Source organism: Pan paniscus, chromosome 2 (genome assembly GCF_029289425.2).
Source record: "Pan paniscus chromosome 2, NHGRI_mPanPan1-v2.0_pri, whole genome shotgun sequence".
NCBI lineage: Eukaryota > Metazoa > Chordata > Mammalia > Primates > Hominidae > Pan > Pan paniscus.
In genome coordinates, this window is record NC_085926.1 from 63,724,164 (window position 1) to 63,945,083 (window position 220,920).

Consider the following 220,920-nt stretch of genomic DNA (forward strand, 5'->3'; position numbering starts at 1 on the left):
GATATGTGACACTTGTTTTAGCCAATGATATGAGCAGATGTGGGTCTTGAAATGTACATGTGGGGTTGAGAAATCCTCTTGCTCTCCTCCTTTTGCCCAGAGAAGAATGTCCCTCTGCTAGCCAGTGTCCCAAGGAGAATGGGAAGGACAAGAGACAGACCTGAACTCAACCTGCAGACTGGAGCCAAACCAGGCTAGATCAGCTAAACAACATGCTGCTCTCAAGGACTTTATTACTCCGGCACAGCAAGCAGCATAAGCTTCATGTTCACATTGGTCCCCTTGCTCTCACATGCCATGGGGACCATGTAGAGGAGCCCAGCTGAATGCTGTGCATGCAGTGGGTTTGTATCAAGGTCTAAGAAACTCCGACCTTAGGGAATCTGGATCTCTTATAACAGCAGTCCCCAACCTTTTTGGCACCAGGGACTGGTTTCATGGAGGACAATTTCCACAGACCAGGGTTGAGTGGGAATGGTTTCGGGATAATTCAAGATCATTACATTTACTGTGCACTTTATTTCTATTATTATTACATTGTAATATATAATACAATTATTATACAACTCACCATAATGTAGAATCAGCGGGAGTCCTAAACTTGTTTTCCTGCAACTAGATGTCCCCATCTGGGGGTGATGGGAGACAGTGACAGATCATCAGGCATTAGGTTCTCATAAGGAGAACGCAACCTAGATCCCTTGAATGAGCAGTTCACAATAGGGTTCACGCTCCTATGAGAATCTAATGCCGCCACTGATCTGACAGGAGGTGGAGCTCAGGAGATAATGAGAGTGATGGGGAACAGCTGTAAATACAGATGAAGCTTCGCTTGCTTGCTTGCCACCCACCTTCTGTTGTGTGGCCCAGTTCCTAACAGGCCATGGGCTGATACTGGTTTGTGGCCTGGGGGTTGGGGACCCCTTTCTTATAATGAACAATCAGCCTGCCTAAGCTTTGATCCAGAGGGAAAAATTAGGTATATTTTATCTAGCTGGGTATGATATAGCCATCTAGGTAAACAAAGCTTCCTAACATGGCTCACAGACACTGCAGGCTCTGCCTTCCCCATCTCCTTTGCAGTATAATCTCCCACCGTGCTTTCTCTTTGGCTCCTGTCACATTGATCCTTCAGTCCTCTCTTTTTACCATGCTCCTTCTTGCTACAGGGACTTCGCACATGCTGCTCCCTCTGCCTGGAATGTTCTTCTCTTCTTTATCTATTCAATTCCTATGCATTCTGCAGATTGCTTTTCATGTAGCTCTTCCTCAGGGAAGCCTGACTAGTTAAAATGTCCCCTTTAGGGACTCCCACAGACCTGTGAGTCTGCCTTTCTTGGCTGTTACTGCATTTACAATTTTATGTTAGATTGGTGCAAATGTAATTGCCATTGAAAGTAATGGCAAAAACTGCAATTACATTTGCACTAACCTAATACTTTTGGGTATATTCACTTGATCAGTATGTCTCCCTATGAACAAGTCAATTCCATGAGGGCAAGGAATTCCCTGTGTCTCAGTAGATTCTCAATAATTACTTGTGAAATAAATGGATCTTGATGTCCCTAAGGATTTTTAGAGTGTTTGACATATAATAGGATTCCAAAGAGTGGTCACCAAATTAATAACATACAGTAGAAGGTAAGAAGAAACAGAATGATATTTCATTTTAAAGCCCTTGTGGTATCAAGTGATAATACTGTTTGCCAACATACTTACTTCCCAAAGATGTATGGATCTATGAGACAGCACAAATGGACGGACTGCAGGATTTGCATTAATAATAACAGGATCTCCAACCAGAGAAGCATGAGGTGAGACAGACACAGTGACTTTGGCAATCTGTGTATGTTCAGAGGCATTTTCCAGAAGAGGGCTGGCATTCTCAACGACAAAATTTGGAAAAGCTAGAACATCTTAGAGGAAACACAAAAGTTGGCTTTTTAATGAGGATTTCTACAAGGCTTCCTAACCTATTTTGTATTTTAAAACCACAAAGGAAAAGTGCAATAAATACTTCTTTTTTTCTTTTTTTATTACTTTTTTTTATTAATTAGAAGTTATTTTTTAAATTAAATGTCTTAAAGATCAGTTGAGTTGGCTTGGTAGTGTCATCAGGAGCTGAGAAAGATTTCAGAACTTACCCTACAAGTTACCATACTGCAGTTTCACAGAGGCTGGCAGAAGACACAAGACTTCTGGGTCAGAGACAAAGGACTTTATTACTCATAGCTCAGCAACCAGCATAAGCTTCATGTTCACATCCTTTCTCTTTGTTCCTCAGGCCCCACGGGGGCAAAAACAAATGCCCTAAATAGATGCTCTGCATGCTTTGGGTCTGCATTTGTATCACAGTTGAGAAACCTTTAACTTACAAACCCACATCTTATAAAACGAGCAGTAAGCCTGCCTGACCTTTGACCTGGAGGGAGAAAATACCTTTATTACACTGGATGCTAAACAAATCATCCTCTGCTTCAGAGGGAAATAGTATCTCTATTACTACTTAAACATGCTTAAAAAAAATTGTCCAGAACAAAGGCAACCAGTGCCTCTGCTCACAAGATGCACAGAAGTGCAAGAGACCCACGGAGAACTGTCTCCCAGCAAGGGCTGGTCTTTTTTCATTTGTTTTGGTTTTGTTTTTTTATACTTTAAAAAATATGTGTAGCAGCTGCGCAGTGCCCCGCCCCCATTTCCTCCATACTCACCTCTACAAGTGGAATACTACTTCTACAACTCTGCCTGGAGAGCAGCTTCTCCTGCACAAAGGATAAGCCAGAGTGCCAGAGAGTGAAGTCCCCTGGAAGCTGTCCTCAAGCAATGGCCAAGAGGGATATGGTGATCAAATACCTCAGCTTCCTCACCTTTAGTGTGGATAAGTAACACTGAGGTGTGCTTCCACACTGGATTCCTGAGTACCCCAATGAAATCGAGCTCTGGTTGCCCTGGTGCTAACACGCTTGTTAACACACCCTTTATCCATCGCCTACCATTCATTGTCTGGCTTCCTTACCCCACTCTGGGTGTTTCCTGGGATCAGCTCTCAAGTTAATTACAGTACTTGCACTGGAACCCTTCCCTTAGTGTTGGCTTTCAAGAGAATCTGAACTAAGGCAATGTGATATAATAATGTTTTGCAATGTGCAACAAAACATAAAGAATATGGCACTGGCCATTTCAGTAAGAGAACAGTATTAAGGAAATCAGATATGATCAGTTAATTCAGATAAATACTGAAGTTTAGAAAGGTCTTCTGCCTTGCCATATCTGATCCCTGCTCGTGTCTCTGGCCTCATCTTTCCATACGTCCCTTTTCATATGCTCTGTTTCAATTATCCCGAACTTCTTTCCACTTCTCTAGTCCACCTCTAAACAATTATATATATTTTTTCTACAGAATTTTTAACTTCCTAACATTCTACCCATTCTTCAGTTGGCCCTTAGACATCACTTTCTTCAGAAAGTCTTTCCTGGCCTGCCTGACTCTGCTTCAATATTCCTTCTCAGTGTTTGCATGTTACCCCATCATGACATTTGACACATTGTATTATAATTGCCTTTAGTTTGGGTGACTCCTCGGGGAACCATAAACTCTAACTGCAAAAAATGTGTTTATTTGATAACTGAATAAGAATACCTCCTTTCTTTTTTCTTTTTTTTAGACGGAGTCTCGCTCTGTGGCCCAGGTTGGAGTACAGTGGCATGATCTTGGCTCACTGCAAGCTCCACCTCCTGGGTTCACGTCATTCTCCTGCCTCAGCCTCCCGAGTAGCTGGGACTACAGGCGCCCACCACCACGCCCGGCTAATTTTTTGTATTTTTAGTAGAGACGGGGTTTCACCGTGTTAGCCAGGATGGTCTCAATCTCCTAACCTCGTGATCCACCTGCCTCGGCCTCCCAAAGTGTTGGGATTACAGGCGTGAGCCACTGCACCCAGGCCCTCATACATATTTTTTGAATGAATAATAAATAATATTAATGATCATTTGTAGGACAGTCTTTCACTCATATTTTTTTCATTTAATCCTCACAACAACCCTGGGGTGAGGGGTACGATTATTCTCTCTTCCATTTTCCACATGAGAATGCTGAGACACAGAAACACCAAGTGGTTTTATGTTATACAGCTAATCAGTGGAAGAGTTGGGATTTGAACCCAAAATTTGACTTGCTGGAACCAAATCTCATGATCTCAAATGACTGAGATGCTTTCATGATTCAGAATGAACTTCTCTTGGGTAAAAATTAGAAAAAGCAAAAGTTGGCTGGGCGAGTGGCTCATACCTGTAATCCCAGCACTTTGCAAGGTCCAGACCAGTGGATCACCTGAGGTCTGGGAGTTCGAGAACAGCCTGGCCAGCGTGGTGAAACCCTGTCTCTACTGAGAATACAAAAATTAGTCGGGCGTGGTGGTGGGCGCCTATAATCCCAGCTATTCGAGTGGTTGAGACAGGAGAATCACTTGAACCCGGGAGGCAGAGGTTGCAGTGAGCCCAGCTCGCCCCATTGCATTCCAGCCTGGGCAACATGAGTGAAACTTCATCTCAAAAAAAAAAAAAAAAAAAAAGAAAGAAAGAAAGAGAAATAAATAAATAAATGGAAAGAAAAGAAAAGAAAAAAAGAAAAAGTGAAAGTTTTCAGAATGTCAAAATTTGAGAAAGTTCTCACGCAACTGAACAATAGCTCTGGGGAGGAAGGAGGAGAACGACATAATGAATGAACTTTCCGATCAAGCAGATTTTGGCTCAGATCCTAATTCTGAGTCTCACTGGACAAATGACCACTTGGACAAGCAACTCATCTTCTCTGAGGCTAGAAGACAACTGTCACTCAGTAAGAAGCCTCTGGCTGGACTAGTTAGGAAGCTCCTCGTTGTTATTTAAGAGATAAGTGATACAGATTATTGGCCACTATGATTTGTCATCCATTCTCATAGAAAATGTAGAGTTTCTTTTTACATAAATTCATTATGTTTTATTAGACAGGATGTATGAAAGCTGGGTAAAAATAGTTCCCTAAATGATGTTATTTCATACAACTTCTGTCTAACCCTGTGGTGTCAGGAAATTACTCAATGCTCGAAGTCACAATGCATTTGGAAACAAAAAGTCATTATATGTCCTACTGTGCTGGCTTACTTTGTATTTTTCTCTGTTTTCTTCTTTCTCTCTCTTTTATTTGTTCTCTGCTCCCCTTAATTTCAGCTGAGCTTTTTCTTTACAGTGAAGGTTTTAGCAAAGGTAACTAAGGCTAGACTCTCAGAACATCTTTGGAAAAAGCAAATAATTTTTTTAAAGTGCCCTGAATTCAGGTCCTATTGCCTCTTCATTCCCAAATTAAAACTTCTCTTCCAATTTAGTTGGTCAAGCTTTTATTGAATGGTAAGGTTGGTCCCTAGGTATTAGGTATAACTTAAGAAATTCACAAGGATGAATAGGGCCTCATACCTACCCCTTCACTCCCTGCCCAGGTACACTCAGCCCAGGAGAAAATGTAATGTATCCAGGAAACAGCAGTGAAGCAGACACTGTCAGTGCCCCACCCACATCCCTTTCACTCTTACCATTTCAGTGCACACAATCCCAATTCCATCGGTACCTGTGGTGTCCTCTGGCACCGAAGTGCTGGAAAATTAATGTGCTTTTTTTTTTCTTTTGGTCTCCATCAAAGGAGACTTTCCTCTCCAAAACCTCATGAATCTATTTCATGAAGGTGGCTGCAAGCCTCTCTCCAATCATGTATATTTTCACCATCCTCTTTCCTGAATCAAAAAATTATCTTCTACTTCCAAAGGTGGGCTTTAGGATACATAAAACCTTTCTGTTTAAGCAATAGTCTGAAAATTTCTGAACCATAAAATTTGTTAACTAGATATTTTTTATTTTTGCTCATTGACTTTCCTGAAACAGGCAAGGAAACAGATTCACCCCTCCAGCCTCCAGAAGGTAGCATAGCCTTGCCAACACTTTGAGTTCTGCCCAGTGAGACCCATGTCAGAACTTTTAACTACAGAACTGTAGGATAAATTTATGCTGTTTTAAGGCATCATCAAGTTTGGGATAATCTGTTGCAGCATGAAAAGAAAATTAATACAGAGGTTATTTTGATTATGTAAGAAAATATCAGTAAGCACATCTTACGTGAGTGAGCTGCCCATAGTGAATGGCCAATGTGCTAAACCTGAAATCAGGTAGCATCACTCCTTTTCTCAAAGTCCTCTAAGAGCTTCTCGTCTCACACAGAGCAAAAGGCCAAACTCCCACAACTGCCTCCAGATCCCACATGTTAGGCCCTTCGTTATCTGTCTGGCCTCATATTCTACCACTCTTGCTCTCCCTCCCTCTGTTCCAGCCACACAGGCCTTTCTGTTCTTTGCACACATCAAGCAGTCTGTGCCACAGAGACTTTGCTCTGATCATTCTCCTCGTCCAAGGTGCATCTTCCCTGGATCTCTCCATGACTCATTTACTCGTTTCCTGTAGGTCTCTGCTATTAGGTTGGAGTAAACCTAATTGCGGTTTTTGCCATTAAAAGTAATGGCAGGCCGGGTGCAGTGGCTCATGCCTGTAATAGCAGCACTTTCGGAGGCTGAGTCAGGTGGACCACTTGAGGTCAGTAGTTCAAGACGAGCCTGGCTAACATAGTGAAATTGCATCTCTACTAAAAATACAAAAAATTAGCCGGGCATGGTGGTGCCTGTAATCCCAGTTACTGGGAAGGCTGAGGCAGGAGAATCATTTGAAGCCAGGATATGGAGGTTGCAGTGAGCCGAGATCACACCACTGCAATCCAACCTGGGCGACAGAGCAAGACACCATCTCAAAAAAAAAAAAAGTAATGGCAAAAACCGCAATTACCTTTGTGCCAACCTAATATAATGTCACTATAGCAGAGAGGTCTTCTCAGGCCAAATAAAAAAATTTCCCACCCCTGCAGACACTTCCTATCTCTTAAAATTTCACATATTATTTGTTCATTTTTTTGCCTCCTCCCTATCCCCCTCCCACTTAAAATACAAGTGTCATGAAATTGGGAACTTTCATCTGTTCCTCGCTGTATGCTCAGTACTAAGAACAGTGTCTGTCCATAGTAGGCACTTAATAGATATTTGTGGAATGATCAGGTGAATAAATGAATACATAAAATGATCCTTTTTTGCTAACTGAAGTATATCAAGCCTATTGACCTATGGGTCAAGACCTTATTATTTCCTGACATGGAATGCACTTGAAAACTTGCTACTACATGTCATTTTGTTGGTTCGGATTCTCTATTCAATTCCACAGGTTGGGCCATGTCAATGATGGCTTATATCTGTATTCGATGGTGTCTTGTTGCCATTGCATTAAAGAGTGAATTGATTTTAGGTTTTTCTTCAATATATTTGCATGAGCTGAGAAACTTGGGAATAATTTGGTTTTCCACTAAAGGTATATTCTGAAAAACAATCTCAATCCCTTAACATATGATAATCTCTAGAAAAGGGGATCATAATTTTCCGAGAATATCAACCCATCCACCAAACTGCTTTTGTTTTGTTTGAGACAGAGTCTCACTCTCTCACCCAGGCTGGAGTGCAGTGGTGCGATCTCAGCTCACTGCAACCTCCACCTACAGGGTTCAAGAAATTCTTGTGCCTCAGCCTTCCGAGTAGCTGGAATTACAAATGTGCGCACCACCACGCCTGAGTAATTTTGTATTTTCAGTAGCGATGAGATTTTGCCATGTTGCCCAGGCTGGTCTCAAACTTCTGACCTCAAGTGATCCGCCTGCCTTGGCCTCCCAAAGTGCTGAGATTGCAGGTGTGAGACACCATATTCGGCCCAAACTGTTATTTAAGTAAGCAGGGCTGGCATTTTATTATGCATTTCCTGTTAAAATAGTTAAATAAAAAAACTCTTCACTTTCTGAAATTAAGTCAATAACTAAAAATAATAAAAATAGAGCCAGGCACGGCCAGGCGAGGTGCCTCACACCTGTAATCCCAGCACTTTGGGAGGCCGAGGCGGGCGGATCACGAGGTCAGGAGATCAAGACCATCCTGGCTAACACAGTGAAACCCCATCTATACTAAAAATACAAAAAACTAGCCGATCATGGGGGCGGAGGCCTGTAATCCCAGCTACTCCGGAGGCTGAGGCAGGAGAACGGTGTGAACTCGGGAGGCGGAGCTTGCAGTGAGCCAAGATCGTATCACTGCACTCCAGCCTGGGTGACAGAGCAAGGCTCTGTCTCAAAAAAAAAAAAAACAAAAAACAAAAAACAAAAAAAAATAGAGCCAGGCACACTGGCTCACACCTGTAGTCCCGACTACTTGGGAGGCTGGGGTGGGAAGATCACCTGAGCCTCAGTTCAACTTGGGAGGTATAGCAAGACCCCTTCTCTAGAATAAAATAAAAAGAATAAAAATAATCATAGGCTCATAGCTGTATTACAAAGACAAATTGTGAAAAAATAGAGAATGCTATGTGAAAATGCTGGCATAGAATGATGGAAACTGAGAGGCTGCCTCTTCATACTCAAGGACAAGAGGAGATTAAAAAAAATTGATCTCCAGAAAGACAGAACCAATAGAAAAAATATATTAAAAATAAAATTAATTTAAAATTAAAAAGAAAAAAACTAGTTGAACTCTGTTCATGGAGATTGTAAAATAATGCCTGACAGCTGGTGTAGAGCACTGGGAGTAGTAGCGACTGCGGTAAACTGAGAACTTGTTCCCACCCAACTGGGGTGCCACTCCTCTGCCTATCTGGGAATGTGGGCTGAGTTGCCAGGGACTCTTATTTTTTTATGAGGATCCTGAAATGGAAATTTTTATGTGAAATCTTCTGGTATTCAAAATATCCTGTAGGCCAGGGTTGTCCAATCTTTTGGCTTCCCTGAGCCACAATGGAAGAAGAAAAATTGTCTTGGACCACACATAAAATGCACTAAAAAAAATGATGGCTGATGAGCTAAAAACATTTTTTTAATCATAAAAAAATCTCATAATGTTTTAAGAAAGTTTATGAATTTGTGTTGGACCACATCCAAAGCCATCCTGGGTCACCTGTGGTCCACCGGCCACACGTTGGACAAACTTGCTATAGGCCAAACATGTCTGAGCATCTCCACTGTGTGTCTCCAGATTCAAGATAAAAATCTTTACCCAAACACATAAAAAAGTCAAAATATAACAAACTAAGTTGAAATAAAATATTTCTTACATTTCATTAGATCTTTCAGTCCTTAAGATACCTATCATTTATCCTTATTTTACTTGATTTTTTTTGTTGTTGTGAATAATACAGTTTGGCTCTTTTCCAATTCTAGAAGTGGTTGATTCTAAAGCAAATGGTTGAATTCATCAATTGAGTTATTTTATGAATCAATTCATGCCATAATGAGAGAAAAAAAATTTAAACCGTTGTTATCATGCATTCAAAATTTTTGTGATTCATTTCTAAACTTTTGGGTTTAATTTTTTAGCATAAATGTAATTCATAGTCTTTTCCTAAGTCAAACAGTAAAGTCTATAAAGTAAAAAATTTTAAATCTCCTACATATTTCTCCCCACCTCTGCTGCTCTACCACTTTCACTCGTAATCTCCAGAAACAATCAGTTAAATCTTTGTTATACATTATTTCAGGATTTTCTATTCCTGTTGGCATGTGAATGTAGATAGGTGTTTTTAAAAAGATCTTCTTGTGTTCATAGCTTTAGCACATCCTGCCTCCACAGAACTCCACAGTACACCACAGATTACCTCCTTACCTGCGCGTCGGAACTCCCACACCAACCTTCTTCTTTTAATGGCTCCAATACCCATAGTATGCATGAAGCACCATTCATTTAATCCTCCATTGGTAGACATATAGGTTGCCTCTAGCTTTTGTTATTACAAATACAACTACATATATCCTTATATCATTGTGTACTTGTGTAGGATAGCTGTCCAGAGGTGGAATGCTGGCTCTGAGGCTGAAGATTTCAGATGCTGGCAGGTATTTCCAAATTGCTCTCCAAAGAGCTTACTCCCATTGATATCAACAGCATCTGAGAGGACATTTTGATTCATATGTTGTTTTTCCAGTGGGGTACAGCCCAGAGCACTGGACAATTTTAAAGGCCAACACTGAGAAGTTAGAGAGTAAATGCCAACTGATAGACTACCAAATAATTATTTCAAAGCTATGTGAGTCTTAAGTTAGAAATACTAACCTGGGGCAGCAATCAACACAAAAAACAAATGAAAAAAAGGCATGATTTAACTTGGAAGCCTGTTGGCTCTTCGAAGACACTTTACTCCAGCTGCACCTTTGCTGACTTCTGGGGAGTTCACCCCTTGGTAAGGAGTCTTCCCAGGAGAAACACTGTGTCTCCAGGCACCCTCTATACACTTCCCGAGACACAGTTCTTGCTGAGTGATCGGTAAAGTGATACCTCCTTCTCTCAAAAGGGCAAAAGCTTCAGCAAGAGGATTTGCTTGAGCCAGGTGGAAAAGCCCCCAGTTGCTATTTCCCCACATGCAAAGGTCTCCCAAATCCTGGTAAAACTGGGGTGGCCAGAATTAGTGAGGACTCTTCAGGAAACTCATGTATCAAAGGATTCTGCTTAACAATGATTCCGGGTCACTAAAGTGACATTGTCCTGTTCTACTCTATGTATTTACTTCACCCAGACTCAGAATAAAAATCTAGAATCTCAGCTTACCAAGTTTGCAGAGGGCTTACAAGTTGCTAGGCAAGGTTAGTATGCAACCAGATAGCAAGAAGATGCAAAAACAGTCTAATAACGGGCCAGGAGCCAACTGAATGCTTGTGAGTATGTTTAACTTAAAGCTTAGGGGAAAATCACCTTTAGGAGCACTGATGGGAGATACCTGGCTGAACAGAGAGTTAACATGAAAGCATCTCTGGAGGCAGCAAATTGGTGACCCACAGGCTAAATATGGCCTGCAGATCACATTTTTAAATGTGCGAGTCTTCTTAAAGATTTGAAGTTCAATAGAATTGGATTGGTCCAGTACTCTACAGTTTACCACAATTCCCACCCCTCCCTTTTACACCCCACCCACTGCTTCTCACATTTCCCTGCTTGGTTCCTGCGGTTATTCATGTTTGCAATCTCTGACTTAGAGGTTTCAATCAATTGCTATCTCAATAGGAGTCAACTGTTGTCATGGTTACCTGAATAGGATTATGCAATCTCAGACATGTTCAAAGGAAGAATACTGTTAAGAACAAGGGAGATTGTGTTTTGACCAGATTTTGTCCTGCTACAGCTGGCTTTTTGGCTTTTCAGAGGGACATTTACAAATGTCCGGGGAATGATCACACAGGGATAGCTCCAAGCCATGTCCTGTGAAGGGTGGTTGATAAAGAGAGTTGACTGATGGGGGACTCCTGAATGGGTGCCCTTCTCCTTAGTTCCACTGTTCCCCCTTTAGTTAAACCCTTGGACTACAGCAACAACTTAACACCCCAACTGAGTATCTCCTCTCTACTCACCCCCTATAGTAGGCTGTTCTTGCATTACTATAAAGAAATACCCAAGACTGGGTAATTTACTAAAAAAAAGGTTTAATTGACCCATGGTTCTGCAGGCTGTACAGGAAGCATGGCACCAGCATCTGTTTTTTGGGAGGCCTCTGGAAGCTCACAATCCTGGCTGAAGGCGAAGTGGGAGCTTGCACATCACTACGTGAAAGCAGGGGCAAGAGAGAGAGCAGGGAGTGCCACGCACTTTTAAACAACCAGATCTTGCAAGAACTCACTTGCTATCATGAGGACAGTAACAGGGGATGCCACAAAACCATGGGTGAGAAACTGCCCCATGATCCAATCACTGCCCACCAGGCCCCACCTTCAACACTGGCAATTACATTTCAATATGAGATTTGGGCAGGGACACATATCCAAACTGTATTATCCCCTATATCCCAGTTCATTTCAGGGACACATATCCAAACTGTATCTCCCCCATATCCCAATTCATTTCAGTATTTAACTTCTTAAATATTGCCTGGATCTGCACACTTCTGGTACTCCTCACCCCCATCTGTTGCCGGCCTGGACCAAGTGCCTACCTAATGACTTTTCAACACTCACTTTTTCCTCTCCAATGTATTCTCCAAGCTGCACACAGCAACATTTTAAAAACGTATGCATAACTATGCCTTCCCCATGTCACCTATGTTCCCACCACATTGCTCTTCTTCCTGCCCTCAGACATGCCTGGTTTGCACCTGCATGTGAACCTTTGCTCATGTCATTTTCTGTCTTTGAAATACCTCTCCCAGATCTCAGCATAGTTTGTCTCTTTTTCAACATTAAATGTCTCACTTCAAACACCACCTCCTTAAGAGATCCTTCTTGATGATTTTGGAGGAGTGCCCACTCCCAGTCACTTTCTACCACGTTTTTCTACTTTTTATTTGTTTGTTTTTTCTTTTCTTTTCTTTTTTTTTTTTTTTTGACAGAGTCTTGCTCTGTCGCCAGGCTGGAGTGCAGTGGCCTGATCTCAGCTCACTGCATCCTCTGCCTCCTGGGTTCAAGCGAGGAGGTGTGAACCTCCCTCGTCCTCCTGAGTAGCTGGGATACAGGCGTGCGCCACCATGCCCAGCTAATTTTTCTATTTTTAGTAGAGACGGGGTTTCACCGTGTTGGCCAGGATGGTCTCGATCTCTTGACCTCGTGATCTGCCTGCCTCGGCCTCTCAAAGTGCCGGGATTACAGGCAGGATCCACCGTGCCCGGCCTGTTTTTCTTTTTATTTATTTATTTTTTATTCTTTTTTCTTTGTTGATTTTTTTTTTTTTCCTATTTGTCTCATAGCATACTTTGTCAGTACCTGAAACAATTTTCTATTGGTTAACATATTGGTGTCTGTGTCCTCCACTAGAATTGTAATTCCTGGGCAAGGATTTTAGTCATTTTCTTCACAACTGAATTCCATTTCCCTGAATAAATATATGAACAAGTTCCCTAAAAACCCTCAGTAAGCCTGTAATCCCAGCACTTTGGGAGGCTGAGGCAGGTGGATCACCTGAGCTCAGGAGTTCCAGACCAGCCTGAGCAACACGGTGAAACCTCGTCTCTACTAAAAATACAAAAAATTAGCTGGGTGTGGTGGCACGTGCCTGTAACCCCAGCTACTCAGGAGGCACAAGAATCGCTTGAACCCAGAAAGTAGAGGTTGCAGTGAGCGTGGTGCCACTGCACTCCAGCCTGGGTGACTGAGTAAGATGCTGTTTAAAAAAAAACAACAACAACAAACAAACCAAAAAAACCTCAACAACTCCCCATTGCTCTGTAGATCAAGACCAAAATCTTTAATTTGATCTATAGGACTCAAGAGATTTGGTCCTCCCTCCAGCTTATCACACACATCTACCTCTTTGCTCCAGCCACCCTAGCTTTCTTCCACATTTTCTTTTCTTTCCTTTTTTTTCTTTTTTTCTTTTTTTTCTTTTTTCTTTTTTTTGTGAGACAGAATCTTGCTCTGTCGCCCAGGCTGGAGTGCAGTGGCGCGATCTCGGCTCACTGCAAGCTCTGCCTCCCGTGTTCACGCCATTCTCCTGCCTCAACCTCCTGAGTAGCTGGGACTACAGGCACCCGTCACCACGCCCGGCTATTTTTTTTGTATTTTTAGTAGAGATGGGGGTTTCACCACGTTAGGCAGGATGTTCTCAATCTCCTGACCTCGTGATCTGCCCTCCTCGGCCTCCCAAAGTGCTGGGATTACAGGCGTGAGCCATCGCACCTGACCGCTTTCTTCCACATTTTCAAAGACATTGGGCTTCTTCCACCTCCGGGCTTTGGCACATGCTGTTTCATCTGCCTGGGTCACACAAATTTTCACACGACTGGCTCTTTTCCCTGTTCAGCATTCAGGACCAATGACCTCATTGGACAGGCTTTCCTAACGCTCCATCTAAAGTCACTCCTCATCCTCAGTCACTCTATCCCATCATCCTCTTTTACTTTTTTCATAACATTTACTACCAGCTGAAATTAAATTGTTCATTTCCTTGTTACCTGCATCTCCCACAGCATATTAAGTTATATGAGTTCAGAGATTTTGTGTATGTTGTTCACTGCAGTATCCCTGGTGTCTAGGGTGGTGCCTGGGAACCACTAGGCATTCAAATATTTGTTAAATAACTGAATGACTCAAAGAAGCTTGGGAGGTAGCAGTTATTACTCCTGCTTTACGAACGAGAAAATGAAGGTCCAAAGAGGTTTTCGTTACCCGCCCAAGGACCCATAAGCTTGGAAGGGGTAGATCTAGAATGTAAATCCAGACACAGCTCAAAATTGATGTCTCTCTATACTCTAACTCTTTCCCCCCCCATCCCACTCCTTCTAGTTCTGTCATCTGCTTCAGGACTCCTTTGGGAACCTACAAGTTTTGTCACAGATGCCACAGCAGCAAGTGTTTCAGCCTATTACATACACACATACATGCAGACATGCACACACAGAGACATGTACATAGACACCCATGCACAAATAAAAAACAGCTCTCTTTCCTAGCATAAAATTCATCTCATTCATCTAGATAATTGATGAAATACAACAGAATTAAGACAGGAGTGCCAATAATTGCATGAAAGATATTGCCCTGTTGCTAAAGAAAATATTCATGTATTCATTAATTCAAGCACCTATTATTTATTGTGCTCTGAGGATGCCAACAGATGAGGAAAAACAGACCAGGGAGGAGCATATGTCCATTTGGCCAAGGCATATTAGATATGCTCTACTTCAGCGTTTCTCAAATAAGGGACAGAGGAACATCTGCACCCACTCTCCTAAAATATGGATTCCTGGGTCTCATTCCCTGCTGAAGCGGAATTTCTATTTCACTTGAATTTTGCCATAAAACTATGGCTTGGGCACTATGAGTTGTCCCACTTTAGGGATGAGAAAACAAGCATGGGTGGGTTAAAATGAATTGGCCAAGGTCACATCGCTAAGCTAGAAATGAGAACTCATGCATAATTCCCAAACCCACTCTCTTAGCCCCTTAACATTATACACTTCATTCTAGACCATTTTAAAGCTCTTTTCCCCAGTACTGAAACATACAAGACCCTCACTACTCCAAGTGCAGTCTGGCATCATCAGCGTCACCTGCGGGTTTGTTAGGAGTGCAAATTCTTGGATCCCACCCCAGATGTACTGTATCGAAATCTGCATCTTAAAAAGACCTCCAGGAAGTTTGTGTGCACTTGAAAGCTTGAGAAGTATGCTCCAGATTATTGATTAATGCAAACACAGAAAGCAGAGTAATTCTTGTAACTCCCAGAACCTTTCTAGAGGAGTTTTTCTTGTTAAGCATCTAGTTATTTGACTGAACAACTCAAACCGCGAGAGGGTAACAGGAATAAATCCTAGTGTCTGCTGCCACCTTGTGGTGAGAAGTTCCATCACAGGCAGAATTCGCTCTTCACCACGAAATAAATGGGGCAATGTTGGAAGGGAGGGGTGGATCAGGTCCTCAATTTAGCAATGTACTTTGAGAGACCACTGCAAAATTCCAAGATGTAATGAAAACCACCCTTGGGGTACATTTTGAGATGTCCAAACAACAACTGGCCTTGTCATATGTGTCCCACAGGACACAGAGAACATTCACCAGCTGTAACTGAGAGATCTAACAGAAGCTCAACTTGTGTTAATCAACGTATCGTTGGTATTCCTATAGGTCCCTACCACTTCAGAGTTCAAATACGCACTTCTGAATGTGGTGGTCAATTAGTGCGTGGGTGTTTTTTGTTGTTGTTGTTGTTTGATTTTTTTTTCTATCCAAATGCCAGCATTGAGGCAATCAGATCATCATTTCTGTATTTGCCTTGTTCAAGAATCTGTGAAGTGTTCCACAAAGGTCCATGGAATTTCACACAGCTCTGTCAAATACATCACTGGTGACCTCTGTGAAGTTGTAAACAGGGCCAGTCCCACAAATAATGTCTCTAACACCTGGAAGGGAATAAGGGAAAGACTCTAAAAATTTCCTACATATTTTATTCCGAATAGCCCACACCTTGACAGTACATTCAGTCACTGGATGATTTTGTATTGAAGTCTGTAAGTTCAAGAACTAAAACAATCCAAAACGGCTACTACAGGTGAAGTTGAGAGCAATGGCCCAACCTCAGCTGTATCTACCAGAACCCTTTAAGATTGCCTACAGAAAAGTTGGACAGTGCCGAAGATTCCAGCAACTCAAGAAGAAAAATGGCTCATTCAAAAGGAAGGGGATAGAAAGGTAACAGAGATTCATTTCCTTTTCTGTCAAATGAGAGTCTTTGGGTTTGGCATAGTGGCATGTCCTTTTAAGCATTGCATTTAGGAATGAGGACTCTGGATGGATTGGCGGGGAGGGTACTGCGTTGGATCAAGAAATCTAGTGTGACAATGTAAGCTTCATTTTATGATCAGAAACATCTTAATTGTAACAGGGAAAACCTTTCCTTTCCACTCGAAATTAAGTTTCAATGTGGCATAGGAGACTAAAATAAGTTCTGATCCTATGTTGATATTTCAGCATCAGAATTTTGGACATCTCACATCCCGTGAAAATACTATTATTTTGAAAAGTCATTAGTGCATTCTTCGAAATAGGTCCACGATCAGTGCTTTCTTTCTCCTATCCCAGCAATTTGGGCTGCTGAAATATGTACTAATCACATTTCACTATGGACACATTGTTTAATGTAATGTTAAAACTGCCTTAGACCTGCTATTTTTTGCCAATGACAAAACCATATAGACAGGTATGAAACATCCAAAATATAATATATTTTAATTTGGAAAGTCAGTGTGGTGATTTATTTTCCAATTTCTTTGGGCTTCTCTCTTACCAGGTCCATGGGCTATAGTTCAGACATGTAGAAGTGAGGTGTTTTAATGAGTCCTGGAAGCATCAAAGACCAAGCTTGTGAACTTCCATGGACAAAATAAAATACTGCAGAGATTTCCACTTTCAATGAAAAGTAGGCACTCCGGGGGAGGCAATACAACCAAATAAATTCAGTACCAACACAAAAATATTTAAAAACTTAAGAAGGGGAGGGTTCTGCTCATATCAGAAATTGCAGCAGTGTGTTCCTAGGCTCTGGAGCTAAATCACCTTTGTTAATTATGTTCTAGATAGATTGGGGATGAGAGTGGGGAGGATGGGAATGGGAAACACCTTCTAGAGATTCTGAGACCACTTAGAACTGGGCTTTTAACATGGGTGGTCTTCAAAATTCCTGAATCTCCTGAAACTGTATTTGCATTGTTCTGTGTCAGAGTATGTGTATGTGTGTACATGTTTATAGTAGTAGAATCACTTAAAAATTAAATTATTATTAAAGGAGTCTCAGAGGGGTCTACGGGAGATTAATCCTACCCATAAGTTATCTCTGGGTGAATTAGGAAATGGTGCTCCCTCCTCAGGACATTTTACTGCCATCTGCCAGAAAATCATTATAATAACTATACACAAGTCTAAGGATGAAATTGAATAGCACCCCCTAGAAGTCGTATATGTACATTTTGCAGAACCCTGCCCTTGGTCCCAGAAGGGAGGCTGCTAGCTTCTCCCTTATTTTGCCCTCTAGTGTGGGCTCCCTGCTTGCCTTTTAAGTTAATGGCTTTTCCCCATAAGTTAATGGCTTTTCCCCACTGTTCTGATCCACATGGTAATAAAAAGCATCATTTATTGAATGCTTTTTAAGGTTCCAAACACATGAATTATTTCCTTTTATTTTCATAATTCTGAAAAGATTATGCCCATTTTCAAATGAGAAGACCAAAGCTTATAGAGGTTACATGACATGCCCAAGGTCACAGAGTTAGGAATTGTCCTGAGTTAAACCAATACCATTCAACTCCAGTGTCTAGGCTGTCACTGAACCACTTCCCATATATAATTACAGAAAAAGGCTGAATGACTTGGGTTCTGTTTAGAACAGTGTTTTCCTGGAGAGTAGTACATATGCTACTGATGGTACATGAGATATTTTAGGTAATATATGAAGAACATTGTTAATGGTTATAAATTTGTTTTAATCCATATTAGAAATATATGTTATATATTTAATACAATGTGATAGCATAATATAAAACCTGGGATTTCACCCAGAGAAATGAAAACTTATGTTCATACGAAACCTATACATAAATGTTTATAGCAGCTTTATTCATAATAGCCCCAAACTGGAAACAACCCAAATATCCTTCAATCAGTGAATAGTTAAACAAAGTGTGGTACATTCACATCATGGACTATTACTCAGCAATAAAAAGATATGAACAATTAATACACAAAATCTGGATGAATGCCCAAAGAATTATGCTGAGTGAAAAAAAGCATATCTCAAAAAATTACATGATGTATATTTCCATTTACATAACATTCTTGAAAGGACGAGAATTACGCAAACAGAAGACAGATTCGTAGATGCCGGTTTAAGAAAGGGGGGACCAGTGGATAGTAGATGTGGCTATAAAACATGAGGGATCCTGGTGTTACTGGAAATGTTCTGTATTCTGACTGTTTCAGTGTCAATATGCTGGTTGTGAAAATATAGTTTTGCAAGATGTCACCATTTGGGGAAACTAGGTAAAGAGCACACAGAATCTCCCTGTATTTCATTCTCTTTTTTTTCTGTTTTTTTGAGACAGAGTCTCGCTCTGTCGCCCAGGCTGGAGTGCAGTGGCGCGCTCTCGGCTCACTGCAAGCTCTGCCTCCCGGGTTCACAACATTCTCCTGCCTCAGCCTCCCAAGTAGCTGGGACTACAGGCGCCCGCCACCACGCCCGACTAATGTTTTGTGTTTTTAGTAGAGACAGGGTTTCACCGTGTTAGCCAGGATGGTCTCGATCTCCTGACCTCATGATCCGCCTGCTTCGGCCTCCCAAAGTGCTGGGATTACAGGCGTAAGCCACCGCACCTGGCCCCCTCCCTGTATTTCTTACAATTGCATGTGAAACTATAATGATCTCAACATTAAAATTTTAATTTATAAAACACCGAAATTTCATGGATATTATTACTTTGGGTGAAGCTAACAAAAAATAGTTAATTGAGGAAGAATATTAGGTAATAATTGTATCACCGTACAGGTGATACTCTAGCACAGTGGTGAACAACACAGACCTCAGGATCAGATAATCTGGACATAAATTATTTAATCTCTCCAAGCTTTAATTTCTTCATGTGTGAAGTAGAGATGAGAATATAAAGATTAAATTATGTTATACACATGAAAGCACTTGGAAGAGTGTTTAGCACACAGAAAGCTATCAGGAAATGTTGTCTATTGTTTAGTCTATTGTGTATAATAAAATATGCCAAAATTATGAAGATGGTACACGTAGTCACTATATATGAGTTTACAGTATGTTATCTAAATGAGTGTTTTATGTAAATGCAGTACTTATGGGGCCTTGGAGGTTACTCCTTATTGACTACCCTAGCAGACTCTCTCATCTTTTATTACTTTCACTTTGAAACTGCCAAATCTAGCAAAAACTATGTCAAACTATCATTGAAATAAGATTGCCAATTTGCCAATATAAGTTAATGGATTCCAACAGTCAGACCTGGATTAAAGTCTGCATTCAGCCCTTGGTCAATTAATTTAAACCATGTCTCAGTTTACTCATAAGTAAAATGAAGATAATAATATAACCTACCTCTAACAGTACTGTGTTTAAATTAAATAGCAGCCAGATTACTATAATTTGGTAACAAAACACCAAGTAGTTGCTTTGGCTTTATTTTTCTGTGATTTGATTCTTGGTCTTCAATTTCATTTTTTTTTTCTGAATTGTATAATTGGTTCACATTTGAAGTTTGTGTTTTAATGATTTAAATTTTTCACTTTTAACTTTTCAGTTTCCCTAATATGAACCATTTTTATTTTGTTTAGATGGCATAGAGCTGTGTCTACCAACTTACTGAAACAAAATGAATTGGTCCCTAAAGAGGAATCATCCAGTGATAGTGACATGGGATTTCATGAAAGCCAGCAAAATCAGAAAAGTAATTTGAAGACGAAAGTGAAGACTGCTTTTGGGAGGATGCTGTCCTACAAGTATAGAAGCAAGCCAGCATGTGCCAGCCAACAGGGCTCCACTGACCATAAGGAAGTCCTCCTGTCAAACACGCAGAGCCTTCTCCCTAGGATTGTCAAGGAGTTTTCATCTCCCAAGTTATTTACAGCAAAAATGAGAAAGCTCTCAGAGAATGGTAATCATATTTGGGCAATTTGTCTTTGGGTTGAGGCCAAGAGGAAGAGTGAAATTAGGATGGATTATCTTGCCGCACCAGTATGGCATCCCTGAGGAGCTTGTCTGAAATGCAGAATCTCAGGCCCTACCTGGGACCTTCTGAGTGAGAAGCCACACTTTAGCAAGATCCTCAGTTGGCTTGTATGTTCATACCGTTGTGTGTGTGTGTGTGTTTAGATGGAATCTCGCTCTATCACCCAGGCTGTAGTGCAGAGGCATGATCTCGGCTCACTTCAACCTCTTCCTTCCGGGTTCAAGCAATTTTCCTCCCTCAGCCTCCTGAGTAGCTGGAACTACAGGAGCATGCCACCACACCCAGCTAAATTTTGTATTTTTACTAGAGATGGGGTTTTACCATATTGGCCAGGCTGGTCTTGAACTCCTGACTTCAGGTGATCCGTTCGCCTTGGCCTCCCAAAGTGCTGGGATTACAGGTGTGAGCCTTGCTCATACCTTTTGAGAAGCATTGAATTGGATTGCCTTGGAGGTTCCTTCCAGTTCAATTAAACAGTGTTCTAATCAGTTTAAAGTCACTTTTTATTTAAATATATATGTGTGTATATATTCATATATACACATATATATTTATTGGAAAATCAAAATCAAGGGGGATTTTTGGTTTTGTTTCTGGAAAAAGTAGTGATGCAGACTTTCACATGGCTACTTCTAACAGTGGAGGGGGTAGTGAGAATTAAATGAATAAAATGTATAACTGGTAAGTCATAAAGAATGCTCACTTTTATTGCATTTACTTTCTATGTACTGTGTGAAAGAATTAATATTTGAACTGTTAACTTTAAGTCGTTTTTGCAACTAGTAATAATGCCATTTGGCATCCTATGAGTCATGACTAACAATACTACCAATGTTTGCATTCCCATCTGTAGCTTTTAAAAAAATAAATGGAGTCTAGGCCGGGAGCAGTGGCTCATGTATGTAATCCCAGCTCTTTGGAAGGCCAAAGCGGTTGGATCACTTGAGCCCAGGAGTTTGAGACAAGCCTGGGCAATATGGTGAAACCATCTCTACAAAAAATACAAAAAAGATTAGTCAGGCATGGTGGCATGTGCCCGTAGTCCCTACTAGGGAAGCTGAGGTGGGCGAATCACTTGAATCTGGGAGTCGGAGATTGCAGTGAGCCGAGATTATGCCACTGCACTCCAGCCTGGGCGACAGAAAGAGACCCTGTCTCAAAAAAAAAAAAAAAAAAAAAAAAAAAAAGAAAAAGAAAAAGTCTATTTTTATAGCACTTTTATATTTACAGAAAAATTGAACAGAAAATGTAGAGTTCCCATATATGCCCTCCCTTCCCTGATCCCCACAGCTCCTGTTATTAACATCTTGCTTTAGAGTGGTACATTTACAATCGATGAACCAATATTGATATATTACTATTATTAACTGAAGTTATAGTTTACATTAGGGTTCCCCCTTTATATTGTGCAGTTCTGTGGGATTTGACAAATACCTACTTTTATGTCATACCCTGTCATAACATACATCCACCATTATGGTATCATACAGAATAATTTCACTGTTCTATATATCCTCTGTAGCTTTTTAATGTCCTTCACAGCACAGAATCAGGAAACACACAGCCCTTCTAGTATATATAAATATACATACAATCTCACATTTTACACACCATGATCAGGCAACAAAACTGATGTGTGCTTTTTCCAGGAAAAAAAAAAAAACAAAAAAAAAACCTGATGGTTTCCAGCCGACTACTTTCAAACAAACTCTGTGTTCTGGAAAAAGCAGTCATTAATACAAGCATCCAAGCATCTAGCAATTACCTGGTATGGATTGAGCTGTATATTTCTGTTGAAAATAGCAAAGAGGACATGCTTCTATATTGCTGGGGCTGGAATTGAAGAATCCAGCAGAAAACAGAGGATCAAATTTCTACTCCTAATCTGTGCACTGGTTTATTTTTATCTTAGTTGGAATAACAAATATCAACTAAGATTTCTCCAGAAAACATGCTCATCCTTTAGGATGTAGCTCAAACATTAATACCCTTTGTTGTGGCCCCAAATCAGTTGCTCTTCCCTGCTGACCTTCAAAACATGTTTTTATCTATTTAACAAATATCTGCTAAGTACTTATTATATGACAGCCACAATATTTGGGATAGAGTAGCACATAGAACAGACATAGTCCCTCCCTCATGGAGAGGCTTTCAAACATGCAGAAAATTACATTTGTTCCAAAGGAGCACAGGATGCTATTGAAAGAAATCATAGGTGCTCTAACTTTAGGGGAGGGGTCTCAGGAAAGGCTTCCCCAAGGAAGGGACAACTAAATTGAGATCTGAAGGATGTCTAAGACATAAAGATGGCTTACACAAGGTGGAGGGGGGAGAACAGTTTCCCAGGAATAAGGGAGAGCATGTTCAAGTCACAATATCAAGAGATCACCAGGCACAATTAGGAAATGAAAGAAATCCAGTGGAGGTTGGAACACAGAGAGCTAAGGAGAGGCTGGTTGAATTAGGTAGTAAGGGTGTCTGTCATAGGACACATTGAGAATTTTTAACTTTCTTCTAAGGGTGATAAGAAACCATTAGATACTTTCAAGCTGGGGATTTATATAATCTGATTTGCATTCTTAAAAGATAGCTTTGGTTATCTTTTAGTGTAGACTGGATTGGATGAGGGTAAGCGCAAATGCAGGAAGAACAATAAGCACCCATACATTCTTTCAGGCAAGGAATGACATTAGCTTGGATTAGTCATGGCAGTGGGAATGGGGAGATAAAGGGAGAAATAAGCATAGGTAGAAGTTACAAGAGTTGGGGAAGAGTTGGACAGTGAAGGGTTGGGGAGAGGGAAAAATTTCTGGATTGAGCACTTGCTTTGAAGGTGGAGGCATCATTCACTAAGATAAGGAGCAATGGACCTGGATTGAAAAATAAGTCATGAGTTCTGGCTAGACTTGCTGACATAAGGTCCCTGCCAAATAGCCAAGTGGAAGTGTCAAGTAGGCTAATGTATTCACTGAGGTCTGAGGCTCCCAGAGAAGTCCTTATCAATGGACTTTAAGCAACAAAATGATTTTAGCTGTGCACACTGCATGAAGAACAGTGTAACACACAGCAAATTGCAAACACCCTTTCCCCAATGCTGTCATCCTTTTGAATACATCAAGGAAAATGTCTCATTTAGTGACCCCCTTTTTTAAGAAAAAGAGAGTACCTGTAGTCCCAGCTGCTCGGGAGGCTGAGGCAGGAGAATGGCCTGAACCCGGGAGGTGGAGCTTGCAGTGAGCCTAGATCATGCCACTGCACTCCAGCCTGTGCGACAGAGCGAGACTGCATCTCAGAAAAAAAAAAAGAAAAAGAGAGTAACCTCAGGTTTAGTGCCTTCTGCAAAAAATAACATAGTTTTGTTTTTAGCATAGTAATTTTAATGCCTGTTTACCATACTAGTCTTAAATTTATGGTAGTGTTTTAAAGTTTCCTTGATAAATACATTTATGGAGTTAAGCACTGAATTGATATGTTTTAAAATGTTAAGGAATCCAAAGTTCACCTGGCTCCTGGATATAGGAAAGACAAATCAATGGTATGTAAATGACTGAGCCTTGAGCCACATTTCTCGAAAATAGATAGAAAATTTGCTTTAATCCACAATGAATACCCAAGGGAGGGCCTTGCATGTTAGAGGGTTACTTTTCTAATTCCACAATGGTTCAGGGGAAAAACTTAAATCTCGAAGAGAGAGAGAGGTGGCTACCTTGTCAAAGACTGGGTTGGTGTCCACTGAGGTCATGACCATAACAAAAGGCAAATGCGTGCAGGAGAAAGTGTAAGATTGGGAAGAGCAAATCAATTTTTTATTCTTAACTCTAAAGAAAAAAAAGCCACTGAAGCAGCAAGTGATGCTGTCTTCTAAGAATACTGTATTTTTAATAGGAAGAATGTGTTCCTCATTGTGATCCTTACAGATTCCTTTTTCCCCCTTTCTTGAAGCGACTATACAACTTGATGTTGTAGAGGCAGAGACAGAGGAGATAACCCAGGGAAACACACTCCTTCGGGCCAGGAGAACCACCAAGCGGTTATCTGTGACATCTCTTCCTTCAGGACTGCAAAAGGTAAAACGCTAAATGAATTTGCCTCTGAAGACTTACACATAACTCAATGTCTAGAGATTTTGCAAAAACCAAGTTCTGTCCTACCATGAGTCCTCCACAATAAGGCCTTTAAATCTGCTGCTTCTGTCTCCTCTCCAAGAATTTAGGGTACTCTCTGGGTCAGATTCTTCTACTTCTAAGCTCAAACTGTTCAGCTTCTACTACATCTGGGCAACAGTGGATGGAGTTTGGATTTTTATAACTGACTTTCTCACTCTTCAAATGTTAGTATATTAGCATTCTGGCCTATCTGTGCATACTATGTGGAGTGGAACTCATTAGACCAGCACTGTCCAGTGGAACTTTCTGTGAAGATGTAAGTATACATTGTCCAATATAGTAGCCGTTAGCCACATTTGGCTTTGAGACTTTGAAATCTGGTCAGTGCAACTGAGGAACTGAATTTTTAATCTTAAATTTTCATTGAAACTAAAATGTAAATAGCCATATGTACAACACAGACAGTGCAGCGTAGATTATCTAGGACTCTCCAAACCAATGCTTTTACTTATCCATAGGTATGCATGGGTTTTGTTTGTGTGTGTGTTTGTTTTGAGACAGAGTCTCACTCTGTCGCCCAGGCTGGAGTGCAGTGGCACAATTTCAGCTCACTGCAACCTCCGTCTCCTGGGTTTAAGTGATTCTCTTACCTCAGCCTCCCATCTAGCTGGGACTACAGGCGTGCACAACCATGCCTGGTTAATTTTTGTATTTTTAGTAGAGACAGCGTTTCACCATGTTGGTCAGGCTGGTCTCAAACTCCTGGCCTCAAGTAATCCACCTGCCTTGGTCTCCCAAAGTGCTGGAATTACAGATGTAAGCCACCGTTACTGGCCATGTATGTATGTTTGATCCTAAATTGCCCAGACTATTTTTCAAAAATAGAACCATGAACTATTATTATTATTATTTTAGATACAAGACTTACCTTAAAGCTATGTTCCAAACTCTAAGTGCTTTAAAAATATCAACTCAGATAATCCTTACAATAGCCCTATAACGTAGGTAGCAATATTATTCTTATTTTAGGGATGGTACTGAGAGTTTAAGTAATTTGCCCACGTAAGTGACAGAGCCAAGTTTCAAACCCAGGAACACCTGGCTCTAGAGTCCTTAGTAGTAATTGCCATGCTACAGACTAACTGTACTGTCCAATATGCTAGTCAACAGCTACATGTCACCACCTATGTTAATTAAAATAAAATAAAATTAGAAGTGCAGTTCCCCAGTTGCACTAGCTACGTTTCAAATGGCCAACAATCACACCTATACAGCACAGATACAGAACATTTCCATCTTCACAGAAAGTTCCACTGAACAGTGCTGCTCTTGAACACCACTGTCAGAGTGCACTGATACTAGTTTTGAAGTTTTGCCTTTTGTGTGCTAGGTTCGTATTCATTTTGCCCCTATTATGTTTTAGGCAGTCTGTAGGTTTGGGGGGTATAGGGTGATCCAATGGACATGGTCTTGCTTCTGTGGAACTTACAGTCAAATAGAGGAGATAGACATTAAACCATAGCACCATACTACAGCAGTGGGGTAAGGATAATCTTTTGAACAAATGTTGCTAGAACAAGTGGGCATTCATATAGAAAAAAAATGAAAATTGATCCCTATCTCACACCATATACAAAGATTAATTTCTGTTCAGTTATAGATTTAAGTGGAAAAGGCAAAAATCTTAAAACTCCTGGAGGACAATAAGAATATCTTCATGACTTCAGGATAGAGAAACACTTCTTAGGACACACATAACAATAATCATAAAGATAAAGATGGAGCAATTTGGCTATGATTAAGAATTTCTGTCCATCAAATGGTGTTAGATCAGAGGTTGTCAACTAGCTATAAAAATGTTTTGTTTAGCCCTCAGAATGTTCTCAAAAATATATTTGAATTGGCTGGGTGTGGTGGCTCATGTCTGTAATCCTGGCACTTTGGGAGGCTGGTAAGGGAGGATCTCTTGAGCTCAGGAGGTTGATACCAGCCTGGGCAACATGGCAAAACCCCATCTCTACAAAAAAAAATGTAAAAATTAGCTGGGCATGGTGGTACACACTTTTAGTCCCAACTCCTCAGAAGGCTGAGGTGGGAGGATCACCGGAGCCCACAGAGGTCAAGGCTTTAGTGAGCCATGATCATGCCACTGCTCTCCAGCCTGGACAACAGAGTGAGACCTCATCTTAAAATATATATATGTATTTGAATTAATTGTCTACATTTAGAAATTAGGATATTTCTAATACAATTCTGGGTTTTCTACTTTCTCTTGAAAAATAAAAAGACTTGAAAATACTAGGCCAATTCCTCATGGCAACAAACAGGAGCTGCGCCAGGGTACTGCAGAAGGTGTGGTCTCTTCAGTCCATACCAGCCCCAACTAGTCCTGCTTTACAAAACTTGCCTAGGCACTAGATTTTACCATAGTTGTATTCAATAAACACAGACATAATGTAGTAACTGCCAAGTATGCTAGTATGCTAGTTGCTTAACAGGAAAAAGTACTGGGTTTTATGAAAGAGAAAAAAGAGGGGTCTTACTTTAGATAGATCAGGGAAGATTCTGCAAGTGACATTTGAGCTGGGCAAGCTGGCAGGGTAGCAGTGGTTCAGCAGACTCCATTTGTAAAGGCAAAGGGTAGGACCCAGATGTGGTCCCATATCCTACTTTGTGTAGGTCTTACAATAGTCCTAATGCTAATTATTAAGCACAAGGGGAAGGAAGAGTAAACTCAGTAAGACTAAAAAGGGCACATTAGCTTGGAGCCATGACCTGGGAATGATTTCCAATTGCAACACTGTTAGGACAGGTACTTGTAACCAGTAAGCCAGGGACAATGGGAAAAGTATCAGGCATGGGGTGAAAAGAACCCAGAGCTTTCTTTTTATGTTTGAAGACGTGACTGCCGTGAAAATAAGGAAACCTGCAGAAACGAGACCAAATTAACAACTAGATCCACTGATAATGAGCTTTCTGGGGCACTGGTCCACAACGGCCCCACACTCTTACTGTGCTCAGCAGCTGCAGAGGCAATTTCTTCTTCTTCCCCTTACGAATGACCTGCTTTTTTCCTGATGCTGTATATTCTTTCAGAGCCAGACAATCTCATTTCTCTGTACCCTATAGATCTCTTCAAAGAGAGCTCTGGGCACAAAGAAGATACTTGGGGTGTGGAGAATAATATGAATACAGTCTGCAATCCAATATTGTTATGTGGCAAATGTTCAGTTTATAAGATAATGTCCTAAGGGTGAGAACTCTTGTTTAAGCACCATCACATAAATAATGTTGGTAGTTCCTAATCTGATGTGTTTTGCATTTTTACCATAGGGGCCATATTCGCCAAAAAAGAGACCACACTTTCCAGCACTTAAAAAAAAGAAGCGTGGCATGGAAAACATCCTTCGAAAATCAGATTTGACAGTAGGAAAGCTTCAAATGCAGGTAGTGGACAAAGGCTTTTAACTTTTGAGTCTCAGAAGCATCAGAGAGCCAGGCTTAAGTAAACGCACAGCCCTGCTAGACAGCATGGGTGTGGGATGAAATTAATGATTAGCATTAAGAAATAATGTTAGCAGGGGGGCATTCTGAAAGTGGCTAAAGGATTGCTAAGGACACCTAGGATGATGCTGTGTACCTGATAAATATTAAATGAATTCAATTAAAATGAAGGCATATACATAGGTTTCTTTTCAGAAGAACTGAGATTGTCTTTATCACTGGGTGGTAAATGTATGCTTTCAAGCTCCATTTGCTATGACTTGAATTAGAATAATATTTTAAGACTTGCAAAATGTCCGCCAGTTCCGAACTCTTCTCTCAGGAAAAGCAACTATCCCTTTGATTTTGACAAGGCTTTCCAACACATGGCTTCATTTCTTTGTATTTATCTGTCATAGGTGGATGACCTCATAGAAACAGTGACTGATAAATCCATGAAGCTACTGGCCCAAAGACATGCTGAGCTTCAACAGTGTGTTTCTGGGGGATGAAATTCTTCAGTCTTCTAAACAGTTCCAGAGGATATCCAAGAGAACCATGAGGAAGTATAAATTAAAAAATGTGTGTTTCCCATGTACCTGCTGCTGCTTCTGACTTTGTTCCTGATTCTTTAAAAGTTATCTTCCCTAGGCTGGGTGTGGTGGCTCACGCCTGTAATCTCAGCACTTTGGGAGGCCGAGCGAGTGGATCACTTGATGTCTGGAGTTCAAAACAAGCCTGGCCAACATGGTGAAACCCTGTCTCTACTAAAAATACAAAAATTATCCAGGAGTGGTGGCGGGCGCCTCTAATCCCAGCTACTCGGGAGGCTGAGGCAGGAGAATTGCTTGAACCTGGGAGGCAGAGGCTGCAGTGAGCCGAGATCGCACCACTGCACTCCAGCCTGGGCGACAGCACAAGACTCCATCTCGAAAATAAAAAAATAAATAAAAGTTGTCTTCCAAGAGATTCTTATCTTTTGGTACTTAATCCTGAATAAATCTCTCTAGTGAATTAATCAATGGGGGTGGGGATACGGAGGCAGCATTTTAAAAAAATTCTACCCAATAGTCCTTTAAAAAATAAATATCTTTTTTGAAAAACCGGTATTTGTCTGGGGCACAGTGGCTCACATCTATACTCCCAGCACTTTGGGAGGCTAAGGTGGGTGGATCACGTGAACCCAGGAGTTTGAGACCAGCTTGGGCAATATAGTGAGAATCTGTCACTACGAAAAATTTTTAAAAATTAGCTGAGTATGGCGATGTGTTGCCTGTAGTCCCAGCTACTCGGGAGGCTGACATAGAAGAAATGCTTAAGCCTGGGAGGTCAAGGCTACAGTGAGCTGTGATCAAGCCACTGCACTCCAGCCTGGATGACAGGGCAAGACCCTGTCTCAGAAAAGAAAAAAAAAGAAAAATGGATTTTTAATTCTGAGTCAATATAGGCAAATTTTTGTTTCATAATTCTTACTAATAATGGAAAATAAAAACGATTGTCACAGCATAGCAATTCTGCAAAGAAATTTCTCCCATGACTTGCCAGATGAAATTAGAGGAAGCATTTATAGGTATTATGACACTTTTAATATGACTACAACTGAGCTAATTTTAAACTTTCATTTTTAAAGATAAAAATTATTATTAAAATTACAAAAATGTAACATCATTAAGGTATGATTCATGCAAAGTGTCATGTTTCTGAACTAAAATAAATGGATAAGGATGGAGCTGAACAAGTATTACACATATAATGAAATACTTAAGAAAATTACAAGTGATTCCGCCTTAGCTTAATTTTTAAAAAGATTATAAATTCTTTATGCAAGACAATATATATATATTTTTTTTTTAGACAGAGTTTCACTCTTGTTGCCCAGGCTGGAGTGCAATGGTGCAATCTTGGCTCACCACAACCTTCGCCTCCTGGGTTCAAGTGATTCTCCTGCCTCAGCCTCCTGAGTAGCTGGGATTATAGGCATGTGCCACCACACCTGGCTAATTTTGCATTTTTTTTAGTAGAGATGGGGTTTCTCCATGTTGGTCAGGCTGGTCTCGAACTCCTGACCTCAGGTGATCTGCCCGCCTCGGCCTTCCAAAGTGCTGGGATTAAAGGTGTGAGCCACCATGCCTGGCCTACGCAAAACAATCTTAACAAACTATTTACTTCAAACACTCTTCACTTTATCAATACATCTTTTTCTATTGAAAATGATTCCTAAAGAACAAAACAGTAGAGAAAACAGATCAACAAAACATTTGAGAACCATATTCCTCTCATATTAAGGAGAGATATATAAAGTAATGTGCACTATTTTACTTTGCATCTTATAATTATGTCCCATACCAGCGAATTTTAACAGCCTGGAACCTCTCTCCACAATAAGCATAAACCACTAACATTTTGCATGTAATTTCACAGGTTTATGGTCCTCCTAAAGCCTCTTCATAGACTCCGTTTTCAGAAGTGTAACTATTTCCAGAAATTGGCTCATTTTCCCATGTACATCCTAGAAATGCCAACTTCTAACAATTTTCAACTTATTTTGTAAGCCAATCAATGTTACCAGTTAAAAACTACCTAGAATATTAATGAGCACAAACATATGCAGCTTAAAAGCATTTTATTAAGCATTTTTGGATGTTGCTTCCTACCACTTAAGAATAAAAAATGCATTTTAATAAAAACAAATCTATACTGAAGTCATTTTCCTTTGTGTGAGGAAATATGAATGAAATACATTCATACTTAAAAACAGAGTATTTTACTGCCAAAACTTTAAATATCTCAAGAGCATACCACATTTTAAACACATTATGGTCATGTAGCTATTTCAATATTCCTGGGAGTGGTGGGCAATTAGCCTGTCTATGGCTTAGGATCTGTTTCCATGCTTGCTTCCTGAGCTTCTTCTACCTCTGAGAGTTTTTCATCATCTGTAATTGAGAAGGAAACATAAAACCTTAGACAAGTTTCCCTATATTTTATATTCGATGAACACATGAAAACATGTTTATCCTTTATTAGCCAATACAATTAAAGCTAAGATGGCTACTAGTTGAATCAAACTTTAAAATTTATGTGATAGACTTCACTTAAAAAAAAAAAATCCAGGCAGGGTCTGGTGGCTCATGCCTATAATCCCAGCACTTTGGGAGGCCAAGGCAGGTGGATCACCTGAGGTCAGGAATTCAAGACCAGCCTGGCCTACATGGTAAAACCCCGTCTCTACTAAAAATACTAAAATTAGCTGGGTGTGGTGGCATGCACCTGTAATTCCAGCTACTAGGGAGGCTGAGGCAGGAGAATCACTTGAGCGTGCAAGGTGAGGATTGCAGTGAGCCAAGATTGTGCCACTGCACTCCAGCCTGGGTGACAGAGCAAGACTGTCTTAAAAAAAAAAAAAAGAAAAGAAAAAATGGGTCTTAGGCTATTCTTTAAAACAATCAGAAGATCAGGTAACACAAAAATTTCCACTTGTCTACAGTGAATATAAAGAGCAAGTCTCCAGTTCCCCAAAGCACCCACTACTCAGTGGGTATGCAAATGTTCTTATGTACTGATTCCTTATTATTGCCTGCCTGGGTCCTGAGTTGTTATATTATAGTAGTCAACTACAGTGAACCAAGAAAGATTCCAAATCTATCATCCTTGAATTTTTCTTAATTTAAACCACTATGTGTATGTTTAAATCCTATATTACTACAAATTAAGACTTTTCTACATATATTCAAGAAAGTTGAACATGAGTACCTTCTAACGTCATCCAGCTATACTGTTCAGAAATTGAAGGTATACTGTCTCTCCAAGATGTATATTTCAAAAGGTACATCCCTGGGTCATTTAAAAAATCTTCATAAGCATTTACTTTGAGACTATTTCTACTTACTTTCCAATGTTTGCTGAAGTTCATGGATGGTACTAAGAAGAACATGAAACTGTTTCCGTCTCAATTCCAGCTGTGTTAACAAGAAAAAAATTTATACAAATGACCTGTATATATAGATATATAGACAGACAGATAGACAGATCATGAAGGCTAAATATATATGCAAATACCTTATCTTCAACACTTTCTTTAATGTGTGAAAGATGCTCTAATTCTTTTCCCAGAGCCTCTAGTTCCCTGGAAATAATAAAACAGTGTTACATTTTGCTGAATGGGGGAAAAGAGTTTACAATTAATACCTAACTTTTAAGTTACTAGATAGGATTTTTAAAATAAAAAAAGGGCTTATAAGGAGTTATAACACTCCATTATGGTGAAACTTTTAAAGCTGAGGATGATTTCTTCTTAACTTCTAAATATGGACTTACTTTCATTAAAATTACATTTTTGGATCCATTTTTAAAGTACAGAAAAATACAGATAATAGAATAACAAGACCCAAGAAATGATACATATTGTGAAGTTTAACTTCGAGGGTTTTTTATTTTGGTAAAAGAAATAAAACATTGCCAATTAACTCGAAATACCCTTTGAATCTTACCCCTAGTCCTCTATCCTGGGCCTTTTTATCTCCTCTACCTCCCACTCAGGCAACTACTATATCATTCTTATTCTTTTTTATGCATATACTTGTATCCCTGAATAATACACAGTATTGGTATATAATATTTGAAAGGGGGTTCTAACTTTTATAAATGGTTATTATTCTGTATGTGTTTCAGGAATTTAAATATAATTTAAAATTTATTATGTGTCTTTTCACTGATTATGTTTTGAGAGCTGTGTTTTAAAAGGGCATAACTAGTTTATTCTTTTTAACTGAAATTCAATATTTTAATATATGAAGACCATATTCTATTTATCCATTGTGATATTGATGCATATTATATGCATTTATGACATATAGCTGGTAAGGTTAGAGGAAAATAAAATCTAACAGAGAAGTATGGGAAAATATAATATTGAATATCTGACCCCTCCTTTTGAAACATATTTATTTCTGCAAAAATGAAATGCCTAGGGTAGTTTTTGAGCATTTATGTATAAAGGTTAGTTCCTTTCAAAGTAAAGCTCTACACTTACTTTAATGTCTCATGCCTGTCTGGATGGTGCTGAATCACTTTTGCCAAAGCATCATATTCTGTAAGACATAAAAATATTTATCAAACTAAGGATTTTTTGAATGTGAATTATCAAAACAAAATGTGTAATATCACAAACCTCTCCTAATCACTTTCCTAGTACATCAAGAAATGAAATCACTGAAAGATGAGTATTGCCAGTTTTAGTTAACTGAGTTATAATTATAATGATACATAACATCAAAAGTGTTCCAAACAGGGGTTTTAGCTCCCACTTTTTTTCCATTTATATGTCCTGGACAGAACGTAAGAGGTCAGCATAAGCATAAGCAAATTTAAGTTATTACTGATTATCAAATAGACTGATTCTGAGAAGGATCTTACTCACTAGTTGTCCAAAAAGTAAAATAAAATAAAATAAAATCAGTGAATATACCCTACCATTAATCTGAGTTGTTAGTCAACAGCAAATTACACTTCTCACTCATTCCAAAAGTTAAGATTTCAGAAACTTGCAAATAACTTAAAATTCAGGTTCTATTTTCTGCTCCACTGAGACCTCCAAGATAAGTCATGTAACTCCTGTTAAGCTTTCTTATGAAGTGATGAGTGGCAGGATTTACTTAAAAGCCTCATTAACCAACGAAAACACTGCAAAATATTTTTAGATGACTTTAGAACTGATACTAAGTTGGTATATGTTACTGTAAATAGGGCACCAAAACTTCACCATACACATTTTAAACTGAAAAAAAAACTTGTAAAAAGAGGAAATTAAGCTTCATCTTAATCAGTTCATTAAAAAGTGAAAATTCATTGTTTTAGAACTGAGCATATTAATTCAAAGTATGATTCTTCTGAATACAAATTTTTTGAATTACAAAATAATACATGCCCTATGTAAAACAAAACAAAACAACACAAAAACAGAGAAAAGAACCTAAGCCATAAAAACCCACAACTTCAAAATAACCATTAACATTTTCTATTTTCTTCTAGTTTTTCATATCAATGTAACAGTTGTGATTACACATTATATTTTTTATTTTTACTTTTCTTCAATTTACATTATAAGAAGAGCAGTGCCTCTAACATTAAAAATTATCTTGAAATAGTATTTAGGAACTACATAAGGATATACTGTAACTTAAAAACAAGAGATTATAACAAAACTCAACTTTAACCTTCTTATTAGATATTCTAGGCAGTCTAGAAATGTTTGCTTGCTTTGTACTTAATGAAAACTCAGAGTTTAAATTCTTTTCCATTTCATTTTTTGGAAAGTAGCTCTATTAAACAAACAAACAAAAAACCCAAACCATAAATCTAGTATATTTATGTAAATTGCCTCTGCTGATTAACCATAACATTATTTAGGCAAAAGGGTCCAAGATGGTAAAAATTTAATACTTAAGAAATACTGGGATAAGAAAAAAAAAGAGAAAAACAGAAAAGAAATACTTGGATAATCAATGTAATCCAGCAAAAACATTCTTTTCAACACAGACTTCCTTCTCTATTTTAAAGAATAATATAGTTTTAAGGAATTAAAATTTGGATCTTTTTTTTTAATCCAGGTTGATTCAGGCTGCAGATTTTACCTCACAACATTAAAAACTGCATGAAAACTGTAGTCAGTAATAATGTATTTGCACATTAAATCCCTCAAAACCCTTACCTTGGCGATTTTTTCGTATTCGTTTTGCTTGAAGAATTTGCTTTTTGCACTCAGCAATTTTTTCATGTGCTCCAGCTATGCTACATTCTATATGAGAAGGTTTTTTAAAAGATAGTTGTAACAAAATCAATAATCCATTTTTAATTTTAAAACGCATTTATAAATTAACCTCTATTGGTAACAAAATAGACACTAGTATTTGAAAAAAATAGCTGTAACCCAAAGTACTATATCATCTTAGATTACACATTTTTTATAGCTAACATTTACTGTATTCTTTCCATTAATACAGTAATTGTTATTATTCTTTTACCACCAAAGAAAATTGTTAGCAGGTATTGTTTCCTTTAGACCATAAAAAATAAAATTACAGATAGAAACATTAAGATTCTTTACCTATTTCCTTGTAAATTTTTTCATAATTTTCCATTTCTCTGAGATTCATATCATATACTAGTAAAGTTTTGCCCATTGAAAATTCACATTGAGACAGCGTGCTCAGCATACGTTGGTACTGGCTATATCTAATGAAAAAGAAAGAAAACCAAAATAAAGATATCTGTGGATTGACAAAAGTGAACTGTTATAATGCAGACAAATATTTGCTAATTAAATTATAGCAAGTTCTGAGAGAATCATTTGCTTATTTAAAATTTAGAATATCTGTCCCTTAAGTTTTCTTTTTATCAAATGTAGTATTCTTGAATTTAACTACTTTAGTTACAAATGCAAAGATGGGATTGTTGTTGTTATCAATGCACATTTTATTCAAACAGTTATTTGAATTTTGTTTAAAAGACTTTAGAAATACTTTAAGATGTTTTTTTAACTTCACAATTCTGTTCCCACAGTTTTTTCACTCTATAAAATTATTTATATGGAAAACAAATTCAAATGAGAAAAAGTTTACTATGTTAAAAAATAAATAAATATAGTTAGGCGTGGTAGCTCATGCCTGTAATTCTGGAATTTTGGGAAGCCAAGGTGGGCAGATCACTTAATGCTAGAAGTTTGACACCAGCCTGGCCAACATGGCGAAACCCCATCTCTACTAAAATACAAAAATTAGTCAGTCATGGTGTTGCATGCCTATAATCCCAGCTACTCAGGAGGTTGAGGCACGAGTACTGCTTGAACCTGGGGGGCGGAGGTTGCAGTGAGCTGAGATTGTGCCATTGCACTCCAGCCTGAACAATAGAATGAGACTCTGTCTCCCAAAAAAAAAGATTAGATATACGTGTGTGTGTGTGTATCAGGTTGGTACAAAAGTAATCGTGGTTTCTGCCATTTCTGCCATTAAAGTTAATGGCAGAAATCACGATTAATTTTGCACCAACTTAATATATACATACATAGCAGCAGCCTTTTATTAGCAAAGGAGAAAATTCCATTTAGATATTTTATCTTATTAAACACTTATGTCCTAAAAGTAACCAAACTAATGAGTCTGAATTTAATCTTCATTTCTCCTTACCAATCTGCCTTCTCCATGTTTTAATAAACATATGAGAGGCCTTTGAAGAGAAGAAAAGGCCAAGAAAATCTACTCTTGGTTAATTAAGAGTTGACTCCACTGTACATTTAAGGTGAGTGAAAATTTGATCTACTCACAGGACCTTAATATAGGGCCTAAAATCACATTAGGACACTGGTATGGAAACAACAGTGAAAATGAAATACCCCTCTTCCTGGGACCCAGAGTTGCACCATTTAATGAAACTCTTCACTAGCAGATTAATTCTCCGATCATCTCCAGCACCATCTCCATCAATGAGGAGACGCTTCCGTATAACTTCGTCTGCAGGAAAGAAGGGCAATGTTACCATCTGACTCTTGGTAACTTTCAAGTACAAATAACCAGTATCACTGTTCATTTGTTTATTCAAAAGAAAATTATTGAAATGTAAATGTATTTAATGCCACTGAACTGTACACTTAAAAATGGCTAGCTAAAATGGTAAATTTTATGTTATGCATAGTTTATGTTATTGTATATAATCAAAAATATTTATATACTAAAGAAAAAAGAAAGTTATTGCATGACTATTGTGTGTCAGGTACTATTCTAGGGGCTGGAGTAATAGCAGTGAAAAGACATCCTTACAGAGTTGGCAGTCTACTGGGTTGTTGAGTGGAAATAATTTTCAGGTACAATCAAGGAAATAAGCCAATAATTCATAGAGAACCTTTTGTGAAATAACCCGCCCAGACAGACAGAACTCCAAATGTTCATGTCTCTGGCTGTTGAGAAGCACTGATAAAAGGAATAGACAGGAAATATTTAAAAGATGTAGTGGCAAACTAGGAAAAAAAAATGAGATGGGTGAGGGAAAAAGGAATGGATTTGTTAGATAAACATATAATTTAAGGCTGGGTGGGGTGGCTAAGGGAGTATCGCTTGAGCCCAGGAGTTTGAGACCAGCCTGACCAACACAGTGAGACTCTGACTCTACAAAAAATAAAAATTAGCTGGGTGTGGTGGCATGTGCCTATTAGTCCCAGTAACTTGGGAGGCTGAGGTAGGAGGATCACTTGAGCCTCGGAGATTAAGGCTGCATTGAGCCATGATCTCACCACTGGACTCCAGCGCCTATTGGCAACAAAGCGAGATGCTGTCTCCAAAGAACAAAATAAAAAATAAAAAAATACAGATGACAATGATGGCCAACAAGTGGGGTCCAAATCTGTCTGCCTGGCAGTCCTGAGCTAGTGTTCTTTCCTGGACAAAATGATGCTGGATCGTAACAAGAGCAAGGCAAATTAAAACCACAGTAAAACGTCATTTTTCAACTATCAGATTGGCAAAAGATCTGATAAAACTGTTGGCAAGGGTGTTAGAAAACTGCACTTTTATACACTAATAAAATGCAAACTGGTAATTCTTTGTAGGGCCACTGAACAATAACAAATAAAATTAAAAACACACTACCATTCTGACCCCATAATTCCAATTCTAGAAGTTTGTCCTATAGAAGTGCACTCATGCACAAAGACAGACATAAAGGGATGTTCTTAGTGGTACTGTTTATAGTAGAAAGATTGCAAACCTATTCATCAGTAAGAAACTGGTTAAATGATGAAACATTCACATAATGTAATAGTATGAGCCAAAAGAATAGTGCAGATATACTGATACCAAAAAACTCTCCTTAGATACATTAAGTAAAATGAAAACAAAACAGGTGTAGAAAAGCGTATACAATATGTTGCCATATGTGCGGAAAAAGGAGGCTTTGCGTGTGGGCATGTGTATCACACATGCATGTGTGTATTGAGAGACTATCCTTGGACAGATCCACAAGAAACTTGTAATAGCGGTTATTTCTGGTAAGAGGGACTACAGATAGAGGTGGGAAAAGATAATTTTCCTGCATGTCTTTGTAGAATTTGGGGGGTTTTCTGTTTTGTTTTTTATAGGACGCAGTAATTATTTTTTAAAATAAATTTTAAAGTGTGAATAATTCCTGGAGAGCCTCCATGCTGAATCAACAGCAAAATCTTTAAACAATAGTTCCTGTGTGTAGGCAGAAGTATTTTTGAGCGCAGGTGCAGCGGAGATAAACTTTGGAAGGCAGATGGCTCCAGTTTTAAAATATATTCTGTGATAATATCAGATAAACATTTTTAGAATTGGGTTTGGTTCTCAGAGTCATGGCTTTGACAGACTGCTCAAGCTACATATTCATCAAGTGTTTTAATTTTATATTTTAAAAATACAAACTAATGCTTTCAGTTTTTTAACCACCACCAATATTATCTGAAGAGACTGAGACAAATAACATAGTCCTTGAAGAGACTAAAATGCAGGAAATAAATACTAATAGAATTTTCTTACTACAAATGTTTTAAGTTTATTAAAAAGAAGCATCTAGTGGGTGAATCTGGTGGCACTGATGGTATTCAACAGTTCCTTTGCTAGTCTTATCTGTGTTCTTCTCAAGTCTCCAAGAAATACCATTTTTTTTGCTACATGCCTGGATCTCCAACTGTATTGAGGACTGGGGATTTCAAATGTAAATACATTTAAGTAATAGGAAAACAACATCTAAGGCAACCTGGGGAGTGAGTGCCCTGATTGAGAGGAAAAAATATTAATAGATCTAAGAGAGATTAAAGTTTGATGCTGTGGTTTGAATGTCCCCTCCAAAACTCATGTTGAAATTTAACAGCCATTGAAATGACCTGAATAGACACTTCTCAAAAGAAGACATACAAATGGCCAACAGGTATATGAAAAAATTCTCAACATCACTAATCAGGGAAATGCAAATCAAAACCACAGTGAGATACTGGCTCACCCCACTGAGAGAGGCTATTATCAAAAAGACAAACAATAACAAGTGTTGGTCAGGATGTGGAGAAAGCAGAACCCTTATACACTATTGGTGGAATGTAAATTAGTACAGGTATTATGGAAAACAAAATGAAGAGTCCTCAAAAAACTGAAAATATGAGCTGGAGAATTCACAACCTAAGTGTCCATTGATCAATGAGTGAATAAAGAAAATGTGGTATCTATACACCATGGAATACTACTCAGCCATAAAAAGGAATGAAATAGTGTCTTCTGCAGCAACCTGGATGGAGCTGGAGGCCATTATTCTAAGTGAAGTAACTCAGGAATGGAAAATCAAATACCATATGTTCTCACTTATAAGTGGGAACTAAGCTATGAGGACACAAAAACATACAGAGTGACATAATGGACTCTGGAGATTAAGAAGATGGAGGCTGGGAGAGGGGTGAGGGGAAAAAAAACTACATTGGGTATATTAGGTATAAGTACACACTTGTGTAGTACACTACCTGGGTGACAGGTGCACTAAAATATCAGAATTCACCACTGATCTGGCTGGAATGCAGTGGCACGATCTCGGCTCGCTGCAACCTCCACCTACTGGGTTCAAGCCAGCCTCCTACCTCAGCCTCCCAAGTAGCTGTGACTACACATGCAGGCCATCATGCCTAGCTAATTTTTGTATTTTTTTTAATAGAGACAGAGTTTCACCATGCTGCCCAGGCTGGTCTCAAACTACTGAACTCAAGTGATCCACATGCCTCAACCTCCCAAGTGCTGGAATTACAGGCATGAGCCTCTGTGCCTGCCCCAACCCCTCCAAAAACTGTATGTATATTTGTTTGTTTGGAGACAGAGTCTCACTCTTTCATCCAGGCTAGAGTACAGTGGCATGATCTCGGCTTACTGCAATCTCTATCTCCTGGGTTCAAGCGATTCTCTTGCCTCAGCCTTCCAAGCAGCTGGGATTACAGGCATGTGCCACCATGCCCAGCTAATTTTGTATTTCCAGTAGAGATGGGGTTTAACCATCTTGGCCAGGCTGGTCTCAAACTTCTGACCTCAAATGATCCGCCTACCTCGGCCTCTCGAAGTGCTGGGATTACAGGCATGAGCCACTGTGCCAGCCCTAAATAATTCTTTTAAAATTAAAAATGGAACTACCATATGATCCAGCAATCCCACTACTGGTTATGTGTCCAAAGGAAATAAAATCAGTATGTCAAAGAGGCATCTGCACTCCAACGTTTATAGCAGCCTTATTCACAATAGCCAAGGTATGGAATCAATTTGGGTGTTTACCAACAAATGAATAAATTAAAAAAAATGTGGGCTGGGCGTGGTGGCTCACGCCTGTAATCCCAAAACTTTGGGAGGCCAAGGTGGGCGCATCACGAGGTCAGGAGATCGAGACCATCCTGGCTAACACAGTGAAACTCTGTCTCTACTAAAAATACAAAAATATTAGCCAGGCATGGTGGCTGGTGCCTGTAGTCCCAGCTACTCAGGAGGCTGAGGCAGGAGAATGGCGTGAACCCGGGAGGCGGAGCTTGCAGTGAGCCGAGATCACGCCACTGCACTCCAGCCTGGGCGACAGAGTGAGACTCCGTCTCAGAAAAAAAAAAACAAAACTGTGGATGTGTGTGTATATATATATGTGTGTATGTGTTACACACACAAATATGTGTTACACATACACATACATACATAAACAATGAAATACTATTCAACCATAAAAAGGAGGACATCCTGTCATTTCAACAACATGGATGAACCTGGAGAACATTATGCTAGGTGAAATAAGGCAGGCACAGAGAGATAAATAATGCATGATCACACTTAACATATGGAATCTAAAAAAGGTGGTCTCACAGAAATAGAGAGTATAATGGTGGTTACCAAAGGCTGGGGTGGCTAGGGAGAAGGAGGTTGGGGAAATGTTAGTCAAAAGATACATACTTACAGTTAGGCAAGAGCAATAAATTTCAAGAGACCTAATTGTACAGCAAGGTGACTATAGTTAATGATGATATAGTATATTCTTGAAAAATGTAAAAAGAGTGAATGTGATATGCTCTCACCACAAAAATGATAACTCTGTGAGGTAATGCATTTGTTAATTAGCTAGTTAACCATTCCACAATGTATATATACTTCAACACATCGTGCTGTACATGACAAAAATACACAATGTTATCTGTCATTTTAAAATAAATACATAAAAAAGAAGGAAGTTTAATTGCCATCATGCCAGTATTAAGAGGGGGAACCTTGAAGAGGTGACTGAAGAAGTGATCAGGTCATTAGGACTGTGCCCTGATGAACAGGCTTATGCAGCTATTGTGGAAATAGGTTAGTAATCTCGGAGTGAGCTCCTGATAAAAGGGTGAGTTCAGCTCCATTTCTTTTCTCCATCTCACACTCTCCTTTGCCATGTGATACCTTTTGCCATGTTATGACACAGCAAGAAGACCCTCACCAGATTTGGCCCTTTGATCTTGAATTTCCCACCCTCTAGAACCGTAAGTCAAATAAACTTTTATTGCTTATAAATTACCCGGTCTCTGGTATTCTATTACAGCCTTGGAAAACAGAGTAAGACGGAAAATTGTACTGGCAGTGTGGCTGTTGCTATAATACCTGAAAATATGGAAGCGGCAAGTGTTGCCCAAGTCTAGAATCATAAATAAAGACAATTGAGATCTTTAAATTTGTTGTAATTTTGTCTCTTGACAGATGACCACAAAAGGACCTGGAGACAGCTGACCTGAGACTCCTTGAGGAACACAGGAAAAGGTGATGCTAACCTTCTTTTCTGGGGGTGGGGGGTACTATCTCCTTCATGTAGCCCTGAGGGTTAAGTCCCCCTCAGATCTGAGCTCTGCTCTCTTTAAGTATTTAAGCTCACTGATATCTTTGGCTTTGGGGGTATCAAGATTAGTTTGTGCTGTGAGAGGACATTTGACTTTGGGGTACCTAGGGTTAGTTTGTGCTGTGGCAGGGCACATGACTTCTGGGTTCATAGTGGCTGACAAGTCACTGGCAATGACTACATTGTTTCGGCTCCCACTCTGGTGATATCTCATGCATGATGCCATAAAAGGCTTGGGTCAAGCCCTGAAGAATGTGGCTGGACAGAAATACGGGTTGCATCCCATTGGTGACCAGCATATGACCAGAGGGAAATGTGGGCTACACTCTCTGTGGCTACCATAAAGGGCTGCAGTAGTAAAGGTAACCAACGGCAGTCACAGTAAGTGGTTATTACCATGAGGTGGAGGGGGACATGAACTCTGGCTTTTGGAATTCATAGGTATGTGTGTTCTTTTTTTCTTACATGTTTAGATGAGGGAGGCCTCAGGCATCTGACTGGGTCAGACAAAAAAGAAACTGAAATGTCATTAGCTAAGTTGGTCAAGGCAATCTCAAAGCCAAAGCCATTTTGGCTTTGGAAGACCCAATATCCAACATAAAATGGTTTCTTTAATTTCTAAAGATCTGAGTACCCTCCCTTCTGGCCAGTCTGCCTTTTTTGTGTATAAGGTTTCTGGTTCTGGAAGCTACAAATATTTACAAATGGCAAAATCTTACAAAAGATAATTCAGAATTATGATGCCATTACATGGAATGTTCCACATGAAAAAGACTATTCATCTAAGAAGTGCACTCGAACCCCGAGCCTCCCAAATTATGCAGAGAGAACAAAATTCTTATTGGCATTCAGAAGCCTCAAAGAGACAGTCCTCTAAAATCACCTTTTAAAAAGATTCACTGTAAAGAGCTAATGAAAAGCTGGAAATGAAAGATATTCCCTTACCAAGGATGGTAAAACTGATGTAACTCCTACTGCCTCTCTCTCTCTTTCTTTGCCTGAATATTTACAATCTACTACTAAATATTCAGTCTGCTTTGTCTGAATTGCCTTTCTTCCCTGAAAAAAGCAGTTAAACAGTTTCCTTATAAGAGAATCATCTGAAAAATCAGGAGATAATCCCCAAGCGACTTGCACTCCCTGGACAAAAATGGACTTCAGGGCCACAGTTCAAGATTTTCCTAAACCTAGAGAAAAATTTCACAAGTTTTCTGAAGAATTCAGGGTCTTACTAGTAACTTATTATTTAAAAATTTTTATTTTTTTTAGACGGAGTTTCACTCTTGTTGCCCAGGCTGGAGTGCAAGGGCGCAATCTTGGCTCACCACAACCTTCGTCTCCTGGGTTCAAGCTATTCTCCTGCCTCAGCCTCCCAAGTAGCTGGGATTACAGGCACCCACCACCACGCCAGACTAATTTTTTTGTAGTTTTAGTAGAGACGTGGTTTCACCATGTTGGCCAGGCTGGTTCTCAAACTCCTGACCTCAGGTGATCCACCCACCTCGGCCTCCTAAAGTGCGGGGATTATAGGCATGAGCCACCGTGCTTGGCCTTACTGGTAATTTATAACCCCAGTATACTTGATCTGTACCAACTAGTATATGTGTTGGTGTACTCCAGGGAGCCCCACATGGATGAAAGAGGCAGAATGATAGTCTCCTGAGAATTCTATCAAGTACCCAACAAGTCCCGTCCAATCTACTTATGGGTCAGGCAAAACCCAAAAGACTGCAAATTACAGTTTGAAAAGCCATTCCCCAAGTATTTCAGCTCCATGACAACCAGCAACCTAGAATGACATTTGGGCCTGTCCTAGGGTGCTTCCCCAAATAAGCAATCCCTAAAACAGCAGTTTCCAAAAATTCACTAGTAGGAGGGCTAGAACGCCTCCTAGTCTGTTGGGAATGGATCGAAGAATTGCGTAGGCGAATAGGAAGTACCACCACTTGTGCAAATAACCAGGACATTGGAAAAAGGACTGCTAAAAAAAATTTCTAGGAAAGCCCCTAAAATCAGGCTTCCCACCCACCCTGTGATAAAAAAAGTTCCTATAAATCTGGTATGTATTGGTATAAATGCTATCAGTCATAATTTTGGTTGAAAAATAACCAAATTTCCTTGTCAATTTCATCATTATTTTAATGAACTCTCATCAGGTTTTAACCATGGCCATTTTAAGTCATGTTGTCCACAGTTAATTGTTTTGGTTCTAATGCCTTTTATGAAAGCTTTCTGCAAGCAATTATAATCCTAAAGTGCTGTGTCTCCAAAAAGCTATATCAGAAGAATGAAAAGAAGGCCGGGTGCAGTGGCTCACGCCTGTAATCCCAGCACTTTGGGAGGCAGAGGCGAGCGGATCACTTGAGGTTAGGAGTCGAGACCAGGCTGGCCAACAAGGCGAAACGCTGTTTCTACCAAAAATACAAAAATTAGCCGGGTGTGGGGTTGCGTGCCTGTAATCCCAGCTACTCAGGAGGCTGAGGAAGGAGAATTGCTTGAACCCAGGAGGCAGAGGTTGCAGTGAGCCAAGATCGTGCAACTGCACTCCCGTCTGGGCAACAGAGTGAGACTCTGTCTCAAAAAACAAACAAAAAAAAACAAACTCTGACATAACTTTTAGCTTATACCATTGGACAAAATTTCCAAAAGTTTCATGAAGAAACTGTAAACCAAAAATAAAATTCTAAGCCCTCCAGCCAATTGAATGGACACCCATTCAATAGGCCAAGGGCTTTCCAAAGTAAACCTGAAAAACTAGTTTAGGCCATGATGGGAATGGGGGTGGGGTCAGAATGCCTCATTACACCCTCCTTCTAGAATTCAGGCACAACTGACCAGCATGAACATTAAAACAGAGATCTTAAGACTGACCAAACAGACTCTTTGTACCAATAAGATACATCACATGACAGCAGACATTGAAATAAATTGAAGTATTTTACTCTGAAATATATTTCTTTGATGTATTTAAAAATGGCCCTGCAAAGTTGTCTCATAAATCTACATTCTGTGGAGAATCCCCTTCCCTTTCCAGGTCTTTTCCTGATCCAGGAGAGATTAAGAGTCTGGCACCTTTTTAAGTCTGATAAGAAATATTTACCATCTATTCTCTGTGAAGCCTGCTAGCTGGAGGTTTCATCTGTGTCAGAACCTTGGCCTCCACAACCCCTTATTTCAACCCAGAAATTCCTTTCTATTGATTCCAGGTCTTCAGACAATAACTCAACCAATTACCAATCAGAAAATCGACTCCACCTATGAGCTGGAAGTCCTTCCCACCCCCCACCTTCAAGCTGTCCTGCTTTTCTGTACTGAACCAATATACATCTTACGTGTATTCACTGATGTCTGCCTGTAATTTCTGTCGCCCTAAAATGTATAAAATCAGCTGTAATTCAACCACCTTCGGCACATCTCAGGACCTCCTGATGCTGTGGCATGTCTTTAACCTTGGCAAAATAAACTCCTAAATTGATTAAGACTTGTCTCAGATACTTTTTGGTCGACAAATTTGATGGGTTTGTAAAACTGCTAACCAAGATCAAACAGAGCACGAATTAATTACATGAGACTGATTGAACTGATAAATAAAAACTATGGGTTTTCATGGCTTCCTTATTTGAAACATTGCTGTTTTTTTTAATATTTTGTTTTACAGATTTAAGGAAACTTCTTTTTTTAAAAGCTATCTATAGCTTACAGCAATTTGGTAAAGCATACTTTTATGAATAAAAACAGAAACATTTGCTTTTTCTTTCTACCTGATATCTCCAGAATTTGGAAACTATTTGTTAGTACTGTTATTTTTAAGGCAATTTGGTTGTCTGCATAAGTTCAACAAAGAATCTGTTCTCTTTAACAGGATACAATTGGAAACAGTGGTTATATTATCAAGGCTCTGACAGGAATACCATATTTGAAAATGTTCTTAGAATGCCTAGCTTCACCTGGGCATGGTGGCTCACGCCTGTAATCCCAGCACTTTGGAGGCCAAGGCGGGTGGATCATCTGAGGTCAGGAGTTCAAGACCAGCCTGGCCAACATGGTGAAACCCTGTCTCTACTAAAAATACAATCAATTGGCCGAGTGTGGTGGCATGAGCCTCTAATCCCAACTACTCAGGAGGCTGAGGCAGGACAATTGCTTGAACCCAGGAGGCGGAGGTTGCAGTGGGCCAAGACTGCGTCACTGCCCTCTAGCCTGGGTGACAGAGTAAGACACCATCTCAAAAAAACAAGAATGTCTAGCTTCAAGGATTCTCAGCTTTATAGTGAATGAGTAAAGGTTGTCACTTCCTGGCAGGCCCATGAACCTCAAGGTACTAGATACAGCAGGCAAAGTCTGATGTGTGCCTTCATTTGGCTTCCTAACATTGAGAGGTTTCTAAAATTCTAATCTGAGATTCCTTGTCAAAGTTTGCAGCAAAGCAAATTTAAAAGACGGCTATGTAGTTATTCTTGCTGCACTTTTATAAATAATCAGGCAAATTGGTCTGTGATTATCTTTTGTAGAAATGAGGGTGAACGTAGAGAAAAAAATTACGTTAAAAAAAAGTTATAGTGGCCTTGTTATTAGATTGTAGCCTGGCTCATTGTTTTTGCTTTTCTTTTTTCTTTTTCTCCTTTTTTCACTAGTAGACTAGACTGGATTCTGAATTCTTCTAGTTTTCTCTAATATCTGGCTAAGACTCTCAAATAACAAAAACGGCTGTTTCTCAAGCCCTATAAGTGAAAGCTGGACAACTCGATGTAAATTTCAAGGGACATATCTCATCTGATACATGTGCCACATAGAGAATTCACCAGAATGCCTGATGTCACACCAGAGACAATCAAACTGCAAATCAGGATGAGAAGTTGCCGATTTCATGCTGGGGACAACTTTTCCCAAGACCATTGGAATAAGACTCCCCATCATAAGAAGACTCTTACTCCTCTTAACTATTCCTTATTTATGCCAACTTCTTTCCCTTGACTAGATAATGCTATACAGTTTCACAATCAGTAATTCCTAGAAGTAATTTGGGACTGCCGGCTTTTATTTATTTATTTACTTAGAGATGGAGTTTCACTCCCATTGCCCAGGCTAGAGTGCGGTGGTGTGATCTCGGCTCACTGCAACCTCTGCCTCCCGGGTTCAAGCAATAACCCTGTCTCAGCCTCACAAGTAGCGGGGATTACAGGCACGTACCACCACACCCAGCTAATTTTTCTATTTTTAAGAGAGTCAGGGTTTCACCATTTTGGCCAGGCTGGTCTCAAACTCCTGACCTCAAATGATCCACCCACCTTGGCCTCCCAAAGTGCTGGGATTACAAGTGTGAGTCACCATGCCTGGCCTCTGCTTTAATTTAAGATAGTCATGGGATACTAGATTACCAACTAAACAAGGAGCAATCTGTGCAATTTATCTTTCTTTCTTTTTTTTTTTTTTTTTTTGAGACGAGTCTCGCTCTGTCGCCCAGCCTGGAGTACAGTGGCACAATCTCGGCTCACTGCAACCTCTGCCTCCTGGGTTCAAGCAATTCTCCTGCCTCAGCCTCTCTAGTAGCTGGGATTACAGGTGCCTACCACCATGCCCAGCTAAATTTTGTATTTTAATAGAGATGGAGTTTCACCATGTTGGTTAGGCTGGTCTTAAAAACTCGTGACCTCAGCAATTCACCTCCCTCAGACTCCCAAAGTGTTGGGATTACAGGCGTGAGCCACTGCACCTGACCTCTGCTTTAATTTAAGATAGTCATGGGAGGCTAGATATCGATTAATTAAACAGGGATCAATCTGTGCAACTGATATTTCTTGTTGCACATAAATACATTGGGTATTGTAGAGCAGATTACTTTGTTAAAACATGTAGACTCCTCATCTAGTTATTTGATTTTAGTTGGTTTGGCTCATGGGAATCCTGGCTAAGGAGAAAGCTCCAAACTCTTCATGTTTTCCACCTGCTAATCACAACAGTAGTCTCCCTGGTGTACTGTATCTTCTCAAAAAGTTTTAAATGTTTCCAGAGAGCCATCTGTCAAGCATCAAATGGTATGTCTTTAGCTGGAACAACAAAAACTCAAACAAACTTATAATAATGGGGAGGACACAATAAGCTATAAACACATGCTGAGACTGGAAACTCAGAATGATGGCAACTGATAGTACTGATGACCTAAGTTTTGGTTATACTCTCACCTACATAACAACCTGACCAAAAGGGAAAACTGTCAAATAAAAATTACAGGAGGCCATTGTTTTGGACTAAGTTCTTGTATTATGTCCCAATGGACCAGACTAAAAATCAAAATGGAGTCACCCATGCTAAAGTTCCGTGTCACCAAACCTAGACTAAGTCGTTACCCAACCTTGTAAGAGATCAGAAGAGAATAACAGCTAATTTCCCAAAGAGGCCAGTTTAAATCTTCAGTGGGTATAATAATGAAGTTCCTTCTACTTTAGTCCTTGCTTCTCTACAAAAAAGGTAGGCTGAAATAACCTCATGTTAACTAATTAGTTATTTTTCTATTGTTGGCCTCTCTGTCCCCACCTTACAAGAAGAGTAGCTTTGAAATGACTAATATGCTGTCTGTTCTGTGCTTCTACTTTCTTTAGCCCTTCTCTGTATATAAAGCCAGCCTCTGCTCCTCGGCTTATTGGAACACTTATTCTATTTTATGGAATGATGTGTGGCCCAATTCTAGAATCGAGAATAAAGCCAATTGAGATCTTTAAACTAAAAAATAACCTTCAAGTCTGTCCCTCCCACCACAGACCCAGGCCCAGAACTATAGGCGGGTAGAATGGTTTTGGAGGACTGACCTAGGGTGCCCTCCACAGGTTTGCTGCCCAGAGCTACCTTGGGTCTCTGCTCCCTGCATTCCGGCACAGTGCTCCTCGGCCACCCCAGTTGTGGTTCAAGAAGGCCCAAGTGCAGCTTGACTTACTACTTGGGAAGATACAGCCATAAAACTTGGTAGCATCTACATGACGCTAATTCTGCAGGCATGCAGAATGCAAGTTGTTCTCTGACCTTCCAAGAGATCCGCCTAGATTTCAAAGGATGCTGTGGACAGCCTAGAAGCCCAGACAGAGACCCGTCAAAGGGGCACAAGGAGTCCCTACTAGTGCAGTGCTGAGCAGTATAGATACCCTGGAAGGATATACAAAAAACTAATAAAAGGGGTTACACCAAGAGAGAAGGCAGTATAAGTGGGGTGGATGGGGAACAGACTGGAAGATTGGAGATTATCTTTTTATAGTATTTGATTTTTGAACCATATGAGTACTCAAAACCTGTTAGCTGTTGTTAAAAAAGAAAGCTGAAGTCCTTTCCTTCTTCTCACCCCAGGCAGGGAGAAAGCTGTGCTCTAGCAGAGGCTGGGTGGGGAATGAAAGGCTGAATCTGGGGCATGAGTGTGTAGAACACTAGGGAGGCTGGATGAGTGAAGACAAATAGCAGGACCCAAAGATATACAAGCAGTTGGGAGTCAGATTTTGGGAGTCACACCAGTAAATACTATACTTGTACATCTTGCTGGTAGGAAACTGGGAGTTGCTAAAGATTCATGGGCCAGAATTTTTAGGAGGATGTACAAACTGGATTGTAACTGGGAAAAGCCCAGAGGCAGGGAGGCTAGTTAGGAAGCTACCAAAGAATACACAGTTAGGAGCTAACATGGCCTGAACTAAAAAGGAGAGATTAGAATCACAGGTCCTGGCTGGGCACGGTGGCTCATGCCTATAATCCCAGCATTTTGAGAGCCCAAGGTGGGCAGATCACTTGAGGTCAGGAGTTTGAGACCAGGCTGGCCAAAATGTTGAAGCCCTGTCTCTCCTAAAAATACAAAAATTAGCTGGGCGTGGTGGCATGCAACTGTAATCTCAGCTACTCGGGAGGCTGAGACAGGAGAATTGCTTGAATCCAGGAGGTGGAGTTTGCAGTGAGCCTAGATCTCGCCACTGCACTCTAGCCCGGGTGGCAGAATGAGACTCCGTCTCAAAACAGAAAAAAAAAAAAAAAAAAAAAAAAAGAATCACAGGTCCTAGAAGGCAGGTTAGGACTGAGCAGATGACTTGGTTAGGAAAAAACAGGGGCCAATGCCAACATTGGGGTGGCACAAGTAGGAGTGTGGCACCACTAGTTCTGGCAGCACAGGGAATTCCCTGTCCAGGCATTCACAGGCCCTCCTCCCACTCAGCCCTCTCCCTCTTTAGTCTAAGCACACCTCACAGCCAACTGCCTAGACCAGAAAAACAAAACAAAACAAAAACTGGAGCCAATGTTTTGGTTAGTCCACCCAATGTTTACTGTGTGTGCATGTGTGTATATTCACGTAAGACCAACATCTGATTTCATCTGTAAAATGGGAATAAAACTATCTACTTTATAGAAATATTGGGAAACTTAAGGGAAATAAAAGTATACAAAGGAGCACAATGTCTGTCTATAGTACGAAAACAAAAAATATGTTATCCTTATGTTTATGTTAAATTTAATTCACGGCCGGGCACTATGGCTCACGCTTGTAATCCCAGCACTTTGGGAGGCCAAGGCGGGAGGATCACGAGGTCAGGAGATCGAGACCATCCTGGCTAACGCGGTGAAACCCTGTCTGTACTGAAAATACAAAAAATTAGCCGGGCATAGTGGCGGGCGCCTGTAGTCCCAGCTATTCGGGAAGCTGAGGCAGGAGAATGGCGTGAACCCGGGAGGTGGAGCTTGCAGTGAGCCAAGATCGCGCCACTGCACTCCAGCCTGGGTGACAGAGCGAGACTCCGTCTCAAAAAAAAAAAAAAAAAAATTTAATCCACAACTTGTATCATCCTATAAAAGTCAGAGTAAATGTTGAAGATTTATCTATAGATATATCTATGTAGATACATATTAGGCATTTATGCATATCAAGTTTTGCCCAGTTAGGATTCCTTACAAATTTGCTTCTGTCTCAAATTTACTGGGAAGGTCATGGCGTTTCTAGCTTAAATTGTGCATAGAGAGTTGCTGCCTAGAAAACTCTGTGGACAAGAATTATTGAAATAACATGTATAAAGTACAGAGCACAGCTCCAACAGAAACAGAATAAAACAAAAAGGTAAGCTCTCAGTTTGAGAATAGCCTCTGTTCTTTTTAAATTTAAAGATGGACTGCTGCTGATAGTTCCTAACACAAATGCCATGAGCATTATTATTTTTAATGACATCTTATCAATTAGCTCCATAATGAACACACTTAAAACATGTTTTGTTTACTATACACGTTGACTTCACAAATTATCATGCTTGAAACCCTCTGTAAGCAGTTTGAATGCTTATATTAGTAATTCTGCTGGGCTTTGGTCTATCCTGTAAAAACAGTAAAGATGGCTTAGCAGATTTTTTGTTATTTTTTTTATGTTATCAACATCACTCCTTGTCATAATTACTTTCTTTACTATGAGGATCAACATCATCTGGAAAGAGTTTCTAAACCAAAATACTTGACACCTGCTGTGAGGATGGTGGTTTTCCACCTGGCTTTAGGCTTGTAGGACGATGGCTGGATAATACCATCCATCTAGCTCCTGGAAAGACTGTGGAGTGTGAATCTGAGTCAAGAAAAGGAGGCAGCAATTAACTTCACGTATTAATTAGTGAGTAATATGACCACACATTGTCTAGAGTATACTGTCTATGAGGCAGGGGCATGAGATACATATTTGCTCATCAAAATGCCTCATATCCAATATGCCTAAATGTTAACCACTGAAAACATAAAAAAACAGGATTGGTTTAACAGTAGACTATTATCACAATTCTAGAACTTATGACTTCCTACTGGATTTCGTTATACCATAATTGCACATACAAAATATCTGTCTTTCAAAATCAGTTTAAAATCAGTAATGACACATTTATGCTGAAATGTAAATATTTACTTGCAAAATGGGATACATATATGCCAACATATAGCCAGAAGAAATATAAAATTATTCAAGACACCAAATAAGCCTCAAAAAGTCCTTAGATCTTAAAACTCTATTTTTCATAAACATAGAGGCAGGAAGAAATGACTCCTTTACAGTTACTAGAGCAACTCCCGATTTCTAGGCCTCTGGTCAGATGACACAGCCATTTTAGCTGTGCTCTCATTTTAGCATAAAAGGGAGTTTCTCATAAACCCAGACTAACGTTTTCAAAATTCATAATTGTTCTTTCCCTATATTTGCCATTAAAACCTTGATTACAAAACAACTTCAGAGACAGGTCAAGGCTTGACAACCAGAGGCAATAGCATCATTGTTATGTAACTCCCTGCTAAGGCTAAATTGCAGGTCAAATGTGGTTCCCTTTGAGGGAAGGCTGCAATCTCACCTGCCTTTGTGAACTAGTAATCCTGTGATCTACCAGTGAGGATTAGCATTTCCTTTCTAAATGCAGTTTGGCAAAAAATTTGGTAGGTGCCAAACTGAAAGCCACAGGAAGGGATAACAATTTCAGACAGGATTATAGTGGGGAAAACAGCTAGCTACTAAGGCATTACAGCAAGATATACCAAAATTAAAGACACATATACCTTTTCACTTATCTTTTAGAAATTATTCCCACAAGTACGCGAATATATCTATGCAAATATCTCCATTGTAACACTGTTTGGAAGAGTAAAAAACTGAAAACAAACTAAATGCCAATAGAGGATCTGTCTAAAAAATTAATAGACTATACACACTGATATAAAAGAATAAGGTAGATTTATATTCAAAAGAGCTCCATGATAAGCTAAAAATTGAAACAACTGAACTCATGGAGGTAGAAAGCAGAGATGGTTACGAGAGGCTGGGAAGAGCTGTGGGGTGTGTGGCGGCAGGGGAGGGGCGGGGATGCTTAACCAGTACAAAAACATAGAGTGAATAGGATCTAGTATTTGATAGCACAATAGGATGATTACAGTCAACAATAATTTATTGCACATTTTATACCAACTAAAAGAGCATAACTAGAATGTTTATAACATGTGATAAATGCTTGAAGACAATGGATATCCTATCTACCCTGCTGTGATTATTTTGCATTGTATGCATGTATCAAAATATCTCATGTACCCCATAAATATACACACCTACTATATCACTTAAAAAAATTTTTATGGGTACACAGAAGTTGAATACAGACCAGTGTGTAAATGACTGTATAAAATTTTCAAGCATATATACCCACTGGTATACTAGCCAGCAGATACATAACACTTAAATATGCTAAGGACTGCTTTAGATGCTTTTCACATATAAACACACTTAACCTACACAACAGCATTATAGATTTTTTTTTTTTTTAGACAGAGTCTTGCACTGTTGCCCAGGCTGGAGTGCGTGGCGCTATCTTGGCTCACTGCAAGCTCCGCCTCCCAGGCTCATGCCACTCTACTGCCTCAGCCTCCCAAGTAGCTGGGACTACAGGCGCCCGCTACCACGCCCAGCTAATTCTTTTGTATTTTTAGTAGAGACGGGGTTTCACCGTGTTAGCCAGGATGGTCTCGAACGCCTGACCTCGTGATCTACCCGCCTCGGCCTCCCAAAGTGCTGGGATTACAGGCATGAGCCACCATGCCCAGCCTCATTATAGATATTCTTATCCCTATTTTACCAATGAAAAAGCATCTTGCCAAAAATTAAATGTCACAGGAAGTAAGGAATAGAAATGGAACTCAAACTCAGGAGTCAGGCTCCAGAGAAGATACTTTTACCTTTTAGAGGCATTAAAAATCATTCTGGGGGGGAATTATTACGGAAGGTAAAGAGGGGAAGGTTTTCATTTTTCATATTGTGCATTTCTTCTTGAATTTACTGACATGTAGTACTTTTTTTATGAAGTAGTAACAGTGGTTAACTGGGTGGTAAACTTATTTATCATTCTCAGGTACTTCATTTTCTCTGTATTAAAAATTCTACTCTGTTACTGAATAAAGCTATGATATGTTAACAACAACAAAGAAAACTGGCTTGATTTGACCTACTTTAAATGAACAAGAAGAGAGACTAAGGCCATGTAAAAACAATGTTCATGCAGATTCCTGTAAGATTTATCGTTAGACCACCACAGCTCATGTTATTAAGATGAATCACACATATTAGCCCATTGTGTTACATTCCTTATGGTAAAATAACACCTGGTCCCTCCTTTCAAAAAGCTCAAAACCATTAAAACAATTTTTAAGGTCAACAATATTAAGAAGACACATAAAAGGTGGGTGGAAGGAACAATAAGATGGTTTGATTCCTCCATGTAGATATTAACCTCTCCTAAGATACTTCTGACTGGTCTACATAAATTGCTGATGCCAAGGTAAATTACGTGCACCAAAATTAAATTTAAAATTTTAAAAGGAAAAGAAATGCAAAACATCATGTTGAGGTCCTTTGTCTTTTTTTTCTCTATTTAAATGTTTAGAGTAGTATAGTGCTAATAAAGTCAAGGTGAAATGTCCATCTTGCTTTGAAAAACCAATTATCTTGGCTAAAGAAACATCATTTCATAGTTGAACTGCAGCAGTTATCCCTGTGTTGGGGCCACAGAAGATGGAAGAAAGTGGGCAAATGCAATGGCACTAATGAAAAAAAAACCCAAAAACAAATGAACCCTGTGCCCACAAATGTCTAATTAACATTGGATCAGCAATTGAAATAGGAATAACAGCAGCAGCAAACACTTGCACAGCATTTATACCATCCTAGTTGGTGACCACACAACCTATTTGTTTCTTTTCACTCTGAAAAGTGTCCTGGTTTACACAATAAATTAAATGGTCACTCAACTTCAAAGTGCTTTACATATATTATCATGTTTCATCCTTGAAACAACTCTACAAAGTGTGTACTATTATCTTCCTTTCACAGATGAGTTACTACTCACCTCTGCATTCACAGAAAAATATATACAATTACATTATTAGAAAGTCATAATGCAGCTCCATTATTCTGTCATATTATTCGTAGGCATATTAAAAACCATTATTTCACATTGCAACAAGTACATATTCATGCATTACATTTTTCTAAGTTAAAAAAAAAAGCTACCGTCAAAACCAGCAAGCTTTATTAAACAGAATGTAGAGCCACATTCCACCCCAACCCCTTTCTCTATCTCTCATCTGTTGCTCTGGCATATCAATATATCACCTAATGTTCTCTGTAGTGCAAAAAGTGCTTCTGAAATGATTTCTATCAGGGTACTAACAATATTTAGCATCCTTTAAATTAACACATACAAAATACAGTTAACATAGTTTAAATTAACAGTGACAACATCCACACTGTTTTTCAGTTAGCCAAACTGCTAGAGTTGGCAACAAGGGAAGGAGAGAAAATGGCTTTGTCACAAACTAGCTGTGTGACTGCAAGTCACTAACTTCCAAAGACCTCTACTTTTTCACTTATAACATGACAGTAGTGGTGAAAATATCCAGTCTAGTAGCTATAGTTACTCTAAAGCAGGGCAGTTCCTCAAACTGAGTGCAGGAAATAAAGGGCTGCTTCTTCAAGAGCTCCCAGTCCAACTGGATACGCAGACCCAGAGGAATGGATTACATGAAGGGACAGTGATACAGGCACCTCAAATTTGTAAAAGACATTGGCTCTCATGTAAGCTCCATGGACAGGTACTGGTACTCCTCCAAGAGCTTTCCAGGAGGATGAATGAGATATCAAGAGCATCCACTTCTATCTTCCACACTAACATCGCTCTAATCCAAGCCCATATTTCTCTCATCTGGAATACTTTGCATTGGACTCCCTGTTTCCATTCTTGCCTTCCTAGAATCCATTTTTTATGCAACTCAGAATGATCTAAAAGATGAATTGGATCACTAACTCTCCTGCTTACAATCCTCCAATCATTTCTAAATGCCCACAAAGGACAATTCAGTCTCCTTTCCAAAGCCTGCAAGGCTCCTCCTGAGCTCCCTTTTACCTCCTTTTGCATCGTACTCCTCTTGGCCCACCTGGATGCAGTCCTGTCCCTAGATCCAGCCCAATGGCTTTCCTTATTTCCTCTAAAGGGTGCAGAGCTTGTTTTCACCTCGGGCCTTTGCACTAGTTGTTGTCTCTATCTGGAATACTTTCCTGGGCTCTTCATGTGGTTGAACCTGTCAGGTATCACTGCCCTCCCCCATTACTCTCTGTCCTCATTCCATCAAGTTCATTCTCAGAACTTAATTACATTCCTTTTCAGAAATTATCTTATTTACTTATTTGATTGCACACTATGGCTTCTTTCCCCAAAGCAGAGGCCAGGGCCCTCCTCTGTCTAGTTCACTGCAAAGTAGCCAGGACCCTGCATTGTGCCTAGAAGGTATGCAATAAATACTTGTTGACGGATCACACATACCACTCATTTCAGCTTGATTTTTTCAAAAGCTCAGCTGACAAAAACCATGTTTATAGAGGATTGTCTGAAGAAGTTGTAGTTTGTCTTTCCTCTGTGGTCTAGATATTCAATCAAAAAACCCTGATTTGAATCAAGCCAGATCAGCAGAGCTACCCACTACCCACCTAACCACATTGTCCATTGATTTTATTTATTTATTTTTAGACAGGGTCTAGCACTGTTGACAGGCTGGAGTGCAGTGGTGCAATCATGGCTCGTTGCAACCTCCAACTCCTGGGCTCAAGTGATCCTCCTGCCTCAGCCTCCTGAGTAGCTGGGACTACCTACAGGTGTGTTCCACTCCACCTGGCTAATTTTAGAAAATTTTTAGTAGAGACGAGTAGCCGAGACTACAGGTGCACACCACCACACACGCCTGGCTAATTTGAAAAATTCTGTAGTATAGATCATGTCTCGCTGTGTTGCTTAGGATGGTCGCAAACTCCTGGGCTCACGTGATCCTCCTGCCTTAGCCTCCCAAAGTGCTAAGATTGATTACAGGTGTGAGCTACCACACCCAGCCTCTACTGGCTTTAGAATGTCTTTCTAAATTGTGATTTAGCCTTCTTTTACCTAGCAAGGGATGTGCTACAAAACAGCTCTATGATCTTCAGTGCTGAAAAGAGGTTAAGGATATGACACTGGCTTTCATTTATAAAGACCTCAATGATAAACTTTTCCTCTAGTTCAAATCAGAAAAAAAAAGTGCTTTTCCTGGGCATCTAAGATTGCCTTCTCTCATGAACACTAGATCACAGAGTAGACGAGGTCCTGCCTCTCAGAATGGCCTACTGGAGAAACAGGTCACTTACAGCTTGGTTAATTAATGTACTAGACTTTATCCTCCTGCATTTTGAGGATCACCCCACTTCTGATTTCCCTTTATTTTTCCTAATCTCAATGTTTTGTCTTGTTTTCTAATCCGTTTAATTTTTATATTTTCTCATTACAGTGAACTGCCTTAAATGTTTTCTAGCATAAGGCATATAAATAACGTATTAAGGGTGACAGCAGCAATATGCATAAAATAATATGGCTAGTAGGCAGAAGGTCAACTACTTCTAGGAAAGAAAAGAGGGGATTTTTGAGGTGGGTCTTGAGGAATGAGTGGAGTGTCACCTGATAGAAAAGGCAGGAAAAGGCAACCTGTGCAGATTAAGAGAGAAGGCAAAGTCCACATCAAAGGAAAGTGGAAGACAGATTAGTAAAACAACTCTGACATTAATATTTACTGAATATTAATTATTATGTGTTGGACTCAATGCAAAGCCCTTTACAACTTTTTGTGTTTAATCCTCAAAACAATCCGCTGATGTGGATTTTATTATTATCTCCGTTCAGAGACTGAAGCTGAGACAGTCTGTAAGTGGCAGGGTAGAGATTCCTGTGGCTTTTAAGGATGTGGGGGGGCACTTGACTGCAGTCATTACTTTAGAACTCATCTTCTGTCCCTATCTCCCATCTGACAAAGCCTGTTGCTCCTTTGGACATCTCAATCTCAATAAATAGAAAAGTAACACTAACAGGCACACAGTGAAGTCAAAAACCTGGGATCATCCTAAATCCCTTCTCCCACCATCCATTCAATACCTGAAGTCCTGACATTCTACCTCACAAATTTCCCTATTTCCCTCCCACCTGTCCTCTTTGCATTCCCTCTTGGTCACAGTCCTCATTGTCTCTCACCAGGGCCACTGCAGAAGTAGCAGACACAGGACGCATAATAGTGAAGAGCAGGAACTCTGCAGGTGGTCTCCCTGCCTTTGACCCTCTATAACTACTATCTGTGCGACCTTAGGCAAGCTAACCTGTGTCTGTTTCATCTGTAAAATGGGGATAACAATTAGAATAATACCTAACAGCACTACGTAAACGTTAGTAAGTGGCGAGGAAACTTAGCTCCTCATTTTCTCTTCCTCTAATCATTCTGCACATAACAGAGACAGTGTGTATGTGTGTGTTTTTAATGAGACACGGTCTCACTCTGTCACCCAGACTGGAGTGCACTGGTGCGATCTTGGCTCACTGCAGCCTCAACCTCCCAGGCTCAAGTGATCCTTTCTCCTCAGACTCCCAAGTCCTGGGACTACAGGTGTGTGCCACTGTGCCAGACCAATTTTTTTGTATTTGTAGACATGGGGTCTCACTATGTTTTCCAGGCTGGTCTTGAACTTCTGAGCTCAAGAGGTCTGCCTGCCTTGGCCTCCCAAAGTGTTGGGATTACAGGCGTGAGCCACTGTGCCCGGCCATGTGTGTGTGTTTTAATGCCAATCTGATTAACACCACACCAGTGTTAAAACTTCTAATGGATTCCTATTGCCCTTAGAGATCTCTGGCTCATAACTTTCTAAATTCTAGCAATACCTGTCAGCTTTGAGTTCTTCCAACATCTTGGGGTCTTTATACAAGTGGCTACCAACCCAGAACACCAGTCCAATATCTATTTATTCTTCAAAAATGGGATTAACTTCTTTGAGGAGGCTTTCTCATTTCCATTGATTGGATAAATAATCTTTGTTACATGTTCCTACAGTTCCCAACCTTGTACTTCCTTGTGGTAATATTTGTCACTCTTAAAACTCATTAGTCAATGTTTCTTTCCCTTCAGACCAAAATTTTGGAGAGGGAAAAGTTCTTGCTTGTTAATTCTGGGTTGTAATCCCAAAGCCTAGTCCAGGAGGGATAAATATCCACTAAATAAATGAAACTGGAATGAAGCAAAGCTGAAATTCCACATGAAGTTCCTGGGTCTTTAGTAGCCTCCCACCTCCACTACTCTTTATCAGTCTGGAAATTTGGGCCTATCACTGTTCTTCCCACGGCCAGGCCCTTTAATGTGGGGACCCTGGTGGTCTTCAACTCTTAAGAAGTGGCCTCTCCACAGGCATTTACAGTTACCGGTCACCATCTCCTGAAAAACACCCAAGAGCCCTAGATATCCCCTTCCCAGATACCAAAGGACCTCCTTCCCCCCTAACCAGATACCTTGTAGGTTCTCCCTCCAGTTGCCAATCATGCCCCTTCCCCCAAAGTGTCACCTTATTTCTGCTCTCAGTCCATAGACCATCTCCCTTAGACTGTCCACAAACCCAGCCTTTGCCCCTCTAAATTCATCCCAGCTGACAATCACCCTTCCTAACACACACACATACATCTTTTATCGTCCTGATCTACCCTAGACGGTCTCATCACTATACTGGCTCCTCCTTACCCCCGTAAATCTCCCAGGTACACTTCCTGATCACCCTCCGGATACCTCATCCCTATCTATTCCTTTTATAAATAATTCCCTGCTCCTTCTTCTCACCCACAATCCACTCGCAGTTCAAGGCCTCATTGCCATCGACTCCATTGTCTGTGAGTCCTTCCCAATATGCCCCAGGACCCCTCCAGGTGTCACGCTCTGTATCCTGACACCCCTTGTAGACGAGTCCCGAAACTCCCGCCCCGTCCCTGGAGCTCCCACTCCCTCCCAGACCTCCACAAACCTTCCAGGCCCCCAGCCCTAAGCCCGGCAACACTGCCCACCCTTCGCGACTCCTGGGTCCTCACCGCGCCCCTAGACAAACCCGGACTCCCTCCGGTCCCACCCGCCCTTGCACCGCTTCTAGCCGTCTCGGCCACCCACGTGTGTTCCCAGCCCACCGACCACGCTCCCGGCACACCCTATAGCCCCGCGCTGCCTCCGGGAGAGCGGGCGGGGAAAGCCGAGGGTCTCCGAGGGGCGCTCGGGCTCTGGCGAGAGGAGGAAGGACTCAGGGAAGCAGCCGGGGAGGCCCGGGGCTCCGGGGAGAGGTCGGGAAGGCCGAAGCGCACTGGCGAAGCGGCCGGGGAGGCCGAGGGGTTCCCGGAAGCGGGCTGGGAGGCCAGGGGTCTCAGGGGAGGCCCAGCGGGCCGTGCAGCGGGCGCGTGTGGCGGCGAGCGGGGCCTCACCGTCAGTCACGGCTCCCATGGCGTGCGCGGCGGCGGCGGCGCAAGCTGAGGCGGCGGTTGGCGGCGGCGGAGGTCAAACTCCCACAATGCAGCCGGGTAAACAGCTATGGAGGAGGAGGCGGCGGCGCCCGCGGCCGCCTGCTCCGACGCCTGAGCCGCGCCGCGCCGCCGCCGCCGCCGCCGCCGCCGCGGGACCCGCGCTTCCCGCGCTCCCGGTACTCCCCGGGGGCGGCCGCGGCCGGCGCGAGTTGGGGCGAGGCTTGGCGGCCGGCGGCGGCCCCGGCTGCAGCCCGGGCTCCCGCCGCCCCCCTTGCAGCCCCCGCCCGGCCCACGCCCAGAGGCCGCCCCGGAGGCCGCAGCCAGCCGCCAGGTGAGCTCGCCCGGACGCCGCCAGGGCTGCGGGGGTGCGGCGGGAGCTGCGGGCCGCCCGCAGTCGGGGCCCCGGCTTCTTCCCCGGGAAGGTGACTGCGGCCCCGCCGCCCCATCCAGGGTGACGCTGCTAGGGGTGGGCTCGTTTCCCTGGGGGGTGGGGAGGGTGACGGGGACGCCCGGATCCGGCTGAGCCCAGGAGAGGCGGGACTAGGGGTACCGAGGGGGGCGCGTCGCTGGGGGTCCCCGCGAAGTTGGCGCCCACGCGCGCTGGGGCGGGTCTCGAACGCCGGCACTTGGCGGGGCGCGGCCGGCAATCAAAAAAGGCCCCGGGTTCCAGGTCGCGCGGTTCCGGCCCCTGCGGCCGCCCCCTTCCTTCCTGGGCTCGGCGGGTGCGGGGAAAAGGGTGAAAGAGAAACTTGGCGACCTCCCGGAGGAGTTCGCGAAGCGACCAGGAGCGTGTGCCCATCGTCCTCACCCGGCACCCAATTCCACCACAGAGTCGGGATCTCGTCGGTGATCGTGATGGGGTGCTTTTATTTATTTTTCTCTTTGATTTTCAAAAAATGTCTATGTGACTGTCCCTATCTTAAGGGGAAGTTGAAAGTGGGGGCGGGGGTGCTCAATGAGAAACGTTGCCTTGTGTGTAGTTGTTTGGAGCACACTGCAAATTATATTGGCATCTCTTTCCAAAAGTCACTTTGATTCAACTTCGATAGCTTTCTCATAAATGGCACGTTTAGGTAGTGAGAGGTGGATGAGGAAACAGGCACCAGTGCAGCTGATTTGACCTCCAGTGGGATAGATACGATTAGCACCAGGATCGTGTCTCAGTTTGAACCCAGGTTTGTTATTTTATTCAGCCATATCGTTGTTTTCCAATTTTCCTGTCCCCCAAGTAGATCTTGCATCTTCATATCCGGGATGAAGAAGTTGTGTAGGATAAACTTGGTTGTTTCACTTTCCTTACTAAATTTAGGTACATTCTCCCTGTTTTCCCCCAGTTCTTTCAAAGAGGAGAAGTTGCAGATGCAAATGTATTAAAGTGAAGTGTGTTTAACGTCTAGCAAGAAATATGTACAATTTTAGTCATATTATGTGAGACCAGTGACTTCAATAATACCATTACAGTGCTCTCAAGAATTAGTGCTCAAGAACTTGACTTTTGTCACAAAGACAAAAATTACTTTACATGAAGATTCTGAGATGTGACTTGCTCTCCCCTAAGGTATGAAGTTTCCCTGACTTTGAAAAAATACTGACCTAAACGCTGGCTGTAGGTGGGCATCATCAGACCCTGTTCATTTCCTTGGTTTTAGGAGACAGGGCACTCTAAGAGAAGAATTGTTTTAAATCTTAAGTACTACAGATTGTAAACTGAAATTGTCAATTGATTGGGGTTCACAATACCAAGTTGCATTTTGGTGGGGATAGTTATTGTTTAGAAAGTAATTGTCATGTGGTGAAAAGTTTTTTTTAAGTGTTTCTTAATCTTATCATAATACTGATTTTGAAACAGTATCAGTGATTTAAAATAATCTGTAATATTTTCATGGGAAAGTATCACTGCCCCCTGTAACTTAAATTTTCGTGAGATACTCTCTCAGTTATTCATAAATGGAGTGCCGTTCAAACATTTCTGAAAGTTAATTTGATAACTTATAATTTTGTTGGATGATGCTAGAAATTTTCTGGAGTAATAAGACCAAGAGGAATTTGAAAGACTTTAAAGTTTGAGCTGTACCTGAAAATAAACATTCCTGAAAGTTATTTTATTTTTTTTTGAGACAGGACCTTCCTCTGTTGCCTAGGCTGGAGTGCAGTGGCACGATCATCAGGGCTCACTGCAGCCTGGAACTCCTGGGCTCAAGTGATCCTCCCATCTCAGCCTACCAACTAGTTGGGACTACCGGCATGTTCCATGATGCCTGGCTAAGTTTTTTATTTTTATTTTTGTAGAGACATGATCTCACTATGTTGCCCAGGCTGGTCTCAAACTGCTGGGCTCAAGCGATCCTCCCGCCTCAGCCTCCCAAAGTGCTGGGATTATGGGTTTGAGCCACTGTGTCCAGCCTGAAAGTTCTTGACTCAAGTGGTGGGAAACACATAATTTGAGCCTTTATGAACTCTAAAATCTATTTTGTCAGCTACATGATTTTACTTGCAATTGCATTGACACAGATCTATTCATTGAACATTTAAGAATTGTCTTTTCATCATATCGTATATCTCATATATATGAGAGAACATCTTTTAGTAAACTTTACAAGTGGTCTTCTTTTTACATATTAACCTGTTGATGAATGTTAAAGTAGCAAAGACTCAAGCCCTTACCATACTAATGTTTCTTCTTTTCAAGAGAGATCTTTATGGGCAGAAACACAGAAATGGAAGTAGCAGATTTTAAGAAAACTGATTCAGACTTTGAACTTGTATGACCTTATATTTATTGATTTATTTGAGTCATAAGATTTCTGGGTTTTTTTTTTGAGAATATGAAAGACTAGTTAAGAAAATTTGTGTGTTTATTTGATATTTGCTTTCTGAAAATATAAAAAATTATGAGAGAGCTAGCTATATATGGTCTTTATTCTGGGTCTGTGAAATAATGTAAGGAATTTTGTACTATGCTTTTAGAGCAAGAGTTATCCTGGGGGTCTGTGACCCTCCAAGGGTTGGTTTCAAGGGATTCCTGAACTCCCTGTAGTTGTGACCAAAACTTTTTGTGTATGTGTATTTTTCTGGAAGAGGGTCTGTAGTTGTTTTAGAAAAGAGATCCAGGACTTAAAAGAATTAGAGACACATCTTTTTATTGAATAAAATGGGAGTTAGAATTCTTTTCTTTTCTTTCTCTTTTTTCCTTTTTCTTTTGAAACAGGGTCTCACTTTGTTGCCCAGTCTGGAATGCAATTGCATGAAACTGGCTCACTGCATCCTTGACCTCCTGGGCTCAAGTGATCCTCCTGCCACAGCCTCCCAAAGTGCTGGGATTACAGTCATGAGCCATCACAGAATGACCATTCTAAAGAGAAAAAAACATTTTTGAAAAGTAGATCTATGTGCTCGTTACTTGCCTTTTAAAGTTATCTTCAGGCTGGGCACAGTGGCTTATGCCTGTAATCCCAGCATTTTGAGAGGCCAAGGCGGGTGGATGATTTGAGGTAGGCCGAGGCGGGTGGATCATTTGAGGTCAGAAATTCAAGAGCAGCCTGGCCAGCATGGTGAAACCCCATCTCTACCAAAAATACAAAAAAAATTATCCAGGCGTAGTGATGTGGCCTGTAATCCCAGCTACTCAGGAGGCTGAGGCAGGAGAATCACTTGAACCCAGGAGGCTGAGGTTGCAGTGAGCCGAGATCACTACACTCTAAGCCTGGGCAACAGAGTAAGACACTGAAATAAATAAATAAATAACAAACAAATAAATAAATAAAGTTGTCTTCAGACTTAGAGATGTAAAAGCACTTCCATTTTATTCCCACAACACAGCATTGCCTATCAGTTGATAAGCCAAGCTGGTCTGACGTGCTAGTCCTGCATGCACTGTGGCTGTGTTTTTAAAAAATTATATCTAAAAATTCAGACCAGATCGTTTGATGGTAGATAAGCAAAGATTTGATCTTGACACCAGCCGTTGGAGTAAATGGGTCTTTCAGCTCCACTCTCTTCTCTCCAGAAAATTTGAAATCTGACTCAAAGGGAATCATTGTAAGAAAATGTGTTTGTGCCTTGGCAGGACAGTAGAACATGATGGGAAAAACACAGTTTGAGTCAAAATAGACTTAAAATTCAAATTTGGTTTCCTTTATTCACTGTAGCTACTTACCCTGCTTGACTCTTCAGTTACTCATCTGGATATGGCTAACTAGTAGAGTTGTTGGGAGGCTGGCTAGAAGTTTCCCGTATAAAAGTCTTAGCTCCTCTTTGGCCCTCAAGAAGGACTTACAAGCCAGGTTTGGGGAACCATTAATAAACATCTGAGGAAACATGTATATTCATGGTATAGGATAATAAGTACATTATTTCCAAATTGGTGTGATGAAGATATTAACACTTAAAACATTGTTTTTTAAGAAAAAGATTTTCAAAAATGAGTTAGGATTGAGTGGTCCCCAAATATAGATATTTAGAGGAAAGTGGAAAATGATGGTTTATTTGGCAGAGGGGAGGACATGGATGCTGCTGGGCAGGAAGAAACGATAGCCACCCACCAGCATTATATTTCTCTCTGTGGGCAAGATTCCATTTAACATTTTCTCTTCACTTATAATCTGAATTTAAAAATTAAAATACTGCACATGTACTTTATAGTCCATCACCCCTAAAAGTGCTTCACCACTCCTTTCGTTTTGAGATCTTCACAGGTAACCCAGGGACTTCATGGGTGGAAGTTACACTTATAACTTTAGTTGTCTAATTCTGCTGTCTTTAAAATGCCTTCACAGTTGGATACCTGTGTTGATTTTTGTCAATAGGAAAGGGTCTGGCAGGACTGAATCATATTTTACTTTAAATGCTGAAGTAAGAGAGGGCATTATGAGTCAAAAGAAAGTGTGAGATATGTAAATAAAATACTGTATAATGCTTTTGGCCGTAAAAATAAACTTGCTTCTACTATTTCTATAGTCTTAACCTTTCCTGTCATTTATTCGTGGTGATCATTTATGCTTTCTGCCCTTGGGTTGGGAAATGGTTATGAACACAGCCTTTAGGCTTTGAATATGGCCTTGATTCTCATTTCCTGAGCTCTCTGGTTGTGTTCAACTTGGTCCAGTCTCCTTCTTTGAGTCTAGAGGAGATGACCATTAAATGGGATAATAAATGCAAAAAAAGTTTTGCTTACTCCTAGGCTCCTAGTAAGTACTCAGAAAGTGGTAGCCATTTTGAAGACAGTTACATTCTCATCTTTAGAAGGAGATATCATACATCTTTTTCTTTTCTTTTCTTTTCTTTTTGTTTTTTTTGAGACAGAGGCTCATTGTTGCCAAGGCTGGAGTGCAGTGGCATGATCTTGGCTCACTGCAACTCCTGCCTCCCAGGGTTCAAGCTATTCTCGTGCCTCAGCCTCCCTAGTAGCTGGGATTACAGGCATGTGCCACTACGCCCAGCTCATTTTTGTGTTTTTAGTAGAGATGGGGTTTCGCCATGCTGGCCAGGCTGATCCCGAGCTCCTGACCTCAGGTGATCCACCTGCCTCGGCCTCCCAAAGTGCTGGGATTACAGCTGTGAGCTACTGCACCCTGCTAGAGATACTATACATCCTTTTAAAGAGAATACCTTTATTCATCCTTATTCCCACTTAGACCTTCTGGAACCATCTTACTTTCAACTCAGAAAAGCCTTTTACATTTTCTTGTTATGATAGGCAGGTATCCCAACATCTTGATGACCTATTGGACTTTTCCATTGTTCTTAGCCAATGGGGTTGCATTCTCTATTGGCCTGGCAGGTTATATCAAAATCTTGGATATGTCAGGGGCCAAACCAACAAGCCTGCACAGGTTTGGAGCTGTGATCCATCAAACAACTGTGTGATTTTATAGCCTGGAACAGAGGTCAGCAAATTTTCTGTAAAGGACCATATAGTAAATATTGTTTACTTTGCCAGCCATCCAGGTCTCTACACCTACTCAGCTCTGCCATGATAGCAGGAAAACAGTCATAGATATAAATGAATGGGTATGACTGTGTTCCAAGAAATGTTGATGAACACTGACATTTGAATTTCATGCAATTTTTATGTGTCACGTCATATTTTATTTTTTCAACCATTTAAAAATGTGAAAGTCATTCTTAGCTCCTGTTACATACAAATCTTAGCTAGATTTGGTCCATGGGCCATAATTTGCAGAATCCTTGCCTAGAATATTAGATGCATAGATTTGTGGCATTGCCAAGCGACCACCCCCAACATGTGCACACACACGTACGTGTGTGTGTGCTCACACACTGCTGTTTTATTTAGCATACTCTGCTTTTGGTATGGCAGTTTGATCTAATGCCTCATCTCTTTGGATAGGATGAAACTTCAGTCAATAAGTTTTTATTAGTCATATTGTGTGGCCGCCTTAGCACATGCATGATTCTGTCACCAATTAATTTTATTTATTGTTAAGTGTTCTCACCTTGCCCATTTTTTTATAGAGCTTGATGATTGGACCCTCTCAGATGTGATGGTTTTTGAAGGGAATCAGTGCTTTTGGAGCTGTCTTTTGCTTAATGTTCCTATTAATCCTTCTTTGCCGTGGAAGGGAAGTAATTAATACTGGCCTCTCAAGCTGCTAACTAGACATTCTTTCCTAAAGGAAATCTGTATCCTGGCCTTCCCCATTCCCTTTCTGCATGATATGTTTGGCTTTATAAAGCACACAAAGATTCCTCTTGTGTTCTAACCCCTGGAGATTAACTCTAGGATTGGTGTGTACAGAGCATGTAGATATATATGTCTGTGTGTAATTTCATCCGGCCATCACTGAAGCTCTGAGGGCTGCTTCTTTTAGTTTCACCTTTTCACTCCCTCTACCTTTCTCTCCTGGCCATTGTGTAAGGATGCAGATTTGGTGACCTGATAACTGCTCTAACTGATTGGTTTATTTTTTGCTTCCTTTCCTGCTTTTCAACATTCTCTACTGATTTGCTTATTTTGCAGCAAGTACACTCTTTTTGGAGTTTACCTTTTCAAAACAACATTGTGCTGAAAATAAAACCACTAGAAATTATTTGGATATTGTAGGATTTTTCGCCCTCCAAATGTACAGTAAATACAGTATAAGAGGCATGACTCAGTATTTTAGATATAGAATGCAATTTAAAAAATTGTTTGCCATTTTATATATAGATATTAGAGGTGTAAAATGTGTTCTTACTTTTAGCATTTAAGGGTTTCCTTCTTGTTAAAAAAAGTAAATTTGCTACATATCTTTTGGATAACAGTTTGGGCAATATGAACCCAAAGTCATTACAAAAAAAGAAAAGGTAAATTCACATCTAGGAATTTAAAGAAACAGTTGGTGAAGTATGCACAGATGTATGTACCAGACTGCTCACCTCTCCTTTTTTTATAACAAAACATAGAAAGTGATCTAAATACCTATTGATAGGGGATTAAGTGAATTAGGGCCTATCCATGTAGTGGAATATGCTGCAATCTTTAAAAAGAATGATGCAGTCAATATTTATTCATAGAAAAAAGGGTATATAATGAGACTATGTATAAGATGGAACTTTTAGAATAGGGTTTTAGTCATCTTTGAAGTATATGGAAGAAAATGCCAGGAGCAAGAATTGTTACAGGGGAGAGTCTGTTTTAATTATTAAATTATAATCTAAAACTATAATTTTGATTATTAAACATTATTATAATCTGGTTTGTTTTTTAATTTTTTTAAAAAAAAACAGATTATAATTTAATGCTTTAATTATCAATTAAATTGTTCCTTTTTTTTTCCTTAGCCAGTTACCTTCAAATTCAACTCACCTTTATTTGCACCTGCATCTTTGTGGTTTAACTATGATAATTTTAGCAAATTTTCACTTCAGTTATTTTGGCTTTGGAATATGTTCTATCTCCTATGCCCCACATTCTGGTGGAGATACAGTTCATTGTTTATATGAAATTAGCAACATTGATCTAGCCTTGACGAATGAGAAACGTAACCACATCTGGCTGTGACATAGTGACTCTTTGTGGACTTTGGGCCTTAGAGTTTGTTATAGGAAACTTTAGGACGTGAATACACTATAAAATATAGAAATATTACGATAATTCATGAAGCATGTCTGTCAGTTATCTATTGTTAACAATCCATTCCAAAAGTTTGTGGCTTAAAACACATACCATTTTATTTGCTCATAATTAGGGCAGAGCAGTTCTCCATTGGTAGTGCCTGGCCTGAGGTCACTAATGTGGCTGCAGTCCTCTTAAGTCTTGAGTCAGAACTAGTTAGTCAAGCTGGGCTATCTCTCTGAGCTCCACATAATCTCATCTTCTAGCAGCCTAGATCAAATTTCCTCAGGTGGAGGCACTTTGTTCCAGGAGGGTGAGAACTGCAAGGTTTCTGGAGGCTTAAGCTTAAGAGTCACACAGTACCACTCTGCCATATTCTGCTAGTCAAAGCAAGTCACAAGGCCAACTCAAATTTTAGGGGTTGGACAAAGATACCCCCTCTTGATGGCAAATGCTGCCAAGTCATATTGCACAGGATAGCCTACAGGGAATTGTTGCAGCCATCAACATATGTGCCAACCTGCTTTTGTTATAGTAACTAAACTCTGTTCGTTTGCCATGATTGATAAAACTCTGTTCTGAGGAACAGTGCTAAATGGTTTCCTGTGTTACCTCTTGGGATAACAGCTCTACATGTAGGTAGTATTATCCCATTTTAAAGGTATGAAAAGTGAGCCTTAGAAAGGTTAAGTAACCTGCCCTAGAGCTTTTATCTAGTTAGGGACAGATCTTAAAAGTTAAGGAAAATTTATCTCTATACCAGTGTTTCTTAATCCCATCACTAAAGAACTTGCATGGGGGAGGGAGAGAGGAAGGGTGGGAAGTGGGAGGAAGCGTATTTTTTAAAATCTCAAAATCCATTATCTTAAAATTTTACATGAATTTTGTATTCTACTCTATAATATATCCCTTTTCAATGTGAAATTAATGGTTTAATTACTTGCCAATCAAATTAAATTTTATCCCCCCAATTTTTAAGAAAATGCAATTCTTCTAGACACAGTATAACAGCTAATCAGCCAGAGATCTTTGGTTGTAAGCAGTAAGAACTAAATCTGACTACTTTAAACATGAAGAGATTACTGGAGTGATGTGGTGACAACAATGCCAAAGAATCAGGCTTCAGAGTGAACCAGATCTAGAGCAGCTTCAGGGATCCAGGTAGCAGGACTCAGTAGACAGTCTTCTCAGGATACAGGAGGGCCAACCTCTCCAGCAGTTTTTAATCCCACTTTCTACTGAGAGTATATCTTTCATGCCCATACTGGGTCCCAGCAGGTGCCTTGGTTATTGCCTCACTCAGCCAGTACCCTTTAGGGGAGTTGTCATTCCCCAGAAGTGGGAATTGATGGAGGGCAGGTAAAACCAACAGATATTTACTATCTGAACATTTGTGGGCCACTATGAGTGGACTTGGTTTAGACATTGTATCACATATAAGCGACACCATAATGATCCCTGGTTCACCCGTCTCCTTCCCAACCCTACATCTAAGGGTTTTGTTTTGTTTTGTGTTTGAAACAAGCTGTCCTTCTGTCACCTAGGCTGGAGGGCAGTGGCACAATCGTGGCTTACTGCAGCGTTGACCTCCTGGCCTCAAGCAGTCCTCCCACTGCAGCTTCTCAAGAAGCCGGGGATACAGGTGTGTGCCACCAAACCTGGCTAATACATTTTTTTTTTCTTTTTTGTAGAGACTGTGTTATCTAGACTGGTCTCCCATTTCTGGGCTCAAGCCATCCTCCCACCTTGGCCTCCCAAAGTGCTAGGATTATAGGCATCGGCCACCACACCTGGCCCCAAGGATTCTTAAACTCCCATCTTTAAAAGCATTCTTGTGGCTCTACACTGTCTATTTCCATTTAACCTTACTGGTACTTACCACTCTAAATGCAATACTACATGTGTTTTTTACATGATAATCTTTCCTAAAATATGCATTTTCCTCATTTTTAAAGAAAAGCGTATAGACTCTAACCATTTGTTGGTAACAGAGTCACTATAAACATTTTTATCCAGTGCATAGTGATCCCCTTAGAACCCAGTGAGATAAAGTTTATGGTCTCTGCACTAAATTTTCTCAAATTTCTCTGCATTTATTTTTCGGTCTTCTTGTGTCTAAGTGCTTTCACTGTAACTTTGCTAATACTTTAAAATACGCATGTTAGACTTTATAAAAGCTTATAGGCTGAAGGGGCAACTTACATTTATTTGGCCTTTGTAAGTATGAGTTAAACCACACTTCAAATGATAAAATGCTGTGCATATACAGTGTGATTTTATACAGAGCATTTTCACATATGTTCTCCTGTTTCATTGTATATTCCAATCCTTTGAAGTCAGGGAAGAGGAGATATTTTCTCTATTTTTCAGCTGAGGATAAGGTTTAGAAAGGGTGATTTCCCCTCCAACCTACGACTACTGCAGAATTCAGGTGTTCTGATTGCCCATGCCTTATTGAGGGTGGTTCTAGAACAGTGGTTTACTAACTGCAGAAGCTCCTTTTCTGGATTCTGAAGTTTCCAGGCTGAACTGGAGATGGGTAAACTAATGTTTGGCCTCATTTGAGTAATGTTCCCTAATTGTAGTGACGTTGGTGTGTGTCTTAGTCTGTTCAGGCTACTCTAACAAGATACCATAAACTGGGTAGTTTGTAAACAACATACCTTTGTTTGTTACAGTTCTGAAGGCCGAGAAGTCCATGATCAGGGTGCCAGCAGATTGTGTGTCTGATGAGGGCTTGTTTCCTGTTTCATAGAAGGTGTCACATGGTGGAAGGGGCAAACAAGCTCCTGGACCTCTTTCGTAATGGCACTAATCCTATTCATGAAGGTTCTGCCCTCATGACCTAATCACCCTGCAAAAGGTCCCACATCCTATTACCATCACTTGGAGGGTTAGGATTTTATTTTATTTATTTTATTTTTATTTTTTGTAGAGATAGGGTTTTGCCATGTTGTCCAGGCTGGTCTTGAACTCCTGAGTGGCAAGTGATTCTCCCACCTCAGCCTCCTGAGTAGCTGGGACTGCAGGTGCATGCCATTACACTTAGCTAATTTTTTGTATTTTTTGAATAGACAGGGTCTTGCTATGTTGCCCATGCTGGTCTTGAACTCCTGAGCTCAAGTAATCCTCCTGCCTCAGCCTCCCAAAGTGCTGGGATTACAGGTGTGAGCCACTGTGCCCAGCCTAGGATTTCAACATGTGAATTTGGGAGGACATAAATATTCCGACCATGACAATGTGTAATGGTGGTGTCTAGTAGTCACCTTGGTAATTAGTAGCTGCTGCTGTTTATTCTTGCCTTGGAGGCCCAGCATCTTTTTATTTCCCCACAGATAGCCAGGTGAGGAACTGATTTACCCCATCTCTTCTTGCCACAATTAGCTGGGTTTGAAGTACCTCTTGGAGCCCTTCGATCTGGCCTTTTTTATTTCTTTTCCCTGTAATTACCACTTTGTGATGTAGTCACTCGTCCTCTCAGCCCCTGGACTCCTCTTTTATATGGTCCTGGCTGTTTTCTGCTGACAGGTCTATCACTACAAGAGGTTTTGAGAGGAGCACTTGACACTTTTGTTTAATTAAGGTCTCCAGACAGTTTTCTATTAATAGCAGGGTTGTATGTTAGGCTCTTTTCCCCCATTACTTTTAAAGTTTCATTGTAGTCTGGATCATAAACTTGTCTGTGATGGTCATATGGTGGTTCTTGTTTGGCCAGACCTTTTTGTAAATACACACATCCCAAGACTTCTGTAGCTTTTGGAACCTTGTTCTGACATTTAACACTAGTTTTAAAGTTGTCTTTTTCTAATTTGTTTCAGGCACTGATTTCTACAGCTTCTAACCATGTTTTGATAAGCACTAGTCAAAAAACTATTTTTTCCTCTTGCATTTTTAGTTTGTTTGTTTTTTGTCTTATGGTTTTTGTAGATACTGTGAGCCTTTGGAATCCTTCAGCTTAATTCTGAAAAGAATGCGAGTAAAGTTCTACATTGAAAAATAAATATTTTTCATTTCCTTATACTTTTTTCACTGGCATTTTTAAGTTTTAGCATACTGAACAGAAAGGCATTTTTAGTGTTCTGGCTCATAGCTCCTCTTAGCTGCTCTAAGAGGAGATATTTAAGGCTCAATTCTCTGTGTCCTCCACTCCGTACCCTGTTTATTATTATTGTGGTAGTTGTAACTATAAATCATTTGCAGATCGAAGTTAGAAAAGAGACCATTTGTCATTACATTAAGGCAGTTTAAAGGAATCGCTTGTTCAAATTTACTAGCTTCCTGAAGCTAGTAAAGATGTTTATGGTTTCCAAGATTCCCTGTTAATATATTTCAACACTACAAGACAGTGAATAACACATGTTCAGCTATTATAGATTATGAGGAAAGCTAGCTCCTAGAAAAGATTTTTCAGTACTATAAATGGCACTAAACTGAAAAATCAGTTGTCATAATAAACAGCGGTCCTGATCTGAGAGTAGGCAGGTTTCTTGGTGTGTCTGTGCTTTTAGCTAATGGCCAGCAATGAGTAGCTCTCTTTTCCATAAATCTGGTATCAAGTATTAATCAGCTGTAGACTGGAAAGTTTTTATTGGCTAGCATTTGTAGTGGAGGAAACACCAGTCTGTTTTATCTGTCTCTTAGCCATATAACTGCATATGATATCATCTGCATGGCGTTCTTACAGAGAGAAATAGTTGTATTCTTTTTCATTTGTAGTCGGAGTACTTCAGAATATTAAAATAGTGAACTTTGACCTTGAAGCATCTAAATTGTCTCAGTTAAGATTGTGATGTATACCAGAAAAAATTTACACCTTAAATTCAATTTAGCATTCTTGTTTTGCACATTTTGAATGGTTTTTTTAATTTAAGAACAAAGTCCATAGAATGATTGTACTATTGAAAAATCTTAAATCTCAAAAGCTAAGAAAGGTAATTTAGATTTTAAGTTTCAAGAATTACATAAATTTGGGTCTTAAGGAAAAACTGAAATTCCTGAATGCTTACAGAGGTTTTTGTTTAATTTTTTTTTCGTGATTACAGAAATCATAAGTGTTTGTAGAAAACTCAGAAAATTCCACAGATAGAAGGAAATAAAAGTTACTCATACTTCTACCCAGAGATATCACTATTAACATTTTATGTATATCCCCCCAGCTGCTTATAGAGTTCTCCAATAAAATATACTTTGAAATGCATGCTTAGAAGTAAGGGTAGAAGAGTGGTAGAAATGGGTACATAGTGTGAACCAAATTTTGTTAATCCTACTGCTTGTCAGACTGCCCGCCAGGTGTTGCCTTCAGGCTGATGAGAGCTGCCTGGCCCTTTGGCCAGCTTTGGCTGATTTGCAGCAGAGCATCTTTTCTTAGACAACTGTCTATATCTGTCAGTGTCTTTATCTTACCAACTGTTTCTTGTCAGCTCCAAATGCCTGCTGGTTGCAGAGAGAGACATTTGGGGTCCTTGTTGGAGTGGCTTATTGATATGAGCCATAAGTTCTTATCAACCCCGTGAAAAAATTCTTTAAATCAGCTCTTATTCAAAAGAATGCCCGAATATTCACAAATATAGTATCCTTCAGATTACTTGCACCAAGTAACAGCAAGGTATTTAGAGACTCCCAGGTGATTTCAATTAACATCTAACCTCAAATCCGGTCTCCTTGGTAAGAGAAAAATCCAGAGAAGGAGCTCAAAGCAGATTATGGTATAAGCATATGCCAGTCCTCTCCTGTGGAAAAAGAAAAGTGCTAATCTGGTCAGAACTGTTAAAGAGACAGGCAAGGCTGAGCACAGCAGAATTCTCTCATCCTGTTCATCTTTTGCATTAGTGCAGAAAAAAGATTTATCTCAGAATGAAAGAAAGAAGGAAGGATGGCAGGCAGGTGGCTAGTAATAGGAGATGGTTGGTTCTCTTCCTCTCTGCCTGGGCTAGTGGTAAGCAGGTCCTCAGGTCTGAAAAACTAGTAAAGTGAAGTGACACACAGGGCAGCTTCCCCAGGCAGTGATACAACTTGTTGGTATTCAGTGTGAAAATACAAAGCTGACTTTGATTCCTTGCCATCAGCCAGAGGAAACCCTGGAGAAGTAGGAGGCAGTGGCATCTCTTTGTAAACATTTTATTCTTGACAAGTAACAGACTCCTACCTAGAGAATTGTAAGCGTTGGCCCCTCCATTCTGCCAGCTGTCTTTCAAGAGCACTCTCAGTATTCTCCTGCACTGACCAGTTTAAAAGGTGTCGTTTCTGCTCCCATGCAGTGCTTGGTGTGAAGGAATTAATTTGCAAGATTAATAACCATTGTGATAACTGCTCACATGCAAAGGAGAGAGATTGCTGATTTTACAAGTGTGTGGTTTGCTTTCTTAGATCTGGCAGGAAACAGAGTCCAACTCAGATGGTTTAAGAGACTTTAAATGAAAGAATTATTTTCAGAAGGACGGGCAGAGTTCAGGATGACATGGGTTTCTGTCACCTAGAAACTAATAGGAATGGCAAGCTGTTATCACTGCTAGATCTGAGGGAGCAAAGAGAAGAAATAGTGTTACTGGAGTCTAGTGAGAGCTGGTGCCATAGTGGATGGGCTGTTAAGACAGGAGCTATAGTACTAGAGGGATTCAGCCACTGCCAGAAAAGGGAGCCCAGAGCAGGGAGGGAACAAGGAGGGAATATTCTCCTCTCTGACTTTTTTCTTTGCTCTTTGATCTTTTTCCAGTGCCTTCTATTGGCCAGACTCACCTGGAAGCTGGCCAGCAGGTGAATCTATGATGCTGCCCATAGAGGTCAGCCTCTTGGGACTCAGCAGGGCCCAGAATGGTGGAAAGTTGGTCTGGGGGTGGAAAGTGGATCAGACAAAATTATACCATACCCTATAGCATATTCTTAATTTCACTTTCATCATTTTATCTCATCATCCTCATCTCCTGAAATCCCAAAATAAACCTTAAAGCATGTGAACTATTGATTATGACTCAGTTCTATCTTTTAATATAAATAGCCCAAAGAGTTACTCTACTCTTATCAGAGAAATTAAATATTCAAAGAGAGAATCTGAACAGTTCTCAGAAGAATTGGAAAATCACTGAAAGACCTTCTGTTGGGGCATTTTGTTCTTGGTTAAAATTAAACTAACATTTAAAAAATATGCATATGAACTGTTCAAGTGATTTATCTTAAAATATAAAACTTGTACTTTTAATGACACATTGCTGAAATGTGTTTTTTATTATTAAGGTTAAGGTGCAAAAGGAAAGTGCAACTTAAGTCCTTATGGATTATCTCTTAAGTTTTTTTTTTTTTTTTTTTTAGATAGAGTCTTGCTCTGTCACCCAGGCTAAATGAAGTACAGTGGTGCGATCTCGGCTCACTGCAACCTCTGCCTCCTGGGTTCAAGCGATTCTCCTGCCTCAGCCTCCCGAGTAGCTGGGATTACAGGCGTGTGCCACCATACCCAGCTAATTTTTGTATTTTTAGTAGAGACGGGGTTTCACTACGTTGGCCAAGCTAGTCTCGAACTCCGGACCTCAGGTGATCTTTATAAGGCAGAGTGAATTAGCAAAAAGATTCTTATTCCACTGATCTAGAAATACAAGAACAGATGTGGCCGGTCGCGGTGGCTCATGTCTGTAATCCTAGCACTTTGGGAGGCCGAGGCGGGTGGATCACGAGGTCAGGAGATCAAGACCATCCTGGATAACATGGTGAAACCCCATCTCTACTAAAAAAAATACAAAAAATTAGCCGGGTGTGGTGGCACGTGCCTGTAATCCCTGCTACTCGGGAGGCTGAGGCAAGAGAATTGCTTGAACCCGGGAAGCAAAGGTTGCAGTGAGCCGAGATCGCGCCACTGCACGCTAGCCTGGGCGACAGAGCAAGACTCCGTATCAAAAAAGAAAAAAAGAACAGATTTTTAGCTTATCAAAAGAGAGTCTGTTTTAGTCCATAACTTTATTGAGTTTTGAGGTTTGAGAAATGGGAAGATGAATATTTACTCTGTAAATATGAATGGTGAAAAGAGGTCCACACCTACCTATAATAATTGGTGCTTTAATAAAAGCATCAGCTGTGGGATTAAAAAAGAGGGAAAAGTGATGTAGTCTGTCTTTATCAGAGATTCTTTTAGACAGGTCACAAATATTTATCAAAAGTCTACAGTTGCCGTGTCCTAGAAGTACAGATGAAAAAAGTGCCAAATAGCCCTGACTCAAGGAGTTGGTGTCACAGTGAGCCTTTCATTGCTGTTTCCTTAAGGGCAGCCAGTCTTTTGGTGCCTTTCCATTGCCTAGAGGAAGGATGATATCCAAAACTTTGAACAGATCTTTCAGTGGTCCTCTGATCTGGCCCTGCCTGCATCTTCTGTCTCACCAAGTGCTCTGGCTTTTTAATTCCTTGAACTTGCCGTTCTTCCTCAATGTCTTTTCTACTGAGATTTCATTTGTCTGGGGTGCTTGCTGCCATCCTCATCTCCCTCATAACTTTTTGCCTCCTTTAAATGCCACCTCTTCACAGAAGCCTTCCCTGACCTTCTAGACAAAATTCAGTGACTTTGTTACTTGCTTTAAAACCCTGTGTATTCAGACACGCCGCCCTTCTCATTCAAAGCACTCTTTCAATTTATTTGTGTAAAGGTTTTATGGCTTTCTTTCCTACTAGAAGTAAACACCATGAGAACAGCGTTCATTGCTGTCTGTTTCACAGCTGTCTCCTCAGTGCTGAGCATGGCGCTCAATAGATACTTGCAAAAAAGGGAAAAAGAACTGCTTTCAACCCAACCCCTACTACTCACCAGTTGTGTGACCTTTAGTGGTTCGCTTCTTGGAGTCGCAATTTGTTATCTGTAGAATGGGAATAATGATGATAATGGCTATCATTTATTGAGCAGTTAGTATGTGCCAGACTGTGCTTTACTTGCATTATCTTTTCAGTTAAACCCCATCAGAGAAGTGAAAAGATTTGCTTGAGGTCACATAGTTTGAAAATAGAAAACAGGATTTAAACTCTGGTCTGTTTAATTCAAAAAAATGGATTACTCTTAGCCATGCCTTTTTGTGATTGAGTAGTACCAATGCTGAGAATGCTGAGGTTGAGGAGGGAGTAGGTTCGGAATCTCCTAAACCATTTTAGGGAATCGGTATGGGATTAACTCTGCCTATTTGAAGAGATAAGTGACCTCTAAACTGATTTCTGAAGAAGTTAGTTGGGTCTAGAAGCAGCCAGAAGTGCAAATACTCTAAGAGAACTTTTCAGTGTGCTGGAAACTGGCCTTGTTCATTGTGGTTGGAGCATTTTTTTTTTTTTTTTTTTGAGACGGAGTCTCGCTCTGTCGCCTGGGCTGGTGTGCAGTGGTGCAATCTCAGCTCACTGCGACCTCTGCCTCCTGGGTTCAAATGATTCTCCTGCCTCAGCCTCCTGAGAAGCTGGGATTATAGGTGCCCACCACTATGCCCAGCTAATTTTTTATATTTTTAGTAGAGACAGGGTTTCACCATGTTGGTCGGGCTGGTCTTGAACTCCTGACTTCGTGATTTGCCCGCCTTGGCCTCCCAGAGTGTTGGGATTACAGGCGTGAGCCACCGCACCCAGCCGCTTGATTGGAGCATTCTACAGGGCTAAGAACTACAAGGTTGGGCCAGAGAGTAAAGTAAAGGGACTTACCGGCTGCTGGGCCAGGCTAGGCCAGGGAGTTACTTTCTGCTAAACACTGTGGGGAGTCCTTGATGGATTTTATTTGTTGAAAATACTTTGGAAGCAGGAAGTCCCAATTTGGAGTCCATCTTGGGGGCAGAAGTATCCAAAGCCCTTCTCTCAGTTTGCATCTCTAGCAAAGAACACATTTTAACTAATAATTTCATTCTACTGCTGCACCCAGTGTGACAGTGTTTGAAAAGGAACCAGCATTGTGAGGTGAGGAATGGATTTTTATGTTTAGTTGCAGCAGTATAATTTTGCTGCTGCTGTTACTGTTTTCCTTTGGGGACAGATTCCCTAACCCAGATGGATGGCAACCTTACACAAGTTACTTCACCTCTCTAGCCTGTTTCTCATCTGGAAATTAGAGATAGTTAAAATATCTATCTTGTCAGCTTGTCGTGCAACATTTACACAGTGCATGGTATAAAATGAACTTTTAGGCAACATTAACGGTTATTGTTTTTAATATGACCTATCCAGTCTGGCCTTTGACTCTTTTTTTTTTTTTTTTTTTGGGTCGGAGTCTTCTCTGTCACCCAGGCTGGAGTGCAGTGGCACAATCTTGGCTCACTGCAACCTCCACCTCACAGGTTCAAGCAATTCTCGTGCCTCAGTCTCGCAAGTAGTTGGGAATGTAGACATGTGCCACCATGCCCAGCTAATTTTTTTTTATTTTTAGTAGAGACGGATTTCACCATGTTGGCCGGGCTGATCTTGAACGGCTGTCTTAAGGGTAATTCACCTGCCTTGGCCTCCCAAAGTGCTGGGATTACAGGTGTGAGCCACCAAACTTGACCTCTGGCCTCTTAAATGAATATGTGTTGTTTATTTATCAGACAGGTTGATTGGGACATAGGTGCTGACATTTTTAAAGATCATGATTTTAGGATCTTAGAAAGTAAAACTGGCAATTAAAAAAGGCAACGAACACCTTAATGAGGCGGTTTTGGTGTTTCCTAGATGTGTTTAGGATGAACACATAGATGAAATGCATAATATGAACATGAGCCAGTACTTAAAGAGCTCGTGGTGTGTGCCAGGACTGTGTTTTCCATGCATTCTTCCTGAGAAGTAGGTTTGATTATACAGTATCTATTTTACAGATAAAGGTTGAGGTCTTTTCTTTCTAAGGTGTTATTAGACAGCTATAGACATGGACACCAAAACTTGTTGAGCCTTCAGCATTGTAAAGGCTTGGCTTACCTTCCATCAACTTCAGCAGTTCTGCTGGAAGGGAAAAATGGAAACAGGGCCCTTAATTTTTTCTCATTATTGGATTAATTGGAAGCACTAGGCATGATGTGCTGCCTGGTGCATAGTAGAGGCTCAGTAAATGTTTATTGAATATAAATCTGAATCAGACCAAGTGAAAAAAAGATAGAGAAAAGCAGTATTAGATCCTGGCCCCAGACTTTAAAAAAGTCTGAGGTCACCAGAGATTTTATTAGCATAGTCCATTTGTTAATATTGCAGGTTAATGGTTGGTTGAAGGCTGAGGTGAAGAATTGTCCAGTGTGTGTTGCATGGGATTAACTCCAGTCTGGGCAATTTAGTTATCTCTAGAAATCTGTTCACTTCCCACTAGGTACCCCTGCTGCTCAAGAAGCTCCAGGCTCAGTGTTTGTGTTCAGCTGATTCATTTATTCCCAATTAAAAAAAAAAAACTAGTTGTAACATTAAAATATGCAAATAAGATAGGTGTGACTATCCTAAATAATCCTATGTAACTATTCTATTTAAACATAAATAGGAAGGTATAACTGCCATAAGTCATCACGAGTGTATTTCAAAGCCAGATCTGATTGATATTTCTGTTTACCCTTAGCTCAGGTAATTAAGAGTTGACACCAAGGAAGTATCATTTAGTATTAAGGGGAGAAAAGAGGATACCTTATTGCATAGAATAGCAAACAAGTAGCATTTAATTCTAGATTTCTTCTTGTTTCCCCCAACAACAGAAAAAAAAAATATTTTTTTCTCCTGGGGGAGCTTGATTAGGATATTTATTTACCCTGTCAAACCTGAAAGTCAGATGGTAGCCTGATTACCAAGCTTGATTGATTACCAAGCATCCTTTTTGTGATTTATTATTTTATGCCACAAAAGGAAGATACTTGAAGAGATAATTTTATTCATTTACTATAGAAGTAGTTCATGTAGAAATTTTAAAGTGTCAAACATTAAGACCCAGTGTCCAGATCTTGGTTTCTAATACCATTCTCCATTAAAAGGAGATTCTGTGCCTGAGACAGGGAATAAACAATATGAGCCTGTAGTATCTTCTAGTTCCAGAAAGTAAGAAAATAACACGCACACACACACACACACACACACACTCACACACACACACACACACACTCATTCACTCTCTCCCCACACACAATGATGGGGTGTGTCAGAGGGACCAAAGAAACAACTGAAAGAGCTCCCAAAGGTCAAACCTAGAACAATTTGAGCAGCTAAAAAACATAGTATTAGATTGTAACCCAATATATAAAATGAATGTATATAAAATATACAGTATATATATATTTAAAGGCTCATATAAACATATAAACAAATAATATGTGATATAAAATCATAAATATCCATGAGGCCATACTGGTATAAATAAATGATTGGATAAATAAGCAAATGGGAGAGAATAGATAAATCTTTAATATAAAAGAACTCCAAATGATTTATGCAGATAATCTTCTCTCAAGGAGATGGAACATCACTGCCAATCTTTTTTTTTTTTCTTTCTTATTTTTTTGGGGGGGATCAGGGTCTCCATCTGTCACCCAGGCTGGAGTGCAGTGGCACAATCTTAGCTCACTGCAACCTCTGTCTCTTGGGCTCAAGGTGTCTTCCCACCTCAGCCTCCGAGTAGCTGGAACTACAGGTGTGTGCCACCATGCCCAGCTAGTTTTTTTTTTTTTTTGTATTTTTTATAGAGATGGGATTTTGCCATGTTGCCCAGGCTGGTCTTGAACTCCTGGGCTCAAGCGATTCACCTGCCTCAGCCTCCCAAAATGCTGGGATTACAGTTGTGAGCCACCACGCCCAGCCCACTGCCCATCTTTTAAGTCTGAGCTGTGCCTAGTGACTTCCTTCCAAAGAGTGCAATATGAAAAGGGAGGAAAGAGACAGCTTCCTGACATTGGCCTGGGCAGTGACTTTTTGGATATCACCCCAAAAGCACAGGTAACCAAAAAATAGAAAAATGGGGTTGCATCAAACTAAAACAGCTTCTGTATAACAAAGGAAATAGTCAACAGAGTGAAAAGACAATCAACAGTATGGGAGAAAATATTTGCAAACCATATATCTGATAAAGGGTTGATATCTAAAATATATAAGGAACTCAACTTAATAACAAAACAGATAACCCAATTAAAAAAGGAGAAAGAAACTGAATTGACAAAGAAGACGTACAGATGGCCAACAGGTATATGAAAAGATGCTCAATATCACTAATCATCAGGGACATGCAAGTTAAAACCACAGTGAGATATCACCTCACTCCTGTTAGAATGGCTATTCAAAAAGACAGAAGATAACAAGTATTGGTTAGTATGTGGAGAAAAGGGAATCTTTGTACATTGGTAGTGGGGATGTAAATTATAGTACAGCCATTATGAAAAACAGTATGGAGGTTTCTCAAAAAATTAAAAATAGAAAGGAACTATATGACCCATCAGTCCTACTTCTGCATATATATCCAAAGGAAATCAGTATGTCACAGAGGTATCTGCACTCCCATGTTCATTGCAGCATTATTCACAATAGCCAAGATATGGAGTCAATCTTGGTATCCATCAGTGGATGAATGGATACAGAAAATGTGATATTTAGGCCAGGCACAGTGGCTCATGCCTGTAATCCCAGCACTTTGGGAGGCCAAGGTAGGTGAATCATTTGAGACCAGGAGTTCAACCTAGCCGGGCCAACATGGTGAAACCCCATTTCTACTAAAAATACAAAAAATTAGTAGGGCATGGTAGCATGCACCTGTAGTCCCAGCTACTTGAGAGGCTGAGCCAGGAGAATCGCTTCAACCTGGGAGGTGAAGTTTGCAGTGAGCTGGGATCGCGCCACTATACTCCAGAGTGAGACTGGGTCTCAAACAAAAAAAAAAGAAAATGTGATATCCAGCGTATATATGCAAATAATGTAAGACTGTTCAGCTTTAAAAAAGAAGGAAATCCTCTCGTTTTCGACAACATGGGTGAACCTGGAGGATATTAAGTGAAATAAGCCAGACACAGAAAGACAAATACTGCAGGAATCTCACTTACATGTGGAATCTAAAAACATTGAACCACAAAAGCAGAGAGTAGAATAATGGTTGCCAGAGGCTGGGAGTTGGGGGAGTGGTGAGGGAAATGGGGAGATGTTGATCAAAGAGTACAAGTTTCAGTTAGGATGAATGAGTTCTAGGAATCTGTTATGCAGTAATGGTGACTATAGTTAATAATACTGTATACTTGAAAATTGCTGAGAGTAGATCTTAAATGTTCTCACCCCCCCAAAAGATGAGGTGACAGATATGCTCATTAGCTTGATTTAATTATTTTATAATATATACATAAAAGATCATATTTACACTGTACAATTTTGTCACTCATGCCTTAAAGCTGGAGGAAAATAAATAATCACATGTTGGTATTGGTTCATTAGCTGTGACAAAGATACTATACTTACATAAGAGGTTAACAATAGGGAAAACCAAGTGTCAGGTTTACAGGAACTCTCTGTATAATCTTTGCAACTTTTCTGTAAATTTAAAGTCATCCCAAAATTGAAAGTTTATTTTTAAAAAAGACTATGGCAAGGACAATAGTCTATAGTTCAAGTTTAATTTTCATCCCGTAGGGAGCCTGAGGTAAATAAAATAGTCCTTAGTGTTCTGGTCTTATTATGGTGTAAAGTGGGGCAGTTCTTCCGTGCTGTTGTCTTATAAAGCCATGACAGTTTGTTTGCAGAATCAGAGAATGCAGTATTTCTAAATGTCCTCCTGTGGAGTTTCCTACTGGCATGACTTTTTTCCCCTTTGCTTCTGCCCAGTAGCAGTCCCTTGAGTGGCATTTGCTGTCCTAGTTAATCAGAGGGTAGGAGAAATGAAAAACTCTCCTCTTCCCCCTCCCATGAAGTTTCAATGGGCACTGGAAATGTAGGTCAAATTGCATCACCATAGAAAGGAGCGAACAGGAAGGTATTTATGAAGTGCTGCCAATGTCTCTTTAGATTCAGAGTCATGACGAACTGGTATTGAGCCCGTTAGGTGTGAGATACAGGGAATCAGGGGGCATGTTTGTGATGTAGTGCCAGAATGTTATATTTCAACCAGTGATAAAAGATCTCTGTCTGAAACCTAGTGAAAATGACTTACACTGGCTTTGTTTAATTTGCATCTCCCAGCTTCCGAAATTCTTTTTGTCTCTTATTTATTATTGGCACATTGCAAAAATTTGTATTAATTTAGCCAGAGAGATGTTTGAAGTGTAGAAACTATTGCCATGTATACATTTTAAAAAGTCTATTGTTTCGTAGTCACATAAGTCTAATAATATATTTTGGAAATTACGTATAAACATATGCACAGTGACATCTTGATTAGCACATAGAAACCTCAAAATATTTTTTCATTTTAAAATTATGTTTAAAGTATCTGTTAGATGGATCTCTGTTTCATTATTTATTTTATTTTATTATTTTTTCTAGACAGGGTCTCACTCTGCCACCCAGGCTGGAGTATGGTAGCACTATCTCAGCTCACTGCAGCCTCAACCTCCCAGGCTCAAGTGATCCTCCCACCTCAGTCTCCCAAGTAGCAGGGACTACAGGCATGTGTCACCACACCCAGCTAATTTTTGTATTTTTTTGTAGAGACAGAGTTTCACCATGTTGCCCAGGCAGGTCTCAAACGATCCACCTGCCTCAGCTTCCCAAAGTGCTGGGATTACAGATGTGTATCGCTGTCCTCAGCCTCTGTCTTCTTTTTTTTTTTTTTAATGGAAAAATCTTACAGATTTTAGGATATAAGGAAACTTTAAATACGTGTTTTTATTTTTTATGTATTGTGTGCTACCTACTCCTTTGTAAGATACCCAGATATTGACTGCCAGAATATTCTGTTACTGACAGTGTTATGAACAGTAAGCATCCTGATAGCAAAACCAACTCTAAAACCTCTATTTTCACTCCCTTCTTCTCCCATCAAGATAATCAGTAGTTGCTTTATGTACAAAATGGAAAGTCAGATGATAAGAGATTTTTACAGAGGCTTGGATATTATTTAATAATATGAATTGAATAGATTATTCTGTGGAATATGTTTATAATTCAACATGGTTTTGGCTGTTTTTTAACTTTTTATTTTGAGATAATTATAAATTTATAGGAATTTGCAAAGATGGTCCAGAGAGGTCCCGGTTATTCTTCACCCAGTTTCTCCCATTTATTATGTCTTAACTATAGTGCAGTATTAAAACCAGGACATTGACATTGGCTTAAAGTACATATATGGTTCTGTGTCATCTTATCATGTGTATTTTCGTGTAATCACTACCACAATCAAGATATAGAACTATTCTATCACTAAAAAGATCTTGGTCGGGCGCAGTGGCTCATGCCTATAATCCCAGCACTTTAGAAGGCTGAGGCAGGTGGATCTTGAGGTCAAGAGATCGAGACCATCCTGGCCAACATGGTGAAACCCTGTCTCTACTAAAAATACAAAAATAGCTGGGGATGGTGTCAAGTGCCTGTAATCCCAGTTACTCGGGAGGCTGAGGCAGGAGAATCGCTTGAACCTGGGAGGCAGAGGTTGCAGTGAGTCGAGATCGTGCCAGTGCACTCCAGCCTGGCGACAGAGCGAGACTCCGTATCAAAAATAAAAATAAAAAAAAACAGATCTCCCCTGTGCTACCCCTTTATAGCCACATTCATTCCTATTATCCTCACAGTCCCTAACTCCTGGCAGCTGCTAATCGGTTCTCCAACTCTAAATTTGTCATTTTGGGAATGTTACATAAATATGATCTTTTAAAATTGGCTTTTTTCACTTAGCATTTTAAAAAGAATTTTATTTTTAAAAGAATATGATAAAATTTTTAAACGAATATTTATTTTTTTAAAGTTGTTACCCAGAGTTTGATTCACTAATTTTTAAGACCATATATTTCTAGCTTGGGTGTTCCATACTCTGTGTTGCTATATTTGAACAGCAGCTAAAGTCGAATATGCCGACGTAATAGCTGATTATAGCATTAACCTTATTGCCTGCTGTTAAGGATGATACCCTGATGTTAAAGGGAAAATTACCCTGGGAAAAGTCCATCCTATCAACAAAGTAGATATTACAACTGATGAAGAGCAGGAATAAGAAGTCCCAATGTTTATACCAAATAAAGTAACTGACCATATTTGTACTCCATTTCATCTTGAAATCTTCAGAGGAGAGAGACTTTTTGGAACATGATATTTAAATGAACAGCAGTTGAAATATTTACATTAATTAACTAATGTAAAGCTTATGTCACAGAATTGTGGAATGTCACCATACGAAATCAAGTGTCTGCATCATGTTAAGCTTCTTTGAATGTCTTAAGTAGGAAATGGAGTTCTATGGATAGGCAAGGGCTGGAAATAACCTCAGAAAAATCAAATCTTCAGATGCTGGTATACTATTTTCTGACAAAATACGGAGAATATTCTAGGATCTATAGGAGGGCATGTTAGTGTTTGGCTGCAAATAATGATACCATGGCTCTAGGGAATGCCACATGGTCAAACCTATAGCACTGAGCAAATAGAAGGTGAATCCCAGGATACCATTCTGCAGCACATGGCAGTGAATAAGCACTGGCTCCTCAGCTTCTCCAGAATTCATGTTCCTGAGGTTGTGTCAGCACAGATTTTTATGAATAGGGTAATCTTGCAACTAGCAAATGATTTTTGTTTGGCCCTAGCTCCTAACATTTTAGATAGTCTTCCTCCCAGTTGGGAAAATATTCCTGGTAATTAAAATCATCCTCTACTTACCAGCTTAACATTTTTCCCTTGATCACATTTGTTTTCTTTAAGCAGCATATGATTGTACTTAAAGTAGCTATTGGGATAGAGGAGAAGGGAAACAATCATTTATTGACCATCAGCTATATGCCAGCCACTTTGCTAAGTGTTTATGTTCATTCATGCATGTAACTGCAGTATTGAAAAATTTCATTAATGATACTCATTAAGTTATGGATCTGAAATAAACAGCATCCTAAGCAACTCTTTGTAGCAAGCCAATTTTCTTGGTCAGATTTACTCAAGGGGTTTGTTGACCAAAACACAGTAGAGAAAGAGTGAGACATAGTGCATATATGCCTGTGAGAAATGGTTTAAAGAATATAATTATATCTATTAATTTGTATATTCATGAGACAGTGTGTAAAATGATACAGAATTTAGACATGTAAGACCCAGCCCCTCTCCTCTTAGCTGTTTATCCAAATGAGGGAAACAAGTTTTGAGTTAAAGGAAAATATCGACTAACTACAGGACTTAAACTGCTTAACCCATCAATGTAACATGTATAACAAGGCATTACATAATTATTTTTGAAATCTTTCAGATTGTAAATGCTTTAATATTCGGAAGAGGAAATGATTACTGATCTCTGACCCTTGATTTTGTTATCTGTATGATTTTGCTACCTCGTAGAAGTAAATAAAATAATGTATATAAAAGACTTAATATAATGCCTACTACTTAGTATACCTTCAATAAATTGTAGCGGTTGCTGTTGGTAATGAAAATTATGACGATAGTAAGAATACTTTATAAGAGTAGGCTAACTGCTATAATGACCCAAAATCCCAGTGCCTTAACACAATATAATGTTTATTTCTTGTTTAAGCTCAGAGTGTGTTGGCAAGGAGGCTCAGAGTGTGTTGATTCCCCCAGTCATTCAGGAGTGAAATTGTGTGGCTCTGCCCTCCTGTAAGTACTTGGAGCCCTTTCCATTTGACCAACAGAGGGTAGGAGAGACTGAAGCTCAAGCCAGAGAGGTTTGTATGGGCCTAGCCCAGAAGTGGGGCACCCAACATTTCTTTTTTTATTTTATTTTATTTTATTTTATTTTATTTTATTTTATTTTATTTTATTTTATTTATTTATTTATTTTGAGACGGAGTCTTGCTCTGTCACCCAGGCTGGAGTGCAGTGGCACCATCTCGGCTCACTGCAACCTCCACCTCCCGGGTTCAAGTGATTCTTGTGCCTCAGCCTCCTGAGAAGCTGGGACTACAGGCACGCAGCACCACGCCTGGCTAATTTTTGTATTTTGAGTAGAGATGGGGTTTCACCTTGTTGGCCAGGCTGGTCTGGAACTCCTGATCTCAGTGATCTGCCCACTTCAGCCTCCCAAAGTGCTGGGATTACAGGCGTGAGCGACGAGCGACTGTGCCTGGCCCCAGCACTTTTTTTTCTTTTAAGAGATGGGGTCTTGCTCTTTTGCACTAGCTGAAGTACAGTGGCACAGTCATAGCTCACTGCAGCCTTGAACTCCTGGGCTCAAGTGATCCTCCTGCCTCAGCCTCCCAAGTAGCTGGGACTACAGGTGTGAGACACCACACCTGGCTAATTATTTATTTTAATTTTCATAGAGATGGAGTCTCGCTGTGTTGCCTAGGCTGATCTCGAACTCCTGGCCTCAAGGGATCCTCCCTCCTCAGCCTCCCAAGGTGCTGGGATTACAGGCGTGAGCCATCACACCTGGCTTACACAACATTTTTGTTCACATTTTGGATTCAGTCACATGTCTCTACCTTACTGCAATGAATATTGGGAAATTTAGGCAAACTATGTGCTCAGGCAGAGAATGTAAATATAGGTGACTATTGGCAATCTCTATCACAAATAGTATTTACAAAGGCTTAGTAGAAGTGGAAGCATTTTCCCTGGATCTTTTAGAGAAGAGTGAAATTTGTTGTGTGCTGCTCAGCCTGTATTTAGGAGGTAATATTTAAAGAGGTGGGTAGAATAATTAAAAACTGTACGAGCATTATTAATGAAAACTACATTTATCCCACTAGCCACTGCCCTTACTGTCAGTCATTTGCTAAGTGACCTTTGGGAAGCCATTTATCTGTTACAGACCTGCATTTCCTCACTTACAAGTATTCTTTGTAGGGCTGTGGTGAAGATTAAACAAGACAGTGCATGTACAGAGTTTAGCAGAGGGTCTGATCCAAGTTAAGCACTCAGCGAAAATTGTTCTTATTGGTAGTGTTGATAAGTATGGCCTCAGAGTAAAACGCGTGCTAGCTGTTCATTTATTTAACATCTATCCTAAGGGACCATGCTAGACTAGCAAAGAATGACTTGACTGAGGACACATATATGAATTTTAGAATTTTGTAACCCCAGGCCAGTCATAGGACATTAACGTTCCCCTGGTAGACTATTGGGGAACAAACTCTCTCTGTTCCCCAGGCTTTCCTCCTCCCAGTCAACTTTAAAGACACCTCTACCACACACACACACACACACCCGCCAACTCCTGTCAACAGGAGTACTGGACTTTAATTTGCCTCTTATCACTCCTTCACACACACACACACACACACACCCACACACCCACACACACACACCCCAACTCCTGTCAACAGGAGTACTGGACTTTAATTTGCCTCTTATCCCTCCTTCTCCCTTCCTTAGCATTGATGTCTATAGGTGAATTTGCCTGGTGAGAGTGAAGGTAAATGCCAGAGCAGCTCTTTATTCCACTGGCCTAATTGCAAGTTCTTAGCAAGGCAATAGCATCCCACTCCAGGCACATATTAACCTGAGTGGCTGGGTAGCCGTCAGGACCTGTGGTTCCATTTTATCCAATTCAATTCATCAGGCATTTATTAACACTTAACAACATTGGGCCCTAGGGATACAAGAATGAAATGTTGCAGACCCAGCCTCCAGGAAGCCCACCTAGGGCAGTAGGCATGATGACCTGATGAGGTTTCATCTGAGCTGGGTTTTGAAGTCTAGATGTGAGTTACTTGGAAAGTAAGAAAGGAGTTCAAGGAGGCATGAACAACAGGTGTGGAGAAACAGGTGGGAATTGTGGTGTATTGCAGTGGAGGGAATGGTTTTAAGCTCAACTCTAACATGCACTACCTCAGCTTTTATTGGCCTCATCTCACAAGCCTCAATTTTCTGATAAAGGAGCACAGAAAGAGTTCCTGTGTTATAGATGGGAGGACTAAGTGAAATGATGCATGTAAAAGGCTTACTTTTTATTACTGGGCGCATGGTAAGTGTTCAGTAAATGTCAGCTACTACTACTATTATTATTGTCATGTGCTTTTATAAATTGACTTTCAAATCTACTGACTTGATCAGGGTTTTGCACAATGACAAATTGGAGAATTACTGGGAATTTTATATTTTACTTTTCTTGTAGCTAATGGTGAAATGGTGCCCTGTAGTCACAAATAATGGATAGAAAAATGCCTTGCTGACCTTTCTTTGCTAAAAGAAGAGGGAACCTAGTTAACCTCAGTGAAGCCTGGGAGAGATAGGCTCAAGATGGGAGAACTGTGTGTCCTGAAATGGCAAAAGAGTGAAGGATGGCTATATTGAACATATTTGGAGAGAGCAGAGGGACTGAACATTGTGTAGGTATATACTAATAGAAGCTGTTAGAAAATGGAGGCTCCTTTAAAAATAAGACTCCACATGAGGCGTTCTACGAAGTGTTGAGAAAGCCCTAGGACTGACTGCAGTGGCTGAAATGTACTCAAGAAACCCAGGCCAGAGTTACTGGAGCCCTTCCTCACAATTGGCCTTGGCTCCCTCTCCACTTGTGTGTTTTCACATTGACTTGATCTTCAGTGGAGTAACTCTGAGCAGTGGCTGTAGCTCAGTAGGTAGAAAAACTCTCTAACCCTTGAAGAGGGGAATACAGTAGCACCATTGAAAAAAGAGGTTGTGTATAGAGTTTCATTCTTAAATTTGCTTTGCCAAGGAGAAAGCCTGTGAGAGTGAAAGCAAGGTGGAACTGGGGTCCAAAGAGAGGGAGTAAACTAGATGCCATATTAATTTGTATTTCTGGAGAATATGTCTGCAGTTTATATATAACTTGGTTTAAACATTTTTGTAACCTGCTTAAAAAATTTGGGTTTGGGTGGTCGATTTTCATTTGGAAGAAAAGATTAGGAAGACAGTACAGTTTTGGGGACACAAGCATGGCTACCTACAGGAGACAGGTCTGAAAGGAAAATAAGTGATGCAGCCAGCTGAGTACTTTGGAAATTACATGCCAAATGACAAAGGGCAGCTCCCAACACAGCTTCATTCAGTTATCCCCCTCCAGGAAAGTTGGCCCCTGTGGCCAGATTTTTAGATTTTTCCCAGAGAAACCAGGAGTTTGGAATTTTATATGAATCTTCCAGCCTTTTAAATATTAACAACAAAGTCATATTGTTTTCCCCAAGATCACCATGGAAAACAAAAAAGTGGGCTATTTTAGGCCTGTGGACTTTTCCATTTGCAGTGAGTATCAAGATGGAGAGAAAAATGCACAGCCTAGGAGTTAGGTGGCTCAGCTGAATAACACTGCCAATTCTAGTGCCAGACACAGTACTTGGCATGGAGCACATTCTCAATGTGTTTTGTTTTGTTTTTGAGGTAGAGTCTCATTCTTTTGCCCCAGGCTGGAGTACAGTTGCATGATCATGGTTCACTGCAGCCTCAGCTTCCCAGGCTCAAGTGATCCTCCTGCCTAAGCCTCCTGAGGAACTGGGACTACAGGCATGCACCACCATGCCTGGCTAGTTTTTAAAAATTTTCTGTAGAGACGGCGTCTCACCCTTCCTCAAGCAGTCTTGAACTCCTGGACTTAAGCAGTCCTCCTGCTTTGGCCTCCCAAAGTGCTAGGATTACAAGCATGAGCCACTGTGCCCCAGCCTCAACATATTTTTATTGAATAAATAAACCAGCTGAGATAAATCTCTCTTGGTTTTCAGTCTTTACATATCTAGAATGGAGAGATTGGAGTCAGCCTTCAAGGTTTCAGGTTGTTTTTGTTGTTGTTGTTTTCTCTCCCTCCTCCTCCTCCCCCAACAAGCTCTGAATTTATAAGATCACAACTCTTTGTGCTTTCCTTGTAGGACTAATTTCTCTGGCTCCTTTTCTTCCCTCTTATGCCCTCTCCAAGAACCTAGGGTGGCAGTCTCACGTTAAAGCTTGGCGATTTTGCCTAGAAGTTAAGAATTTAAGTTTATACTGTTAAAAACAAGACTGACTTGGTTTAGCCTTTTTTCTTTCATTTATTGTGATTAGTAGGTTTGTGCTTAATTTTGACACACTGGATGACATAACAAGAGGTGATTCAGATTATGCCTTAAATTGCCACAAAGTTCTGAATCTTAACAGAACACAGAAATGTTACTCCTAGAAAATAAGCCATTTTCCCTGTAAAAGCCAATATAACACTGCCCATGTAGCATTGTAGGCTTTTCTCTGTTTAAAATGAATGATGGGGTGTTTCTGAACCCTTCGGCCTTCTGCAGTATATTCTTTTATAACACATTCTGGTGATAGCTCTACTTTTAAAATACGTTTTTTTACTATCTTGGACAAGATCATTTTTTGTTGCAGTTATCACAAATCAGTTCAAAAAAATAAGCTCATTAAAAGGTGGGGGCGGGGGCACTTACCCTAGATGCCAGGGGATTCTTAGAACCCTAGGGAACCTAGGGAAGGAAGTGCTTTGGGCCACTCAGGGGCTATGGCAGTAACAGGAAAGCCCAAGAACACTCCCAGGCAGAGATTCTCTCTCTCTTTCTTTCTTTCTTCCTTCCTTTCTTCCTTTCTCCCTTTCTCTCTCTCTCTCTTTCTCTCTTTTCTGTCTCTCTCTTGTTTCTCTGTCTCTCTCTCTCTTTCTCTGTCTCTCTCTCTCTTGTTTTTTCTCCTGGGGGAAACGGGAGATAAGTGGCCTCTGGGGTCAGATTCACTCTGAGCAGCACATTCATTCTTTCATTCTCTCTTTGCTGACTCTTTCCTATAGACTGAGAGAGCACTTAGAGGTAGCTTGCAGCCTCCACCAAACTAGACCCTCTTCATCTCAATTTCTCCTTCTAAGAAGAACACATTGACTGTCTCAGTTTGTGTCGTGTGTCCAGCTTTGACAAAGATGGGAGTAAGTAGTTTGTAGCCCCATAGTACAAGTATGACTTGGCATGGAGTTGAGAATTACTTAGTGCTTAGAAAAAAGGGTCAACATAGGCTAGGGAGCTCCTGTAGGATAAAGATATCTTCTATAATCTCCCTCCCCCTTAAAAAAAAAGTAAATAAATTTATGCTTCAAGTTAGGTCTTCTTTCTTTCTCTCCCACTGCTAACTGGCCATCATTTAAATAAATCTTTTTTAAAATTATATTTATTGAATGCTTATTACAAAGTAGTTGTTGAATGAATAAAAGGTATCAAGTTTAATGATTGTAAGAAAATTTTCCAAGTCTATTTAAAATGATTTCTTTTTAACTATTTCTCTTTGCAAAACAAAATTAAGTTGCCATTGAGGCAGTTTGGTGTACTGGAAAGGGAACTAAATATCACCAAAGGCCCGGATTCTAGTTACAGTTTCACACCACTTGTTGGCTAGGTAATCTTGAGCAAATTATGACCTTCCTCAATCTGTTTCTTCAGTAATAAAATGGAGATCATAGTAACAGCTCTTTTGAACACAGGGTTATTGGAAGATCAAATGAGAGAAAACATACAAGCATGTAATAGGTTTTTTCCCATACTAAAGAAAGGCTCTTGACCCCTATTCTAAGTAGAGAAGTTTCTGTTTTTAAATGTTTATTTTTAGTAACTGCAGCTATCATTTTTCTCTAAGAATTGGATTTCCTATAAAGCATTTTTACAGTATGCGACTAGTAAGTGATGAATTCTTTTAAAACCAAAACTATCCTGAAGGAGATTTCATAGTATTCTGAATCTGATGACTTCCTTGGATACTTTGGAGAAATAGCAGCAGTGTCCAGATGGAAAATTGAAAAATGGCTTGACGTAGTGAAATAAGATCAAGTGCAGAGTCTAATCTGATGCTGGTGTTGTTCTGCCTTCACCTTCTGTCTACTCTGAAGGAATCACCATCAGGGTGGTGAATGCTTATCATGAACATAACATCTTTATTGACTGTCTCTATCATGACAATTTGTAATTAGCTTTGAATGATTTTTGCATAGCTATAAAGTATTTAGGATTCAAAGAAATGCATTTTGGCTCAGGACAGACATGTTGAACAAGAAAACAGCTTTTATTGGAAGTAAGGCAGAAAAGGAGCACTAAAATGGAAATCAGAGAAATTTTTTAAAAGAAAGGAGACTGGGAAGGAATTAGAAATCTGAAGAGAAACATCTGGTTTATAAAGATTGTGAGAATGATTTTAAGCATTACTGAATAGCATTTTGAGTGAATAAAATTGACACTTTTAAAAAGGGAGAGGGAAGCAGTATGACCTGGGAATAACTTAAAACCTAATAAAGATAATTATGAGTAAATGTTCAAAACATGGCATATAATTTCAGCCACTGATTTTCAGAGATGCTTTATTTGTATCTTAGGATCTCAGGCCATAGGAATATTTGGTTACCATCTTAGAGTACATGAAAATAAATAAAAGTTGAGCAAAGCACTATTACCTCCTCCACATCTTGCTTTATAGCCAGTGAGAATTATAGGGAGAGAAGTATATGAGTAGTGAATTTTTCATGTGAGCTCAGCCTGTCTTGTGCTTTATACCTTGACAACATCTGCCCGATAGCTGTGTCATTGCCCATATTTGCCGCTTTTTCTCTTCTGCTGCATGTGAGATTTGAAGACCAGCTTATTTTCTAACTTTGGTTTGTTAATCTGTAATTTATTGACTCCTTAACTCATTGCTCCTCCACAAATTAATTAAAAAGTTACCACATTTTACCTGAAATATATGCACACAACTATGAAGATAATGGAGCACATAGTTTCCTTGTGCTTTTTATTAAGATGGTTTAATTGAATTGTTACCTGTTGAAGTATTAAAAATTGCTTTTATAAACTGCTGAAATGATAAAGAACGACAGCGTGAGCTCTCCAAATAATAATCTCATTCAATCTGTGTTTTTAAAATCTGTGATTTGACAAGTTTCATAGGAGCAGGCTTTCTGAATCGCCATTTTAAAAATTAAGTGGAAACTCATTAGTGCAAATTATATACAATGATTTTAAGCCCCAGGAGGCTAACTCTGTGTACATATTGAATAGTCATTTGTTCTTGGTTTATTGTAACTATAGCCAATTAAGTTCATTGTAAAAAAAAAATCACATTTGTAGTAAAATTGGTAAAATGTCTTGAAATTTAACAGTTTGACATCTCAAAGCACATATAATTTTGGAATATCTGGCAACCAATGAGATTGTATGTTTCTGATTAGCTTTGTCCATCCACTGTTTCATCCATTTGCCTTTTTTCTGTTTTTGCAGATCTGAACAGAATTAAGACGAACGAGCTTTCACAATTGCAGCAGATGAAGATCCATTGGTAAATTGATCAGGATTTTTGGCCTACCCTCCAAAGAAAAGGTAACTGGCTGTTCTGATATCGCAAACACAGTTGAATAAATATAATGCTTCCAGTTATAATAGAGTTTGAGTTCTACCAAAGGATGATAGTTTATTTTAAGGCATCTGTGTAAGATCTCAAGTGTTAAATGTAATCCTGAATATGATCTTAGAAAAATAAAATGACAGTGAGTTTAGGAGTATGATATTATTAGGTGTTTGTTTCTCAACACAAAAACTGCTAAATAGCATCCCCTCCAAATTTGTTAAAATTGCAGGAAGACTTTAGTTATAGAATCCTCCTTCTTTCCCAGTCTATACCCACTTTTTTCTGGAAGTTATCCAAAAGTGTGCTCTTGTTTCTTTCCAGCACCATTCCCCCAGCTCCTGTTTTCTTGTCTTTCCATGTAATGTAGACCCAGCTGCTTAGGGCAGGGAAGATCCTCAGCAAGATTGTAAAACAGGCAAGCGTTCTTCAGGAACACTTTCTGGGCCCATTGCCTTTGCCCAGGCTGACAGACAGCTCTGTGGTAATGAGTAGTCTCTGATCATTACAAAAATAGCAGCCATCATTAATGGAGTGTCTTTTTTTTTTTTTCTTTTTTTTGAGACAGAGTCTCATTCTGTTACCCAGGCTGGAGTGTAGTGGCGTGATCGTGGCTCACTGCAACCTCCACCTCCTAGGTTCAAGTGATTCTTGTGCCTCAGTCTCCTGAGTAGTTGGGACTACAGGTGTGCACCACTACACCTGGCTAATTTTTGTATTTTAGTAGAGACGGAGTTTTGCTATGTTGGCCAGACTGGTCTCGAACTCCTGACCTCAAGTGATCCACCCGCCTTGACCTCCCAAAGTGGTGGGATTTCAGGCATGAGCCACCAACGCCTGGCACATTAATGTTGTTTCTCACTGCATGTCCACCATTGTACATTTACTGTTTTGGGAGGATAGTGGTGAAGTTTCACATAATATGAAGCAGGAAATTCCTGGAGGAATTTTGATTTAAAAAAACAAAAAGGGCTGAGTACAGTGGCTCACACCTGTAATCCCAGTACTTGGGGAGGCTGAGGTGGAAGGATTGCTTGAGCTCTGGAGTTTGAGACCAGTCTGGCCAACATAGCTACACCCCCAACTCTAGAAATTTTTTTTTTCTTTTTTTTGAGACCTATTCTTGCTCTGTCGCCCAGGCTGGAGTGCAGTGGGGCCATCTCGGCTCACTGCAAGCTCCGCCTCCTGGGTTCACGCCATTCTGCCGCCTCAGCCTCCCGACTAGCTGGGACTACAGGCGCCTGCCGCCACGCCCGGCTAATTTTGTTTTTGTATTTTTAGTAGACACGGGGTTTCGCCGTGTTAGCCAAGATGGTCTCGATCTCCTGACCTCGCGATCTGCCCTCCTCGGCCTCCCAAAGTGCTGGGATTACACGCGTGAGCCACTGCGCCCGGCCTAAAAAAATTTTTAAAAATTAGCCAAGCACAGTGGTGCATGTGTATAGTCCCAGCTACTCAGGAGGCTGCAGCAGGAGGATGGTTTGAGCTCAAGAGCTTGAGGCGGCAGTTAGCCATGATGATGCTGCTGCACACCAGCCCCAGCGGCAGCAAGACCCTATGTTAAAAAACAAGCAACAACAACAACAACAAAATTATTCTCCTACTTCTGAAAGGAATGAGATAACCTTTAAGTTAAGGTGCAGTTTAAGATGAGTCATTAAAGACTGAAACAACAGAATCGAAACAAGGAAGACGAAAGGAGTTTCAGCCTCTGGAATCAATTATCTTACATACTTAGGCAACAAATGTGATGCCACAATCAGGTTTTAGGCAACTGTAGCAAAAATGGTAGCATTTCAGACAACACGTAAAAGATAATATTTTTACCATTACCAATCTGAAACAACTTCACAAAAAGTGTTTTAGTACTGTTGAGATGTTTGAAAGAACAAGAGTTTGGGGAGCTATGAAGTCTCCACCTTAAAAACAGTCTCTTAAAATGTTCTGGACTAAAGCTGAAGGGCCATAATGCAGAGATATCTTTCAGTGATCGTTGAAGTCATCACGTTGAATGTTGTTCATTGTATCATGTCTGCAAGGTGCCAGAGAAGAGAGAAACAGGCTTTCCTGTGTGGTGTCCAATCACTGACAATGGAAGGGTATGGGGAGAAGTTAAGAGGAAACATGTTTGGCAGAATGCCAGAGGAGGTCTTTAGTGCCTGTTTATGGAGTTTCTACTGTGTGCATGGGGATTGTCCCTGGGAGGAAAAGGAGAAGAATAGGAGGTGATTTACATGGACTGCAGTAATGACTTAATGCTTTTTTGAATATTATACCAATGAAAAGATTAATATGATGCCAGGAAGTAAGTGACCAAGAAGCAGAGAAAGAAGAGGAGGCACAAGTTCAAAAGTCTGTAGAGGCCAGAGAGACCAGAGAGGGCAATAAAGTGAGCCAGGTGGAACTGTGAGAAACCATCCGGTCCATGATCCATGTAATGTGGCAATCCCTTCTCAGCAGCAGATTGTAGGCCCGATATCTGTTCATTCAACAAACATTTATTGGGTGCCAACCTATGTGCTATGTTCTCTTATGGTCACTGGGGATAAATTAGTAAATCGAAAGGACAAATATCCCTGCCATTGAATTGGCACTTACCTTTTTTTCTTAATTAACAAGTAAAAATTGGATATGTTTATCATGTACAATGTATTCTTTTAAAATATGTATTCATTGTGGAATGGCTTAAATTAACTAATTTAATAGCTAATTAACGTAGGCATTACTTCTCATACTTATGTTTTGGTTGTGAGAACCTTTATCTAGTCTCTTTGCAATTTGCAAGAATACAATACATTGTTATTAACTATAGTAAGCATGTTTTGCAGCTGAGTTCTTGAACTCATTCTTCCTAACTGAAATTTTGTACCTTTTGACTAACTTTCCCTAAACCCCTCACCTCTGTCCTCTGGTAACCACCATTCTATTCTCTACTTCTATGAATTCAACTTTTTAAGATTCCACATATAAGTGAGATTGTGTGCTGTTTGTCTTTCTGGGCCTGGCTGATTTCACTTAACATAATATCCTCCAGGTTCATCTATGTTGCTGCAAATGACAGGAGTTCTCTTTAAAAAAAAACAAAAATAGAGATAGGGGTCTCGCTATGTGTCCTAGGCTAGTCTGGAACTCCTGAACCCTGGCCTCAAGTGTTTCTCCCACCTTGGCCTTCCCTCCAGAGTGCTTGGATTACAGTTGTGAGCTACCATATCTGGCTGGATTGCCTTCTTTTTAAAGATTGAATAGTATTCCATTGTGTGTGTGTATAACACAGTGGAATATTATTTAGCCATAAAAAAGAAGGAAGTATTGATAACATGTTCCAACATGGATAAACCTTGAAAACGTTTTATTAAATGAAGGAAACCAAACACAAAGACCACATATTATGTGGTTTCATTTAATATTCAGAATAGGCAAATCCATAGAGACAGAAAGCAGATGTGGTTTTCGGGGGTTGGGGAGGGAATGTGGGCAGTGATTGCTTGATGAATACAGGGTTTCCTTTTGGAGTGATGAAAATGTTCTGGAACTAGATAGTAATGTTGGTTGTACTACACTGTGAATGTACTAAATGTCATCAAATTGCACACTTAAAATGGTTAAAGGCCAGTTGCAGTGGCTCATACCTGTAAATCCACACTTAGGGAGGGTGAAGCAGAAAGACTACATGAGTCCAGGAGTTTGAGACCAGCCTGGGCAACATTTGAAACCCCGTCTCTATAAAAAAAGTACAAAAATTAGCTAGCCGTGGTGGCATGCGCTTGTAGTCTCAGCTACTTGGGAGCTGAGGTGAGAGGATCACTGGAGTCTTGGAGGTTGAGGGTGCAGTTAGCCGTGATTGCACCAGCTGGATTGCACTTGAGCCTCGGCAACAGAGCGAGACCCTGTCTCAAAGTAAATAAATAATAAAATGGTGAAAATGGTGAATTTCAGTTATGTGAGTTGTATTTAAAAAATAATGGCATTTAGAAAGACTTTCAGAAATGTGTACTTTATGTCTTGGACATGAGAAGGTGGTTTAGCTAGAGTGGAGTCTTTGTAAGGGGGAGCGGTGGATGCTAAGGGTGGGAAAAGGTTTGGCTAGATATTGAAAGATATTGACTGGCTAAGGAGTTTAGCAGCTATAAATATAGCACCATATACTCCATGAGGAAGAAGGAAACTCAGGAGAGGTTGGTGCTCTGGGAATCCCAGCTAAAGATGAAGTTTCAAGCAAAGGAAGTGACTTGTAGTTTTATCAGTCCGTGCTGTTGCTACTCACCTAACAGAGTTTTGTGACAATCTCACAGAAGTTTCAATATTAGTTTAGAGTTTCTTCTTCTTCAAAAAACTTTATAAAAGGATAATCATCTTTTAAAATAATCATCCTGAATATAAAACTATGTTGATAAAAAATCTAAACATTATATAAATATATATGCTAATAAAAAGTTCCTTTAAGTTTAAAGAATTAAAGCATCTTTAATTCTTTAATTCCTTGCTTCTCATATGGTAAATCTAGAGTTATCTAGATTGTTTTTTGCATAGACTTATCATCATCATCATCACTTTTTCACAAAAATAGGCACATGTGGGCCGGGCACGGTGGCTCACGCCTGTAATCCCGGCACTTTGGGAGGCCAAGGTGGGAGGATCACGAGGTCAGGAGATTGAGACCATCCTGGCTAACATGGTCAAACCCCGTCTCTATTAAAAATACAAAAAAATTAGCCGAGCTTGCGCCTGTAGTCCCACCTACCCTGGAGGCTGAGGCAGGAGAATGGCGTGAACTCAGGAGGTGGAGCTTGCAGTGAGCCAAGATTGCGCCACTGCACTCCAGCCTGGGCAACAGAGCAAGACTCTGTCTCAAAAAAAAAAAAAAAAAGGCACCATATGATTCATAGTATTTTTTGCATGTTTCTTTAGAAAATGTTTATCTTGGCTGTCATTGCACTTCTTTCTTTTGGACCATTACATTATATGCTATTTTATTTGTAAAAACAAACAAAAAGTTGAAAAGTAACGGCCACATACCTCTATTAGAGGATGAATTGTTATAAAATGTGAAAGTAGCTAACACACTGAGCACTTAATATGTGCCAGGCACTATTCTGAACATATTAATTTATTGACTCTTCATAAGCTGATGAGGTAGATATTATTGTTATCTTCCTTTTGCAGAGGAGCTAACTGAGGTACAGATGAAAAAATTATCCTGCCAACGTCCAGAGTTAGGTGGTGGCAGAGATGGGTTCCAGGACCAGCTTCATCTCCAACTCATGTTCCTATGAGGAATGCTGTGGCTGGTGGTGTCAGATTTTACTTAGGATTTTTTCAAGATAAGTCAATCTGGAATTTTTTGTGAAATTTTCCAAGTTTTAATGTTGGCTTAAAGAATAGCTTTATTGAGATGTAATTCAAATGCCATAAATTTACCCCTTTAAACTGTACATTTAATGGTTTTTAGTGTATTCACAGTATTGATTGTATAACTGTTTCTTCTATCTAGGTCAAAAACATTTTTAGCACCCACATTGGAGACCCCATCGCATTCCTAAGCAGTCACTCTCCATCTTCTCTTCCTTCAGCCTCTGGAAACCACTAATCTGCTCTCTGTCTGTATGGATTTGCCTATTCTGGATAATTCACCTAAATGAAATCAAATAATATGTGACCTATTTGTCTTCTTTCATTTAGCATAATGTTTTCAAGATTTATTCATGTTGGAGCATGTATCAGTGCTTCATTTTATGGCTGAATAATTTTTTTTTTTTTTTTTGAGATGGAGTCTCGCTCTGTTGCCCAGGCTGGAGTGCAGTGGCACGATCTTGGCTCACCACAAGCCCCCCCCGCCCCCCCCCCGCCGCCAGGTTCAAGCGATTCTCCTGCCTCAGCCTCCCAGGTAGCTGGGACTATAGGCGTGCACCACCATGCCCGGCTAATTTTTTTGTGTTTTCAGGACAGATGGGTTTCACTATCTTGGCCAGGCTGGTCTTGAACTCCTGACCTCGTGATTTGCCTGGCTTGGCCTCCCAAAGTGCTGGGATTATAGGTGTGAGCCACTGCACCTGGCAATAATATTCTTTGTAGAGATATATCACAATTTGTTTATTCATTTGTTGATGTACATATGGGTTGTTTCCACCTTTTGGCTTTTAGGAATTACACTGCTAATGAATATTAGTGCACAGGTATCTGAGGTCTCTGCTTTCAGTTCTTTTGAGTGTATACCTAGAAGTGGAATTGCTGGATTATATGCTAATTCTGTGTTTAACCTTTTGAGTAACTACCACTGTTTTCCACAATGGCTGCACTGTTTTACATTCCTGCCAGCAATGTATGAGGATTCCAGTTTTTTCATATCCTTGCTAACACTCTTCATTTTCTGTTCTTTTGTTGTTATTGTTTATTACAGCCATCCTAGTGGGTGAGAGGTGGTATCTCTGATTTAGATTTGCATTTCCCTAATGACTAATGATATTGACCTTCTTTTTTTGTTGTTGTTGTTAATTTACTGGGCTGCGTTCTTTCTTTTCTACATTCTAGTTCAAGTCCCTTATCAGATATATGATTTGCAAAAATGTGTAGGTTCTGTGGGTTTTCATTTTCTTGATGGCATCCTTTGAAGCACAGAAGTTTAATTTTGATGAAGTTCAATTTACCCATTTGGCTCTGTTTTCATTCTTTTTTAATTTAATTTAATTTAATTTTTTTTTTGAGACGGAGTCTTATTCTGTCGCCAGACTGGAGTGCAGTGGCACAATCTGGGCTCACTGCAACCTCTGACTCCCTAGTTCAAGAGATTCTCCTGCCTCAGCTGCCTGAGTAGCTGGGATTACAGGCACGTGCCACCACGCCCAGCTAATTATTGTATTTACAGTAAAGACGGGGTTTCACCATGTTGGCCAGGATGGTCTCGATCTCCTGACCTCGTGATCTGCCTGCCTCGGCCTCCCAAAGTGCTGGGATTACAAGTGTGAGCCACCGCACCCGGCCTTGGCTCTGTTTTTAAAAAGAAATACCTGATAAGTCAGATTCCAACCCACTAAATGCCTGCTTGTGATTGCTGCTTTGCTGCCACTGCCCCAGAAACCATTTGGAAAAATCCTCATGCTTTTTGAAAATACCGGTTTTCCGAAGAGATGGAGCAAGCTCTGGAAGGCAGGAAAGGCAGATTTCTCACCAGGAGCAATTTTGTTTTGGTTCCCCTTTTCTACTCCTGAAGTTCCTTCACTTAGAACACCTTGATGTAGACGTGGGGGCATAGTAGGAAGTGGACAGAGGATCAAGGTCTCCAGGTCTTGAAAATTTTATGTTGATCAAAAGAGAATATTGGTTAAAATAAAAGATTAAATTGGTGAAAATAAATATTTGTCTTGAGCCATAGATGATGTCATTTAAAATCAGAATGGCCATAAGAGTGTAGTTAGTAATTGTGTGTTTCTAGGAAGAAAGGTTTATGAACCAGTACACCTAGAAGTCATCTGGGGTAAGGTCTTACCCTTTATATTTCTTTGAATGTGTACTTGGGAGGAGAGGAGGACAGATAACTGTATTCATTCATAGTCATTCATACACATTAGTGAAAAATAGTTAAATCTGCAGGCCTTTACCTCTACCAAGAAAAGGAGAGCTTTGCTTAGAGCTGGACCTTGGCTGAGGAAAGGAGGAAGAAGCATTTGTGTTGTTCCTTCCCTCTTATACTAACACACCTGCATTGTTGGTCCTAGGTTTCACCCCAAAGGCATTTTGCTGACCAATTTGGAGACATGGTTACAACTCGTCTTATGGTTTGTGGGAAAGTGGGTTCCAGGTTCTAAATAACACCCTTATGTTGGGAATGCAAACTGTTGATCTCTGGGAGACTAAATGTATGTCTCATTGTCACCTTGATTTCAGAGCATATACTCTTAACTCTGAATCCATAAAGTCCTGTGATATAGAGGTGGGGATGAGTTCCCATGTGCTTAGTGAGAGGGTTCAGGAAAGAGTTTGTTAAAGAAATGGAATTTGTGGAAGAACTTTGATTGAATAGCAGGATTTCTGCCAAGGGAGGGAAACTGTTAAAGATGGAGTGGCCTATATGAGCAAAGGCTTGGGAACTGGGAGTTGGATGGGGTTGGGGTGGGGGCATGTTTGAAGTTCTGAATTTGTCATTTGGGCTGGACCATAGACTACCTGCAGGAGGCAACTGAACAGTGTAGAAGTGGTGGAGCTGAGGCAAGGGCAGACTATAGAGGACCTTGAATGCTAGGAGAGAAGTTCTTATTTATTTTATCTGTCAGTGGGGAGCCCCTAAAAATGTTAGAGCAATCACTAACATGGCTAAAGCCATAATCCAGCAAGATTGGTCTGATAGTATAGCGTACATAGAATTAGGGCTTACTATGTGACAAGCATGGTGCTAATAGTAATAGCTGACACAGTGTGCTTTTTTGCACTGTAAATTTCTTAATGTTCTTCATAAAGTAGTTACTCTTGTTTTACTCATTTTATAGATGTAGAAATATGCACAGAGAGGCTAAGTGATTTCCCCAGAGTTACACAGCTCGTAGTGGTAGAAGTGGGATTCAGCCTGGGCAGATAGGCCCTAGAACCCACGCTCTTAATGGCTGAGCCCCCAAAAATGGTGATATTTACAGCATTGTCAGTACAAAGGTACATGGGAAATTATGTTTAACAATGTGTTTAACCTGCATTTTATGGTAGCTGACGCAGTACACTAGAACTCTATACAGTCAACTTCCTTTTATAGCTGAATATTGGTCCAACTTTTCCATTCCTTGTCTTTTTTTTTTTTTTTTTTGTAACAGGGTCTTGTTCTGTCATCCAGGCTGGAGTACAGTGGCACGATCTCAGTTCACTGCAGCCTCAATCTCCCAAACTTAAGCAGTCCTCCCCCTCAGCCTCCCAAGTAGCTGGGACTATAGACACATGCCTGCATGCCTGGCTGTATTTTTTTTTTTTTTTTTTTTTTTCAGTAGAGACTATGCCTCACTGTGTTGCCCAGACTGGTCTCCAACACCTGAGCCTTGGTCCCCCAAAGTGCTGGGATTACAGGCATCAGACCATCACGCCTGGCCTCCATTCCTTTTCTATAACTTGAAACTTTCTATTTGTAAAAAATTCCTTAGCCTAAAGACTTTAAATCAACATTTCAAATCAAGTTCGTCATAAAATTACAAGCCAGTTTTAAATCCCTAGAAACACTGGGCATTACTAATTACCTTTTATATTATAATTTATTATTACCTTTTATATGTGTATTTTCAAATTTTCTTCTCTTTTCAAGCAATTTGCTATTACTGGTGAATGTTTCTTTGGGAGAGTTCATATGTACATGCAAACATATGATTAAGAAAACAATCCAAAAATTCAAGGGTTTGAGATGTTTAGCAAATGATACATTTTACTATAGAATAAGTATGTGTACAGGTTGAGTTTTTAAAAAGCTATTTATGTCTTATCTTTAAGTCCTCACTCTTGCAACTGTCCTTATTATTCCTAATTTTGCACTTGATTGCTATGAATTCCAGCCACTAAGCTGATGAATTCAATTTACTCTTTCCACTATTCTCCCTCTACTAGAATACTGATATTCATGACAAGCTGTAAGGTACTTCACTAGAGGGAGCATAGTTAAGGAAAGGCATGCCCCTTGTGCAGAATACAGCCCTGGCTCTCTCTGGAGAAGAACGAGGAAAGGGGAAAGATGTAGTCAGAGGAGTGAGAGAGGATTTGAACAAAGGCTCAGCCAATTTTAGGAAGATATAAAGAAACCAAAGCCAACACATTCCTAATTTAGTGGATCTGAGTTTCTTGTTACTCAAATGACTTCAGTCCTTTGGGGTTGATAATGGAGAATCTCTGTTACCAACCGTGTAATTTACACAGATAAGTATACTGTAGTTAACTGCTTTTCAAGTTTATTAAAATGTTGTACTGGGACTGGTGGTTTTTTCCAATTGAAGACGGTTGTGTGGGATCTTGTACCTTAGAAATGTTTTGGGTAGTTTTAGCCTTTTTACATTAAACTGGATTTAATGTAGGAAAGGTCAACTTTTTGTTTTGTTTTGTTTTTGTACATTGTGATACCTTTGGCCTTGGAACAAAACATTTTATGAGTGCAAAGAATCCTTTTTGTAAAGAGAGACTTGTTAGCCTTGGCATCTACTGAGAACATCCCTAAATTTGGGTGACGAGATAAGACCACACTTTAAATATGTCCTTGGAAGGGATGAAATGCACAGAATTAGCAGTACTTCACCTCTGACAGCCCAGTTCTTAAGCCATAGACAATCTAGTTGGTGGTGACAGTTTTGATGAATTGTTTCCCCTACTTCCTACTTTTCTCACATACTCAGTGAAATTACTATCTTGTGTTCACCCTGGTGCCTAGTAGAGTGCCTAGTCTGTAGCAGGCAATCAGGAATTGTTGGATAAATTGAATACTCAATATTCAAGCCATATAAAATGAATTATTACTTCAGTTTTCAGACAGTGAAGTTCCTCAGAGTTACAAGGCATCATCAGAAATGCACTGGCAGAAGCACTGATTGATATTATACAGGCATAATACTATATTAAAATAACATATTAAGTGAATATAAATTGTATTGGCCTGGTGTGGTGGCTCATGCCTATAATCCCAACACTTTTGGAGGCCAAGGCAGGAGGACTGCTTGAGCTCAGGAGTTTGAGACCAGCCTGGGCAACATAGTGAGACCTTGTCATCTCCACACACATATACACACACAAAAAATTTATACACAGTTATATTATTTTTATAATTTGGTGGTATGGAAAGGGGATTATCTAGGTAAGAGGTCATCAAGTTCTTTACTGTGGGACTGCAGGTAATACAGCTAAGTATTGGGTTTCTGTTGTACTCTTGTTTATAAACAGTATGCTTTGCATAAGGAATGCTTTTAAAAGTTGCCAAAATTCAGATATCAGATGCACTGTGTCAGCTTGCTGTTTTGACTTTTTTTGGTGACTCATTCCAACTTTAAGGAAACTTCTAACAACTATGGATATCAGAACATTTCTAGGAGTTAGGACTTTTTTATGGGTGAAGAAAGAGTGGGTAAAATGCATTGGCTGCAGCAAAAGAGAACTGGTTGAAGAAATACCAGGAAATGCCCATCAATCTCTTGTCTGCACATCCTCTTCAGTTTGATAGTAAGTTTCCTAAGGGATTGAGCTGAATTGCTCAGTTTAATATAAGACACTTATTTATAGTGCTTATTTATGAGATTCCTCAATAATTGATAGCTTGCTATTAGTTTTGAGTATTGAGGTACTCAATAATTGGTAACTGCTATTTGTAATAATTTCCCTTAATAACGATCATAATGCCAAGAGGATACTTAATATTTTTCATTTTAAGCCCGGTTGTGTTTTATTAAACCAATCAAAAACTTTGAAGAAAAAAAGAGGTATCAAGCAGGAATTGGGAAAGAAGTTGAAGTACTCTAAATTGCTGCATTGATCCCCATTGGCTAGAAGTCATATTAGTGAATCTTGAAGTAGTTTCACATCCAAAAGAGGAAAGTCAAGCAATGTCTTGAGGAAGTAGGACCATACTTCATGTTTGCCATTCTCCTTATTTTTGTTCTCACTCTGTAGTTTCAGGGATCTGAAGAGCTGTACTCAACAAGCAAGCTCCCTTTGTTATCTATATGGCTTGGTGGCCGCAAGCTTTTCTTTTCAATGGTAGCTTCAAATGCCGTTAAAATCCAAATTTTCGTTTTTCTTAAGTGTAGAATTTCACAATTCCAAGTAATAAATTGTGTACTGTAGGAAAACAGAGGTTGGGTGTTTTCATGTAATTATTCAGATTTTGCAGTGATTTGGAATGAATGAAAAATTGAAAATCTGCATAGGGGTCATCTAAGCTATGTTAAAAGTTAGAAGGGAACTCTATTCCTGTCAAGGGAATTATATGTTTTACTCCTGTGCATTTTTCTCATTGATAGTCTTATGGAGGAAGTTAAAGCTGTAGAAATGATTTTTAAAATTAAATCTTTCCAATCATTTCTACTATTTTGGTTATTTTGATAAGGACAGGAAGTAACCATGGTTTCACTTTTTGGACTTGTTTGCATGCAATCCAGGAAAAAATTTTACAGACTTATTTCTAAATCTTTCTAAAATAAAAATGTGTGTGTGTGTAAGTATGTGTGTGTGTGTGCGCTTTTAAATTTTGAACCCCAAACCCTCTCTAGCAGTCCCACCTTATGTTTGGGTTGCAGTAACATTTCTTTATTAATTTTTATGCTTATGTAAACTTTCTGTGTTTCTGCAAGTTGGACCAACAAAGAAGTTGGCTACCTCTGTCACATCAGATGTTTGAGGTACAAAAAAAAAAAAAAGAATTCCACTTCCTCCCCATCTAGTCAGAGAAAGCACTTGTGAGCAAGCATCTCTGACACACATTACAGGAGTTGATACTACTGCAGTGTGAAACATGCGTGAAACATGCTGATAAGAATCACTGTTTTTGTCTCCGGCTTCAAATTTTCACATCAATTTGAGAAAATAGTAATAATATCAACAATTATTGAAAGTGGTGTGGTCTGCTACTGTTTCAAGTATTTTTAATGCTTTAGGTCATTAGCCTTTTATTTTGCCATCTGTAGCCTATCGCTAAGCAAATGTTGTGTATGTTGGGGAGGGGTGCTAAGTTTTGCGGGCCAATGCTTAATTTAGTGAACAAAATTTGACCGAAAACAGTATTTTCTAAACATGTTTTGTAGGAATTCCTTATATTGTCCTAATCCCTAGGGTCTCGTCCTGCCCAAGAAAAGACAACCATAAAGAGGGAAGGACTAACAACTCAAGTTAAAAATGAATCAGATTTTTATTTTTGGGGTGAATCACTTCCAGAAACTTGGGGTGGTGCCTCTAAAATATGTACACGGGTTAAAGCTCCTCTCGGTTTGTTTCACTCTCCTCCATTCCCTCGCACACTGATCTCATGTTCTCTCTTTGCTGGACGAATTCAAGTTCCCCGGGCGCACAGTGTGACTTCCAGTTGCGGGTCGGGGGCACACATGTGGGCGGCGTGGCGTGCACACGGTACTTCGTCCTGACACCTGGGCAGACACCTGGGAGGCACTTCCCCGCTAGCCCAAGGTTCCCTGCACGCCCGGAGTCCGCTCTGCGGCGGCTTCCCATTCATGCTTTTGACAACTCTGCGGCCGCCCGCAAGCCGAGGGCAAAGTGCCCCCTGCACCAGCCTCTCCCGCGCTGCCCTGGGGCCGGCCGGCCGGCTCCTCCATAGGTGGCTGCATTTCCGACTTCGCCCTGGCTCCAGTCCGGGGGCTTGACGTGCAAACTTCGCCGGAGCGAGCTGAGAGGGAGGGACCGGCAAGTGGGAGGAGGCGGCGGGAGGCGCCTCCGCTTAAGGGAGCCGGCCGGGTGCCGCCGCTCGGACGGACGCGCGGACGGAAGGAAGGAGCGGGGCAGCCGGGCCGGGCCCGGGGATGCGAGCGGCCGAAGGGTGGGCAGCTGGAGGTCCTGGGGTGCGGCTCGGGCTTCCCCGTGCGGGCTGCCATGCTGGGGCGCGGGGTTGGAGCCGGGCCGCTCCGGCGCTGGCCTCCGCGCCAGGTCCTCTGAGCAGAAGCAGGCAGGGGACCCAGCGCCGCGGTGGCGGGCCGCCTGCTGCCCGTCCCCTCCCTCGGGCGGCCGCGGGAGTCGAAAGCGAAAGCTAGCCCGCGCCGCGGACTTTGAGCCCGGGGCGGGGGGTGGCCTCGAGGAGGCGGGCTCGGGGGTCTGGGCGGCCATGGGGGCGCTGTCAGCGTGCCCCACCCGGTCCGCGGGCCGCGCACGCCGCCGGAACTCCCTGGCGCCTCCTTAAAAAACGGCCCCCGCGCGACTCTTTCCCCCTTTTTTTTGTTACATTGTAGGAGCGGAAAGAATGTCGGAGCGGGCCGCGGATGACGTCAGAGGGGAGCCGCGCCGCGCGGCGGCGGCGGCGGGCGGAGCAGCGGTCGCGGCCGCCCGGCAGCAGCAGCAGCAGCAGCAGCAGCCTCCGCAGCCCCAGCGGCAGCAGCAGCCGCCGCCACCGCCGCCACGGCGCACACGGCCGGAGGACGGCGGGCCCGGCGCCGCCTCCACCTCGGCCGCCGCAATGGCGACGGTCGGGGAGCGCAGGCCTCTGCCCAGTCCTGAAGTGATGCTGGGACAGTCGTGGAATCTGTGGGTTGAGGCTTCCAAACTTCCTGGGAAGGACGGTGAGTGTCCACGCCCTCCTCCCCCCTTCACCCCCTCGCGACCCCCTCCTCTCTCCTCCCCTCCCCCCTGCCCCCCTCCTGTGACCCGCCCCCTCGAGGGGCAGAGATGCTGTCGTTTGCTGGGTTGCGGAACGCGGAGGTGCCCACACCTACCCCGTGCGTGCGTGAGTGTGCGTCACACTCCTGGCCACTGACCTGCCTCTCCCCTCCTCCTGTGTGTGTATATCTCCTAGGGACAGAATTGGACGAAAGTTTCAAGGAGTTTGGGAAAAACCGCGAAGTCATGGGGCTCTGTCGGGAAGGTGAGTCCAGCCCCCCTGATGGAGTTTGTACAAACCCCTGGGAAGTTTCCTTGACAGTTCACTGGGACCGGGAACATCAGCCCACCATACCGACTCCCCGACTCCCCGTGCCTGCGAAGATGCTGCCTGAGGAGGGAGGGAGGGGGCAGAGCGCTTGGAAAGTTTGGTTTGGGGGCCTCCTGTAATAAGAGCGTCCGGAATCCTTCTGTGACCAGGCAGGAGCAGCATTATTGGTGATGAGCGCTGGGAACCGGCGGGAAGTTTAACCTAGATCTCTGCTTTTCTGACCTCCTTACGGAGAAACAGGAGTAGAGGAAGGAATTCTCAGCTTTGAAACCTTTCCACGAATGCTTAGGGGACATTTTCTGTTGGCAATCGAAACGAATTTTGAACTTAAAGAAGATGCTTTACCTATGCAGTCTTATTTCTGTAGGATTTAAGGTACAAGTTGGGGATGTTACAAAAAGGTCATCATAACCCGGAGTGCATTTTGGTCAGATTTTTTGCGAGCTGCCAATATCACGGGGGAAAGAAAGCCAGAATTTTATTTGGTCAAATAAGCCTTTACTGCCCGTGGCTGGTGAAATCAGGGTGTAATTATTTGTTAGTTTTAAACTGTTTGGTAAAAAGATACACTAGGGAAATAGGGTATGCCTCCAAATGAAAGTCAGGCCAGGTATCTGGAAAGTGTCAGACTTTTTCTTGAGATTTTCTTTTTCTTTGAATAGTAGGCTTTTGTTGTCTAATACCTGCACTAGGCCTGGGCATACCGTGGTCAGAAAGGACTTCTGAAGTTCAGTGAACTTCGGGTTCAGTTTCAAGTTATTCTTTCAGTGAGTTAGGACAAGGCTTTGAGTGAGGTTTGGACCCGGAATACTGAGTTTATAGTCCCCGAATGCAATTTTATTTCTCACTCGTAGCCATTTATTTTGCAGAATTGTTGTCTATGGCCCAAGGATAGGTAGAACTTTGGCAACTGGAACATTTTTAAGTCCAAAGTTTGCCCATTGTTACTGTCTTCACATTTCCTTCTCGCTTTTCACACCTGCTTTTTCTTCACTTAACTCTGTTTCGGTTTTTTTGAATTGGGCGCTTTTTGGCCTTTTGGCACTCGGAGGAAGAGTAATACCAGTGACAGCCCGATGAGAGCTTCCAATTGGAACAGAGTATAGAACAAATTAGTTGATTTTTAAAATGAGAATTGCTATTTGAGGGTAAAGGAAAGCAAGGGAAAGCACAGGACTTGTTGATGATGTTGCAATATGAAAAATCAGTTGCTAGTCCGGTTTTAGTGCTGAATTGGCAGCCTGCCTGGGCTTAAAAAATTAAAATCACTAGGTGGCAACTCTCACAGTAAGCAGTTAGAGTAGAACTTTAGAGGACCTGACCTACTCTTGTTCTTAGTTTTCATTCTCTGGGTGTGGATACATATCCTATAAAAGGTTTCTAAATCTGTGTGAAAACAAGATTGTAATTATCAATAATTCTGCTGTAAAGGATGAGTTAAGTGTATTAATGTTTCAGTGGGTACCTTGAGCTGGACAGGGACCCAACCAAATTAAGGGGACTGTACCTAATTTTTGCTAGATATATTATTTTCTGTTGGGATACTTTTATCAGCATGTTTTCCATGAAGCACTAAGATGTTAAACTACCTACTTGAGGCACAAAAGGGACATGGATCTTGTTAGTGTTTTGTTTTGTTTTGTTTTTTGAGACGGAGTCTCACTCTGTGGCCAGGCTGGAGTGCAGTGGTGCGATCTTGGCTCAGTGCAACCTCGGCCTCCTCAGTGCAACCTCCACCTCCCAGGTTCAAGCGATTCTCCTGCCTCAGCCTCCCGAGTAGCTGGGACTGCAGGCGGCGGGCCACCACACCCAGCTAATTTTTTGTGTTTTAGTAGAGAGGAGGTTTCCCCACGTTGGCCACGATGGTCTCAATCTCCTGACCTCGAGACCCACCTGCCTCGGCCTCCCAAAGTGCTGGGATTACAGGTGTGAGCCACCACCTGGCCCTTGTTAGTGTTTTTTAAGGGTTCCCCTCCTCCCCCTTTTAAAGTTGTTCTAACCATTTAGAGGATGCTGTAGCTACCAGGCCACTTGGAACGTACACCTGTCTGAGTTGAGACCGAAGTTTTAAATTCAGTCAGTTCTTCATTTGTTTGTGACTTTGCGGATTATCTGGGGATATTTTAAAATCCAAGTTTGAGGATGTTCAGCACTCACTCAGTGGACCTTTATGTTCTCCTAACAGACCATTGTAGGCTGCTTCAGAAATGAAAATACATTTAATATTATCAAAACTTATTAGACTATTATTCATTCATTGTCTGGTTAAAATTATCAGCTACCAAGAAAAGATGTTTTGAAGTTGAATCCATACTGATTCCTCTTGTTAAATTGAAGAAATATGTAGATAAATTGATCATGTGAATGAATCACTGGAAGTCAGAAATGACCCTTTATTTATTTATTTTTTTTTTTGAGACGGTGTCTGACTGTTACCCAGGCTGGAGTGCAGTGGCAAGTTCTCGGCTCACTGCAACCTCTGCTTCCTGGGTTCAAGCAATTCTCTGGACTCATCCTCCCTAGTAGCTGGGATTACAGGCACGCACCACCACACCTGGCTAATTTTTTTATTTTTTATAGAGATGGAGTTTCATTCACCATGTTAGTCAGTCTGGTCTGAAGCTCCTGACCTCAGGTGATCCACCCGCCTCAGCCTCCACGAAGTGTTGGGATTACAGGCATGAACCAAACTCCTCATCTTGAAATATCTCTAGGAATATGCGCTTGACTTGAATTCTCCAATGTGCAATTTTGGACCTAGGGGTTAGAAAGCCTGGATGTGAGAGAAAGCTGCTTAACCTTGCATTAGTTATTTCATCTTTCTGAATATACTTTCCCTCTTTGGAAGATAATACTACCTACTTCTCAAGGTTATTGTAGGAGTTGAAATTAAATTAGATAACATGTGAATGACTCAGTACACACTAATTCCTTTTTACTCTTTCAACTGCTGATAACCTGACTTCTTAATTCTATATTTCTAGGTACAGGGTTTTTTAATCTGTGACCTTTGAAAAGGCTTCAGGGGATTGTAGTTCCCCTGAAATTGTATGCAAAATAATATGTCAATTTTCTAGGGTAGGTGTTCACAGCTTCCCTTGGATTCTCAAAAGGATCATTTACACGTCCCCACCCCTAAAATTCAAAACTGCTAAGCTAAGCTCTCTGCCTGTTTTTTCTTTTCACTTTTTCCTCTTGTAACACATTACTTTGATCAACTCCTATCAGGCAAGACTACCCAAGGGTTAATGCTGTGGCAGAAGGTTGGAACTCTTGATTTAGATGGAGGGAAATTATTTGTGGTTTAGGTAGTATATCATCCCTCTTCTGCCATTTAGCACAAGTAGGCAAATGTTAAGACAAAATTTGGTTATTTTTCAGAGGTCAACCTAGTTTTGTTTGCATTCTTGTATTTGTATTGCCTTATTCTTGTTCTGTAATTTGTAATATTAGTTGTTAGCATGATTAATTTTGGTGGGAAGAAATTGGTAATACATTTTGACTTTTTGTTGTTGTTGTTGTTGTTGTTGTTGTTGTTGAGATGGAGTCTTGCTGTGTCGCCCAGGCTGGAGTGCAATGGTACAGGCGCGATCTGTGCTCACTGCAACTTCCGCCTCCTGGGTTCAAGCGATTCTCCTACCTCAGCCTCCCAAGTAGCTGGGATTACAGGCGCCTGCCACCACGCCTGGCTACTTTTTGTATTTTTAGTAGAGATGGGGTTTCACCATGTTGGCCAGCCTGGTCTCGAACTCCTGACCAGAAGTGATCCACCCACCTCGGCCTCCCAAAGTGTTGGGATGACAGGTATGAGCCACTGCACCCGGTTGACGTTTTTGAAATGATTAAATGTCAACCCTGGTTGACGTTTTTGAAATGATTAAACGTTTTTGAAATGATTAAGACAAATTACTGCTTTTTCCCCCAAGGTGATTTGTGAAATTCCGGACTTCCACAGATTTTGGATTTGTGAAAGTTAACAAAATTATGTTTAGATTGAATTAATTGGTACTAATAACTGATTAGGGTTTCTATATTATTTCTATATTAGTGCCTGAACATTTAGAGACCCTTAAAAAATAAAAACTTTAAATGCCTTAGTTGCACAGCAGATTTTAAAACCTATATAGTGTCATTGTAGGAGTCAACAATGGTATTGGGAAAAATGACATCTTCTTTGGGAAGCTGTCCATAACTTCTCTAAGTCTAACCGTTGTATGGTATCAAAGTACTCTGTACCTTTTCTTTCTGCATTCTACGTGTCAGCATTTGAAACTCTGCATTATGTGATGGCTCCTTGTTTAGAGAGTAAGTTCCGTGAGGGCAGGAGTGTTGTTGATGAAGGCATATTCAGCTCCTGCACACCATTGTGCTCAGTAAATATTTGCCCCAAAAGTGGATGAGTAGAGCTACTAGGAAGATTGAATTGAGTCACTCTAGTGTGTGATTCAAATGACCAATTTTTCATTGTGTTGTGACTCCAAAAGAAGACAGTATTCTGTGTGCTTGTGTGTTTAGGGGGTGTTGCTGTATGGCCCCAGGGGAGGCCAGAAGGTTTCAGCACTTTTCGTTGCTCTGTCCTTAATATAGTGCTCCATTTACACTTTCCAGAAAGGGTACAGACAGGACATCACCTCTCTTATCTTTGATATTTAGGCAAAGAAGTAGAATAGCAACCCAGTGTGATGTCCACACTTGATGACGGGTTATTTCCTTCTCATAATTAACCTGAACATGATTGAGCCTGGGGCAAGATGGAAAAGTGTGTGGTTAGCACCTGTAGGCAACTAGAGTTCAAAAAAAAAAAAAACAAACAAAACAAGCTTGCTAGGAGTTGGATAGCCTCAGTAAACACAGACTGAGTCAACAGAGTACCACCTTTTTTCTTTCCTAGGGGAAAAAAATGGTTCATGGTTAATTAATGGAAAACAAATAGGTGTTTGTGAAGTATTTTACTGTTAAAGGTACTACATTGTGGGTATAATATCCTCTCCCTTAAATAGCATTTCTGTTTTTCTCTAGGGTTTCTTTTGTCTGCTTTTCTCCTCAACTGTTTCTTATGAACAATTTGAAACATACAAAGTAGAGAAAATATTTTAATGATCCTCCTTGTATCCATCACACAGTTTCAACAAATAATGAGTCATGGCCCAGTCTTGCTTCACCTCTGCCCTACTCCCCACAGTGAATTATTTTGAAGCATATCATTTCTTTTGGTTTTTATTTTCTGCTCACATGGACTTCAACTTATTTCCTGCAAAATGGAGGCTTTTTGTGTTCTGCACCTTTCTTTTGAGGCAAGTCAGGCTACCATCCCTGATCCTCTCTGTGGGTGTGTAAAGGTTCTGCAGATGGCAGTACTTGCAGTCTGCTTATATCTTATGTGCAGATATAAACCAAGCCTCAGACAGGAATCGGTAAAATCCAAGTTCCCTGCCTCAGCATCACCTCGTGCTTGTTGAACATTAATGCACATGTAAGGAGCAGTCAGGTGATTTGGTTACAGATCGCCCACACTTAAGAAACACCTCCATAGATGAGAATCAGCGTGGCCGTGACAGTGGGCATTGTCCTTGCTGACAGCTCCTGTGCGTGACTCCTTCCTTGTAAGCTCTTCACTAACCCGTAGGTGCAGGAACCCCCAGAGACCCAGAAAGACCCTCCTGTAGCAGGGACTTTTCCCCAGTTGCGGTGTGTGGGCCAAATCTTGCCTGCATGGTTTTTGCATTGCATTGGTTGGAATAAAAACTCAAAAGATTTCATGACACGTGAAAATTATATGAGACTTCAATGTCAGTGTCCATAACTAAATTTTATTGAAACGTAGTGACGGGCATTCATTTACTTGTCTGTGGCTGCTTGCTGCATACAGTGAACAGCAGAGTTGACTACACACAACAGAGACCATATGACCCACCAATCCCAAAACACTTACTATTGGTTCTTTACAGGAAAAGTTTGCTGACCACTGTTCTGATGAGTTCCTTGGTTGATAAAAGGAAACCCAATCTGCAGAATTGCAGAATACAGTCTTATTATTCTTGAACTGTCTATTTTGAAGGGGAGAATCTTCAAAATAATAAAATCCGTTAGTCTTAAACCAAGAGTTCATTCAATATTAAAGAAACATGTTGAGTTAGAAGGAAATAATGGAGAGTAGAAATGGTTTCACATAAGAAGGTTGCTGTCTTTGTCCACTTTTATCATTCACTATCTTTTTTTTTTAATTATTATACTTTAAGTTTTAGGGTACATGTGCACAATGTGCAGGTTTGTTACATATGTATACATGTGCCATGTTGGTGTGCTGCACCCATTAACTCGTCATTTAGCATTAGGTATATCTCCTAATGCTATCCCTCTCCCCCCCCCCCCCCCCCCCAACAGCAGTCCCAGGTGTGTGACTTTTTTATGGCATACACCTGGTTGGGAGCAGTTCACATACAGAGCACGAATAGCGCTGTTATTGCCCCAGCTTCCAAGAGCCATGGACCATGAGAATGGTGCTTGAGTTCTGTTAAGCCCCTCATGGTATGTAAATATGCAAGAGAAAGAGTCCAGAACTTTCATGGAATTTCCATTCAAATTCTCCAGAATCGCTGCCCCTGAGCTGGTTTAGAGAAGCTGAAGCCTTGTTACAGGTCTTAGGAGTTATAGGAAGAATTCACGGGGAAACAAATCTGCATTTTGATTGGAGAAGAAGGCAGACGTTGTTCTTTAGGCCCCATATCTTTATAATTTTGTGCTTACTGGAAAGTAACACCTGGCACAATCCATGCTAAATTTCTGAACCCTCATGTTTCACAATTCATGGAGACCATGCACATGTTTCCATGTGCACAGTAGGATGGGGTTCCCAAGCTGTGTCCAATTTACAGTTTTGATTGGTTCTTGTAAACTCTAATCTCAGGAGGGAAGTATGAGGTATTTATAATTCACAGTCCTGTGATCTAGGTATCACCATTATCTCCATTTTACAGATGAGGAAACTACGACTCAGAAAAGTGAGGTAGCCCGCTAAGATCACAAAGCATGTAAGAGGCCCTGTAACCCAGATCTGTCTAATTACTCCACAGCTCACGTGCTTAACCATTCTGCTGTTCCGAGCCCTTTCCAGAATGTACATGGCTTTTCATGAGCTTGAGCAGGTCACCCTAACCTTTGTTTTTCTTATCCTTGTCTAGAAATACTGACCTTTACCAAAAGCCATTTTTTTTTAAGTAAAAATATCAGAGCCTTTTCTTGCTGTGCCTTACAACAGTCGGTGTGTTGTATTTAGTTGTTCTTTTATAACATTTTTTCTTTGAGGGGGAGGGGAAGTATCTGCAGTTTGCATTAGAAGTAATTGGCTTTTTAAAAAAAGATTAAATGAAAGCTAAGGTTGCAGCAGATAGCAAACACAATCATCTGGGATTTGTGCCATTAAAAAAAATTCCTTTAGAAAGGGAGAAGTGAAATTTCACTATTTAAATAGCATTTCAGTGCAAGATTGCTTTTAATCACATTGATGTTGAAAGTTTTTATGGCAGTATTTCTAATAAATGTGCCCCTCTGATTATTAAAGTATTTTTTGATTGAAGTTCTAAGAAAAAGAAGCCTGTTAGTAGACTTAGCAGTTGGAGTTACTGTACTTTTGAGAAAAAGGCAGAGGGTTACATTTATATTCATCTTGTACAGCAGGGATTATAATAAATGAGCAGAAGAAGGAGAACGATTTTTGCATTTCACCCACTCATAACGTAAAACTAGATTAAGTATTCTTGTTCTTCTTTGTAATAAAGACCCTGCTAGCATGAAATGTTTTTTTCTCTTATATGTAAGCATATGGCAAGGAAAAAGCACTAGTTCATTATCAATTAGATTCACAATCTTAAAACAGAAACTGTTTCCCTCCCAGGTTATACAGATGTTTTCCATAATCCTGAACTCCAGTCATGCAACAGAAAAAAAGGTAATGCTTTTAACCAGTGGTCCCCAGGCTTTATATTTCAAACAAGAAAGTTTCAGAAATAATTTGGGGACTCCAGACATACGGTTATTGGCAATTTATATGTACTTACCCTCAAAAAAGTATGAGAACATTGTTTTGGAATAAAGGACAGTCCTTTAATTGTGAAAAAGCACTGTGGTCTTCGCAGAGAAGTGTATCTATTTTGGTGTTTGAGTACCATAGCTTTAAATCATTATTTCCAAAAGTGTGTTCCAGGGAACCCTGTTTCTGTGTGCTCTTGGTTGGTGTTATGCAGAAAAGAGGTTCCATATGGCAAGTTTGCAGAAGTTAGCTTTACACAGAGACAGTTCTGGGAACCCCAGTTCTAGAATTAAGCCTGGGCTCAAATCTAAGATCTAGTAGGTGAGCAATTTGAAGGAAACTGCATAGCTTTACTGAGCCTCACTTGACTCAGGTATAAAATGAGAATAATGCTAGTAACTAATAGGGGTTGGGAGAATTAAATGAGATAATGCAGGCTATCAGTAATGAAAGCACAGTGTCACAAGCACGCCTTTAATCAAGTCGTCAGCCAGGACTGTCAGAGGAGCAGCAGAAAGTGAAATGCCAGTTTTGCTTTAGCACGCAAGGTGTAGGCAGTGAGAGGAAACTCTGGCATGACAGAGTGTAGCAAATGAACCGCAGTTTTTTTCTTTTTCTTTTTTTCTCTTTTTTATTCTTTTGAAACAGGGTCTTGCTGTATTGCCCAGGCTATAGTGCAGTGGCATGATCCACGGCTCACTGCAGGCTTGACTTCACTTCCTGGTCTCAAGCAATCCTCCCATCTCAGCCTCCTGAGTAGCTGGGGCCACAGGTGCACACTACCATGCCCGGCTAATTTTTGTATTTTGTTTGTAGAGACGGGGTTTCACCATGTTGCCCAGGCTGGTCTCAAACTCTGGAGCTCAAGAAATCCTCCCACCTCAGCCTCCCGGAGTGTTGGAATTATAGGCATGAGCAATCATGCCCAAACCTCAGTTTCATGCCTTCTTGGACTCTAGTAAAAATGGGAAGTGGGAGGTGACATTTCTTAGTTCCTCCTTTAGCCACCTCTTTGACTTGCAGAGAGAGAAGCATGATGTGGGTATTTACTTTTTCCTGCTTATGCAGAGTTGTACTTGCTCATCTTCTGGAAGCCTGTAGTTTGTGCTTCTTTATGCTGCTGCTTGTAATGTTTTTCAAACCCCCTTTTTTCTGGGCAAAAAAGGTAAATTATAGGCAATGTAATAAAGTCATCATGAAGGTGGGGAGTGGATCAGAAAGATAAATGAGGATCCTACTTACATGATTTTTTTAATGTGTGGTGATAGTCATGGGGGTTTTCTGCCTGTAGAGGGAATTTAGAAAATTGCCTTTTCAGTTCTTGGAAATTTCCAATTTAACTTAGCAGTTCTTCACTTAAATTACCTTGTTCTTTTTGGAAACTATATAGAAAGATTGGTTTTAATGGAAAAAATTATTACAGAAGTTAATACATGCTCACTGTAAAGATTTTACTAATAATAGAAGTATGGAACACAGAAGCCATCATTCTGTGTAATCCCACTCTGGGCCAATTTTGTATTTTCAGTTACAGGATTTGGACTTAGGGCAAATCACACTCGATCAAGGACACCTATGTAACTACTTTGGGCAGTTACTGGTAAGCAAAACTGAAACTTGCCAACCTGGTCATTTCACTTTCTGACCAGTTTCAGACCATGTCCTTTAGTAGGCCTCAGTGTATTTTGTTTATTTTGTGATTACTGCCTTGAGAATCCTCTGACTGTTTTGCCTTAACTTCACTCATTTAGCTTTTATCCCATGTTCTCTGGGCCTCATGCTAGGCTAGATAAAGTCTGAGGATACAACTCCACAGAAGGTGAGAAAGCACAGTCCTAACTCCCAAGTCAGGCAGTTGGTCAGCAGATATTTAAGTGCCAGGTTTTCTGATGGGTGTTAGGGATAGAGTGACACAAATCAGATGGAGCCCCAGCCCTCTAGGGAAGTGAGATACAGTAAATACACAAATATTTCCAAGGACTGTTGAATGCTGTGAAGTCAAAGTAGGGTAATGAGTTGGGGTTAGGGGGATTCTAACTAACATGATCAAGGAAGACTTTTCTAAGCATTTAACATTTGAGCTGAGACCAGAATGCTGAGAAAGAAGTAGCCACAGGCTGGGCGTGGTGGCTCACACTTGTAATCCTAGCACTTTGGGAGGCTGAGGCGGGAGGATCACTTGAGTTTAGGAGTTTGAGACCAGCTTGGCAACATAGTGAGACCCCATCTCTACAAAAAAAATTAGCTGGTCATGGTGACCTGTAATCCCAGCTACTCAGGAGGCTGAGGTGGGAGGATCACTTGTGCCCAGCAGGTCGAGGCTGCAGTGAGCTGTGATTGCGCATACTGGACTCCAGCCTGAGCAACAGAGCAAGACCTTGTCACAAAAAGTAAAAAAGAAAGAAGCAGCCATCAGATCATCTGGAAGGGGCACTCTGAGAAGGGAAGGGGGAGGAATGTAGGGAAATAATGCTGACAAGGTTAGACTGTAGAGGCCAAGGAAAGGATTTAAGTGTAATGAAAGTTGGGGGGATAGTTGGTGGTTAGGGGTAGCTTCAGCAAGGGAATGATCTAATTCATGTTAAGATCACTGGCTAATATGTGGAGGGACTGGCTGACCAGGTTAGAGGTAATAGTGGCTTGGACTTTGCTAATGGCAGTGGTAATGCAGAGAGGTTATCCTGTTCAGGATATGTTTGGAGGTGGAGTTTACATGATTTGATGAAAAATTGGATGTGGATGAGGGAGAAATATAAGAATTGGGATTTGGGGCTTGAGCAACTGAATGGTACCACTTCATGAACTGAGGAATGCTGGAGAATGTGGGAGACTCAGGGTCAGCAGCTCTGATTTTGGCCACACTGCTTTTGACGTACTTAGTGGGCATTCATGTGCGGCTGTGGTGTCAGCAGTTGAATACACAATCTGGAGCATGGTGGAGCAGTCTGGGGTGGAGACTGGGTCAGTCTGTATCCTCAACATACAGAGGACATGGAAAGTCGTGGGACCTAGGTTTGTTTCCTAATATAGGAGTGTCAATAAAGAATCCATTAGGGCCAAGGGCTGAGCCTTGGGTCCCTCCACAGTGAGGTGGTGGGTGGGCGAGGAGGACTCTCCAGTGAGGCAGTAAGGAAACCAGATGAGTGTGGCGGTGGTGAATCTGGGAAGAGAGAAGAACATGCTTTAAGTGAGGAGTGATGGTCTCTGTTATATGCTGCTGTGAAGTAAAGTCAGGCCAGAGAATCGATCTCTGGCTTTGACAGTATGAAGGTCATTAATGACCTTAATCTGGAGAGTTGGGGAGGCAGAACCCTCATTGTATGGGGAAGTGATAGCCTGAGCTGAAGAAGTGGAGAGGGCAAGTATGGACAGCTTTTTAAAGGGTTTCACTTTGAAAGGGGATTGGAGAAATGAGGCAGTAGCAGGATGAAGACATGGGGTAAAGGATCTAAGGAAATGATGAGGAGGTTTGTTTTATTTTATTTGGATAGTATTAGGGAATGTTTGTCTGCCACTGGGAATGATCCAAGAGTGAGGGCTAATTGGTCACATGTGAAAAGAATTGATAATCACAAGTATAGTACCTTGAGTTGGAAAAAGGAGATGCAACTCAGAGTCCACATGGACAGGCTGGTTTTGGATGGAATCAGAGACTTTATCACATTCTCATGAGAGGAAAAGCATGTGGATTCAGTTGCAGGTAGGGATGTGGAATTGTGGAATAAGATGGTTAGTTCATTCTGGTCATTTCTGTGAAGGAAGAGGGAAGTTGGGAGATCATCTGTTCACAGTAAGAGGAATAGTTTTGTCTTCCTTTTTAAGTATCCAGGCAAGGATACAGGGATACAGCCAAGTAACAACAGACATTTATGCATCCTTTGTAGTAGGGATCCCCAACTTCTTGGCTGTGGATCAGTACCTGCCTATGGCCTGTTAGGAAACAGGCCACACAGCAGGAGGTAAGTGGGGGTGGGGGACTGAGCATTACTGCCTGAGCTCCACCTCCTGTCAGATCAGTGGCATTAGATTCTCATAGGAGCACAAACTCTGTTGTGAACTGTCCATGCCTGGGATCTAGGTTGCGTGCTCATTATGAGAATCTAATGCCTGATGATCTGAGGTTCCCCTGACACCCCCAACCCTGGTCAGTGGAAAAATTGTCTTCCACGAAACTGGTCTCTGGTGTCATAAAGATTGGGGACTGCTGCTTCAGAGGCTTCCCAGCACCCTTAGAAGAAAATGTTAACTCCCTAGCAAGGCCTGGATAGTGGGAGTGTGTGCCCAGAAAATCAGAAATCTCAGCAACTTGAGGTGGAATCCTGTCAGAGCACTGGGGTGAAGAAGTAGAGATCAGGAAAGGAAGGCTTCCTGGAAGAGGCGAAGGGGGAGAGTTGGAGAGTTAGCCAGTCTGGTGTGGAAGCAGCTTGTGAGGCTGGGGCATCAGTGTGTGGGAGCCTGGAACTTGTTGCAGCCTTGGCAGGTAGGTAGTGGAGGACAGGAGATGGGAGTAGATATGTTTGAAAGATCACTATGGTAGCATTGTAGAAATGAATTGGTGGTAGCTAAAGTTAAGGGCCAGTTGGGCATGTAGCCACCTCCCTAATGTGAAATCCCCAAGTTTCTAGGTAATGATAAATGGAGGAAGTGGAATTTTAAAATGTACTTATACAATCAAATGAATCAAAATGAATTGTTTCTCCCCGGTAAAACCCTTTAATGGTTTCTATTTGCTTGCCTTTGTTCGTTCACACAACACATATTTATTGAGCATCTACTTTGTGCTAGGTATTGTTCTTATTTTCAGAAAAACAACAGCAAAGAACTGCCCTCTAAAGGTTTATTTTAGTGGAGGAGACAGGCAACAACAGCGAGTTAAAGAAAAGTATATGGCAGGTGGTAAGGGGTGTTTTGGAAAAAGATAAAGTATGGGAAATACAATTTTAAATGGGGTGAGAAGGGATTTTCTGAATCGTGACTTGTAGTATGTGAGAGCTTCAGTCGTGCATATTGTGGATAAGCTTTCACACAGAAGGAACAGCAAATCTGAAGTCTCTGGTTGGAGAAGACCTGGTGTTTTGAAGAACAGCAGGGGGCGGAGTGGCTGGAGAGGCCGGCGTGGAGAGAATGCTGTGGAAAAAGGTCAGGTGCTGAAGGGTTATGAGTGAGTTGGGCAGGCAGATCACACAGGGCCTTGTAGCCCACTGAAAATCCAAATCCTTTACTGTTGCCTACAGGCTCCACTTGGGCTTTTTCCCACTCCTCAGTTCTTGCATATGCTCTTCCCACTGACGGGCTACTGCTTCTCCTGCTGCCCCACACCTCTTCCCTGATGGTTTCTTCTAAACCTGCTAGACTTAGGTTAAGTGTCACCGTTTTTTTTAATTTGTCCTAATGTTCTCCCTCCCTTTGCCCCCCAATGCCCAACAGGCTCCAGTGTGTCATGTTCCCCTCCCTGTGTCCATGTGTTCTCATTGTTCAACTCCTACTTATGGGTGAGAACATGCGGTGTTTGGTTTTCTGTTCCTGTGTTAGTTTGCTAAGAATGATGGCTTCCACCTTCATCCATGTCCCTGCAAAGGACGTGAACTCATTCTTTTTATGGCTGCATAGTATTCCGTGGTGTGTATGTGCCGCATTTTCTTTATGCAGTCTATCATTCATGGGCATTTGGGTTGGTTCCAAGTCTTTGCTATTGTAAATAGTGTTACAGTAAACATACGTGTACGTGTGCCTTTATAGTAGAATGATTTATAATACTTTGGGTATATACCTAGTAATGGGACTGCTGGGTCAAATGTATTGCTGGTAGGAGTCACCTTCTTGAATTTTCCACATCACTCTCTATATTGCTTTATAGCCATTACCAAAAGATATCCATTGCTGTCTGGTATCAACATAAACCAAGCCATCACTCTTGCTGAAAGGTGCTGTTATTGTTAGATTTGGGGTATAAATGCCAGGTAGAAGGAATTATCATGAGAAGTGTTTACATAGGTCTTGGCTAATTTGCACAATTGGCCCGGAGGGGGAAAACAGTATAGACCACCCACTAATAATAATTCTTGTTGAAGGAGGGAGATAACATTCACGGCATAACACTCCCCTGTTGGTGATAGAGTGTGGTTCGTCTTTGGTTCCAACGTCCTGGTATTCTTTTTTGGTTGAGTAACAATAAGCCGTGAAGAGAGAAATGGTTTTGGAATAGCTGGTATATACAAATAAATGACAGTGTGCTTGAATCCCTCTGTTACATCACCAGGGTTTTCTTTCCCAAGATAAACTCTGTGCTTTTTTTCAGCCTCTGAATAGGATATTTATTTTCTCCCTTCCCTTTATTTCTGTTTCTAGGCCTTTTTCTTTCCACTCTGATGAACTACTGTACTGGAGACAGACTCGGTGTCTGCTGTAGATTTTAAATGCTACACTTTCTGTTCCTCTTATCTTAGCCCCATGTCTGGTGAGCTTTTCATTGTTAACTGGCAGCTGCGATGGCTATTTCTTCAAAAGATGTTGTTGTTTGGTAGATGTTTTCTTAAAAGCTGGTGGCTGTTGCTGAAAATAATCTGTGTTATGTGAGTTTATAATCTATTCATGAATCATATTCTCATTGTGGTTGTAGTTACGCTAGGGTAACAAATACAACAATTAATTTTTTTATTCATCAATGCTGGGTAGTCTTTGTAGAAATTTCACAAAGATCCTCTTTTTTTCTTCACTAGTAATTCTGAAGTAAAAATAGCTACTGAAGGCTGAGCGCAGTGGCTCACGCCTGTAATCCTAGCATTTTGGGAGGCTGATGTGGGAGAATCACTTGAGCCCAGGAGGTTGAGGCTGCATTGAGCTGTCTTCATGCCACTGCATTCCAGCCTGGGTGACAGAGCAAGACCCTTTCTCAAAAACAAACAAAAAAACAGCTACTTATATATAGGATTTAGATAGATGGCAATCAAGAATTATGAACATATGACAAATCCTTATAGCTATGTGGTTGCATACCTATTTTATTTGAGTGCCAAGGTATTTTTGAAAAGTAATTGATAACTTAAAAAATTAAGCATCTTAGACAATACCTGGTAGAAAGTAGTGGTAGTAATAATAGTAGCTCTCATTCTTTGAGCACTTACTGTGTGTGTCACGCACTGAGTAAAGAGCTTTACATGGACTGCCTCAATCCTTACAACAGTAGTCTGAAACAGGTATTTATATTATCCCCGTTTTAAAGAGGAAACTGAGGCTCAGGAAAGTTACACTGTCCCAAATCTCACTGCTTATGAGTGGCAAAGCTGCGATTCCTGGTCTGGCTCACCCCATAGCCAGATGGTTCCCTGATTTATCAATTCAGCAGTGGCTTATTTCTGCATGTTGAGCTGACATTTGTGGGGACAACAGGAATAGGCTTTTATTTATTGGTAAATGAGTAAAGCATCAGGCGCACTCCAGAGAGCAGTTTAAAATCAGGGAATTTGCTTGGTTAATGTTTTAGATAATAGCAGCAGTAGTGAAGTTCTGGTGGAGAGGGGGAAATGGATTATCTCAGGACCTTGGGCCTAAAACCTTTGGGAGGCTTGAGTGTGCATATTAGTCCACATAAGGGTTCATCTAAACTCTATAGGGTATATAGTTTGTAGAATGCATGGTGGAGAAATGGTTAACTCTGAGAAAGCAAATCCTAATGGTTAGTTGAGACAGGTGAAAACAATTCAGAAATTAAACATAAAAGGGAAATGGCGTATTTATTACCCATTTAGGACAATGTCTACATCTGAGAAGATAAACACAACTATTACAACATTTTAGAATAATGCATGGAAATCATTGTAATCCAAAGATTATCCAGGAAGCTTTCTCTCTCTCTCTCTTTTTTTTTTTTTTTTTGTTTGAGATGGAGTCTCGCTCTGTTGCCAGGCTGGAGTGCAGTGGCGCCATCTTGGCTCACTGCAACCTCCGACTCCCTGTTTCAAGCTATTCTCCTGTCTCAGCCTCCCAGGTAGCTGGGATTACAGGCACGCGCCACCATGCCCAGCTAATTTTTGTATTTTTAGTAGAGACCGGGTTTCACCATGTTGGCCAGGATGGTCTCGATCTCCTGACCTCGTGATGCGCCCGCCTCTGCTTCCCAAAGTGCTGGGATTACAGGCGTGAGCCACTGCGCCCGGCCTGCCTTTCTTTTGAAAATTAGAATTGTTAATTTTTACTCGTACCCATTAAGCAAGGCTCTGGTTGATATTAAGTAACTAAGTAGATTGATCTGACCTCTCATTCTTTTTTCCCCGTCTCTGCTTGCCCGGGTGGTAATGCTACCCAGAAAGGAAATAAGTTCAAACAACAACAAAGGACAGAACTTTTCATCAGATATTTTCTTTAGACTTGGTCATGTTACATTACTGTGGCCTTACCTGTGTGTGTCAGGGTGGGCATAAGGCCGATGGGAGTTTGCTCAAAGACCAGGCCAGCTTGCTCTCTCTGACCGCAGAGCCTGTCCCAGAACCCTGTCCTTGGCTCATCACACAGTGGTTCACACTGTGTATTGCCAGTGAGCTGACCGACAAGTAGTGGAGAGATGACTGAGAGGCTCCCCGATCCATCCACAGGAACTGGGAATTACCTGCCCAGTAGTCTTTGGCAGGAATCTAGGGTTTTGAAATGGTTATGACTAAATAGGACATAATTTTTTTAACATGAAAAATGGGTCTTAATATATATTTTAATGGTTCTGAAATAGTGCCGAGGACTTTGAGAGGTCAGGCTTTAATGCTTGATTTGGTAAAATTTACCAGCCCCTGTTCATAGACAGATTTTCCTTGCATTTTAAAAGATAAGTTTTTATTTTTATTCCCAAATCCCCAGGAAATTTTAAGTGCTGTCAGTTTTGTGAAAAGGTAACTAGAGAGTGAGTAGGGAATATACCTTGCAAGCTATTGGTTTGGCATCATTACTCAAATTCTTATTTGCCTGATGAAGATATCCTGTAGTAGGATCCCTTTGTGTGTAGCCCCTCCACAGCTTTCCCTGGAAGGCCTTGGCCATAATTCTGTCTATATCTGGGCACTGTCAAATGAAGAGAGAAGTCCAGAGTGGAAGAATAGCCACTTGATCTTTTTCAAATCCCAGAGTTTACAATTTTTTTTTTTTTTTTTTTTTTTTGAAGATGGAGTCTCACTCTGTTGCCCAGGCTGGAGTGCAGTGGCTCAATCTTGGCTCACTGCAAGCTCCACCTCCCGGGTTCACCCCATTCTGCCTTAGCCCCCTGAGTAGCTGGGACTACAGGCGCCCACGACCACGCCCGGCTAATTTTTTTGTATTTTTATTAGAGACGGGGTTTCTCCGTGTTAGCCAGGATGGTCTCGATCTCCTGACCTCATGATCCGCCCGCCTTGGCCTCTCAAAGTGCTGGGATTACAGGCATGAGCCACCGCACCCGGCAAGTTTACAAAATTTTTAATGGATTCGAATCTATCTGTACTGCTTAAGAATTTTTGCACCAAGTTTTAGGACACTAGACAGGTGGCTACTTCTGTGAAGATACAATAAGAACTTGTGCATTGATTTTGTTAAATATGGCTGTTGATTGCCGTATGTGGCTTGGGAGAGTAGAATGATGCTGTTTCAAAGAACTGCTAAGAAAATGAAGGTGAGACACAAGGATCTAGAAGAGGTGGACCCTTAACGCTGGAGTTAATGGCATATACAGTAGAAGTTTTGTTTGTTTGTTTGTTTGTTTGAGAGAAGGTCTCACTGGGTTGCCCAGGCTGATCTTGAACTCCTGGGCTCAAGCATTCCTCCTGCCTCGGTGTCCCAAAGTGCTGGGATTATAGGCGTGAGCCACCACATCCAGCCTACAGCAGAAGTTTGCTGATTTATTGTTTCTAGTGCTGATCTTCTTGCTGTTACTAACTTGTAAGCACCCGCCCCCAAAAAAAAGTAGAGGAGAAAGCATGAAGCTTAATTACCCCAAGTTGTATTATAACTCTGATAAAGGTTTTGTAGGCAATAGCTGTGAATACCCATGTGTGGAATCTATGCTTATAGTGTGTCTGGCCTTGACTAGGTTGTCAGGGGCTCAGGGAGAGCCCCTGGAGGCCATAGAGGACACTTCGGGACTTTCTCTTGCTACAGAGAGCAAACTGAAGGCCCCTGGCTAATGAGGCCGCTACAGGTCTGATCCAGTGTTCTCTTTTCCTTATGGCCTTTTTGTCTTCTCTTCAGAGAAAAGGAACATTATTGCCATCTATTTTTTTATTTTTTCAAATACCCTTGACTGTATTTATTCTGTATTAGGTGATCTCCTTTGTCTCCACCCATACCCTCTTTAAATTGCCCCACTGCCCCTGAAACTTTTACTTTAGGAAAAGAGTTTACGTTAAATGCTGCTCTCTTTTAGTGTCTCCCTTGTCATTTAGGTGACATGGGTGGCAGATGTAAGTTTTAACGATAATAAAACTGTGTCAAAGGAAAGAGAAGCCTGAAGTTTGGAAGTAGACACAGGAAGGACGAGGGTGTGGGCTTTGAAATCAGGGATTCTCAAACTGGGGTTATTTGAGCAATGGGAGGTCCTTGCATCACTTCATCTATATGTGCGAAATATTGGCCATATTTACCTGAGTACAGTTTTCTAGGGAGAGAAAATATACCTTCCAACATATTTTCAAAAGCCCTCATGGCTCAATAGTGTTTAGCACCACCAATGAATATCCAAAGTGTTTTTTTATAAGATCATCACAAATTTCCATTATTATTTTACTTGTACTTAAAGCAGGTGTTTGTGCAGGTTCCCATATTCAAGGTAATTAAAAATTTTTTTAATTTGGTTTCTAAATGTTTTGTTTTGCTTAGTGCATTCACTGCTGTGTTTTCTGCAATATCAATTACAGAAACGTACAGTATTTTGGCTGCATTAAAAGTTAAGAGTCAGAAGTAGGCCAGGCTGAGAAGATGAACCTTTTTTTGTCATAGTAATACCACATAGGCATGCATCATTTCAGATAGACAAAAAAATTTCAGTCCTACCTGAGGTTTTGGAACTGAAGTTATTTGTAAATTAAGGGCAAATGGGAGACAAACTTTAGGACTTGAGGTGGCAGCCAGGGTGATCTTTCTAATACTCTCATATAATAGGGTCTTGTTCTTGCTTAAATGACTTCATTGATTGCCATTGCCCTTAGGGTAAAGGTAAAACTACTTAATGTGGCTGGTGGACAGTGTTGTATTTGCCTAAGGCCACCACAGCCTCTGAACTCCTTGGCTTTTTCACAGGTTATGTGCTGTCCCTGTGTAGGTACACTTTCCTTTTTCCCAGACAATTTCCCTCTGCTCCTTTCCCGTGACCCCTTTCCCCAACAAAGAGAAAATTACTTCTCATCTCTTAGATCGGGGCTTAGGCACTAGTTCTTCCAGGCAGCTTCCCCAGGCCTCTGGTCCAGTTTTATGTCTGCTCCTTGCTTTTTGTGTTCAGCCATAGGGAGATTGTTACATGTCATCACAGATAGATCTAATTTTATTCAACTACCACCTAGTTTTTGGTATTATGGGTGTGCTATTCTTGTTTAAACTTGACCTTTATGGATGGACATACAGACTCTTGGCAGTGTTGCTGCTTTTACCGACAGTCCTACAGTTACTTTTACAAGTTTATTTGCAGTAGTGATGCTTTTGTTTGCTTGTTTTGTAAGTAAACTCAGACAACTTAAGAGTGTATCTAAAGAGGTAATGTCAAAGTGCCCTCCAAAAAGGCTCTACTAGTTTCAGGTGTCAGAGGTCTATCTAGATGACAGAGAAGTATGTTTTATGGCTAGGGACATGTTTCCTTTCTCTCTGAGTCTCTCCCTAAGGAACTGGCAGGCTCTACCTTTTTTTCCTGTGTCTCCCTTTCTTCAAGTTTTGGGCTGTTGAAATTATAGTTTTCTGTCCTGTAGAAACTTAGAGCCCTGTGATTTTAAAATGCAGTCTGACCTTCAAAGTAGTCAATGTTGTTGTTAAAGGAAGAATTAATTGTAGGCTTCCTGGTTATAATAATGTTCTTCATCCAGCATCTGAAAGTACCTAGGACATTAGCTTTTTTAATCCACACAAAATCTGAGGTACAGTTTTTGCCACTTTGTTGTTGACTTTCTTCATGTACTCTGCAAGCCCTGGCCTCCACAGTCTCAAAAGCAAAAACTGTTTTTGCCTCCCTCAAGAAAGTCTGTGATGAGTGAACTATATATCTTGTAACAAGATTTTGGGGTTGAACAGGAAACAGAATGTTAAGTGACTATAGTTTCAGCTACTTTTCTTTTGCAGAAAAGGGAAGTAAAATTTCCCTGTGACTGTGATAATGTCCCTTGTATCCCTCTCAATTAAGTGGTATTCTCTACTGGGTATTGAAATAAACCTGTGCAAAGTAGTTTGTTATATAACATTTAATGGGCAATAAAGGGGTGCGCAGTGGTTACTGCTGAATGGGTAGTCAAGTTGATGCTTCCTAACTGTCGTTACCTATTGGAGGGAGTGGCTAGTTGATTTTCTCTTTTCTGTTTTTTTTTTTTTTTTTCCTAAATTAGCTAGTATGGTTATTTATTTTAAGATATGACCCTGGGTTTTCCAAAACAGTGGTGATTGGAAATTGCGTAGTTGGTTGAATCACAAATGTTGTACTTAAAAAGCTACTTATGTTCATCATTGTTTTTAGAATCATCAATTGGCCTAACTCCTTTGCAGCTAATTGCTGACACTGTATTCGTATTGAGAAGCCAAAGACTAATTCCTCCAGGAGCTGGGGAAGTCTGAAACCACCCCCTTGTGTCCTGTCCTTTCATACTTCTTGCCAGCTGGCAGCCTCTTCCACCTCCCACAGCCTACTCATTCCTGCCTACTCGGAGGCTATGATAGAGTCTGGCCTCTTTGGCGCACAGTGTCCTGATGATTTGCCGCTTCTGGGAAGAAGATTCACAGAGGGAAAGAACTGCTGGTTTTCTGGGTTCTTGGGGGCAGGGGATGTTTTTGTTTATGCTTATGGGAACCACTCTGAGCCATGGGTGGAGAAATCATACAGTCATCCTACTTCTTTCCAGAGATCAAAATTGAATAGGGGTGGGGCACTAGGAAAGAGATGTTCTTGGTGAGAGGCAGAAAGAGAATATTTCTAGATGGGAACTGAAGGAATAGAGAGTGAATTGAGGAGTATTATGTTGTGGTGACTCAGTTTTTAAAGTACTTCCTCTCTGAGTTCCTGTAATCACCAAGAATTTTGTGGGAACTTAATGTTTGTTGCACAGCAGCATCAGATTTCTGGGTTAGAGTCCCTACCGCACTTACCACAGACCTTGGGCAAGTTATTTAACACCTTTTTGTTTCAGTTTCCTCAAAGTGGGCAAGGATTTGAATTGTGTCTCCCCCATAGGGCTCTTACGAGAATGCTTTAATTAATGTAGAGTTTCTCAGTCTCAACACTGTTGACATTTGGGCTCAGATAATTCTTTATTGTGAGAGAATGTTCTGTGCATTGTAGGATTACAGTAGTTAATCTTGCTGTGTGTTAGCAGCCTCTCTGGCCTCTACCACTGGATTCTAGTTGTGACAACCAAAAATGTCTGCAAACGTTGCCAGTGTTTCCTGGGGGCAAAATTGTCTGTGCTTGAAAACCACAACTTTAATATATAGAAAGCCCTGAGCACAGTGCCTGGTATGTAGAAATGTTCTTCAGTGTTTACTGCATAGTAGGTAGCTTAGTAAAGGTAATGAATGAATGAATGAATGAATGTTGATGCTGCTGCTCTTCCACTATTGAAAGAGTGCTAGTTCCTTTCTCAACAGTCACATTATGGAGGAGATCACTTACGGCGATTCTTGTGGCCCTGCAGTAACTAAATTATTTGGAGTGGCTACCAAGGGGAGCACTGTCTCCCTATCTTGAGTTTCACTGGTATTGCACAGTGGCACCTATGAAGTTCCAGAGTAGCCCTTGCTCTGTATAGTCTTATTTCCAAGATGCCTACTTTTCTCTTGTTTTAGTATTTCTGAAATCAGAATGGATGATAACATTTAAGGGTACATTAAAAAAAAATTTATTCCCCCAAAGCTATTCACACACACTCGATGGCAGCTTTGACATTAAGGAATGTGGTATTTCTGTGAATATCTGGGCTTTGCAACTGAATTGGAAGCTCCTTATGGGCAAAGGCTATAATACTGTGCCTTTTTTTCCCCAGTAGTGAGCTCAGTGACTGGAACATACTGCTTCAAACTTTTGAACAGTCTGCACTTTCCTGTGTTCTGTGATGATGCCCTTAAACTGCCTTTCGTATGGTTTTGGACCTTTATACAGCTCAGGACAACAAACAGTACAGTCTTTCACATGATGATATTAGTACCAACGGTTTTTTTTTCAGTAGTCACTGTTTTGCCCTTTCAGCAATGAGTTTGAGTGGTTATTTGATCATTTTACTGCATTTTGCTCATTATAAAAGTGAGTATACAGCACAAACTAATGTCCAGATGCTGGGGATAAACAGATATGTCGAACCTTATGTAGCAGGGTTGCATCTTAAGTGTTGTTAGCTTAGGCAAATTGTACTATATGCTGTAAAGAAAGAAAAATAGTGTGGCTAATTTTACCAGTCATTCAATGCATATTGTTTTGAAATATGCTTGGAGTAGGAGGTATGAATCAACTAAGATGTTAAGATGTAAGTCCCATGAGGGCAAGGTTTTGCTCACTACCATATTTTCATGTAGAAAGTACCTTAAACATAGTAAACACACAAATAATTGTGGAACGTTAGTCGCTTTTCCCCTATTCAGTCTCAATTCCTGCAAGTCTCTCAAACTATAAGCATCACATTGTCCTGTGATTCTGGTATTTAATTATATGGATTTTTTTTTCATACAATAAGGCCTCTAAATGCAAGCCAGCTATCTCACCTGGTTGAAACAGCCATCTGTGCTAACATCAGTGACACAGCTTACTGTCTAGGACTTAACTGGTTGGCCTCCATGTGGTGTCTGTGAAATTTTCAAGGATTATATTAGCTGACTTGAAAATAGCCAACTGAATCCTCCCTTAAAATGGAAACCTGCTATAAAATCAAGACAGAGGAAAATCATTAGATATACAGTAAGTTATGACCTCAATAATATGTTAGGTGGTCTTACGCTAGTCAAGAGACTGTCGTGTTTACCTTTGAAGTGCTGGAAATGTATCCCTTCAGACTGAGTCCCAAAGGTGAGGTCTAAGTAGAAATTTTGTGATTTGAGGTGGGGCATACAGGATCCTAATAACCTCCTGTTTGACTTTCTCACATATGGTTTTGTGTAGGAAAGTAGGGGGAACTGCCTGTGATAGGTTCTAGGTAAATATTTGTTGATAGATTTAACCTCAGATTGTAACATAATGAAAGAGGTAATGATCTCTCCTTGAATACAGCTTGGTTTTTCTTTATCCGTGATTGTACTCAGCCCATATTTTGTACCTTTGACTGGTTGGTCCATTTTCTAGTCTGACCCTTTCAGTCCCAGTGGAATATTCAAGCTATAGTAAAGAATGAAAACATTATCATTTTCAAATGACCACAATCTAATTTGTAAGTGTTCTACAACTGAAACTCATTTAAAGAAAGGCAACAAGCTCAATGATAAGAAGTCTAAAAAATAAGAGTGAAAATGTTCCTGCCTAGCCTAGTGTGATTATTTTTGCTGTTCAGTTGCATAGGCAGGCTGCCAGAAGATGGGGGTACGAATTAATTAACCGTTTGCAGAGATATGGCCATGTCATTACTGATAAGCATGGACGTAAATAAGGCAGTGTGTCGACTGTTTTTCAGAAATGAGGGAGGACAGAAATATGTTAACAAAAATAAAATAGACCAAAGGCTTAGTAGGGGAAAAGAATAGTTTCTGTTGGTTTCCATTTATTAGCCCATAAAGTTCTTTTTTCTTCTTGTCTTTAAGTGCTGAATGTGGGGAGGAAATGTGGATTGTCACATTAGTTTTTTCAAAAATACTTGAATGGTTTATGCCTCAAATGAACATATTTGGAACTCAACCCCTACTCAAATCATTTTCAATATAATTTTTTTGTACACCATAGTTTGGGGTAATAGAGGTTTATTAGGCCAGTGGTGAATTTTAAGTAGTAGTATGTGTAAAAGTAACTTATGTGAATAGTTTTACATACACAAGTGTCTTAAAGTAAACAGTATTTGTAATGTAAGAAGCTGGGTCACTTCTGTAAGAGCTGAATTTTTAAGTTACTTGTTTACTCTTCCCTAGAGATGAAACATAGTAGGACCCTTAGTAAATATGTGTTGGAGGAAGGAATGAAGCTTTGTAACCAGTGACGTATCATTGCATGCTGGTTAGGGACTGGGATCAGGAGTCAACTAGTTTTAACCTTTAACACTAGCCCCACCTCTTGTCAGCTGTGTGATCTTGGGCAAATTACTTAATCTTTCGGTGCCGGCCTGTTTCCTCATTTGTAAACTGGGGTTAAGAATGGTACCTATACTACAGGGTTGCAAGGATTACATAACATAAAGCATGTAAAGTACTTAGCACACTGTTTGGCCCATTAAGTTCTCAATAAATGTTTGACATGGTAGCTGTTGTTAGGTTGTATTTTAAACATTTGCCTGACCTTTTACTTCAGAAGCACTCGAAACAAATCTGGGAAGAAATAGGTGTTTTAGGTTGAGACATCAATCTGAATTGTAGCTGGTCAGGGTGTTAGCTGCCAACCACATTTGTTTGCATATGGTTGTGGTAAAGTGAGCTTTGAGTACCTTGTTCAGGTATGTTGACCAGGTTCCCCGGGAAGGACAAATAGTGAAACTGCAAAGTCTGAAGAAGTAAAACTGAGATAAGAGAATGCATGATACTTTCTTGTGGAAGTATTGCCATTAGGTCTTCTAGTTTTTGAAACAGAAATAAGCAGATGAACTAACGATCAAAACAAACTTGCATTTAAGTATTTCCCAGTGGTAATAAACTGCACCTAATCTGTTTAAACAGAAAAAGCCTTTGTAATATTAAGAAGGATTAGGAGTAGAAGTAATTAACCAGCAGTTAACACTCCCCTTTCCCCTCTTCAGTGTTGCCTTACAAATCTCTCCCCTCCCCTTTCCAAACCAGAGAAAGCAGCTGTACACATGGGTTTTATGCATAAAGTGAGACCTAAGGAAAATGCATTCAAAGCTAAAAAGGTACAATGTTGAGAGAAGTTGGCATTAAAACCAAAAGAACAGTTCACACTTACAGGACCTGGTCTGACCAAGTGCTGTCAGCTGTGAGGCACCATGAGTATTTATGGAATGAGTGGAAAAGTGAAGGAGTCTGATTGATTTGAATTGTTTTCACAAGCATCAATGAAAGCATTAAATTGATATGTATGAGTGCAACAGAATCTTTTGGACACAAGAGATTTATCTTTATTTTTATTGTAACTTCTCTTTAAATAAAGCTACCTTTGGGGAAAACTTTAGTTCACTTCAGTGTAAGCAATTAGTAGTTTCAGATATTAATGCATGGTTCTCATCATTCTTGGAGCCATATTTTAAATTCCTGGGTGACTTTGAATTATTGATACTTAGTATGTGTGCCTTGCCTTTTAAAATTTTTTTAATTTTTTTTTTTTTGCATATGGAAGAAATAAAGTTTTAGGACTTGATTTATAAGACATTTGCCTGAAACTAGGGGAGACTCTTCAAGATGATGGCTTCTTTGGTATCTTGGCTGTCTCAGAGGCCCTTAGAACTTAGATGTCCCACATATATGGGCTTCATTCTCAGACCTGGCATTCTTCCAGGATTCTTTCTCAGAGACTGATACCTCTTATCCATCCATCCTGTTCTGTAAGATGGGAAGCATGGCATCCTTCTCTTCACCACCTTTGTATCCAGGCTATTACAAAGTCATGTCAACAGTTCCTTCTAAATGTCTTGGAATCCTTTCTTTGTCATCTCACTGCCATCCCCATGTCTTTCACCCTGTACTGCTGCAGACAGCTCTTGATTGACCTCCTCACTTCCACTTTCAAACCAAGCACCTCCCTTCTCCATACTATAGTCGAAGCAATGTTGAACATAATAATAAACAAACTGATGCTATTATCCTTCATTAAAATGCTTCTATTAAGCACTAACGAATGTCAGAGTAAGGACCTCCAAAAATCTGCTCTGCCGTAAAAGCAATAAAAGCACTGGTAAGAATTGTCAAAATCAACTTGTTTAGAATTCTGCAAATTAACCCCAAAGGCTTGCAAATTCAGATGAGCATATATTCAAGAAAAATGGCTGAATCTGTAAGTACAGAGAATTCTATAGTGTTTTAACTTGCCCTATTTCAACCTCTCCTCCCCAACTCCACAGTAACTTTGAAAACCAGCAGCTTCAAAACTAGGGTAGCCGTGAAAGCCAGCAGTCTAGCAGCCACTGGAGGGGACAGAATGGGTTTGGAACTCCCCCAAAGCCTTATTTTCAGAGAATTGTCACTGATTTATCTGGTAGCTCCCTGAAAAGCCCCATTCTCAGGACTTGTCTTTATTTGGGCTAGCTCAGAGCTCATTCTGTGACCTATTCCTAGGGTGTTAAAAAAAAAAAAATCAGCAGTGATTCTTCAATGTCACAGTTGCTTGAGGTGGTAATGCCAACTGGGGCTAACAAGAGGCTGACCAAAAAAGTAAATAGGAAACACTGGGGAATGAGATGTCAGTTGGGGGCTTTAAAGAGTTCCACCATACTCCTGGGAATCCAGAAAACCACATGGATGTGTAGAGTTGTGCGCATGCCCAGAAAGGACCTGAGAAGGCCCTAATCTCACCTCTTGCTAACTTGGAGGCTGTATACAAGCAGGAAGTGAAGGCTAAAGCAGAGTCATAAACTCCCTGCTGGAGCATTGAGGCCATGCCCCATCACACGCGTGCACACACACACACACACACACACACACACGGCCCCTCAGCCAAGGCTGGGAGCCTTATGGCAGACATAAATGCTACATTAACCATTTAAAAACGTAAAGACAGGTCAGTAGCCAATGCCATTTCATAATTAATTCTGTTCTAAGTTGAATGAGAGCCATGGAATTTACACAATATACCTGAGAGATGTGGTGTTGCAATGAACAAAAGAAGGAATGGTATTCTTAACTGAGTCATGAGATTATAATCATAACCACAATAATAATAATAGTAACAAAATAAACACTGTTCTTTATCGAGCCCTTATGTGTACACTCTGCTTACTGTGTTTAGACAGATATAGACCGCAACTTTTTACATGAATTATCTCATTCCGTCCAACAGTCCATTAAAGTTGATACTATCATTTTCAAATGTAGAAACTGTATGCCTAGATATGCCTAGAGGTTAAGTACATTGCTGGAGATTACAAAACCAAGCTAAGTGGTAGACTCTTAGAGCCCGTATCCTACTCTAGACTACATGCTTGTCCAAATGGTAGGGATGCAGACAAGATTTATAAGGTTTTTGGTAGGCACTTCCAGATTTGGGACACATGGCATTGAAAGCTTGTTTTCTGACTTGACAGGTCAGGATTTGCTGACAGTATTTTGAGGAGTAGCTTAAGGAACCCGTGAGACAAACCTGTCATGTGTACTGCCATGTTGGTCACTGTTGTAGCCCCACCTGCCATTCCTAACGCAGGTTCCTCAGGATTTTGATATTTGCCTACTCTATTCTATCCCAAGCATTTTATCTCAATTTCAGTACAAGCAATGACAATGTAAACACTGTAACTCTTACCTGTTAGGGGTCACTATTGATAATATTGGTCATTTGTAATTAGTGAGTAATTAATATTAGGAATATTTTCATCTTTCTAGCTCCTTGGTCCTCTGGTGCAGGGGTCCCCAGTCTCTGGGCAGTGGACCACACCAGTCTGTCAGTGGCCTGTTAGCAGTCAGGCTATGGGGTGGGTGGGTTGGGAGAGAGAGAGGAATGAGCATTACCACCTGAACTCTGCCTCTTGTCAGATCAGCGGTGGCATTAGATTCTCACAGCAGTATGAACCCTATTGTGAACTGCACGTGCAAGGTATCTAGGTTGTGTGCTCCTAGAATCTAACTAATGTCTGATTATATGCGGTGGAACAGTTTCATCCTGAAACCATTCTCTCCTTGCCCCAGTCCCATGGAAAAATTGTCTTCCACGAAACTGTTCCCTGGTGCCAAAAAGGTTGGGGACTGCTGCTGTGGTTTTTGTTGCTTGCTTTTTACTTGAAACATCTCACTTTTTTTTCTTTAAATCTAGTATTTATTGACTGCTTTGGTTTACGCAGGGCCAGACCTCATACATTTAGTAGCTTGCTGATTGGTCTCTCGTTGGTTCCATCATTTGACATCTTTTGGTCAAAGGGAAATCCAGTTATCTTTAATTATTGGAGTAGACAATATGAATCTGGGAGTTGTGCTTATGGAAGGTGGAAATAGAATTCTACCTTTTTCCTTTCCTACTTGAGACTAAAGCTCACTTAACAGCAATTTAAAACTTTAAAAATATCATTGATGCTACTTTTGATTACCGACTATTGAGAGTCACCTGTTGAAATAAATTTGGAACTGACTGTAGTAAAACCTGTTACGTGGAGACCAGCCTTCCTCTTCTCTCTGGTTTCTTAGAAATATATCCAACAATGGAGCCGAGAGTCCTAGCATCTCAGGAAACCTTTGAGCAGCGGTGAGAGCAGACAGTACAGAGGTACCCGCAGGAGTCTGCTGGCAGATAGGAACAGCTTGATTGACTTTTCATGAAATGAGACAGAAGAGCAGGGATTTCCTGGGAGAGGTGGAGAGTAATTCAGGAAGGGCACTGAGCAGTGGAGGAGCTCATCTAATAAGATGGTAAAGAGCATGTACTTTGGAGTAGCCTACCTTCACATCCCAGCTCCTCTGCTTACTGACTTTGTGACATAAGGCACACAGCCTCTCTGTGTTGCCTCACTTGCTTTCTATAAAGTAGGTTATTGACCCTGAGAAGTCAAATGAGTTAATACTTAGCATTGTACGTGGAACACAGGAGGCACTCCATAATTGTAAACTGTTTTATTTTTGTTATACGTATCAACACTTCGCAGGGTTTTTTTTCTTTTGTGTAGGGTTGTGATTTTTGTTCACCGATATATTTACCCAATACCTTGAATAGTGCCTAGCCAGAGGAGCCATTCATGTATTTATTCAGTGCATAAATGAATGAATGATGTATTTAGAATACCTGCCACAATAACTGACACCCATTAAGTACTTAATACATAGTGTTACAAGAGGTAGTGGCTACAGACCAGTAGAGATTGAAGCAGTGGCTAGTGTATCCCACTGATAGTAAAAATAGAAATGATTGTAATAGTATTACATACATAGCACATGCTCCATGCCAAACACAGTTACAAAGGTTTTATGTGTGGTAATTCTCTTTATCCTCATAACTACCCTTAAGGTTGCTGCTATAATCTCTATTTTACAAGTGAGTATACTGAGCAGAGTAACTTGCCCAAGGGTCATGCTCCTAATGAGTGATAGGATTGGGATTTGAACTCAGTTTTATTCCAGAGGCCATTCTCAAATTTTTTTGTTGAAAACCTGTGTGTCAGGTACTGTGCTATGTACATGTGGCCCCTGACCTCATGGAGTTTAAATCTTAATGAAGGAGATAGCCACAACACAAATAAGAAATAACTGAGTGACAAGAGAGAATTGTGTGAAGCCACAGGGGCCTGCCTTAAATTGGGTATTCAGGGAAAGTCTTTCCAATGAAATGTGAGCTCAAGCCTAGAGCCAGGCAGGCAAAGCATTCCATACAGAGGGAACAGAACTAGCAAAGGGCCCGAAGTGGGGTTGGCATAATTGTCAAGGATTTCAGAATGCCAAAGCGGAGAGTTCGAAGAGAGCAGTGTGTCTTGAGGTTGCCGATGTTAGGCAGGACCCTCCAGTATTTGTTATTATTCTGACTACATTGTAGAACCACTGAGGAGATTAATTGGGCCTGATGACATTTATGATTTAAAAGTATCACTGTGGTTACTGGAGAGCAGGGGGAGTGTAGAGTGGGCCCTGGTAAGCACGGCCAGCTCAGAGACCAAAGGACGACAGTGGAGAAGATGATAAAAATGGCTTGAATTTCCAAAGTACTTACTGTGTAGGAGGCACTATTTGAAGCATTTACATATATTCGTGTAGTCCTCCTAGTAGTCTGTGAGGTAGGTACTTTGACTTTACCCATTTAGAAATGAGAATATTGAGGTATAGGCTAGTAAGTGGCAGGGCTGGGATTTGAACACAACTTGAGTTCTTCTGTTCTGTGCCTAACCCTTCATGTGTTTATATTAGCTGCAGTAAAGAAGGAAGAAACTACAGACTCATCTTTGGATTCCTTCCTCTGCCTCAGCCTCACATCCATGGTCTCCGGAGCTCTTTGCAGGGTACTCTAGACCATGTCTTCAGTCTGGTTTCACTCATTTTCATTGTATAGTCTCTTCCTGTCTCACTCTATTGCATCAGCCTTTGGGAGCTGCCTTCCTTACCTAGGTCAATACACATTCATGGCAGAGTTACCTTCTGGATCTTGTGGTTTCCTTGCTAAAAGTTGTAGGTTGCCCTTGGCTTGCAGTATTGGCCCTCTGCTGCTGGAGCCCCAGCATGCCTCCCCTACCTCTCCCTTGCATGGCCTGCAGGGAGGAGTGTGTGGCCAGCAGTAGGAGCACAAGACCACTTGAGAGTTAAGCTCACATTGTGAAATAGTCAGTTGCTAATTGGTGTATATAGTTGTTCCCCCGTATCTGCGGGGGATACTTTCCAAGATCCCCAGTAGATGCCTGAAACTGAGGGTAGTACTGAATCCTATATATACTGTTTTTTCCTGTACATACATAACTATGATAAAGCTTAACTTGTAAGTCAGACACAGAAGAGATTAACAACAATAATTAATAATAAAATAATAATAATTATAACAATATGCCAGCATTTTTATTCTTGTGCTTTGGGGCCATTAGTAAGTAATAAGTATTACTTGAACACAAGTACTACAATAGCAGGAGTTGATCTGATAACTACTAAGTGACTAATGGACAGGTAGTGTAGACAGTGTAGATATACTGGACAAAGGGATGATACATGTCCTGGGCAGGATGGAATGGGATGCTGCGAGATTTCATCCTGCTGTTCGGAATGGCTTGCAGTTTAAAACTTAGAAGTTATTTCTGGAATTTTCATTTTAATATTTTCAGACCACAGGTAACTCACACCTCAGAAAGCAAAACCATGAATAAGCGGGGATTACTGTAGACCAGACTTCTGTGAATTAGTAAGAGCCGGGGACCTTGAGACAAACATTTCTAATGTGGATCAATTTTGTGAGTTATGTTTTTTTTGTTTTTTGTTTGTTTTTGGTTTTTGTTTTTTGTTTGTTTGTTTGTTTGAGACAGAATCTTGCTCTGTCACCCAGGCTGAAGTGCAGTGGCGCGGTCTCAGCTCACTGCAACCTTTGCCTCCCAGGTTCAAGCAATCCTCCTGCCTCAGCTTCCCAGGTAGCTGCAATTACAAGTGTATACCACCACACCCAACTAATTTTTGTAATTTTAGTAGAGATGGAGTTTCACCATGTTGGCCAGGGTGGTCTCAAACTCCTGACCTTAAGTGATCCACCCACCTTGGCCTCCCGAAGTGCTGGGATTACAGGCATGAGCCACCACACCCAACCTGTGTTTTTGTTTTCTTGAGCTAACTTTATTGAGTGATTACTATCAGTAGTACTAAGCGCTCTCCATGGATCATTCAGTCTTCACAATAGTATTGTGAAACACAGGTCCTGTTAACTGTATTTTAGACACAGGGCAACTGAGATTCAGAGAGGTTAAATAATTTAACCATGCTCACATAGCTAGTAAGAGGAAGAGTAGACGTTTGAATACAAGTAATCTCACTGCAGAACTGCTTTTAGCTACTGTGCTGGATTCACTAGCACAAAAGAATTTGTCAACATGCAGATTTGAGGATCAGACATTGAAATACAGAAGTTTTACTAGAAACTGCCTCTAGGTATACAATGTTTTCAGGGAAGACTATTGCACTTGAACTTCTCTGTCACTGAATGGCATACCCAATTCCAGCAGATGATGACCATGTGTCACTAAATGACATAAAAGCACAATTATAACCTTCTGACTTACGGTGGCATCACAAGGACTTAATCTTTCAATTATTATTCATCAAGTAATATTTAGCACATATTCATTGCTGCTTTCTGTCAGCCAGGTTAGGCACCATTAGGCACTGCCACCAGAGCAGTCAACAAGATAGATATGGAATGTAGTCTAGTGGGAGGAAGTTAAGGCTTGCACAGCTGGATGAATGATTACAAATGGGAGCTAGTGCTTGGCTAGGAGCCCTGCCTAGCCAAGTCTCTGGGGAAGCCACATTGAAGCTAAGACCGAATGAAGTAGAGCAACAAGCCAGGTACAGGTCTGGGGGAACTGAGTTCCAGGCAAAAAGAGCAGCAAGTACCACACAGGGTTCTGTGACGAGAGTGTGGTGTAGTTCAGGAACAAAACCAAGGCCAGAGTAACCAGATGCAGAGAGGCAGGGCCAAGCTGTTCAAGGCTGGTGGGCTAGGTCAGGGATCATTTTTTTATCCTAAGAGCAACTGAAAGCTACAGAAAAGTTCCAAATGCCAGTCATTTACTTCATAAACACACAGTGATAGGGAACTTCTCAGGTATTGTGCTAGGCAAGGCAAAGAGTCTGCTGTCCAGACAGGACTACTGAGGTTTCCATTTGTAAATTTTTATTCATAAATCATAAATCAGTGAGTGAAGGGCTGAAATGGCAGGCATAAAGGGTATGAGTAGGAGCCTAGCAGAGTGGGCATTGGGGCTAGTTCTTGTCGAACGGTGGGAATTGTAGAAAGAGCAGAGAGAAGAGCTTTCTATGCTGTAGGAGCTGTTCTGTCCAAAAGAAGGAATTGTGGGCCAGGCGCGGTGGCTCACGCCTATAATCCCAGCACTTTGGGAGGCTGAGGCAGGAGGATCACGAGGTCAGGAGATTGAGACCATCCTGGCTAACACAGTGAAATCCGTTCTCTACTAAAAATACAAAAAGAAAATTAGCCGGGCATGGTAGTGGGCGCCTGTAGTCCCAGCTACTCCAGAGGCTGAGGCAGGAGAATGGCGTGAACCCGGGAGGCGGAGCTTGCAGTGAGGCGAGATTGTGCCACTGCACTCCAGCCTGGGCGACAGAGCGAGACTCTGTCTCAAAAAAAAAAAAAAAAAAAAAAAGGGAATTTTAGGAGAACAAGACAGGTTCTGAGAATGACAGGAGACTGAGGCTGGAGAGATGGGAGGGACCAGAATGCTAGGTAGGCGCCTTGTTGCAGAGCAGTAGGTCCAGAGTCCAACCCCCACTTTGAAGCCAGCAGGGGTCTTCAAGTAGAGAAGTGGTATTATTGCTTTACAAGTTTGTGGGCTCAGGCAGCTGGGAGGAGGAGGCTGTGTAAGAGGAACAAACTCTGGCCTTGTTAGGAGACCTGTTCAGGTGAGTCGAGGCCCCATACCTTGACCTTGGGCACTGGCAGTGGGAGTGGCACTGGCATAGAGGAGGTGATTCTGGGAGAATACTGGAAATTGCCAGGGGTTATGAGTCTAGCAGACCTGGGTTTAAACCTTGGGTGTGCTATATACTAGTTTGTGAGATTTCAATCCTGTGTGCCTTAGTTTCCTGACAAATAACAATCATGACTTTTATCTCATAGACTGTGGGCAAACATTGAGTGAGCACTTCCTAGGGCCAGGTGCATTTCTAAGACTGGCATGTAGTAGCTCTCTTAGTCTTTCTGTCCTTTGAAGTACCCAGTGAAGTAGGTACTATGGTCATCACGGTTCAATATGTGAAGAAAATGCTGGCCAGGCGCAGTAGCTCACACTTGTAATCTCAGCACTTTGGGAGGCCAAGGTGGGAGGATCACTTGAGCCCAGGAGTTTGAGACCATTCTGGGCAACATAGTGAGACCCCTGTCTCTACAAAAAATAAAACAAAATTAGCTGGGCGTGGTGGTGCACACCTGTGATTACTCCTAGCTACTCAGGAGGCTGAGGTGGAAGGATCGTTTGAGCCTGGGAGATTGAGGCTGCGGTGAGCTGTGATTGTGCCACTGCACTCCAGCCTGGGCGACAGAAACCTTGTGTCTGGAAAAAAAAGTGATAATTTGAAGAGATTGTATAACTTGCCCAAGGTCACGTTTCTTTTGATTGAGGGAACCAGGATTCAGAGTGATACTGACCCACACTCTTAGCCACTCTGCTTAAAATGCCAGTGATAGTAACTAACTGGGGAGGGGGAAGGAACAGCCCTTTGAAGTGGTGACAGCTGAGCTGAGACCTGATGTGTGAGAATACACCAGGCATCTTGTGAAGTGCAAGCATAGAGTCTGGCTGGGGAAAAGATTTCTGGGTTTGAGGAGAGAAAGGAGGTCAGTGTGCCTGGAGTAGAGTGAGCCAAGGAGAGAGAAGTGGGGAACGAGGGAACAGAGGATGAGAGGGAAGTGCAGGTATATCTGGCAGGACCTTGGGAGCCCGGGTAAGGGCTGGAGTTCTATTCCAAGAGGAGTAGAAAGCCACTGGAGAATTTTAAACAGGGGAGTAATGTGATCTGGTGGGAAATTTTAAAGAATCACTCTGGCTGCCTTGTGGAAAGGTTTGTAGACTACTTAGGGGACTTCTTCCAGAGTTCATTGAAAGGGTGCTGGTGGCAGGCCCAATAGTGGTGGCCATGGCAGTGGAGAGAAGTGGATGAAGATTTTAGGATAGAACTTAACTGGGTGTGCTAGTGGCCTGAATGTGATGAGGGACAAGAGAGTTGGAGATGACACCTGGGCTTTTAGTTTGAGCTGTTGGGGGATGAGTAGTATCATTTACCCAAAATAGGGAAGGTTGTTGGGTGAGGAGCAGAGAAGGGTCAAGAGTGAAGTTTTGGACATGCTTGTTCTGTTTGAAATGTATATAAGACATCTAGATGGTAATGTCTAGTAGGCAGCCTGGTACGTGAAACTAGACAGAGCTTGGGAGCAGTCGGGGCTGGAGATAGAAACTTGTGAGTGGCATGTAGAAGTTTGGGATGCGTGGGAAAAGGGAGACCCACAGGGTACTGGGCAGGTTAAATGCTTTGCAGTGCCATTCAGGTTTTCTTGTTACTGAACAAAGTCCTCAAAATGGAGATAGCAACACCAAAGTAAATACATTCACCACAGTTTGGGGTATGGTTTCTAGCAGAGGGACTTCATTCTGCATGTGACTGAAGTTTCCATATACATGTGCTCAAGTGTCCTTGTGCTTAAACCTAATCCTCCCTAGTATGCTAGCCTGGGGTCTCCAAAGTACATGATGGCCTAGATGTGGGTGCTGGCCCACTCACTAATTGGAACATAGGGGTGACCTAAATCCTGAGAAAGATTTAGGGCTTACACAACAATAAAATCCATTCTTTCAAATTCGTTTAGAATCCATTAATTCAAGTACAATTTTTAAACTTTATGCTCAAGTACATAATTAATGGCCTAAGTTGTATATTACAAGTATATTTTGTAAACTTTTTAATTGAATAATGAATTCATTTTTATTAATTTTATATTTTTATTTTCTGTTGTAAATCAAGCTTTTCACAGCATTTGAGCAAGATCCCTGTTTTAATTTGCAGACGGGTTGATTGTGAATTTATGCTTTAAAATATTTAGAAACATACATACTGTCTCTCACACACACATTATTTCATTTCTTTCTGTTGCCACAACATTCCACACTCTGTTCCTGTTGCTAAGGCCCCTGGAATGTCCCAGTGCAGAAAAAGAATATAGAATTCCTTTTTTTTTTTTTTTTCTGAAGAAGACATTTTATTTAAATTATTTTGTATCCTCTAGTTTACTTCCAAATATGGATATCTGAAAGTGAAGAATTTAGAAAGCTAAAATTAAAGTTGCTTTACGTTTTCATAAAATGAACTCAATTTCTTTTTCTTTTTGTGAGACAGAGTCTCACTCTTTCACCCAGGCTGGAGTGCAGTGGCGCGATCTTGGCTCATGGCAACCTCCACCTCCCAGGTTCAAGTGATTCTCCTGCCTCAGCCTCCTGAGTAGCTGTGGTTACAGGCACCTGCCACCACACCCAGCTAATTTTTGTATTTTTAGTAGAGACAGGGTTTACTATGTTGGCCATGCTGGTCTCGAACTCCTGACCTCGGGTAATCCGCCTTCCTCGGCCTCCCAAAGTGCTGGAATTACAGGCATGAGCCACTGTGCCTGGCCCAGGGAGCTCAGTTTCATAGGGTAGAATGAACTGGGTTTAAGTATACCATGTTTCTTTCCACAGAGGGGGTGTGTGTGTGCATGCTTTTTAGAGAGATTCAGTGTGCTCATGAGAAATTAAGGACCGAGTTTTCCGGTCACACAAACCAGAGTCCTGGTTATGCCGCTTTCTTGCTGAGTGATATTAAATAAGTTTGTTTCTCCATAAGTAAAATGGGGATTATTATGTAGGGTTATTATTAGAAATAAATGGGAAAAACCATGTAAGAACCGCTTGGCATAGGACCTGGCACATAGTAGTCTCTCAGTAAATGTCAGCTGGTTATCATTATAGTCATCATCAGTTGCAACTGATCTTAAGTTATTGAGGAAATAGAAATTTTTACAGAAGTATAGATTCTTGGTTCCTTACAGGATAACCCCTATCTTTTTAGTTTTACTAGTCCTAAGTCTCAGAAAAGGATCAAAGGAACCAGGACAAAAAAGAATAATTTTGTACATGATAAACATCATGTGACAAATTGAATCCTTATTATTTGAAAGGATCAGTTTAGGTTTTTATTTCTCTTAATTGCTTTATTTTTAAAGGGGTAGAGGGTTAGTCCACAGAAGAATCTGGTATCTGGCAAAGTGATCTATTTTAAGCAACAGTGCTTTACATTCAGAACTGAGGGAAATCACAGAGACCACCAGCAGCACATTGCAGAGACCTAAAACTAAACTAACACTGTTTATTTAATACTGTTTTAACTGCTATCTAATAATAAAACTAATTGAGTTGATTTCATTAATGAAATTGTTCATTTGATATCTATCTCACACTCTTCAGTTGTAAATTATGAATGTTATACCAGTTCTGTAATTTAGATGTATCAGAGGCATTTAGCACAGAAGCATATGGAACTTATGGTAAATGACTTTAAATTTTATTTTTCAGAATGAAATGTCATGTCAAGAAACTGTAATCTTGGAAAATGACTTATTACATGTATATCATTGCATAGATATAACCTTTCCCCTTCTCCCACATGTACTATATTTAACTCAATGTGGGCAGGCTTTCAGGGAAAATAGCATATTGTTTGGCTCTTATTTTTTATTAAATAAGCATAGTCACAGAAGTCTGTAGTCTACTGGAAGCTTCTTATCTAATCAGTTTATACCGTCAAAGATGGTCAGCCCTGACATTCCAATTTATTGACATTGGAATCTGGAAGGACTCTCTAGATATCATTATTCCTCTGGTCTTCAAGAGGTAAGAAATCCAAGCCACATTATATAAGTCAGAATTGAATTCCAGCTATTGACCTTAGACAAAGTACTTTACCTCTCTGTGAGTCAGTTTTCTCTTCTTTAGAGGGGGGATATAATGATGTCTACCTAGGTATTTGTGAGGATAAAAATGAAATAATAGCATGTAGAAACTACTCAGTGCTGCAAGTACATCCCCAAATCATGCTGGACTCTAGTATATTTCGGATTATAGCTAGCTCTCTGTGCAATTCAGTGTAATAGAAACTGTTTAAGAAAATTCAAGCCATAGCCATGTGTAGATACTAGATCAGTAATTTGATATTTTAGAGATTATCCTCACTTGACATCTCCTTAAGGAATTTTCTTCTCCCTTTAAAACCACCAGGATCTCCCCGGCTGGAGAAAGTGTGAAATTAAATCTTCATAGGAAAGAAAGTAGATGCTAATCAGCTTTTTGGATCTTCCCCCTTGTCCTTTAAACTTGGTATTTGATCTACTAAAACATTTGCTTAAATTGAAGTGTGCTAATTATCCATTCATTGCAGATATTCTAAATAGTGAATATAGTGTAAAATGCTGTTTAAAATCCACTGATTTTGAAATACTTAAAAAGTTAGATTCTGGATCTGAACTTTTAGCTCTGTTCCCCAAATTGTTGTTCATAATTAATTGAATGGTTGAGATGTTTTAGTTAACTATATTTACCAGGTATCAAGTTACTTTCAGTTTTCATGTATATGCAGACAGTTTAGTTTTACTTTTGCATTTAATTAAGTTGCTGTCTTACTGTTAAAACAAACAAACAGCTCATATCCTACCCTATTTTGGTAACCAAACTGATTAATATATGAAATGCTGTTTGTACTAAAGTTCATTCTGCCTTTCTGGTGGCATTAGTATGTAAGCAAAAGGACTAGAGGTTGCTATGAATTGGAAAAAATATATTAAAATAATTTTCTTTATATGACATGCTGGCAAACCAGCAGTTCTATTCCTCTGTCTCTGCTCCCTTTCTTAATTGTTCCATAGAACTCAGGAACCAGAGAGCTGGAATAGAATGCACAGTTAAACAAATAAAAGCATTAGATGGTACAGCTTTGTGAACTAAGCAGTTTACATGGTTGCAGATTCTTTCCCTTAACTCTTGGTAGAGTTCATCTAATGTTGCTTTATTGTGCAAATATATTCATTGTTTGCATTTTAAAAGATTATCTGTTTCACCACATCATAATTATCTTTGGTGCACTTTAACCCTTTTTAAAGTGTGTCTGTAAGCCTGATTTGATTTCTCTGTTTAATAGTGGTGGTGTACCACATCAGTTCATTTGTCCTGGTATACTTTACAATAAGGCAACTCCTTTAGAAAGTAGTTTCCCAAAATGGTTTTATATCAGTCAGAACCAGATGAGTGAGTGATGCTCTGTTTCTGTGTTGCAGACATGCCGATATTTGGTTTCTGTCCAGCCCATGATGATTTCTACTTGGTGGTGTGTAACGACTGTAATCAGGTTGTCAAACCGCAGGCATTTCAATCACATTATGGTAAGTGCTTAACCATTTAAAAAATTGTTAATAGAAGGTAAAAGGTAAAGCAAGATTAAACTAAGGAACAGTGATGGCATGCATGGGACATAATGTCCCTCCCCCACCAGGAAGTAGGCTTTTTAATTCACTCAGTGGGTTAATAACTATCAGATGTTGGGTATTTTTAAATTTTTATTAAAAGTGATAGGAATTTTTTGACTTTTATTGAAATTAGAGAAAGTATAGTTTATAAAATGTCTCTTAAAATGTTGCATCAGTATAATTACAAGTTTGTTTCCTTCTGGAGCCCCTGGTTGTAAATTCAGTGGATTTTAAAATTATCTACACTCACAATATGGATGCATGGGCCTTTTTTTTTTTTTTTTTAAGGAAATGTGATTTTGAAACTTCTCTGTTCAATAGTTCTAAATATTGGATGTTAATTGTTGAAGAGTCCAAATACAGTTAGTTGGCATTGTCATAATGCCTTTAAAGTGTTTAAGATTCTGATTCTAAAACTTGGTTTTCTGCCCAGTTTGGCTCAATAGCAAATCATAAGTATTTGAATACGTACCTTGTTTCAGGCATTGAGTACGTAGTATGATTCTTACCGCCACAGAGTTTACAGTCGAATTGGAGAGGCAGGCAAAACTAACTAGATACACTTTAAAAATAACTATAAGTTTTTTCCTCATTGCTCTTACTACTACAAATGCAAGCTTGCAATAGAGTAACATTGGGGTTCTTCTATAGATAGAGTGTTTAAAGAAAGCATCTTAGGAGGTGACACTGGAGCTGAGTCCTAAGTGATGAGAAGGAGCAATTCAGGCAGCAATCTAGAATAAGAGCGTTTGATGCAGAGGGAACAGCCAGCACACAGAAGGCCCGTGTGGCTGAAGGGTATTTAGTATTTAGAGAAGGGAGGTAGAAACTGGAGGAATCCAGCATTATAAGCAGGAACCTGATATTCATAGGCCAGGCTAAGAAGCAGCTTGGGAGCACTGGAGGATTTATGTAAGAGAGTAACACAGTCCTATTTCAGTGGTTGATTTGCTGAGAATAAATTCTGGGAGAAGGGCAGAAGTAGGGGGAATAGTTCAGAGGCAAGAGATGACACCGGACTGAGAGTAAGATCTGGCAGTAGAGCTAGGAAGACTGCATAGCTTTGAGATACTTCTTTTTTTTTTTTTTTTGGAGACGGCCTCTCTGTCATCCACGTTGGAGTGCAGTGGTGCGATCTCGGCTCACTGCAACCTCCGCCTCCCAGATTCAAGCAATTCCCTTGCTTCAGTCTCCTGAGTAGCTGGGACTACAGGCACCCGCCACAACCATCTAATTTTTGTATTTTTAGTAGAGACAGGGTTTCACCATGTTGGCCAGGCTGGTCTCGAACTCCTGACCTCAAGTGATCCGCCCACCTCTGCCTCCCAAAGTGCTAGGATTACAGGCGTGAGCCACTGCGCTCAGCCAAGAAACATTTTAAAGTTAGAATTTACAGATCTTGCTGTCGAGACTGCTGTTATTGGGTTAAGAGTCACACCATCATGAGCAACATTCCACCATTTTTTCAAGGAATAAATCCTTTATTTAACCATAAAAAGATTCTTTGAGTTCCTGCTTCTAGGAGAAGCCCTAGGGTAGGCACTCGAGTGGGTACAGAGGTGGATAAGATGTCATTTCCCTGCTTCTGAGTTGTGGACAATACAGACAATATTTTGGAAAAATCACTTGTAATGCACTAAAGATGGGAGGTGTTTTACTGGGGATAGACAGAGCTGCCACATATGGCTGCACAGTTTGTGCACTGAACAACCATATTTGGTGGCCCCAGATTGGCAACAAGGTTGACGTGAGCAAGCACAGGAGCAGGAAATTCCAGGCTCTCTGGGATGTGCTGCACGAGTCACCATTGGCCAGAACTGATGTACCCACCTGTGGATGAGTGGAGTGCAAAGGCAGGCTGGGACTAGCTCACAGGGCCTCAGTGCCAGTCGGAGTTCCCTGCTCTGGACGTGTCGGTGAGGACCTGTTGCAGATTTTTTAGAACCAGAGTGATGTGACTTAGTGGTGCCCCAGAGAATTGATGGGTAGAGTGGATTCCTTAGGCAGAAAGAAGACCTATTCTAGGAGCATTTACTCACTGGTTACAGCATACTTATTTTTTTTTTTAATCTTCTCATTTCCCTCTTAGAATATCAGTGTACGGGTAGGAAAAAGTGTCTTTTTTTTTTTTTTTTTTTTTTTTTTGAGACGGAGTCTCGCTCTGTCACCCAAGCTGGAGTGCAGTGGCGCCATCTCGGCTCACTGCAACCTCTGCCTCCTGGGTTCAAGCAATTCTCCTGCCTCAGCCTCCTGAGTAGCTGGGATTACAGGTGCATGCCACTATGCCCGGCTAATTTTTGTATTTTTATTAGAAATGGGGTTTCACCATGTTGGCCAGGCTGGTCTGGAACTCCTGACCTCAAGTGATTTGCCTGCCTCCCCTTCCCAAAGTACAGGGAATATAGGCATGAGCCACCAAGCCCGGCCGGGAAAATATCTTAAAATCACATTTTTCTGTCTTTCTCCTTTCCTGCCTTTCAGTCCCTAGCACGGTATCTCCTAATAAGATACTTGTTGAATGACAAAGCGTTGGTGATAACTTCAAACATGTAAATGGGAAAGTGTGAATTCAAGATTCATTTACTCCAAGGTCTCCTGTGGCTTGGCAGGAGATGTGACTGACAAAGCCACTAGGTAGGGGGGCTGAGGTCCCTCTAGTGACAAGGGAAATATTAAAGATATGAGAGAGGAGAGTTCCTGGCAGAAAGATGAGGGCCAAGTGCTCTGAGAGAGGGATTCTGCTGGGAAATGTGTAAGGAATGCCCTCTTTGAATCAGCAGTGGAGGAGATGGCTGCTGGTGGAATTGACAAGAGGTTTAGAGGTGGATGGGGGTTTGGGAGAGTAACTGCATGAAGTAGAGGGAGGCACCATGTGGTGGCCCTGGAGTGACACCCCACTTACTTAGAGGGAAGGAGAGGTGGGCAGGGTTCCCAGGACCAGCAACCTTTCCCAGTGCTGCCACAGTGTCGTCTATCTTTTGGGGACAGGGGTTGTGACAGGAAAGATTATTTTTGGTACATTTTCTTTTTTGTTGACATTTTTAGAAAGCCAGTTGTTGCATTATTGTTTTCCACAGTTAACAAAACACAGTTTTCAAATTCAGAATCTTTCACAGTGACTGTTGTAGTCTATTTACCTGCCAAAAGAGGGATGGTACTTTCTTTCAGTGATATTGGTGAAAATGTGTCGGCAGTCTTCTGTGAATTCATGTATTGCTGATATCCATCTGTGACTTTTATGAACAAACGAATAGTTCCTACCAACTCCAGCAGGCAGTTCCGTTAAAACCACTGCTACCAGGACAAGAAAACATGCTACCGTGGCAGCAAGTCTTGTAAAATCAGTCAGTGTTGGTGGTAAAATTATTCTGAATTGGTGAGCAGCTTATTATTCGGAGTAGTTAAGAAGCCCTGTACTTTTTTGCTAGCCAAGCTGCAGTTTTAGGAGTTAACAATTAACCAGGATTTCCATTTGAGCAATGATGGTGAATGATTGTGCTGCCATTTTGGCATTTCCAGTTTTTTCAGTCTGGTTGCTCTCACAGCATAGTTTGCTTTCTTGGAAACTACATAGTAATACCATGATTTCTTGATGTTGTTTTAATGTTTTAAAATACTCCAGTGTGCCTCATATTTCTCTTCAGTTACTTAGTATTTTTAAGAATAAGGTGTGAAACCCCGTCTCTACTAAAAATACAAAAAATAACCCAGGCGTGGTGGCGTGCGCTCCCACTTGGGAGGCTGAGGCAGGAGAATGGCGTGAACGCTGGAGGTGGAGCTTGCAGTGAGCCGAGATAGTGCCACTGCACTGGAGCCTGGGTGACGGAGCGAGACTGCATCTCAAAAAAAAAAAAAAAGAGTAAGGTGTTTCTTACTGCTAATTTCAGATTTAAAAATATAATTCGAATCAGTGGATCCCAAACCTGCTGTGCATCTGAATCAAAGAGGAGCTTTCTAAGTGAGCAGCTTCCCAAGGCCCACTCCAGATGCTCTGAGTGGGAATTTCCAGAGATAGAACCCAGGAATCTGCATTCTAAACAGCTCCCTGGGCTGATTCTGACACACTGGCTGGCTGGAATGCATTGCTTTCACAGATGCAGATACAGTCCACTCTGGTGGAGCTGCTGCTTGGTACATACAGTGGGAGACATACAATGACTGACAAGAGATTGGTGCTCAGAGATTCGTTGAGCCAACCAGAATGGCAGGAAGGGAGGCCCCTACTTTTTAAAATATGTGTATTATGTGCTGCAAATGTCACATTAATTGCCAGAAAACTTTTAAGTAGGAAGCAGCGTTGAGATGGTGACGTTCCTAAAGTCAGAAGCTCCATTCTTTTGAGGTGGGAATCTTAAGTTCTTCAGTTAGTTTAGTGATAAGTGTGTTGGTCCTATACTGGCTACTGAATAGCATAAACTGTGTAGTACTACTTACATGCATTTACTCTGGATCTGAATGGTGGGATTAGCACAGGGTTAGCAGATGACTTGTGGGGTGTTTTTGAGGCTGTATACTGAGAGCTTCCCAGGAATTCCTATTTTGTGCTCTGCAGCTTCACTGAGTTTGCTTATGAAGAATACCTTAATGTTTCTCTTTTATGCAGATACAGGGGTGATATTACCTAGGAGAAATAGATGAATGATGTTTATTCAGCTTGGACAAGTACCACATTTAGAATCTCTGTGATTAATTGAAACCCTACTCAGATGTTGGCCGTTTAAGTATTTGCTTCATATTAGTTAGGCTGATCCATTTGTTCACCTTTGGGCTCAGCTTGAGTCTCTAAGCAGGTTGGAGCAGCCACTTTTTCCCAACCTTAATCAAGTGCTGGCTTTATCATCTGCTGACTTAATTCCACTTAGTTATTTTTCTTTAAATCAGACCACTTTTATTTAAATAAATCAATTTACAAGGAAAATCTTAGTAGAACAATAAAGGGGGAAACTAGTGTTGTCTGCTATAAGAAGCAGTAAATGTGAAAATGAATACTGTGAAAAGAAAATTATTTAATTTTATGTTGATGCTTTTGCCAATGCTGGCTCTGAGCCTGAGGCTTGCTCTCTGTTAAAATGGAGACTAGCACATTTTAGGCAAGTGTTGTCCACACAGTAGTGTGATATTATCAGGAAAATGGAAAGAGATTGGAAAGGGAGTAAGTTTTCACTTGTCATTTGATGTTATTAATATTAGAGAGTGATACCTACTCCATATTGTTGGGAAATACCAGCTCAAGTTCTTGAAATTTGTTAAATCAGATGTTTAAAGAGCTATCTACTGAGGCCAGCCTTAGCCCTAGGAAATAACAGACCTTGAAAACAGAATTTTAGAATCTCATGTTGATCTGTAAAAAGACCACGTAAGACAAATACCCTTTGTCATCTATCGATATGTTATATATTGAGCCACTACTGATCACTGTGAATGGTATGTGAGTCTGTTGGTGAGGCTTCAGTGTAAAACATCTGCATTTCTCTCAGACTGTTCACAAACGGAAGTGTCAAAATTTGGCTTTTTCATGACTTTATGAACGTAGTTTTAGTAGAAACACTCCTGTGATCTTACAGCTTTCTCTCCTTGCACATATTACAAATCCTGTAAAATTAACAGCCACACACATTGCTTGGACTTAATGTTCCTTGATATGCATTGAGGTGGTTTGGATTCTTTTAGATGCTATCATAAATTATATTTTCTGAAACGTCATTTTCATCAGGATGAGCAAATTACTCATATATTCATATGAGAAATTACTCATACTTTTTTGAGCTAAGTAATTGGTTTCAAAGAATGTTAGTACTATAAGAGAAAAATGAATTTTTACTCTGAGATCTGATGGACTGGTTCTGGCAAAAATGCTGGTTCTCATTGTTGACAACATTTCTCATAGTTCTGACCAGCAATTGCCATCGTATAATTATCTTGCATCACAAAGCAGAAGTTTTACCATTTAATACAGAACACTTCCCTCCCCTTTTGCTCTCTGATTAACTTAGACCTGGAAAGTAACAGGTTCAGATAGTTTTTAACATGTCATTTTATTTAGCTCATAACTGTTTTTGATAAAGAAAGAAAATGTTTTTTTCTCTAAGTATGCTAAATTTAAGTCCACTGACTAATGATAACTTTTAATAGTACCTGGTGATTTACAGAGAATTTTTGCATGTATTATCTTATTTCCTGTTCTTAACAATCCACTGAACAGATTTTATGCTTAGTTTACAGATCAAACTCGTAAATTAAATTTCATTCACACAGATAAAATATACCAACCAGACCATCTTTTCTACCTACTAACATTGATTTATTTTGCATGATAAGGATGTATAGAGTAAAAAAAATTCAGAGACAATATGAATTGCATGTGTCACAAAACTATCATTAGTGACAGATGTTCTAGCTGAAGTAGAATTTTAAGTTTGCTTCGAGAAGCTGGATCAGTATTGTAAACCTGTTACCTCAGAACATTTAGTAATTCAAAGATATAATGATGGTAGGTAGATAATTGGTTTAGCGTAGTCATTGGATTTCTCTTCTGCCTGTTCTACTTTATTTAATTGTAAATCATAGTCGCTATCTAAAGCCAAACTCCTCCTCTTTTTGTATGAGACTCGTCGCATTTTGTAGCTTCTTTAGAGAATTGGCTGACATGTTTATTTCTGCAGTCAGTATAAAGACTGAAACTTGTTGCAGAGCAAAAAAAAATTACCTCACTCTTGCTTGGAAGACTTGTACCAGGTCTTTCTCCAGCAGTCGGGGGATGAGCCAGGGATGGGAGCTAACCAAAACAGGCACATGAAAACATGAATGATGTCAAGGTGGACATTAGTTTAACTCTGGAAGGAAATTCCAGGTTGGCCTTTTGCCCTAAACTTCTTGTCATTAAGTAACCATTTTTGGATAAAGAAAGAAAATGTTTTTTATTTCACTTGTCATTTATTGTTATTAATATTAGAGAGTGATAGCGTGACATACAGTGTATTCATTTTTTTCTCTGCTACAAGTGAAAGAATGCTAATTAAATTTTTCAGATAACTTAAGTAGCATTAGATAAAGGTTTATTCTCTCTCAGCTAATATAAATTTATCTTTTTTCCTTAGTTGTATTATAAGCAAATATCTTTAAAATAAAGTTATGTCATTTGTAGGAGCAACATTTTAATTTCTAGTTATAAAATGTACTTATTTTTCCTCTTACTGTTATCTGTGCTTTTATGAATGTCTGTGCCTTTGGGGCTGCTTTAGAAAGGAATTAAACTAGCAATGGTATTATTCATCCATTTAACAAAATTTACTGGGTGCCTAATATATGCTAGGCATTGCCCTCCACTGAGGTAGGAAAACAGTGTCTGTGATTTCATGCACCTTATATTCTGACTTAATACAATACATTGTATTAAGGAGGAGAGAGAAAAATGAAATTGTGTGAAATCAGATTGTTTCAGGTAGTGACAAATGCTAGGAATAATGTGAGAGAAAATGACTGGGGCAGACCACTTTAGGTAAGGCTAGTTAAAGAAAGCCTGTCTCTGGAGTTGATGTTTAAACTCAGTGATGAAAGAGAGCCAGCCCATTTGAAGATGTAGAGGACAAGTGCTTCACATAGAGGAAATAGCAAGTGCAGAGGTCCTTAGATGGAAGTGGTCTTGGCAGAAAGGCCAGTGAGGAGGCCTAAGGACAGTGTGCAAGGAGGAAAGGGGTCCAAGTTGAAACTGGAGAAAGTGGGTTCAGGACCAGGTGACACTGGGCCCTGCAAGCCATGAGAAGAATCAGGATTGGACGGCGCAGGCAATGGGAAGTCGCTGGAGGATTTTGGCCAGGAAGTGTTATGATCACGTGGTTGCTGTATGGAACACGGGGCAAATGTGGAACCAGGGAGACCAGTTAGTGAGCTGTTTTATACTAGTTAAGGTGAGAGCTGGATCAGGAGAGAAAGCTTAGATTAGGATTGTAGCAGCAGGGGCAGAGAAGTGTGAACAGAATTAAAATCTGCATCGGAAATATAAAGCCAGCAGGGCTTGCTGATGGACTGGGAAAGGAAGGGAGGAGGAATGACTCATGGGGTTTTTGGCTCAAGCAGCTGGATGAATTTACTTGAGCTTATGGATCAGGAGGTTGTTCTTTCAGTTTGTATATGGGCATTTATTTTTAATGAGGTGCACTGACCTGAATAAAAAGTGTTGATGTATTATATCAAGTCTTTAGGCATTTTCTAAAGATTATAGAAGAAAATAATTATTGCAGTGATGCCAAGTTGGGGGTGGGGGGTCATTTTTTCTTTTCAGTTCTTTAATGTTTCTGTAATCTAGTCATATAAGCCAGGAAACAAAAGATACTGTGTGCACTTTCCTGGGACTTCTCATGTATTCATTGGGTAATTGTGAAAATTTATTGACTAACAAAAACCACTGCCTTTCAATTTGTTTTTAATTATTAAAATAACATACATTGTAAAAGAAATTAAACAACCAGAGAATAAGTATGCAATCAGACTGAACAAAGCTCCTTCATCTTACTTTTCAGGGGTACACAGTTTGACATGTACTCTTGGAGGGTTCCTAGAACCTGGACAAAGTAATATTTACCAGTGTATTTTTTCCCCTCACATAAAAAAAAGTAGATTCAGTGTGAATTTACATTTTTAACTTAATAATCTATCTAAAATATTTTTTCATGTTAATACATATTGTTCTGCTATAGTCTTTTTAAGGACTGCCTGTTATTCCATTTTATTAATGTATTTTCACTTAACCTGACTCCTGTTGATGGACACTTAGATCTTCAGTGTTGCATTACTGTATACAGTGCTCTAAGGACCGTCCTTCTTTAAGAATGTCTGTCAGTATTTTAGCATATTGATTCTCCCCATGGAACCTGGTCACAGTGCCCTCCAGGTTTGTACTACTGTGATTTGATGAACTACTTCAGCAGTTCTGATTTGGGTTGCCACAATAATAAGGCAGTGAAAATGTGAGTTTCTGGCAATATCTATCTTTATATATATATAAATTGTTTATAATGTGTATATGGATCAAAACATTACACTGTACTGTAAATATATAGAACTTTTATTTGTCATTTATACCTTAATAGAGGAAAAAACAGTTGGAAATTTTTTTAAAAAGGCTTAATAAAAATTAAGTAAGAAATTATTATTTAATATATATATGAATTGTTGATATTCACCAGTGTCACTCTTGGCTTGCCTGCTACATGTAGAAATCATTAGCTATTAGAGGATCACCATGCTTCAGATTTAATGGAGATATTTCGGGATATAAATCCATATTTTATTTATATTTTCTAAAAAGTACTTTTCCTGACAGTCATTTCACAAGACTAATTTGTACGATGACTAAGATAAACACACCTGCGATTTCAACCCCACTAAGCTGTGATCTTACATATGACCAGAAGAGGGAGTTTTTATCACTTCTTAATGCTGTGGTACCTACTACCTGACTGGAATAATTCCTCTGATGTATGTACTAGTCCAAGTCCATAAAACAGACCGGTTTGGGAGGGGCCCAATAGCTAAATTTAGCTATTTCCCTCATCCCACATTTTGTGTGTAGAAATCCCACTTTTGAGGTTTAGTTCAAAGTAATTTTATACCTTTTCATCTTGTGCATTTGAATGTTAAAAAAGAAGAACAGATAATTATTTCCATTTAAAATAAAATACAAATAGCCCCTGATCACACAATATAGAGTTCTTGGTTTGTATTCTCTTCAGGTCACAAATAAACTTTGGAATGAAATTTATTTCGTTGCCTCTTATGCTTGATATATTTATTAAAAAGGTTGTTAGAACTTCTGTTTTGTTTTTTTGAGACAGAGTCCCACTCTCTCGCTCAGGATGGAGTACAGTGGTGCATTCTCAGCTCACTGCAGCCTCCACCTCCTAGGTTCAAGTGATTCTCGTGCCTCAGCCTCCCGAGTAACTGGGACTACAGGCATGCACCACCACACCCAGCTCATTTGTGCATTTTTAGTAGAGACAGAATTTCGCCATGTTGGCCACGCTGGTCTTGAACTCCTGACCTCAAGTCATCTGCCTGCCTCAGCCTCCCAAAGTGCTGGGATTATAGGCATGAACCACCATGCCTGGCCTACAACTTCTAATACTGAAGATTTGTAGTGAGCTTTAGAGAGTTAAGATGTTATTTTGCCAAAGTGGCTAATAGGCCTTTTTCTGTGTGATTCAACTGTGGTCTGTTGTGCTACTTGAGTCTCAGTCTGCTTAGCCAAACAAATTAAGAGAGTGACAATAATCAAGATACATTTGTTTGATGTAATACCAGAATTTTGTATTTCTTTTTTTTTTTTTCTTCTTCTTCAAGACAGATTCTCACTCTCTTGCCCAGGCTAGAGTGCAGTGGCGTGATCTTGGCTCACTGTAACCCCCACCTCCCGGGCTCAAGCAATCCTTCCACCTCAGCCCTTCGAGTACCTGGGACTACAGGCACACGCCACCACACCTAGCTAATTTTTGTATTTTTTGTAGAGGCAGGGTTTCACCATGTTGCCCAGGCTGGTCTCAAACTCCTGGGCTGAAGCAATCCACCTGCCTCTGCCTCCTGAAGTGCTGGGATTACAGGTGTGAACCACCACACTCGGCCAGAATTTTGTATTTAATTTTTCTTAGCTACCTTCACAGTGCATTTTTATAACACAAATTTTTTAGACCTGTTTCTTTATAGATTTTTTGATTGGCATATGAATATATGAAATATATACACCTATAACGTATTTTTATATAAATACACAAATGTAATCATCTCAACTATTTTCAGTGCAGCCTTTTTCTTATTTCATTGGCTCTTTCAACCTACCTGCCTTCTCTAACTGTAGCAGTCCATGCTACGCTATAAATCATACATGCTGCATTCTTAGTATATAACTTAATATGCATCCTTGTATATTTTTCTCATGCTTCTAACTCTATCCAGGCACATAGAATCACGTATTTTATTAGTAGGGGCTTTTGGTGATAGTTTTACAAAAAAATGGATCCTATTATGCACACTTCTGCTCCTTTTCTACTCAACAATACCTCATGTAAATCCATTCACAGCCCTGGATAACACTAATCCCCTCTTTTTAATGGTTGCATACTGCTCTAAAGTGTGTCTGTGCTGTAGCTTCCTCTGCCAGGCCCTCTATGGACATTCATTTTGTTTCTTGCTTTTTGTCTGTGTGAACCAAACAGCAGTACCCACTCTGGTACATACATACTTAATTACTGGTGGTTTAGTTTCTGTGGGATAGAGTCTCAGGAAGGGATTCCTGGGTCACAAAAGATAGTTATTTGCAGTGTTAATAGCTGCTGCTGGATTGCTTTCCAAAAAGGCTGTAATGCTTTATATCTCTACCAGCCACTATGAGAGTTATCTCCAAAGGAGTAGGTGTTGTATTTATTTTTCTAAGCTTCCATTTAATTTTCTAAAGCCTCTTACAATGTTCCTTAGACACATAAACACACACACACACACACGTATGATTAATTTTAATTTGAAATAAATTTCTCAAACAACCACGAGTCTAGTAATACTTAATAATATGAGACAAAGAGATCTTTCAAAACGAGTGATTATTTTAAAAAATATTTAAACAATTATAGGCAGTTTCTCGGGCGTCTATGGGAAGTTTCTATTCATTCTGTATGGAATTTAAGGAAGAAATCTCATTCTCTTATGCTAGGATTCCCCTGTGCAAAATGTGAGGCCTCCTAGAGGATCATAATTTTGAGTGTGATTAATTGCAAGGCCAAGGAAAAACTATGGCCAGTTTTGTTTCTGATCTCCCTATCCTCTTTGCAGTTGGTATGACTGGTCACCTTATAATGGTGTTCATTGTGTGTTTCAAATAATGACTGGGCTGAGGTCACGCTGTGGTTAACTCAAAGCCTGTGTAAATCAGGCCATGAAGATATATTTTATTTGCCTGCCTTACACACATGAAGTGTGGCTGAGCCCTGGAGAGCCATCAACCAAAAGATCAGCTGGAGGAAGGCTGCTGCATGGTTTTAGCCCCCAAGGTGAATTATCCCCATTTAAATTTCATCTCCCACCTCTCCTAATCCAGTGTGAGTACCTACTGAGCTCTGGATAATAACATAGCAACATTTCTAGGTGAAGCTAATCTGATTCTGGATAGCAGGCTTCCAGGCCCACAGCCGAATGAATTGCTTGGTATTTCCAAGTTTGAAAATACTTTTTTCCCCTTTCAAGTGCTCCTTGGCAGCAGGTAAGGAATGTTAAAGCTCCTGTAAGTGCCAATTAAGGCCAATTATAACTCACCCGGCCTGCTGAGACAGTGAAGTGGAGTTAGTGGAGACTTGTATTCCTGTAAAATGGAGAACTGGCTTTCACCAATGATAGGAACACAGTATTTCATAACTGCCAACAGCTTGTTTATTGCCCTCCAGAGCACTGAATGACACCTCTGCTGGCTTCTCAAGGATTCAGTTTAGGAAATCCCAAGATTTGTAGGGGACTTGACTAATTTCTATAATAAAAACCTCAGTTTTTCTGTTTCTGTTTAACTCCTCTATCATCCATCCAGTTTCTCCTTGGTTGTAATCATAATAGCTAACATTTGCTGAACGTTTAACAAGTGCTGGGCGTTGCATTGCCTGCATTATCTCAAATTTACTCCTCACCCCAGGCTTGTGGGAGGAGGCAGTATCAGTCCTTAGCTCTCCTGAGTCTCTTGCCCACGGCTGCACAACTAGAAGTGCTCAGACTGCAGGCTGGCTGCCCCCTGAACCCAAACCTTGAGTGTTCCTCCTAGCCTCCTGCAAGTTTGCTTGTTTGCTGCGAATAGGCTAATGCACAGTTCAGAACTCCCTTTGTGCACTAGAGTAAAATTGACATGTGTACACCATCCAAACCACAGCTGATACATATAATTTTCGGTCAGTGAGGCACGGATGTTATTCTATTAAGATGTTATTTTAGTCTGTAGTATTTTTTTAGTCTGTAGTCTTAATTTTTTTCTTAGGGAAAAAGAAATATGACCATGTCCCCAGACCTAGACACTTAACGTCTGAGCCATCATTGGGATATTTAATATCAAAATAAACTTTATTTGGATAGGATATCGAGAAACGGTTTGAAGAAAATTGTGATAATGCTTTACAAGCAGAACAAAGCAGTATTTGCTTAAACATTTTATTCAGGGCATTAAGAGGGGCACATGTGAGTGTTTAAAATTTTAATCTGAGCTTTGTTCTCAATTTCTGTGTATGTGTACAAAATTAATATTTTCCTGGCATACACGACCATTCATCCTTTTTCTGATGTAGGTCTTAAAAATAAGTTAAAATTCGTTTTTCTCTTGTTTATTTGTGAACTTAAATATAGACGTTTGTTTGTAGCGTTTAAGAACATTTGCTAAAATTCACCCTGGTTTTCTACAGGGTTGCAGAACGACTTGATTCTTAGAACTGTCTTGGATTGGCTGACTCTCATAATGATATTTTTCCCCACTGTATTTCGTACAATCACTGTGTACGAAAGGGAATATTAGAAAGGCAAGCATTTGTGCTAGGAAGCCCAGCAAGGACTCTGGTGTTCTGTCATACAAGTACAGTGATAGGGAAGTGAGGTTTAGCTCGAGAAAGATCCTCCTACCCTGTTCTTTTCTGCTATTGATGGCATTAAGGAGATTCCTTGGCTACCCCTGCAGGGAGGGCAGGTGAAGTAGGGTGAACAATACTAAGATCTGTGGCAATCAGGTTTTACAGCCATGGAATTTTTTTTTCTAGCTTAAGAAAAGCTTCAGTGAATTAACTTAAAATTCTTATTTTCGCTTATGAGCTTTTAAAAAGATTTGGGAGATGTATCCTCATCCTGTGCTTCTAAGGCTTGCTGATGGCTCTTCCCTTGCGTTCTTCTAGTGTCTTCTAAGGGCTTCCATAGTTTTGGATTGTATGAACGTTACTGTAAGGAATCTGGGGGAAAAAAAGTGGGTTTCAGAAAACCCCCTGGGTCTTAGTATTGTTGACATGGGTTGGGATCTGAATCCTTGTGAAAATAGGGCAGTGCAGCTACTGTTCTTTTGTTTTAGAGTCAATTTAGAATTTGGTCTAATAGAAGCCGTTTTCATGCCTCTCTCAGAACTCTTCCCCGCACCTTTCAGGCTAAATCATTTCCACATATGTAATTCATGACTTTTGCCAAATATTCTGTATGGGGTGATAGGATTCTGTAGAAGAATCTTTTGCTGCTTCTTTTGACATTTAAAAGAGTTCATTTTGAACTATCAGGTATCTAAGTCATTATTATCATAAAACTCAGATCACTTGGCAGTTTTTTCCATGTCATTTGTGGGGATTTTTTGTTGTTGTTTTGTTTTTATTAGAACTCTGTCACCTGGGCTGGATTGCGGTGGCACAGTCATAGCTTACTGCAGCCTCAAACTCCTGGACTTTTGCCTCACCCTCCCAGGTAGTTGGGATTACAGGTGTGAGCCATTACACCCCATTCTGTGTCATTTGACAGTAGATTTGTTGATTGGCCAGAGAGAGGGAGTGTGATAGGGATGATAGGGAAACAGGCCAGGAAGACACTGTTTTCAAGGGGACACTCAGTGAGAGAAATTCTTGGATTTAAAAGTATGAAAGCTTTAGTCAGTCCTCCAGTGATTGAACAACAAACTGGACAAACGTGGATATGAAATTATACATATTTTACAAATATGCACAGAAAGTGGGTTCAGATATTTTGTTACTAGATTTAGGAAGGAAAAGTATGCTTAGGAATAATAAACTTTTTTTGAAAAGCTTAGCAACTGTAGATAGTATAGGGGAAATAAAACCTGGAAAAATGCTGCAGGTATTTTATAGAAATGTTTAACTTTAAGACCTTTAGGTCTACCGAGACTTAAAATGTAGGTTTTTAAATAAATCATGTAAGTTTTGTAATATACCTGGTAGTAGCTTTGTCAGTTTAAAGGTATTCAGAAAAAAAATTCACAAAATATAAGTAATTTGCATTTTAGCAGGTTAAACTTATAAATTCCATCTTCCCCAGTTTTGACAAGTTGCCTTTCCAATAGAAAGATTAATTTACACCAGCCAGGACGCCTTGTATGACCATATTAGATGAAATTAGACTCCACCCCCTGTTTTCTGTTGATCTGCCAGGACCTTTGTAATTCAAGTGCTTTTTACAGTAGTAGCAAATGTTACATAAGCCCAAACATGGAGCATATTTGGAGTTGGTGGGCAGACCCAAATCATGATGCAAGCCTGCAGTAGCAAGTGTGCAATGAAGCACAACCAAATTCTGTGAATGGAAGGTAGCAAGACGCCTCTCCAAAGCAGCCCTTCTGCGCAGGAGCTGAAAGCTCCACTGGGTAAGTTTTCTGAGGCAGTTTTCAGAGGCTGGGCTTGGCTCAGGGCCCAGCTCTGGATGAGCCTGTGGACGGTGGGGTAGGTCTTTGCTAACCTTACATAGAACCAAGCAGATTTGGGAAGAGTTTATGCAGGCCTCTTTCCTCCTGGCATTTGTCTTGCCCTGCCAGCAGGCCAGGAGGGTTCTGCTGCTCAAGTAGTGGAGGGAGGGAGCCTGCAGAGCTAGGGGATCAGCGTGGGTAATCGCAGCCACAGGGATTAGCTGCTGCAAGCTGTCCACAGAAGCCATTCTGAAATGTCATTTGAGTGATCTGGCCAAAGTTCAGATGCAGACAGGAGCCGAGTTTGTTATTAACTCCAACAAAATGCTGAGGTTTGCACCAAACAGTTCCCATATCTCAAAACAGAGAGAGTATTGGTTACGTCTCTCTCTAAAAATGGAGGAACGTTGTAACACGCTTTAACTGTTTGTTTTTTATCTTACTTGTGGTAAGTGAGGTTTCATGACAGGCAGTTTGCAGTGTTTCCTGTAGAATGTGTTTGAAAGCTGTTTTGTCAGATACTTCAATTCCACAGCAAAGTTTCAAACAGAACACTGCGTCAAAAGGAAGAACAACTTCAAAATACAAACAGTAACCCTGGGAAGTCATTCAGTAACTTAAATTGAGTGTATAAAAATTTAGTTATGGACTGACTGCCAGAAAAGATGATTTTTTTCAGTTCTGTTATTAAGGTAGCCAGCAGAGCTAAGCTGATTCTTGGGTGGATGTGTGGAGGCTGGTCTCAATATTACCTTACCTGTCTCAGACCTTCTGTCTTCATGCGGGAAGTGAGGTGTCAATTGAGTTCTTTAGTTTTCAGGGGATTCAGATTTCATGCCTTGTGTAATAATGAGCTTGACCGGAAGGTTTTAATTGAGGTTGAAATTGAGCTCCCCAGTTGTAGGACTTTAAATATGAAAAGATCTTAAACCTTTAATCAAATTGCTGTTGATTCTCTATAATTGATTTTTCTGAAAACTCTTGTCAGACAGTTTTAGGTTCACTGTTTCTGCTTTCGTTTTTGCATGTCACTTCTGATGTTTTATTAGTTGACAGCCCTGGCGTGCAGGTGGAGCAGATACTGTTTCTCTCTTCAGAAAAAATAAATGTGTGTTGCAGACTCATTGAAAACATTGGCATTCCTGGGTAATTAATCACTCATTCCTTATTAAAAGAATGTATAATGAAGGAATCTGTAAGGCTGTGTTCAAAATGTGAGGTTTTTCTTATTTCCATGTTCTGGTCTTCAGGTATTCTGCCCTCCTCCACCCAGAATAAGGTGATATAAAAAGGATATAAAACCAGTGGAAAATGGCAATAAGGATTGTGACTGGCTCAGTGTAGCACTTTTCAGCAGATAGTTTTGTCATTTCGTTGTACCTTGCAGAGTTGCTCTTGTTTGTTGGACTGGGAAGATGATGCTCCCTGTTGGGATTCCTACACAGAAATTTCTATTTTAAAAGACAAAACAGAAACAACCAAACAAAAACAAGGCAGCTCCTCTAAATTGAGTTTTACCAGGTTCCTTTTATTCTCTCTCTTTTTATGTTTTTGTAAAAATTGGATTGGAGTGGTTAACGGCATAGTTTTGTTTTGTTTTTTTAATTGTCTTTTAGCATTTTGGTAATAGCCCATATGTTTCATTTGGGAAAACAATGACCTAGACCAAATTGAGACTATAGAGATACTTGTGTAAAGACTGAGTATGTTTGATGCTTGAACTACAGATAGTATAACAAATTGGAAGTCTATCCTTATAAAGGTAAATTGCTAAAATTCTAAAGTGTTCTTTTCCCTAACACATAGAGGATTGAATCAAAAGTAGCTAGAGACTGGTGGATTTTCGTTTTGGCTCTCTCTTTTCTTCTCACCTGTATACCTGAGGTATAGAAACAGTTCAATGAATGATGGTGTAAGAGGGAGAAAGGGGAGTGAAATTTTACAAAATGATGTGCATCACTCAGATAGTGAGGTCAAATAAATCGGCCAGGGTGATTTATTGCTGTACTCTGTCAGCATCATTTGGGTAACACCGTGCTCTCTGAGGATAGCAGAGAGAGCAGAGAGAAGTCCTTATGGCTGTTAGCAAAGTAGAAGTGTCAGCCAGCATGTCATTCATTGTGTGGTATCTGTAGTCAGAAACAGTGACATAACGATCACAGAGGTGGCATAAACAGTTGGATGGTTGTGTTAACACTCAAAAGCAACAGCATCCTTTTCCCAAAATGTACTTTCCCTAAGTGTTGTGTGTATGCATGTGTTAGAGAGGATGATAATCCTCTGGTCAAAAGTCTGCACCTTGAACAGGGTTGCAGGAGCATAAAAAGGGCGTCCTTCAGGAACTGAACTGATTGATCACTCAGACCACTCAGTTTTATGTAAGACAAGCTGTTTTATGAAAGACAAAAAAAAAGGGTGTTATACTCATAGCTGAGGTGATCAACTGTTGTAACATTCTGTACCTCCTCTTTTTCCTTATCATTCCGTATTTTTCGATAAAATATTTGGATTTTTTTAAAGCCCTTTTACAAATGTTTGCAAAAAGCAACAAGTTAGGCAGGGAAGGAGTATCCCCCAGATATTCAATAAGTTTTTCATATTTCTCACATACTTGAAAGCAGAGTTTAGAAAGAACAGTCCTTTTGGGAAGAATTCCTGGCAAGAGGATTATTTGAGGTTGCCATATTTCTGCTCCTTTCTTAGCAACATTATTTACAATCCATTCACGCCTGTCCCTTCCCCCACTGGAGTGGAGTCGTTCTCCCTTGTAATCTGCCCTTTGTGATCTGTTCTCTTTCATGCAGCCAGTGTGAATGGGTATGCTGCAGTGCGCACTCTGCCCAGAGACGTGGAAATGCCAGGAGACCCGAATACTTTAGTGGGGCCTTTATTTATGTCATAAAGCGCTGACTTCAAGAGCTTGATAATTTGATTAGGACCTTTGGTGAAAAGTTGTTTCAAGTGGCCCAAGTGCTATAAATGACTCTCTTTTCTGCACTTTCCCCTTATGTTTTAGTTTAAAGGCACCTCCGCATTAAGGGGAGGAGAGATGCATTTGGCAGAGGTAGCAGTTGGAGACTAATTTGTTAGGGCAGCCAGTGTTGAAATCATCCTTTTCAGTTAAATCTCTCTAGTGGAAATGATGCCGAGAGCTTTGTGGCAAGGACTTTTTCTTTCTCAGTATTTTCCAGTGCCATTTGTAACCCACCTAAGCATGCTCTGGAGTTGCCTCCCAGCCCCAATTTTGGCTAATTGTCCTTTGAGGCACTGCATGTCAGAGGTCAGTTCTGAATTCCCCAACTTGAGAGTTGAATGTTCCAGGGACAGTCCCACCGACTTGCTTCCTTTTAAGCAATTAGACTACACTCAGCTCTCTCTGGAATAGTTTCATCAAGTGCCTGGGGAACATAAAGAAATTGGATCAAAGATAAAGCAGATTTAGGAATAAAAAGGACCTGGGACTACAAAGAGTGGATGGAGTAGGACCATGTTTGCTTGTCAGGCCACATGTGAGTGCTTTTAAGAAGAATAAGAAAATTTAGAGGGAAAAGTTGACAACAATGAAAGTAGTGAGGAAATATTAAATGCTTGATGTTCATGTGTAGTCCATGGTGTGATTTTCAATGGTATGCCAAATATTTTTTAATATTCGTGAGAAAAAATATATACATATATATATATAAAAAACTCCTACATCAAATACAAAGCCATTCTTTCAGAGATATTATTGCTTAGGATAATGCTAAATTAGTCCCTAGTCAGCCACTGAATTTTAAAAAATATATTAAGTAAATAATGGTCTAGATATTGTGCAGATTTGGAAAAGGATCCAAAATACGGTTTAGTTGTGAATAACAAAAGTTTAGGGAAAACACTAGTCTGGAGCAAAGTAGATGTGTAAGAAAAAAGTGCTGAGTTTTTTTTGTTTTTGTTTTATGCAGTCTTTATTTCTAGTTTGCCTCAGGTCCTGCTCTTGGATGTTTTCTTAAGGAGTTATAATCCTTGTGAAAGACACATGATGCCAATTGACACCTCACGAGTTGTGTTTGGTGGCCTGGAAATGGAGTATGACAGTTTGGATTAATTGGGAGCTGTATAATAGCAAGCTGCAGTTACTTTTCAACCTGGACGTAAAAATAAACAATAAATAATTTTGTGAAGGGACAGCTTAATGAATGACCTGAAGTTTTTAAACTGAGCTTTTGATACATGCGTTGTTACTTACTGTGACTGGCCAAAGACTGTGTGCATGTTTACCTATGTTTTACATTTTATAGCCATGTATAACCTTCATTATTGAAAGTCCTTGCTTTAAATGGGCATCATTATGGGATGTTTGTGGAATGGAGCTGTCAGAAGGCATGAAGTCATGCATTCCTTGAAGCATGCATTGGTATTTCTCATAAGGCCCATCCATGCAGAGTGCACACTCTGTTTAACCTTAACTGAGTCTATCTGAAAGTGTGAGTGAGTTTCATTTAAAGAAAAATATGTGGGTTTTACTTAGAAAATCTGCCCAAAATTTCCACCTTTGGATCTGTAAACTGAATTTGAGACTTGATCTTCGTTTTATTCTACTTGCAGTTCTTCCTGAGTGTCTTCTGAGTTCTGTGAGGAAAGTGAGCCAACCTTTTATTTGTAAAATAACTTTAGCTTGAATGAATGTTCTTTTTGTTTGGTGTGAATTTGCTGATTTTTAGATGAATTCTTAAAGTTGCTCCCCTGAGCTCCTATCTTAGAAGAGGTTGATATCTTCCTGAAATGGCATGTAAAAATATGTATACTAAATCCTTATCACACTGGAGAAGATAACTTACAGTAAAGAGGGTTTGGTTTGTTCTTAAGTGATTTCTACCTCCTTTAGAAGTCAGGAGGTGTTATTTGTGAGTACTTTTCTGTCTAAATAAACAAGCCTGTAGCTGGCATCAGCCAAGCTAACAGGGGGCCTCTGTCTTATGTGCTGATGTGTTCCCAGTACTTGGTCCATAGTAGGCTCTGTGCTGCAGGCTTTGCAACTCTTGATCGTTTAATCCACAGCAGCCCTGCAAAGTAGGCTTGGCAACTGAAGACGCTGCCAACGAGGATGGAGTGAGCTGGTTGCCCAGGGTCACCCAATTAGTAAGTGGCAGAGCAAGGATATGAACCCACATATCCCTGACTGTAAAGTTCTTGCCCTTTTCAGGTAATCTTTTAAAAAGTGTTTTTATTTGATTTGGATTCTATTCAGGCTGATTACTCAACCCATACATATCAAGACTGTGCCCAACAGTCCTGAGCCTCTGCTGGGAAGGTGACCATAAACAACCTGAGAGTGACTCGAAGCATGCATATTGTGTTGTGTATTGGTTGGTGGGTCCAGCCTTACCCTATTGAGCAGGTGTTTGCTGATGGTCCTTTGTAGAGCATCCTCACCTGGAAACTGTGTAAGTTGATTCTTTTTAGCCAAGCTATAAAGACAGCCCCAATTGGCACATTCTGTCACAGTTCACTCTTCAAACTGATGCAGGATTTTTCTTCTTGGTCACTCTGCAAACCAGGGATGCCCGGCCAGTGATATGCCCTGCTTGGGTCTCCCTCGGCCACGCTGGTTGTGCCGCAGCTTGCCTGTGTTAAGGTTGTACCTGTGTTTGGCAGTTCCTGAGCTCTTGAATTGCACCCAAGAAGAATGAGGATACGTGGAACATTGGAGGGTGAGAAGAGTGGAGAAGAATTTTATTGAGCAATGAAAACGGCTTTCAAGCAGAGAGAGGATTCAGGGAGAGAGGAATAATTCCCCCATGTGGCTGGTTCTGGGGCCCTTTATGGACTCAGAATGGGGAGTGCCTGCTGATTGGTTTGTGAGTATGCAAAAAAGTTTAAAGGGAAGGCACAACTCAAAGGTGGGCATGACAGTGTAGAAAAACCAATTTGGAAAGGGTAAGTATATATAAAAATAGGTGAAGGGTGGGGACCAATTAGAGGAAAGCATCCCAAACGGGAAGACAAATTCTTAATCCAGTCCTAGGATTTAACTTGTAGCTTGGTTTTCAGGCTTTAAACTGTCTTCGACTTGGAGGTGGGGTTTCATCAGAGACCCTCCCCTGTCTTTCTAGGCATTTGTCTGCCTCTATCAAAACCATCTTGGATGCTTTAAGACCCTCCAAGCAGGGAATTGCTACACTGGCTGACACACCCATAGCTGATTTTTAGCTTTGCAACTTCCAAAATGGAAAGATGAAATCGAAAACAATCTGGATTTCCCTTAAACATATTCTGGATCCCACCCTGAATATACCAAAAAACTGTCATCGATGACAAATGTTCAGCCTATGCAGACTTGTACACTAACAACCTGATTTTGCCCAGCACTTAGGGAAGATGGGCTTCTTACTGATTTATGCCCCAGCCCTCACCTTTATCCCTGCCCCTCCATCATGTATTATGACTTGCTAATAATGCCATTTCAGAGCAGGCAAGTTGCCTTGTGCTTTCACCCAGGTGCTGGAGTCAGCCTGCCTGGGATTGCACCCATCTTTGCCTCTTAAGTAACCATGTGATGTTGGACAACTGACTTGAGTCCTTTAAAAGCCTTGGCTTCCTCATCTGGAAAGTGAGGTTAATAATAGTATCTACTTTGTTAGAAAGATGGTCAGGATTGAATGAGATAATCCATGTAAATCCCGTAGCATGGTGCCTGGCATGTGGTTTCTACACAGTACACGGTAGCAGCTGTTGTTGATGATGTTGTTCTTGAAGGTGAGATTTCTCATCAGCCAGTTGTTTGGATTATAAAAGATTAGTAAAGTGTTTAATAAGATATAAGAAAAGAGCCCTGAATAAAGGGTATGGGAAGGGTTGCAGCTTGTGAGTTACCATGAGATGGTGGAAGGAGGTTATCTGAAATTGAATGAAAAATTGTAGCATCAGATGTGTTTGGGTGTGGTTAATAACACACGTGGTGGTGAACTGAGGTAGATGGTAGAAGTTTGAGGGTGTACATTTTGAATCTTCCCACATGGCTCATTTCAGCCAGTTACAGTTTTCTGTGTTCACCTAGTATTTCTTACAGACAAAAATCATGAAAAAGTAAATGCAAAATTTCAACATGTTCGAATTGTTTCTTAGTATATCGGTGGCTTTGGAATGCATTTGCATTCTCAAAACAAGCTTTATAGCAGAACTGAAGATATTTAATTCAGGTTCTGTGGGGGTTTCTTAGTAGTTAGCCACTTGCATGATACCCGTTGAGAATGGGACAAATTGATACTATGCTCAGGAATGATAGTATGCCTTGCTTTATTTTGGCATGTGTAAAATTGAAACCAGAACACCAAATTTTTCTTCTTTAGAAGTATGTATTTGATAACCAAGTAAACTGTATTCATTATAGAAAAACAATACACAAATGTTTTAAAAAATAGAGCCATAATCCTGGGAATAACCACTTTTTAAAAAGCTTGACATATATCCTTCTAGATTATTTTCGAGTATGAATGTTAGCATTTGGAGTTACATTTTGTTTTGACTGCTTTTTAGATTTGTGCCCTAATTTTGACAGTTGCTCATTGTAAATTATTTTTAGTTGTTTTGAAAGCAATATTTATGATATAAAAAGATCTAATTATTTGCTTTGAACTCCTTTTTGGTGTGTACCTGGGTGTTAATACTTATAATTTAAAAAAAATCTCAGCGTGAATTCAGAATTATAAGCTTAGTATTGGTTGCATTCTATTTTGGAAGACCTATAGAGAGCTGTCCACCCTCCTACACCACTACTAATATCCTGTCCTTGCCATGTGACGTACTGAAGCCACAAGGGGAAAGAGCCCCATGAAGCTCTGTCTCCCTCTCTTCTCCCCAGCACAACACACACATACACACTTAGGCATGTTTGTCTTTCTTTGTCTCTGCTCTTTTCTTGTGTCTGTACTTGTCTGTCAGTCGGCCTGTCTCTCCCTTGCTGGAGCCATTCATCATGCCCTCCTCATTCAGGGACAGAGTGTGCTTTCTCTGGGCTGGTGCCAGATCTTGGAGAGAGGAGCGCTTTGAAAACTCAACTTGGACTCCTCAGCAGACCACATTGCAGTTGTGCTCAGCATCTGGCCACCACTTTGTCCACTTAATATAGGGTCCCTAACCCCACCTATAATTTGCCCACTTCTCTTCTGATCTGGGAGCAAACACTTTTTTAGAGCTAGATGCCCAGTTTAAAATCCTATGAAAAATAAGAGCTCACAGTGAAAGGATAAGGGGAGTCCAACTCAACTACAATAAATTTGGTTTTTCCTTCTTGCTTTCTTGTGGGGGGAAAGCCAGATGCTGTCCTTTTCACAGAGTAAGTTACCAGTCCATGATAATTCAGTAGCATGACAAGAATTTGAGCTGGCACTTTTCAGCCAGAATCTCAGTTACTTACACACACTACACACACACAATCTGTTTCAAGTTTTAGTGAATGAAAAATTCACATGATAGATTGTCATTCTTAGTTTTTAAATAGTTTTTATTGTTATTGAAGTAGAAAATAGACTTTTTTGGAAATATTATCGATACATCATTAGACTTTTAACTTAAGAAGCTTTGAACCTTGATTTTTCTAGTGGAATTCCATATTAAGAGTTAATAGGCAAGAAAAGAAGATTTTAACCAAAGAAAACGGGGAGGATGGACAATGATGGGAATAGAAAATTGAAAGGACAAGCTTAAAGTTACAGTCAGTTCTGCTATAACACAACATGCATTCCTAAAAAATTACTGCACAATGCAAAATTACGCAACAAAAACCACATGAGGCTTATTGGGAAAACAGGGTTATGGCACAACACTCAAAGACCTCATCAGTGACACACACAGAAAAACATAGGAACCTAATGAAAAGGGTAGCACAGTCTTACAAATGTTAAATGGTAAAAAAAAATACATAAATACTAGAATAAACATGGCAGTTACCTTGAAAAGACCTGGCATTTGCTTGTGGAAGGCGTGGGAAGGGTTGCAGCTTGACTGTGAAGTGATGGAAGGAGGTTATCTGAAATTGGATGAAAAATTGTAGCATCAGCTGTGTTTGGGTGTGGTTAATAACACCCATGGTGGTGAACTGAGGTAGATGGTGGAAGTTTGAGGGGGTGTGCATTTTGTGTTTTCCTACGTGGCTCATTTCAGCCAGGTATAGTTTTCTGTGTTCACCTGGTATTTCTTACAGACAAAAATCATGAAAAAGCGAATGCAAAATTTCAGTATGTTCAAATTGTTTCTTAGTATATCGGTGGCTTTGGAATGCATTTGCATTCTCAAAACAAGCTTCATAGCAGAACTGAGGGTATTTAATTCGATTGAGAATTTTATCTAATCATTTGATCTTCAAAGAAAATACATCACACATTTGCTCTGAGACACCTGCTTGAGAATTCTGATACCTAGAGTGTACTTCTTAAAAGTCAGAGTTCTAGTTGAGGGTTTTCTCTGTCTTCTTCATATCACAGACATGCTATTCCTTTAGTGCACTGTTTCAGGGGGTACACAAGGTGATTTTTGTAGATAAACATGGATGAATATTTTAATGTTCAGTTTATATAATAAGCTTATTGAACTTACTGTTTCACAGATACTATTGTTTTGGAAAAAAAATCTATCTCAGCTGAGGGTAGAGGTGCCCTGCTTCACTCTGGGGCCCATCTGGAAATGGATTAGGGGGTGGTTTCTGGTTGTCTTTGGCAGACGGGCACTACTGGTGAAGAAGCAGTAGGAGAGTAGGAATGCTAACCATCCTGAAATCCTGTATGAAGAATTGTCCTGTCCGAAATACCAATGATGTCCCCATGAGAGACTGGCTAGTATTAGAGTAAGGAGGAGGAGATGATAGAATTGATAATGTAAATTAAAATGTTGAGTTTAAAAAAATAGTATTTTATGTAGCTTTGGTAAGAACGATGGAAATAGTTTGCAGTTGATGAAAATTTGGAAAACACTAATTCAAGACAAGTAGTAGTGGTGAGCTTCATTTGACAAACCCTTTAGTGCCTTGTAGCAGGCAGTATTCTCAGTGCCATGCACATGATAACTTACTCAGCTGTGGTTAATGGTTCTTGAGGCATTAGCCTGGTCTACTGTAGTGTCTCAACCGTGGCTGCACAGTAGAATCAGACAGGGAAACTTGTCAAAAATCTGGATGCCTAGTCCACACCCCAAACGAATTAACTCAGTCTCTGAGGGAGGGACCTATGCATCAGTGTTTTTAAAGCTCCTTATGTTATTCCAGTGGGTAGCCAAGGTTGACAGCCACTGGTCTAGGGCCTTCCAAAATCACTCCTTTTCACAAGAAAAGCTTTACTAGTCATGCAGAAGTTAATTGAAGACCTCTGTCCCATGCCTTACAGAGAAAGACAATGGAGACATGGCCCACAGAAGCTGTATCGTCTAAGGCAGGTGACAGAACTGCAAACACATGTTTACAATCCTGGCTGACAAGTGCTGATGCTTAAAAGTATGTTCAGAGTGTTTGGGATCATAAAAGAGAGAAAAACTAAATTTAAAAACATCTTCAGATGCCAAATTTGGAAAACTGCCGAACTGAATTTATTTTAGTTTTTTATTCCTTATACACAGCTTTCATTTTGGGGTGAACAAAAAGCAAAAGGCACTTATAAATCACTATCAATTTAACCTTCCTAACTTGATTGTAGCCTTTGTGTAGTTGAGTTGGAGAATAGAAATTTGAATTTTGTCTGTAGATAGCTAGGATAATAATTTTGTCCTGATGTGGAACACACAGTTAAGTACTTTATAAGCCATCATTGAAGTAATGCCCTTCCAGGAATAAGTCACCACAGTTTTACCAAGAAGCTCAGGAGTGCTATAAGAAGATCTTTGGAAATAAACCATTGAAGTCTTACTTGTGGTCATTGATCATCATGTGCTTAATGTTTTAAATACTTACATAGCTCCTGTATTGTGATAAGGCAATGTTGGATCACATGCATTTTAAAACTTAGAGTTAAGCAAATGTGTAATTTTAAATTAATTAATTAAAGGCAGCCACTAAGGTACTCAAGCGGATAAAGTTACCAAATAATTTACTTGTTTCTGATGGTAACATTCTTCAACAGCTCTTGATTTATATTAGTATGGATTACCTTACTGTAAGAAAACCTGATTCTCCAGTGGATAGATTTATTTTCAGCTAAACCTTTGTAGTCTATACTTAACCATGAATTACTTCCTGGTTTAAAAAACAGGCGTAGCTATTTGTGGTATTTTTGTCTTGCGCCTTTGGCATCTTAGCGGTGTGAACCGGAGCTATGCCATCTGTAGTCAAGTGAGATTATTAAAAAAGGGGGGGTGGGAAGTGAAATGATTCACTGGAAAATTTCAGCACAGATTCTTAGGGAACGATAAGATAACCCTAGAAACATTCTTATTTGGTGTCATATGCTGGTGGGTAGTGACAGGGAAAAAAAGAAGGTACAGCTTGTTTCTTAAGATTTTGCTATTATGAAAATCAGAGAGGTGCTGTGTTAGAAAGGAAGAAAGAATTGCTTGCAGTGTCATTTAGCAGAGCTCTGCAGATGAATGAATAATTTTCCTCTCTCTTAATGCAAGTTGGAGCCAATGAGGTTCATTTTTAGCACGCAAAACCCAAAAGGCAATATTCTCATGTTTACGATGGTTGTCTAATTTCCTGATGGGTGTATGTGATAAAACTCTTTATGCTGAGATACTTCAGAAACAGAAGGACCCGTTCCTAGAATGCTAAGTAAGTCTGTGGGGACTAGATGAGCCATTTCTGAAGGCTGCTGAGTTTAACATACCTTCACTTAACGACACATGTTTTAACCTGAATATATTGATTTCAGGGAATTCTTCCAGAATTACATTTGAGATTTGCCTAAAACATGATGTCTTTTTTTCTTTGTTTTCGTTTTCAGAAAGAAGACATAGCTCATCCAGCAAGCCGCCTTTGGCCGTTCCTCCGACTTCAGTATTTTCCTTCTTCCCTTCTCTGTCCAAAAGCAAAGGAGGCAGTGCAAGTGGAAGCAACCGTTCTTCCAGTGGAGGTGTTCTTAGCGCATCCTCATCAAGTTCCAAGTTGTTGAAATCACCCAAAGAGAAACTGCAGCTCAGGGGGAACACCAGGCCAATGCATCCCATTCAGCAAAGTAGAGTTCCCCATGGTAGAATGTGAGTATGGCCAAGAGGGTTTTTAAAGCTTACCTGCTGGAAATGGAACTGCGTACACTAGTGGCATGTGAGAGTGCCTGTGAGTAATATAAAAGAGAGTCTACTTGGGGAAGAATTCAAATGTATGTTGTATTGTTTCTTGATGTTTCCCTATCATGTCATACGAAACTTTTCAGAGTAGTAATAGCAGTGATAATAAGGTTACTAATATTTATTGATCCATTCTTGTGTGCTAGCTACTGAAACCTAACTCTATGTGTGTACTATGTCACTTATCACAACAACCCTATGGAATAGGTACTGTTACTATCCTCGTTTTCCAGATGAGGAGAAGGAAGCTTCGTGAGGTGGGGGAGTTTTGTCCAAAAAGGCCTCAAGTCACATAGGCCTGGATTTGTGTCCCATTTCTGTCACTTCTTAGCTGTAGGGGTTTGGGCAAGGCACTGTTTCTCTCTAAGAATAACAGCCACTATGCTGGGTTATTGAGAATATTTTAGTTAATATATGTCTAGCACCTGGCATAGTGTCTGGCCATAGGGGACGGTTAACAAATGGATACTGGCACTCCTGCTACTGCTGCTGTGGATAATAGTAATGATAAAAAGATGCAGAGATTCCCAGATGCTGCTGTAGAATTTTTGGGGGTCTACGGAGCAAATAGGGAAGCAGTGCTTCTTCCCTTCAGCCTTAGGTTCACATCACAGCAGTGATGAGGGAAGACTGAAGGAAGTTCACACCTGCCAGGCATGGCTTTGGCAAGTTTCCATGGTCACTCAGTAGATTGACAGGTTTCTTGAGGTCACGTGAGGGAGCAGCCATGCACTCCAATAGGAACATACTTCGCCTTGTCATGGCATCCCTCAGCCTGGTGACGGATGGCTTTTCTTGGGCCAGCCTGCTTTTGGAGGGTATAGCACACATCGTAGGTCCAAGATCTGGTAACCTGGTTAATCTCAGGGTAGGGTCCAGCACCTGCTGCTGCATAAGGACCTTGCCAGCTGGGAGAGGATGTGACATCTTGCAGTCTCTCTACTGCTGTCAGGCTATTCCAGGTACAATTGTTTGGGGCTGTTTGTCCTGGTTGCTAAGCCCCCGGCCCCTGTTCTTCTGTCAGAAGTACAGTACAGCAAGCTTGGTTTTTGTTCCGGGAGCAGTCTGAAAGCCAAAAACGGTGCCAGTGTAGTGTGTAAGTCACTGGCCAGCTTAACAGCTGTTAGAGCACTGACTCCACTGAACAAAGTTTATACAACCTCATTGATTCAAATCTTCTTTACTTAGAGCTAGGCCTTTAGATAGGAACCAGGCCAGTTGTTAGCTTCCTACCAGTATTTTCAGTTTTACCAAGCAAAATGATAGTGTCAGTAAGATTCCAAGATTCATATCTTTGTTAATGGCACAGGTATTCCCTAAGCTCCTGTCATAGAAACATTTTTCAAGGACTGGAGAATTACCACTTTAGTGACACAACATATATTTATTAAACACTAGTCTCCCTTATTGACAGAAGCAAAGAACCTCTTCTTGCAGATATGTTATTTAGCATGTTTGAGTTCTCATAAGTCTTTAGTGACATTTATTGGAAATATTTGCTCACTCAGAAGTTTACTTTGTTTTGATGAATCCTTTCTTACAAATGGCAGTCCTCAAAAGATATTCTCCAAGGGTTCTGCAAATAGTCTTTGTTTCTTTTAGACCTTCTCATGTTTTGCTTCTTATAGAAATTGCATTGCATTGGGTATCAGGTCTAAGTTTCCCATTGCCTAATGTGTAAAATTTTTTGAAATGATGAAAGACCAGGCAAATTTGATGGTCCACTGAGGATTTTGCCTCACCAGAAGGGCTTATAGACTTAATTAGTATGAACCTTACTAACAAAACTCATAAGGAGCCTTCCAAGAGGCTGGCCCTGTGCAGCGCTTGGGTAGGCCCAGGCTCTACCCTCATCCCTCTGGCTCACCATTGACCTGGGGGCTGCTGAGGCACTCAGGCATTGGTTTTCTCACTTCCTCCTGTGACAGCATGACACCCTCTGTGAAAGTGGAAAAGATTCATCCGAAAATGGATGGCACACTACTGAAATCTGCGGTGGGGCCAACCTGTCCTGCTACTGTGAGTTCCTTAGTCAAGCCTGGCCTTAACTGCCCCTCAATACCAAAGCCAACCTTGCCTTCACCTGGACAGATTCTGAATGGCAAAGGGCTTCCTGCACCGCCCACTCTGGAAAAGAAACCTGAAGACAATTCCAATAATAGGAAATTTTTAAATAAAAGATTATCAGGTAACTTCAAATTTTCTTTCTTCATAATGCTTCTCTATATATTAAATGGGCATTCGTGGGGAGCAAATCAACTGCAATCTAGAATTCCTATTTTTAAAACTGGTCAACTTCAGCTTTAGGAGGAAGTTCCTTAGTTAATATGTTTGTTCTCTTCACTCTTGGGTTTTAAAGAGCATGAGAGTGTGTGTGTGTGTGTGTGTGTGTGTGTGTGTGTGTGTGTGTGTGTGTCATGTAAAAGTAGCTTTCTAGTGGTATATTTCTGAAGGAAGAAATACAGACTTAATATCTTTTCTATCATCTGATGGCAGTAGTCACCCCCTGTCTTAGTGATGTTGCTGCTTTGTTGCAGCACTCACACGTTGTATATTTTTTATTTTATTGATAATGTGGCTTTTATTCCAGCTATAATTTATCTAACTGTTGATTTCTTCTATTTTCTTGCTTAAAAAATACATGGAGGAGAGTTTGTCAGGCCACATGTAATGCCTGTGTTCTTTTGACAGAAAGAGAGTTTGATCCTGACATCCACTGTGGGGTTATTGATCTCGACACCAAGAAGCCCTGCACCCGGTCTTTGACATGCAAGGTAGGTGGACTCCTGAAAGTCAAGCCGACTATCCTGATAAACATGGGTGACTGGGATGTACCACACTACTCCCACAGTCTCTCTAACCCAGAGAAGATGCTCTGTGGATTGTTGTGAATTGTGTAGGTGAAGGAATAACTTGGTTCTGTTGAAGAAAGCCTCAGATTGACAAAATGTGAAGTGCGTTGTTATAAATTATAATCTTGACAGAGGTTTTGTTTCTAATGAGCAGTGTTGTATCCACAGGAATAGTGTTCTCTCCCAGTCTGTTATTTTTAAAAACTTTTAATATTTCCATATAGGCTACCCTTGACTGTGCTTTAAATTATACTGGCTTAAAGCAAGTCCGGAAATTGCCTTTGCGTGTGTATGAACATTTAAAAAATGTGTCACCCATGGTCTTAAATTTTAAAGAACCACTTTTTAAAAAATCTGTGATTTTGAAATATCCCTGTTTTCTAGTTTAAAAAAAAAAAATACTGCAAGCCAGGCATGCCTGTAAGTCCCAGCTAGTGGGGAGGCTGAGGCAGAAGGATTGCTTGAGCCTAGGAGTTTGAGTCCAGCCTGGAGAACATTACGAAACCCATCTCTTTTAAGAGAAAAAAAAAAACTAGATAAAATATATTAATAATTTATATACAAGCTAAGAAAATGTAATGGTCTTCCTTTTTGCTCTGGGGTCTTCCTTACTTCTTTTAAAATGCCAGTATGCTAATAAGGTATATTTGCTGAAAAGTATGGGTTATTGATGTGGGGTGGCTTCAGGTCATCAGTGAACACCTCTACATAAATGAGCTTGTGTGTTGATGTGCATTTCTCTGGAGGGTGTCCCCAGCTACCCCCCAGATAGGTTCAAGAAGCATTCAGAGTCACTGCTTTGAAGTATGTAATTTTAAAACCTTAGAGGGAGGAAGTAAAAATGATAAAAGTTAGCATTTTCTTCTAAAAATTAATAAAATTGTTAGTGTTTTACTTTAAATTTTATTAAAGTGTATTTGAATAAAGGACTTCAGGCCCTGCCCCATGCCCCAGCCAGTGGAGGCATGTTACAATCTTCTGGAGTGGGAAATTTTTAAGTGGTTCTTACTTTAAGCTTCTAATTTAATTTTAGTATATAGATTTTGTCTTACAACAGTGGTTCAGAACCTTTTTGGGGAAAAGGGTTGGTCAAGAGTACCTTTAAATATCTCATTTTTTAAAAAAAAAAAACCACGGTCCATCTTCCGAGAATAAGATAGTGCATACGCATACACATTCTGAATTTTTCTATCTTGGATTAATGGACACCCCCACCCCAAGCCCATCCTTGGATTTCTAGGTTAAAAACTCTCATAAAACAAACTGCTTTTTTTTTGTATAGGGTACTAATTGGACACACAGTGGTGTATTGGTGGTGGTGTATGAAGATAGCCACCTGAGTTCTGTAGAATTATGTCAGTTTCAGCTGTCCCTAAGAGAATGTGTGAAAGCATGCCTCAGCCCTGTCCACATCATGATCACAACTTGCCATTCTCCTTCTGCGCTCTTCCTGCCTACCTGACTTTCAGTAACATGGATTTCTCAGTAATACAGTACCTGTGGGCAATGAGGTTTGCTTTTTTCAAACCCAAGATGTTCTTTTTCAGTGGTTTACAAAGCGTGGCAGGGAACCACACCTTTAAGTGTGCAAGACAGTATTGTTGACTGTGAAAGAATATTATACAGCAGATGTCTAGAACTTGTTCATCTTGCTATAACTGAAACTTTATGCTCATTGATTAGTAACTCCTTATTTCGCTCTCCCTTCAGCCGCTGGCAGCCACCACTCTAGTCTTTGATTCTGTGAGTTTGATTATAGATCTCACATAAGTGGAATCATGCGGTGTTTAGTCATTATGTGACTGGGTTATTTATCTTAGTATAATATCTTCAAGCTTACCTCATACTTGTTGTAGCATATTGCAGAATTTCCTTCTTTTTAAGGGCTGAATAGTATTCCAGTGTATGTATATACTATGTTGTCTTCATCCAGTCACCTGTTGACAGACATTTATATTGTTTCTACATCTTGTCTATTATAAATAATACTTCAGTGAACATAGGAGTTCTAATAGCTCTTTGAGATTCTGATTTCAGTTATTTTGGATAACTACCCAGAAGTGAGGTTGCCAAAAGTTTTTTTTCAACTCAAAATCTTCAAGGAGCTTGACTGGCATTCTTCCTGTGCCTTTATTGCTAGGTGGAGTGACTTTGAATGGGTCTGCATTTTTCTCACATCTTCCTTTTCAAATGATATATGCTACCCTTGTCGTCCTTCTTTAAGGGTGTCATTACTCTCCATGGCATTGGGCTAAGCCTGTCATTGCATTAATAAGTCTTGAGACCCAGCTTGTCATGAGATCAGCATAGAACTGGCAGAAAATGCAGCATCCACCAGGCCTGCCCTTTTACAGGATGACTTGACTTTTTTTCATTGTTTTGTCAGTTCTTTTCCTTTTCCTTGCCTTCACTTTGGTCTGAATCTGTTAAGCTTGGTAGGGCTAAACATGCCTGCATGTCCCTACCCTGAGTGTTTCCCAAGTTGCTGCCAGGTCTCTTCTGTCTTAGACTTAGAACGTTATCTGTTCTCTTCACCGTCAGGGGATTTGCTGCTGTTCATTCCCATTACTCATTCTGTGTTGTCTGTCTCCCATCCTCACTGCCCCTTCTCACTTCTTCATCTGTCTAATATCCCATCGAAAGTCCTCTGTGCCTTCCACGCAGAGAGATTTGTGACTCCTGTAGCCTTTGTCCATTCACTCATTGTAGAACTTTTTATTACATACATCTGTGAGCACAGGCCTCACTCATTCTAGGTCGCAGGGAATAAAGGGTTTAGCACAATAACCACGTGTTCCCTATGCTTGTGGTGCTTACAGTCTAATGAAAGAGATGGAGAGTGTTAATCACCAAAATAACTGTAAAATTACCACTGATGAGTTATAAAAAGATGAGAGGACTACATTATGAAAGCCTGCAAAAATGAAGTTTTTCCAGGGAAGGCTTTCTTGCCATAGGAACATTGGGCTGAAATCAATATGATGATTTATCTGGGCTTGAGAGGGATGGGAGAGGTAGGAGAGGTGGAGGAAACAATATGTGTGAAGGCTCTGTGACAGGGGCAGAGCAAATTCCTTAGAACCTTAAAGCCAGCCAGGTGGCTGAACAGAAAGAGGGAAGAAGAGGTACGTGGGACCAAAGGAGCAGGGAGCAGTAAGCAAGGGTCTTAGAGTGTGCAGGGTTCCGGAGCCTAGTTATGCAGTCAGTCTTTATCCTGTGAGCCTTGGGCAACCCCTATCGGATTTCTGTTTGGAATGTTCTTCACAGCTCAGTGGAAACCCTACTTAGGCTTCAAACTGAGCTGGGAAAATGTATCTGCCTGCTTTCTTCATTTGGCTGTACTGTGCTAGGCACCGGGAACATTCAAGCTGAGGAGAGGTTTATACATCTGCTTGGAGAGACAGGCAGGTGGACCAGTAATATTATATGTTCATTCGTTCTTTCAACACACGTTGGAGGGCCATTATTTTTATAAACTTTTTGTTTGAAGCATTTGAGTGTCAGGTACTCTTCTAGATGCTGGTACAACACAAACAAAACAAAGTTCCTGGTCTTTAGGTTACTTTCTTACGGATATTTTCCATATTAAAGAAAATCAAGTAAAAATGTAAAAAGCTAAACACATTTGTCTGTGCCAGGTTAAATTATTTAGGTAGACATAGTTTGCAGTGTGTCTCGTAAGGAGGTGGGTTGTGTTATTCAACCGAAAATGGTAGTTAGAAGCATAATTCCCTTTTTAAGTCCCTAAAGTTGTACCAACTATGCCAATACATTTGTATTATGTGTAGGGGCATGCACACACACATTTACAGTATTTTGTAATATAAAAGAAGGAAACGTGGGTGAATTCATTTATGTTTATGGATATGTGATTAGGGGCCACTGTAGCTCATGTAAACTCATCCACTCCTCAGGATTAGCATCTCCTTGCATTTTTACAGACTGAGATCTCAGCAGTATGGAATGGTCAGGTTTAACTTGAGTGATTGGACTCAACTGCCAATAAGATTTGCCCAACTCTGACCAGTTCACACTTGTACATTCAACTTTATCTTCTGTTAGCAATAGTATTAGGCTTATTTGTTTTGTTTTGTTTTAATGCCAGTAACTATGAAATGCGATTGGACTACAGACACATTTTCTTATAAGATTTGCTTCAATCACAGGTGTGTGTATTGGTTGCCTTAAGACAAACACTGCCATAATTTGACTTTTCTTTTTCCTCTGTGTATCCATTTCTTAATTCTGAAATTAGACATTGTCTGAAGACCCAGGGGTGTTGTCCATCCCATTTCCTTAATTTCCATAGCCAGTGTCTATCTATAGGGATTACTTTGTCTCCCTTCCTGTTCATAGCATTTCTTCTCAGCCTCATCTTCTGTCCAGTGCTCCTTGGCTGTGGCAGTCTGTCTGCAGAATGCTTTGGGCCACTTTCTGTTTTTATTTTTGCATGGCATTTTCATTGGAATAGACGCAATTGTGTTTAATTTTTATTCTGTGGAAGTTACTAAAAGAACACTTTCTGATACATGTTTTATGGAATGATTGTTTCTTCCCTTTACATTAACATTCAAAATTTTAAATGGTCCAAAGAGGGTTTTTCTAATGGAGTCAATAAGAGCCCCCAAAACCAAATTGCTGTTGTGTCACAAAACATGAGTACTTGTTATATAGCACTAATGGTTGCTCTTAGTTACATACCAGGTGTCACCGCTCACATATCTTTTTTATTCTGATGGAAATAACATTTCCAGATTCTTCTGCATTTAGAGCCTAGAATGTATGCTTCTAGTCTAGCTAGGGAGAAAATAATGGGCTCTTAAGGTTTTTAGCTTATCAAATGCTGAGTAGCCTTTCACTATGCTTATGGTCTAGATTGCTTATTTATTGGGAGTGGTGTTTTGGGATATAAGGCAGACCAAAAATTATTAATGAGATTCCTCAGTTTCTGTATTTTTTTGGTCCACAGACACATTCCTTAACCCAGCGCAGGGCTGTCCAGGGTAGAAGAAAACGATTTGATGTGTTATTAGCCGAGCACAAAAACAAAACCAGGGAAAAGGAATTGATTCGCCATCCGGACTCTCAGCAACCACCGCAGCCTCTCAGGGACCCGCATCCCGCCCCTCCTAGAACGTCACAGGAGCCGCACCAAAACCTTCACGGAGTGATTCCTTCCGAATCAAAGCCTTTTGTAGCTAGTAAACCTAAACCTCACACCCCCAGTCTTCCAAGGTAAGCCAAGCCCTCCAACTCTTTCTCCTACCTTCAGAGATGAGACTTGCAGATACTGTAAAATTTCAGTATGGTCATGATGTTGAGAAACATATCTCAGGCTCACTGTGGAGATAGTTTTTTAAGGAGTTTTACTATGAAAAAAAAAGAAAAGGTTGAGTTCAGTAAGTTTCAACCAGGGCTCCTCTTGGTTGTAAATGCAAGCAGCAAAATAAAGCTAGAGTTATCTGCTCTATACTTGCTGAACATCAAGTGTCTCAACTCTGTTGAGCAGGCAGAAATTGGGTCCTTCCTGCGGGTTAGTGACAGGAACTCTTCACATGGCTTTGGCAGCAGTTTCCTTTTCATTTGTCTTTATATAACAGTGGGAATTCTTGCTAGGGACAAGCCGTTTAGCCTGAGTTTTTACAGCATCCGTTTATCAATGTGTTTTCATTCATTCATTTGGGGCTTTGGCCCAAGCATGTATTAGCATTTTAGTAGCAGAGTAAACAGTGGATCAGAGTGTTTTAATGAGAACTTATACACATACCTCAGAGACAGTGATGGTGGAATATGTGTGTGTTTGTGCTTACATACTGAACCAAGTTGAAGTAAAGACTGTACCTAGTTTCCAGAGGGAAGGGAAAGAGAAAGGCATAGAGAAAGAGGGGCTTCAGTGTTGGCTGTTCATTTATTGGGAGCAAGAGCTTCTGCTGAGGAATGTGCCAGTCCTCGGCTGCTATTGCTTACCATTTCACCCTCACCTGTCTGATCTTTAAAATGGTTGCATAAAGGTGGAAGCATCTCCCTCGTGGAAACCCAGGTGTCTGTTAGAGCCTGTCCCAACGTGAGCTTTGTGGTTTCTGTGCAGTATGCTGGAGGAGCCATCAGAGGAGGCTCCTCAGAGTGTGGTCAGGACCTGGCCAGAGATTCCTCCCCAAGTCCTTTCTTTGGTCATCTTCTCATTGAAGTTTTTGCATCTAGAAAAATGTAAGCTTAATTCCAGAAACCATTGTAGGTGTAGGAAAAATACATTACTGCCCTTGAGTAAGAGGCTGTAGGCTATCCACATAAAGTGGTAATACCACCTTATTCTTGTATCACCTCCTGTCTCTCCTAGGTTATCTTAGAGCATTTTGCGAATTACAGTCAGCCCTCTGTATCCATGGGTTTCACATCCGTGGTTTAAACCAATTGCAGATTGAAACTATTTGGGGAAAGAAAAATTGTGTCGTACTGAACATGTATAGGCTTTTTTTTTTTTCTTGTCTCAGTATTCCCTAAACAATACATTACATAGCATTTACATTGTATTAGGTACTAAAATAATCTAGAGATTATTTAAAGTATACGGGAGGATGCGCATAGGTTATATGCAAATACTACACCATTTTATATCAGGCCACTTTGTACATTTGTGGATTTGCAGATTTTGCTATCCCCAGGAGGTCCTGGCCTCAATTCCCCATGGATACCGAGGGACGACTATGTTTCATTTATTGTGTAGGTAAACCAAATCCAGTTGAAATTTGAAGAGGAATCAAAGAATTCTGTTAAATTCCACATGTATTTCCCCTTCTTTGGGGGAGAATAGAAGAGGGATCTGAACCACCCAAATGGCAATAGAAAGGATTCATTCTAAGTTACCTTGATTGTATCTGGCAAACAGCTGAACTTAACATCCTGCAGTTCAGGAGAGAGGTTCCTTTACTCCCAAGCCACCTGGATCAGCATCTGTTTTCCCCCAGTGCTAGAGGTGGAACCCAGGCCTCTGCTAGGTTGTTTTGGACACACTGTTGTATCTCAGTTAAGGTGGCTGATTCCCAGGTGTGTGATCTGATCCGTGCTGCACTTTCTACTCACCAAGGCCTCCAGGCTGCCCTGCTCAGCAAGGTGGGAGTGCCCCCATTGACCCTCCTCCAGTCCATGAATCTCCACACCCTCCCCTGCCTGCCACTGAGCCAGCTTCTCGGTTATCCAGTGAGGAGGGCGAAGGCGATGACAAAGAAGAGTCTGTTGAAAAACTGGACTGTCATTATTCAGGTCATCATCCTCAGCCAGCATCTGTAAGTTCCACGTCCACCCCCGCGTTGACCCTCCCCACACAGCATGGACAGGGCACTGCAGGGGGGCGCGCCAGGGATCTTGGCATGCCCGTATGTGTGGGACGCGGTCAAGGTGTGAGAGAAGTTCAAAACAGGGTGCCCCAGAGGCAGCACACACTCTGTACAGGGGACATCTCGTGCTTTTTTCCCTTTCTCTTCCATGACACTCAGGGCTAGGCATTGTCACTCTCATGCTTCACAGCCTCCGGTACTCAGAGACAGTTCTGTCTTTCCTGATTAGCTCCTTTCCTGAAGGATCTAGAACCCTGACTGGGCATGCCAGTGTGGGAGTCAGCAAGCACGCGGCTATGTTTTCTCTTGCAGTTTTGCACATTTGGGAGCCGGCAGATTGGAAGAGGCTATTACGTGTTTGACTCCAGGTGGAATCGACTTCGCTGCGCCCTCAACCTCATGGTGGAGAAGCATCTGAATGCACAGCTATGGAAGTGAGTGCCTGTTGTTCTTGGGAGAGGAGCTGACTTTACACAGTGCTGCATTGTCTTTTATTTCCTGTGAGACTAATGTTATGAAGATATGCTTATCTAAACAAAACTGGCCTTTGGCCCTGAGAAGAAGGTGCCTTGTCATTCATTCATTCATTTACCCCACAACTACATATTGTTCTGGGTGCTGGCATTCAAAGCAGAAGGACTCCCACATGTATGGAGCTCACAGTCTAGTTGGGATTGGGTAAGGGGAGAAAAAAACTAGTCTACAGAAGAATAAGGAGATGATAGCTTGTCCTAAGTGACAGAATGGAAACAATAACAATCACCAAGACTTAGTGAGAGCCAACTATACACCAAACAACTTAAATATACTTAACATTCACAATTCTCTGTCAGGTGACCATGATTATACCCTCCCCCCACCCCTGGTTTTTTTTTTGTTTTGTTTTTTTAATAGATGACAAAACTGAGATACAGTGTCATGCAGCAAGTTAGTGGTAGGGCCAGGAATTGAACCTAGAGGTAACATGTTTTCAAGTAAAGAGCTGAAAATATAGAGGCCAGAGGGATTCAGGGAAAGCCTCTCTGAAGAAAGAGGCAGTCCTTGAACTGAGAAGGATGGATGAGAAACAGCAGTCACTGGGACAGTAGGGAGGAATGGGTTCTGGGCAGAAGGAAGCAGCTGTGTCAAGGTCTTAAGTCAGAAAAGACAGCTTGTTGAAGAAATAGCAAGAAATTGAGCACAGTACAAGATGAGGTCCAAGAAACCAGCAGGGGCCAGGTGACACTGAAATTGTTTCAGTGTTGAAGGTTTTAGGTAGAGGAGCCATGTGCTCCAGTTTGCAATTTAAGACACCTTGTGTGATATTATGTACCTAATGCTTCCCAAACAGGATTTTAAGTGGAAGAAGAGTTCCATGGCCAAAAAGGTTTAACTCAGCCTTTCCTGTAAAAAAAAAAAAAAAAGGTTCTGTTTTTTACTGCAGAACTTGTCAGAGCCTTAATGGGCACTGTGCTTTGTAACTCTTGAAGCAGGGAATGTCATGTCATGTATAATGTGGAACATGTCCCAAGCTGTTTTCACCTCGGAATCTTTTTTAGGGGAACATCTTGGAGAACTAGTATTCGGTGGGAGTGACTTTGGTGAATAGTAAGCTTTGCTAAAGTGACTGTCCAGTAATCCCCAGGCCATCCCAGATCCTCTGTTTGGGCATTATTTACTAGTGCCTCCTTAAATGGACTCTGCCAGTACATTCATTTGACTCCCTGCCTTGGTTTCCTAATAAAGTCAGACGCTGGTCGGAGGCCTTGGATTGTCTGCAACCCAAAGAACCATCTCCATGATCATTAGCAGGACTTACATCCGTTTCCTTAGAACACCAGATTCAGAGCACTGTTACTCTGCTTTTCTTTTTCATATTTCTTTCTGGTTCTTGCTAGATAAGAGGTTCTTCTTTATGAAGGAACATTGTCCCTGGCTAGACACAGAATCAGGGGACTGGTTTTGGGGGTTCTGCAGGGGTTTTTCCACACCAGAACTCCCTAAGATACATGAAATCTCAACTTCATATTTCTTCAGACTACCCATTGGGACTTGGAAAGCACACTGAGCTCATGAAACTATGGGTTTAATGTACTCCTAAGAGTTTAGAATGGATTTCTGAATGTTTTATCCACATTATGTTGGTATGTGGCTCATGACCAACAGTTTGGGCAAAGATAGTTTCAGTTCCTAGTGGCTTGTATAGTGAGACTTTCCTCTTGATGTGAACTTTTTAAAAAGCAGGATCATAAGGTCGACTCTGCTGTCTACTCTGTTCTGTCTGAAGGCTGCCTACTTGCTTCCGGGGAGAAGGAAGCCAACCCTTTCCATTAGCATGACCATTGGTTTTTAAAAAGTCTACAGCAACAAGGGACGTGTTGCTCAGTAATGAGCTGACACATAGGCTTGGGGCAGATGGGAACTTGGTGCATGTTGCCTCCCAACATAGGAGTGCTGGCGGCCTTTTCAGGCAGCCCCTGAGATTTTCTCTGGGGAGCTCAGCACTTCTCATCCAGAGAACTATTCTCACCTGGCATCTTTGAAGCCCTCAAGGAAACTTTCAAAGTGATCCAGGTCCCACCCTACTGGCTCAGCCCCAAATCCTTCCTTACAGGGTTATTGTGGTAAAATTGAAGGTAAGTGAGGTGGGAATTGAGTATGAAATGAGTAAACTTCAGTTTGTGGAGTCTCAGGCCAGTGGTGAAATTAGACCAGCACTTTCTCTGCAGCATGGCCATAACCTGAAAGGCCACTGCCCACCTTCTATGATTTCTGTGAACTGCTTGTCCTCTGTTGATTTGGGACCAGTATCCCATATTCCCTAAGAAGGGGCTGGGATGGTTTTCAAAGATTTTTGTTGGTGTATTTTTTTTTTTTTTTTTTTACTTTTTTTGAAATGGTAATACAATCACTGGGCTTAAAAAAGGAAAACCAAGGCTGAGGCAGGAGAATGGCGTGAACCCGGGAGGCAGAGCTTGCAGTGAGCCGAGATCGCGCCACTGCACTCCAGCCTGGGTGACAGAGCGAGACTCCGTCTCAAAAAAAAAAAAAAAAGGAAAAACGAGTATAAAGAGGCATACATTGAAAACCCTGAGTCCTCCTGTCTCCTACATGCTTGTTTTCCACCCAGCCCCCACAGACATTTTTATTATTTTTTATGTATCTCTACATAGTTTATTTATGCAAACACAAGTCAGTATGAGTACATATTGTTACTTTGCCTCTTTATACACAAAAGAGTAATTAACTACTTAAAAGAGCTTTTCTAAGAGGAACTTGTGATTGCCTCCTGGAGAGATCCACATCCTTCCCTGCTCTAGAAGGCTTTTCCTTTCCTCGAGATTTGGTTCCAGGCAGCCTGGTCTTTAGGCCCTGGCTTCCTGAGCCACCTGGTGGTCATGAGAAGCCACTGCTCCCAATGAGCAGTAGGGCCTGGACTTCATTTAGAGCAGGGCTTCTGAATGCTCCAGAATCACCCAGGGGCCTTGTTGCCATGCAGCTTCTGATGCATCATTCTAGGGTGGGGCCCAGGAACTCAGTTTTCCTAACCAACCTCTCAGGTAATTAATGACACTGCCTGCCACCCTCCTCTATGAGTAGTGCGGGTAGAGAGAGCCTAGCCTCTCAATCTTGGCTCCACATTAGAATCCCCTGGAGAGATTTAGAAATGACTGATGTCTGTCCCCACTCCCCGCAGAGACTCTGGTGTAATCGTTATGGATGTGGCTTAAGCTCCACAGGTGACTGTAATGTGCAACAGCTGGAGTTGAGAAGCACTAACATCAGGCCAGAGCTGTACCCTTGAACGGGGTTTTGGGTTTTTTTGTTTGTTTGTTTTGTTTTTGAAACAGGGCCTCACTCAGTCACCAAGGCTGGAGTGCAGTAGTGTGATTTCAGCTCACTGTGACCTCCACCTCCCTGGTTCAAGCGATTCTCCTGCCTCAGCCTTCTAAGTAGCTGGGATTACAGGTGCACACCACCATGCCCGGCTAATTTTTGTATTTTTAGTAGAGATGGGGTTTCACCCTGTTGGCCAGGCTGGTCTCAAACTCCTGACCTCAAGTGATCCACCAGCCTCAGCCTCCCAAAGTGCTGGGATTACAGTTGTGAGCCACTGCGCCTGGCCGAATGGGATTTTTAAAGCATTTGCAAATACTTGCAGTCATTAATTCATTTTATTAATAACAGTAGTCTTTAAAAGCATCTGGAAATCACCTGGGCAGCAGTCTAGGCCAGCTCTCTCACTGGGGTAGTGGCCAGGTCAGCCAGGGCTACCCCTTAAGTCAGGATCAAGGCAATCCTGGCACTTGCCTTCCAGTCAGGCCTTTTTCTCTTCTGCCACCTCGGTTTAAATTCTGCCAAAGAAGTTTTTGAAATTTTGTTACTGTCACATTTAAGATTCAGAGCTAAAATAAAAGGAGACCCTCCCTGGATTGAATTTAGATGGTTTCCGCATCCCCTAATAAATACCTTGCCCACACATTCTTAACAGAATCCATTGTTACAACACCATGCTGAATATCCCTTGATACTGTGGGGCTTTATTCCCTTGTTCAGGCCAATAGTTATGACCTAGCAGTTGCTGTTAATTAGCTGCACCCTTCCTTTTCTCTCATTCATTCCGGACTTCTCTCGACATTTATTCAGTGCCTTCTGTGTTTCCTGCACTGTGCTGAACACTAGGACTGCAACGGTAATTAAGCTGGGGATGACTCTCTCTGCAGAGGATTTGGTGATTAGCAATCCGACACTTAAAGGATGAGCAGAAGTTGGGGTATTGGGTCATGGCATTTTCTCAGAATATAAGGAAGTACAGTGGCTGGAAGCAGGGAACGGGGGCGTTGGGGGTGGGAGGTGGAGCTAGAGGCTGGGGCAATAGCAGCGGGGAGTTGCACACATACAGTTCTGTAAGAGCCCCAGGAAGGCATTAAAGAATTTGAAGGAGAGAGGTGACAGGATTGGCTTTGTAGTTCAGAGTGATTGCTTTGATGTGGATGGTTTCTCTTTGTCACAAGCAAAGAGGGTGGTGCCATCTGAAAGTCTCTGTGAATGGCTGTGGTCAGTGTCATTCACTGTCCTCTAATTTTTTTCAGGAAAATCCCACCAGTGCCCAGTACCACCTCACCCATCTCCACACGTATTCCTCACCGGACAAACTCTGTGCCGACATCACAATGTGGAGTCAGCTATCTGGCAGCAGCCACCGTCTCTACATCCCCAGTCCTGCTCTCATCTACCTGCATCTCCCCAAATAGCAAATCGGTACCAGCTCATGGAACCACACTAAATGCACAGCCTGCTGCTTCAGGGGTGATGGATCCTGTGTGCAGTATGCAATCCAGACAAGTGTCCTCTTCATCCTCATCCCCTTCCACGCCCTCTGGCCTTTCCTCGGTTCCTTCCTCCCCCATGTCCAGGAAACCTCAGAAATTGAAATCCAGCAAATCTTTGAGGCCCAAGGAGTCTTCTGGTAACAGCACTAACTGTCAAAATGCCAGTAGCAGTACCAGTGGCGGCTCAGGAAAGAAACGCAAAAACAGTTCCCCACTGTTGGTTCACTCTTCCTCCTCCTCTTCCTCCTCCTCCTCTTCTTCTCATTCCATGGAGTCTTTTAGGAAAAACTGTGTGGCTCACTCTGGGCCTCCCTACCCCTCAACGGTAACATCTTCCCATAGCATCGGCCTCAACTGTGTGACGAATAAAGCAAATGCGGTGAACGCTCGGCATGACCAGTCAGGGAGGGGCCCCCCCACCGGGAGCCCTGCTGAATCCATCAAGAGGATGAGTGTGATGGTGAACAGCAGTGATTCTACTCTTTCTCTTGGGCCATTCATTCACCAGTCCAATGAACTGCCTGTCAACTCCCACGGCAGTTTTTCCCACTCACACACTCCTCTAGACAAACTCATAGGAAAGAAAAGAAAGTGCTCACCCAGCTCGAGCAGCATCAACAACAGCAGCAGCAAACCCACAAAGGTTGCCAAAGTGCCAGCCATGAACAACGTCCACATGAAACACACAGGCACCATCCCAGGGGCACAAGGACTGATGAACAATTCCCTCCTTCATCAGGTAGGAAATGGACTGTGAGCCCCATGGGAATGCCCATTTCTTCTCCCTTAAGATCTTTTGCCAGCTCAGAAATGTGTTTGGTTGGGTTGGTTGGTTGGTTTGTAAACAGATATTCAGCTTCATGGTGTCTTCTTAAAAAAAAAAAAAAAAGATTCACGGCCATATGAAGGTAAAACAGGCTCTTCTGCCAGAATTTCTGGTGCCTTTGGAAGATGTTCTTCAGTAAAGAAACTACAGTAATGCGTTTTTAGTAGAGCTGCAGAAAGCATCGGTTGTGACAGCAAAATCATAATTGGAGGGTAGTCCCTTTATGAAATAGCCAGTAATGTGTTATCCCAATGCTGTGAAGTGTGTGCCATTCGAGGCTTTAAGGAAGGAAGCAGGCATTGTTTCCTGGATAGTGGTTCTTTAGTATGTTCCGCTGAGGAAAGCTGCGCTAAAATCAAACTGATCTAGAAAGGGGTGATTTAAGATTTAAAATGAGGCTGGGTGCAGTGGCTAACGCCTATAATCCCAGCACTTTGGGAAGCTGAAGCAGGTGGATCACTTGAGGTCAGGAGTTCAAGACCAGCCTGGCCAACATGGTAAAACCCCCGTCTCTACTAAAAATACAAAAATTAGCTGGGTGTGGTGGTGTACGCCTGTAATCCCAGCTACTCAGGAGGCGGAGGCAGGAGAATTGCTTGAACACGGGAGGCGGAAGTTGCAGTGATCCAAGATCGCGCCACTGCACTCCATCCAGCCTATGAGACTATGTCTCAAAAAAAAAAGAGCATTTATTATTTTTCCCTCTCAAAAGAATTTCAGATATTCTGGTTAAATCTCACCCCATATTTTCTCTTCCCGTTTTTGAGGGAGGCAGGAAAACAGGATTCAGTATGGGCATAGCAGAAGACTGAAATCTCATTCCAAGCTCATAGTTAAAAAGAAGTCTGCATATGAACCCATCAGTAGAGAAGTGGCTAAGTGGTTGTGGGATTCATAATTAACCATGACTTTCTCTCTTAGGCTGTATTTTTGTCTCATCCCAGCTCTTCTGCCTGTTACTGACCTCACCTGTAGCTGTTTCTTCCAGCTTCCTTTGCTCTAACTTCCAGCTCATCTCTCATCTTGTTATTTTATTCATCAGGATATCTCCTCACCTTGCTTACGAACAGGAATTTCAGCAACATCACCCCAGAGCCCTGACTTAAAATGTGAGGCTCTTTTTCATGATTTTTTTTCCCCTTCCTCGTCTTCAGAACTTAACTCAAATGCCAGCCAGGTTAGGACTTTTTCAGAAAATACCAAGAAGTTTCTTAGTATTTTCTTAGTGTGATACAATTTTCCTCTAATATTTGGGTGAATTAACACCCATTGCCAAAGGTATGGGGAAAATATTTGTGAATTTAACTAGCTGCATACATTATGGGTTATTATATGTTGTTTGGCATTCTGATCATAGGATTCCTGGACAAATGAGAAGTGTGCTTTTCCTTCTTGGTTTGTAGTTACTCATTACAGTTTATAAGCATAACAGTCCAATATAAACACAGAAGACATGGTGTGCCGTTCTTCAACGCACCGTCTTTGAGAGAGACATGATCCCCACGGAAGGGGCATTCCATTGTGCTGTAATGTCCATCTCACATCTGTATTAGTGAGCACACTGTCTTCATTTAGACAGGAGTGTAGATCTTAATGCCCACAAGTAACAAAAAGGACAGAAGGGGGGGGCCAGGTGGGGCACAGCAGAGATTGACAGTGCCTACTAGAAATTGGGGGGACATGGAGCAGCTGCTTCCAGACATTTGTTACCAGTTTTAAAGAGAGGCTGCAGATCTGGACTTGCATGTGAAATTTAGTTGAGATATATGTGTGTGTGTATATATATGTATACACACACATATACACACACACTTTTTTTTCTCTTCTTAAATCTGGTATAGCCTGTGTATCTGTGGGCCATCTTTGGCTCATGACCTGCCATTTTGCCACCTTTGATTTTTACCATGTAGTGGCACCATGTCTTACTAGAACAACACAGACAGCCTAACTTTGGGCTTTTTCCTTAAAATCAGTTAAAATCAGTTTCCACTTAAGTTTGTGTTTGAGAGAGATTTTCTCTGTGCAGAGGAATACTTTTTATTATGCTACACAAATCCTGGGGCAAGAGCAGGGGTGCTTGCTTAGAGATCAAAGGATCATTGAACCCCAAGAAGTATTGCACATTTTTATGTCTTTGTTCATTTATCGTATAGCTTTCATAAGAATCTCAAAGGGACTCATGACCCCAAAATGCTTTAAAGAATGCTGCTGTTACAAAAGTAGGGACCTCTACTTGCTGTTCCTTGTGGAGCTGCCTTTAAAACAAAAATAACTGGGCTAGTTGAAGTTTTCTAAACAAGGGGATGAAGAGTGGGACATGCTGGGAAGCCTAGGAGATGATGGGGTTGGGTAGGCACCCCCAGGAGTCTGTTCATGGCCTGTGCCACCAAAGATGTAAAAGCCCACTGTGAATGCCAGAGTTTTCTCCTCCCCAGCATGGGCACTGCCTTGAGTGCGAACTGTCACACCTGTGTGTGCTAGCCCTTGACCTTGTTCCCTTCTCAGTTAAAAACCTGGAATACCTTCAAGGACACAAAAGCACTGGAATACCTTCAAGGACACAAAATCAGTAAATAAAACCAAAAGGCAAACATAAGAGCCTTTTCTCTAAGTTAGAAACCCAGGCCTGCAACTCTTCTAGCCAATTGGCTAGAAGTGAATCTTTGCACTGATTGTGCCCAGTAGTAGTGAAGGCATTTGAAAGCTAAGAACAAAATCTATAGCTGACTGTTCCTGGTGTCACTCAGTCAATGGAGACTTTAGTAGCGTGCAGCCTTTGGAATATTCTTGTTTAGAATCAATAGAGTGCAGTGTACAAACGCTTACTTACCATTTCATTATTTCCCCACCCCCTCTTTTTTGAAAGCCAAAGGCACGTCCCTGACAGCTGAAAATAGCACGGGGAGGAATAATGCGGACACTTTTGAGGACAAGTTACACCTCCACTCAGCACTCTGGACTCCACGATGCCTTTGAGTCTGTTTTCCCAACCTCCTGTGGGCCTCAAGGGTAGAAACCTGCCGGGCTGTTGTTTTAACGAGGATTTCCCTGAAGCTATGTCTCTAGCAGTGAGTACTCATAAAGGACACTGGATCAAGTTCAGCCACCGAATTGCTTTTATCAGTGTTAAAGTGGTCTGAACTGCTTGCTACCAATCTGTGAGAAGTTTTTGTTTTTGTTTTGTTTTTTAACTTGCAGTATATCACAGAGCCACTCTTCAAGTAGATTGGCTGGGCAAAAGAATGTTTTGGCAAGAGCGTTACTGTAGACCTTTCTCCCTCCTTCCTTTTACTACCATTTTTTTTTTTAACACTGTCATCTGTAGGTCACTCTCCAGCAGTTAGGCACCTTAACTGGAGACCAGAAACCTTCCAGAGAACAGAGGGCTGCATCCCGAGCAACCCTCTGAAGAAGGGAATTAGGCTTTAGATTTTGATAGCAATGTTCCAGGAATGAAATATAGATGTTAGCCCAAGGCACCATGACAAAATAGCCCAGCCTTTTGAGAGTAATTTGGGAAAAGAAGCTGTCAGAAGTTTCTAACTTACAAACTGGTTTGAAATTTTTGATGCCCAGACAGCAAGTATAAATCATTTTGGAGGCTTTTCATGATACAAAAGCAATTCTGTGTGATTTTTTTTTTAAGAAGAAAGAAAATGCAAGCTAGTTTTGAGAAAGGAAGGCCAAATTGGGTCGGGGGAGGGTGGGAGTGAGGAAGTTAAAATCACTATAGGGAGAAAAAACTTTTTTCAAGATTTCCAAAGAGATGAAGTTTTCTTAATCCTTTAAGTTTTCATAGTAAACAGTATGGCAGATTGGGTTGGTTGTCCTACCTGGTCTATTTTTAAAAGTCACCTTTTAAAGTGACATTATTAGATACACTTAAATGTTTCCAAGGCACTCTCTGCATTACCCTTGTTTTTCTCTTTGGATACTGTCCTGGGACTAAGTGTAGATTTCTGCTTCAAGCACTTCTGGCATTGTGTGTTTTTGTATGCACTCCCCTTCATGCCACTTCAGATGTTTATTTGGATGTGGTTGGGGACGAGAGCAGACACCAAGGAAAGGGAGTTGGAGAGAATGTAAGTCCTGACCTGAAGGTCTTTTGTGATGCGTGTATAGGATTGCCCTGACACACACCCTCCTTTCTTGGGATTATACCAGCCATCTTCCTGAGAGTTTTGGAGCTCTCTAGGATATTTTTTCTAGTACCCCACCCCCCACCCTTAAAGACCTTAATATGTTAAAACAGCATTGCTTGGAGAAGGTGTCATTGAATTCCGGGACGAGCCGGAGCCTTTAAATGGCTGCTTCCACCACTACAGGCTCCTGACATGAGTAACAGGCACTGTTGCTTAGAAGAACACACGAAGTTGCCGAACACAGGGTAAAATTTCCAAGGCGCTGATCGTTGCCCTGGCCAGGGCCTGATGAGAGCCAGTCAGTACATTCTTTTTTTCCTACAGTTCTTGGGTTTCAAACTTCAGTTTCAGGGAATTTCAAGTCAACAACAGGTAGAATGAATAAACTTGGTTACCAGCCTAATAATGTGAATTGCTACAGAATTATTCTTATTATGTAAGAAAACAAAAACTTTATGCAGATACTTTAGCTATAAATTGATGTAAAATACTGATTTTTTTAAAGGAAGGAGAGAACAGTATCTTGTTCAATTATTATGCAATCAATCAGTAAATGTTTTTAAAATGATACTACAGGAGAGCTTAGTGAGGAGAGGGCATGGATGGGCCAGTTTGGCATAGTTGGGAGAAATCAGTCTGGTTTCCATCCCAGTCGGGGAAGAGAGAGGTGAGAGGGAATCAGAACGTACCTAGTTGATTCCTTGGTGACAAGTGCAATGGGGTATGGGTAGAATTTATTTTCAGAGCCAAGAGGACTTGATGGTTATAAATAAAGTTGCCTTTAGCAATGGAATTTACAGATCGATCATGTTGTTCCGAAAGATGTGAATAGGATCCACAATAACAAGTTGATTCAGACTAATGTAGATATTTAGATTAGCAAGTATTGAACATTTGATTTCTTAGACTGAGGTTTTAATTGAATTTCATTATTTCTCCCGGTAATACACAGAGCATCGGGATTAGGAAATTAGCCATTTTGGATTCTGCCTGCCACAAACAGACCTATTCTAAACAGTGCTATTAAATTTTAGACTGTTGTTCAAATATTTTATTTTCTCCTACAACTACTTTTTATGATGATGAATAATTAAGACCATTTAAAACATGGGAGTACAAGTATTTTTTTGAATTAAATTAACTTGCAAAAACCAAATTTGCAGTGGTTGGGTTGTTTCTAGACAGACTTTGGTATCAATTTAAAACCAAGATAATTTTTATATTCTTTCCAGTAGAATTTCATGACAACTCCTGCAGTTTTCTTAACCTACAAAAAAAAAAAAAAAAGTGCTGCAATGATGAACAAAGAATTATACAAAACCTACTTTTGTATCTTTATTTTGGAATTTCTTGTTCTATTATAAATATGGAAGTATCCCTATTTCAGAAGACATATTTTGTTAAAAATGAATTGTACATATTTAAATATGTATTTTTGCACAGGTCTTTTTTTCTGATATCCTGTTTTGGTACAATTGAGATCATCTAGTATTTATTTATTAATTAATAAAAGTAAATACCTTTTTATAATTTGAAGTGGTTCACTGCCAAGCCAATAGTTCTAGAACCTGCCTCCTTTACAGTTTTAAGGGATGCCTCTGTTCTGTGAAAAGTCTTTGTCCCTTTTAGTGTCTCGGGAGTGGATTCATACAGATGAAGTGGGCATTGCTTCTTCCTGGTTGCCTGGTTTCCCGATAGACTACATGTAACTAAGTGACACACTGCTTTTCTTTTGTTAGTATTTTATGTGTGGGAGTATGTGATTGCGTGTGTGTGTGCCTGTGCGTGTGTGTATACTCTGAGCACATGTATGTTAGTATGTGATGTGGTTTAAAACTAATGGAAAAAACTGAAAGTGCCTGAAACTAGTTTTAAGCTTAGACAGAATCTCTTTAAAAAGACTTGAATGTTCAGTTGAACTTTTGGAGTTTGCTTTTTCCACCTAAATATTGTTTCTAAAATTTTAGGGGAGGAGTTGAAAACCACCAATGCTGGTAATTTTATAAGGTATTTTTAAATTAAGACCTCTTGGTTCATAGTAATTCAATTGGTGATGGATTGCCTGGTGGCACCAAGGGTTACAGATCTTTTTGTCAGCCAGCAACTTACACGATGTGTCCGTTTTGTTATTCACTCATGAAATACAATTTAAAATATTTAAAATATTTTGTATTCCAAAAATATAATACAAAGAAGTACCTCTGAGAACATTGAAAAAAATGTATAATTTGAAAAATGTAACTTATAAAGGCAGCTGTCTTCCTGCAAGAGTTCTGTTGCCAAGGAATTTCTTAATGTCGCTCATTCTGTCCAGGGGGTTTGGGGCGATTGGGCTTTGAAAAAATATTCTTAAAAGTTTGTTTAGCAGATAATAATCACTTTTACATTTTGTGCAAAACATTTTACATTTTCAGATAATTTAAATGAGCACTACTTACTGTCAGTGTGAATGTAGGGCCTTGAAAGCATTTTGCTTTTTTTTTTTTTTTTTTTTTTTGAGCTTGGTTATAAAAGCAATCTCCTGTGTTAAAAACGTGTGAATAGTTTGATAATTTGTACACATAATCAAGAGCATCTCAGCTGGACTTTGTGTTGGCTGCTGTATAGAACATGAACAAATGTCAAGGGATAGAAAATTACTTTGGATATTTAAAAGAGAAGAAATATATAGTCTATTTGTTTTGTAACAAGTTTCTGTAAATAAAATAATTTATACTATTTATAAGAAAAGGTTGTGCTTTGCTTTATAAGAAATTAGCTTGTGGAACAAACATGTTACTAAACGGGCAATAAAATTAGGACTTCTCAATAAATAAGGTTGGCTGCATGAAATATTGTACATGTTTCTGCCTCGTTGTGATACTAAACCCTTTCAGTCTACTCTGACTTTTCATCACTTTTGGCATGGAACACCCTTGTGAAGCCCCTTCAATTTAGCCTTCCTCTTATATAAGCTAAATACTTCTAAGGCCTGAGGATGTTTCCATCTGGGGGCACAAAGCTTTGCTTTGGATAAATTAGTAACTGTGTAAACAGTGAACATTACTGTATTCTGGCCTTGCATGTTTGTGAAAGAAACAAGAGGGAGTTGATGGATTGAGAAACACATTCTGTTTGTACTTAGGTGCAAATTTGATGACATGTAGTTTTGGTTTAAGATAAGCTTTTTATCCAGACCCGGTCTAATCTCTTCCTTTCTTTTACATACCTCCCTTACTGGCAATACAAGTGCATTTTAGTATTATTTGGAACACAGCATAATCATTTACCTCTAGAAATCCAGACATTTTTACTGTTTGCAAATAAACCATTCTGATAAATTATTTTTGTTGCTTAAAATAAGAGGAGGAACCGCTGTGTGTTAGCAAGAATGTCCATACCTGATATGAAAGAGTCATGTTGGCTTCAGTTCCTACTGCCCTGTGGACCTCCCATTCCCTCCTTACTTGAGTCAACCACCCACTCAGTACTTTCCACAAATCTAATAATGAGGTGCTCTCTGTAGGTAAATCCTTTCACTATGGCTTGTCCTCAAACCTCCCAAGAAAAGGTTCAACTGCTCAATCTCTTAACCTTTTTAATTCCATTCCCTTGCAGGTATCCCGGCCCTGCATAACAAGATGATCCCAACTCAAGGAAAGGGGTTTAGCAGTGTTGGATCTTGGCGTATGTGGGATTTAACCAGGCAGAAAGGCAGACGAGTAAGATTCTAGGCAGAGAGAGCAAATGCGTCGAGCATGGGTATGAACATGTGAGGGATAGAGAATAATTCTGCAGGAAGTTTGCTGGATGGAAGGGCCTTATAGGGTTAGAAAAGCTGGTGTCAGATTGTCAAGGACTTTGAATGTCATGGGGCTTCTCTTCCAGGAACACATGGGATCAGGCTTAGATTAACCCAAATGTAATTGTCAGAGCCCAGAGATATTTCATGGTCCAGTCCTGGCACTGTGCAGCTGCCAAAAGTCAAAGCCATTCAAATCTGTACTGAAAACTGTGGAAAAGCATAGGAGCACTTAAGTCTCTTTCCCCATGTCTTGCATTCTCACTCTCTTTTGCCTCAAAGATCTGTCTTTACCTGCCCCTGTCCCCAGTCCTAACGAAAAGCACTCCCCTAAATCAACTCTAAGTTCCTCTCCCTTCTCACTCCTTTCTTAGTCTCCTCTTTCTGTAAGAAGTTCTTGCTCCTGTTGTTAATGGAAGTTAATTAAAGTAGTATTTCACCTTGTAAGGCTGTAATTCTTGGCACTTGTTATCCTCATTTTCTGCATCCAAAGACCATGGACCAGAATATCTCTTAGGAGGTAAGGGAGAGTGAGGCTATCAGCCAAAGAAAAAGTCTCCAGGGGGAAGGGGAGAATCACTTATAATTTAATACTTTGTGAAAAAAACATCTCTGCCATCTATGGCCCTCCAATAACAATGGAAGACAGAATCAACAGGTGAGAACCTTGGGACAAAAATAAGTTACAAAGCTGTTGTAATCCAGGTAAGAGCTATTAAGTTTCCAAACGAAGGCTGACTGTGAGGATAAGTGATACTGATTTCAGAAATCTTTAAAAAATAGAACCAACAAGCCTTGAGGTTCTAACTCTGTTCAACATTAAAGGGAAGAGTGAGTCTAAGAAGACTTCAGGTTTCTAGCTTGGCCAAACCAATTGAGCTTTAAGTGAAATGTGCGATATGGTAACAGAGAAGGAAAAAGACATAACGATAGATTTGAGCTGCTGGTGGGAAATTCTGGTTTAGTGCCCAGCTGACTGTACAGGCTGGTTGGACTTTAGGAGGGAGGTTTGAGCTGGAAAATAAAGATGGAGAGTTGTCTTTCAGTTTTAGATCATCAATGAGGTCATAAGGGTAGATGGAGTTTACCTGGGAAAATTAAGTAGCTATTCGATTTGGCTTATTATTATGTTAAAATAATACTTCTCTAGTGAAGTACTTAATATGCCAGATACTGTGGCAAGCATTTTATATACATCCTCTCTTTTACTAAGCCCTCATAGGGCAGGTATTTTGATTCCCATCATACTGATTGGAACTCCTAAGAAGGTATCTTGCTTAAGGTCCCACAACGAATAGGTGGCAGATCCAGGGTAATTCAGGTCTGTCAGAACAGTGATTCTTAATTTTTTCCCTCCTCAGACTCCAGGAGTCACATGAAGTTATGCATCCTGTCTGACCAAGGCACAGGCACACCACATTTTTATATTCCGCTTCCAGGATATCACAAACCTGAAGCCCATCCTTCATGGCCCAGAGAGAAAACCCAGGACAAAACCTTGGAGAAGACTATTTTCATGAAGACAAATGGAGAAGAGCACTAGAGTAAAAAGAGAGGTAAGGGAAGGCATTGAGATGGTTTACAGGGTTAGATGTTTTGAGTCAATTCCATCATAATTACCAATGCTATCTACCTATTTAGTTAATGTTTTATTACCCTGCTGTTTTCTCCAGGATAATTGGAACAGCGTGTATTGGTTGGGTGGAAAAGATAGAACTTGAGCAGGGAGATTGCCAAAGAGTGAAGATGTGGCTGAGTGATTGATGATGGTCTGAACTGGGTATTCAGGGAAGAGAACTAGAAGCCAACCATGTAGAATCTATGCAGGTGCTCTTAAGACATTGGTTTGACTGGAATTACCTTCTTGTTAGGTCTTAGGAATCTCCTTCCAGGTAACTTTTTCTATGATTAGACAATTGATTTGTTCAGGGTCACAGAGCAAAGTCCACATTTAATTCCATATGGCCAATAAAAGTGAGGGGCTACAAGGTGAGATCCAGGGGCCAGTTATCAAAGTGATACAGCACTTTTAGGAATAGGACAGGGAATGGAGGAATTGGAATTCCAGTATTATTTTCAAAAGCAGAACTGGCCAGAGGAATTGGAATTCCAGTATTATTTTCAAAAGCAGAACTGGCCAGAGGTGCTTGTGATTCCTGGGTGGAAACCATGGCAGTGGACAGAAGCAGCATGGAGGAAAAGAGCACTGGAATTCAGGCTGAGGAACTGTGAAGCCAAGGGTGTTGTATAGGTTGTCCATTTCAAATTAGGGTTGCTTGGTTCTGGGATGATTTGCATGGAAGAGGGGAGAGTGACTTGGAGATGTGTGATTGAGGACAGTGAGCACAGTGAGTTGATGGTGTTGCTGGGTTATAAGCAGCTTCAAAGAGAAGGCATTTTGAATGAAGGTGGAAACATAATGGCCAGGAGAACAAGCAAAGGACTAGGAAACAGTGAACTTCATCTTGGCCTCAAGTTCCTGAGGTGCATATGAATAAACAGTCTCTAACCCAGAGGGTTTCAAGAAAAGCAGAGTCCTCAAAATCCAAAGGTAGAGTTTCCCCACATTGATATTATACTAATTACACGTATAACAGTACTTTGGAAAAGCACAGGTCTCTGGTCACCTCTAAAAGGCAAGGTTGGTAAGGAGGTCAGGGTGTCACCTGTTGGTAGTCTTAACTAAATGGTCTCTTCAAGGGATCTAAGGATGGAAAGGGGATATATAATGGTTGGATTAAAGGCTCATCATTGATTAGCAAATTGTCCCTTTTGTTTCTTAAACCCAATTTGTACAGGGAAAGTTATGCCACTGTAAGATATTTTTAAATGAAAAAAAAAAAAAAAAGGTTATACCCTTTGACCATGTATGTCAAGGTTAAAATGGCCTGGATCAGATTGCTACAAATTCCTGATAGCCTTTGTATTCCTTCAGAAACACAAGCATAATGCAAATCTGTGGCTCTACAGCTTTGAAACCAAAACTAGTGATTATCAGAGCTTTTCATGTTATCCAGATGGGGATTTTACCCCACTCCCCCATTGCCATTGTGGAGGCACAGGTTTGTTACCAGCAACTACAAGTTTATGTAGCATTGGGAAGGTCAGGGATTATCATAGTTCCCTCCACGCTTTTTCCCCCATAATCATGGGGGCAGATATTTCAACTGTCAGCTGTTCATCTTAAAAACATTAGGTTAACAGCAGCACCAAGGACTAATTCAGAATATGAAATTACAGAAATGATTTGCTAATGATTTAGTAGCCTTTTATCAGTTAATGTTTGGTCAGGTTATAAAAGACCAAATGTGTTCAGTCACAAAATCCTAAGTGTATTGAGTATTGCATGCTTAGTGATCAAGTTGTAGGCATCCTTCTAGCCATCTGGGGCAGGTAAAAGTTGGGTGCTTAACAAAAGTGGTTTTTACACTGTTTCTGTCCTAAGAGACACTGTTTTTTAATAGCTTAAAAATTGACCTAAAGCTGTTATTTCTAATACAGGAAATAGATTACCATAATTTGACATAGCTTTAAAATATTTCTCTTACTCGATAGATTTGCTATAAAATCAACTTTTACTGAGGTAAGAGAAACTGGCATTTCTGCTTTAAAAAATAATCACAAAAGATAGTTTATCCTGGCGATATCATTTCACACTAGGATAGTTAATTTTGACTGAAACCAGGGTTAAAAATAAGATTGTTTCCAACTTCAAAAGAAAACATTTACCAACATGAAAAAGGAACTATGTATAACTGTTTTAGCATCATTTCATAATCTTATTTTCATATTGTGAAGTAACCTTCTTGAATAAAAGCAGAAAATTAAGACTTTCAGAAAACAAGCTGTACCAGTTAAAGCTACTAGAGACAGGATAAAGGTTAAGAATTCTTTGGATAGTTTCTCCTAGCTCAAGCTTGTCCAACCCAGAGCCCACAACAGCTTTGAATGTGGCCCAACACACATTTGTAAGTTTTCTTAAAACATTATGAGGTGTTTTGTTTTGAGCTCATCAACTATCCTTAGCGTATTTTGTGTCACCCAAGACAATTCTTCCAGTGTGGCCCAGGGAAGCCAAAAGATTGGACACCCCTGTCTTAGTTGATTAACACAGGAGGCTGTTAACCATCAACCTCACATGCACAATATTGGGGGTAGTGCAGGGATAACAAGCTCAAATGCCAGCAGGGGCCAGGCAGACAGTGTATATGAACAGACTGGGTGGACTGGGGCACACTGGAAAACACGCTATGCTTGTCGCTCAGCTTATTGGAGCGTGAGTCCAGATTTAGCTTCACCTATCCTTTTTCCAGAGAAGCTAGATATGTGGTTTTTAAACTGTCAACTTTTACGTGGTAACTATAAATTTTTTTCTTGGAAAAGTATTTAGGGTGTGTCAATTGCCGCCTGTGGGTGACCAACTGCAACTTTGTAGCATTCAGAAGCCACCTTTGCATTCCTGACTAGCTTTGGTTTTCTGTAGAAAACCAAAAAGCTGAGGTTTTTTTCCTTTAAGAAATGTTTTCTAGATAAGCATTTTTAGAAATTCATAGGTGGATATTCTCAAATACATTAGGCATAGTCAGCATTTTAAAAGCCTCCCCTCCACCATACAGTGCCTACAGGAAACTCCTTTCAAAACAGAGATCTAGCCACATTGCTTTCCTTGGCATATAACCAATGGCTCTTCTTCCAGCGATGAGAGCTGCTGTCTTCACTTTTAAGATAATGCTTCTAATATTTTGCCATTAATTACCTTGTGATAGGGCTTTGATATCCCAACCTATTATTCATAGTCTACTGAAGAGTTTTTTTTATCATGAAGAAATGTTGAATTATATCAAATTATTTTCAATCAAATGAGATCATGTTAACAGGAATATGTTATTCCTGTTAGGAATTCCATATTAGGAATATGTTATTCCTAATATGTTAACAGGAATCATTCCCATCAGTAAGTGTTATTTAAAGCAAAAAAACTCAAAACTCTTCTTTCCTTCCCTTGCCTTTTACAGTAAAATGCCATTTCCCATTCTCTTCTGAACTCACCTCTACCAAAACTGCTCATTAAGGTCACTAGCTGTCTTTCACTTAAGCCAAAAAGCCTAGGATCTCCTCTGACAAATTTTCTCCCCCTCATCCTCCTCACCCCATTCTAATCTTTTAGCAAATCCAGCTGCCTGTACAATCCATGCCACCAAATGCCATAAGTGAGACTTAAAAGGTAAGCCAAATCCGCACTTAAAATTGCCAGTGACTTTCCTCGTCTTTCTTCCCTCCATATGTTCATGGCTCTCCCTCCTTTTCACTTAAATGTCACCTTACCATAGAAGCCTTCCACAACACCTCAGAAGACAGCCTATACCCTGTATCTCTATCTGGTTTTATACTTCTTATAGCACTTAATCCTATCTGACACACTGAATAAAACTGATAAAACTAATAAAGTAATAAACTGTTTCAAACAAACAGAGGAACAACTTTGTTTTCCTCACTGCTATTATTACTATGGTCCTACTTTTGGAAAAAAGAAAGATTCAGTTTGCTAATACTTACATATAAGGTTTTAGAAAACTGAGATCAGCCTTGGTAGATTCTGTAATCCAGGTTATGTCAGCTTCCTAAAAAAGGGTAACTTCCTGCCTTATATGGTTACTTGTTTCTGAGGGAAAGCTTATTACACATTTTATTTATCTTCTATCTTTTGTATACTAAAAGTGGGAGACACTGTTTAATTGTAGGCCACTACTCTTCTTTCTATGTATGTACGTACTCTTCTTTCTAAAATCGGGAAGCTTACAGGTAAGAGATTTAAAGGTAAGCGATAATGGGCTGTGTCACCATCCGTATTTTACTGATGAGGCAGTCAGGATCTGAACCTAGCTGAACCCAGCTGCAACCTTACCCTATAAACCAGATTTTCATTAATGAATAATTCAAGTGACATTATTTTAACATAAGTGGACCCGATTCTAGAAGGCCTATGTGTTTAAGAAAAAAATAAATGGAAAGAAACAACAATGCAGTATTTATTTTATACAGTTGACCTGGGCACATTGTGAAGTAAGCTATAAAAATCCAAATAATTATCTCTAAAGCAAATCCTTTGTTAGTTACATGGCTTTACATATTAATTACTCTGGAAAGTTTTTGAACTCTGTTTAGTAGCAGATCTCCTTTCTTGATAGTTTCTTGGTACTGCCAGTTCTTGCTATCAGGTCTATAAATAAATTCAAGAAAAAATGAATTATTTACCAGTCACATTATTCCATGACAATAGTTGACCTACTTTTAAAATTTAGGAATGCCCCTTATTCTGAGAAATGAGAGTACCTGTTGGTTTCTACTATTTCATTCACTTTATCTATTTTGCAGTGTAGTCTCCCGGCAGCAATAAACCTGGACAGTTCCCTAATTTAGAGAAAAAAAATAACAGAATTAGCTTTATAGCAAATTCTTAGAAAAATGCAAACTGCATTAAAATACTGTCTGTCTTAAATTTGTAACATTCAGCTTCCCTTCAAGCTTGTTAGCTTCCCTTCAAGCTTGTTATTGCGCATGCAGTAGTTGACGTTGTCCCTGGTGTACTGCAGGCTTTACTGCAGGCTTTAAGTCATCATCTACTAGAATAAACATGATCCTAGAAGTTCATATTCAGATAGATAGAAAGTAGATCAAACAATGAAACCATATGTACTCAGAGAAAAACTGTAGGTTAGGAAAAATTAGGGACCAAAACTGATAAAAACAGTAAACTGTTTCAAACAAAAGACCTAAAACAAAATTATGGAACACAGCCCATCAGTAAACATGTCAACAGCAATAGTATTTACTAAAACAACGACCCTTTCCCTCTCTAACATATCTTAGTCTAAACAAGTGGAAGGGAAGGGGAGAAATGATGTAGAATTATTGCTTTGCCCATTTTAAAAAAGGGGATTTCATCTAAAATGTAACTAACTTTTTAAGGGAGAAAAAAAGAATAAAGAATCCATGACAACCCAGATTTAAAATTCTTAGGTATCACAGAAATTTAAAACAAGGCCTTTTTAGGTAACAACAACTAGAGCTCAATGGTACAACCTTTGCCTCTCAAGCTGGTCTTAGAACATGAAGGGAAAAAAAAAAAACTGAACAAATACTACCTGAATTCAACTACTACCTGAAAGGTACCAGCTGCCTTGCATTCACTTGTCATCAAGCTGACTTAAGGAATACTGCGGTGTGTGCCCCTAACTAATGAAGGCTTTAATGAAGGCTTTATCGCCACATTACAGTTAGGATACTGAAGAGACACAACCTGACCAAGGCCACAGAGCTGGAAAAAGAAGCAAAGCCAAGCCGTTTTTCTCATGCACTGCTCACAGCAAGCCACTCCTTCCACTGACTCATGAAAAACACACTCATAATGCCCAGCCCGCACCCTAATGAACAACCCTCTTAAGAGTGGTCATCAGACTTCAATTTCACAGACTAGAATTCAGAAATGGAACAAAACCTTGGGATACCAGCCTTCCATTTTGGTAGGGATCATTTAAAAAATGTGTTGGTGTCTGAAACTTATTTTGAAGTGGTTAAAAAACATAAAATGTATAGACTGTAACAAGCAAATATGTTAAAATGTACAATTCTTTACAATTTTATGGATGTTCGAAATTTAAAAAATACTAAAAAGAGAATGGTCTTATTTAAAAGAAATGCATCTTCATTTAAAGTTTCCACTGCAGACCATTGAAAACACCATCATCAACATTTAAAAACACCTACATGTGGGAGCCACTGATCTAGATGCCATCTGGACATCCCATATTGAGTATGTCTCCTACCCAACTCTACTCTCACCACCCTCGTCCACGCCACGGTAACATCTCCTCTAAGAGCTACTAAACAGCACAACTGGTCTCTCTGCCACCTTACTCTATTTCTTATATAAAGACACTGCATAGGACCATCTAACTTGGGCTCAAAATCTTCCAATGGCTCCCTATCAAACTTAACTTAAAACTCAAGCTCCATTCCATGACCTACAAGGCCCTACACAAATCATCACCTACCTAACTCTCCATATATTATCCTCACAATCTCCTACCACTCCAACTATGCTGGAGCCACACTGACATTTTCTGTTCCTACAACATCCAAGCTTATTCCTGGCTCAAAGCCTTAGCCTTTTCTATTCCCTTTTCTGCATGCAGAAGGACTCCATATGGCTGACTCCTCTCAATTCAAATCTCAGAGCAAACCTCACCTCCTTAAGCATGCCATATGTAAGGATAGCATTTTCTCATCTCCATAGGTTCATTTCTATGTGAAATTACGTTTTATATTTATTTGCTTCCTTGCCATCTCTTCCCTACTACTACAATGAAAGTGTGAAAAGGGAGCTGTAAAACAATACCAAACAAATAGTAATGAATGGCTCATTAAGTATTTGTTTAATCACTGATGCAAGTACTAAAAGTCCCACATTTAACAACCAATCTGACCAGAATTGCAGCAGCAACCTAAAAACTGGAAGGAATTATCAGAGGGAATATGACCAACTGTAAATATCAGATCTAAGAGTCATTACCGTAGCTGCAGTGTGGTCTACGAAGAAGTAACAGAAGACAACTTTTGATAACAACTGGTCTAATGACCTTTAACAAATCACTTAGCCTCACTACAACTCATTTTCCCATCTGTTAATGCAAGGGGCAGACATGACATGAGGAAGGCAGAGGCAACAGGATATGAATGTTTGTTTTGATAATACTGAAGAAAAAAACCTCTCCCCTCCCCGTTAAGATTGAGGGAACCAATGTAAACAAGTAAAAAATTGTACAAGTTCACATATTTTAAAAGGCAACTTTAAAACTTCAATTAACATGGCATTATTCAAACTTACTGATCAATGAATTCCACACCAACACCAAACGCTTCTGCCATATAGCCAAGGGTTAATGACCTATATGATTCCAGCAGCTGACTGTATGCATGAATTCTCATTTCTCTTACATAGTATCGATAATGAGGGGCAAAAAGCCAGTCCTTTTTCATTTCCTGTTCCACAACCGCTGCAATGAATAAAATGACAAATTATAATAGACTCTCCGTTTCAGATAAAAAGATTAAAAACTAAAGCAACACTAGTTGAGTCCAACAGATAGATGAACAAGTATCAAATTTCTCACTGCCCTTCCACATCATGTCATCAACAATGGCAGCAACAGCAGTGATAAAGGAGGGGCCAGGTATGCAAACATCGTCTTCAAGTAACAGGTGGCTATTTGACATCACTATCAGAGCTCAGCTTCTAAAGGAACTTGTTCATAGATGACAAAGTTCACGTACTAATATTTTAACCACAGAGAACTTCTTATGCCTTAAGTAAAATAAAGTAAAAATCCTTTTTTAAACAATTCTAACAGAGAAACAGCAGGTACAGTGAAAAACGATTTATACAGACCAGAAAAAAGGTATAAATCAGACATTTTCAAAAAGCAACAAAACTCAGAAGAAAGCAAAGACTGATGACTCCTATTTCCTGTTTATTTGTTCACGTAAATAGTCTACGTAAGAAAACACTATGAACAAGGTTTGAAGACAAATGATTGATAAACTAGAAAATTTATAACGATGAGTTAATGGCCTTAATCCAGAAGAGATCCCTAGAAGACAGTAAAATGTACGTAGAGTATTAATGAGCAATCCACACAAATATAAATTATTTTACTGAATAACTCCTGTATATCACTACTCTAGATAGTTATATGGCAGTGAACCAAAAGACAAGACCCTTGCTGCCACAAAAACTAAATTTTCAAAGGGCAGAGACAGATGAACAAATATACAAGATAAATCCTGTGAAGAAAATAAAAGTAACATGATAGAGTGACTAGGAAGCCCTCCACTGGATTGGGGTGGACAGGGAATACCTCTCTGAGGGTCTGGCTAAGCACAGAGCAATGTAAATGATACAAAAGTCTGAAGGCAGGAAAAGCATGGTTAAGCCCAGGAACAGAAAGGATGCCAGACTCAGAATGCAAGCAGGAAGACAGCAACAGGTATATAGAAGGTGAGCAAGAAAAGAGACTCTAGAGTATACTTATGTTTGTGGTTTCAACAAGATGGAAATCCCTGGAGAAGGAGAATATTTGTTTTTAGTGTTGGAGGTGAGGGTGGGATTCAAGCATACTTCGGCAGTGTTCAAGTGGATATGCCTATTAAACAGCCAAGTGAGGACACTAAGGAGGCATTAAGGCATGAGTCTGGTGCTCCAGTTTGGGGCTGGCGACATGAATTTGACAATCACTGCCATCCAAATGTATCTGATGGCACAAAATGAAGATAAGAAACAAGGGCAATAACCCAGTCTAAGGCAGTCAGACACTGAGAGGTCTAACAGTGGATGAGGAGGTAGGTCCAGAGAAAACAAGAGCACGTTACTGCAGAACCAAAAGAAAGCTGTGGTGAGAAGCAAAGGATGGTCAACATCAAGGCAGATAAAGATAAGCAAAGGAACACATGATTTAGCAACATGGAGATCAATGGCCACTAACCATGAGATGGTGCGTATTCTCACTAATAAGAGAAATGCATAAAACATCAATAAAATTATTTCTGTCCTCTCAGACTGGCAAAGAGTATGGAGAGGGTGGGACAGGTTCTCTCAAATGCTATATAGATTGAGAGAAGTATAAATTGTGTAAATGTAAACTGACATATCTCTGGAGGGCAACAGTGGTCAAGACACAATATATTTAACCTTTGGAAAGTTCAATTTTTTAGACTTCTTCCCCAAGGAAATAAGTGGGAAAGATAAATTATTGGAGTGTTCAAAACAGGGTTGCTTATAATAGGGCAAAACTGGAAACGACCTAGTTTTCTATCAGTAGAGGATAAATTATGGCATAGCCAATACATTGAAATACTAGGAAGTCCTTAAGAAAGGATAACCTGAAGCTCCTAGGAACACTACCTGTTCAATTTGCTGCTATTCTCAATGTTAGTACACGATAGCCACTCAAAAACACTTACTTACTGACTAAATGACCAACTATATGTATAGTGACATGAAAAGATATACACGTTACTTGTGAAGAGAAAAAAAGGTACTTACAAAACAGCATATAAAATACATCCACAATACACAAAAGTGTTACATGCTTTTATCTCTGGATAACAGTGCCCCTGAAGGACACACTGGAAAACCTGATTAACAGCAGTTGCCTCTAGAGAAAGGACACTGGTGATCAGATATTAAAGAAAGCCTTTTTCTTCTTTATATGATACTGTTTACAACTGTTCCATGTGTACATATAACTTTGGTTTTTAAATGTTTTTTCTTTTTTAAAGTGCATATAATAAACGAGTAAAAGGCCGGGCGCGGTGGCTCACGTCTATAATCCCGCACTTTGAGAGGCTGAGGTGGGCGGATCGTGAGGTCAGGAGATCGAGACGATCCTGGCTAACACAGTGAAACCCTGTCTCTACTAAAAATACAAAAAATTAGCCGGGCATGGTGGCGGGCGCCTGTAGTCCCAGCTGCTCAGGAGGCTGAGGCAGGAGAACGGCATGAACCCGGGAGGCGGAGCTTGCAATGAGCCAAGGTCATGTCACTGCACTCCAGCCTGGGCGACAGAGTGAGACTCTGTCTCAAATAAATAAATAAATAAATAAATAAATAAAAGGTCTACAAGGATATAAAACAAAATATTAAAATCACTGTCTCAGGAAAAATTTTATATGTGAGTGAATGTGTGTATGGATTTGGGGGTGAGGTGAGATACAAAACCTTTCACTTTCTCAATTTATTTTTGATTTCTAAATATAGTCAGGTACTACCTAGAAAAGGATACTACTTCCTTTTCCAATTGAATTATTTTAGAGCACATTAGTACCAAGTGCTGTCCTGCTGTCAGGGTCATGAAGATTAAAAAAAAAAGCATTAAGTTCTGCTCCCAGAAATTCTAGTTAGCAAAGGAGGCAAACTAGGAAATTATCACAAAACAGTGTGCTAAGTTTTAGCAATTGGGGCACATGGCCAGTAAGTACATGAAAAGATGCTCAATGAAACTAGTCATTAGAAACAAATCAAAATTACAATGAGATATCATTTCACACCCACAAAGATACCTATAATCAAAAAGACAGAAAATAATAAGTACTGGATGTGGGAACACTGGAACCCTCACACACTGCTGATGGGAATGTCAAATGGTGCGGGCGCCTGCTTTGGAAAACTGGCAGTTCCTCAAAAAGTTTATCACAGGGTTGCCATTAAGATGCAGCCATTCCACTCCATATGTCCACAGAAAAAGCTGTACACAAATCTTCATTATAGCATTATTGATAGTAGCCAAAAAGTGCAATCAACACAAAAATCTATGAACTAATGAATGGATAAAATGTAGTATATACATACAACAGACTATCATTTGGCTATAAAACAAAATGAAATTCTGATACATGCTACAACATGGATGAATGTGGGAACATTATAAAGTGAAAGAAGCCAGGCACAAAAAGCCACGTATTTTATGACTGCATTTAGATGATATGTCCAGAATAGGCAAATTCGTACAGACATAAAGTAGATCAGTGGTTGCCAGGGGCTGGGGGAAAGGAGTAATAGGGAGTGACTGCTAATGGGTGTTGGTTTCCTTTTGGGGTGATCAAGATGTTCTGGAATTATTAATATTTGCAAAACCTTGCCAATATATGAAAAAGCACTGAATTGTACACTTGAGGTAATTTTATGGTATGTAATTTATACCTCAATTTTTTTAAAGGAGGGGGCATACAATAACCCCAGGAATGCAGAGAAGTAAGAGATTTGTTCTGACTGAGAGAAGCAAGGAAGGGCTCCCTCAATTTTTTTAAAGGAGGGAGCATACAATAAGAATCCCAGGAATGCAGAGAAGTAAGATTTGTTCTGACTGAGGGAAGCAGGGAAGGGCTCCATATTTGAGTTGAGTGATGACCAGGAGACCTCAAGCATAAAAAAGGGAAAAGAGCAATTCTACAATATAACCTAATGTGCAAAAGCAACATAACTTTGTGTGTATGTATGAGAAGATAAGGCCAAGTGAGTTACTCATCATGCTCGGGAAACCTGTTCCTACATTACCTGAGGTAAATACTATGAATTCTCATAAAGCAGCCCAATTTATATGCATGGAGAAAGCATCCAAAAACACTGGGCCAAAACCCACTGCAAAAACATTAACAATCGTCATTTGGAACCGTCCATTCCCACTTTCCTCCAAAGCTATCTACTTAACCAAACACCTTCTGAAATTTGCAGCGTAAACAAAATATATCAATGTCAAATTTTAAGTTTTGGGAAAGACCCCTGGGTTAACTTGATGCAAGCTGATTCTTCTATCATCTTAATAGTTTGTGGTCATTATTAGGAAACCAAATAGCCAGGAAAGAATGGGGACAAGAGGGAAAAACAAGCAAATGTGTGTAGGCAGGATCACTACAAACTAGCTTTGAAGGAATACAATTACGTTCAAGAGATTATTTTCTTAACCCATAGCCCTTGAAAATGATTTGCAAATCAGCACAGAGATTTAGCTATTTAGCTATTGATACAGAATAGCCCATTGCTGAATTCAAGGTTCAATTAATCTCCACCCCAAATCACATTCAGAATTCCCTCACTTCTGTCCCCATGAAGCTCAATACTTAATAACCATTTGCTCACTTTTGCCTTATACCCCATTAAGACTCTTAACCAGGGGTCTGGCAAATACCCTCAGCAAAGGGCCAGAGAGTAAGTACTTTTAGGCTTTGCAAGCTACATAGCTCTCCGTCACATCCTCCTTTTTTAAACAACACTTTTAAAATGTAAAAATCATTCTTACCTCCTGGGCCATACAGCAGGCCACAATCTGATGACCCTTCTTCTAAACAAAACTGGGCACATTAGGAATACTGATCAAAGACATGCAGCTACCTACACACTACATTTCTCAGATAGGTGAAAAATCGTCTTAGGTTATTTGCACATAGGATCAGGAGTAAGATGAAGATAGATAATCAAAAATATCAACCCTATCCTTACCTAATGATTGGAAGAAAACAGAGTAACGGCATTCATAGAGTGAAAACAGATACTGCCGAACTGCTGGAAGACTGTGCAACACTTCAAGAATCTCTGCTCCTTTAATGACCTAGGTATTTTAAAAAACATATATACAAAAAAAATGTACATTTTAATGATTTGTGTATTTAAACAAAAAAAACAAGTCTTTAAATTTGAGTATTAAAGTTTGGTCATTACCTTTTCCCTGAGATCTGGTCTTTCTAAGGCAATCATACTGACATAGACAGTATAAGTCACAAATGTTTTATAATCCATGAGTTCATAGGATGTAAATGTTGAAACAGTGTCAAGGAAGAGTTCAGCTGCCTGTTTGAAATCACGAATAGCCACACAATAAAGACCCTGATACACTTTTAGGCGGTTTCTCCTGTCCCAGTCTCCTCCTTCTTCTATTAAGCTATGAAATAAAAACAGTAAGATCATAGTCTGGAAACAGACAAGGCCACGTTTTAAAAACTTTTCCGTTATTTGAAATGAGAAAACAACTTTTAACAACTTGAACCGAAAGGAGATATTTAAATTATTTTACTAAATAAGTACATCAATTATTTGACCAAACTTACTAGCTGTAAACAAAACAGGCAGTTTCTTATATCAGCTTCTCATTTGTAGCATCATAATTTAGAGAAAATATAATCCCACCCTTAGAAAGTACCTTTTGGCCTTTTCTGTGTTTCGTGTGATGAGATCATTATCCATATAAAATAAGCCAATCCTAAGGAGATAGAATACAATATCCAATCGGTGACCCAGGGCCACAGTTTTGTCATATGTCTTGCGAAAGGCTGTCAGAGCTCCCTCCTGTCAAGAAAGCCAAGGCAATAGGTGAGAAAAGGCTACAAGTTTCCAAAAAAAGCTATCAGCTGTCTGGGATTTTCTTCAAAGGTTGAGGGAAGAGGTAGGAGTAGAGGTACAACAAGATGGCCATTAACTGTTAATTGTTGAAGCTGGGTGATAAGTACACAAGGGTTTATTATTCTACTTTCTCTACCTGTATAAAGTTTAAAAAATACATAAGAAATGTCCAAGCATATACTTAGATTCAGGAAAACAATTTAAGAAAAATATATTCACAATTGTTAAGTATTTTTCTCTGTTCTATATATTCAATGTTTTCTCTCTTTAATAATCACAATACACTATATCAAAATAACATTATCTGAAGGGTTTTGGAAATTGTATCTTAGTCGCTATTAGAATATGACTAAATTTGTAAATATATAATTTTCTCTCAAAGCACTGTGGAATGTTTCCTTTGCTTTGAATATGAATAAAATAATTTGTTCACACTTGGTAGTTTTCACTATGTGTCTGCCTGGTTTGTTTTATGTAATTATTAGTTATATTTCACAAATTTATAAGGGACTGGGAATACAGCAATGGATACACCTAGCATTAAGATCTTGGTTTTTAAATACTATCCCCCACTAAAAGGAACCAGGGATCCTAGGAGAAATAGATAATTCTACGTTTATTAGAGTGAAAATAACAGGTGAACCTGTGACATTTTGTTTTATCAGAAAATAAGACTAATGAGATATGTCAAAAGGACAAAGTGTCTTGACGGAGCCTCTGCTAACAAATTTGCAACAAACTTAGCACCATAAAGAATAAAGACTCTCATCAGTGGTAACAGTGAATAATAAAAGCCCACTAAGTCCATTAAGTATTTAGTAATACTAAATAAAATAAAATATAAAAAACGAGAGTAAATAGGAGGGGAAAAGTTGTTCGTTTTGGAAGAGTATTTAATAAATACAGAGGAAATATAATACTAGAACATTTTACAACTTCCTGATACTGATTCAAGCATGTCCTTGTTGAAATTCTTCAAAACCTGAATCAAAAGTTTCAAGTTTCTCATTCATATGTAATATATTAGTCTTTAAACCAAGCCACAAACATACAGCTTAAAAGTAAATGGAAACCACTAGCTAATTCTAAACTTTTCTGTATTTTCCAAATTTTTACAATGACCACGTCTTAAGTTTACAACCAGAAAAGAGAAAAAAACCTCGTTTTAGATATACATTGCAAAACAACATTTAGGCACTTACTATGTGCTAGGTACCAGTCTAAGCTTTTTCCTATCCTTAATCCGCATTAAGTAAAAACTATCAGTACTCCTGTTTTACATATGAGGAAACCGAGGGTTTCATAAATCATAATTACCGAGGTTGAAAACAGAACCCAGGCAATCTGATTCAAGAGCTCATGTTATTTTTATTTTTTATATTGGCACCATGTCATTCTATACCTAAATACTTCCAGGCAAATAATTTAAAATTAAAAACATTCAAAGCCCATTTTCTTAACCACTATTACACAGTTACTCAATTAAATTTCAAAGATCCAGTAATGGTGAGTACCCCTCTGGTGCCCTGATGGTGGAGTAGGCTGGCTGCTATGCAGAACAACTGGCCACACATATTGAAAAAAAAGAAGAAAAAAAAAACTGTTCATTGTCCCAGCGATTTTGTTTCATATACTATACCCTAGAGAAACACTAGCATATATACACAGAGACATACATAAGCATATTTTTACAGCAGCAGTTTGCTAAAGCAAAAACAGATGAAAACAACACATATGTCCAACAACAGCTGAACAGGCAAATAAACTATGCCAGAGCTAGCTCTACAGTGGAACATTAGGCAGTTAACCAGGATGAGCCAGATTTATGTATGTTGGCATGGAAAAGACCTCTTAAATATAATGCTGAATGAAAAGGGCAAACAGGACTACACTAATACACTATGATCCTATGTACTTAAAAAAAAAATTCTGTAGAATTAAAAATTTCTGCAAGTAATAACTTTTTTAAAAATTGGTTCTTTTATTGAGCATTTATATTCTTTTACATATAAAATTTTACATAAAAAAGATTTTATGACCGGGTGCAGTGGCTCACGCCTATAATCCCAGCACTTTCGGAGGCCGAGACAGGTGGATCACCTGAGGTCAGGAGTTCGAGACTAGCCTGGCCAACATGTTGAAATCCAGTCTCTACTAATAATACAAAAAAATTAGCTGGGTGTGGTGGCGCACGCCTGTAATCTCAACTACTCGGGAGGCTGAGGGAGGAGAATCGATTGAACCCAGCAGGTGGAGGTTGCAGTGAGCCAAGATCACTCCATTGTACTCCAGCCTGGGTGGCAAGAGTGAAACTCCGTCTCAAAAAAAAAAAAATTACCAAAAAGTTTGCATAAATGCACAATAAAAGAACTGAAAAGCTTATCCCTGGGCAGGTACAGAGTAAAGAAAGATCAACAGAACTTCAGCATTTACTATACTGTTTCTTAGTTTCTGCTAAGTATTACTCGTGTAAAGTACTAAAGACACCAGAACCAGTGCTTCCCAACCAAGTGAGAAAACTGCTGAAAATGATCCCAATTTTGTAAAAGCAGTAAATAAAATTCTCTAGATGTACACTTACGTTTTTATCGGCATGGGGTGAAATGGGGAAGAATACAGCCCTAGCTGCTGTTTGGGGAAATGACAAGTCATTTCATGGAGACGACTTTTTCATCTTTACATTGATTCACTAGTACAAGCAAACATGATTACCTTTATACTTTTTCTAAAACGAAGTTAATTTTTTTAATGAGAAACGATTATCTGGAATAGTCTCCAATTTTAGCCTATACTAACTACAGAGAGGGAAAACCATCTCTACTCACTTTGTCACCTATCCGGCAGAGGTACTCGGCCTTTGCCATCATTGCATCGCGAATTTCGCTCTCTCCTAGATTCTTCTCTGCATCTTCCAGCTCCTCATCCAAACGCTTCAACTCGTCTTCATTTGCCTTCTTCATTTTATTGAGTAGGTCCACGTCTATCTGCCAGTCGAGGGATTTGCACAAGGCTTCATAGTAAGGAGCCATGTCTAACATGCAAAAAGAGGGATGTGTGAGTGGGGACACTTGTGCCCTCAAGTCAAAGTCTGCCCACGTATTTCACCCCCCGCCCCGCCACAAGTCATCCACCAGTCTCTTCCCCACTAACAGGAAGGCATGCGATGGCGCTTAATAATCGGCTTGGCAAAACATAAACGTATGCTGGTGGGAGGTTTGTGTGACGGCCAATCCTGGCAATGTCAACCTCTACTAGGGCTAGAGAGAGGGCAATCCTCGGTTTGCTCTTGCCGGATTCTGTTCCAAAAGTCTTCAAACAGGGAAAGACTTTTTATACACACATACTCACATACATATGTTCAAACATTCACATTCACTACAGAAGGGCCAGAAAGAACCGAACCCAAATTTCCCTTCCACAGGCAAGCTGAACTCTCCTACAGGAATACCCCGCGCCCGGGAGCAGTCCCCAGTGACAGTAAGTCACGGGGCCTTTACTCCGTGCCTAGCACACGGGTAAATATTAATGCCTCACGATTCTCCTCCAAGCTGCCCTTACAGGGGAAGGCGGCACAGAGAGATGCAGACCCCGCTGAGGCAAGTCGAGGTCCCCCCCGGGTATCCCCAAACCAAAGCAAAACCCTAAGGGCCGGAGAAGCCAGGCCTGGTCTCTGAGACCCCGTCAGAGGGGTCTGGAGCTCCATCAAAAAAAGTCCCCGCAGGCTCCAGAACACGGGGACGGCCCAGGCCTAGGCCGCTGACTCGGCGCTCGTGCGGGCCTCACTGTTATCGCGGACGGCCGCCATCAGCTCGTCGCGCACGGCAGCGTCTCCGCGGTGCTCGGGCAGGCTGAGCAGGAAGCGCAGCTGCGCGATACGCAAGTCGGGGTTCTTGGGCAGACCCTCTTCCTCCAGGTTCTCCAGCGGCATCGCGGCGAAGGGGACAGCGGCTGACAGGAGACAACTTCGTTCCGACCGGCTGCGGCAGCGGAAGCGGGAGGAGTCGGCGAATACGCCCGGCCGCCTGCGGCCCGGCTTCCGGTCCCGTCTCCGCCGGCAGCGTCCTCTGCTGGACACCTCCGGGAACGTCTCACCCGGCCTGGGCGCCTGCGCCCCTGTGTGGTCACGGGGGCTTTTCCACCCTCAAGGCCCCCCGCGGAGTCCCAGAGTGGGTGCAGCCCAACTCAAAAGCCCAATTTCTTGAATCTCTTTCTCACTCCCTTTTTAGCTATTTTACTTTCCGTTTGTAACTGATGGGAGCTTAAAATTTTTTGAAAACTGAAAATGTAATAACAGCATTAATAAAAACAATCACCATAGTTTGTCGAGTCGTTACTCTCATTCATCTTATTAAAATCATCTTCATGCTGCGAGGTAGTACTATTAGCCTATTTAGTAGGTAAGACAAATGAGGCACAAAGAGGTTAGAGAAACAGACCAACCAAGGTCATGTAACAGCCATGTCGCAAGGCCTAAATGAAAACCCCTATCTAGAACTCTAAAATCCACATTCTTTCTGCGGTTTTAAGAAGAAAAAAAAACTGCACCCAGGATTCTACGTCATAGTACAACAGCATCGTCGTTTTGTTTACACATAAATTAAATCATTACATGCCTGCATTTTCAGCTTCCTTTCGTTCACATTGCTACAGATCTTCAGAGGTGGTAATGTTTACATTAAATTCCTTTTTTTTTTTGAAACGGAGTCTTGCTCTGTCACCCAGGCTGGAGTGCAGTGGCACAATCTTGGCTCACTGCAACCTCTGCCTCCCAGCTTCAATCGATTCTCCTGCCTCAGCCTCCCAAGTAGCTGGGATTACAGGCCTGCACCACCATGCCGGGCTAATTTTTGTATTTTTAGTAGAGACGGGGTTTCACCATGTTGGCCAGGCTGGTCTTGACCTTCTGACCTCAAGTGATTCCCCCGCCTCAGTGGCCCAAAGTGCTGGGATTACAGGTGTGGGCCACCATGCCTGGCCTAAATTCCATCTAATGGATTTACCATAATTTACTTTCACTCTTCCCTCTGTTAGAGGTGTCTTTAGGTTGACCAGAGTTTTTACTTACCTAATATAAAAACTTGGATGAAGACTTTGGATGTCTAGATCACTTCATGTTTTGCATCTTTTTCCTTAGCATAAATTCCCATGAAGGAATAACGGACAAAGGGAAGAAGGATTTTGTGACTTGGGGATATTTAATGTTAAATGGTTTTCCAAAAGAGCTGAACCAGTTTACACAGCTGCTGAAACAGGTGAGACTGCCACATCTCACAGGCAGTAGGCATCATCACATAATTTAAATCTATTATTTGTTTCTATAAAAATGAAACAAGCATTTTGAAGACAACTCAAATGATAGAGAAAATATGAAGAGTAAAAAAAAAAAATACTATTAAATAGCTCTCCACCACTGCTAAACTTTTGGTGAAAAACTTTCTAAAAATCTTTCATTTAGTCATTCAACAAACATGATTGCATGGTTACAAAGTACCAGGCACTGTCTTAGGCCTCAAGGACTCAGCAGTGAAGAGCACAAAGCCCTGTCTTTGGAACTTACATTCCAGAGAAGCATAGCTTCTTTAAAACTCATCTGGGTATATTAACATGATCATTCTATACTCGCACATTTTAAACTGTGTTTTATTCATTCTACCATGTATTGTGGATATCTTGGATGACAATGGATTGACCATATAGGATTCCATTATATTTATTTCTGTTTGCTTGTTATTTTTGAGACGGATCTCACTCTGTTTGAGACGGATCTCAGGCTGGAGTACAGTGGGGTGATCTTGGCTCACTGCAACCT

At 40.5% G+C, this 220,920-nt stretch overlaps 4 protein-coding genes across 12 annotated transcripts; 2 read left to right on the plus strand and 2 right to left on the minus strand.

The window, feature by feature from the left end:
* The first annotated feature begins 16,027 nt into the window (after positions 1-16,027).
* On the plus strand, positions 16,028-30,450 carry C2H3orf49 (chromosome 2 C3orf49 homolog). Its single transcript, XM_034955632.3, is given in 7 exon segments — positions 16,028-16,261; positions 19,916-20,235; positions 24,253-24,377; positions 27,750-27,863; positions 28,319-28,395; positions 28,397-28,465; positions 30,321-30,450. Coding segments are annotated over 7 exon segments (960 nt in total). The 5' UTR covers positions 16,028-16,136.
* A 55-nt stretch (positions 30,451-30,505) lies between these two features.
* Positions 30,506-60,276, minus strand: THOC7 (THO complex subunit 7). Of its 3 annotated transcripts, none has more exons than XM_003811601.5 (8): positions 60,095-60,276; positions 36,289-36,406; positions 35,005-35,132; positions 34,609-34,695; positions 32,932-32,989; positions 31,959-32,025; positions 31,789-31,858; positions 30,506-30,835 (listed from the first exon to the last, which is right to left on the minus strand). In XM_003811601.5, the coding sequence occupies exons 1-8, from the start codon at positions 60,111-60,113 to the stop codon at positions 30,768-30,770; spliced, it is 615 nt and encodes a 204-aa protein (XP_003811649.1). In that variant the 5' UTR covers positions 60,114-60,276; the 3' UTR covers positions 30,506-30,767. The 3 variants fall into 3 exon arrangements, with proteins under 3 accessions (XP_003811649.1, XP_008962246.1, XP_024784073.1); XM_008963998.3 differs by lacking the exon at positions 60,095-60,276 and adding an exon at positions 59,827-60,070; XM_024928305.5 differs by lacking the exon at positions 36,289-36,406 and having other exon boundaries at positions 60,095-60,179.
* A 149-nt stretch (positions 60,277-60,425) lies between these two features.
* ATXN7 (ataxin 7) lies at positions 60,426-197,907 on the plus strand. Of its 7 annotated transcripts, XM_034956827.3 has the most exons (14): positions 60,426-60,464; positions 94,379-94,477; positions 108,395-108,721; positions 108,955-109,023; positions 148,083-148,187; positions 175,572-175,824; positions 177,843-178,102; positions 178,606-178,688; positions 183,736-184,001; positions 185,851-186,049; positions 186,413-186,534; positions 191,173-192,151; positions 193,281-193,347; positions 195,105-197,907. In XM_034956827.3, the coding sequence occupies exons 3-14, from the start codon at positions 108,406-108,408 to the stop codon at positions 195,212-195,214; spliced, it is 2,829 nt and encodes a 942-aa protein (XP_034812718.2). In that variant the 5' UTR covers positions 60,426-60,464; positions 94,379-94,477; positions 108,395-108,405; the 3' UTR covers positions 195,215-197,907. The 7 variants fall into 7 exon arrangements, with proteins under 7 accessions (XP_034812718.2, XP_063458865.1, XP_063458867.1 ...); XM_063602795.1 differs by lacking the exons at positions 60,426-60,464; positions 94,379-94,477 and adding an exon at positions 107,848-107,988; XM_063602797.1 differs by lacking the exons at positions 60,426-60,464; positions 94,379-94,477; positions 193,281-193,347 and adding an exon at positions 107,848-107,988.
* Positions 197,908-206,168: 8,261 nt separating this feature from the next.
* PSMD6 (proteasome 26S subunit, non-ATPase 6) lies at positions 206,169-219,676 on the minus strand. Its single transcript, XM_003811600.5, has 8 exons — positions 218,895-219,676; positions 217,937-218,142; positions 214,912-215,057; positions 214,434-214,653; positions 214,215-214,323; positions 209,049-209,217; positions 206,495-206,572; positions 206,169-206,381 (listed from the first exon to the last, which is right to left on the minus strand). Exons 1-8 carry the CDS (start codon positions 219,037-219,039, stop codon positions 206,285-206,287), a joined length of 1,170 nt encoding a protein of 389 aa, XP_003811648.1. The 5' UTR covers positions 219,040-219,676; the 3' UTR covers positions 206,169-206,284.
* Between the last annotated feature and the right edge of the window lie 1,244 nt (positions 219,677-220,920).

Bases quoted from the DNA above. Each gene is read 5' to 3' on its own strand.
- PSMD6 (XM_003811600.5), bottom strand. From the start codon at position 219,039: ATGCCGCTGGAGAACCTGGAGGAAGAGGGTCTGCCCAAGAACCCCGAC. The intron at 214,654-214,911 runs GTACTTTCTAAG...TTTATTTCATAG, and splicing joins AACACAGAAAAGGCCAAAAG to CTTAATAGAAGAAGGAGGAG. The intron at 214,324-214,433 runs GTAATGACCAAA...TAAAATACCTAG, and splicing joins GACCAGATCTCAGGGAAAAG to GTCATTAAAGGAGCAGAGAT.
- ATXN7 (XM_034956827.3), top strand. From the start codon at position 108,406: ATGTCGGAGCGGGCCGCGGATGACGTCAGAGGGGAGCCGCGCCGCGCG. The intron at 175,825-177,842 runs GTGAGTATGGCC...CTCCTGTGACAG, and splicing joins AGAGTTCCCCATGGTAGAAT to CATGACACCCTCTGTGAAAG. The intron at 178,103-178,605 runs GTAACTTCAAAT...TTCTTTTGACAG, and splicing joins TTTAAATAAAAGATTATCAG to AAAGAGAGTTTGATCCTGAC.
- THOC7 (XM_003811601.5), bottom strand. The intron at 32,990-34,608 runs GTAAGGGTTTTG...TATGTCTTACAG, and splicing joins AATACGAAAAAATCGCCAAG to AATATGATGCTTTGGCAAAA. The intron at 31,859-31,958 runs GTATTTGCATAT...TTGTTAACACAG, and splicing joins AAGAAAGTGTTGAAGATAAG to CTGGAATTGAGACGGAAACA.